Here is a 236,645-nt window from a genome sequence, read left to right as displayed (position 1 = left end):
AACGATTGCGTCATAACACGCAATATAACACGATTGCGTCATAACACGCACTCTCTGTCGCACAGTAGAGAAATTACCGTATAGACAGAAGTAGAAGCTCGCATAAATTCAAGGGAGAAGCCCATAGAGAGCTGTAAAGTTGCTCTCATGGACAGCTAATACTCACGATCTCCGGCTCTGCAAGATTCGGAAGGGAATGATTCAGATTCCTCTTGGCACCGCTACTAGAAGACGTACAACTGTCAGACAGGTTGCTCACGTCCAGGGACGGACTGGGACCAAAAAACGGCCCTGGACTTTGACTAGGCCCGGCCCAAAGCAATCGGCGCGAGGAAACTCGACAACAACAACAACGCCTACCGCCTGGCATGAGTGTAATAAGACTTTAATTGTGGCTCATGATCCTATACCATCCAAATTATAGCTAACAACATATTATACAATCTATTCCATGCTGTCTTAAAATTAATTTATCACTTAATAATCTTAATTAATTTATGCAGTAATAAATCTTAGCTACTGCACAAATAATAATACCACATTTAAATGAAAATAGGCAATACCATTACAAATGTAACTTCTGTATTTAAAATCTTCAAAGTTTGTAAGCATCAACTGTAATGTTACCAACATTTTTAAAAGTAAAAGCACAACATATTTCTTAATATTAGCTACTGCATGTGGCATTTTACAGCTAAAATGTTGAAGTTTAGCTGTTTTAACTACTGTAATCATTAAAAATGTAGCAAGCTGAATATCACTTCCTAACATCATCAATAGCAAGTAACTTGCAAAGTAATAATTTCTGATTAATTTGGTTCGGGAGTAGTAGAGATAAAAGCCCGCCCACACTGACAATTGATTGGTTGGGTCCTTACATGCGCTTCGTGAGGCACACGCGCACACTAGCACACACACGCAAGGTCTCTAGCTCGCTCCCTCTCTTTGCCGTGCGCGCGCTACGCATGCGCGCTCTTGCTCGCACTAGATTCCGGGAGATTTTAACTAATTTGGGATGTCTGCTGACTGCGTGTGTGGCGGGTGGTGGGCCGGCCCGCCGGCCGTCCTGGAGTACCGGCCGTTCTGTGATTCTCCAGATCACACAGATGGCCAGTCCGCCCCTGCTCACGTCACATCTACGTCGTCAAGCTCAGTTTGAGCCTGCGCAGTGCGCTTGGCTATCAGGAAGTGAGTGCTTCTAATTGACTTCACTTTTCTCCGTTAAAGTCTATGGGATTGCTGTGTCCAATTCTTTTACTGTCTATGTATGATAGCATTAGCATAGCATAGCTTTAGCAAAGCATAACATAGCCAAATGAGTACAGCGATATAAAACATTTTAACATACATTGTTCTCAAACCAAGCTCATGCTCTACTCGTCACCATGATGGTAACCCCCCAAAAAACCTAACATAAACTCTTCTAAACAAGCATAACAAAACATTAAACACTACTAAATCTCCCACTTAATAGTAATCTGGCACAAAAAAAACATAATTTAACACTTAATTTTACCATTTACTCTCCCTTTTGAGTGCCATGGCAAAGCATGCTGGGAAATAGAAACCCCAGCCCAGTTTCACCTAAATTGAGGTTTTTCTAAATTAAATGAAACATGTTCATGAAACTCAAAACAATGAAACAATTCAACTTACTTAAAATGTGTCCATTTTATGAACTCAAAGAAAAAAGTTTTATAATTTATACGTTTATTAATACAACTATGCCGTTTTGGCGGCCTGAAAACACAAGCTTTTGAAATCTGGTTTCAAAGTGCACGTTTCTGAAAACAATACCGTTATCTGTTATCCATCGTCTCATTAACTACAAAAACGCAAACTTGTGAAAACTGTGACGTCAAACATGCCTATTGCGTGTTCAGTCAATAGCCGTTTAATGTTTCTTTAGTGACATCGCCTCCTACTGGCCGGGCAGTAAAATACAGCGTTTTTAGTCGTTTTCGCGGATCCTCGTGAACGGAGATCGTTCTGTTGTTGTCGTCCGTATGCGAAAAACACAGCAAAAACTTTTCAGTTTTAGTACATCTTTGTTGTGTAATTGTAGAACATTATTTAACACATTCAGTATATAGATTTACAAGTATCAGAACAACAATAATAATAATAAGGGTATTGCTTTTCTTTATTAGTGTTTAGTGTTTTCTTTAATCTCATTATCATATCACCAAAATCCAATATCAGTCAACCTCTTATTCGAATGTTTTCACAAACCAATTTCAACATATTATAGACTAAAACATGTCTTGAGTATTCTAAACTTGCAGTTACTGTTTTGCTGATAACCAGTATTAAGTCCTTCTTTGAATGTGTGTTGCAGTCTGTTTAACTAATTTAAAAAATCTGAGATTTCAGCCTACAGGCTATTTTGATATTGTATAGGTTTGTTCTGTATGGGTTCTTACGGTAATAATTTTATTTGTGCAGATCTTGCAAAGTCTTGAATTTGAGTTTAAAAACCCTGCTGCTTGCCTCTGTATAGTAAAAACTTACTCCGACATTAAATTTCGACTGATATTGTGTTTTCATTTTTCCCATTAACAAGTGTTGCTTAAGGCATAATGTGCAGATATTAGATAAATTGAGAAGATCGTGAAGTAAACCTAGCAGCACATCTCTAATCTACCAGGCTCTTCTTTTTTCTTTCTTTCTTTCTTTCTTTCTTTCTTTCTTTCTTTCTTTCTTTCTTTCTTTCTTTCTTTCTTTCTTTCTTTCTTTCTTTCTTTCTTTCTTTCTTTCTCTCTTTCTCTTGAAGATGGGGGAATCCAGCCTCACGGCAAATGTAAATGTAGGTCACATGAGCATGACAGAAACAGACAGGAACTTCAGCAGGTGCCAAGACAATCTCTGACCCTCAGCTTATGGACCACTGCAGGGTAAGTTACTGTCGACACTAATGAGGATGATTCACCCCACCAAGTTTCTCTTCACATATTCTGGTTGCTTACTGTTGCCATCTCACAACGAACAATGGTGGTCTGATATCAGTCTCGTTAGTCCGGTCTGATTGCAAATAATCTGGAAAGCATTTGCAAAATAAAAAAAAATACAGAATAATTGTATCACCTATGTTGTAGCGTTTCCAACTGAGCTCATATTTTATTTTAGTAAATCTTATGAGTTTCATTGCATCTGACTGAAAAGGAAACTGGGTTTCAGAAGTGAAAACTTCTGCTCGGGGGAAAAAGTTGGGTAAGCAGTCAGAAACTTTGGTAATTAGACTGTGCTTTCTTTCATGCACCTTCTCCAGAGGGGAAAAGAGAGAGACTGAGAAGTTGAGGTTATGAAGGAAGAAAATGTAACAAATGATCTTTCTTAGAAAGTTCTACTTCTGTTGTCCTTCAGAGTCTTTAACTATATGTTTATGTCTCCGACAAGAAGAGTGCTCTCATGGGATGTACATGCTCCCTGTGGATGTTATTAACTTATTAGTTTTTGCCATAAATATTTCCAAAACATTTCAAATTATGTATTGTGTTTAATGGCATTTTGTGGTGGACATTACATTTTAAACAATTTATAAACAAAATGGGTGCATTAAGGCTAATTTCATCATTTTATTTTTCAAAAATAAACTAAATTAAATATTTTCATATTTTTTTTGGCGTAATTTCATTAGAATTAAAACAAATATTCTGTTCACAGGTGATATTTAGCTTGATTTGTGGATCCTTGTTTTTTTTTCACATATATTTCACATTTCATCTCAATCTCTTCCACTGTTGTCTTTTTGACACTAACTTTTGAAAAATATTTATTGTGGCCAAAACTGTTGGTTGTTGTGGAAATGATGCCACAACTGAGGTACAGTCGTAATTTGGGTAAAATAATATATATAATCATTTTAAAATAATAAATACTAAAATAATTAGTTTATTGGACTTGTTATTTAGACCATTAAGATGAAAATGATGTTTATAGTTTAAAGTCACCACGAAATCAAAATGGACAACTCTTGATTTTTTTTATAGAATATTGCAGTGTTTAGTATGAATGATTTATCTGTGCAAATCTTTTTTTTTTTTTTTTTTTTTGTCCCTAAAAGACTTAAATCAAAATAACTTCCCTCCCTCTTCTCTGTTGACATATTTACTGGCACAAGGCGGGAAAACCAGTCACTCACATGAGATCACACAGCAATAGCAAACCCCAAAGATCCAATCAATTTTTCGATGGACAAAATCAAGTCCCATCCGACATTTTTCTTGTTCTAAAAGTCGTTTCATTTAGATATTCGTCACAATAGGGAAGAAAACTTCTGTTTCGATAACTTAAGATTGAAAGCCTGGGTCTGAGGCAAAAGTTAAACATCTAAAAAAAAAAAAAAAAAAAAAAGAAATTCAACCCCAGGAAAACCAATTTCCCTTTGCTGACAAAAGACTTTGGATATTTGTCAGTATGTCCCCATAATGACATTTGACGTAATAGTCACTTACAATAAACATTTTCATGGTTCATTACCTCACAGAAACACTCTAGAGTATTATTAATTATTCGTTTCCCTCATCAGGTGGTTTGATTGGCAGGAGATGTAGTTGTCTCAAGGACACATTGATTTATTACTGTAGTGATTGTACCCACTCTCTCTCTTCTGCAGGACTGCACAGAGAGAAATCATTGGACAGGACATGGACAAGTCCTCCGTCTTCCCTCTGCTGAAAACACACGTCAATGACATCTGGGGCCGAATCAACATCCGGCCCCAAGGACAGATTTCAGATCATTCTGAAAAACAAGAAGGTTAATGCTTCCCTTGAGCAAACATTTAATGCTGATCCAAGTTCTTCAACTAACTACATGAGGTAATTTGCATTGATATATTGACTAATACATGGGTGTTGGCTTATCAGGATCATCATTTACCCATTTTTCAATTTTCTTTGGCATTAACCCCCCCAACAAACTTGCTTTGTCTCAACTTCTCTCCCCAGTTTCTGTAGTTGTGCTTTGTTTTAATAAGAGTAAGTCAGTAACAGGCTGGCAGCTCTTGCTCATTGATCCAGGCAAGCACATCTCCCAGCTGGCTTAAGAACCCAAGCTTGCCACATTGATTGGAGCAAGTGAGCCTTCAGCAAGCAGGCGGCCTCCTGAGAGAGCTTCGCACATTCACACGGACACACACGCCGCCTGTAATCTGCTTTTATGGGCTTTTTTTGTGTTATCAACGGGAGGGAATTTTAGAAACACAATGCAGGACACATGGCCCAAATTTATGCAATGACTCTAATGCTAATTTACTTACAATTCACTTCAGTGCATACCAGGATAAAGTTAATGTGTTACTAGGCTATTTTTTGTCATTTGTTTATTAAGTTTATGTGGGCACAGACAGGGAACAAGGTCATTGTTGAATATAAAAAAAAATGATTAAAAGGGTTTTTTAACTCTTGGTTATCCTCACTTTTGGCCCTTTCGACTTTTAGAAATGACCGTACATTAAAACACTTCTAAAAGTAACTTTATAATAATTTGTCAAACAACAATGCCCTGGGGTGAACACACATGCATTACTGAAGGATTCTATCTTTCATTGTCTTTATCTCAAAACTATGGATACCCATTTCTAACCCATAAGAAAAAAATCCATTGGTAAATCGTAATTATGACATAAAAAGTCATAATTAAGACATCAAAATCCAAAAAAGTAAAAAAAAAATGTTTAGTCAATTATGAATTAGTATCTCATAATTTCAACTTATGTCATAATTATGACTTTTTGTCATAATTATGACCATTTATGCCATAGTTATTACTCTTATATTATATAATTATGACTTATATCATCAGAATTATAACATGTCACAATTATGATTTACCAAAGAAAAAGTTTTTTTTTTTTTTGCACAATTTGACAAACAGCTTGATTAGAATTTATGTGCAATAAAATATGCCATTCACAAGAGTTGGGGGCCATTAAAAGTTCATTAAAGAGAGTTTTAGAGCTAATGGATGGAAGATTGACTTAACCTAAATTTTCTTCTAAAGCTATTATATGGCTTCTGAAGACTTGGGAAATAGTGCACAAATCACACTTTTTTTCTTTTCTTTTTTTTTTTGGAGCTCGACAGTTCGATACAAAGTATAGTCCAATTTGCAGACGAAATCCTGGTGACCTTAGAACAGAACGTCTGACTGACTGCCTAATATATTTGATTTGTTTTGTATGTGACTCTTAGGGTTGGATTTATCTAAAATAGTTGATATACAATAAATAGGAGGTTGCTAAAAATTGGCCACTCATTCATATAATAGCATGGCAGTTGTCGCATAAAATCGTACAGACAACACTGGAAAAATTCATGGAAAACACACTACTTCTTAAAACATGAGCAGAACAAATTGTGTAAATGTAAATGGTTTTACTGAAATTGAATATACAAAATAAACATTTTGTTTGGAACAAAATGCATGTGAGTAAATGATATAATTTTTGATTTGTGGGTGAACTATACCTTTACGGCATGAGAGACGCCCAAGATGAGTTTTCACACCAAAACAAGCCTGTCATGTGCAAGAAAGACATGTTGTTAAACTCTGTGCTCCAGAACTCGTGCTTCGTGTTATGAGACTATTTACATTGTCATCAGATTTTTATTTCAAAGCCATTCAGACTATAAAGACTATAAAAACAGAAGGATGGCAAAGACACAAGGCAGACGTGTCCTGTCACCCACAAGGATCTCCCTTACGCACCGAGAACAATCACATCCCTGGGGCCTGCAGAGGTGGCATGAGAGACAGACAGCTTGCCCTACTTTTTCTGAAGTCTCTGAACAATAATAATAAAAACGGCTCTACAGAAAACAAGATGGAGCCCACTCTAGCTCGAATCATCTCCTGTTGAATACGGATTGTGCAGATAAATCAATAGACATGCTTTCAGATCATGAACGAGAGACTCAAGACTAATTTTGAAGCAGGACATAGAGCAGAACTTCGGTATCTCAGTGTGTAACTGTAAATTTGTTTAGTCACCATGAAATCATAATGGACAATTATAAATGATTTTTCCTTGCACATAAAAAAAGACAATCAAAATACCCTCCCCTCCCTCTTGAAGCAACATCTCTTCTTTGATGATGTGTTTACTGGCCGTGACGGCGGGATAACCTGTCACTCACATGACATCACAGCAACAGCAAATCACAACCATCCAATCAATTCCCGATGGACAAAATCAAGGCCGGCCCTACATTTTTTTTTTCTTGTTCAAAAAGCCATAACTTCACATGTACTGGTAATTAAAAGAGATTCACATTCTGTTTATCAGGTTTTTACATTTGAAAATATGTATGCATTTACCCCTTAAAAACTCATTCTAAATATTTTCTTAGCCCGTCTCAGCACTGAGGGTGTTTATGTAAGTTGTTAGCCTGCCTTTTCAAGTCTTATCAGCATAGTACTAGAGCATGAAACTTACATAACAGGCAGCGAGGAGCCAGCGGACAATTGACTGTCTGTGTGGCTCTTATTGCCAGTTTGCATCTCTCTACCACAATAATTCCACTGGTTTGCTCAGAGGCCCCATTGATTGAACCAAGAACACAAAAGAGCATGATCACCAACTTATTATCAGATTGTGATATAACAAAGCCCAGTGGAGGAAAGAGATTTCATCCTCTTGGTTGAACGAGACAGCTGAAGGTCTGAAACAACTTTTTGTTTCTCTTTGCCATTATCGTTATAGGTTTAGACTGCAGTTCTTTTACATTTAGAACGATTTTATAGAACTATATCTTTATTGTTATAGTCATCTTCCTTGGTGTGAACTGGAGTTAATATTGAAGGGGTTTTCAAACAAACCATGGAAACCATTGAAATCACAAAATTATGGAAGAATAAATTACATTTTCCAGTTCAATTTATGCTTTCGTAATTTTGTGACTTCTATGAAAAGTTTCATTATTCGCTCCTTTCTTCCTTTGATTTCTGCTCCAAGAAACTGGTACCGTCCAATAAAGTGTTCGTGCCATGTTGTAGTTACCGTAATTAAGAGATTCCCATTTGTAAAAAGCATTCACGTCCTCGTAGAACTCGTAATGAGCCTGTGCCATCTAGAGTTTAATGACAAAACTTAGTATATTACCCAGTCTGAGTAGAACGTCACGTGTTGTCATCTCGAAATTACGGTTACGACATGGTGTGAATGCAGCAACTGATTAAATATTAAAGGTGCTCTATGTAGCTTTTCTTCTAAAATGAATCCTTTTTTTATTGCCTGTGTGTGAAGGGGTTGTAATCACACATTACAATGATCCACTTGTCGGGTTTTGCTATTACCTCTGAAGGCCAATATTCATATTTATATGTGAAGTCTCCGGGTCGGATTTACCGCGGAATCCAACGGATGTGACGTGCATCCGCGCTCCCGAGCCTCTCTCCTTATATACAGTCTATGCGACCGACGGCACTGCAGCTGACGACATGGAGTCTGATAACACCCCAAAACGACCTGCCTCCAGCACAACACACACTCCACAAATATATAAAAAACAAAAAAAAAGTTTTATCTGCTGAAGCTCGTCAGGCCAAACGCGATTCCGAAAACACGGATCAACATCGGCAGAGCTTTTGAATTATTAGTAAACTCTAATGAAATAGCAAGGTAAACTAAATGAGACATGAAATGAATATAAAAGACTGTTCCAGGATAAGAAAAAGTAGGTGCTTTAGGATGTATACTTGTTTTATGTACTAGATCTACGTTATAGATCGTTACGCTATAACGTAATTCATCCCACTATCATATTGTTTATAATAAACATTTCCAGACACGTTCAGTACAGTAATGCTACTTCCTACTGTCTTACTGTTACACTGACATTGTTCAGTCTAGTTCACCGTTTTCGTTATCATATTATACATTCACCTATGTTGACATTGCTGATTGTGAAAGATACACAAATAGTTAGTGAAATGCCTTATGCTAGATAACACACATGTCGGCTAAATGCAGTCAATGTAACTTTTTCATGGTACGAGCATGGAGCATTAGCTCAACGTCAAGCTGATAAAAGTAGCCTATTATTGTAACATTGCAGTGTGAGTTTACATGAGTTTCCAGCATGTTGTGTGTGATGCTTTCGCCGTTGCATTGAAAGTCTCCGTGTGGCCGGTAGTGAATGCTCGCTCTTGAGATCGCACACGAGCACGAGCGCTCTTGTTGCAATCTGAAACATCACCACTAGAGGCCGCTAAAAAATACATAGAGCACCTTTAAATAATCAATAATACATGTTTTGTTCTTAAATGTAGTTATATGTGTAATTTAAATAATTTACTTGAATGCATGTATAGAATTTGAAATTATACTATTTTGTTCTGCTTTCTAAAAACTGGTCCCAAATCATGAAATCAAATACTTATTCTGATAACTGCCATAGATTTTATCATAAAGAAAAACAAATGTTTATTTTTATTTTATTGTAGATGTCATGTGTATATTTAGTTTGTTATTTTTATATTAATACAAGTGTAAATTTCACTAATAAATTTCACTGTCTAATAAGTCTGAGTCAGCCTAATTGTGTTTTATTAATTTAATCAAATCATAAAGCACTACTTTTTCTTGGTTTTGTTTCAGAGGTTTTCCTCATGACAACAAACTCAATGAGCAGTTTGTCTTCAGTATATAATCAGTATAGAAGATGCCCACATCTGTTAAAAACAGAAACACACGCTGACTCATGGTCAAGAGACACCAATTTAGCTTGAATACATTCCAGTAGCTGGTGTTTGAGGGAAGTCCCATGGTGAGCAAATGAAGAGTGAATTATTGGTCACATTCACACACACAATGAGTCACAACTAAAATGTAATTCCTCATCAAATCAAATATATGCAGGAGTACAAAAGCCCTCATCACCAGCACTATATAGAGAACACATTGTCAGACCTCGTCTGATGCTACAGACTACTTACCTGGGCTGCGTTTCCCAAAAGCATAAGCTAAGTTGATCGTAAGACCATTGGTAGTAATGGTTCTATATCTGCTTAGCCTTGTGATGCTTTTGAGAAACGCAGCCCTGCTTGATGTTCCTGTCTACCTTGCTAGCTACTGCTATCTCCAGTCATCACGTCATTCAAGTTGTCTTCCAGTCATCCTTCGTCTCAACGTTGTTCCCTCACTGTAAACCGCTCAAAATACTTAATTGGTTTGAGTAGAAAAAACTTAAATTAAACTAATTAGTTCAGTCAAATTAACTTTTATGAGTTTAGCACTTTCTTTTTCTTTCAAGTTCACAGAATGGATATATTTTAAGTAAACTGAACTGTTTCTTTGTTTTGAGTTTTATGAAATTATTTCTTTTAATTTAGACTAACTTAAGTTTAACTGAAACGGCTGGGATGTATATTTCCCAGCATGCTTTGCCGATGGCACTCGAAAGGGAGAGTAAATGCTAAAATTAAGTGTAATGCAATGTTTTTTTGTGCAAGATTAATGTTAAGCGGGTGATTTAGTAATGATTAATGTTTTGTTATGCTAATTTAGAAGAATTTCTGTTAATGTTGGTTTTAGGATAGTTACCATCATGGTGACAAGTGGTGCATGAGCTTGATTTGAGAGCAAATAAAACCTTTATATTGCTGCAAGTGTTACTGTATAGAATACTATTGTTAAGATGTTAACGAAATAGTATGTTAGCAAACTAGCTTGATAAGCTAGCTAAGTTTATACTAATAAAAGTGTTCACATTAACATTACATGAAATTTTAAGTTAAATGTATGAATTAGTTTACTCAAACATTTCAAGTTAAGAACAATTCAAATGTAAAAATACAAAATATGTGTGCTCCAATGTTTCTGAAAGACAAAGACTCAAAGTTCTCATCTGCTAACAATCTCAAGTATTATCAAGTATCCTATTATACATTGCGTCCCTGCCATATCTGCAAATAAACCTACCTGTTTGTGCAGTTCTGGTCATTGCGTCCAAGCCTGAGCATTATAAAAGTGTAGTAAGTTAAGAGACCTAGATGTTACTTGGCCGATCAGTAAGTAACAATTTCATCTGCTATTCTCCATACAGAATGTTTCAGAATCTTTCACATTTGGATTTATTTTGCTGTGAGTTGGAAGTCAGTAGTTGCTACTGTTTATGTCTGTCCTGTTCTTGTTAAGGTTATCAGAAAAGGAATATCAAGTGATTTATTTTTTAGCTTTGCAGGGAGGACAAATAAAACAATAGACATCAGATACAGCTTACAATGGCATATTTAACACTGTCTGTGCAGTGTTACTATAAATCATTTATAGATGATTTGAGTCATGAGAAGAGAAGGGTCTCTATTTACCTCATAATCTCTCACAGACTGACCTATTTATCAGTGTATCTGAAGTACACTCCAAGAAAAAGTAAGTGAATATTAGTTTTGTGTGGTGTATAGTTAAGGAAACATGTTTTATTATATATTACTATTATATCTGATATAATATTTACATTTAGTAACTTTCTCTATAAAAGGAACACTATGTAACTTTTGCGGTTAAAAAACTGCATGCAGTTTGCGGAAGAATATTACTTTGGTTGTGTTTCGGCTCTGCGTGACTGCGGATGAATATGACCCTTCGCAATAGATAATGCTTTACAGTGAGCTTTCTTTTTAGAGAGATAAATATGGCAATTTATCTGTTGAATAAAATACCTTACTCACCTGCGAAGTAATAAAAATGCCATCACGCAGCTTTTACAACATTTCAAATCCCTCAGTTCTCCTCATCTTCGAAAAGCAAAGCCAAAATTGATTCTCGTTTTATTGCGAGCTCTGTTGTTCTCTTTTTGCCAGCAGACTCTTCTGCGTTCATCGATTTAAAAAAAAACAACAACAGGTGATTACCCGGAGTTTCGGGATTTAGCTGCTCCATGTCAATCTATCTCATTCGTTGTAACAACTAATAACCTATGCCACGACTTCCACAACATACACATGTAGGCCTAAATAACTTTCTCAATTTGCAGATATGACGAGACACGGACGGGCGAGTGACGTATGTACGCAATATCCCGCGAAAACCACACTGACAGGTCTAAAATATTAACAATTATAATAGGCTTACCATAACCTGGGTAACAAAAATGATTTAGGATGTTGACTAATTATTGTGATAATTTGATTTTTATTTTTATTTTTTTTAGTTATCCTGCTCCTGCCGATCGACTGTCCTGCACAGTTCATCTCCAACACACCTGCCTTTAATTTTCAAGTGATCCTGAAGACCTTAATTGGTTGCTTCAGGTGTGTTTGATTAGGGTTGGAGATGAACTGTGCAGGACAGTCGATCGGCAGGAGCAGGATTGGGCACCCCTGGTGTATAGGCCTACTGTAGGCTACTGTGATTAATAGAAATGTATCAAGGATGCATGGGAGTGAAGTGTTCATCTAATCCTGCCTAAATTAAGCACATGACCACTGCATCCAGCATCCCATTATGGGGATTCATATGGGATGTGCCCATAAAGGGATAATCTAAGGATTATATAAACGTGAATTCATGAAACATCCATTTAAAGCTTCATGTCATTGAAGGATAATGTTTAATTCAACCCCCACTCCCTTCTAACAGTCTTCTCATCAGCATCACAGAATGTAATGTCATAGTTATGAGTCAAAACTATTGCTCAACAGTTTGTAGGGATGGATATTAAATTGTGTGTTCCTGGAGTGAGGTATAAAAACAAACAAAAGCATTATGTGCCATACATATTTTAATTGAACCCAACACAAACTCACAACCAGTAAGCTGGCGATTCAATTTGCAATTCAACATAGCCTAATCTAATATTATTTATAATAATAATTATAATTATAATAAAGATGTTGAATATTCTGTCATGAAAACACTTTAGCATGATTAGACATATACTTCTACACTCTGAAATACATCTAATACTGTCAAAACAATTAACCTAATCAAAAAAGTCCATCATATTGTTTTAGATAACTGTATAAAAATAATGATTAAAAATAAATAAATTATTTGTATATTATATAGGCTACATAAATGTCATTTTAAATGACTAAATTAATTAATTCATAATAAATTAAATATGCAATTGAATAAATAATCAAATTAATTATAACAAAATATGCATTAACAATAAATGATAGTTAGTTTTAAAATATAGAAATTTATATATTTTTTTAAATGTGTCACGTTTGTGTCTTTGTGAGTCAGCAGAGAGGTGCGCCACATGCAGATCAGCACAGGGTTCAGTGTCCCTGCAGAGAATGCTGGGTGCCCTGCCCTGCCTGTGTCGTGCTCCGACGCCTCTTCTCTGTATTCGTTGCAGAGAAACATCAAACACCACACCGTGCCGCAGCACAGTGCAAAACTCTTCTGAGGTCTGCATTAATAAACCAGAAACCATTCATTTTTAATCCTCTGCTGAAATGTAATTTGTTTCTATTTTAGAGCTCGATAAGAAATAGAGCTTGAGGGTTGTTTAGACTCTTCTGTGCTATTTGAGTCACTACTTCATGGCCCGTTACACACCTAGAGGCACTGGTTTGGGTCATCACGAAAACTGATACAGCAAATACAACTTTTGAACTGAAATTGAACCTTCTTGGTTCAGGATTAGTTGTTGTAAAACAGATGAAAGCACATTTTAACTGCTAAATGCAATTATGCATAATATTCATGACTATGCAAATCACTGATGCCGTTTATTTAAAGAAACACATTTAAACCAAATATAGCTTTCTCTTAATGCAATACAGTGAATGAAAACCATCTGTGGTCTCCCAGTGGCTTACATTATTGGTAGTATATATAGTGTTAATTTACACCAAAACAAAAGATAACGTATGCCATCATCCCCGAAAACCTTATTTTTGTCTTATATTCTTAATGAACTCAGACAAGCTCAGTGCCGACTCGTTTTCCGTCCACTCTTTGTCATGAATTTGAATGTGTGCAGAGAATTGTGTATGATTGAAGGCCACGAAGGATACACTTGATGCATCCTTCAAAATGGACCTGAAAGAAGGAGGAGGAACAAAGGCTTCCTTCCAAGGATCCTTCAAATTGAGACGTCTTTTGACAAAGTTTGATGACGTGGCTGCCGAGATATGCAGCCTATAGGATGCAGCCTTCCAATTGAGAAGCGTGTGCACTTGCAGTCTTGTGGACTTACAAACTCCACATCTACCCACGTCACGAATGTACTGTACTGTATGAGCTTAGGGTTCCATTTGGGACAGAGCCATGAAAGTAGAGCCGCTGTTGTGTGGCAGCATTGCCATGGTGACAGTGAATGTCTGGAACATGGGTGTCCAAACTTGGTCCTGGAGCTGAACTCTGCAGAACAGTGGCCCTCAAGGAACAGGATTGGACACCCCTGGTCTGGAAAAAAGGAGAGCGCTGAATGCTGCGATTGACCAATTAGGAACAGGTATTCCAGAAAGCAGTAATAATATTTAATGTCTGGCATTTTTACAAAGAGGTGCATTGGCTTTTTGGCATTGCTTATTTGGATGCCAGGCTTAAAATCCTGAAGGTTTGGTGTGGTTGGCAGACTGTGTGAGCCATTACGTTTGTTTGTTTGCTGATTTGTTCTCATGCTGTCGGCTTGGCTGGAGGGGCAACATTCGCTCTAATTTCTGACAACTGCAGAAATCATCCTTTTAATATATCATTCCATTCATATTCCTGCATGAAGACCCTTAACTTCCCCTCTAATTCCCCAGATTATATCCAAATTAAAGGGTAGCCCATGATCTGCAGTTCACTCTTTTCTCGTTTTTATTTAACAGATATATTTCTAACAGTGATTTGAATACGTTTTAGGTAAAAAATGAAACCTCATGATGAATGAATCCTCTACATTTATTTATTAATTCATTTGTAGAATGTTGAGACATTTGTGTACAGTTTTTTGCTTCATAAATGTATAAGCTTGAAAGATATTCATATTTCATGCACAATAAACCATACACTGAACATTATGAATACAAAAACAAACAAATAAATATTCAACTGAAATGTTGAAAAAAAACATTGATGTAATTGTAGTGAGAGTGCTGTTGAACATACTCTGAAATTATATTTCCTAATCATTTCATTATCAACAAAGGCATAATCACTTATTGCAATGAAAAGCATGTTAATGCAGATGTGTGAAACCCCTTCCCCAAAATAACATTCAGTCTGTCCTTTTATGATTATGTGTTATGCCTCTGTATCTACACATACCCTGTCTGTGTCGATGGACTATTAAGAATTAGATGATAATGTCATAACAAATATTCAGATATAAAAAATACAAATACTGATTTCGGTAAAAACAAGCGTGCCTGGGTTTAAAAGAGGTGGAAACTCCCGCAATGGCACAAGAGAAAAGTTCATGCAAAGAGAACCGTATATATTAATCTGTACACGACACCAAAAAACAAACAAAAAAACAGTCATAGAAAAGACGCAATAAATCAAACAAGAAGTTGTACTCCTGCTTCTCATTTTCCTTCCATTGCTGTCATTCTTCAGCTCTTGCTGGCGTTTCAGTGGCTTTATTCGCTATAAAATGTATTCTGGGTATTTGATCAGTCAAGGATTGAAAATGGAATGTGTGTAGATATGACAGCAGTGAATAAATGTAATCAATCTCCCCTCGATTACATACATCATCCCATTTCCATGCAAGATATAGCTTATTTCTCTGGAAAGACAGTCAAGTGGTGCTGAACTGGACAGCTCCCTTGAATGAGCAGCTCATAGTATGATAGATGCCTATGAAACAGGGGCTTCGGTTTGCTGATGTAGGGATGAAATCTCACACCCAGACCCACGGCTTCTACGAGACAAGGGGCTAAATGACCAGAAATCTTGAGCAGCTTTCTTCACAGCGGCAGTTTGGGATGGGTTTCAGTTGGAGAATTGCCAGCATCTTCAAATCTCACTATTTTAACCCACTGCCCAGAGTGGCTCTTCATCCATCATCCTGTACTTGTACACTGAACCATCATCTTCACCTCTCGTTCACATGCACAGGCGACAAGTGCTTCAAACCAGTGATTAAAAGAAAAGGTTGACGAGGTGTAATCATTCAGGTTTACACGCCAGGAGTTGACTTGTCTGTCATTCCTTTGAGAACGTCATCTATTCTGTCATCTTCAATGACCACTGTGGAGAGAGGACACAGATGTTATTTTAGAGCTTTTAAATAGTAAGCACGAAGTAAAGAAAAAAAGGGATATATCTATGTTTCAACAAGAAAAGAGCTATTTTGGAAAACTAAAGCCTATAAAATACTGTAATTGGTTAACTGTAGGTTACCTCACCATATGCAGTGAAAAAATATATTAGGTTCAACAGGAAATGCAAATGTAAATTTTACAATATTTTTTTTTATATTGTATGTGCAAGAAAAAAAATCTTTGAATTACCATATGATTGAAATAATACATTTTATCAAATACATGTATCAAAAAATGTTTTGTTGTTCTTCATATTTAATTTATTAAGATATTAAAATTGTACATTTAATGCTTTTTTGTATCGCGTTTTAGTATCATGCGTTGACCTGATTTCATTTTGTTTGTGTAACCTCTGTTGTTGCACACAAACAATGTTATTAGCCATTTTTACAGGTAAGACCCATTTTGATGTTATGGTGGTTATCTGTATATTGCTGATACATACCATGTTTTGCCCTGCCAATCTGCCCGAGTTTCGGTGGCCTTTTGGACTGTGATGTTCCGAAGAACGAGTTCGTGTCTTGCAGTCGACAGCTGAAAGAAACTTCACTGTCCGCCCCGTAGCCGTTCATCTTCCCCTCGTTGTATGGCAGCACTTCGGACATGGCTACTCAAGTATAGGCTACTAAAGTTCCCAGCTAAGGTCGTATGGAAAAACAAATATTATTTAGGGGTAGATATGAATTTAAAAAAAAAGTCTTTTCAGGCTACTTTTCCCCCCTTCAGTGTCGAAAGATAAAGTCCAGCTAAGACCCTGGAATAATAACTATCTCTCCTGGCCGAACCGTCGGGTGTATCTGGAGAGAGGAGTGCTGCGTCCGACTGCTGGTGAGCTCTTGAGAGAAATAGAGGGAGATCCCGAAACCAGAGAGGAAACCCAGACGGAAAAGTGAAGTCATCCATCCGGGTTTGAATGGGGGAGGGTTGCAGGCAGGGAGAAATAAATAAATAAAGATGCGCGAGTTAAATAGTGCGTAAGCTTACGTTTTGCTAGGATCTAAACTAAGAAGATGCATCTATTTTAGTATTTAGTATGAAATCCGATATTTCTTATTTTCAGCGTTTTCCCTCAATTTGACTATGTGGAACTCACTATGTGTTTTTTCCTTTGCTATTACATCCCAGAAGTTTTAAAGGGTCAGTTCACCCAAAAATGAAAATTCTGTCATTAATTAGGCCTACTCACCCGCAAGACTTTCGTTCATCTTCAGAACACAAATGAAGATCTTTTTGATGAAATCTGAGAGCTTTCTGTCCCTCCGTTGACAGTTACGCAACTACCACTTTCTTTGACGCTTCAAAAAGTTCATAAAGAAATTGTAAAACTTACCCATATGAATTGAACGGTTTAGTCTTGATCACTTGATCGCTAACAGATTTAGGCCTTGTCCACACGGACACAGGTATTTTTATAAGCAGAGTTTTTCCTACAGCGTTTAAAAAAAAAATCCCGTCCACACATGCTCGGTCTCCGTCTACATGAAAACGCAAAAACACGCTATCAACCGCGGTCAAGAGCATGCCACGCCAGCAGGCGGCGATATAAACCTTAACCGTAAAGCCACGTTGGCCAATCAGAAGCGCAAATCTGACGTCAAACACAGCGGATAACGGCGCACACTCTGACGTCGCAAGGCAAAAACCCCGTTCCCTTTCGAGAGGTTCCTCCTATTGCGTAAGCTTACGCTATGGGAAAACTCCTTTTCTCGAGAAATATTGAAGTCTTTATGTAAAACGCATTGCAGCTGCACAGCATACAGCAATGAGCGAGGCAGCTCGGTCATTGGCTGTGCTGCGGCAACTTGCACGAACCAATGACGGGGCGACTCTGAACCCGCTTCCAATGAGCGTGCTTCGCGCCCACGCGCGTCAGAGCCCGCCGAGATGGGCGTGGCCAAGGGCTATATATTGGGCGCCCCGTCGTCTGAGTTCTTTAGATTTAATCTCCTTCAGCAAAGAACCTTCTCTTCGCTGGATCCTCCGGATTTATTGGAGTCTTTTCGCCGCCGCCGTCGACAAGCCTACAGCAGGACTGCTTCGAGGACGCCGGCGCCTTCAGCCGCCTTCGATCGCCCTTCTGCTAAGCCATCCGGCGCGCACCATCTATATCCTTTTTCAAAAAGCTATCAGTGTTCGCCCCCGCGACACTTTTTCTAAAAGAGTCAAATTTCTCAAGGCGTTGTTTCAAATGCCTTCCTGCGCCTCGTGTCGAGGCCCTCTTCAGGACGGGGATCGTCACATCATCTGCGCCCGCTGCTTGGGACCGGACCACGCAGAGGCTGCCCTTACTCGAGGCGGATGTCCCGAGTGTGACGCCCTGGGCCTCACCGAGCTGCGCGCTCGCTTCGCCGTTTTCACCGCGAAAGAGCCCACCTCTTCCGTGCTGCCATCTCCTCTAGTCGAGCCGCGAAAGAAAAAACGCCGCTCACAGAGGCCGCCGGAGCACGCGGTTTGCAGTGATGTCACGCCGGGCCAATCCCCGCGTGCTTCACCAACACCCGAAGACTCCCCGCCGCCAGTCCAGTTCACACAGGCGGACCAGCACCCCTCCAGCGGAGCGATGGGGCTCGTCTCGTTTGGCGCGTCAGGGGATGACGATGATAAGGATGACAGTTTTTCCTGTGATGCTGCATCCGACGATTGGCCGGGCTCGTCCTTCGACCCCGCGCCATCGACATTAGCGGGCACGAGCGCGGGCTCCAGCATGGACTCTGAGATCGTCCGCATTCTCTCTAAGGCCGTGGAAGACCTCGGGCTCGATTGGTCTTCCCCGGAAGAACCCGCCCGCAGCCGACTGGACGAGTGGTTCCTGCAGGGGCGCCGACAGGCCCCTCGACAAAGACCCTCCCCCTTCTTCCCGGAAGTTCACGACGAACTCACGAAGTCGTGGAAAGCCCCGCACTCCGCTCGCCTGATGCCTTCTTTTTCTTTGTCGCTCTCCTCTGTGGACGGCGCAAAAGAAAGAGGCTATGAGGGGACTCCGCCCCTCGAGGAAGCTGTGGCCAATCATCTGTGTCCACCCTCCAACGCTGGATGGAAAGCTAAAGCTTCTCATCCCTCGAAGCCTTGCCGATCTACTTCAGCTCTCGCCGGTCGCGCATACGCCGCCGCCGGCCAAGCTGCATCAGCGCTTCACTCTATGGCTGTCCTCCAGGTTTTTCAAGCCAAACTTCTCCGCAGTATGGACGAGTCTGGACCCGATCCTGAGGCATTTAAGGACCTACGCAGCGCCACTGACATAGCGCTGCGAGCTACAAAAGCCACCGCCCAATCCATCGGCCGTGCTATGGCTAACCTGACTGTCCTTGAGCGCCATCTGTGGCTGACGCTAACAGAAATGAAGGATGCAGATAAGGCGTCTTTTCTCGACGCGCCTATCTCCCAAAGCGGCCTGTTTGGACCAGCGGTGAAGGAGTTCGCCGAGCGCTTCACCGAAGCCCGTAAGGACTCACAGGCTATGCGTCACTTCCTGCCCAAGCGATCTAGCTCATCGCAGAGCCGCCAACGGCCGCCTCAGCAGCAGCGAGCTAAGACGGCGCCCCCCGTCTCTCAGCCCAAACCTGAAACGGATTTTCGACGCCGCTCGCGCTCCGCCAACAGGAAACAGCCGCCCGAGCGACGGGGACCTCGGCCCAGGATTGTGCTGAACCCAGAGCCTCGTAAGTCCTCCTAGCTACAGGGAGGAAAAGGGAGAGCGCGTGTCTCGCAAGAGCCGGACCGTTCTCTCCAAAACGTTTAAAGCATTACCCAGTCCCCTTACAGGCGGTTGGAAATGTCTATACAGCAGCCAATGTGCCAGCCACACAGCTCGCCCACCTGCAAACAAACGCCGTTTTTACGGCGACACACAGAAATCACATAAAGAGCTATTTTCTGCCTGTGTCATTAAAGGGTCACGTGTCCACACCAAAGTGCGCATTCCCACATATCAAAACTGTAAACTCAGTGCCAAATGTTTTCCCAGCTCAGGCTGGACGCCCCATAAATGTAGATTGTGTGCCAACTGTTACGTATGCACCACTACACACAAGCACTGTTCCCACAGTTATAAACACTTCCCCAGTAAAAGCGGGAAGTTGTATAAGAGTAGCGCGTGTGCCCGCTGTTATGCACGCACCCCATCTCACAAACACTGTTTATATGGCCAAAAACCTCCCGCCACGAGCGGGAAGTTTTATGAAAGTGGCGCGCGTGCCTACCACAGTCTATGCACCCCCACCCATAAGCACTATACACACAGTGTTAAACATTTCCCCATCTCGCTCTGTGAGCGTTACAGCGAGCGTGCCTGTAATCTCACACGCACCCCTGCACTCGGCATTCAACAAAGCTGCTCAGCGCGCGCCCGCGCCGCTGACAGCTGTGAGCTCGGTATTAACACAGAACGATTCGCTGGCGGGAGCCATACGTCACTGCGACACGCCCCCGGCCAGCATTCAGCCCATATCTGTGCGAGCGAAAGCTTGGGAAAATATCCCCGACATGCCGAAATGGGTTTTGAACATAATAAAACACGGTTACTCGCTCCAATTCGCTCGCAGACCGCCCCGCTTCACAGCAGTGGTAGAGACGAAAGTGAGAAAAGATGTTTCACATGTTCTACGCACCGAGATGCTCAAACTAATAGAGAAAGGTGCTATAGAAACAGTGCCCCCCTCTATGAGCGAGGCAGGTTTTTACAGCCGCTATTTTCTCGTCCCGAAAAAGGATGGCGGTCTCCGCCCCATCCTAGATCTCAGACATCTGAACAAAGCTTTAATGATTCGCTCGTTCAGAATGTTAACAACCAAGCATATCCTCGCGCAAGTTCGCCCGGGGGATTGGTTTCTGTCAGTGGATCTGAAAGACGCTTACTTTCACATTCCAATAGCGCCTCATCACAGGCCATTTCTGAGATTCGCTTTCGAGGGACAGTCATACCAGTACACAGTACTACCATTCGGCCTGTCACTGGCACCCCGTACATTTACGAAATGTATGGATGCAGCACTTTCCCCCCTGAGACAGCGGGGAGTGCGAATACTGAATTATCTCGACGATTGGCTAATCCTAGCACAATCAGAGAGCCAGTTAGTGACACACAGGTCTTGGATTATCAGTCATCTAGAGTGCCTGGGTCTAAAAATCAATTTTGCAAAGAGCATGCTATCCCCCAGCCAGAATATTTCTTTCCTGGGAATAGTGCTAGACTCAGTGCAGATGACGGCGCGCCTCTCATCAGAGCGCGCGCTCACTATTCGGCGCCTTGCAACATCGTTCAGAGCGGGTGCGCGCGCCCCCGTCAAGCGATTTCAGAGGATGCTCGGTCTCATGGCCTCAGCATCAGCTGTACTCCAGCTAGGATTGTTGCACATGCGTCCTCTCCAACGCTGGCTCAAAAGCCGTGTCCCCACTCACGCGTGGCGCTCGGGCCACTTTTTAATCAGAGCAAATCACGGCTGCATAGAAGCCCTGACGCCCTGGAAAGCTGTCGACTGGTATCAGTCCGGTGTGAGTTTGGGCGTGAACACAAGGAGAAAAATGATCACGACAGATGCCTCCAAAATAGGCTGGGGGGCCCTTTACGAGGGCAGGCCTGTCTCCGGCTTATGGTCAAACCCGGAGAAGCGCCTACATATAAACTGTCTGGAATTGAAAGCGGTCGCTTTGGCTCTCAGAGCCCTGCTCCCGTACCTGAAGGACGAGCACGTTCTAGTCCGAACGGACAACATGACGGTAGTCTCGCATATAAATCGTCAGGGTGGACTCAGATCGAGCTCCCTGCACTCGATGGCCAGGGAGCTCCTCCTATGGTCCCAGCGCAACCTGCGCTCACTGAGAGCAGCGCATGTGCCAGGCGTTCTGAACCAGGGAGCGGACATGCTGTCCAGAGACAAAGTTCTCCCAGGAGAATGGTCTCTCCACCCCCTGACGATTCAGTGGTTATGGCAAACCTTTGGCAGAGCAGAGGTCGACCTCTTTGCCTCCAAGGAAAATGCGCACTGCCCTCTCTTCTTTTCAAAGAGCACAGACGCGCTCGCCCAAGTCTGGCCGAGCCGCCCGCTGTATGCCTTCCCTCCGGTCGCGATGCTACCTCAGGTCATCAGTCGGATCAGGGAGGAGAAATGTGCAGTGCTCCTGGTAGCCCCACTCTGGAAGAACCAGACGTGGTTTCCAGAACTGATGCAGATGATGCAATCTGCCCCATGGCCGATTCCACTGAGGCTAGATCTCCTCAGGCAGGCCAACGGGATGATCCTCCATCCCCGCCCCGATCTGTGGGCCCTCCATGCGTGGCCCCTCAACGGATTCCCGGGAACCTCCCCAGTGGAGTGTTGAGAACCATCACTGAGGCGCGAGCGCCCTCTACGAGGCGCTTATATGCCCAGAAATGGAAGGTGTTCAGTGACTGGTGTAAACCCAGGAACCTGAACCCTGAGACATGCGAAGTACCGAGTGTGCTCGTTTTCTTACAAGAACTGTTGGAGGCAGGCCGCACCCCCTCCACGCTCAAAGTATATGTGGCTGCCATAGCGGCATCACATGAACCGGTCGAAGGACGCACACTAGGGAAAAACTACCTAGTTGTTCGTTTCCTGAGGGGCGCCAGGAGGATGAATCCCCCACGCCCCCCCTCGGTGCCGATTTGGGACCTGGCCACGGTCCTGGACGCACTTAAGCGTGCCCCGTTCGAACCCCTCCGAACTGTGCACCTTAAACAGCTCTCGCTCAAAACTGCTCTCTTGCTGGCTCTCGCCTCGGTCAAGAGAGTGGGCGATCTGCACGCGCTGTCTTCAAGCGCTAACTGCCTGGAGTTTGGACCTAACGACAGCAGGGTTGTCCTCAGGCCAAAACACGGGTATATTCCTAAGGTGCTCTCTACTCCTTTCAGAGCACAGGTGATATCTTTGGCCGCGCTATCGTCCCCAGCAGACGAAGGTGACGCTAATTTACTCTGCCCGGTCAGGGCACTCAGAGTATATTTGGAACGCTCTGCCCTGTTCAGACAGACAGAGCAGTTGTTCGTATGCTTTGGCGGCCGCACTAAAGGTCTGGCTGTGTCAAAGCAAAGAATATCGCGCTGGATAGTTGATGCTATAGCGCTGGCTTATGAAGCCAAGGGCCTTCAGTGCCCCTTGGGCATCAGAGCTCACTCTACGAGAGGCATGGCCTCCCCGTGGGCGTGGTCGAGTGGGATACCCATTCAAGATATTTGTGCGGCTGCAGGCTGGGCCTCACCGTCCACATTTATCAGGTTTTATAACCTACAGGTCCCCTCATTGCATTCTAACATACTGTCGGTCTAACCATCATAGGCTGGGGTGTGTACATGCTGAGCATTGTCTCCTCCCTCATAGAATCACATCTTGAAACTGATGTGGAGGATTTTTCATACATGACAGTACATGAAAATGTGCTTGTGTGTGTCTCTGGACGCCCATCGGGCCGTTCCACGTTGTCCTTTATAAAACCCGCCTTCGGCTGGCTTGTTGGATAATCACTTTGCTCAAAGGCTCAGGCTCCGGCCTCCGGCTTAATAGAAGCGAAGTCAGCACGCACGGCGTTTTACATGGCGTTCCCATAGCGTAAGCTTACGCAATAGGAGGAACCTCTCGAAAGGGAACGACTCGGTTACTAACGTAACCTCGGTTCCCTGAGAGGAGGGAACGAGTATTGCGTAATCTGCCGTGCTTGTGCTTGGTCAGTTTGCTTCAGTCGAATTGAACCTAAAGAACTCAGACGACGGGGCGCCCAATATATAGCCCTTGGCCACGCCCATCTCGGCGGGCTCTGACGCGCGTGGGCGCGAAGCACGCTCATTGGAAGCGGGTTCAGAGTCGCCCCGTCATTGGTTCGTGCAAGTTGCCGCAGCACAGCCAATGACCGAGCTGCCTCGCTCATTGCTGTATGCTGTGCAGCTGCAATGCGTTTTACATAAAGACTTCAATATTTCTCGAGAAAAGGAGTTTTCCCATAGCGTAAGCTTACGCAATACTCGTTCCCTCCTCTCAGGGAACCGAGGTTACGTTAGTAACCGAGTCGGTTTCACTGTCTACACGACAACACTGTAACCGGCGTTTCTGAAAATCCTCACCCTGGCAGGGGTTTTCAAAAATGTTCGGTTTCAGTGCGTTTTCGTGTGGACGAACGGCCGAACCACGTAAAAAAAGTCACGGTTATAAAAATACCCTTGTCCGTGTGGACAGGGCCTTAATTTAGTCTTTTATTCACATTTGATCAGCGAACATAAACAGAAGTTCAACCGAAATAACTTGACACGCGAGAACAAACCTCATTGGTTCTTGCAGAAGCTCAAATGTGATGCAACACACGAGAATGAACCTCATTGGTTCTCGCGCTTAAGCGAACATGCTTGAGCTTCCATTTTATAACTGATGTGTGAGTTGATGAATGTTTATATGTGAATAAAGGCCTAAATTCAATCTGTTCATCATATAAATTGATCATGTCTCTTTAGAAAATTTGGACTAAACAGTTCAATTCATATAGTTTAATGATCTCTTTATGAACTTTTTGAAGCGTCAAAGTGCTAGTTGCATGGACTGTCAATGGAGGGACAGAAATCTCTCATGTTTTATCTGAAAGATCTTCATTTGTGTTCCAAGGATGAACGAAAGTGTTACAGATTTGGAACGACACGAGGTTGGGTAATTAATGACAGAATTATTTATTTTTGGATAAACTATCCCTTTTAGTAACTTGTTAATGGTAACCAACTGGTAACCAATTTATGATTCGGAAGCAGGGCCATGAATTGACCTCATATAGTGACTTAGGTAAAATAAATTTTAGAGTGTTTTTTGAGTAAAGAAATTCATTCTTTCGTTGAATAAGCGGTACTTAGGCCTATTCAACGAACCAGTTCTTTATTTATCCTTGCAAACAAGCAGAGATGGTCCAAACTGCATCCTGCACTTCATTCACGATAGAGGCGGGGTGGAGTTATGAGGTTTTACCGAAAATTTGATGATCCAATGGAGTTACGAGTTTAGTCACAAGCTCTTTTCAATACTTTTCATTGATTAAATATTTGCAAAACCCCCAGAAAGGCGTAAAGGAAGACCAATAGTAATGATTTGTGAAAAATGGAGATTTAATCTTGTGCCCGACAGCAACAATATTATACATTTTATTAATTTATAAAGTAATTGCAGTAGAGTTTTAGCATTAGAGTGAAATTACCCCCACCTAGTGAAGTCTTTCTTAGGATTAACTATATTACAATAGGCTACTCATGGTTATTTTGTCAATTCAAGCTTTAGTAGTAAAGTAATTGAAATAAAAAGTTTCAGAATCACACATGTAACATAAGTCAATTTATAAAATGCACAGCTTAAGACGTCACTGACCCACAATTTTATACCAAAGGTAGTTAGAAAAATACTTTAATGGGTAAATATGTAAAAATCTGCTGCCCATCCTGCACATATGTCATCTCCAGTTATCTTTTGGCCCCCTCTGCTGGACATTTCAAAGACATCCTAAAACTTGTACAGTAGCAACGCTACATGCTGCATGAAAACAGTGTTAAAACTGGACAATCCAACTCTTTTTTTACTATCGATGTCATGTCAGGTAGCACTGATGGCTTCTAACAGATCTGACTTTTGCCTTAAAGATTTATGGTCTGTGCAAACACATTTTTTTCATTGACAGGTGGCCTGATAGGATCACTACTGGAATGTTGTGTGATCCATTTTTAGACCAGGGCCGTATGGACAAAAGTAGAGAGCAAAACAGTTGGCATCTCACAGCTGATGATGAGTGGTTTGGGTTGACTCTTTTGGATAGATAAGTAAGAGCACATATATGTTTCTTGACTTTGCCCTCTAATTCTGGGCCCTTGAATCTTGTTGAGCATTGTCTACATTCTCTTTAAGGCCGGCAGAGGACATTGGAGATTGTGTGTGTGTGTGTTTTTCCCCTCTGTGGATTGATTCCACACCTGTCTGTGTCAGTCAAGGGAAAAGCTGTACAGAAGAGCCCTGGACGGGCACAGCAATAACAGTAAAAGGAAGTCATTCAACGGCATACCATGATGAGAAGCATTCTTCATCTGTTGACAGTGTCTTTGTTTTTCTTCTTTTTCCAAGGTAGGACAAGCTAAATTAATATTTTATAATTTTATATTTAAAATATGGGATTATGACCCTCCATCTGTCAGCTGTTGATCTGGTGTTTATTTAGTACAACTACTAAATGGTAAGTAGGACTGTCTATTTCTAACGTTCAAACTGAAACCAACTTATTTACAACCACTTTATTATATATTCGTATTGTGTTTGGAAGTCGATGTATGGGAATTAGATTGCACTTTTAAAGTGAACTAAGGACTGAATGCATTATATAAAAGATTGTTATTGAATCAGTTGATTATTGTCATGTTTTTATGATGACAATGTTAAATACTTGTCATTTAGAGTTGTTTTGAGGCATGTAGAATTTGTTTTTTGTAAGACTACAACATCCATATTTTCTCTGTAAAAATATGGTACCCAAATACCTGATAGGTGAAGGTGTTTGTTACCATTAATAAACCGTTAAAGGAAGCTCATTCTGAGATAGAACACATCTTATCAATCAGAAATGATTTTTTTAATAGATTATCCTGAAATAGGCCTGACTGTCAATGTGTTTTGCAGAATGTTGGGGACGGAACGAAGAGGAGCGACTCATCAACTACCTTTTCAAGGAACGCGGCTACAACAAAGAGCTTCGGCCGGTCCAAAATAAAGATGAAACCGTAGATATTTACCTGGCGCTAACACTTTCTAATCTAATTTCCTTGGTGAGTGCATAATTACCAATATGAGCATTTTTTGTACACAGAGCAGGGGAGATATTATTATGTACTATTATACTGCGATCAGTGCTTGGGTGTAACACATTACAAGTAACATGCATTATGTAATCAGAATACGTTTTTTGATATAACAAATAATAATTATTTTATAAATTTACACCTTAATGTTTCAATCTGTGTCAGTCTGTTTAACAAAGATGTTTTTTCATGACAGAAAGAAGTTGATGAGACATTACTAACAAATGTGTGGATGGAGCATGTAAGTACATTATTTGAATTACACACACACACACACACACACACACAGGCGCACACATCTTTGTGGGGACTCTCCATAGGCGTAATGGTTTTTATACTGTACAAACATTCTGTCCCCTTACACTGCCCCTATCCCTAAACCTACCCATCACAGACAACTTTCTGCATTTTTACATTTTCAAAAAACATTACTTAGTATGATTTATACGCTGTTTTCCTCATGGGGACCGCTGGCTGGTCCCCACATTGTAGGTGATTTCAGGTTTTACTATACTTGTGGGGTCATTTGGTCCCCACAATGTAATATAAACATGAACACACACACACACACACACACTTTTTTTGTTTTTGTTTTGGATTAATATTTAATGTGTGTTCACCAACATATATTTCTCTCTTGTTCTTTTAAGGGCTGGACTGATTATAGACTTGAATGGAATGAAACAGAATTTGATAACATTCCTGTACTTCGTCTACCGCCAAGTATGGTGTGGTTACCAGAGATTGTCCTTGAAAACAAGTATGCTACCTTTCGGCGCCATGTTTTATTTCTCAGTATTTATTTATTTAATGAAGGAAGGAATTTTTGATTTCATTGTTTCTTTTAAACAGCAATGACGCCCAGTTCCAGGTGGCCTATTACTGCAACGTATTGATCTATCCCAGTGGATACGTGTACTGGTTACCTCCAGCTATATTTCGGAGCTCCTGCTCTATAAACGTCAACTACTTCCCTTTTGATTGGCAGAACTGCTCTCTGAAGTTCAGGTACGTTTATATGTCTATACACATTAACTACTGTATGAATTACTTCATGTATTTTATAGTCTTATGAGCCCCACAACACTTATTCTGTCTCAATTAGCTCATTAACTTACAACGCCAGAGAGATTAGCATGCATCTGAAAGAGGAGGAGGAGAATGGAAAGGCCTACAAGGTGGAATGGATCGTTATTGATCCTGAGGGATTCACAGGTGAGATCTGACATGATGATTTTCTCTTTTTCTGCCATTTCATCTAAATACAAGATCCCTCCCTGTCTCCTTTCTTGCAGAAAATGGCGAGTGGGAAATTGTTCACAAGCCTGCCAGGAGAAACATTTATAAAAACATACCAATGGATAGCAACAAGCACCAGGATATCACATTTTACCTTATCATTAGACGCAAACCGCTGTTCTACGTTGTGAATATAATCATTCCCTCCGTGCTCATCTCTTTCTTGGCCTCGCTCGTCTACTACCTGCCTGCAGACAGTGAGTGATCCTGCCATTTACATAATTGTATAGCTCATAACGTACATCCTAAAAAAAAAAAAAATGACAGAATATTGATATAAACAGGCAATACTTTTATGTTTAAGCGCCCCAGTATGCTTTTTCAAATACCTTTCATGAAGTGTGTAATGTAACTGTTTGTAAATTTATAAGGTATGTAAAGTTTTAAAGATCAGAGTGCATCACGAATGAAGTTGTCTCCTAAAAAAGAATTGATTCTGAACTAACCTGAAACGAGTCGTCAGCAATTCCAGTCTCACTTACTGTTATATACCTATGTAACAATGTATCAAATTTGCATAATTCCAGCATATGGTCTTCATTGGCTGTCTGCGAATGACGTCTACTTTGACCCGCCCTCAAACACTATAGTTGTAGCAGAGGCTTGGAAGATTTTGGCCTTGAAAACACTGTTTTCAGTGCTGCGTATCCACTTTGCATGCACTTCCTACGGATGAGGACTCACGCTGGAATTGATACGGGAAATGTGATTCCTTAATTCGTATCACTGTGTATCAAGCACTGAGGAAGCCTCTGGAGCTGAAATTAAAATATGGTTAGGCATTTAGTTTCCGAAATGCGCTGTAAGCGGTAGACCCATCACAATAGAATGAGCTGTCCGACCAATCAGAGCAGAGTAGGCTTTGAAAGGAGGGGTTTAAAGAGACCGAATCTTCGAACGAACCATTTTTAGACTCTTTGAGAGATGAAGTGATGCTGCAATGTATATTATTAGAAAAGGTTTGATGTATGTAAACTTATTGTAGGAGACCTCCAAAACAAAATTAGGAACATTTAATATACACTGTAAAAAATTCACCCGTATATTTACAGTAAAGAACTGGCAGCTGTGGTTCCAGCCCTTTACCGTAATTTTACGGTTTCAACAATGCTGTAATTTTACAGTAAAGTACTGGCAGCTGTGGTTCCAGCCCTTTACCGTAATTTTACGGTTCCAACAATGCTGTAATTTTACAGTAAAGTACTGGCAGCTGTGGTTCCAGCCCTTTACCGTAATTTTACGGTTTCAACAATGCTGTAATTTCACAGTAAAGTACTGGCAGCTGTGGTTCCAGCCCTTTACCGTAATTTTACAGTTTTTAATTTTTAAGGCTGTGCTGTAATTTCACAAAGTACTGGCAGCATAAAGTTAGAATATAAATACTGTTTTTTATTTACTCTATTGTCTGATATCTATTAACATCCCTATATGTAGCATAATGTATACAGACATTCCAAACAGACTTTTTACTCAATGGAAAAAATAAAGACAAAATAGATTATGTATTAGTACATTGTTTGCCATTTATTTAAAATAAGTAACAGGTTTTAACAATACATTAACAGTATTTAAGGAAAAAAAGTCACAGAAAATACATTTTAAAATTCAATGAGAGGAACCAGTAGGCAAACACAGAAACATTACAAAGAGGCAAAAAAAAAAACCAAAAAAACCCGAACAAACAAAACACTAAAACCAGCCAAAATGTCACATCAGCAACCAGGCCAGAGATTAAGTCTGGGTCTGAGAGGAAAACATTGAGAACCAATGGATGAAAAATCCTTGATAAAAAAAAAACAAAAAAAAAAAACACACTGCCAAAATATCCCAAACCTGCTTTTGAATGATCTGGCCTGAGAGGAAGTCCAGATCTGAGAGGACATAATCACGAGAACCAATGGGTGAAGAAATGTAGAAAGAGGCAAAAAACAGCCAATACGTCCCACATCAGCTTTTGACAGATCTGGTCTGAGAGGAAATCCAGGTCTGAGAGTAAAGAAAATCAAGAAAATCTTAGTGCTAAAATAAAGCACATTGCAAAAAGTGATCACATACTCTGCAAACACTTTTAAAAGAAACATAAAATGATCATGTTAATGTACTTAACTAATCTTAATTCTTTTGTCACTTAAAAAACAACACCACGATCGTAACATTTATTCACAAGGCCACCGTGGATGAATCAATGTCTTCTAAATCTGAAGCCAAACGATAGATGTGTGTAATAACAATATTAATCGTTTTAACTCATTTTATTTTTGTGTAAGAAAAACAAAAATAAAATAAATACTAAATGAACTATAAATAATTACTTACGATCTACTGCCATAAGAGTGTTCACCAGGGACATGGTGACGTGACAGAGAATTGTGAAGCTCATGTGTCGGTCATCCTTGCTTCTGTGTTACTTCTGGAATATCAAATGCAAAAATGGTAACGTTACTGCATGATTGTGCACAAAGTTTGCAAGTAAGTTATACATGGCGTGAAAGTTAAACTCACCAAAGATTAGGGCAAACTGTCTCAGTAAAACATTTACATCAAGTGAAGGATTCCTAGGGAAAAAAAAGAAAATAATTATTTCGAAATCTTTAACCAAGCAAAGAAAATCGACGTCAGAGTGCGGAGAACATTGAATAGTGAAATGCCTCAGCTGTTGATAACTGTCTGTCTGCAAAAACGTGTTTCGCGCCGCAAAGAATATCCGTCTAACACAACCTCTTTGACTTAATACTATAACGTTAGGCCTAACTTACATGTGAATCTCACAAAAACGCAGGTACTTGCATCACTAAATCGAAAAAAAAAAAATACATATCTAATTTGCTTTGGGAATTTTAATATTATTTGCATGGAAACTAAACAAATTGACCACTACATTTTAATTACAACATTGGATCTGGATATTTCGAGTTGTTTTGTAATTATTCTCCATCTTATGTGCATGATATTATGCGAATTGATGCATCTGGTAATTCGCACCGTGTAACGTTACTGAATCACAAATTCATATAAATCGAGTTAAGGGTTAGGCTACTACAAAAGAAAGCCCAACTAATTTCTAAATGGTAACAACTTTAGCCAAGCAAAGAATTCGCAGTAATAATCGCATAGATTTACGTTAGTAATCGGAGCTCAGAGAGCATTCATTAGCAGCTAGGCGAAATGTCTCAACCGTCGAGCTCTGTCTGCAAAACGCGATTCGCGCTCAGTAAGCAGTTAAAAAAAATACCTCATGAAAAAGGCGATTTTACAAGTACTCTGGAGCAACATAATAGAATAACATCAAAGAAATAAACTTACCTTGAACAGTGGCCTTCTTTAAGACAGCAGGAGTGTTGCGAAACCATTTTGTTCTTTGACTGCTTTCTGTTCGAAAAGAGACCGCGTTGAAGATGCCCCGCCCACATGTGCTATTTTTTACAGTCCAAGACTGTTTTTTCCAGGAACAAATTGGTTTACACATAAATGCTGTAAATTTACAGCAAGCAATTAATTTATGGAACATAGGCTGTAAATTTACAGGATACAACTGTTTATTGAAATAACAGTATTTTACTGTTGGAAATTGGCTGTATTTTTACAGCAATTTTTAACAGTGTAGCATTATTGGGGCACTTTAACATGTTAACATATATTAGAATAAATATATAACATAAAATGTATTTTGTTTCAGGTGGTGAGAAGATGACATTATCCATCTCTGTGCTGCTGGCTCAGTCTGTGTTTCTGCTGCTGATTTCACAGCGTCTGCCTGAGACGTCTATGGCGGTTCCCTTAATCGTCAAGTATGCCGATATATTACATGAGAATGTCTCAGTATCACTATGACAATATTAAAGGGGTCATTTAATGCCATTTTTGTACAAGCTAATATGATTCTTTAGGGTCTAAATTAAAAGTTTGTAATATACATTAATTAAAAATTCTCATTAGTATTGTAAGAAAACACTTATTTTACCTGGTCAAAAACAGCTCTGTTTTCAGCACGCCGTTTCAGTGCATATGACTTTAAATGATAATGAGCTTCGCTCACCCCGCCTCTCTGTTCTCTGTGTACACCATTTGTAACTCAATAACACAATAACCATAACGCGTTGTTCAGTAAACGTGGGATTATGAATTATATTGAGAACGTCATACATAGAAAACATGCCGTAATGTACCCTGAGTGTAAACCTTAGACGCATTCATTGTGAAGCGTGCAGCTAGCGATTTGCAAAGATTAATATATTAATATAAAGTTTAATAAAACGTTACACTCACTTCCGTTCTTCTGGAGATTCAGCAGGAACACGAATATCTGGTACCGATCCTTTTTTCATGAGCAGCTTCTTAGCAAATCCAGCTTTATACTGATCCTCGTTTATAAAGCAGTCTGGTGTGTGAAATGATTCGTGCAAACATGAGAGCATTGACGTTGCTCGTGGGGAATATTCCCTTCGAAAACAAACACAGCCACTGCGTCTTCAGCGGTTCGGATTTAGGAACATTAAAATGACTGCTGTGTTCGTTATTACACCCAAGAACAGAACACCACAATCGCTTAGACGCCATTCTGCTCATAGACAGTGCTCCAGCATATCAACAATGACCGCACCGGTCCGCGCAGACTATGATTGACAGCTGGCTCACGAGCGAGGGCGGGTCTGTGTTGAAACGCTCTTGTCAATCAACAATCGTGGGAGGGGCTTCCGACCGTGTGACGTCACACGGTCGAACGGCTTAATTTGAGGCAGGGGAAAACATATAAGGAGATTAAAACAAAAACACTGGATGGATTTTTATCATTTTATGATGGTTGTGTACAGGCACTGCCAACACACATTTCAGTACAATCAACTTGTAAAAGTGCATGTACCATTATATGACCCCTTTAAGTATTGATTTTAAATACATACTGCATCCTTTTTTAAGAAAGAAAAGTTAGATAATAGTACAAATTTTGATTTGACAGGTATCTGATGTTTATCATGGTACTGGTCACTGTGGTGGTGTTGAATTGCGTCATTGTGCTGAACCTGCATTTTCGGACCCCTAGCACCCATGTCATGACAGAATGGACCAGAGAGGTCAGGCCCTCACTTGTCTGTAATGTTTTTTTTTTGCATGTGACATAAACATCTTAAACATGATTGGTACAAACTTTGACTGTTGTGCCCGTCATCTTGCTGAAAATGTTGCTTTTTATTGATGGTATATAGCATACTGTACATAGAGATGCACTGAAAATATTTTACATGTTATGTCCAATATTAAAATGCTAGTAAAGCTTTACTATTTTGTCTAAATAAATGAAAATTAAAACACCAAAAGTAAAATCAACCATTTTACTACACTGAAGAAAAAATTGGCTTTGAAACAATTTACACTCAGAAATTGCTAGAAAAATTCACAAATAATTGCTATGCTATTGCATTGAGATGGCTATTTCAATAACATTACATTTTGAAGTATAAAGACTGAAATAGTATATTCGTGTAAAATGGATTTTATTTACAACTTCGAAAAATCTTTTTTTGCACTGTACAAGCGAATTTAAGCATCACAACTCTGTAATGTACATTATTAAAAATTATTATTATTTTTTAATAATGATGTGCTAAAGATTACATTTAAAGTTGGCATGAAACAGTTTATCCGAATGAAACTGCTTCTCGAACAAGAAAAAATGTAGGGAGGGACTTGATTTTGTCCACCGGGATTTGATTGGACGGTTGCTGTTTGCTATTGCGGTGAGTGACAGGTTGCCCCGCCCTCGTGCACGTCATCAAAGAAGAGATGTCATTGCAAAGTTAATTTGATTAAAGATTTGAAAAAATAATGTGCACGAATACCAAAAGTACCAAAGTACTAAAATATCCCATAAAAAGTAGAATAGTTCATTTTAAATGGTGACATTAACAGCGTTATTAAATTATTAGTATTTTAAAGACTAATTTAAGTGATTGTTAGATGATGGCAAACGTAATCTAAGTGTAAAAATGGGGAAATGAGCATGAAGAATTTAATCCAATATCGGCAGATATGGGTAATTAAAAAACAAATTGGGGCGAACCAGTGGTAGTGATATATTGTGCATTAAAGCTTCACTGCACATAACATATATCCATTGATTCTGTTCTAAGCCTGTTTTGGGTTATTTTACAACAGTTCTTTTTGGAGCGTCTGCCTCGCCTTCTGTACATGTCCCGTCCGTCCGATGACAAACCCAGCCTGGAGGGGGCGCTGCCGCGACGCTCCAGCTCACTGGGATACATCGCCCAGGCCGAGGAATACTACAGCGTTAAATCCCGCAGCGAACTGATGTTTGAGAAGCAGTCAGAGAGGCATGGCATGGCCGCTCGCCCCACTCCCAAAGCCAGTCAGTCCCACATCACCAGAATGATACTTTAAATTCGCATTATGATCTTGTTTTTGAAGTGTTATCACAGTTTAGTGCCACTAAACGTAATTTCTTCCCAGCGTACACATCCAGTAATGACTCGGAGGTGTCGGAACAGCTGTACAACGAGATGAAGCCAGCTGTGGAAGGAGCCAATTACATCGTCAAGCACATGCACGACAAAAACGACTATAATGAGGTACGAAGACGATTAAATCGTCTGATGACTTTCTGTTTTTAACCCTGTAAAGCCTGACATATTAAACCGAATTTTAGACATGTTTTATGTATCATATTTGATACCTTAGGCATTTATAGTAGTAATTTAGTTATCATAGCAAAAATATATATATGATATTGATATGCATTTTTTTTTTGTGGAAGTTGGAACCTTTTCATTTTGCTTTATTTCAAAGAAGGAAAACAGGTTTAATACATTATTCTGAATTAGGCTATATAAATCAAATAAAATGACAAATTATGATACTTTAATAATTATAGAGTAGGGTGCATATAAAAATAAAAATAGATTCCACTCTAAATATATCTTAGAAAAATAATATTTAAATCTTTTATTAAATTTGAAGGATTAATTTAATAGATTCCATTTAATTTAACGATTCATTTAATTATATGCACAACAATGACTGTAACGATGATCAATACGTAAACACAACAGTTTTCCATTACTTTAACTCTTCCAAATAATTGACCAAAGTTCTGAGGTTCAAATCGATTTTTGTAAGTCAGAATAATATAATTATGTTGAAATGACTTGTACATCCAATTTGATTATTCAGCAAATTATAACTACTGAAGTTTTTAAGTTGCAGTATAAGTGATTTTTTTTTTTTACAGTGGTGCAAATGCATTGCATGAACATCTTTATTAAAAAACTATATATGTATATATATAAAGTATATATGGAATATATTTACCATATAAAATATATGTGTCATACAGCTGAACCTACAATCTTTTACCATTTCTATATCAGGAAAAGGACAACTGGAGTGGGATTGCCAGGACAGTGGACCGACTCTGCTTCTTTCTGGTCACTCCAGTTATGACGCTAGGAACCATCTTCATCTTCACGATGGCCAACTACAACCAGCCACCGGCCCTGCCCTTCCAGGGAGACTCCTTCACTTATATAGAAGAAAACAAGCGCTATTCGTGACCTCTCTACACTACCGCTATAGGCTATAAATAATAGCTGAAGCACTCTGAGAAATATCATAAAAGCTATTCTGACAGCAATACAAAGCATGAATATAAATTACCCTCCATTTAGTCTTTTTATGCTTGATAACTAACATTATGTATATTGTTTAATAAGTGTGCTGAATAAACCTCTTCTGCTGTGAGAAGGGGGGCGTAAAATAATATTTCTTGCCTTTTCCTCCTGGGTGTTATTTTTGTTTCAGTGGGTAAATAATAATAAAAAAGTTTTTTCCACCAGCCATATTTGCTGTGTTGTTATTGCAGAACAATCTCACAGGGACATGTTCAGAACAGAAAGAACCTAATCCATCGAGAGGATCCTGGCATGCAAGTAAAGTAGAACTGAGTATTTTAAATTATAAATAGAGTTATAAATGGCACAACTCACAAACCAGCTTGAGAGTGCCTGTCTGTTATGTAATTATATGAATAAATCATTAACACTGCACTGCAATGCTTCACCGCTAGGGTTTAGTATTGCCCTAAAAAAAATCTGTCCATCAACCTTCCCCTTCATAATTAAGGCTGTTGTGTTATTGAAGTGCTTGAGATATTATACAGCACCACAGGGACAGGAGAAGGAGAGAAGTGATTGGAGTGAAAAATATAGAGTTTTGATTATGCAACGTGTAATAGACCGTAGCTGATTCATTCAACCTTTAGGTCTTAATCACATCCTGTTATTAAAGTACATAAATCTTCCTTGGTGGTGGAAACTGGAAACACAAACATACATACACATACAGGCTCGAATAGGGAAGACTAGATTTTATGTGCAAACCAACCCCTGTAAAAGTCGCTATTACAATGCAAGGGTTTGTGGGTGGTTGCCAGGGTGTTGCCACCATGCTCTGAGTGTTTTTTTTGTGTTGCTATATGGTAGCTAGGGTGTGCTGGGTGGTTGCTAGGTGGTTACTTACTGGTTATGCCGGGTTCAGACCACACAATATTTTTGTCCGTTTGATAGTCACTTTGTCAGATAGGATTTTGACTCCTAAAGAAACATGTCAGACTACATGTAGTAGCTTCAAATCTAGCTGTCTTTAACGGCGTGCGTGATGTCATTGAGAAGGCGGATATGTGGCAAAAATATAATATCACGATTTTTTTCAGGAAAATAGCGATTCACGATTTTATCACGATTCTTTTTCATGTTGGTTTTACTATTTTGCAAGTGACTGATTATTACAGCCAAACTAATGCCCCTGTTTTAGATTTTTGACAAAATCTAAAATAAAAAAGAATGGCAGACATTTAGGCCAAAGTGGCGGAGATAAAAATCTTTGACATTATTTTCTTTGTTATTAAAAGAACAAAGATACACATTACATATACACAACATACAATATACAAATGAAATAAACAGTGCTTTATTTTTTCAGCTATAGTAGGTGTACTTAACAGAAGCATTCAAGAAAGAAATTAAATGAACAAGTATAAAAATAAAACACTACATAGACTTCACTGTATAAATTATACATTGATACTTATTAAAGCTACTATTAAAGTTCTCAGAGCAGTGAGTGATTTTCTCTTTGTTTTTTGTTGTTTTATTAACATTAAAGGAAAAGTTTCCCCATAAATGAAAATTGTCATCATTTACATACACCGCCACGGAAACTGGCACCGCCACGGACACAGACACGGACAAATGTTTAACCGGCAAGGCTTTAAAGCACATGCAAATAATGAACTTCTGTAAATTGCAGTAACTCTGTTGAATGTAACTCGACCTCTGCGTTAACATGTGATGTGAATGTACATGGCATTGTACAGTATGGTGGGACAGAGGAGCCATGGACGGCATAGACACTGACACCGGCACGGACACACCAACACGGACACACCGGCACGGACACACAGGCACAGACACTGGCACTGACACCGGCACGGACACACCAACACGGACACACCGGCACGGACACACAGGCACAGACACTGGCACTGACACCGGCACGGACACACCAACACGGACACACCGGCACGGACACACCGGCACGGACACACCAGCACAGACACTGGCACTGACACCGGCACGGACACCGGCACGGACACACCAACACGGACACACTGGCACTGACACCGGCACGGACACGCAGACACGGACACTGGCACCGGCACGGAAACTGGCCCCGACACTGGCACCGGCACGGACACTGGCACGGACACCGGCACGGACATCACCACAGACACACCGGCACGGGCACAGACACTGGGACGGACACTGGCACACTGGTACGGACACAGGCATGCATCAGCACAGACACACCGGCACGGGCACAGACACTGGCACGGACACACCGGCACGGGCACAGACACTGGCAATGACACACCGGCATGGACACACTGGCACAGACACACCAGCACCGACACACTGGCAGGAACACACGGGCACTGACACCAGTACGACCACACCGGACACGAACACCAGCCCCGACACACTGGCACGGACACACGGGCACTGACACCGGCACGGACACACCGGCACAGACACACTGGCACGGACACACCGGCACGGACATGGACACACCGGCACCGACACGGACACACCGGCATGGACGACACCGGTACGGACACCGGCACAAACACAAACGCACGGGCACTCTGGCACCGACACACCGGCACGGACACAGACACACCGGCACGGACACCAGCACCGGTCTTTTACATCTCATTGTACAGTATGTTGGGACGGAGGCGCCAGAACTGCAACTGATAGAATGCACTGTAGCACTACACTACGATATTTCTTCAAAAGCAGATCGCCGAGACATTTTAATCATCCACGATCAAAAATCGTGATATCGCACACCCCTAGTCTTGCCTATGGAGGATTGTTCTTGTCACCTAGCAACTGTGACAGCTGCCGTTGAAGAGTGGCAGTAACATTTGTAGGCTACTGGACTTTTTTTTTGAGTTATATTAAATTGTCTAAAAAAACAAAACAGGGTTCACAAACTGTGTCAGCATGGTCCATTTATGTATAGTAAAGAGTATATATAATTGCATCTTAGTAAGATATCAAAGTTTGAACCACTTTTATTTTTTTTTACATTTGTATCATTAGATATTTGAGTAAGCTGAAACCCAATACTTAAGTTTTAAAGTGTAATTCAGCAATTATTCTAAAAAAGTCTGTAAATTGGGATATAGCTTTTCTGTCGTGAAAATGATTTTGCCACAATCTAGCTGATATTGTGTAGTTTGAACATGGCATTACTCAAATCAGCCTACCTTCAATTGTATCCCCCTCTATCAATGCAAGTCTATGGGATTTATTTAGTCAATTTTTGCCTGCCAGGTTTGATTTCCTAAAGTAATAACAAACTCTCCTTGACTTGCATGAACGGTGCAAATTAGCATTCTCTCCCAATCAGTAGCCTGCACACACACAATCTTGTAATGTATGTAAGCCACTGCTTGGAGGCCCCAGTAAACTCTGTCTGTCATTATCTATTTTAAAAGAACATGCAAAAAAGACCATGCCTCAGATAGGAGGCCACACTGTCCTCTCTAGAGTGTCTTTGCCCCATTTAGATGAAATGAGGATTTTCCCACCATTACAGTCCAAGGCCCTTCCCTCCAGCTCAACCTTCGCCGAAGTTGTCAAATGAATAATTAATAGTCCACATGCCGTGAGTTATTAAGTGAAAATAACTCAGCGCTCTGTCATGTCTGGAAAATGATCTGGAAGTTGGTAGTAACTTTGATCGATTGACTCCTAAAAACCTTGTTACTGTGGTCCACACAAATTGGCCTTGAGATTTGATCTGACCTCTAAACTGGAGATTAATCCAAAGTTGTTGACGGTGGGGGGCTGAAGAATAAATCTATATCCCCACCACTGGGACCCCAGCTCCTCTAGACATTTGTCCATTGGTCTTGATAGAATGGCTTAATGGCCTGCAATCGCTCCATTGGAGAGTGTTTGTTTAGCTGTGTGGAAACGGCCATCCATCAGAGGAGCGGTTATGCTATTATAGAGAGAGAGAGAGAGAGAGAGAGAGAGAGAGAGAGAGAGAGAGAGAGAGAGAGAGAGAGAGAGAGAGAGAGAGAGAGAGAGAGAGAGAGAGAGAGAGAGAGAGCTCAGACCAGCGAGACCAATAGCTTCAAAAGCAAGCATTGTTACTGTACTGACCTTCAATCTTTGGTTGAGTTGCACTGATGTAATACAGTATCATGTACTAAAATTAGAACTGTAAAGCTCACATTTGTGTTGAAGCACTTACATTTTTGAGTTGTAAATATTTTCAAAATCCAGGCCCGCAAGGTGACATGGGCAAATGCCTAGTGCGCCACCTCTTGGAGGGGTAATGATTATCAAGAAATTTCTACTCTGACACAACAAGCCCCAGTAACACTTTACAGATAAATCTATGGCTGGCAAGGGAAATACTAACGACCTGAGAAAAATTTCCCTCATGGTAATGCTGAGTTTTTCCATTGCCTTAAAATCAGAGCAAAGCTCGATTTGTAAATGAAGCACTCTTTTAAAGGGTTAGATCACCCAAAAGTGTAAGTCCTTCGTTCATTTTCAGAACACAAACTAAGATATTTTTGAAGAAATCCGAGAGCCACTTCAATGTAATAACCACTTTCAAGGCCCAGAAAGGTAGTAAATACATTGTTAAATAGTCCATGTGACTGCAGTGGATAATATAATGAAGCGACGAGAATACTTTTTGTGTGCAAAAAAAAGTAAAATAACGACTTTGTCTTTACTCAACAATTTTTTCTCTTCCATGTCATTCTCTGACACTGTTCAAGCACGCATGTTGATGCAGGATCCGGTGGCCAATACTGAGCGAGCATTCTGACCTTGAACCCGGAAGCGCTGCACTATTATCATAAAGTGAACAGCATCAGAGAATGACATGGAAGAGAAGAAATTGTTGAATAAAGTCGTTTTTTTTTTTTTTTTTTTTTTGCACAAAAAGTATTCTCGTCGCTTCATAAAACACTGTCACTGCGCACTTTTATGGCATCGCTGTTGAACAGTTATTAGTTGGAGAAGTGGATTTCCATATTGTAGAGTTAATTGTAGAGTATACTGTAATGTTTGAAGCGGATGATATAACAAATGTCAGTAGATTAGTAAATCCGTATCTTACCTTCATGCTATGAAATACAAACCAGAAGACAGAAGACAACGAGCGCGGCGCTGAAAAGGGGCGGGGCTACATAGGGTCTGTAGCGTAGGGCGGCTATGCTACTTCAGAAAACAGAGCACTGGATCAAATTAAGCTATATCTACAAACAGTTCAAACAAACCAGCATATGCAATGCTCTTTAAAGTTGTTTGGCAACCACCATGAAAAACAAGAAGAAGAAGAAGGAACATGCATATGTGAACGACAAGGTAGCCTACACACATTTTCCAATCAAAGAAAGAGCATCAACTTACACGAAAACATTCAAAGTAAATATTTTTTTATGTGTACGTTGGAGTAGGCCTACCATATAGGCCTAACTGTGAAAACCTTGATTCATAATATCGATACAGCTATTTTCTGAAACGTTTCACGTAAATGTCTTTTTGAGATGCTTGTTATCGACAACAACAAAGCATCTCTAAAAAGCCATTCACGTGACAAGTTTAACAAATAGTTCAATAGTTCGAAGACTTCAGATGCAAAAACCTCTAAGTCGGTCTGACATTTTTTCTTTTAAATGAGCATTTTTTTCAGGCTCCTGTTTAGGTTCAGTAATTTCAATTCACTTTAATGGCAATGGAAAGGTTATTAATATTCAGTTATTGAAATGCCTTATTTTCAAAAATGTCACTGATAAGAGTAAAGGGCATGCTGACTCTATTCTCATGTTAACATGAATATGTTTAAATATTGTGGCTTTAATTTAAACAGTGAAAAAAACATTTTAAACATGGTTTGCCCCATAGACTTCTAGATGTATGTTGTAAGAATATTACTAATGTGATTTTTGTTTTGTTGTTTTCAAACTGTGGGGAACTGTGATTCTGTACTAATTGACAGCATGCAGAGATGCTGATAAAGCTTATATCTTCTATTGAGCCCTGAACATTCCTCTAACATCAGTCTTCCTAAAGATAACTAATGGAATGGAAAAATGGAGCATGAATAGCACCCCAAACCTCATAGGTTGTTCTCAGGATACACACAGGTATCTTGGTGCCAGACAGGCATATTCCTCCAACTGTGTTTATTATGGATAAGGAGCCCTGTGGCAGCTGTCAGACAGCACTGCTAACCCACTTCATTTTCCAAAACGGCATACGCTCATTTTTTTTGTTTGTGCCATTCAGGAGTAGGAGCAGTATGGATAGAGGAATAAATTTGACGTCTCCACAACATCTAGGCCGGCAGGAAATAAAAACACCCTAGTTCCTCCCACTCAAAAGCAGCAAATGCGTTCTGAAGCCGATACCCCCGCCATCCTTCAGGAGGTGTTTGTTTACCACCCTGTTTGCACAGCAAAAACAGCGTAAGGAAGCAGAGCTGACAGAATCGTTCTATCCGACGTTCCCTAGCCCCATGGGAAGCAGTGCTTTCCCTGCTTTTCATAGCACTCATCCCAGAACAAAGGACAAGCTTTTCTTTTGTATCTAAAACTATGATATCCAGATCTCACTCCAAGCAAGTGATTATTACTAGATCACAACTTGTAGGCTATATGTATCTATAAACCTGCACTGTTGAGACATTGCAAAATAAGTTGAAAGTATATTCAAATAAAGAGTGAGATCAATCTAGAAAAGGACTGCAACTTTGGCTCATGTCTCTGGGTGGCCAGAAGGGGGCACACTACCCCAAATATGCGAAAATCAAATCAAAACGACATACAATGACAAAGATCCGTTTCAAAAGCAGTTGTGTGCCCTCGTAAAAGAGCAGACTTAGATGACAAATATGAAAGCAGGTGCTAAAAAAGTCCCTGAGCTGGACTGTGCTACATGCATGCAAATGAATCCGACAGCTCCAGTTTTTAGTTGCTCTGATTCTACCCTCCCCGTGTGATTAAGAGTGCATGTTTATGGGGCAGAGCCCACTGATCACTGAATCTCTGTGGTGAGGTTCCACAGAATCTGTTGTATGATTCATGCTGACATACTGGGGCCTGATCTGGGCCCGAATCCAGCCTCCTGGCTCCATCTGCTCTGGTTCTGAAGTAAGGATGAGTTGGAAAAAAATCAATAGGCTGCCAGGATGAAGGCCAGGGATGATGGTGAACTGGCGAAACTGTCCATGTTGGATGGGTTTGCTAGACCACTTAAATTTATATTGAAAACACTCACAGAACTGTTTTGTTCAACATAATACATTATAAATGCAACAAAAGATGCTATAAATGCAGTTTTTTACAGAAATGGTAATGACTAAGTATGGAATTGAATATTTTTGTAGTTCAGTGAACCCGTTACAGATGTCTAAGACAGAATTTATAAGAAAAAGGAAGCCTTTTTTCTACTTTACACTGTGATATTAGCTAAAGACTGCCAACAATAATAAACCACATTAAACAATGTTTTTGCATCCAATTGTTATGCTCAAAATGTATACTTCTTTTGGGGCTCTTTCTGTGAATAATAGATGCTGTAGCTGTTTATTTTGATTTCAATTTTGAGATATTCTTCAGTACTCCCTTATAATGTGAAATTAAAATGCCTTTTGTCAAATCTCTCTCAGTTTATGAGTATGTCACTTTACAATAAGGTTTCATTAGTTAACTTTAGTTAAATACATTGGTTAACATGAAATAACTGCACTTCTACAGCATTTATTAATCTTTGTTAATGTTAATTTAACATTTACCAATAAATTATTCAAATCAAAAGTTGTATTTGTTAACATTAATGTACTGTGAACTAACATGAACAGTGAACTACAGTATTTTTATTAACTAACGTTAACAAAGATGAACAAATACTGTAACAAATGTATTGCTCATTGTTAGTTCATGTTAGTTTATACATTAACTGATGTTAACAAATGAGACCTTTATATTGTAAAGTACTAATATTTTATGTTTTGTAAATAATGGCTTTGTTGGTTTCAAAAACCTATTTTTTCTTGCAAAATTCATTTTAGGACCAAGGTCATTTTTTTTGTCCAAAACCAATAGCCTAGATAATTTTGTGTTACCTTTGTTTCATGAATGCCATGTCTTTACATTTTGCAGAAAAGCCTGAAATAGGCTGTCTAATGACAGGTTCCCTTGTATTGAGACAACTTGCCCATCTAGTTTCACCAAAGTTTTCTTACATTAACAGCATCTTTTTTTCCTGGGCAATTTGTGTTCAAATCGAAATTTTTAATAGCTTTTTAAGACTTTAGGCTATGTTCTTGTACAGAAATTGACTTTCAAAAATAAACCTACCGTGAGAAATATTCACTGGAGTGAAACGTGTGACAACTAGCCCCGGTTAAACTCCCATTTATAAATCTTTGAGTTATTCTTGTCACTCATATGTTTTATGCTACCATAGTCCTCCATAATTTTGGTTTAGACCACATTACATATAGTCCCAAGTGCCCAAGTATCATGCATATAGCGCCTCTATGAGCATCGTTACATATTCCAGACAAATACTTTGCGTGCACTGCTTTTACAGAGTTTCTGAAGCAGGGCGAACCAGCGTGCCCTCATTAAAATGAATACGGCCGAAAGCCTTTTATCCTCGTGGGAAATAAACCGAGCGCGCGAGTCAAATTCACTTTGCCGCACCACCCACAGGAGGAGCGCGCGCCCAATTGAATCAACGCTCGCCGCTGCATTTGAAAGCGACGTTCACTTGAGTCCCCGTGGGTACACCGCTCATTTCTCTCTGTCTCACTCTACATACCCGCTAGTCCACCTCTGAAAGGTACAGGCTCCCAGAGAAGAGAAGAAAACGAAGGGAGAAACAGGAGAGACTGCATTTGGTGCATGGCATGAAGACGCGACTGTTGGGGACCCGGCAGAGCATGGCACATTATGCCAGGATCTGAACTGAAACGGGGACCAGGTTTGGGCTCTTAGATATGGGTGTTAATAATAAGAAACGCTTGAGTTTGCTGGAGTGAAGGGTTAGGAATGTGCTTGATGTCGTTCGGTGTGACGCTTTTGGATGCGCAATTCTGGATGGGATGAAATCGCGTAACCGGGGGCCAAATCTAGGCGCTTAACGTGAGACCACCGATCTGAGCTCCCCAGAGCTGCGTGAAACCACATCAACATCCGTGTCGAGGGGGCAACCACAGAAAGTTTCGCGATGGCTCTCGTCATGGAACCTGTTAGTAAATGGAGCCCCAGTCAAGTTGTGGACTGGATGAAAGGTACGTGATGCGTTTTGGTCCCTAAACCCGAAAAGCCCATTATTTAGCATACTAATCGAATTGCGCAGGGTAGGCCTATTCTTAGATTTTTTTATTGATATATATATATATATATATATATATATATATATATATATATATATATATATATATATATATATATATATCTCAGATCGTTTATGTTCTAGTTAGGTATTCTTAAGCGTAAGTTACAGGTGTCTGATATTAATGTTAGCAACCAGGGAATGAATTATTGGTGGACTGTTCTCTAACTCTCACTTGAATGGCTTGAACCCCTCAAAGGAAGTCAAACAAAAAGTTTAAAAGTTGCCTGTCTTCTTTTACTTGTAACTATATGTTTGTGTGTAAATTAGTTCAGTACACACAAAAGTTATTTTACAAGTCAGAAAGCACTAATAGCCTCTAGCGAACAGAAGTCCCGTTTGCCTGACGAGGTAACCATAGCAACAGTTCGCTGCTCGGCGCTTTCCGTTAGGATCGGTATGGGATGGTATGACAATACGATTAATGTAATTATCTATTTATTTTTGAGTTACACATCACAAATATATCACAAGAACTTTAAAGTTTGGTTAAAATGTCTTTAAAATAGCTGACTGTTAGATATAGGGGCACTGATGTTACAAACCTCGACAGAAACTTGCTGACAGAAACAATTCCTTTAAAACGTCGAACGCCCTTAAAGCCAATGATTAATACATATTGCTAACTCGCATAATTCGGCCAACTAAAGATAGCCTATCAGCTACTTATCTATAATCACAAATAACCTGTTAGAATTTAACTTTGTTTCACAAAAAGAGCTTGAACTCCGACATACACTGCCAATAATGGGAATGCTGGTCACGGGGCGTCAAAAATCATCATTTCCATTAGGTAATCCACATTTTATGGGGATAATAAATGTAATGTGAATAAGCATCCTCATGTATAGTTGAAGAAAAGAAGCAGAATCTTTGACGCGCGGAGGCGGAGGGGGCCATTACGCGCCTTCTCTGCTCTCGTGGGCGTGGGCGGTGTGTCCAGATTCGTCATCAGAATAACAAATCGAGCAGTGAGTTATCGAGGTTGTATGACAGGATTCTAGTGCGTCCCAGTGGGATAATGATTCACAGATCTGTGATATAATGATATCAGTCAAAAGTGTTCTTAATACCATGTCTTAGAGCTAATATGATAGAAATATGTGAGAATATAAGAATAACACCTCTGGCATGTATGTGCAAAAGATGAAGGTTATGAAAGCAGCATATTGTGCCATTTTAATAGACGTTTGCATTGGTTCACTGGAAGCCTCAGATGTATTGGTTTCTAGAATTTTTATTTTTTTGTTATGCTGGTTGAAAGTCTCTTCACATCCTGATAGCAATCACTAATTTAAGTGGTCTTAATGTATTTATATACAGTATAGTATATCTGTCTGTGGAAGGGATATGACCATAAATTGTTTATGTTCATAAACATTTTATGGTCATACCCCTTCCGAGTCGGTCCGAATGCAATGGTACGATGTCCTACCTGCCTGACAACATATACTTCCATACCTCCGCGCACCCTGCTCGCGCAGACATCACACGTCATCAGCGTGTTTCATGCTATGCAGAGTTAGACATCAGTCACCGAGCACCGCAACCAAAACAGCAGCCACCTTTTACAGTTCCTCCTGAACCAAAACAATGAGCTTACGCTGCGTTAACTGCGCCATATACTGTAATTTGGAAGAGATGCAAACCCGTGACGTTATACTCAAATTTATGTGTTTCAATGGCAACACTATCAACGCTGAAATGAATCTGAAGCAGTCAGGTGGTACAGGTCAATGCTATTTAAGCTGTTCATGTTCATTATTATTGTAATGTTCTGGCTTTGAGACATGAGGTAGTTTAACGCCGTCTATCGTCTTGTGACGCTTTGCAAACTCTGCTGTGTGTGTGAAGGAGGTGTGGCTTTGGAGAGCGCTCTGAAGGGAGGGTGGGATCTCATGCTTTCAAATCTAGCTTGCTATTGCTAGCAGCGCTGAAAGTTGCCCACCCTACCTGTCGACTTTTGCATGTGTACTAAAATCATTCAGTGTTTGTGTCTTTTGTGCGCATTTGTGTCTTGATGCATTTGTGCGTCAATGTGAGCATCTGTGGGGAACAGCTGAGAGACTAACCATCAGAGAAGAAACCCTTATCAGGAGGGATATTTGCCCTCATTTTGGATTCAAATTACCAGGTTTAGTGCAGCCAGTTACTGCAATCAAATTTATCGGTGTGCTCTCTATCAAATTTGTCTCATGATTTGTCCTTTCAGATGTGTACCTATAAGCTATAAAATCTACCTAGTCACATTAGCGGCTTGGTTTTGACCCTTACTGTCCCAATTACAAGCATATAACCTGGAAATAGAGCTGTGAAATTTTACCTGCTTGTGAAGAGAAGATTAATTTAATAGCACGGCTAATGCAGCTTACAGGGAGACAGGATGTAGCTGAATCAGTCTGGTTCAGGCTAAATTGAAGTGGAGGCTCAGGCTTCTTTGGTGTGCGTGTGTGTTGGAGGGGTACATATGTACATCAGCTTTAGGTCAAACTGCATCTGTGACTTATAGTTAATCTATTTTTCAGTTTGTGACTCAGAGAGTTTGTGAGTGTTTTGATCGCACCTCCCCAGGCCTACACATTACACTCAGCACACCCCCTCTATGGCCCTCTCTAAATGCCATTATTAAAGTCTTGCTAATAGTGTATCTGTGCTCTGAAGACTGCCTGGAGTGCCACAAACTCAGAATCAGCAAAACATTTGGAATAAAACATTGGACATCTCCAACAGCTTTGTCCTTTCTCTATGACACTTTTTAAAGTGTTCATCATGTGGAAATAGGAGCAATTTTGCCCATGTCGAACAGAGTAATTCACCTCAGATGCAATGATCTTTACACTGAAAAAAAAAAAAATTTATGTAAACAATTTTCACAGAAATTGCTAGTAAATTTCACAAACAATTACAAAGAAACAGCAAGTAACACATTGAATCTTACATGAAATTGTGTAGTATAAAAACTAAAATAGTATTTTACAGTGTAGCACCTGCATTTATTTTTTCTTATTGTAGAATTGTGTGTCTGGTTAACGGAGGTAGTACATATTAATTTGTAGCAAAGCAACAATCTTTATTTTTCTTTCCAAATACAGATTTTCTGTTACTAATGACTTATAGAGATAGTTTTCCCCAAAATTAATATTCTGTCATCCTTATGTCATTCCAGACCTGTGTGGAACAGAAAAGACGATATTCTGTAAAATATTTTAAAACGCGTTTGTCCATACAGTGAAACTCAATGGGGTCCAAAAAAACATTGGACCCCAATGGCTTTCATTATATGGACAAAAAAGGACTTTGTGTTGTACAGAAGAAAACATTTTTTTTTGGAACAACATGAAGATGAGTAAATTATAACAAAATTCTTTTATGGACGATCCCTTTAAATTTGGGTTGAACCAAAATTGTTCCCTTTGGTTGAACTGTATGGCTTCAGAAAACTTGCCAAGAAGGGACTGGTGTTGTATTTGATTAGCCTGAGATGTGGAAGCTGTCTGGAATCATTGAGACTGTGATTAATATGCATTTAATGAGAGATGTGCAGCTGAAAGAACAGTGAAAGAGAAGGATCGTGAAGATAGAGACTAGATGCAAGCAAGTGAGAGGTAGAGCTAAGGCTGATTATTGGTAAATGGAGGGTTCCTATAAGACTTGCATTTTTAATGCTCTTGAATGAATATATTACTTTCCTCTATGCAGTTGTTGTGGTATCTCAGACCCATGCTGGGCCTTTAATAAACAGTGTTTAGGAAAGATGGGACAAAGGATACAGAAGGAAATGTAATGGTACATCAGTACCCTGGAGACTTAAAAGCTTTAACAGAACAATTGCTCTGTTCTGAAATACCGTGGCCTTAGTGTCTTGGTTAAAAGGTTACTTGTCCAGTTGACTATTCATGTGATGTTTTGCTCTCCATGCATTTCATAAGCACATATTATGATGACACAATATTGTAATTTGCATTGAACAACTTCTTACAGATACTTAACCTAAATTTGTAATTGTTGTAATGATGGCAGATTTGAAGTCATGGAAACATGACCTTTTAAGTTCACTCAAGACATTTCCTTGAAATAATTAAGCCAGCTGTTTTCTTCATGTCATCACTATTTAAAGATCGAACAATTTTTTTCCAGTGTTCGGAATGCAACAGCTGGAAACACATCTTCAGGGTGTCTGTGGGTGTGTATGCCTGCTCCTTCCTCTTGATTAGCTTTCCGACCGCAGGGCTTTCGATCTAATCAAGTTCTGTCACATCACTGCGGCCTTACAAACTCTCATAGGCAGCAAGCCTCTTCTCTCCATCTCTCTATCACCATCTCTGACTTTCTTTTTCTTGCTATTTCCCATGAGTGCTACTGTATGTATAATCATCTCCTGCGGCTAACCATTGTGCATCACTTTCCTTGAATACGGTATACTTTGGTAAAAGCAACAGAGGCACAACTCTCATTTTTGTTATTGTGAGAACTATTAGAAATGTTACGTAACAATTTAAACAAAATTGACCTAACATAAAATGAGCAAAATATGTATATTTATTTATAATGCTGTTGACTATTCATCCAGCTTAACCACTCAATTTTTTCTGTTATTCAAAATTTTCCTTCAGGCCCTATTTACTGTTTCAGGCTCTATTTGTAGAAAAGTCCATGTATCTGCAGTGCGAGCCAACACGTTCCAGGGAACAGAGAAATAAACATCTCAGCTTCTGATTGGAGGCCCGTCTCTGATGCCAATGCCTCCATCTCTGTAAAGATCAGGGTGGAGCACTTTGGCTAAACTAGAACCAGCATCTGTGGTTTCCCAGTTAGACTGTGGTCCTGGTTTTTCTGTGCTTTTGTGGCTTGTGGTTTTACTGGAAGGCAGCACTATTTCAGATAGAGCCATTGCCTCAGAGGAGTGTTCAATATAATAACCAAGCGACACTGGAAGCTGTGCACTGGAGCCTATATGTGCTGATGGACCATTCAAGTGCTGAATCACCTACTGAGATATTTTGGTATCAAAATCAATTCAGCTGAGAATAGTTCATCACACGAATGCATGTGATGAATAGATAAAGATGACTGAGTGATATCTCTTTTATGGCTCATTAGACTCTGTTGTGCTCATTTAAATATCAACTTTGTTTCAGATTTTTTTTTCCTTTTCTTTTGAATAGGCCTATATTTGTAAAATAATAATAATTATTTTTAACAGTATAATATAAATAATGAATTAAATACAATTTTATTCAGTTATCAACACAGAATATAAAGCTATGCAAAAAAATCTGATTGGCTGGCTGTTATGCTTATTTAAATATCAACTTTGTTTTGGATTTTTCCTCAAAATCCTTTGAAAATTCCTTTGGAATTTATTTGCAAAAACAAAACTTGTATGTTATATATTATTAATATTAATATATGTAATATATTATTTATATTAACAACAATAATAACTTATATATATATATAAAAATGATATATCAAATCAACTCCTTCCTAAAATTCCTTTGGAAAACTGAAACTGTAATAATATATTTTCTGTAATAGATTAGTAAATAAAATAATAATAATAATAAATCATTATTGTTTCTATTATTAGGAGTTTTAAAGGAAGGAATTGGACACAAAGTTGATGTATTACTATTATTATTATTAAATAAAAAGATAAACAAATTAAACGATTCAATACAGTGACATATAGCCTAGCCATATTGTGGATAGAAAAATCTGAGAAGCTTGCAGCAGTAGCTGTATCATGCCTGTCTATAGTAAACAATTGGGATATTAACCCTCCGGCTGCTACATGCACATAGATATAATGATTAGGCCTATATATAATTCAAAACCCTTCAAGAATTTCAACTTATTCACTTTGAACTCATTTTCCTTTCTGGGATCCTTCACTTAATTTTTTTTTTTTTAACAAACGAGCAAAAAAAGAATCGCATCTTCAGCTGAAATATCTTGACAGAAAGATGAAAGACCGTGTCACGGCGTGGCTCTCTCGCTCCACTACACATCTCATAATTGATTGTCATGTAGGAAGGTGCATTAGCTGCTTTTTGGGGTGTGCATGCTGTCGTTTAGCGGTTTTCAGCTCACAATGGTTTGGTTTGATACTTTTTCTGATGGTTTATGAGGCTAATGTTGGTGTGCTTGAGTGGAAAATGTATAGCACGCGCATATGGAGGTCATTAGAGCATATGTACTCGCACACACGAATCGGGCTCTCCAAGGCATTTTGGGGATTCCAGGCCTGTCTCCGGGGTGTGTCCTAAGGGAACACATGAATATTGTATTTCGTATGACATGTGGCAGAGCTGGGGAGGATTGACTGCGTGTGTGTGACAGAAATACAGAGAGCGAGAACGAGAGGAAGAAAGCGAGGTTAAAAACCTTTGAATAATAATACACAGTCACACACACACGCAGAGCTTTAGCACTGCGTCCTGGGCTGCAGCTTCGAGGGGCGGGTGTGTGGGTGTGTGGCTTGGCTCAGGGCGACTCTTCCCTCCTGTGAAAAAGTGTAAAAGTGTGTTTGTGTGCTGTCAGTGGGTGTAAAGGGTGTGAGTCATCTCTGAATCACTTTATAGAACTGAAGAACCGCAGTATAGAGGGAAATATTCAGCAAAACACTCCAGAAAGGTAGCAATACAGTATGTACTCAGTAAGAGACTGTACGCTCTGCGCTGTATCCTGTCTGTCAGTGCTTACATTTTTCAGGATGGTGATCTAAAGATTGTCTGTAGTTTATAAGGGATGAAACCACCACAACAAGGCCACCCCAAAAAAGTAATCAATCAAACTGGCCTAGAGCTGCATAGTTTTACAGATGGGAGGAAAACAGATTCGCTTGAACAATTGTTGTCTGCAGGGAGTAGAGCATCTGTTAGGAGACACACTTGGTGGGAAACACCTGGGTTCCTCTGCTGATGCTCTGGATTCAGATCATTACTCAAGAGTCAGTACCTGAGAGCAACCAGAAACCAGTTTTTAGATGGTTGATGATGTGAAAATGGGATACATGATCAGGTGTTACTGCTTGGGAGCCATTATAAACAACCAGGTAGATTGGAGAACAGAAATGTTGTTGCGTCTGTGATGGTCCAAGTCAAGTTTGTTGTCATTATTTTAGGAAATAAAAGTAATCTTATGTATGTGTTCAATAGAGTTACAGAAGATATCTCAACAACAACTCAAACTGCACACAGATTTACCAAGTCTGTAATATGATCTCACATTCTTCTTATCTAAATTCTTACAAGAGGTAGGGATTTCAGAAAAAGTTGCAGAGAATGTCAACTGCTCTAGTTCTGACAAGATTATGGAATCAAAAATCAGAGATATGAACTCATATTGTCTGATTCTTTTAAGACCTAATTATCTGAGCTGTAATATCGACATTTTATTTTTTGTAGCTCTATATTTTTATATAGGTCCCATTTGTGTCCATTTCTCTTAAAAGGAATTTTAGGAGAAACATCTGAGAATATAGGGATTGTTACAAATATAAACAAAAATCGCGTATGTGGACGTGTTTGGCGGATTTGCTTATTAAAAATGGAAATCATATATGAAGATTTGTTTGGTTGACTGACAGAGATTTGAAGATCAAGTCAGTGAAATTATTTGATCTTCCCATTAGCTGGTACTTCAATGAAACCTAATTGAGAACTCAGTTAAGTCTCCTGCGCAAAGAAAGGAAAAACGTTAAACTATTCAATTTCTCTGGAGTTTTAGAAATGGTTACATGCTAGTATATTCTTTCCCATGCATTAAAATGTACACTCAACATGAAAGAGTATTAAAAAAAATCTTTGTGAACAGATGTCTGGAAACAATCAGGAGATGAGAAGGTAGTGGGATTGGGAAATGAGTCGATCTAGATCCAAACTCATGTTGTATGTGTGTACATCACAAGTCAGAACACTGCTTTTTCTCTATTATAGCCTAATACTGTAAAACCAAACATGCTAATGTGAAGTACTGTATAGTGTAACCTCAAGAATGTTACTCTGAAGACATAGGCATCTCAAGGACTATACACAAAGAACCAGTTATATTATGTTCACAGCCAGAGAAAAGAAACCAATCTAGAATAGTGTGTTCATTTTGTTGTGGAAGACTGTATGAACAATTCACTGTTGGTCCAAGAACCAGCCCTTCAGCTCTCCTACTTCAGCAGAGGCTTGAGGTCTGGCTCTGCACAGCTGGGTGGCTCATTTTAAGACAGGATTTATTTAACTGATGAATTTCTCATCTCCAGAAGTCCCCTATGGCTTTGAGATTAAGTGGCGGCAGAGAAAAGACGATTTAGTGGTGGACACACACATATTAAGAGCCTCATCGCAGGTGGTGTCATGGCAGAACGACAAAAAACCTGTGTAGGAGTTCACAGCTGATTCATGGGTATTCTTATCCCATCCTTTTGCAATCTGTATTCATGTTTCTTTTCAGGGACGTTACACCTTTTAGTAACCATAACTAAGGATACATTCACACTGTAAGCCTTTGTGCTTATTGATCAGGTCCGATTTTGTTTTTGTTTCTTTGTTCACATTACTTTTTAAATGTGGCCATTCTGGCCAATATCAGATTTCGAAGGTGAAGTGGTCACAGCTCTGCGCAAAAGAACAATAACAAAGAAGGCATGCAGCATGATGTCATATTGTAAATGTCATGGAGACCATTAAAGTCAGGATTTAAGGTGATTTGCAGCAGAAGCCAGTGAATTTGAGTGCAGGCGGTTAGGAGGATGAAGACGAGGATTGAGCACTAAGACTTGCAGTGTTGTAAATTGAGTTGGGCTAACTCAATTTTGGAAAATTTAAATTCTAAATATTAATTATTGAGTTGGGCCAACTTAATTTTGAACAATTTGAATTGGGCCAACTTAATTTTTAGAAAATTTAAATTCTAAATATTAATTATTGAGTTGAGCCAACTTAATTTTGAACAATTTAAATTGAGTTTGGCTAACTCAATTTTGGAAAATTTAAATTCTAAATATTAATTATTGAATTGGGCCAACTTAATTTTGAACAATTTTAAATTGAGCTGGGCTAACTCAATTTTGGAAAATTTTAATTCTAAATATTAATTATTGAGTTGGACCAACTTAATTTTGAACTATTTAAATTGAATTGGGCTAACTCAATTTTGGTAATTTTTAATTCTAAATAATAATTATTGAGTTGGGCCAACTTAATTTAATTTGAGTGTGGCCAACTTAATTTTGAACTATTTAAATTGAGTTGGGCTAACTCAATTTTGGTAATTTTTAATTCTAAATAGTAATTATTGAGTTGGGCCAACTTAATTTAATTTGAGTGTGGCCAACTTAATTTTGAACTATTTAAATTGAGTTGGGCTAACTCAATTTTGCTATTTTTTTTTATTCTAAATATTAATTATTGAGTTGGGCCAACTCAATTTTGGAAAAAAATTAATTCTAAATATTAATTATTGATTTTGGCCAACTCAATTTTGGAACATTTTAATTCTAAATATTAATTATTGAGTCAACCTAATTTAATTGAGTTGGGCCAACTTAAAGTCCCTGTAAAGTCAAAATTAAGTATGTGTTCTGACTCTGAGTTTGTCACACCACAGAAAAATGTATTATTAGCCACCCAGCCAAATTTGAATGATAAAAAAAGCCGGCAAGTACATAAAATAAGCTATCAAAATCTTGAAAAAAAAGAGCATTATTCTCTGCTCTCAAATGCTGGGGGCGTGTCCACTGGCTGCGCTGAAACCACGCCCACTCGTGGGAAAGCTGCCAACGCTGATATTAGGTGATACTGCTTTCGGGACGGGGAGATGAAGGCCGAGGCGGGAGATAGTCGGTTCGCCCCCATTTACCAGTAACAACGGATTATCAGTGAATCCCAGTTGTCTCCGACGAAAATTTATAAAACTATCCTGTGTAAAATGATCACTACAGAGGCGGGTGTTGGCGGTGATCCTTAGCTCTCCATCAAGGTTGGCTCTTCACAAAATGAATCCACCTCTTCTTGATGTGATCGTTTTTAGGAAATTTAAATACAGACACCGATCTGTTTTGTACATGATCGCATCCCGGTAGTAGCCTACGCATTTCCGTGTCGAAGGCATAGCTAGCTAGCAAACTGTAGGCTGTAGTAACTAATAGTACTTACAGTAACTCGCGATTGAGCGCCAAACTGATGCGAATGTGCTCTATTGTAAGGGGAGGGGCCAGCCTCAGTGCGTCATCAAGTAGGGGCGTGTCCAGGAGCTCAGGGACTCCAGTGCGTCATTGAGCCCCCGTTTGTCAGCAGCCATTACTCTAGTCTTCAGTGTCAGAAATCCTTCAGACATCCGTCTAATATTTGATACTCAAGAAACATTTATGATTACGGAGTGTCTATTTACACCAAGTGCAAATAGCCCACCCTGCTGGCAAAGGCTATTTATACTAGCCTATCTCCTAAGGAACATTATTATTTTCCAATTGCAGATCAGCTCGGAGAGGAGTTTATTTTAAATAAATATTGAACAAGTGGAAATAAAGTGCCTATTGGGTATTTAGTAGCTGGAAAAAAACAAGTGTTTTGGGGTGGGGTTAGGAGTAGGTGTAAGGTTGGGCTTTAAAGACAGGGACAAGTAATGTCCCAATAAAGCTGCATCCATTTTTTAAAATAAATATAATCATAATCTTTTGCATACTACCAAACGAATGCACTATGCAAATTCTTATTATAGCTCTCTGCCTCCCCAGCACCGCCTGCCTAGATCTGTTACGAAGGTGTCTCCCTCTCTCTAGCAGCAGCAGCGTGTTTCCATTAATTATATGTTCCGAGCATTTAGCAAAAGCAAGTCATACTTGATCTGCAGCAGCAGCCGGGGCAGCGTATAGCAGATCTAGTCTGCCAAGACCAAATCTATGTAGGCACGTCCTGGTTAGACGCGTTCATGGGTCAACATATTTTGTTGATCCTGGAACAACATTACGGTCCAAAAATGTAATTATAACCATATTCCTAGCTCTGAACCTAACCCTACCCATAAGTTATCGCTAAAATAAGATGGAAATGATAGGTGAATAACTGATGTAGAAGCACCTAACCCCGGTTGTAAGCCTAAACTTGACCTAAACTGTAAACTTGCCCCTCAAATCTGATTGGTTGATTGGAATGTTGTTCCAGTATCAACAAAGATGTTGATCCAGGAACATGTTGCACTTGGTGAAATCAGGTTCTGCCTACATTCTATTTACATTGATACAATGTTTTACAAACTATCTCGAGAGTTGTCATGACTGAACTACGTTTTTAAAAGTGTAGCTTTAGATTAATTTAACTACTTTAGATTAGTTTAACTACTAACAACTAGCTAGGTAACTTGGAAATCAACATAGTTACCCCATCACCGCTATATGTAAACCATTAAATTGCAGGAGCCTTAAAACAAATCAGAAAAGCACTTTGAGTTTCCAATAAGACCTTGAGCACTTTGTGCACCTTGAACGGTTGTCACGACAACCCTTTCAGTGGTCACCAAGTCTGCATAATGCACAGCACAGCTGCCAGAAATGAGTTGAAGAATGAAGATTGATAGAATATAGTGAGAAGAGCACGAATAAATGACATTGCTTAGACTGCATCTGGGAGAGTTGGGAAGGTTCAGAATATCCGTAACTCTAGAGCTTTTTACCAGATAGTTTTATCTATCATTCAATGACGGGAAGCCGGGGAGGTGTTTAATACGTGTCATATTTTAAGTGCTCAGGCTAAGCTTTTTTCTTTATATCCTTTTGGCCCATTTTTCTGGCTTTTTCTCTCTCTCCCTGCAGTTTTACTGTGCTACCTGTCAGAGGAGCAGGCCATGTGCAATGAATAATGCACTATAACAGAGCGAGGCTATTCTAATACTCCTGTACGAGCTAGTGTGTGCAGAGAGCGAGAGCGAGATAGGTGTCTGTGGACAGAATATATAAACTAAGTAATTTGTTAATAAATCCACTATAGTGATGAATTAATGGCATGCTGCTTGAGTGTAAGCAGGGGGCACCTCTGCTGTCTTCACTGCTGTAAAAACAAGTTGCTGCCTTCAATTTTTAAATACAATCAACTTAGATGTTAAAGTCATTTCAACTTAAATTACATTAAACCGACTTAAATTAGTTGAATCTTTAATAACTCATTAAAATAAGTTTAGCAATTTTCAACTTTTTTATGCGTTAAAGCAAAGTAAAAACAAATGTTGTCATAAATTATTGATCATATGTTTTTTACAGTGCCGATCATTTGAGTGTTTCTCACCTTTTCTCTGTTCTTCCCAATACATTAGGATGAAACAATATATCGGTGGTATTAAACAGTTCTGTCTTCTTTGTGGTACAATAAATATTTAATTCTTTATAAAATTGGTTTCTAAAGGGTTTTGATCAACTCAAAACACAAAAAAAGTTGATTAACTCAAAAAAGGAACATATTTAAAAAATGGTAAAATAGGTTAAAATTGCTATTTTTATTTTACACATAATTCATACCAATGTACATAAAATCATAGCCTACCGTACAAAAGTTTGGGGTCAGTATGATTTTTTTTTTAGAGAAATGTATACTTATATTTGCAAGAGTGCATTAAATCAATCAAATAGACAATAAAGACTTGTAATATTGTTACAAAGGATTTCGAATTCAAATAAATGCTGTTCTTTCTTGGCTTTCTATTCATAATGTCATGGTTTCCACAAAATAATAAGCAGCACAACTGTTTATAACATTAATAATAAGAAATGTTTTTTTGAGCACCAAATTATATATTTTATATATATATATAGGATCATGTGACTGAAGACTGGAGTAATGGCTGCTTTTGAACGATAGTGAAAGTCAGTATCAACAGAATATGAGGGTTGACAGAAGCGATATAGTATGATTTATACTATTGATTATCATATGGCCACATTATTAATATTATTATTATATCATTATTGGTATTAGCCTATAATATCACCAATAATTTTCCTTTTTCTGCCTCTGTGCACCTTTAAGATTATTAGCTGGCTTATACTTTCTTAAAAAAAAAAAACTGTTTAGATTTGTAATATAATGGCCTCCATTTCAGTTGTAAACCATAGTGTAAAAATCAGCCCCGGCTCATCTGTAACTGTTATGAAGCAGGATCCTGTGCAGCAGTGTTTTTATTAAATAAAGACTAGAACTTTGTCAAACTCAGACTAAGACTCTGGAACAGAACAATCGACATGCAACATAACAACATCAAGAACTCACAAAGACTGAACTAGACACAGGGCTGAAATACATACTGGACTAACGACGAGACAAGGGACACCTGTGAACATTTAAACAATTAACCATCAATGACAACATGACACAACAGACAGGGGAACACAAGGCAAGATCACATGACTAGAACAGGGGATCACATGACAGACAAGAACCAGGAACAAGAAACAAAACCCAAACCGTGACAGTAAGGGCCAAAATATTCATGAAAAACATAGACCTCTTTATTACCTGAATCACTAATAAATTGTAAATGTGTTCAGCAATCTGCAACAAATATTTTTCGGATTTTCTAGACTAATTCGTAAAGTGAGCATGATATGTTAAAATTTAATGTAAGGTGTAATGTAAGGTGCCGGAGCCCTGCCCAGCTTTACAGCGCCGCACAGTTCAATGTAAATATTTGGTGAAAAAATGGAACTGCAGCATGCTCTAATTGAGAGATTTTAAGGCCAGATTTGAGATTGCCCCGCTTATTTTCACATTACTTTACGTAAACCTTGCTCCAGACCAAGACAAAATCAATCAGCTTCAACTATGTGTATATTACTGTAGTCTGCATTAGGTCAGTAACAGTTGGCATGTCTGTCCTTTGTGGAGTAGCGTATCAAATAAATGAAAGTATAAACCCTTTAGTTTAAATGTGCTTATGTGAATAGCCTTTATATAGCCTAGTTCTGTTGTTTGTGTTATGTTTGTCGTGAGAATTGACATGACTTTCTTTTCCTCCACAACTTGTAACATTCTAAAACAACATTCGGAGGCAATAAATACAATAGCAATAAATAAAAAATAAGGCAATTCAAAGATAGCATTCTATGTGTGTGTTGTTAACTTAAAGCCTGTCAATCAACATTAGAGCGCCACCCTGAATAACGCAAGGACATTAGACCTCTGCCAAAAGTGTATCAGTCTGTAATGTATTCAATTCAAGTCAATTCACATTTATTTGTATAGCACTTTTCACAATACACATCGTTTCAAAGCAGCTTTACAGAAAATGCATGTGTCTACATTACAATTTAGAGTGATCTGTAATCAGAGGTAACTTTCTAAGTTATGTATTTCAGAATCACAGTTAGATACAAATTTACCAATTTAAACAATGTAATAATTGAAGGCAGAAACAATGAATTCATTGAAGTAATGAATACTTGTTTGTTAACAAATTATTATGATTATGATATTATAGAAAATTTTAGTATTGGTGCATGTTGATTCAGAGTTTGTGTAGGCTATGTGTTTAGTGATTAGAATATAAATCATACAAAATGTTTATAATAAACTATCACTAAGACCCAGAATCTGCCCTACATAAATTTACGATCAGGAGCTGCTACTAGTAAATAAATAACGGATAGGAGTATCAGTCAAAATGTCTTTATTGGAGCATCTAGTATCGTTGCTTGAGTTCATATAGACCTTATGTAGCCCCGCCCCTTTTCAGCGCTGCGCTCGTTGTCTTTTGACTTCCGGTCTGTATTTTCACAGCGATCTTGCATAGGTATGAATGAACTGCTCTACAATAAGTAAATCCAATGTTAACTCTACAATAAGTAAATCCACTTCACCAGCTAATTACTCCTGGACAGCGATGCCATAGAAATATACAGAGCGACCGCAAAAACGGAAGTTCAAAGACAATATTCTAAAGATGACGGCGCCCACGTTTCTCTAAGGTCTATAGGGCAAAATATTTAAGGGCCTTGTCACAGGGCCCAATTGTCTTCCCTCTGATGATGGCCATTGGTACATTACCAAGATTAAAACTGAGCTTTCACGCTCTCTCTATACCCTTCTTTCATTCTTTCCTTTCTAAATCTCTTCATCCTATTGCCCACACATCATTATTAACAACATTAACTAACAATTAACTGTTCACTGCACCTGTCCAGTATGTGAATCAAAGGCACGGCATCAGCAGAAGTTATCATTGCGCTCATTTCAAGATTCTCATCTTTGGCCGCACCTTCCACGTTAAATTCAGACCTCGGATCACCAACTAAGTATCTTACAACAGAAAGGGTCGCTCTATAATGAGTCAGATATTGTTTAGCAGTAATGACAGCTGTTATTCTTGCTGTCTTGGCAAATGAGTTTTGGCCCATTCTGTTAATGAGCCGGTTGTGTTAGATTTAATTATTAGAGGGCAGCTAGTGAGATTAAAAGAGTTTCTGCTACCTTCCCTCTTACATATACACTATCATAAACACATGCACATGCTGCAAGCAAAATATGTAAATCCTGCAGTTATGTACGTTGTGTCGAACAGCAGCTGTTGGGAGATCACGGCTGCTGTGAGACGTGCCGTTGGGAAACAGACTGCCCAAGACTGACAAATGCAGTCCAACAAGTGTGTGTCACTATAGAGAGAGTGTGTGTTGTCACCTGTTTGATGGTGACAGTTGTGAATGGTGGTGTTTTCGAAACTTGCTAGATCCCTCACTGTTTATTAGACTATTTCTCTGTATTTATTGCTTTCATAGTCACATCTATCCTGTACAGCTGACGGTAGCTTTATTGTTTTGATTTATGTGTGCATCCCATAGGGTTTTCAGAAGCATTACCGTAGACAGTGCAGCAATCATTTCTGATTTGATTTAGGATGGTTTTGATTCTGGACACGCAGCTTTACTGATAAACACACTCACAAGAAAACTTTCTATATAACCTTCTGTCAGGCACTTCTTCCATAGAACCTTTTAGGGGTTCCCATCATGGGATCGTTTTGTGGATTTAGTTTTAATTAATTTTATTTTAACTCCTATTAATATTATTAATTAAACAGCTCATGTAATTGTACATTATCAAAGTAAGCATTATGCAATCAATTAAAGTGTAGCTTCACCGATTTTCACCTCGCTTTTTCTTGTTACAATGTCAGTAGAATATGTAAATGAACCATGTTTACTTGTTGTCTGTTACCTCGACCGAGAAATTCACATTAATTATGAGCAAAAGTCTGCTGGATGGTGCAAAACGCGTCTTCAGGCGGACTTTTGACAGCTCCGGGGCTTTTGTGAATACTACAAATACTTCAACATTTTACCTGCCCCCGGACAGTTGAATCGACAGAGGGTTATTAACAAAACAGTTATTGTAAGAGTAGGTTTAACACTGAAAATTGATATGATAACATCTTTCTTACATGTACGCGGCAGCGTTTTGGTTTGGTGGAACTGACAGAACAGCAGTTTCTTGCAGTTTTTTTCCCTCCATTTGACCTAAAATACTGTGTTTGTCATCCAGTTTTGAAATGTTGACTACAAACACTGAGGCTTTTCAGATTTTCTGTTGCAGTTCCATATTTACAATTCTTTACAGCCTTTAGCCGCTACCTACAATGCGCTAGATTGTTCACTGGAAACCATAAATAACTCGCTCCTGCTAAACGTTAACTCTCTGAATTCTTGCACCCGGTAACAATTACGACTAAAAGGTTGCTAAGACGTTTTTCCTACTAAAGCAAAGCATTATTTGACTGGTTAAGCGTATCCATAGCAAACTGGTAGTGGCCTTGGACGACAACATGTCCAGCACAGTGTGTTGAAGTTTTCCTACCTATTTTCCTAAAGGAAAGACAACAGCCCTTTTCCTCTGTTTTATGTAGTCAGGTAGCACCAATTTCAAAAATTGGTTGGCCTTTCTACTGCATAGGCAGCCCAGTTTTGTTGAAAGCCCATTTTGCCAGTGGTGAAGAATACCTTTTTCTCATTATATAGAAACTTTTTGGCATAAAGGTTTTTTTTTTTAAATTGAGTCAAGAACCCAAAAGGTTTGAGTCAAGATCTCAAAATTGTCTCATTTAAAGGGGTCATATAATGGTACATGCACTTTTTCAAGTTGGTTGTACTGAAATGTGTGTTGGCAGTGCCTGTACACAACCATCATATAATGATAAAAATCCATCCAGTGTTTTTGTTTTAATCTCCTTATATGTTTTCCCCTGCCTCAAATCGAGCCGTTCGACCGTGTGACGTCACACGGTCGGACGCCCCTCCCGCGATTGTTGATTGACAGCCGGGTTTCAACACAGAACCGCCCTCGCTCGTGAGCCAGCTGTCAATCATAGTCTGCGCGGATCGGCGCGGTCATTGTTGATATGCTGGAGCACTGTCTATGAGCAGAATGGCGTCTAAGCGATTGGTGTTCTGTTCTTGGGTGTAATAACGAACACAGCAGTCATTTTAATATTCCCAAATCCGAACCGCTGAAGACGCAGTGGCTGAGTTTGTTTTCGAAGGGAATATTCCCCACGAGCAACGTCAATGCTTTCATGTTTGCGCGAATCATTTCACACACCAGACTGCTTTATAAACGAGGAGGGTCAGTATAAAGCTGGATTTGCTAAGAAGCTTCCTGAATAAAGGATCGGTACCAGCTATTCGTGTTCCTGCTGAACCTCTAGAACAACTGAAGTGAGTGTAAGGTTTTATTATCCTTTATATTAATATTTATATCTTTGCAAATCGCTTGCACGCTTCACGATGAATGAGTCTAAGGTTTACACTCAGGGTACATTACGGCATGTTTTCTATGTACGACGTTCTCAATATAATTCATAATCCCACGTTTATAATGAACAACGCGTTATGGTTATTGTGTTACAAACGTGTACGCACAGAACAAAGGGGCGGGGTGAGCGAAGCTCATGATCATTTAAAGTCATATGCATTGAAACGGCGTGCTGAAAACAGAGCTGTTTTTGACCAGGTAAAATAACTGTTTTCTTACAATGAGAATTTTTAATTAAAGTATATTACAAACTTTTAATTTAGACCCTAAAGAATCATATTAGCTTGTACAAAAATGGCATTATATGACCCCTTTAAACAACTTTATTACGCTCCCACACAAATTCTATTTACGTGCACTTTTTTGGACAGTGATTGGACAGATTCTGTCCATCAAATGAACCTCTCCCTCAAACATGGGAAAGCTTAGAGGTTATGATGTTGCTCAGCTGTCATTTACTGTCAGTTTGATGGATATGTGACATTGTTAGGGCGGAATACAGGTCGTTGACTCAGTCATAATGTATAAGTGTGGCGGCCCTTGTGTCTCTTTGTCATTGCTGATTTTGGGGTAAACAGAGTCTAAAGCAGATGAGACAATTGAATCAGATGCATTTATTAGGATTGTGTGCTGTATTTGGCATGGACAGCTCTGTTGACATTATAATTTATTATCAGTTACAGATGCTTTAAGTTAACTTAAGTGTTTTGAAATAGATTACACCAAAGTGGATCTGAATCTTGTTTATGTTTGTTTATACAAATTGATATGTACGGCAATATTCATTTCAATGTTTATTTAGATACTTACAGTATATACAATGTAGATGTTATGATGATAGCAGAAGAACCCAAGCGCAGACGGTAGACAATTAGACAATGTTTATTATAACAGAAAAACAGGGGAAAACAAAACCCACGAGGGGGCAAAATAGAGACAATACGAACGAGGGAATACTAAACTAGAAAACACTTGACAAAACTAGACTAACAGACAGCAAATACTAGATCAAGAACAATACAAGACTTTCTACTTAGACAAGGTACTAACGGGTAGAATCTCACAATGTACAACAATGAACCGGCACAGGACAAGCAAACACAAGGGGATAAAATAGGGGAACACTAATGACAAAGACAGGTGAAACTGACTAGACAATAATGACAAGACGAGGTAACAAGGGGGCGGAGTAACATAACGAGACAACACAAGCACATGGCCCAAAACACAAGACGTGCTTGCACACAAAACATGATTCTGTCATGATCCTGCCTCAAGACTAGAGAAAATCAAGGACACAAGGGCAGAATCATGACAGTAGATATCAAAATGACTCTGTTAATCATTAATAGTGGCCAAGTGCAATGTTTCTGAAATTAATCATCGGCATAAATATTTATTTCAGAAACCTTGCTCTTGTCCACTATTAAAGGGTTAGTTCACCCAAAAATGAAAATTCTGTCAGTATTTACTCACCCTCATGTTGTTCCAACCCCGTAAGACCTTCGTTCATCTTCGGAACACGAATTAAGATATTTTTGATGAAATCTGACAGCTGGATCACTCCTCCATACTAGTCCATAGGCTTCTTCAGGGATTGAACTTGCCGGCCTCGAAAAGTTATTAAAGACATCGTTAAAATAGTCCAAGTGACTACAGTGGCTCAATCTTAAGTTTATCAAGCGACGAGAATACTTTTTGTGCGCAAAAACAAACAAAAATAACGACTTTATTTCAACTATTCATGTCCTTCTCTTTGGGCCTCTAGTCAGTTAACGTAGTGTGATTCCGTAGAGCTACGTCACACGTAGGCTCACTATTGGCCGACGCTGGTCATGTGCGTGATGCGTGTAACGTACAACAACAGAAGCTTACGCTATTACACTAGTGAACTGACTCGAGGCCCAAGGAGATGGACATGAATAGTTGAAAATAAGTCGTTATTTTTGTTTGTTTTTGCGCACAAAAAGTATTCTCGTCGCTTGATAAACTTAAGATTGAGCCACTGTAGTCACTTGGACTATTTTAACAATGTCTTTAATAACTTTTCGAGGCCGGCAAGTTCAATCCCTGAAGAAGCCTATGGAGGTCCAGCTCTCAGATTTCATCAAAAATATCTTAATTCGTGTTCCGAAGATGAACGAAGGTCTTACGGGGTTGGAACAACATGAGGGTGAGTAATTACTGACAGAATTTTCATTTTTGGGTGAACTAACCCTTTAAAGCTTTGATGAGCAATTATTAAATGTTCAACAGCATCTGCATTACTCATTTGCTCTCTAACAGAAACCAGGCCATTGCTTCATTTACCAGTATCTTCAAGCAAGGGGGTGTGGGTAATATTAGATACTTTTATTGTTTATTATGTTTATGCTCTTATTCTTGATTTTTTTTTTTCATTGAGCATTAACCTTTGTGTGATTTTTATTCCATCTCAACAGTTCTATATTTTTTGCAAGTGGATAATAGTGATCTCTTCATTTTTGTTGGATTTATATTTTTTATTTGTTAATAAGGTAATTATGGACACAGTAATGAATTTAGTTGGCATAAAATGAATATTCACTGTTTTTCTAAATGCCTGGTATAGAACTTATTAGGAGCAGCCCCATGACAGGTATAAAAGCGAGGCTGTGTTTTATGTGGCATCCGCTGTAAAAAGCTGTATAAAGTAGCGTCCTTTGCTATGTTTCATTCAAAATGCATTCAAAAGTGATTTTGCTCTTTGGCTGGCGCTGAGGCAGAGATGCTCAGTGCTTTTCATACATCACAACTATTCAGTGTTTTCAACCACATGTTTATTTTAGGTTTCAGACATTTAAATAGACCTTTAAATGAAGTAGGCCTAGCCTACAATATAAAAAATACATTACAAACATAGTTTGTTAAACTGATTTACAATCATATGTTTTTGTATATATTTGCAAAAATCAGATGACAGTAAACCTTTTTGATTTTCAGTTTTGTGCAATAACAATAACAGTTGCAAATGTTTCAATATATTTTCGTTAATATATTGGATGATGTATCATTGTCTTGTACAAGCTAAATGCATCTCTATTATGTTATAATTTAGCTGTAAATGTACTGCTGTATTAAGGGGAACATTTCCCATCTTTCCTGTCTTTTGGGCACTTTAACCATAAATACCATGGCTTTGGGATGATTTGCGATGTTCTAATCTTTGCAAAGTTAATCAGGGTTGACCCTAGATTGTTGATGTTTTTTAATGTCTCTACAGGTCTGGATGACTGCTTGCAGCAGTATATAAAGAACTTTGAACGGGAGAAGGTAGGAGGTGACCAGCTGCTGAGGATCACCCATCAGGAGCTAGAGGATCTAGGGGTGTCCCGCATCGGACACCAAGAGCTGATCCTGGAAGCTGTGGACCTGCTGTGCGCTCTGGTGAGAGCCTTCCTTTATACGCTTGATCCTACATCTGCTGTTCAACACCCTGTCAGCTGGTGGACATCGAGTCCCCTACTGCACAATGTTGACAAAGATATAGAGATATCACTTATAGAGAAAAACAATATCGCATTCTGAAAAGACTAAAAGCACTTGTTTGCATTTTTGACTGCCAATGAATGACAGCAGACTTACTCTATTTACTTATTACATTTACCTCGTCTCATTTCACATAATTTATCAGAAAAAAAAAGAAACACAATCTAATAACTTAAAAATAGTAATATTACAAAATGTAAAAAAAAAAAATAATATAATTTTTTTTTACCAATGGCTCTATTTTCTTATTTGTTGGCAGAAACCGGTGGAGTCATCTACTGCACAATAGCTATGTTTCCATCCACACGTTTTTATCCGAATTGTGATATCGAATGAAAAATGCCTTATCGAAACAGTAAAATTCGATTGAATTTCATGAATATCGACTCAAATGAAATACGTTCGGTCTCATCGGATTTTATCTTGATCGATATACGGCTTATGTGATAAACGCTGATGGAAATGTTTTTTTGCCGAATAAATAATGAATTGCGATTTAAGTTGTAGGTTATTTTATGGTTGCAACCCGCCACAAAACATAGAAGAAGAAGTTTTAGTTCATTTCCTCCCAGTATTTCCGCTCTGTTTGCGCACGCATGGCGGGTGTCAACAAAGACAGATGTAAGTGGACAAACGAGGTGACGAGATACTTTTTGAATTTAATTTACCAGAAAAATATAACGGCTATTTTAGATAGCAAAAATGCCATAATTTATCAGGAACTCGCGAAGGAAATGGCCAACAAAGGTTACGACAAGCCGTGGAACGTCCTCCAAATGTTTCGCCTACCACTCTGTAGGTTACTCTGTGCATGTAGCAGCTAGCCAGTTTGTAGAGCGCAATGGCTTTATACGCTTCTCGGTTGGAATCGGAGGGCGAGAGCTTGCGACATCTGGGGAAAGGGACGGGCCAATAAAATTACACAACAGGTCAAATGTTGTCTTGATCATCCGAAAATGCTTCAACCAAAGGGTTTCTGTGAAGTGTCTCTGAACCACGATCTCCCAGAACTGTTTGGAGCGCTGTCTTTTCCACACCACAGGCCGCCTCCGTTGTCGTCAGGCATTTACGTGCATCTGCATCATCATAGCAATGTGTTGATAGCATAGACAGTAAAAGAAATGGACACAGCGACCCCGTTGATTTCAACGGAGAGAGTTGAAGCCAAGGGTGTAATCCATCAGCCGGAAGTTGAAGCCTCGCGGGAGCCGCCATTGTAGCAGACCATCACCTGCTGTTAGCATCCCATTGACTCCCATTCATTTTGGCATCACTTTGACAGCGAATAACTTTACATCTGAGGCGTCCAAAGACTTCATTTGTCCATTATTAATTTCTAAAGAAACACGACAATGTATAAAATGTTCCATTACTTTGTATCTTACGTTATAGCCCCATAGAAGCCGTTTTTTAAAAAATAGGCTAAAGATTGTGTCATAACCACGGGACTTTCTGTCGCACAATAGAGACATTACCGTATAGACAGGAGGAGAAGCTCGCAGGCAATCTTTAACTGTCTATGAGGCAATGGGACAAAATATTTCAACAACGTTTTTGAGGAATTAGGTGATTCAGATTTATCTTGGCACAGCTACTATAAGATTTTCAACTGCCAGACTGTCGTCACGCTCAGTTTGAGCCTGCGCAGTCGCTCAGACATCAGACAGGAAGTGCAATAATCGGGCTTCAAGTCTTCTCCGTTGAAATCAATGGGGTCGCTCTGTCCATTTCTTTTACTGTCTATGGTTGAAGCCCAACATGGGCACTCACTTCCTGATAGCCAAGCGCACTGCGCAGGCTCAAACTGAGCTTGACGACGTAGTTGTCACGTGAGCAACCGTTCTGACCTTCTAGTAGCTGTGCCGGGACAAATCTGAATTGAAATCTGAAACAAATCTGTTGTTGAAATATTTTGTCCCATTGCTTTTATGAACTCTCTATCTATGGGCTTCTCCCTTGACTTTATGCCTCCATGTCCACCCGATTGCCTCATAGACAGTAAACGATTGCCTGCGAGCTTCTACTTCAGTCTATATGGTAATTTCTCTACTGTGCGACATAGCGTCCCGTGGTTATGACGCAATCGTTAGCCTATTTTTACAAGAATGGCTTCTACGGGGCCGTAACGTAAGATACAAAGTAATGGAGCCTTTTATACATTGTCGTGTTTCTTTAGAAATAAATAATGGACAAATTGAGTCTTTGGACGCCTCAGATGTAAAGTTATTCGCTGTCAAAGTGACGCCAAAATGAATGGGAGTCAATGGGATGCATCATGCTAACAGCAGGTGATAGCCAGCTACAATGGCGGCCCCCGGAGGCAGCTTCAACTTCCGGCTGATGGATTACCCCCTTGGTTGATAGCGTCGTTGTTTTCTTATTATAGCTTGATATGTCGCTATAAGCTGGCACATAAGCACTATAACAACTTGTGCAATATTGATCATTTGTTGGTAGATGGCTCGATCCATTTTGTCTAGAAAAACTTTGTTTACAAATGTTTGCTTGAATGTTGTGCGATTCAGTGCGAAAATGAATGGAAACACCTTAAAATGTCTCAAATCAATTCGATATACCAATTTGATCGTAAAACAGCATGTGACGTCGTTACGCGCACTGGTTTTTATTCGCCGTTGGATGGAAACACACTTTCACCAGCTTTATTCGCATGAGTTTTTTTTACTGAACTTCAGATAATTCGATTAACAAGTGGATGGAAACAGCTAGTGTTTACAAAGAAATAGAGATATCACTTTGAGAAAAAAAACCCCAATAAAACATTCTGAAAAGACTACACAAATGTTTGTTTGCATGTACTTGTCACGGGTGAGCTGGTTAAGATCAAGCGCACGACGAAGGAGATACAATAGGATACTTTAATTCAAAACTTAGACCAGAAAACAAACAACCACAAATCACTGATAACAATATATAATGCAAGACAACGAACAGAGAGAAACAGAGAGCAGATCAGGGAAACGAGACACTGTGGAAAATGAACTGAATGACACTAACCATAGTAACTAACAAGACACAGCTGAACCAAATTAACTAATGAAGAAGGAGTGGCTAGAAACTGAACAATGAACACAGAGGAAATCCAAACACAAACAGAAACTTGACAGTACTAACAATGAATGACAATGTTAAAATTTTTAAAAGGCTCTATTTACTTATTAACTCTTGCCCCGCCGTTTATTTATGTAATTTATGACACAACACATCCCCGTCATTGACAGAATTTTCTGGTAATCCATGATTTTTTTATATTACTATTTTTAATTTAACAATAATATAAAGAAATATAAAATAATAATAATAGTATTGAAGCCTCTTTTTTACAATCCACTCAAATTAATATTCAATTTCACTTTGAATAACGCCACTTACGAGATGAAACAAGTTTCAAATGCCATTTCATGCTTTCTTATAAGTTACAAGATTTAAGAGTTGCAGCTTCAATTTTATAAGATGATAATATTGTTCTCCTTAAAATGTCACTCAATCAGTATTTAAATTAGGCTTTTTGCTAGGTGGGTTTGTTCCTTATTCTGTATCTGCTCCGTGTGCATGTGTGTCTCTTGACTATTTTTTATTGCTGTGAGATGTTCGACTGCTTGAAAATGATTTTCAAAACGGTACCAAGAGTACAGACAGTGTGGGAGATGGGAAAGGATTTAGGCTGAAATTTGCTCTGCACCGCTTGAGCCTTTTACATTATCTAGCATTTAATAACTAGCTTTCCATCTAATTCTCTCTCTCTCTCCTCCACTTCCTCTCTCTCGAATCTCTCAGTTGAGGTATTAAAACAATGACTTACCAGCCCACGCTTTCAGAATGTCAGCAACATGACGGGAGGGAAAAGACGACAGGATGATGTTTATCGCGTCCGTGTGAGCCGTCTCACTATCCTGAGTCTCTCCTCAGCCTTTATCCTCCTTGTCCTTTTTATGTTTTACTCTTTTTCCATCTTCGCTTCAACCTGTCTTGTCTTTCTATCAGACATGTTTCTTGTTGCCTTTTCCTGATCTGTGAGATTTCTAACACAAGGTGAACTATAATGAGTGTGAGGTTTTGTGAGTGACTGTGAACCACTGGCCTGTGCTGCTGACATTTAGGAGAGCGTTAATCATAAATAGATGACTTTGCTGTGCTCTCTATCTGTTCTGAATGCTGATCCCAAATCAGAGCTGATGACATTCACGTTACACAGCCTGTGTGTGTGTGAATGTCAGTCTGTAGACATGTGCGTATGAAATTAGCTATATTTCAACTGAATCATTCACCGAAACTGCACACAAAATTAGATATTTTGCAGAATGTCCCTGCTGCTCTTTTCCATACAATGAGCATGAGGGATAGTTCACTCAAAAATGTTGTTCCAAACCTGTGACTTTTTTTTTTTGCACAAAAGAAGATATTTTGAAGAATGTTGATAACCCAACCATTTTGATTTCCATTGTATAGACCAAAAACACTGAGACATTTCTCAAAATATCTTTTTTTATATTCCACGGAAGGAAACAGGTTTGTAACAAGATGAGGGTGAGTAAATGATGGTAGTAGCATTTTAATTTTAGAGTGAACTATCCCTGACATTTTTAGCTCTCAAATCTCATTTGCAGCTTATAATTTCACATTTATTCTTGTAAGAGTATCACAATTAAACTACGTCTGCTGGTTGAAATTAAGCTGAAATAATAAAATATAAATATTAGATATAAAACACACAAAACTTAATCAAACTCAAATTAAAATGAAAGCTGAAAATATAAAAGTAAATTCAAAACATAAGTGCCATAATGATGTGCCTTGTTTCCCCACTGTAAGGTGTCTTCGAAACCGTCTTAGATACAAACTTGCACACAAATATTGATGGAAGCCAGAGAACTGTTGAGTCTTTATTGTTTGACAGCATATTGACCTCAGAGACACAGAGCAGCCCACTCTCTCCTTTCCTGTCTCTCTAAACTCTAAAAAGCTGTCATTATCTCTCGTATTTGTTTATCTCACTCTTCCCCTTCCAATTGCTCTATCTTTCTGTCATTGTGGTGTGTTATCTTCTGCATTCATGCCCCCACCACCACCACCACCATACACACATCTTCTGTGCATGTATCCCACCACTGATTAATGTATCTTTTGTGAGTCTGTGTGTATGTTGTACAAACGTGTTTTAGTGTTGCAGGTGTGTTTATTACCTGTTCTTGTACTTTGTGAGTGCGTGTGTGGGATTTGTTCTTCGGACGAGATGGAGCACATTACTCTGATCGATCTCCTGCTGATGTGAGAGGAGATAGGCCCTACTGAAATTGATGCGCACAAACACACACACACACACACACACACACACACTTACTTTTCTATCATGGTGGGCACTTTCCATTGACTTCTGTTGTTTTATGCTGAATTCATAATATTTTCTATTTTCAGCCTCTAAACCCAGCCATCACAGATACCATTTTGCATTTGTCATTTGTATATTTCTATTAAGACATTATTTGGAGTTATTTTTTAAGCCATAAACATGTTTTGTGACCAACTCTTGAGGAAAGTCATGCTAATACTGCTAATATTACTAATAACAATAACAATGCTTCTACTACTACTACTACTTAGCCTGACTTCGTCATACTCATATTCTAGTCAGAATGTGAGTCTGATACTGCTCCATAGGGCTTTGATTATGAGGCGTGTCTTAACCGAACCAGGAAAAAAAACCTCTGCACTCAATTGGATAGACCTACAACCAATGAGAGCAACGCAGTAAGTCAACTACTTTGCATAGAACAGTTGTCAACTACAGAACTCAAATGCACGCACGCTGGAAGAAGTAAAATAACGAGAGTTGCTTCTTTTACTTGGTCCTCTATGAGTGCGACCAAAGGAGAAACCACAACGACCACAGGGTTTTCATTGCGTCCCATCTTCTTAGTGACCATCGGAGCCAGCTGATAAATTAAACTTTTGCCGAATCCCGTAGGAAGGACGGCAAACACATCTTTCCGATCGACAAATGCCTTGATTGCAGTTCTCTGTTCGTCTATTAAAATGAATGCGCTGTCGATTTCTTTTACAACAGACGCAATAGCTGAATCTATACATCTCAGTTCTCCAGCGGCAGTCATCTCTGAGGGAAACCAGTAAAGCGCTCTTTGATAACGTGATGATTACGTCCCTGCAGATCATCTGTCCATCATCGTATAAAGCCCGCCCTGGCAATTTGATTGGCCCGAACATTTTTTGGCTGATCATAATTACTCCTCAATGGAGCGAGTCCAGACCGAACTTCCCGACCAAAAAATGTTGTGGGCGGGGTTCGGGCTGGCATCTAGGCTAACTACAACTAATAATACATAAACAGTATATACTGTGTGTGTATATATACACTCACCGGCCACTTTATTAGGTACCCCATGCTAGTAACGGGTTGGACCCCCTTTTGCCTTCAGAACTGCCTCAATTCTTCGTGGCATAGATTCAACAAGGTGCTGGAAGCATTCCTCAGGGAGTTTGGTCCATATTGACATGATGGCATCACACAGTTGCCGCAGATTTGTCGGCTGCACATCCATGATGCGAATCTCCCGTTCCACCACATCCCAAAGATGCTCTATTGGGTTGAGATCTGGTGACTGTGGAGGCCATTTTAGTACAGTGAACTCATTGTCATGTTCAAGAAACCAATTTGAAATGATTAGAGCTTTGTGACATGGTGGAAGTAGCCATCAGAGGATGGGTACATGGTGGCCATAAAGGGATGGACATGGTCAGAAACAATGCTCAGGTAGGCCGTGGCATTTAAACGATGCCCAATTGGCACTAAGGGGCCTAAAGTGTGCCAGGAAAACATCCCCCACACCATTACACCACCACCACCAGCCTGCACAGTGGTAACAAGGCATGATGGTTCCATGTTCTCATTCTGTTTACGCCAAATTCTGACTCTAACATCTGAATGTCTCAACAGAAATCGAGACTCATCAGACCAGGCAAAATTTTTCCAGTCTTCAACTGTTCAATTTTGGTGAGCTCTTGCAAATTGTAGCCTCTTTTTCCTATTTGTAGTGGAGATGAGTGGTACCCGGTGGAGTCTTCTGCTGTTGTAGCCCATCCGCCTCAAGGTTGTGCGTGTTGTGGCTTCACAAATGCTTTGCTGCATACCTCGGTTGTAACGAGTGGTTATTTCAGTCACTGTTGCCCTTCTATCAGCTCGAACCAGTCTGGCCATTCTCCTCTGACCTCTGGCATCAACAAGGCATTTCCGCCCACAGAACTGCCGCTCACTGGATGTTTTTTCTTTTTCTCTGTAAACCCTAGAGATGGTTGTGCGTGAAAATCCCAGTAGATTAGCAGTTTCTGAAATACTCAGACCAGCCCTTCTGGCACCAACAATCATGCCACGTTCAAAGTCACTCAAATCAACTTTCTTCCCCATACTGATGCTCGGTTTGAACTGCAGGAGATTGTCTTGACCATGTCTACATGCCTAAATGCACTGAGTTGCCGCCATGTGATTGGCTGCTTAGAAATTAAGTGTTAACGAGGAGTTGGACAGGTGTACCTAATAAAGTGGCCGGTGAGTGTATATATGTATATATATATATATAGCTTTTTAATTATCAGTTACATCATCCTCTAATAGTGTAGGAATATGTATACTTTTTATTATTTTATTAAACGCTCAGTCTCTTGTTTGTTACGTGTGCACAAGCATGAGCAGTAAGTTGCTGGCTGAAGTTCACTTAACGGGCACCAGTGTCGCTAATAAAAAGGGTTTCTGAATTCTCATATAGACCCTATAAAGCCACAGTATGTAAGTTTCATGGCTAGAGGTCATTATTCAAAACAATAACAAAGGCATAGCTTGATGACGCCGTGAATGAGTGTGGAATCATGGGAGTTGTCGTCTTCATCTCCACAGCGGATGGAAAGCAATCCAACAGGACTTGTGAAAACATGTCCATGGATTAGCTAATGTATTAAAGTTTCATTAACGTTACTGTGGTATGAAGCAGGGTGCTGCTCCTTTAGTTCCCTTTCGAAAGGGAACTCACACTGCGTCAAATGACGCTTTGGGGGACGCCTCAGGCGTGACAGGTGTCTGAAATCACAATCAAATCAGGTCAATCACATTGACCGGCGACAGCCCGTGAATCATTAATGTGAATGATTAACATGCGACCTGGAAGTATAAAAGGGCGCCTTGCAAACATGACAATATATTTTTCGTCTTCAGGGACTGTTTGTCTGTAACCGCTTTGAAAATCAGGTAATTATGAAATGCTTTCAGAAGTGTGCAGACCCGTGCTCAAGATATCTGAAACCGGGTGACACGCACGAACTGTGCATTTTTCTGTCTGGGAAGGAAGAGCGTGCACAGGCATTTCTCGAGGGAACTGCCTGTACAAATTGTGAGCATTTTTCTTTGTGAACGCTCCGCTCTCGCCTGTCCCTCTTTTCGAGAGAAGAGGGTTCAGCGTCTGGATGTCAGGTTCCCAGATGAAGCCCGCCGATCGCCTTGAGAGGGGTGTAATCCTCTCAGACGATGCGGCGGCTGACGAGGGTAAGCTGCAAATGGATGATGAAGTAAAAAAAAAAAAAAAAAAAAAAAAAAAAAGGAAAACTTAGACAAACAGGAGATGGCTGATGAGGGTTGTTATGATAGGAAATATCCTGTACCTTATCAGCCACCCTGCCCCGTGTATGCTGAGCTGGTTGGTGTAATGGAACGCGCCGCGGGCAGGCTGCAGCTGCCGTGGCTGCTCGTTGGGGGAGAAATCGCTCGCGATGAGAGCGTTTTTTCCCCGGTCATAGAACCACCAGCTCAGGTGAGCCTTTCATTTCTTCCCGATCTCATACTAGGATCGAGAGGACATGGAAGAACCCATACTCTGCCTGTATCCACTAACATCAGCGGGCTAGTCTCGCTGATGTTGAGGGGATAGGAGAGCGTGGGTATGCATCGATGGGACAATCGACACTGAGAGCCCCAACCCTGCCAGTTGAATGGCAGAGCATACATGTCAGTGGGTCAGGCCGGTGCTACACTGCACATCATGGTGGTGTTGCAGATATACCAGGCCGATCTGCTGGGGGATCTCGAACCAGGGGGTGGGGCCTCTGAGGCGGTTACTGAGCTGTGCCGCAAATTAAAAAAGTAGCTCTCCGGGCCACCAAACAGACTGCTGCTGCGATTTGCCGGTCGATGGCGACGATAGTGGCCACGGAGAGACATTTGTGGTTGAACCTGGCCGACATCGGGGAGAAAGAGAAAGGCTTTCTCCTCGATTCGCTGGTTTCACCCTCTGAGGTTTTCGGCACCTCCGTGGAGGCGGTGGTTGGAAAGTTCAGAGAGGCGAAGGCACGCTCAGCTGTATCCATGACATACATACCGCTGAGATCCGTGTCCACGCTCAGACAGATGGGAGGGCCTGACCTATCATGGTCTGCCTTGGAACTATGGGCTCATAGTTACCAGTTGCTATCAGGTAGAAGGCTTCTCAGGCCTCCCTGAAGGTGAATTCACACTTGAGATGGTACTAGGCCTCACCTGGCCTCCCTGAAGGTAAGTTCCCCACATATTGTGGTGGTCAGGTAGTAGGCCCCTCCAGGCCTCCCTGAAGGCGAATTCCCACTTACGCTGGCTATCAGATAGGAGACCTCACCAGGCCTTCCTGGAGGCAAGCCCAAGGACAGGCAACTGGACAGCTAGCCTGACTTACTATCAGGTAGTTGGGCTCACCGGGCCTCCCTGAAGGTGAGTTCCCACATGCTGTGACTCTCAGGTAGTAGGCCTCACCAGGCCTCCCTGAATGTGAGCTCCCAGATATTGTGGCTGTTAGGTAGTAGGCCTCACCAGGCCTCCCTGAAGGTGATTTCCCTCATGCTGTGATTATCAGGTACTAGGCCTCACCAGGCCTCCCTGAAGGCGAGCTCCCACGTACTGTGGTTATCAGGTAGTAGGCCCCTCCAGGCCTCCCTGAAGATGAGCTCCCACGGACTGTGGTTATCAGGTAGTAGGCCTCACCAGGCCTCGCTGAAGGTGAGTTCCCCACATACTGTGGTTATCAGGTAGTAGGCCCCTCCAGGCCTCCCTGAATGGGAACTGTCAGGTAGTAGGCCTCACCAGGCCTTCCTGAGGGTGAGTTCCCCACATACTATGGTTATCAGGTAGTAGGCCTCTCCAGGCCTCCCTGTGAGTGGTTTCCTAGCGGTGCTGGGTTCAGGAAGCTAGTGGCCTCTTGCTATCATTTCAGTTGGCCTTATCAGGCAGCTGCTGAAGGCGAGCTTGCGCCCTGGCTCGACTAAAGTGTTCATTCTCTGCTACTGGTTCCCTCCCGGAACCTCTTTCCTGCCTACAGCTTGGTTTGCCTACCAGGCAGACCATGTGCTCCCCTCGAGGGTCACTATGAGCCTCGAGGGACTCCTGATTCTGGTCAGACGGTCGTAGGCCTCTCGTGAGGCCTCCCAGTTAGATCAGCCCTTAGGCCTTCACAGGCCTCCTCAGTGTTTTGAAACAAACAGTGGGTAGATCCATGGATCGAGTAGAGAAACTCCCCTCGCTGGCAAGGGTTGGAAAGCACTTGCTGAGTCATACTCTCCGGGATATCCCGTCTCTGAGATCCGGGCCGAGTGGTTCACTGCCAGCTTCGCAGTCCCTCGGGTTGGATGCCTTACCTAAAGGCAAGTGTCCAGAGGCTCTGTCTTTGGACAGACAGGAAGTGGCCAGACTAAGTGTCTATGTAACTAACGCCAGGTCAGGTCGTCCTGGTGGCATTTCGGGGTGAGTACGTTCCCCTGAATAGTGATTGGCTGGGGTTCCTTCGGGTTCCCTAGCCACATTCCCTAGAAGGGACCCCTTCTAATTGAAGTTGTGGTCCTAGGCCTTTGAGCAGGCCCAGGTAGGCCTTTCATTTAACCATGTTTATGGAGGTTTTTCCTGTGAGGCTTATAGCTTGGGCTATGACCGTAGGGAATGCTGTCATTGACAGCCCAGTGTGAACTGAGGGTGAGTGGTTCTAGCATTTCATTTGAATTTGCTGGTTGGGACAATTGTCACTGCCAATGGGCATGCACTCCCCTTAGCATGGAGCCGTGGGTATATCGTTCCCCAAAGCGTCATTCGACGCAGTGCGAGTTCCCTTTCGAAAGGGAACGTCTCAGGTTACGACTGTAACCTATGTTCCCTGAGAACAGGGAACGAGACACTGCGTCTCTTTGCCATGTCTCGGGGCCTGCCTACCAAACAGTCCCTTCAGACGAAAGGATATTGTCATGTTTGCAAGATGCCCTTTTATACTTCCAGGTCGCATGTTAATCATTCACATTAATGATTCACGGGCTGTCGCCGGTCAATGTGATTGACGTGATTTGATTGTAATTTCAGACACCTGTCACGCCTGAGGCGTCCCCCAAAGCGTCATTTGACGCAGTGTCTCGTTCCCTGTTCTCGGGGAACATAGGTTACAGTCGTAACCTGAGACGTTTTGTTGTTTATGTAAATTTTATGATTAAAGTTACTTTTAACGTCCACCTCCTTCTTCCCTTAACTTAAAGGAACACTCCGACTTTTTGGGACTTTAGCCTATTCACCTTATCCCCCAGAGTTAGATAAGTCCATACATACCTTTTTCATCTCCGTGCGTGCTATAAGTCTGTTTGACGCACCCACCGCTAGCCTAGCTTAGCACAAAGACTGGATGTAAATGGTTGCAGCTAGCATACTAATCCAAATAAGTGACAAAATAGCGCAAACATTTTCCTATTTACATGTTGGGATTTGTATAGTCACAGAGTGTACAAAAAACTACGTCACATGAGACACAGACATATTTTAACAGTATAAATACTGGGAACTATATTCTCTGAAGGCGAAGCACTGCTACTTGGGCGGAGTAATAACCGCAGCACCTGAGACGCGCCGTGGTGAGGAGCAGAGAGTTCGTTCAGAGTTTGGGTACGGTACGTCTCAGCCAGGAGCTGCGGTTATCACTCCGCCCAAGTAGCAGTGCTTCGCCTTCAGAGAATATAGTTCCCAGTATTTATACTGTTAAAATATGTCTGTGTCTCATGTGACGTAGTTTTTTGTACACTCTGTGACTATACAAATCACAACATGTAAATAGGAAAATGTTTGCGTTATTTTGTCACTTATTTGGATTAGTATGCTAGCTGCAACCATTTACATCCAGTCTTTGTGCTAAGCTAGGCTAGCGGTGGGTGCGTCAAACAGACTTATAGCACACACGGGGATGAAAAAGGTATGTATGAACTTATCTAACTCTGGGGGATAAGGTGAATAGGCTAAAGTCCCAAAAAGTCGGAGTGTTCCTTTAAACTTTGTTACAGTTATGTTTGAACACTTGAATTCACATCATTTTATTTCATCTAATAAAATAGCCACAAGTGCTGAATTACTAATATAGATCACTTTATTTGACAAATTAAAATTGTGGGGAAACGCAGCTCTGTTTTACTTGATCAAAACCCTCCTACTAAAAGTACATTTGAGTGTGTTGAAATTTATTTTATAACTATAACTATAATTATAACTCTGTGTGTTTGCTTAGTGGCTGGTATGAGACACTTGTTTCACATTGCAGTTAGCTAGATCGATAATAGAATATCATATTAATAAAAGCTGGATGACGTGTGTTGCTAAATGACATGCAATTAATTAAAAAATATATTGTATGTTGGAGAACAACAATTAATTTTCAGAATTTAAACAATGTTGGAAACTTTTGGAATAGTTGAACAAATCAACAAAATCTATAACATTGTTCTAGTGGTTTTTGGATATTTTAATACTAAAACTATTAGATATTGTGCCTTTACAGTAATATGTTGTTCTGCTTATTACCATGGAATAGGAGAAAGAATTGTAGCATCAAATTGGACACCAGTCACCTATTAATGCAAAAAATATTTCTGTGAGTGTAAGGTTCATGGATTAATTAGTTATTGGACTAATGTGTGTGTTCCTTCTCCTGAATGTGCATAATGCTGATTTTGATCAGCCTTCGCTCCTTGATCCCTACTCTTTATACAGGAACAAGGTACTTTGGTACCCTGCCAAAGGCACCTGGTGCAACCTCTCTCCAACACAAACACAGCAAATTCATTTGCAATTTAAAGTTTTTTACGTCCTACGCCAAAGATGCCTATATCTGTATGTAAAAACAAGTGTGCTTATTGGCTTTTTTTCTGACATGGTTTTGTCAGATATAGATATGCAGATTTGTCTGAGCTGATTGCTTTATCTTACAGAGGAGTGAGGCGTGTGTAAGCTCCTATCAGCTGGCAGCAGAGACTCTCAGTGCATTATTCATACTCTGAACTTTATGTTCTGTCTCCACCCACTCAACACACCTCTACATATGAAGCACTCACTCTTTCTCTCTCTTTCTCTCTTTCTCTCTTTCTCTCTTTCTCTCTCTCTCTCTCTCTCTCTCTCTCTCTCTCTCTCTCTCTCTCTCTCTCTCTCTCTCTCTCTCTCTCTCTCTCTCTCTCTCTCTCTCTCTCTCTCTCTCTCTCTCTCTCTCTCTCTCTCTCTCTGCCAGGTGCTGAATATTCATTTGGGATCTCTGAGTGATCTTTGAGGGTGTGAGTGAGAGAGAGAGAGAGAGATAGAATGTGTCTGCCAGTGAGTGATGTGCTTTGTGCCCGTCTCTATTACCAAATGTATGATCATTGTAGTACATCTTTAGTTTAACCTTGTTAATAACTGAAGTTATTTATTCCTTCTTAAACTAATTGATTGGCAATTTTATTTTATTGTTACAAATTTTATTTTATGTTTTCTATATGTATTGTATCTTTTAGTAAAATAAGTATTTAACTTTTTAAATGTATTATTTAATTAATGTTAAACTAATGTATTCTTATTTGGCAAGCCTTTGTCAAGTAACATTCAAAATTTTTTTATACACTTCATAAACTTTACTTTTCTAGTTTTACTGGCACAATTTTCACAATTGGAAATGTACAACTTCTGTCATGTCAAAAATGGACAATAAAATTGAAAACAGAGAAAGGAGAATCATGTATCTAAAAAGGGACACTGAAAAGAACAGTGGGAAAACAAAAAGTGATGTTCTGATTGAGTCATTCCTACAATTGTTGGAGTTTTGTCACTAAAGCATTTCATTTTCTTTATCTCTGTTTGACAGAACTATGGGCTGGAGACAGAAAACCTGAAAACCCTATCTCACAAGCTCAATGCCTCCGCCAAAAACCTGCAGAACTTCATCACGGGCCGCAGACGCAGCGGCCATTATGATGGTCGGACAACCCGCAAGCTGCCCAACGATTTCCTCACCTCTGTGGTGGACCTCATCGCTGCCGCTAAGAGCCTTCTGGCCTGGCTGGATAGGTTAGTCCTGCTAAGAGCCGCATACACACTGAATCAATACATTAATTAACACGTACTTAATATAAATATACACGTTTGATTTAATTGAATTCAAATTCCACATTGATGTGTCAAGTTGGAGTATAGCCAAATTCAGTGCCCTTTCCATTAGAGATGGGCTCCTCTGAGAAACACTAGAGTAAAGGATGTTTGACACACGGGCGTCAGTTTGGTTTGAAATGTGGTGGGGACAGAGACGCATTCGGAAGTGCATTTTCAAAAGTGCTGGGTACAAATTCTGCAGCCTGTTTAACCCGTAAATAAATGCATCGATCCGCCAATTTTTGTTTGAGTTTTTAAATGGTCTGGTGGTAGATCTTTTGCCAAGCGTGTCAGAGGTGACGGGTTCTAATCCGCCCTCGGTATAGTTTTTTTTTCTCTCAAAACTGAATAATGTTCATCAGTGGTTACAGTCTATATCAAGCAGCCAGGGACACGTTTGTGTGCATTTTATTTTGTAATTTCACCGGAATGAATATATACAGAGTCTGTCCGCAACGGCGATAGATTGAAGTGCGCGTCCGAGTGAAGACTGTGCGCGAGCCACAGAGAACACTGTATCCACGACACTGATAGCAGCGGACACGAGCGCTCAGCTTGAGTTAAAAAACAAAACATTTTAGCTAGATCTCTTATTTAAGAGCGAACTAAATGAATGCTCTGCTAGTAAACTGGAGATGTTTTATTTGTATTAGGTACATCCGACCGTGCCTCAATGTTTCCAAGAGTGGTGGGTACAAAATGACTCATGACGAAATCTGGTGGGGACGCGTACCCACCGTCCCCACCGAAATCGACGCCTATGGTTTGACATCAGATAAAGATTGAAGAAGTATGACCTTAAAGGCTAATAGGGGTCTCCTCCTGAAATCCAGGGCCTTTTGTCATCTTTTGTTCTAACGTGAGTAACTGACTGAATTCTCATGACTTGATAGTGGTTGATCTAGAGCTGCAAGTAAGTAAGATTTCTTTTGAAAGAAATGAATGCCTTTATTCAGTGAGGATGCATTAAATTGATCAAAAGTGACAAAGACATTTATAATGCTACTAAAGATGTCTATTTCAAATAAATGCTTTTCTTTTAAACTTTCTGTTCATCAAATGTATAATGATATCCACAGAAATATCAATAAAGCACAGCTGTTTATAACGTTTATAAAGTAAGAAATGTATCTTGAATCATGTGATCCTGAAGATTGGAGTAATGGCCGCTGAAAATTCAGCGTTGCCATTTTTTTCTACTGTTTTACTGTATTTTTGATCAAATAAATGCAGTCTTGGTGAACATAAGAGACTTCTTTCAAAAACATTTAAAAAATCTTACGGACCCCAGACGTTTGAATAGTAAGTGTATATCATGCAATTATGAGAGTTTTATTATTTGTATGAATTAGTTTATGGATTAGTTTGGATTTAGTATGTATTCCGGTACTGGCATCCTTTGTTGTTCCTTAAAGAAGATCTCTGATTTTGGGCTTAGGCTCAGAGATACGGTTGTGATTCCTCAAATGTTTTTCCAGGAATGACAGAGGGTGTTGATGCAGGAACATTTCCTGTTTGTGCAAATCATTTTGTGTAGGGTATTCCCTCCCGTCAAGGGATGGCACTTAGAATTAGAGTGTTGCAGGGTGGGCAGAAGTTAGCGACTTGGGGTCTCTTGTTGTTTAGTGTGCACGAGGCCAGCATTTGTCTGTTCGAATTCAATCATGTGGATCTGTGTTCCACCCCTCAGCAATCAGGTACATAGATGAGTGAAAGAGGTCTTATATAACACAGACTATTTCTCTCAGTAACTTCAGCTTTTTTTCAGGGTCTGCATATTTCCCGCATGGCTTCTGTTCATAGTGATTTCTTTATGAATCACTAGACTACAATATTTTTTTTTAATTCTGCTGACAAAATCATCAATCAAGTCAAGAAATCTGATCAAACAAACCCCGTTGCCCTATAATCTACATTGGATACCTGTTCCTCTTTTAAATGTTTTCATGGACTTGCTCCCAATTATTTATCTGAACTTCTACTATTATTCACCTCCTCACTCTCTCTTGTCATCTGACTTAAAAGTGCTTACTGTACCTCGTTTTCGTCTTTCAACAATGGGTGGTAGATCATTCTGTGCTGTGGCTCCGAAACTTTGGAATTCTCTTCCTCCAACTCTTCGTGACACGTGACAACTTCTCTTCCTTCGTGACACTTCTACTAAATGATCAAATCTAAACTAAAAACCTATCTTTTCTCACAGTATTTCCAACCCTCCTCTGTATAGGGTTCTGCTTTTTTGTTACTGTATATTTGTATGTACTATGTGATGATGATGTGTTTATGTTATCTCTGCTTTATGAAGGCGCTTCATAAATAAACCTAATTATAATTATTATTATGATATATTGATGAGCAAGAGAGAGATGTGAGGAAAGTAAGAAATGGAACCTTTCTGTCCAGCGGTTGTTTGAAACTGTCTTTTCTTTTCATAAGTAGGTCCACGCAGAATCTGTGTCCATTTTTGGTGCTGCTGATTGTAAGGAAAGATCTGTAGAAATTCTGCTGTGCCACTAATAATTTCACTTCCATTCATCCTCTATGACTCATTTTTGACTCAAATGCAATATTTAAAGCCCCCCTGTATAATGTAATATTAACAGGAATATATCTATAATATTCAGTATATATTAAAAAATATATTATAAAAAGAAACTGAGTGTTAATATAGGTAAATTAATTAACCACAATTTATGACAATTTGTGATTCCAGATGTTAAGAACTGTATGTTCTTCAATAAAAAAGATTTTATTTTACATCTTGATTGCATGTTGATTTTTTGCATTGTAAACTATTTTAATATACTAAATTATATTAATATTAAAGGTAGGGTATGGGATTTGCAAAACGGCCGGCAGATTTTGAAAATACACAACTCAAAAGGTCCTACCTTCTTTCCTCCAATGCTGGCTCTGACTCGCTTGAGTCATTACCTCACAAGTTTAATTCGTCTAATAAACTGACCTGTGTGAGTAATTCAGCACTTGCGGGTAGTTCGGAAGGATGAAATGTCCTTATTCCTTTATTTCCGCGAGACTCACGTGTGACGCTGATATCTGTCTCTTATTAGCAATCGCGCCCTGCTTCATACCACAGTCATGTTAAAAAACATTAATGTATTCACTTATCCATAAACATTATTAGATCCATCGGCATGACGACAAGTTCCATAATTCCGCTTATGCGTCATCAACCTACGCCTTTGTTATTGTAAGAGGTTAGGTTTTTTTTGTAAAAAAAAAAAAAAAGTGAACAGAATCTTGTTCAATTAAAACCTTGAAAAATATATTTTTTTATGACAAATATAAAAATGCATTTGTGAACATCTTTATTTTTATCTATTTATTTGGGATCAGTTAAAATATGGGATCTTTGCCAGAAGAAGAGAAAACATTATCTTTGAGACTTGACATGTTAAAGTGTGTTAGACAGTGCTGACAGTAGACAAATGTGTGCTCATTGTACTGCTTTGCTTCTTATTATCATAAATTTGAATTCTGCTTAGCTTTGTTGCTTTGTCGCTGCAAATCACTGTCATTACAAAACCCCTCATAAAACACTTAAGTTATAGACTGTCTGTAGTGCTGCAATATTTCTACTTTTTAATTTTGCAATGAATGTAAATCAAGTGGGTGGTTTGTGCTGAATGATCCATTTGGCACCCAGCTGCTTTACTCGGTCCAGTTCCCTCTGGTACTGAGCCTGGCTTAAAGCTCTGGACTGGGACAGCACCGCACAGTAGGACCCTTTCCATCAGACGGCATTTGATATCCTTTCAGCTACACCCCACTGAGAACGCCATCTCTCTGTTGCTGTGCCCAGACACCCGCAACCCCACTTTTTGATCCTGGACCTGACAGCGGTCCGTATCACACACAGTTCACATTGGCCCAGTCTAGATTGGGATCAAGCTGAGAGCACTAATCCACACCAGCTCACGGCTTGCTGACTAAGGTGATCTTGTAGCCAGTCAGTGTTTGGGTTAGGGAGGTTTCTGAGTTTCAGTATCCATTATCAGGAACGCACACTGTAGGAACAAGGCCACCGGGTGGGAGGGGTGCCTCGTTCCCCGCTTTCATTAATGATGGCCTAATTACGCTCCCCGGCCTTTCTTCTCTGCCAAAACAGTCCCCAGTAGAGCTGTCGTCTCCCCTGCAGACATAGTGGAAGAACAGAAGGAACTCTGGGAGAGAGAGAGAGAGGGAGAGGGAGGAACAGAGTTACACTAACGCAGGTAAATGGATCTGAAGCCAAGAGACATTATGACTGACTTGAGAGTCTCTGTCCCTTAAGTGTTATTGGTTGATATCCATCCAGGCTGACACCAGCTCTCCTCTGCCACTTGCCAAGCCGGTGATCATCGTTGAATGATATCTGGCTGCTTCTGTTGGGTTTGTTGTGGGCTTTCCCTCATTATCATTCACTGTGGGTGGAGCTCCATGTGGGAGGGGCTTATTGAAACGCAGGGGAAGTTCTGGCAGGTTTGTTTACCCGTCGATTACATTAAAGGGTTAGTTCACCCAAAAATTGTAATTCTGTTATTAATTTCTCACCCTATGTCGTTCCAAACCCATAAGACTTTCGTTCATCTTCGGAACACAAATGAATATCTTTTTGCTGAAATCTGACTGACTTCTGTCCCTCCATTGACAGCTACGCAACTGACGCTTTGACGCTTCAAAAAGTTCACAAAGAGATCGTGAAATTAATCTATATGAATTGAGCAGTTTAGTCCAAATTTTCGAAAGAGACGATCTCTTTATATGATGAACAGATTGGCCTTGAATTTTTGGAACGACATGAGGGTAATTAATGAAAGAATTTCAATTTCTGGGTGTACTATCCCTGTAAGAGGCATAATAGATCAGTACTCACCATATTGATTGTTCAGGCGACAGAACACTTATAATGTCATTTGAAGTTTGTGAAAAGACTGAATGTTCAACCTCTATGCACTACATTGCGAACGCAGTGTACTTTCATTCCTCAGTCTCATTTTCATTTGTGTCACTATAAATTTGGCATTTACTCTAACTGAGGTCTATAGTTTTTTTTATATTACACTCAGCTCAGCTGTTTTCAAATGCACTCCTTTTTAAATTCTTGCCTAAATAAGCCTTTCGTACTGAATAATCCGATTTTAAAATTCTATTCTTTTAAAATTAAAAGTAAACCATACTAGAAATAAAAATAAATACTTTTGAATTCTAGCCTCAATATCAGCCTCAAATGTCTTGATGGTGCCCCACTATAGTTACCCATATTTACTATTTATGGTGTAATCATTATACCTAGATAAAGGTTCCTGACTCTTTTCTGTAGCTCAAACAGAAGAGCACGGCGCTAGCAATACCAAGGTCACGTGTTTGATTCCCAGGGAGAATGTGAACTGCTAAAATGTATACCTTGAATGCACTGAAAGTTGCTTTGGATAAAAGCATCTGCCAAATGCATAAATGTAAATGCCCTGACATTATTAGTGCTAATGTTTTTTCATTGATTTGTTCAGATAGGAGCTGAAAGTGTTCGGATCCTCTGTCCGTGTGTAAAAGGATCTTTTTAAATGAAGATCGAGAGCAGAACATAAGCAATTACAAAAGCACCCATACTCTCATGCATTGATCGAAAAACTGGAGCAGGAAGAGGTGAAACTTTGAGGCCTGGCCTTGAGGAGCTGGTAGTGGTCTTTTTTGCCCAACTGACGGATTTCCTGTCAGCCTGGAGCCTTCGTGTCCAGATGGCGGCGTTTGCTCAAATGCTTTGAAAGAGCAAAGGTTGAATGTAATGAAGTCTAGTCAATCCTGGAGAGAATCGAGTGAGCTGCATAGATTTCAGTGTCTCGCAGACTAGCTCGGATGACTTGGTTTTGAACTTTTTTCTTATTTTCTTGCTGCTATCATTTCTTTGTCTCTCCCTCCCTCTCCATCCCCTCAGGTTTCTTTCAGACAGTTCTCGTGAAGCGTCTGTCCAATGAGTTCATGCTTGCTGACAGGTGTCCTTGAACCGGGGTCAGACGCTGTCGCTGTATTTATCTTCCGCAAAGTGATATTTGGGAATCAAGCGAAGTCGCTGACATTTAGGAGGGGAGTTTTGAATGGGGATTTGGTATTCGCCTAGAGCTGCATCCCAAATCCTATTTAGAGAAGAGAGTTTGACTCAGGAATGTGTGTTCGGGTGGTATAAGAGCACTTGTTGGGTCTTTGAATGAACGATTTTTAGCCCAACGGTGAAAGATTGTTAGAGTTTCTTAAATTGTGAGGGGCTTCTGGGTTTGCGTCTGTTGGTATTCCCAGCGGTCTTAGAGGAATATTTAGAGACAGGATGGAAACGATGAACCAATGTTCCTACAGCCCTGTATATATAGCACACAGCCTCAATACACACGACCCACATTCACTTCGTCACTCACAGAAAGAGAGAAACTGGGTCTGGAGTACATTCACGACCAACGGGGATAACCTATAGCACAGCACACACACACCGACACATATCTAAAGTTTACAAGCACACACACTCAAATTGTCTATCTTGTGGGTCTGGCTCTAAGAATAATCTAACGGTTAATTCCAGGTGCTACTTCTTTTGCAGGTCACCGTTCGCTGCCGTAACAGATTATTCCATGACCCGGAACAACGTGATCCAGCTGTGCCTGGAACTCACTACCATAGTACAACAGGTAATGACATTCATTGACCAAACCAACTAGATCAAACACTCTCATATTAGATGCTAACACATTGAAATTGACACATCTCATGGAAACAACATTTCTGAGTTTAATTCAACTGGGGAAATTCTTTGAAATATGTATGTAGGTTATATATGGCTAGCTGTGGAGAAGGACTTTCAGAGCAGATTTAGCTCTGAGATTGGTGCAGTGAGAGGTTTTTCATTTTTTGCCAAATATGATGATGAGGGACTAAAACATAAAATATTGAGGCAGCTGTATATTTTCATGTCAAAAAATAAATATAAACAGTTTCAGTTTCAAAATTAAATATGTTGGTATTTCACTGAAAATTGTTAAATGATCTGAAAAATATTTACTTTTATTAAAATAAATTAAATTAAATTGACTTACTGAAAACTTTAAACTTTATTATGATTAAAAATGAGTGTAGTGTATTGTACTATAAAAATATAAATGTATACATTTTAAATGTAATCAGTGTCACATGATCATTCAGAAATAATTCTAATATGCTGATTTGGTGCTCAAAAAACATTCCTTATTGTTATCAATGTTGAAAACAGTTGTGCTGCTTAATATCTTTGTGGAAACTGATACAGTACTTTTTTTAGGATACTCTGATGAATGCTGTAGAAAGTTCAAAAGAAAAGCATTTATTTAAAATGGAAAACTTTTATAATGTTATAATCTCTTTACTGTTACTTTTGATCAATTTAATGCATCCTTGCTAAACATTTATTCATTAAAAAAACGAAACTTTTAAAGTCACCCAACTGTGATGTTTTTTAGACGACGAGACAACAGTTATATGCCTTTGTACTGACACTAATCTCATATGAATTTCTATTACATAATTTTTTAATGATGAAAAATTACTGAGTGCTCGTTAAAGATATTATTATGATATCTCTCACATATCTGCTCCTTTTACGTTCTTCCACATGTTTTAAAAGAGCTTTTAAAAAGCACTATGAGGATGTCAAGAACTACAGCTCATTTGTTTCTGAAAGCATCATGGGTAATGTTGTCCTTTAGAGCAGAGCAGGAAGGGAAACTTGATCAGTCTGAAAAAATCATTCTAGACAAAAGAGAAATATAAGAAAGGAGAAGGATTCAAGGCTGCTGCAGTCATGAGCATGCTAGTGTGTATGTGTGTGTGTGTGTGTGTACCCAGCAGATCATTTTTGGTAGGGTCAGAGGATCATGGCCAGCAAGAGCAGCATTAAATGCATGAATCTGTCACAGCCAGCTCAGCCTGAGCACTCCGCAAACTCTCTCTTAATCCAGGAGAGATTACAGCGTTGAAGTCAGAGATCTGGTTCTAATCTCAACTAATGCAACTAGTATTGAGCGCTCAGGACCAGCAGAGGTCCTTTTCCCAGATCGGCCCCTGTGAGATTAGGTCAGAATTTTTTTTTTAAAATAAAGCCATGTTAAGTTAGCAGGAGTGTTTTTAGCATATGCTATCTGGTTTCTACCTGATCCAAGATAATTCAAATGGGTTTAGATGACCAGATGGACTTTCAGCTGGTTAGAAGAACCTGACTGAGCTGGTAGACAATCTTGTGCCAGCCTAACGTTCCAAAAACCTGCTTGACCTGCTGATTTATCCACTGGTAGTCTACCACTGACTAGTCGCTAGTCAACCACCTATATGAGCTTTAATGACACAGTCCTCATTACTACATCATTGCATTATAGCTTACATCGCTTGTATGGAGGAGCGCCCCCTGCTGGTATCACTGTTACCTCCATCTTAGTTTTTGTTTGTTTGTGTGTGTCTCTCTCTCACTGTTTCGCTGTGTGTGGTGTCTTCTCATGATTTAAAGTAATGGTTTATCCAAAAATGAAAATGTATAAATTTTTACTTCTCTTGTTAAATAAAAGTATAAATAGTATAAATAAACTTTGACTTGACTTGTTCCAAAGATTCTAACTTTCTTCCATGGAACATGAGTGTTTTCAATACAATGAAAGTGAATAAGGTCTGTGGCTGCTCCAGAGAGAAAAAAAAAAAAGCAACCTAACAGCACCATAAAAGTGTCCATCTGCACATATATTTCAAGTCTTCCAAAGCCATATGACAGCTTTGTGATAAACAGACCAAAGTTTCAATATTTATTCATGCACAGAGCTCTCCTTGTCATGTTTAGCAATGTTTGATTTGTGGATAAATTGTTCTTTTGAGTCGGATCTTTTCAGTGAAGTTGGGATAAAATCAAGAATCTGGGATTTGTTAATTCTCTTGAACCCGTATTTAACTGACAAGTACAAAGAAAAGATTTCCAGTGTTTTCACTGATAAACTTTATTGTATTTTGTAAATATAAACACATTTTGAATTGCTGCAACACACTCCAAAAAAGTTTACCAAAAGCATGTTTACCACTGTCTCACATCATCTTTCCTTTTAATTACATTTAAATGTTTGGGAATTGAGGATTCTAATTGTTGCAGTTTTGCAAGTGGAATTTTTGCCCAATCTCGTCTGATACAAGACATCTGCTCAACAGTCCGTGGTCGTCGTTGTCTGATTCTCCTTTTCATGATGGGACGCACATTTTCAGTAAGTGACAGATCTGGATTGCAGTCAGGCACATCCAGTCTTATGTGTAGAGTGTCTAGAAACCTCTCTGATTGTCTTGCTTCCCAAGATGTCATCTTGATGCCATTAAATGTGTCTGTACAATCCCAATATACGCCTCCATGTCAGTGATACCTTCACACAAATGCAAGTCACCTATACCATTTGGACTGATGCAACTCCATACAATGACAGATGTTTGCTTTTGCACCCGTCACTGATGAAAGTCTGGATGCTCCCTTTCATCTTTGGGACTGAAAACTTGATGTCTATTTTTTCCAAAAACAAGCTGAAACATGGACTCATCTGACCGCAGCACACATTTCAACTGTCTTTTGGACCATCTGAGATGAGCTCGGGCCCAGAGAACTCGGCGCTATCTCTGCATTGAACAGATGTGTAGCTTTCTCCTTGTGAAACAGAGATTTGAGAGGCATTTCTTGATACAGCGTCAGACTGTGTTAAGTGACAACGGTTTTCCAAAGTACTCCCGAGCCCATGTGGGTATATATTTAACTGAGCAGCATGACTGTTTCTCATGCAATGCTGTCTGAGGGCTCAAAGGTCACGTACATTCAATGGAGGTCTCCTGCCTTGCTCTACATGTACTGAGATTTCTCTGGTTTACCTGAATCTTTTCACAATATTATGTATTTTAGATGGTGAAAGACTTCTTTGCAATCTTGCATTGAGAAATGTGATTTTTAAATTGGTTGACAATTCTCTCATGACATTTGGCACAAAGTGTTGAGCCATGACCCATCTTTGCTTGCAATGACTGAGAAGCTCTTTTATACCCAAACACGACACCCTCACCTATTATTACCAATTCACCTGCTAATTATGGACTGTTTAAAAAAAACAGTTTAACTTCGATATTATGTAATCTTTTCAGTTCGTCCCAACTTTTTTGGAGTGTGTTGGAGCCATCAAAATCAAAATTTGTTTATATTTACAAAATACAATAAAGTTGGTCAGTGAAAACATTGGAAATTGATGAGAAATAACAAATCACAGATTGTGGTTTTAAATGCATTTTTACAAAATGTCCCAACTTTTCTTGAAAATGGGTTGTATTTCCAATCACGTTTATAAGCAGTTATAGCAGTGCTAACAATACATTTAAAATACACTACCGTTCAGAGGTTTGGTGTCAGTAAGATATATAATTTTTAAAAGTCTCTCATGCTCACCAAGGCTGCATTTATTTGATCAAAAATACAGTAAAAATAGTAAAATTGTGATTTACTATTACAATGTAAAATAGAAGTACAATTAAAAAAAATGATGTTACTTTTATCGTTAAATTTGTGTAAAAGAAGAAATTCATTTGGGTTTGGACTGGATCAACATGAGCATGAATAAATAATGACACAATTTAATTTTTTTATGTAAACTATCTCTTTAGACACTATGCGGTGACATGAGAATGCACGTGTCTTAAGTGCACCTTAAGTCCTAATGACACACGCGCACACACACACACACACACACACACACATAAATATGCACACTGGCGTTCTGCGTGATGATCGATGGCTTAAGTGACAGCACTGGAGAATAGGTACGGAGATGCTCAGGGGTGCTCGAAAGGGAAGTGAATCAATGCGGTTTCATTTCCCGGGAACACTCTTTTCTTTCGCTCTCTCTCTCAAGGCTTTTGCTGTACGAGAGTCTCAGGTGTGAGGGCTGGTTATTACTTTATTGTGATGAAAGGGAAGCGGTGCATGTGAGATCACCAAAGACGATGACAAAAAATAACCTCTCTCACTAAGATGCTGCAGAAACGGAGACATATATTTCTTTAGACCAAAGAAAAAGAGAATCATGACCTCCTACTGGCATTGTTGGGTTTGGGGGGTCAGTGATGGATACAGGAATCCGAGTGGGTGTTGCCATGGTGACGGCTGATGGCTAGAGATCAGTTTCTTCATTATGTTTTCTTTAATATTTCATAAATGCTCAATGTATCCATATACTAAGCAGGGATTTATAGTCTTGTTTGTCTGTCCCTGGACCAAATGTCCTCACCAAATGTAATTTTTCAAGTTTTATTATGGACATTTGTCCCATGAATAGAAAACTATATCACACCATTTGGTTGATGCATATAATACACTGACCATTTATGAAATATTTAAGGACTATTAAGAATATTAAATGACTTACTTGCCTGCTACAAGAAGAAAAAAAAACGCTTCATAACAGCCGTATTCAGTAAAAATGTCACAATGGTTTCGGTAAAGCAGTAGGATTGCAAAATTAAGTTTAATGACAGTGCCGATGTTGCAAAGTTCATCAATTATGAAACAAATTTGATTCAGCTTTAAAGCAGCTCTACAGAAGATAATCATTATTCAGCTCAATTTAGTTCAGTGTTGATTCAATTCAGTTTAATCACTCTGTCAATGTTAGTTCATGAATTATGAAACAACTTCAAAGGCATAAGACTAGACAATCATTATGTGTATTACATGTCTTATTCTTTAATGAATAGAGAGTTCAAAAGAGCAGCATTCATTTGAAATAGAAATATTTTGTAACATTATAAATCTTTTAACTGACACTTTTGATCAATTTAAAGCATCCCTGCTGAATAAAAGTATTATATCTTTTACAAATAAAACAGTATAATTATTCTAAAATACCTCATTCAAAGCAATTTTTGGATTTTCATTGAAAATAAAGCTTAAAATAGTTATTCTACTGTAAAATAGCCTATTCAACGCCTGTTTATACCAATGAACTTTATATTGGAAGTAAAGTTTTCATCAATCATCAATCTCACATTTGATTGGTCCACGGTTAGTGAACATTCTGAATGTGCAGCCTCAACAACTGTATAGACCTCCTCAAACTGTTAATTCCAGTGTAGACACATCTAAGACAGGTTATAATGATCACAATCAATGTACTTGATAAAATGGATCTGCTTGTGACCAATAGACAAGCAAATAGCTGTAAAAAATATCCTGTGTATAAATACACTTCATGTAGACTTACTGTACTTTATATGACACCTGTACAAACACAATCAAATGGCAGATTTGCTATTTTTCCATGAACTTTCACAGTAGTCCCGGCCCCCAGCGGGAACCTCGGGAGCTCCTTGAAATGTCTCCATCAGAGCCTGAATGTTAAATTGAGCCTGGGGCTCTCCTCTGTTCAACATTCCTACATTAGATCAGCATCTGACATTTCTGAACGCAGTGACCCAGCTGTTTGGGAGATTATCTCATATTTTGCAAAATGTTTTCTCAAACGCTCTGTGTGGGTGAGTGTGCACATGAGAGGCCTAAACTGTTTAAATGACAGTAATATCTTACCTCTCCTCTTTGCAGGACTGCGCCGTCTATGAAACCGAAAATAAGATCCTCCATGTGGTAAGTATTTTTCTTCTTTTTTTATGCTGCAATATGAGGCTGATAATGAGCTCTAATGTTTCTCCTGTGAGCTCTGCCCTCATTTCTTCATTTACAGGAAGAATCGTGAGGATGCTCATACTCTCTCTGCCTGCTATTTCTGTGGTAGACAAAATGCCTGACTGATTTTATAACCACACTGTGTTGTGAATAGACGTTTTAAATGTAGTTCATTCAAAAAATGATTCATTTGAGTCATCATTCGGTAGTCTTTTCAGAAGTCCCTGCATTATTGGCCCCAAAAGATTTTTTTTGTAGTAACTTCAGTAGTAAAAACAGATCTAGTATTACATTAAATAACACTATTGCTCACGGTTGTATATTATATTATATTATATTATATTATATTATATTATATTATATTATATTATATTATATTATATTATATTATATTATATTATTAATCACTCCCTGCTAATTAATACAGTGTCACTGGACTTATTCATCTTTAGTTTCACCTTCATAACCTTTTAGTTTGTTTTCATTCATCACATGTGTTCCTTCGTTTGATTTTCCCAGCCTTTTAATTTAACATTGAAATACATTTTAGGGATTATGATTTGTAAAAGATGTGATTCTTCATGTCAATGTTTGTTATTGTAAAAAATTGTCAGGTAACATGACCAGTGGATATCATTTAGTGAACATGTATTATGCCACTTCAGGCCCTGAGGTGAAGTTCCTTTTGCAGTCACAGGAGACCCACATCAAGGCTCTTTGTGAGATTCCCGTCTCATACGCACTAGCACACAGCAGTGTGTGTGGCAGGTCCTGTTGTCGCCACAGACTGCTGGGCTGGGCACAGCTGTCATTCTCACTGAGTCCCACAGCTATAAATACCTTCACATTGCGCCTGCTAGCAGCAGATTTCATTTTCCAGCACCACCCCACCTCAGTTACTGACTGTAGGAGGAGAAACAAACACACCAATGACACCAGATGAAAGCAGAAGTAAAGCAAGAGAGGAAACCATAAAACAAAGTGAATTGAAGTGCTACAGGACCCTAAACAGCAAATATGAATCTGCAATACCTACAGAAGTGAGAAATCCAGGTCACTTTTTGCAAATCCAGTAGCAATTAGTATCATAACTTTATGATACTTTATGATTATCTGATCAAATAGTTGAAAGACTTCAGATTTTTTAAGTTGACATTTACATGTATGTGATTAAAATCGAGGCGTCATTGATGAACAAATAAGCCTGAACCTCGAGCTGAGACTCGGACATAGGTTGCCTTGTGCACAGCTATGGCATATGACACAGCGCTGCCCACAAGGCTATTGCGCCTACATAACAGCTTATTTTTATCAGTTCTTTTCTCTTTGGATCGTTATATTTCTCACAGATTTCTGCTCATTCTAAATCAGATACAGATAAAGCAGCACGGTAAAGATTACATTTATACTGTATGAATGCATTACTGAGAGAGCGATTGTGTGTGAATTAATTCTACCTGGCTGTCTCTCTACTAATAAAATCCATAGCTGTGGATTTTAGTTTCTAAGAAATATATGCTAGAACTTTTCAGTTTCTAAGCTATTTTATTGATAAATCACAGAATAGTGTCGACAATACATTTCTGCGCTACTAAATGTTTCTGTGCGCTCGATCTGCAAGTGATGTGCGAGCTACTCTCTGTATGTATGTGCGTTACAATACAGCAGCGCATTAGTTTAGAAAGCGATTAACTTGCCTGTATAATAACCTGTTTAAAACATGCTTTCACCCAATCAATTTTGAGCATCCATATCCATATAATCAAACATAACTTGAGGAGCTATGTATTTTTTTTGTCATTTTAACTGTTGCAAACGTAGAAACATGTAAAATATGTACTTCAAAGATTTCTTATCCTGTTGCACCCTCTATTGGCCATAATCAGCAACTAGTCAACGTCAAGCTTAAAGGGTCATGGCTGAGCATTAAAGTCGACTAGTCTGTGCAATATACATAGATGCCTATTTTTATGGGCCGATAATCGTAAGCCGTACCCCACTCTTGTCTGAGCTATCGTTATCGTAGTTAGACGCATGTATGAATATTTATATCTGCAATAGACTTCAGCAGATCATTTTGCTAAACTAACATAATACAACAAGATGGAGGTGTCAGCTAACAAGACATTAAAACGTTACCATAGTAAAAGTAAAAACATTCAAAAGTACCACAGTAAAAACCTGTACTATTGAGTTACTGTAATGCATATAAAAACACAAGCCAACACATTCTCTAAGTAACGCAATTAGTTACTTATTAGGGAGTAACACAATATTGTAACGCATTACTTTTAAAAAATAACCTTCGCCAACAATGTTTGCTAAAGTGTTTTGGGAGGTAGGTTGGTGTTGCTAGATAGATAGGTAGATAGATAGATAGATAGATAGATAGATAGATAGATAGATAGATAGATAGATAGATAGATAGATAGATAGATAGATAGATAGATAGATAGATAGATAGATAGATAGATAGATAGATAGATAGATAGATAGATAGATAGATAGATAGATAGATGGATAGATGGATTTGGTTGCTAGATAGGTTGCTAGGTTGTTGGTAGTTGGTTTCTACATAGATAGATAAAGCTATGTGGCAACTAATGTTTTCTAACTGAGCAGTTGGTAAGGTGTTTTGGCAGATGCAGTGGTTAACAGGAAATGAAACAACATTGATTCCCACCTCCTTCACAACATTGATTCCCACCTCCTTCACCCTGAGTAAACTGCACCAATATCCAAGAGGGGTGAAATTTGATTATAATCACTGGGAGATTTCTAAACCAGGATGAAACCTCTATACAACCCAACTTGTTAATCCTGCCAATTAATATAGAACCTTTTCCAAACTAAATTATCACCATAATTATTCCTGACCAACCCACAGCTTTTGTCTTAGTAAGTCTTTTTAGGAATAACAAAGTCCTTCCCAATGGAAATTGCTTCAGAACTGTCACCTAAAACTGTGCCCCACAAACATTGACTTCAGCTAAAGATGCATTCTTGGGTCACGGGACGTTAAACCTAAATTACAGCATATAAATGAGGCTGAGTTGTATATAATAAATGATCACCCAGTGCAGAAAAGAATTTATATGCTCTCTCTTTTTCTCTTTCTGAAGTGTAAGACATTATCTGGAGTATGTGATCACATCATCTCACTGTCGTCAGACCCCCTGGTCTCCCAGTCGGCACACCTGGAGGTGGTTCAGCTGGCTAATATTAAACCTACAGAGGGTCTGGTAAGATCATACATTAATACTTTGCTGCTGGCCGCTGTTCTAATTACTGCTGTTTTTTACTATGTTTTTAAATCAGTTATTTAGATTACATTTGAGTAGAAATCCTATGTAAATATACACTCACCGGCCACTTTATTAGGTACCCCATGCTAGTAACGGGTTGGACCCCCTTTTGCCTTCAGAACTGCCTCAATTCTTCGTGGCATAGATTCAACAAGGTGCTGGAAGCATTCCTCAGGGAGTTTGGTCCATATTGACATGATGACATCACACAGTTACCGCAGATTTGTCGGCTGCACATCCATGATGCGAATCTCCCGTTCCACCACATCCCAAAGATGCTCTATTGGGTTGAGATCTGGTGACTGTGGAGGCCATTTTAGTACAGTGAACTCATTGTCATGTTCAAGAAACCAATTTGAAATGATTAGAGCTTTGTGACATGGTGGAAGTAGCCATCAGAGGATGGGTACATGGTGGCCATAAAGGGATGGACATGGTCAGAAACAATGCTCAGGTAGGCCGTGGCATTTAAACGATGCCCAATTGGCACTAAGGGGCCTAAAGTGTGCCAGGAAAACATCCCCCACACCATTACACCACCACCACCAGCCTGCACAGTGGTAACAAGGCATGATGGTTCCATGTTCTCATTCTGTTTACGCCAAATTCTGACTCTAACATCTGAATGTCTCAACAGAAATCGAGACTCATCAGACCAGGCAACATTTTTCCAGTCTTCAACTGTTCAATTTTGGTGAGCTCTTGCAAATTGTAGCCTCTTTTTCCTATTTGTAGTGGAGATGAGTGGTACCCGGTGGAGTCTTCTGCTGTTGTAGCCCATCCGCCTCAAGGTTGTGCGTGTTGTGGCTTCACAAATGCTTTGCTGCATACCTCGGTTGTAACAAGTGGTTATTTCAGTCACTGTTGCCCTTCTATCAGCTCGAACCAGTCTGGCCATTCTCCTCTGACCTCTGGCATCAACAAGGCATTTCCGCCCACAGAACTGCCGCTCACTGGATGTTTTTTCTTTTTCGGACCATTCTCTGTAAACCCTAGAGATGGTTGTGCGTGAAAATCCCAGTAGATTAGCAGTTTCTGAAATACTCAGACCAGCCCTTCTGGCACCAACAATCATGCCACGTTCAAAGTCACTCAAATCAACTTTCTTCCCCATACTGATGCTCGGTTTGAACTGCAGGAGATTGTCTTGACCATGTCTACATGCCTAAATGCACTGAGTTGCCGCCATGTGATTGGCTGCTTAGAAATTAAGTGTTAACGAGCAGTTGGACAGGTGTACCTAATAAAGTGGCTGGTGAGTGTATTCGTTCATAACTTCATGTTAATGCTGTCACACTAATTGTGATTTATAAACACTTTTGTAAACAAATCAGATTATCTGATCATTTATTTACATATTAAATGCTATTAATTATTTTATTTAAAATAGTATTAGTAACTAATATATCATATACTGTACCATTTAAAAGTTTGGGGTCCAGGATAAAAAAAAGAAGAAATTAATACTTTTAATTTTAACAGCAAGGATGCATTCAATTTATCAAAATTGACAGTAAAGATATTGATAATGTAACAAAAGATTTCTGTTTATATTGCCACTTTAAAAGCTTTAATGTAGTTTTTTTTAGAAGTATAGCTTACAGTCAGCAGTGTAGCTTTGGGTAGCCTGACTGTAGCTGAACTAATTGTAATTATAAGTAACTTGTGTAGCTTGGCAAACAGTTTCAAAGTAATTTCACCAACACTAATCCTTGTCCTACTGAGTGAATATGTGTGTAATGCATGCTTGTGTTGATATGTGATCTAACATATCTTTTATTGAAAGTAATTTCACTTCTGTATATGCATATGAATAAACTAGAAGGGATTTGAAATGTTCTTCAATGTGAGTGTGAGACAGAAAAAGGAAAAAATTTGAGATTATTCATTCTACTCTATTGTCTTTTTCCTTTGTCTCTTAAATCTTAAGGGAATGTACATCAAATCCACATATGATGGACTTCATGTTATCACAGGAACCACAGAGGGGGTAAGAGCCAGTCAGTGTTAATGTGTGTGTTCTAATTCATGTGTCTTTATAATGTATATTATGCTGCCAATAAAACTGATAAATCTCAGCAATTTATGATCGTACTGCTATTATTGCACATGATCAAACCAAATAGCGAGAGAGAGAGAGAAAGAGAAAGAGAGAGCTATACAGACAGGAGTGCTCTCAATAAAGATCCACCGATCATATGATTGAAAGCTCTTAGATTTTGTGGTAGGCAGCTCTAATAGTGGGTGGAAAATGCCCTGTATACTGCAATATAGACTACCCAAAAGAAAAAGGCACAATAAATATTTAATTTGTCATATTTCAGTTGCATCTTTTAGACCGCATTGAGATTAAATTGATAACAAATGAAGATTTCTCAGACAATGTCAAAGACAGATATGTCAAATCTGAGCACACATCTCTTGAGATGAAGAGGATAATCTGAGAAACCTCCATTTGTCTGAGAAATCTTAATTTGTTATCAATTTAATCTCGTACCAAAGTGTGCAGATTCAGAAGTCAAACTATAGATTTCAACATGATCTCATTTCCCATCAAATTCTTTTCAGACCAAATTATCTGAGCTATTCTATCCACATTAATTGTGTTCCTCTGATATGCTCATTCTTTTTTCTATTTACAGTACACTATAACCATGATATCATACGTATAATCAAGTCAATCAATCAATCAATCAAAATCAATAGTTTACAATTGAATTAAAATACCAGACTGCTTTTATATGCAATTACTATAGCTCAAACAGTAGAGCTTCAAGCTGATGCTGGCAACATCAAGGTCATGGGTTCAATTCCCAGGGAATGCATAAACTGATAAAATGTACACTACCGGTCAAAAGTTTGTAATAATTATTACGATTTTTTTTATGTTCTTGAGTCACCAAATCAGCATATTAGAAGGATTTCTGAAGGATCATGTGACAATGAAGACTGGCATAATGACGCTGAAAATTCAGCTTTGCATCACAGGAATAAATTACATTTAAAATATATTAAAAAGTTATTTTTAAATTGTAATAATATCTCACAATGTTACTGTCTAAAAAGTATTTTGCATTTAATAAATGCAGCCCTGGTGAGCATAAGAGACTTCTTTCAAAAATATCAAAGGGATAGTTCATCCAAAAATAAAAAAATTCGGTCATTAATTACTCACCCTCATGTCATTCCTAACCAATAAGACTTTCGTTCATCTTTGAAACACAAATGAAGATATTTTATTTAAATCTGAGAGATTTCAGTCCCTCCATTGACAGTCCACGCAACTACCACTTTGATGCTTCAAAAAATGAATAAAGAGATTTTTTATACACTAAACATCTCGTCTGTTACAGAGCATATGTTTAAGCTTCCCAAGAACCAATGAGATTCATTATGATATGTTATGCAGCAGCTTCGTATGGTTTATATTCGCTGATGAATTTTATATGCGAATAAAAGCGTAGATTCAATTTGTTCATCATATTAAGTGATCGTGTCTCTTCAGAATAATTGGACTAAACCGCTCGATTCATATGGATTAGTTTTACGATCTCCTTATGAACCTTTTGAAGCTTCAAAGTGCCAGTGGAGTAGCTGTCAATGGAGGGACAGAAATCTCTCAGATTTCATTTAAAATATCTTTATTTGTGTTTTGAAGATGAACGAAAGTCTTATGGGTTTGGAACGACATGAGGGTGAGAAATCGAAGAGTGAACTAATCCTTTAATTATTCCATATTTTTGACCCAGAGTGTATACCTTAAATGCAAGGTAATGTTTGGGTAAAAGCATCTACCAAATTCTTAGATGTAATTGCAATACTTAGAATATTGCAGTACGTCTTTTTTATTTGACATTAATTTATTTCCCCCATTAGTCTTTTTATATCTCTCCTTTGCATATCTTTCTTAGTCTCCAGCAGATCGCTGTAAAAAGATTCACGCAGGGGATGAGGTCATCCAGGTGAACCATCAGACAGTGGTGAGTATCTCTTTAGTCATTCAATCCATTTGGCTCATTTATACTTCAATTTTATCATCCATCCATCCACCCATTCATCCATTTCATTTTTTTTCCCCTATGTATGTAAGTCTCACTTTGCATTCAACAGCAGTTGCCCCCTTCCTCTGTGATTGTGAATAGAATTATGGGACTGAAATGAGTTCCATTTGAATTTAAGGGCGTTAACGTGTCCTTGTTAAAGCACCAAGAGGTTTAAAACATATTTCAAGTATTACTTGATGTATTTTCAGCTCATTTCTAGGACTGGGGCAACTATATTCCAATTTGACTAAATTCACAATGCTGATTGAGTGTGTTATGGTGTTTCTGAATGAGACTGGAGGGTGTTTCAAGGGCATAAGAGGCTATAAATTAAGGACTGTGGAGCGTGTTTTTAAGGATGGTCGTATTTAAGTGATTTTTTTTCTCGTGAATATGGAGTGCTTCAATGGGTACTCCAGTGATCATACCATGTGGAGTTCCCTTCAAAGAGTTGATAAAGAGCTTTTTCTGCGTATTCTGTATGTGTGTGTCCACAAGTAATTGTGTGGATTTTTGCTTGTGAAATCAATTCTGTCTGAAATTATTCCCTTAATGTTTGACGTGTATGAGGTGCTGAATAATTCTTTGAATATTTTAATTTGACTCTCAAGTGGTGGCATGTATTATGAAGTTACAAAAGTAGAAGTCTAACTGTTCCCCTTTGATTACAGTGAGTTCTGACAACTCTGTTTAGATTTAAGCTTTTCCTTCCGTTTTACCTCAAGGCATCAGAATTCAACTTCTGCATCAGTTTTTCTTGTTTGTCTTCAGTCATCTTGTCGCCGTGGTGAGGAATGCTGAGCTCTTTTTGAGATTAAAGATCAGCAACACTAAGGCCTCATTAATCTTCATGTAATTAGATTGTCATCCCCTTCATAATTGGATAAAAGTGCCTCTGATAAGCGTTACTAATTCGGCTTGTAGCAAAAAAACACACAGACAAACAATTACCGTAACAATGAGCAGTTCTTGCTCAGGAACAACCTCAGTGAGCGTTCAAGAATGGTGCATTGTGGGAGCTGCTCTATGTAACATCTGTGATTAGTCCCAATACGCTACAGGATCAGGTCCCGTACAGAGATTCCAGCCCATCTCAGTGTGTGTGTATTTGTGGTTGTGTCTGTCTGTGAAGGGCATGCTTAGTGTAAACTGTGTGTGTGAGTCAAGTTTTGCCTACATTGTGGGTAATAAATGTCCCCACAAGGATATTAAAGGATAGTAAAACCTCAAACCACATACATTTTTGGGGACTAGCCAACAGTAAACTGCTTAATAAACACATTAAATTATGTCTTAAAGGGATAGTTCACCTAAAACTGAAAATTGTGTCATCAATTACTCACCCATATGTCGTTCCAAACCTGTAATAATTTTATATTAAACTTTTCTACATTTTATTTTATTTTATTTTATTTTATTTATCCCTGGACCCCACCTTGAAAACCCCAGTTTTCTCATGTTTCTATTGTCACTTTACGCCACTTGAGTCAGTAATAATGTACAATGATTTTTATCATATTTTAGTGGCTTTGTATCTAACAGCACATCTTAATCAATGTAAAATCACTTGTGGTGCACGGCACAGCCTTATTACGTTACTAAACTGTGGAATATTATGAATTAATGTAGTTTAATAATTCATCTGTAATATAAACATCTTTAAAAATGTATAGTTTGCATATTGGGTCACATTATTTTAAAATTATATTTAAACAATTGCCTCTAGCTATTAGCTTCAATTGACGGCTCAGTAAGCATTTTACAACAGTGTAACAGAATTATTTAAACCTTTATAAATATATATAGTCAGTTTATAAACTTCTTTTATTTATCTTGTATTTTTATTTATTATAATATAGTCAGTATTGTCATTTATTTTAACATTCATCTGAATTATTTTATGAATTTTTCCACATTAGGCATTTGGTTCTTCATTCAGGCTTACACATAATATATTATGAACCGAAGGCTCAAATATTGACATTTCCAGGGAATGTCAAGTTCTTCCGTAGACTTCAATGTTGAATAAATGGAAAGATTAGCAAACATCACGCCTTATTAGTGTACACTCATCCCAATATTGTGTGTCAGGAAGCATGTGTGTGTGATACATAGTTATATTTTCTCCATTGTTCACCATAGGCGAATATAGAGAGACGGAAGTTAGCATTTCCTAGCAGTTGCTTGTTAGGTGATGTCTCTGTGTGGCGTTCTTGTCGAGTCTGTGTATGTTGACCCTGTGTTTGTTGCTGTAGGTGGGCTGGCAGTTGAAAAACTTGGTAAGCTCTCTGCGTGGGGACCCTGCCGGTGTGACATTGACCCTGAAAAAGCGTCCCCAGAGCACGCTCACCTCCGCCCCAGCCCTACTAAAGAACATGAGATGGAAGCCCCTGGCCCTGCAGGTAGGATTCAAAATGCCCTGTCCCCAAAGCTTTCATCATTTGGGCTGCACTTTCCCCCTTTATCTGCCACCCGCTCCCTGAGCAGATTAGCTTTAATCGGCTTTTTGTGGAGGATTCCACAAGTTTGGTTCAATACCGGTGACGCTAGACTATTAAAATAAGCTAAAACAACTAAAAATCGAAATATTTCCTAGTATTTGGTTATTTTTATAATAAATATACATATTTCATGTTATTGAAGGTTATTGATATCGTTGTGGACAATGCTCTACACTTTTAGTCGTTTTCCCCAGCCACTCCAAAACAGGTCTGCATACAGTATGTATATGGGTGGGAATATGTTAATGAGCTGATCGTCGTGACATCACCATGGTTGCGTTCTGTGAATGGCCTGTTTGTGCAGTGTTATATACATAAATCATGTTTTTTCAGCATTATTTTCATAAATTAGCAGTTGAACAGTTTTATTTATGGGTCTTTACTGGATATTTAATTGTACAGTTTTACATTTAGATTACCTTTGCCATCATCTTTCGCTAGGGTTGGGTATCGTTTGAATTTAACAATTCCGATTTAAATTTCGATTCTGCTTATCGATTCCGATTCTTATTGATTCATATTTTCGATTCCTATAAAAAACCTTATCATTCACATTTAATCTTATTGCAAAACATTTTATTGTAGCTGAATATAATGAACAAAAATCAACAGGCTAAAGAACACTTACGCAAGGCCTGTGGTTTAAAAATAGCCTACCATAGAAAAACGACTAGCCTAACTAATATAAATTTCAACAAAAGATGACAACAAAAGATACAACTGAACAAAGATATGATTGAAATAAACTAGATAAGATTTTCCGATTCCTGGCCTCAAACATTCGATTCCCAACCCTATCTATCGCTCACTTAAAGTTAATCTTTATCATTTAAAGTGCCCCAATTATGCTATTTTAAAGGTTCCTCATTTTCTCCTACAATAGATTTACATGCACCCAAGGTCAAAAAACACTTTAATTTTCTTATAATATACATTGCAGCATCACCACTTTTCTCACAGCGTCTGAAATGGCTCGATCAATGATCCAGTCTCTCTGAACCCCTTCTTTCTCAGGGCCTACTTTACTCTGATTGGCCAGATGGTTCAGTCTGTTGTGATTGGTCTACCGCTAACGCATGTCGGAAACAAAACACCCATTACCATTTCTGAATTTCAGCTCTGTAGGCTTCCTCAGTACTTGTATACAAAGTGATACAAACAGTAATGATGGCGTTGGTTTTACTGTATCAATTCGAGGCCAAGTCCTCATCCTTTGGAAGTGCATGTGTAGCGATTTACTTTCGCAGCACAAACAACAGCATCAACTTGACATGTCTACAACATAAACCAAACTCTTCCAAACCTCAGCTACAACTACAGTGTTTGAGGGCGGGTCAAAGCAGATGTTTTTTTGTGGGCAGCCAATGAAGACCATAGGCTGGTATCATGCAAATGTGTTACAAACCTACGTAGGTTCATGCAGGAAGAAAACTGGAATTACTGACGACTTGTTTCAGGCTTTCGAGCACTTCTTCCTACTGAAATGTTGTATCACAACCATCAAAAGAGTTTATTTTGTGTTAATCACAGGACTGCTGGGTATCAGAGTTGCTTTTGCGGTTCTTGCGTTGCTTTTTAAGTCGTTTGCACTAACATCACTTACCTCAAACTGCTTTTTAAAAGGCACCTGAAAGTGTTTGTGTCTGTGCCAGAGAGAGCAGATTAGCTTTAATCGGCTTTTGCTGGAGGATTCAAGTTTAGTTCTAGACTTGTGACTAGACTAAACTTTTAGTCATTTTCCCCAACCACTCCCAAACAGATCTGCACTTTGGCGGCTGTCATCTTACATGCTCATTGCACTGTGATTATTTGCACGTGCCTCTTTGTGCATGTCGTGTGTGTGTACATCCAAATATGCAGTCTGTGTCACAACCCCTGTCCCCAGCCTTTCAGCTCACTGGAGACACTAATCACACGTCTATAGTCTCTGAAGTCATTGTGTTCTGTGGAGTTGCCACAAATGTTTCCATAGACTCCCACTCATTATGTCAAAGCATCCTGACCCAGAGATCCCAGTGCACTGTTTACTGCAGACAGCACTGCAGAGGGACTGCGCCGCTGCCTCACTGCTCAGGGACCTATTAATCTCTATGCCTTGCCCTTGTGACTGTCTGCAGATATCAGTGTCTGGGTCACGTCCTGGAACAGAGCTCCATTATTACATTTAGTTGTGCCCTGAAGACGTTTTACCAGTAGTTTTAGCTCGTAGTAGAAGTGAACTTTTGATCTTTAATCCAATTATCTTGTCTGCCCAGCAGCCAGTTGTTCCCAGGAGTCCAACCAGCAGTTCGGCCACGCCCACAAGCACAATCAGCACACCCTCAAAGCGTGATAGCTCCGCCCTCCAAGATCTGTATATCCCGCCCCCTCCATCTGAGCCGTACACACCCAGGTAACTCATTCAGTAAAGGCTTTTTTTTTTTTACACTTTTGCTACTTTTTTCATGAAGTTCACCTGTATAGGTTTCATACATGAAAAACACTATTTTTATCATAACAATTTTCACCCTTTCTCACATCCTAAGAATTAAACAAGCTGTTTTGCTATTTTGATTGGCTCTCTGTATTGTTGAGATTTATTGTGGAAGACTGTACAAGTATTAGTATGTATATGTGGGTGGGCATATGTTAATGAGCTGATGGTTTTGACATCACCACTGTTGCGATTTGTGAATGACCAGTTTTCAATGTTTAGATAACCTTTGCATGATCTGACACTCACTTGAAGTTTTTTTGTTTAAATTAAAGTTAGAATTTCAATATTGAGCATTTTCCTTAGTAGCCGTAGTATTAAATATTACTGACAAATAAGCTTATCAATTCTGACAAAAAAGCTTATCAATGGTAGTGTAGATATTTGATCTACACTACCATTGAAAAGTTTGGGGTCATGTGACACCGAAGACTGGAGTAATGGCTTGCATCACAGGAATAAATTACATTTTAAAATACATTAAAGTAGAAATCATTTTAAATTGAAATATTATATCAAAATATTACTGTTTATTTTACAGTGGCTGAGAGAGCTCAATGCACTGCAACTGAAGAAAAACACCAGCAAACATCATAAGTTTAACAACACTTGTGCTGCAAATACTCACAACGCAACCAAATACAGACGCGCTGCAAATACTCACAACGCAAGCAAATTAAGAAACACGCTGCAAATACTCACAACGCAACCAAATACAGACGCGCTGGAAATACTCACAACACAACCAAATACAGAAACACACTGCAAATACTCACAACGCAACCAAATACAGACGTGCTGCAAATACTCACAACACAACCAAATACAGAAACACACTGCAAATACTCACAACACAACCAAATACAGAAACATGCTGCAAATACTCACAACACAACCAAATACAGACGTGCTGCAAATACTCACAACACAACCAAATACAGAAACACACTGCAAATACTCACAACGCAACCAAATACAGACGTGCTGCAAATACTCACAACACAACCAAATACAGAAACACACTGCAAATACTCACAACGCAACCAAATACAGACGTGCTGCAAATACTCACAACACAATCAAATACAGAAACACACTGCAAATACTCACAACGCAAGCAAATACAGAAACACGCTGCAAATACTCACAACGCAACCAAATACAGACGCGCTGCAAATACTCACAACGCAAGCAAATTAAGAAACACGCTGCAAATACTCACAACGCAACCAAATACAGACGCGCTGGAAATACTCACAACACAACCAAATACAGAAACACACTGCAAATACTCACAACGCAACCAAATACAGACGTGCTGCAAATACTCACAACACAACCAAATACAGAAACACACTGCAAATACTCACAACACAACCAAATACAGAAACATGCTGCAAATACTCACAACACAACCAAATACAGAAACACACTGCAAATACTCACAACGCAACCAAATACAGACGTGCTGCAAATACTCACAACACAACCAATTACAGAAACACACTGCAAATACTCACAACGCAACCAAATACAGACATGCTGCAAATACTCACAACACAATCAAATACAGAAACACACTGCAAATACTCACAACGCAAGCAAATACAGAAACACGCTGCAAATACTCACAATGCAACCAAATACAGAAACCCTCTACAAATACTCACAACGCAAGCAAATGCAGAAACACACTGCAAATACTCACAACGCAGGCAAATGCAGAAACACACTGCAAATACTCACAACGCAAGCAAATGCAGAAACACACTGCAAATACGCACAACGCAACCAAATGTTCTATTTGCATGTTTTCTTCAGTTGCAGCGTGTTGAGCATAAGATACTTCTTTCAAAATCATTAAGAAATCTTTCTGTGTGCATACAATCTGAATATATTGTGTTATGTTGTGCTTTTAGAGATGAAAAATGCAGTCTTCCAGGCGAGGGTGGGGTACCTGTCGCTAAAGGGTCTGAATCACCAAACTCATTCCTGGATCAAGAGTACAGACGGCGATTTCCTCTAATGGAAGAGGAGGCCGTCCTGTACTGCTACGAGTACGACCCCAGCCACGGACCCACAACGTCCCGCCGAGACAGCACATCCACTTACGGTACACAAACACACACAGACACACACACACACAGTAGAGCTGCATGATTAATCGCTAAAAGATTGCGTTCTCGATTCAAACACCCACTCAATCTCATTCCTAATTGACAACGATTCGCCTGTGTCTATTAAAACTTTGACAAAATCACAGCGGAAAATTCAGATATGCGTTGGCACTGCCGCTGACCCAGCGAGAGCAGTTGTCATGGATAAGTATAAAACAACTTCACAAACAGTCTTTTCAACCACATAGTATCATCATTTCTGTGTTTCAAATTCTGTGTTCATATTATCACAGAAGAACTTGGATAAAAGTTTATAGTTCGGATATAAACACTGATGTCTACGGAAGTGAACAAATAGAATGAATCACCTTTTAAAAGTAACTTGGCGCCAGGTGGCTACAAGTTCCTGTTAAAAAATGTATTTATCATTGAATCATTCATTCAAGAGATTTGTTCAAAAAAATGCTGATTCATCCAGTAATGAAACAATAAAGAATTTATGAGTGAGTCATTGAATCATTCATTCAAAGCAATTTTTTATATAATACTTTCAGATTCATTAAACATTTTAAATAGACTGCAGCAATTAACATTTGTCAAAACCTCTATTAAATGACATGCTATTTTGTTTAGTTGTCTGTTTAGAATCATGGGATAATCGTGATCTCAGTTTGAAACCAAAAAAATTGAGATTCTCAATTTATCCAGAATCGTGCAGCTCTAACACACAGGCACAAAAAGTTTTGTCCATGAGTTCATTTCAGTAGGAGTTTAGTTGGTACAGCAGCAGGGTTATTTACTCTTTTAGCATGGGGAATTTGGTTTGTGCCTTTCTACACACCATAAAATAACTTGTTATTTTCCGCTGGGTTTAACAGCAGATGTCTGAGGGACTGAATATTGACCCAGCGACTAACTCGAGGCGCAGACCAAACTTCTATGAACATCTGCTGATTGTAGAACAGCACATAATGAGCAAATAATCATTCTTTACCCCAATTATGATGCATAACTGTAAGAAAACTGTTAATAAAAAAAGTGTTTTAGATCTGCAGAAGAAAGAACTGGCTTGGGAAACTTCTGCTTATCTAAATATGTTCTGTGCTCTATGTTTTTCCAAAGCATTATTGTATGTTTTCCGAGGTTCAAAAAAAGTGAGCATGTCTGTGAAATGGTTTCAGATTTTCTGTAATTAAACTCTAGGGAGCTGGGCTGCACTTTGTTGTGAGTGTGTGTGTAGCATTATATCCAAAAGCAGAGAACTCAGCTCTAGTCGTTAAATGCCAGCGTGAGCCTCTGCAGTAGCACAGAACTGCTGACACACTCCATGCCCGCTACTTCCCTAGAAAACTAGAGGACACATTAACTGTGACAGTTTGTCTTAAACAAACACACACTCGCACAGACTTACCTTGGCGTCTGTGGAGAAACTGGATTGTGAACTGTCAGTTTACCTCCATCTTTCTATCCCTTGTCTTTCCACACACACACAGAATGTGATGTGAGTTCATTCTCATGTTTATGCTTTCAGGTCGTATGAGGCCCATCTCTATGCCTGTGGAGTATAACTGGGTTCCTGACTATGAGGACCCAGCTAGAATGAAGAGAGAAGGTCGGAGAGGTGAGTTTTTTTTGTCAGTTACAGTAAATACACATGGTTATTCTCTTGTTTTTATTCATTATTCTCCTTTTTACTCTGCAAAGGTATTATGGAAATGTAATCATCAAACTGATTACAAAGAGAGTGGCCCATCTTAGGTGTCCTATTTTTGTCTGTTTATAGCTATTTGATATAATTCTTTTAATTAAGCATTTTTTGGGTTAAATAAAATATTAAAGAATTAAATACATTTCATTCCATAGATAGGTTTTTTATTTTTCGAATGCATTTTTGAAATCAAGATGGATCTATGGAGAAACGAAAGGCATAGTTTTATTACATCGGTCTATGGTCTTGTTTGACACAATTGTTGCATCCGAAAATGATCATGTATATTATTATATATAAAATATTATTATATTAGCATGGTCCTTCTGACAATCAGAAAGTGTCCAAAACCTTTTTGTCTTAATTAACTTTTTATTTGTTCGTTTTAAATGGTCCTGCTGTGTGACAAATCAATTTTAATAGTACAAATATTCAATTTAACCTCTTAATTAATATGAGACCATAAAACAGCATGCATAATAAATATTGATGAATTGGAAAATGTTTGATTTAAAATAGTTGTAGATAAATTATAGCATGTCCCACTGGAGGGAACAGGTGAAACCCCTTGAATTTTTATGCTGGAATCTCTTCCTTGATTTTAACCATCAGGATTCGTGAAAAGTGGGCTGTGATATTGAAACAATATCAGACGAGCAAAGGGGCTGTTTTAATATAACACTGTGATATTGTTTCTATGCAACAATTCTATAAACAAGAGCTTAATGTTGAGTAATTGACATTTCAGAAACAAATATGGTCAGCTATTTTTGTTTTATTTTATTTATTTGTTTTTTTGCTCTGCCAACTTCAGAGCTTTGGTTACATCAGCAGAAAAAGAGGTGGAGAACGTTATTGCATTTTAATGGAAGATTGTGAAAAGAAATATGTATATTCTTTTTTTAGAACATGCATTGATGAATCACAAAATAAAACCTTGGACATTAATTGTCTATTTTATTTACAGTTAAAAGTAGAATATCATAAATAATACAATTTATACATTTAATTAAAATAATATTAATAATAAGTACATAGGATCCATTTTTAATGTATTTATTCTGAATAGCGTATTCAGGTTTCAAATGCATCTCTGTTTTCCATCAGTTGATTCTTCTCATTCTGCCTGGATTTCCCTTTATTGTTTCTCTCAGTTTCTTTGTTATTACATTCTCATGGCTCTTATTCAGTAGTGATGTTTAGCTGAGCTGTTTTCCATGGATCTAATTCTCCTCGCTGCATGGTGGCTCTGAACCGCGCTGGGCATTTCTGATTACTTCCTGTGGCCGCACTGCACGCAGTGCCAGGATAACAGTGGCAGTCTCTGAGCACCAACACAGAGCCAGTGTGCGCTAGTGCCGAGACCGTCTCAACCGGCTCCTGCTTTAGAAATACAGTCCAGAACTCTTGACAGAAATAGTTGGACTGCAATACCGTAGAAAGATAATACCAAAGGCTTGTATCAATGAAGCTCTTTCATCAAGTTTAATCATTGTGTTTTTTTATATATTATGAGTTCAGGGATAAAGTTTGGCTGGTTAGCATGTTTTAGTCAATCTTCATCACTTCCTTATTACCATCTTCATTGTGGATGCAGAGGCAGCATCTTTTGTTATGACTCACTCTTGTCGTGTCTTACTGCTTTCCCACGCTTCTTTCAGTGGTGTCCTCCAGGACTTGCTGTTGCCCAAACCCCTATCTTTTCTCTCGTTTGTGGAACTTGTATGTCTTCATATGTGTGTGTTTTTTTTAGCAAAGGAGGATGATCACCTGGCTGTGTCTCCTGGCTGCTATTTGATCCTGTTAAGCAGCTCTGTCTATCCGCATTGTGTGGAGATTAGCGTCTTGATAGCTCTCTTATTTCCTAGCTTTCTCGACTCATTCTTTTCCTTAAACTCTGGGGAGAAAATCTGCTTGTGTTGAGGTTGCCAGATGGTGTTTAGCTGAGAGTAGGAAAGATGGTAAAAGAAGAGGCACTCGAAGGAGGTGGCGAGAGTGATGTAGGAAGAAGATTGTGATAAAATGTTGGAGTGGAGAGAGGGTCAGAGAGGATAAAGATGTATTAAGGTCACCCACAGCTTGGAAATCTGGGTAATTTGTCAGTGATAGTATTTTACTGTCAGAATGGTTGTACTAAAGCCATCCTCTGGCATTGCATTCAAAATTCTGAAAATCCATGCGATCCGTTTTGAGGCTTGATTTTCAAAAACAAACAAAGGTAGAGTTGCATAATTTGAAAAAAAACCCAACGTTTCTTTTTTCCCCTGGAAAAATTTACTATTGCAATTTAAAATGTGATTTAAAAATAATAATAAAATAAAATCTAGGCTTGCTGTGCATATTTGTAGGACTGCACAATTTAGCCCAGATTTTTGTGATTACATATCGATATGACTATAAAAAAACAATAATAATAAATTTAGTATTTAAGAAAAATTCAATCATTTTGTTTTATAGTACAACTGTAAAATTACGATACTAATATTTATGGCTGTATAAAATGAACATTTAAACTAAAATTAAATGAAACCATCAAGCTTTTATTTCGCTGGAAAACCACATGAAGCCCTTTAAATCTTCTCTTTTTTTGACAGGTGCGGTTTTGATAATTGCATTAAGCCATGTCGCGATTTTGTTTTTATTTTCGATTAATTGTGCAGCCCTACATAAAGGTACTTTGTTTTTGATGGATTTTCCAGAACTTTCTAACTGACATTTTAGATCCATTCACCCCTTGTCCATTTAATGAGCTTTATACTGTAGTTCAATCCATTTTTACAACTCAAGAAGTCACAGTTAATTCGATTATTATTTATAATGACTCTACTAGGTTGTGATCCCTGTCTGGCTGAATGTATGCAATTTAAAATCTGCCACCTCTTCAACTTTTTCATCAGCATGAGGGAAACCGAGCCGTAAAGAAGAGGGAACTTCTTCTGGAAGCATGCTGTTGCCATGGAAACTCTGACAGGAGCTCTCCTGAGTGTTTCACGTCCCATTGGCTGCTGCCGAGCAACGGTGGACTTGGGCGTGGGAGAAGGGAAGCCCAACAATGGCTGCGGTGGTTCCTAAATCAAAGGACGAGCTCAAATCAGGGCTGCTGGGAGCCCGTTGGTTTGGCTCGCTGATATGGCTGTGACCAATCGGCTTGTTATGCTCATTAGGCAAGAATAAGCCTTTAGAGTTTGATTGGATTCGACTGATTTGGGAAGAGTGCACAGGCTTAAGTAGTGCTAATGATAGACCTCTATTGAGGGAATGAATCATTGTGATTGGCCAATTGAGGTTTGGAGTATTTCGAGAGGGGTTTGCAATTCTTGATTGATGGAATACTAATGCAAGCTTATTCAGTGATTTGACACAGCACAACCTGGAAAATGTCCATAGTGTTTGAGAAGAACTGGCTGTACAGATGTAATTTTGATTTACTGCACATGCCAGACAAAATCTCTAATGCCTGATTAACCATATAAAATGGTGACATTGTTGAATTTTTTCCCCTCTCATAGCGGGTGGTGTAGCCTTGTGGTTTAACAGGTAATAAAATGGTTGCAGTAAAATTATTAAAAGCGGGGTGGTCCCCCTTGGTCCGTTCACCGCGGGACCCCCTAAAGCACGGGGCCCGATGCGGTCGCACCAGTTGCACCTCCTTAAAGGTGCTGTATGTATGTTTTTGACTGTACTACAGAATAAAAATACCATAATGTATTTGCAGATATTTAGAAAACATGCTGAGTTCACATACTCGTTTCTCTGAAAAACTCTCTACAGCCATTTATTTTACTTTGAAATGTGCGTTCCGTCTTGGAATATCTTTTTTTGTTTTGGTCTGTGCTATATCGCACGTTGCCAATTTACAGAATAGTATTTTGCCACCACAGGTTGCCAGTTGGCGGAAAACACAGCATATTGCAGCCATGGAAGCCAACGAACAAACTGGGTCAGTGATCGCAGATTCTACCCGACCCAAAAAGCCTCCGCACCCATCTAAAATTATCTATGAACTGGAGCATATTAAAATGCAATATCAACTCATCGTAAATCAATAAATCAACTCATCAACTTACTCCTCGCATTTCATTGTCAATTGCGCTCGTTCCTTTTGCTTGTCCTCAACCTGGCAACCTGCGTAAACAGGATGGGGCGGGAACACAACTCTCTCCAATATTTTTAATTTGGACTGCAGTACCCATTTCAACTGCTAGCTGTCAATCTCACATACTGCCCTCTGCATATGTTGACATGGGGCTTTCATGCTCCCAAAAAAAGAACTGTCATTAAAGAAATTGTTCTTTCTCTCTCTGTCTCAGAAAACTCTTTGTTGAGGTATATAAGTGATGAGAAGGCTGCCGATCTGGCAGGCCGGAGCATGAAAAGAGACACAGGGAAACGCGGAAAGAAGAAGAGCGAGAAAAGCGGAAGCCCCACCCACTACGCCCTCCTCCCCACCCTCCAAATGGAGGTGCTCCGGCAGGAATCCATGAACACGCCTAACCCAGACTCCACCTCTCTTTACCATGTGAGTAGTATGTTTTCTGTCAAAGTCCTCTGAAGAGAGTCAGTTCATTCTGTGGCCATCTTGGCATCGCTGTTTGTAATCATGCTAGTACTGCGCCTATGTGGGTGAATGGGAATGAACAAAATCATAACAAAAAAAAAAAAAACATTAAGGCGATTGATTCTTTTGATTTAAAGGCAGGGATTATTTGCGGCCATCATAGTTGTAACAATATGTGTATTGTGAAGTTGTTGCATGAGACTTTTATTATGCATAGGAGGCACCGGAGTTGTTGTGTGTGCGATTGCGGGAAGAATCGGGAAGTAAAGTTGAGAGTTCGGAATTACATGCAAGCCTGTTTCTTTCATGTTTCTATTTCAAATAAATGCGGTATTTTGAACTTTGTTAATCAAACAACTGTTTTCAGCATTAATAACAATAAGAAATGTTTCTTGAGCAGCAAATCCGAATGATCATGTGACACTGAAGACTGGAGTAATGATGCTGAAAATGTACATATTTTTATGATATATTTATTTTACATATCAATTCTTTAAATATATTCTGTATATATATATATATATATATATATATATGCACTGTGTATATATACACTACCGTTCAAAAGTTTGGGGTCAGTGAGAATTTTATTTTTATTTTTTGGAGGAAAGAAATCAATACTTTTATTCATCAAGGAATAATTAATTTGATCGAAAGTGACAGTAAAGACATTTATAATGTTACAAAAGATTCTAACCCTAACCCTATTCATCAAAGAATCCAAAAAAAAAAAAAAAAAACTGTACAACTGACAGACCAACAACTGTTTCAACATTGATAATAATAATAAATGTTTCTTGAGCATCAAATCCTCATATTATACTGATTTGTGAAGGATCATTTGACACTGAAGACACTGACACTGGTGATGCTGAAAATTCAGCTTTGATCACAGGAATAAATTACACTTTACTATATATTCACACAGAAAACAGCTGATTTACACTGGAATAATATTTAATACTATAACTGATTTTTGTTGTATTTTTAATCAAATAAGCGCAGCAGAAGAGAATTCTTTTAAAAGTATTTAAAATCGTACCGACCCCAAACTTTTGAACGGTAGTGTATATATATATACATATACATATACTGTATATTTAAATATATGAAAAAAAAAATAATTACACACAAATTACACAAAATATAAATTACAGGGTTTTTTTGTAGTGTGCTATTACAGGAGTTCATATCGAGTGGTAGTATGTGCGCCTTTAATCCGACATGCCTCAATCAAGTTCTTTCTCTTTGTCTAAGAGTATCTTTCAGTCTCTTTTTGAGAGTCATGCAGTCTGGATCGGGCTAAACTCTGAGATTGTGAGTAAAATCACACAGTGTCTTTGTTCTTTTTATTTTCTGTTGCTCAAACAAAGAGTTATTCTTCAAGGCCTGGCTGCTTTCACCGACTCTGTGCTCGATCAAGGTCTCTGTGATCACTGCAGGTAGAGTCTTACATAGTTTTCATTGAAAGCACCAGGTCATGGTGTGAAGAAGGAGAATGCATACTTACACCCACATGTTGGGTAAATGTTTGTGCTTGTGTGTCTGTGTGTGTGTGTGTGTGTGTGATGTTAGTCCTCTAGCTTTAGTCAGCGTGGAGGTGTGTGCTCAGCCCTGTGTATGTGTGTGTGTGGGTAGGTTTTCTCAGTGAGACCAGCCGTCCTTTGTGCGAAGTTATTAGGAATGGAGGTGAGATATGGCTGTCGTTTATTAAGAGGGAATGTGGCAGCCGATATTCTTCACACACCAACACAGACATAACCACACACAGAAACACCAAGGGAAAACTAATAATCCAGGGAAAAGTGACTCGTTGTGGTGTGTCACAGTGTGCATATGGATGATGAGTAGGCAGATGGTGGTTCAGTAGCGGTGGGCGGGGCTAAGTCATGTTGTCATCTGTCACAGGGCATGGAGTGACGTGATTGACCAAGCTCAATTTGAAACAGAGCTGTGATTGGCCAATATTCGGCCATGATATGCCCGCCAGCTCATGAGAAGTGATTATGTGTTTGGCTCTCTCTGTATCTTTTTTTTCCCTTCAAAATGCCTAATTATAGGTCCTCATGAAGAAGTGTGAATCCCAGCTGGGGTGTTACAGTCCTGCGTAAGAGTGACTTTCACAGTGTATCTTACCTGCTGCTTCTGTTTAGAAACACCTAGCAGGGTGATGTATCTGTGTCCATATGTCCTCTGACCCGATGTGGGTTAAAGGGTGTACAGGCCAGGGTTGGGACAACTTGGGTGCTGACCACTCCATCACCATAATTTTGGACCAGAACCAATGTGCTGGTCTCAGCACTCTTACTATTGTTCTTTCTGTAGCTCATGAATTTTTCTAGTGACTCCACTAACTTATAATCTGCATATTACACTCTGAATTGTACATGATTATAGGGAAGAGAAGAGACAAGATGAGACGAGACCAGAAGAGACACAATAAGACGAAATGAAACAAGAAGATAAGGTGTAAGATGCAAAAAGAGAAGCAGTAAGAGGAGATGAGAAGAGATGAGATGAGATGAAATGAGAAGAGATGTGATGGGATGAGACAAAATCGGAAGAGAAGAATCAAGATGAGAAGTGAAGAGACCAAATGAAATAAGAAGAGGAAGTAAGATGTGAGAAGAGGTGTGAGGAGACGAGAAGAGAAAAAATGAGATAAGACCAGAAGAGAAGAGACACAATGAGGTGAGATGTGGAGAGGGGAATATGCAAAACTAGAAGAGATGAAAGGAAATAAGAAGAGAAAGTATGCGATACGATGAAAAAAGAGAAGAGGCTTGATGAGACGAGACATGACAAGATAAGATAAAATCAGAAGAGAAGAGACATAATGAGAAGTGAAGAGACAAATTATATAAGAGAACAAGATGCGAGAAGAGTTGAGAGGAGACCATATGAGACAAGACCAGAAGAGAAGAGAAACGGCTAGATAAAACATGGAGAGGGGAACATCAAAACTAGCAGAAGTAAGAGGAGATAGGAAGAGACAAGATGAAACTGAGATGAGGTAAGATGAGAAGTTAAGACACAAGATCGTAAGACGTGAGAAGAGGTGAGAGGAGACAAGAAGAGGCACGACAAAAAAGCTAAATAAATATGCAAGATTATGTGGGAAGATGCAAGAAGAGAAGAGGAGATAATAAAACCAGAAGAGATGGTAATTATAGAGTGGAAGATATTTAGAAGTGAAGGTTAAGTGAGATGAAAGATGAGTAAGATGCCAGAGGAGAAGATGGTGCAAGAAAAGCAGAGCAGAGAGACCAAGCTGTGTGGTGTTGATTTAATAAGGCTGCCTCTGTTGGTATGTGCTGTGTAACTGCATCAGCTTCTATTGTTTACAGTGCTGTTTTATTGCCTGCGTTGCAGTCCGATAAGAAAGCTGCATTTTGTCTGAACAGTGCCAGCACCTCACTCACTCCCTCCATCCACTGGACACACACACACAAAAGTATGTTGCCTGACTGTTGAAAAATGCACTCTGTTACTAACGTAACCTCGGTTCCCTGAGAGTAGGGAACGAGTATTGCGTAGCTAATACGCAGTGGGGAAACTCCTTTCCTCGAGAATATTGAAGCTTATATTTAAAACGCAGTGCAGCTGCACAGCAATACCAACCGAGCTAGCTTGCCCATTGGCTGTGCTGAGGCAACTGCACATCCTATAGCGAGGCAGCTCAGACGCGCAAACCAATTAGGCAGCTTGGCGCCAAGCACGTCAGAGCCCTCCAGTATGGACGTGGCTTATAGCTATAAAACCCGCTTCATTTCGCCATAGCACAGGTTAAATCAACTGAAGCGAAAGCACCTGACAGATTGCAATAGTGGGGCAGGCTACCCAATACTCGGCCCCTACTCTCAAGAAACCGAGGTTACGTTAGTAACCGAGTACGTTCCCTTTCGAGAACGGTCACTTCGTATTGCGTAGCTAATACGCAGTGGGGACGCAATGTAAAACGCCACACTATTAGCAACTGACTCTGTCTCGACAGTGAAACACAAGCCAAAATAAAACCAATGAACCAGACCTGAGTCGGGTCTTCATGGCATAATGAGGGCTCATGAGCGCCGCTGGGTATCAGCTGCAGGGCGGGGCTGAGAAACCTGAGGCGCTGGCTTCGCTAGCTGAGGAGGCGGTGTTCTTCTGGGTCGGCTCGAAGCAGAACTGGAGCATTTTGGCAGGAAGTGTCGCATAGCTTGTGATTATATCTGTGCCTCGGTGAAACGCTCCGCAAACCCCTTTACAGCTTGGCCGAAGAGGCCAGTGCTGGAGACTGGTGAGTCGAGGAACGCCGTTCTGTCCGCCTCCTTGATGTTGTGAGGTTTAGCCAAAGTGATAAGTCCGTGGCGCTGCGAAGGTCTCTGAACTACTCAGATTCATCCATAGCCTGAAGGAGTTTGGCCTGGAAAACCAGCGAGGGCTGAGGTGTTCCGGTAGGGCTTGGAGGGATGAACTGCTCTAGCTCTCCATCCAGTAGCAGTGGGCGGGCAGAGATGAGCTGCGACCGCTTCTTCGAGGGGAGCCAGCGTCTCATATCCCTTTTCCGCAGCGCCGTCAACCGAGGAGAGCGTTGCGGAAGCGGAAGAGTGTGTGCGCTGAGTAAGGGGCGCGCCATGATTTCGTCAGCTCTTTGTGCACCTAAGGAAAAAATGGCGCTTGTTTGTGACGGGGGCCTGCCGGCGCCCTGGTAGAAACCATCCATCCAATCTGCTTTTAGCAGGCTCCTCGGGTTCGGCCCACTCAAGCCCAAGATCCGCCACAGCCGCGGTAAGGATTCGAAGCATCTCCGCGTCAGAGTTCGTCCTGGTGCTAGCACTGGACTGTGAGAGAGGGGCGGGGTCAACTGAGCCTGACCACTCTTCCTCAGACTCCGCAATGGAGAGGCTGTCGTCGAGCTGTTCCTCGTCCGATCCACCGAAAGAGACGAGGCCCACCGCTCGCTGGGAGGGGCATTGGTCCAGGACCGGCAAAGTGGACTATGATGGAGAAAGCGATGCACGCGGGGACGTGGCCGGCGTGGGCTCGCAAAACTCCATGTGCTCAGGTTGACACTGGTCGAGGCGCTTCTTCTTCCACGGCTGAAGTAGTGCGGGAAAAGGAAGCGCAGAAGGACCGGTGCCGCCATCTTGTTTCAAGAGAGCTAACCGTGTCCGCAGCGTGGACTGAGGGCATCCTCCGGCAGAGAGTGCAGCTATCGCGTGGGAGAGACCCAGGCAGGTGGCGCACTCTGTGTGCCCATCCGCCTCGTGCAGCTGTGAACAGCGAGGTGCAGAGAGAACAAGGCATTTGAAACAACGCTCATGCTCTCAAAAAATTGCTCTTTCAGAAAAACTGTGTTCGGACGGTTGAGCACACAGTTAGCAGAGAAAGGATATTGCGTAGTCGCCGGATGGTTGCAGAAGAACGGCGACAGAAGAGAGCGGCTTCCTCGAGAGAAGAAGGCGCTGTTCTGCTGCAGTTAAGGCTCATTCTAGCTGCTTGGCTTGATTCGACGGCGAAGCTTTGTAGAGGAGACAGAGGCGTGAAAGGTCACTGAAGGAGATTAAATCTGTGCTATTGGCGAAATGGAGCGGGTTTTATAGCTATAAGCCACGGCCATTCTGGTGGGCTCTGACGTGCTTGGCGCCAAGCTGCCTGATTGGTTCGCACGTCTGAGCTGCCTCGCTATAGGATGTGCAGTTGCCTCAGCACAGCCAATGGGCGAGCTAGTAGCTCGGTTGGTATTGCTGTGCAGCTGCACTGTGTCTTAAATATAAGCTTCAATATTCTCGAGGAAAGGAGTTTCCCCACTGCGTATTAGCTACGCAATACGAAGTGACCGTTCTCGAAAGGGAACTATATACACACCCCAGTGCCTGCAGTCTTATGCCCTGTTCACACCAAGGACGATAATGATAAAGATAATGAAAAAGATATAGTTCTAAAAATCATTCTAAATATAAAAGAATAGCAGAATCCACACCACAACTATATAATAACAGAGAAACAATATCGATGGAAATCACTTTCAGAGCGATTGACAGCCAATCAGAAACCATTCGACTTTAAAGAGCTTGAGAATTTAAAGCGGTAGGGAACAGAAATGGAAGCTTTAGCGTTAAGTTCTGCCAGGAAGACTCAATTGCTACGTCACTTATTACCTTCTCATCTATCCAATCGTGTCTAATACTTGCGGTATAAAAGACCAGTACTTACACATGTCTGAGTTCGCAGATGCTGACGCTTTCATTCACCTCCATCCTCCCCACCACCACCAGGATGGTCCCTTCCCCTCCATCCTCCCCACCACCACCAGGATGGTCCCTTCCTATACCTCACAGGGGGTCGGCTGCGCCCCTGCCTTCGTCTTCAGGCAGGAAATGCAGAGTCCGGACCCTCGGATTGCGAGCTATGGACGGGGCCTACGCCAAAGAACTTTATTGCTTGCTGGGCTATCAATAAATGTATTTATTGTTACAGTATTTATTCTCCCGAGTCTTTCTGGTAGAACTGCAGCATGTGCTTAGAATAAACAGAATGATATTCTCAGCTGGTGTGCATGTTAATATAGTTATTTTTATAGTTATCTTTATTGGTCTTGGTGTGAACAGGCCTTTATTCATTTGGAAAACTGATTTCATCACATTGTTAGAAAACAACAAAAATTAAAAAAGAGCCTCCAGAGAAGGTACTGTTTACCTACAGGTTTGGTTTAAATATAACAAGAGAGGTTAATGCATGTGCTTTGAGGCCATCACATGCTGCATATGTCAGCATATGTCAGTTGTTGATATCACAGCGGAAGAGGTTTTGTACCATATGTCATGTGAATTGGGAGCCTGTGTTGCCATGTGGCATTTAGTTGTAAGTCAAGTCTTAGCATGCCATCTAGGGCGATGTGTTACTGAACAATCCTAGAGAGATCAAATCCATGTCTGTTCTGAAAGAGACCCACAACATCAGAGACTGAGAGAAGGGATGAACAGAACCATTTCAGAGGAAAACAGTACAGAGAGATGGATATATAGCAGAGGGCAACAAGAGTAGACTGTAGGATGCAAGTCGAAGAACAACGCCATGTCCATGCCACATCCTGAGATGTAAGAACTGTGTTTGCTTAAGTCACATGGGTTGTAGTTGTCCCATAATGCTCTTTCTCTGAAGATCATGATTCCCGATGCATAAGAAATGAAGTTTAGAATATCTTTGGACTCAGTAGCTGATGCACATCTCATGTTCATGTCTTGTGGGATTTGTTCTGGGTGTGTGTTTCTGGTCATCATCCAAGTGACTTCATGCGTTGCAGAGAGCTTGAGGTTCTGCAACATTTAGACTCATTCATGAAGCACAAGAAGAGCGAATTCCTGTGTAAGTCACTTGTAAAAACGTTCCTACACAAGGATGGTTTTTCGAACGATTGACAGGAATTGTTCTGCTTGTGTTTAATGAATGAGGCCTGTTACACGATCCTTAGTCACTGTAGGAGTTGCTCTCCACCCCCTGCACAATTTTAGTGATTGCCTGTGATCATTTCAAGCAAGTTTGGATGTCGTTTGAGGGTCGGCAGAGCCATTAACTCAGCAAGACTCCCTCTGTTTCTTCAATGACATTGTAAATGACATCTTTGCAGTTTTTTTTTCTGCAAATCAAGATTGGGCACTGCCTGTAGGCATTCACCCTTCTATGTATTATTATGTTTCTTCGATATATACTGTATGCTGTGTCATAGTTTGCTCTATCACTTTTCTTTATTCATGTCTAGGTGTTGAATCCTCAGGGAAGTTTGTCTTAATGTGTCTAAGCCTTTCTCACAAATTGCTTCAGTTCACACAGCAATTGCGATTCACACTTTCTATGAAGAGATTCCCACAGTGCTTTCGGAGGGAGTTGCATTGACTTTGAAGTGTGTTATGAGGTTAAATGCTGGAAAAACCACCATCATGTTTTTCATTTTATATTTTTTGGGCTTAATTTTATAGAAAAGTTGGGTGAAAGAGGGTGAATGGTATTGGAACGTGACCCAGTACCTCATACTTGGGTCACTGGGAAAACCACAGTTTTTAATGAAAAACCAATGAGAAAACCATCTTCAAGAAATGGACATGGTATATTTAGATACTCCTGTATAAATAAAGACATTCTACAAACTGGTTGCCTGAGTTACTAAACATGTTCCATTAATCAATTTCAGTTATTCCTCTTCGGCAACAGCAGCTTCCCTCCTCTGGCACATATCAATAAATCAATTACCATGATGTTTTCTTTAGGTCAGTGATACTGTCTCTAATCTGTTAGCATAGCAACACAAGTTTTCCTCTAAGTTTGTGCCCAAGCTCACAGGAAGTTTCTTCACAGAGGAGAATTGCTACAGGGCTCGGATCATAAATATGCGCTAGGTCTGGGTGTGCTGATCCAAGAATTACTGCTCAATAAACACAGGGGCCAAGGATGTTAGAAATCGCATTTATTTTCTCTCTATGCCTCTTCACGCCTTCCTTCTCACTAGCTGTTGGTCTCTCGCGCCTTCATCTGCTCGGATGTTTCCTTCGATTTTAATTTGTTGTACGATGGATGGATGCTCAGAGATTATGTTCACACATTTCCTCCATGTGATTCCACTCGGGAGATTCGGATGTGTTGACCGATAATATGGTCAATACATTTTTGTCTCGTTTCACTTACTCCTAATGTATTTTCCAACATTTCTCCATTTGTATTTAAATATAAATATATATATTCTGCTTTACAGACATTCCAGGGATCCTCTCTGCTATCCAAGACCAAGAAAAAGAGTAAAGGTGATCACTTATTTTTCCTTATTGGAACATTGCCTTCATTGCACACACTGCTTGCATATTTTCACTGCATAAGGAAAAAAATAGGCCACCAACATAGGAAAGAGTAAAGAAGGTTAATTAACTTCATAATTATAAGCCTTCTGCCATAATTTTTTGTATTACAGTAATTTTGCTATGAGTAAGAGATGTTCCTAGCCATAGCACATAGAGGAGGTGGTTGATTGCTGCAAAGCAATATGTGTTATATTAAAGGAACCGTTCACCCAGAAGTAAAACTTCTATTAAGTAAAACTTCCTTTCTTCTGTAAAACACAAAATGAGATGCTTACACTGCCTGTTTTCTGTACAATGAAATCAGTCAGTCATGACATGGCAAGTTTAAAAATGTGCATATTCAAAACACTGAATGAGATTTGAGAGCCATGGCGGATGGGGAAGATTTTCATAATTTTGGCCTTTTTCTCACGCAAAGTTATCATACGGCTTCAGAAGTATAGTGCACAAGCCAAATAGATTACATTTATGATGCTTTTTTTTTCATTTTGTGGTGTTCACTGGTCACCATTCACTTTCATTGGAAGGAAAAGAGCACCATAAACATCCTGCACTTGTCTTTTTGTGGTCTACAAAAGAAAGAAAGTCATACTCGTTTGAAACAACATGACAATAAAGAAATTATGGCAGAATTTTAGTTTTTGGATGGGCTATACCTTTAATATAGAAATTAATTGATGATGCCATTATACAACAGCCTCATCCAATCAGAATTTAAGTCTGAACTATCCATTTTATAACATTTATTAACACATACTGAATTCTTCTATTGCATCCAGCAGCTCCGCTGTCCTCCATCAGTAAGAGACGAATCTCCTGTAAGGACCTGGGCCGTGGAGATTGTGAGGGCTGGCTGTGGAAGAAGAAGGATGCTAAGAGCTATTTCTCACAGAAATGGAAGAAGTACTGGTTTGTTTTGAAGGGCGCCTGCTTGTACTGGTACATGAACGAGGAGGTGAGTGTGTTGGGCCAATACAGTTATCTTTGTTGTTTCTCGTATCCACCAGCGCAGCAGAAACTGTATCGATCTAGAGATGAGACTTTAATTGGTGCGGCTTTACCCTCTTGTGTGGAATAAGATTAATGCTCATCTACCCTAACAAAACAGTCTTCTACACATGGCGTTTCTGTAATGAAGATAAGGAACTTCTCTGAACAAACACTCACTTTTTGATTAATTACTCCTCGCGTCTTCGCTTTTTATCACAGCCTGGGCCTGGGATACGGCTGTTGTTCTGGGGGTTTCGGAGGAAGGGTGGGGAGGGGAGGCGAGGGTTCCTCTCGGCCTGGTTTTGGTCCACTGAGAATACTACAACATAGTCCAGCTTTGCTATAATTGATGATCTTCTACTGTGTGGGTTTTGTAAACACAGACAGGCTTACAGAGAGCCGCAACAATTTATGCTTTTCATTTATTTATGCAGAGCTCCTATCAGCAGTGCTGCTGCAATTTAATGCTGGAAAAAAGTAATGGAATGAACCAAAAGAGAGAGAAAAAAAAGGAGAGAATTAGGAGATGTAACTCCTAATGAAGACCTAATGACATTACAGAAGAGTGTAAGTGGGTGAAGCGACCACACAATCCTCTCTCTCTCTCTCTTTTTCTCCACCTTTTAGGATGAGAAGGCCGAAGGGTTTGTCAGCCTCCCCGAGTTCAAGATCGACAGAGCCAGTGAATGTCGCAAAAAATAGTGAGTACCTTTACGAACTTTTGAGTAATGTGATGATGCTTGACAAATTCTTATTGAATCTTTGCTCCCTACGCAGTGCGTTTAAAGCATGCCATCCCAAAATCAAGAGCTTCTACTTCGCAGCGGACGGCGTGGATGATATGAACAGATGGTTGAGTCGTCTCAACATGGCGGCAGCTGGCTATGCAGAAAGAGAGCGAATCCGTCAGGAACAGGGTGAGAATACTCGTTGTAGGAAGGTTATGGGTTTTGAAGGTTCGATATCCAGGAAATATGATCATTGAATGCTAAGTAAGTCGCTTTCAATGTAAAAGAGAATGGTGGAGCAAATCGGTGGGAGGGGCCAACCAAAATTCAGAGAGGGCCTAATCAGAGCTACATTTCCCAAAAGCATTGCAAGCCTGAGGAGATCGTAGAGACCATTGGTGGCTATGGTTTCTATGATCTACTTGGACGTAATATGCTTTTGGGTAATGCAGCCAAATGATGTGGGAAACTTGCACTCTAAAGAAAGGGTTGGGCAAATCTGGCCCTCGAGATCCACTCTCCTGCAGAGTTTAGGTCCATTCAGGTCATAATTACCCCAATTATGTGATATCAACTTGTAAAAAGCATTCATGTCCTCGTAGAGCTCGTAATTACAGCTTGTAAGATGGGAATTGTCTGAGAGCTCCTACTTGTACCATGTGACTGCTGTACCATCTGACTGCTGCAGATTAATTTAGACATTGATAGTGGTGGCATAGAAACGCATAAAAACGCACTTGAACAAGCTAATCAAGGTCTTCAGGGTTACTAGAAAGCTACAGGCTGGTGAGTTTGATCAAAGATGGAGCTAATCGCTGAAGGGAAGTGGATCTAGAGGGCCAGAGTTGCCCAGCCCTGCTCTAAAGGCTTTGCTGATGATGCAGAAGTTTGTACTTTTTTGTAGAAGAAGGACAGGTTGTCAGTATAGGTAGCACAACTGTGTCCTAAATGTGTTTTGAAACCATAGACCCCCCTTGTTGCATACTGTTTGCATGTAATCATTAACATTAGGCTTAATTCATTATCTTAAAGTCGCAATGAAACTGAAGTATTGACAGATCTTTTCTTCCATATTGTGACGTACATACGAGAGTAACAGATTATCAAGAAAGAAAATAAAATGTTGGACGGAGACTTGGTTTTATGCAACGTCCATTAATTGGATTTGAGATGTAGGCATTGCACTCAAAAATGAAGGCAAGCCTCTGGAGGGACTGTAGCCTGGATGCCAGCCCGAACCCCGCCCACAACATTTTTTGATCGGGAAGTTCGGTCTGGACTCGCTCCATTGAGGAGTAATTATGATCGGTTCAGAAATCGTCGGGCCAATCAAATTGCCAGGGCGGGCTTTATACGATGATGGACAGATGATCTGCAGGGACGTAATCCTCACGTTATCAAAGAGCGCTTGGGTTGAACTGGTTTCCCTCACAGATGACTGCCGCTGGAGAACTGAGATGTAGAGATTCCGCTATCGCGTCTGTTGTAAAAGAAATCGACAGCGCATTCATTTTAAAAGACGAACATAGAACTGCAATCAAGGCATTTGTCGATCGGAAAGATGTGTTTGCCGTCCTTCCTACGGGATTCGGCAAAAGTTTAATTTATCAGCTGGCTCCGATGGTAACTAAGAAGATGGGACGCAATGAAAACCCTGTGGTCGTTGTAGTTTCTCCTTTGGTCGCACTCATAGAGGGCCAAGTAAAAGAAGCAACACTCGTTATTTTACTTCTTCCAGCGTGCGTGCATTTGAGTTCTGTAGTTGACAACTGTGCTATGCAAAGTAGTTGACTTACTGCGTTGCTCTCATTGGTTGTAGGTCTATCCAATTGAGTGCAGAGTTTTTTTTTTCCTGGTTCGGTTAAGACACGCCTCATAATCAAAGCCCTATGAAGCAGTATCAGACTCACATTTTGACTAGAATATGAGTATGACGAAGTCAGGCTAGAGGGACTGGGTTTAAGCTGTCAAAATGATTGGAGAACACTTGCATAATTTTTGGCGTTGTCACTGGAAGATTGAGTTATGACATTTTGAAGAAAAATGTACAAGAAAAGTGTTTGACTTTAAAAGGTTTCCTAAGTACACCTCACAGGAGTAAAGATTGCACAATGGAAAAAGACAGACAGAAAGAGAAAGCAAGTGAGTTTTTTTTTTTTTTTTAGGTTAATTGTAGTGATCCACAACAAGTCGACATGCACAACCAAAGGGGGTCAAAGTTTGGCTGGTTAGTTGGTTACCACCTGCTGGTAGATACTGTCCTTAAAAACATCTTTCTCCTTTGTTCATTCAAAATTAGCCACTAATATTTCATTAAGTTTTTTTCTTCAGACAGCTCTTAAAAGCTTAAAATGGCCTAGTATTTCCTCTCTCCTGCCTTCGACATCACATCTCAGGATAGGTTCTAGTGAAGGCCTTGGAACTGTTAAGTAAGATGTTTTACTGTAGGTCCTGCCTGTGCAATCTCTTTGTGCCCCACATGATCTCTGAGGCTTTCATTTAATTATTGTTTACTTTATGGAAATGTTTTGCAACAAGCTAATGACTGCCTGCATGCCCCTCTCTCTCTCTCTCTCTCTCTCTTCAAGCAGACTACTGGAGTGAAAGTGAACACGAAGACAATGAGACGCCCTCGACGCCCAAGCAAGACAGCCCACCACCCCCTTATGACACGTACCCACGGCCACCCTCAGTGAGTCAGCATCCAGCATGCACACAGATATACCAGCTCCCTCTCATTGTGCAATCCCACACAATAGCACAGACTCATAATGCTTGACATTTGGCATTGGTAAAAGAGCTGTTTTGTAGTGCCGTCCCCCAGACCTGGCCTTACCACGTCACTGAGTGACTGTGGGTGAGTCAGACCACCTCAACTCTAAGCCGACTGTTGAGATGTGAGGAGATTGAGTCTTATCTGTCTGTTTCTCTACTTATCTCTCAGTCTTTGTGAGTCACTGTACTGTCACTGTAACATTTACTCTGTGCTTTTGATAGACAGTATGAGATCTCACGAGATCTGGATATATATATATATATATATATATATATATATATATATATATATATATATATATATATATATATAATATATATATTGGAAGGCCGGCATCAAGTGCCATTACAATTTTTCACGCAGGAAGTTGAACATTCCTATTTTGTAAATTGAATGGATTATAGTATAGTGTCTACGCGTTCCTGAATGTATGTGGTTAAATTTGTGTGCAGTCACCGTTTTTTGTGTGTTTTCAGTGCAGTACTGCAGGGCAGGTCAGCTAGAGGCCGCACACAGCAGCAAAGCCTTTTTTTAAGAGCAAACAAAGAAACTTGAATTAAACGTTTTTCTTTTTCCTTCCGCAAGGCCCCCTCCAGTCCTTCTACACACACACACACACACACACATTGTTCTGAGAGATAAACGAATTAGGGGACTTTGACATTGTTAACTGAGAGACCTCCAGAGTTGTCTGGTTGTTTCTCACCACATTACAAAACAACATCTACTGTATCTATCTGTCTGTCTGTCTGTCTGTCTGTCTGTCTGTCTGTCTGTCTGTCTGAATATAGTCTGTCTGTCTTCAAACCTGATCTTTTGCCAATTGGATGAAAGCAAAAAGAGCAGTTGGCCCACATTTAGAGCCTAATTTCACCCTAACAGCGTCAGTTTCTCCCTCCACACCTCTGTCCCCTATTCCTCCATTTTTCTATATTCGGCACTTTTCACAGAAACCAGATATCTCTCTGTTCATTATTCATCTGCCTGTCTTAGACGAGAGTGGCTATTCAGGTGCCTAGTCTATATTTTGAGTTTCTTCATTTGCATACTTTATTCTTGCCTTTTACTTAAAGGTGAGACGTACAGAATGAGCAAAAGTGTCATGCTCATTCATGATTTGTAAGCCTAGTGAATTTTAAAGGCATGAATGCCTTATTCCTTTGAAAATATAGTTTCATGATGAGCATCAAATGAAGTTGTAGTTATAAAGTCATTTTGGTCACGTTTTTCCTTTGCTTTTCCTTTGAATGAGAGTGATATTGTTTAAAAGCTTCCTACAAAAATGTTGTTAAAATATTTGAGTTTAACCTAATGTTCCATTTATTCTTTTGTGTCCTTTTTACTTTTTCTCTGACCCAGAACCCGGCGAGTGTTGCCAGTCCTTACCTAGAACCAAAGCACGGCCGTCTCTCATCCACAGAAACTTCACAGTCTCGCTCCTCTCATGAGGAGTACCGCTCCGAACCTCAAGGGGGCAGCAGCAGCGGTGGAGGTTCCCCTACGCGGAAGTCCGCCAGCCAGCGCCGTTCATGGCAGGACCTGATTGAAACCCCTCTGACCAGCTCGGGCCTCCACTACCTGCAGACCCTGCCCCTAGAAGACGCTGTATTCTGTGAGCCGGGGGCGGGCCTGTCTCCAGAATATCGCCGCCAATCCACTCTACCTGCCCAACGCACACTGATGCAGGAACATTACGGTCCCTTCCCAATGCTTGAAGGGGAGAGGCTCAGAGACCCTGCTAACACAGTCGGGAAACCCCGCAGCTTCACCTTGCCTCGGGACAGCGGCCTGCATGCCCTCCTCACACCCTCTGCCACCATGGCAGAACAGCGGGACCCCAGCCGCAGGGAGCTCAGCCGTTCTAACTGCATCAATAACGGTGGGTCGACATATTTGTATTAAAATAATGTGTATTATACATTTGTTGTATACATTTGTATTATTATTTTTTTTATATATATATACATTTATTTATTTATTTAATTCCCTGACCCATTAATTCCATAATTAAATTAATTTTTATAATTGACAGTCCTATATGTGTGTGTGTGTGTGTGTCTGTATACTCTATGAATATACCCAACCCAAGTAGTATACCTAAATTAAAATAATTTCAAATCTTAAATTTACAGTCCTAAATGAAATAAATGAAATAATAAATGAAACAATAATAATACATTTAAAAATGTATACACATATATATATATATATATATATATATATATATATATATATTGTGTTTATATTTTTTATTTGTTATAATTGATTTATTTTTTATTATTTTATTAATTTATTTCAATTAGGACTGTCAATTTAAGAATTCAAATGACTAACATTCAAAATGTACACATGTATGTGTCTTGATCAAGCTTGTGCAAAGGTAGTCCTGAATCTTCCCTTTGTTATAATTTTGCAATGTGAGAACCTGTGCTTGAAAGAAAATAAACCAGGTCGGCTCAAATCATCCCACTAAAACCTCTTTACCACAATTATATTCGATTTTAATAGCCCCTCTGATTATGATAACAGCAGGCACAGCAGAGTTATTTTAGTGCATGTGTGAATTTGAGTGCTTCAATGTTAAATTGTTAAGAGCAGTGCACTCAGAGAGGGACATGCGCATGGATTTGTGGCTCTTTTTACATCTGTATCTCTTCCTGTGTTTTCTTAGCTTCTGTATCATCCTCTCTTTCTCTGTTTGAGTGTGTGTTGGTGCTGTATGAAGCATAAACAGTGCCTGAGTTGCAGGATTTTTTTAGCTGTGCTGTGAGGTTCCCCACTGAGATCTGTCCACTCGTTTCTTACATACACACATGCAGGCATCTTCTTCTAGAAATAGCTGCATGCTCTTTCCCATGAAACTCATTTTAAACCTGTCGTATTGGTGTGGTTCTGATACAAGCTCCTGGCCCACCTTTACTTTACCTAACTTGGTTTTGATTTACAACAACAGTTAATCTTGGACATTTCTGTAAGCCTGTCCTCTTGAGGTTATATATGATTACATTAGATTAAAAAGAATATCAAAAACAGACACCATGATACTCAAAAAAATAAAAATTGTATTTTAAAAATGTAATTTACAACATTTTAATAGTTCCCTTAAGGGACAGTAATACATTTAGCAGAACTTTATCTTCTTAACTATAACTTTTTTTCCCCCAAGAACAGATGCCATCTTTGGAAAACAGTCTCGACTAATCAAACCAAGAACGCCATTCATACAGTTCAGAAGTTCACTGAACTTCATACAGTTCAGCTCACTTAGCACGTCGTTCGTGGTTTGATTAGTCGAGACTGTTTTCCAAAGATGGCTCCTGTCTGTATACACGAAGTGGACTGTCTTTATCTTTATCTTCTTATTAAACGGTCTGTACACTTACAAAGTTCTCAATGCTTCGTTTTGCATGTAGGGACCCTCATTATGTTACTGTGTTCGTGTGGGGCTATTTTGAGCCTTGTTAGTGGTATAAACTAGCGATTTCTTTTTACTTATTATATGCCCCCATTACTAGCGTTATACGCTAAACAGTTTTTAGAGATAAAACTCTTTGCATTCGATCATCATGAAAACAAATCTCAGAGAACGGTTGACTAGGTACCAATGTTTTATTAGACCAAAGGTTCATTTTGCGCCGGAGTTCTCCTTTAAGGTCTGACCAAAAATTGCAATAAATATTTTTAAAATAAAAACTATTTAAATAAAACACGTACTACAAACAATATACAAAAGAAATATTTAATTTGTTTATCTGCTTGTCATTTGACCATTAACTGTCATCAGAGAACTGTAAACATGCAAATATGTTAAATTATTAAAATTATAACTTAAAATATCAGGGGGTACTTCAAGTAAATAGTTTACGTCAAAAAGTTTTGGCTGTGTGGGGACCCTCTGTTGAATGCTAATGAACTATATTACTTGGAGGAATAATTGTTTATTCAGATTCTTATTAATAAATGTAACTACTTTTTAAACATGGCCACCTCTTTTACTTTTTTAATGTAACTACTTTTTAAACATGGCCACCTCTTTTACTTTTTTAATGTCTGAAATGCTCTATCTCATGATGTTATGCTTAAACCGTAACAATAAATTCTGAATGGGCTATTAATTCTGTCCCATTTTGGTCTGGTGTCCAGATAGACACATTTTTCTCCACAAACCTCCCAGGAAGCCTCTCACTTGCTGCTGGATTACCACTCTGTTTATCTCCCCGTGTTACTTTTCATCTTCCCCTCGTCTCGCAGTCTATCGCCTCATGGCTCTTTGCCATCTCACCATCTATATTCCCCATCTCACTGCCCATCTCCACTCCCTCACCACCGATCTGCCTGTCTCACTTCCCGTCTGCCCCCTTTCGCAGTGCCCTGTCTAACTTTCTCTTCTAATATTCCCCTTTTTCGTCATCTCAGACGGATCTCCTGCAGCAGTCTATATATAATCCCAGTGGCTTTTAATGAGTCTCCCTCTTATCTGTGTCTTTTATATCGCTCTGTCTCTATCTCTCTCTGGAGGAGTTGGGGGCATCTGTTAGTCATCCACAGAGCCCATGCGTGCTGTACTACATACTGAAGAGAAAAGAGAGGCATGGCCTATTGATCGTGACTCTCAATCACATGTTCCCCAGCAACTGGAAAGTTTTTCTGCACTACTAGAGTTCTGTGCCATTTAAAAAGTTACAAAAGGATCACAAAGAGCTTTAAAACTTTATTGATCTACCCAGGTTGAGTCGTTGTTATTGTAATTCACATCACATAGCTAACCAAGCGGTCGTTAAAATGCTTCTTCTTTCCAGTTATTGCAGGCATTTAACAAAAGCAGGGCTTGCCAGCAATAACTTGCACACAAAATGATAAACAACCAATAAAAATAGTTCTAAATATAATAAAGAGGTTCAAAACGTGGCCTGACAGACAGTAGAGTCCATATCGGTTAGGGTTGTTATTATATAAATAAAAGCTCAAATTCGTACATACCAAACAATAAAACATAATATTCTTCCCACAGTCATTGGGGTCTTTGGTGCATAAATGGAAAATGCTTAAATTGATAATCATTTAGATTTTATTTTTTTAGTAAACTTAAGTAAACTACTAAACTGACCTCCTTATATTGTATTTATTTAAACTACATTCCCTTGCTAAATGCGACATGCATATAGTATATAGTATACCCTTCATCTGCAGCATATGCTGGGAGGAGCTGTGTGGGACTGCTGCCCTCTTGTGGTTGTTCAGAATAGTGGGTATATACTCGCCCACATACTGTACACTGTGGGTTCGGGAAGGCTGATCATAAGAAACGCATGTAATATCTGCCAATAACACCCAGCACTAGATACTGTTCATGGCCCACATGCTTTACCTACACAAACACTCCAACAACAGGACATGAGTGATTCAACTTATTTCCGGACTAACACATGAGCACCAGCATACAGTCACACGCAGAAATATCAAAGAAACAATCAGCATGCCACCTGCTCGGCTGAGTGATTGATTGCCAAACCTGAGTAGTCCAAAGAGAGTTTTTCTCTGTGTTGATGAAATGAACATGTCATGAACAGTGCTGGAATCTGTCTTCTAGTCTTACTGTCCATTATTGGGTTTCTGCCATCCCAAAACCCCTTTTTCAGCATACTGTAATTTCAGCTAAATGTGATTCTGTAGTTTTGCCATTTTGCATGTTAATGCTATTGTTTTTTGGTGGATGGTTTCTAGCTGGTTTATACTGACCATTAGCTGGTTGACCAGCCACCATGTTAGAAAACTCATCTTTGACCATCAAACCCATTTTTGATCATCTAGTAACTGTTTACTAGCACTTCTAAACTGGTTATTAGCTGGTCCGAACTGGTCGATAGCAGAAAAAAAAATCTAAGATGGACCATTAAAAGACTAGCTAATTTTAGACCAGTTAATGACCAGTTTAAACCAGCTTATGAGCTTGTTGACCAGCTAATGGTCAGAGACCTAATGAACAGCTCAAACCAGCTTAAAGCAACTAATGACTAGCTTAGACCAGTTAATGACCATTTTAGACCAGTTACTGACCACCTTAGACTAGCTAATGACCATCTTAGACAAACAAATAATCACCATGTTAACTAGCTAATAACCAACGTAGATGAGTTAATGTCCAAATGATATTACTAAATAATGACCATCTTGACCATGGTTGACAGCTTGAACCAGCTAATCATGTTGAATAGCTAACTCTTTCCTGGTGGAGCCACCCCTCTTTAACCCTGGCTTTCTGTGGCGCCCCCCACAGGCGGGGAGACGGAGTGCCATCGGCAGGCGGATTCGCTTGGTGATTTGTACCGGGCGCTGGAGCGTGCCAGTCTGTCGCCCATTGGTGAGCACCGCCTTTCCACCCGTCTGGAGTACAAACACCTTTTCATTCGGCGTTGCAACGATCCACAGCTAAATGACAAACTGCATCATCTCCGCATCCTGCAGAGCACGCTAAAGGTATCTGACCTCTGCTGCCGCATGGGTCCCACTGAAACCATGTGTGCCTGTTTGTTTCATCTGTCCGTCCGTCCCTCTCCATCTGTCTGATGTCTGTGGGGTTCTGGGGACAGCAGGATTTATTTTTATTTTTTCATTTTTATACAGTTTACTAAGCCAAACTGCTATCCCAGAATCCCATCCATGTTAGACGGAGTTCTCTGTCTGGTGTGGGAGGAGGGTATGGCCAAACTCTGCTCTGAACCCTGCTTCTCTGTGTGGGTTAATCTGGTTTTGGCTCTGCTTGGTGCAATCGGGTCTTCTGTGGTTGGGTCAGTCGACCCATGCCTCTGCTGTGACCCATCTCCCCCACCCCCCAGCTGCTGTGCTGTGCTTATTATGTTGGGGCAGAGCCTCGCGTTGCATTGTGGGTGTAATAAACAGCTGTTTAATAGCACCAAAAAAAAAGGTTCCAAAACCTAAGATTTACGATGGATCATTATTGATGAGCTAATGACACTCACAACCAGCTAATAACAGTTTATGACCAGTGTAAACCAGCTAATGGCCATCTTAGACCAGTTAATGATTAGTTTAAACCAGCTAACGGCCATTTTAGACCAGTTAATGTCCAGTTTAAAACAGTTAATGACCATCTTAAATCAGTTTATGAGCATGTCGACCAGCTTAGGCCATCTAGACCAGCTAATGACCATCTTAGACCAGCTAATGACCATCTTAAACCAGGTAATGACCAACTTAGACCAGCTAATGACCAACTTAGACCAGCTAATGACCATCTTAGAACAGCTAATGACCATCTTAGACCAGCTAATGACCATCTTAGACCAGCTAATGACCATCTTAAACCAGCTAATGACCATCTTAGACCAGCTAATGACCATCTTAGACCAGCTAATGACCATCTTAAACCAGCTAATGACCATCTTAGACCAGATAATGACCATCTTAAACCAGCTAATGACCATCTTAGACCAGCTAATGACCATCTTAAACCAGGTAATGACCAACTTAGACCAGCTAATGACCAGCTAATGACCATCTTAGACCACCATCTTAGACCAGTTAATGACCACGTAAGACCAGCTAATCACCATTTTGACCAGCTGATAATCATCTTCGATGAGATAATGATCTTTGGTATGGCCAAACCCTGCTCTGAACCCTGCTTCTCAATGTGGGTTAATCTGGTTTGGTGCCATTAGGTCTGCCTGTGGTTGGGTCAGTCGGTCTATGCCTCTGCTGTGTGTCTGTGGCTCTGCCTTTGCACCCCCCCCCCAATCCCCTTGCTGTCCTCATTATGTTGGTGCAGAGCCTTGCGTTGCATTGTGGGTATTATAAGCATCCCTTATCACTCAGACTTGAATGAAAGAAGGTTAATTGGGGGCACAAAGCCCCACAGTGCCAGAGGACTCCAGTCAAGTCTGAGCATGCTATCTGTGTTTGCGTGTGTGTGCCGCTCTGCTCATCTAGGCTGAGTCCACATCGCTTCACGTCTACGCTAACCGCCTGTGGCGTGCTTTATGACATCCTAACCACTGTATGAAGGAGACTGTATCTGTAATGCCCACCCTCCACTGCTCTCTTTCTTCACTCCCATAGGACAGGGAGGGCGAGGTAGCACTGATTGACAAGCTGCTGGCCAATCCTAAACTCACATCCTCAGAGTTCCAGGAATGGAAGAAAGTTTACATGGAGCTGTATTCAGGAGAGCCCCAGCGGGACCGTCAGCCCAGCCCTGCCTCTGAGCCCAGCCCTGCCACCACGCCTGAACCCGCCCCCCGCACGCCCTCCCTCTCGCACACGCACTCCTACATCGAGACTCACGTCTGATGCACACTTCAGACACAGAAATAACACCACATTATTTGAAGTCGTTGTCGCTCACTTGCACGGACCTTCAAGATAAAGTATGGGGTGAATTGGTGTTTATGGATCTGATATTTTAATTATGTGGCTGTGAGGGATATATGTACAGAATTAACATTTAGGAATATGATGATGCACTGATGCATGATTTGAAAATGCAGTTAAATTATTTAGTAATTATTATACAATTACCAAGAGGCCCAGATTATATGCACAATAAATTGTCTTAATTTATTGTGCATATAATCTGGGCCTCTGGGTAATTTTATAATCAGTTATGTTCTGATTTATATGTGCTGATAATTATGTGCTATATTATGTTATGTACTGATAATTTTATAATCAGCTCAGTTATGAAATATAGTGTTTATGTTCTAGAATATCTGATGAAATTTTTTAGGAATCACAATAAGATGGTATCTGCCAGTAATTGTTAATGTTTTGACCCCACTTGATTTGAAAAAGGGCTTTACCTGTCTGTGTGAGCTTTCTGGATCACGATATATTAGTATCTTACTAATATATTAGTATACTTATTAGTATATACGTTTTTTAAACGATTCCAAATTGGATCAGCCATCATCTAATGCTCACCAAAAGTTCAAGTTCAATGATTTAATAGCACTGTTAAATCTCAAAATGAATATTCATTTTTCATATTGTACATTATAATTTTGTGATGCCTAAATTCACATTAAAAGTGTATTTTAAACAATTGATTTTAGTTTTTAGTGTTTTATTATTATTATTATTTATTTTTAAAAAATGCATAGAATTAAAATTTTGGGCATGAAAATATTGTATCAGCTATAATTTTACTATCTGTGATTATTATATAATCTCAAAGATTATAAAGATATATTATAATTATTAATTATATTGTACTGTTATCCCTCACAGTCTCGTTTTCATTCACGTCAGATTTGATACCGCATCTACCCAGATTAAGGTCCTTTAACACAAATTCCCTTCTCACTTTTCCTTGTACTTTCCCATCCTGACAGCAATCGCAGACTCAATCTACTTTTTAAATACTTGAAAACATTGTTTACGCAGGCACAGATATCTGTACAAACAAAGCACTCTCAATGGCTCAACTCACAACCAACGGGCTTCAGAGTATGCCACTTCTGCACATGTGGTTGCCATGGTTACGAGTCCTCCAAGCGGCTCAGACGAGGAGAGACAAAGCCGTCGCACCGAGAACAAACCTGGCACACCTCTAAACAGGAACCAGAGCACTTGATCATGGAAATGGAAGCTTCGGACTGAACTCTGAGAGGAAATGCATGTCTGAGGCGGCCTTTGAACACTAAACGCACTGACTGTCACTCTGTTGTGCTGCTGTACCTGTGTTTGGCTGTCTTTTTGAAGCAAATCTCACAGTGGACTCGCAGACGGTCATCACACAAGTTATCTGCCATGTTTATATGCCACTTTAGCATACCATATACTCTACTGTATCATACTATATATTTAAGATATGCTGTTATACATCGGCTGGCCCCGACTTATAGCATTTGTACATTTTCGTTGGAAGATGTGCATGAACATGGAAAACTAATGTGGTTACCTCATGTAACCACAATCTCCGCAGGGTCCTTTAATATACCAAGAAAAGGCATTTAAAGAAATATTCCTGGTTCAAAATCAGTTCATTTCTATTCACAGCTTCTGTGGCTTGGTGTTTTTCACCACCGTCAGTAATTTTGACTCGACTCATAGTAATGCTCTCACAATGGAAGTCTATGGGACAAGGCAATGGAACATTTTCAGGCAGAAATGTGCAGCTTGGATTCTTTCTAAGGTGCTTATTTCAATTCTTCCATACAAAAATAAAAAGTCTATAAAGTTGTGAGACTTTTCTAGGAGCAGATCTTCTGGTAATTCCTGAGGGTGGATTTGTCTCTGTGTAAAATAACCATTTTTGCTGTACTTACACTTATTTGACAAATGTTACGGTGAAGGTTTACACACTTCACACAGTCAAAAGTTAAGACTGGAAATGACAAGGTCATACAGTATGCACAGACAAGGTTAGTAAACCATTCTTTCATTTTGAGCTGTAGTTGTTTGTGAAACCTTATTATTATTAATATTATTAGGGATGCATAGACTAATTGGTACCATATTCGATTTTTTTTATTTATTGTATCATTGGGATACACATCAGCTAATATTAAATATGTAATTCAATAGTACAAAATAATGTTGTGATGCCTAAATTTAATGCAAATGTATGTGAACTGAGTTTTTAGTGTTTTATTTGTAACTTATTTAGAATATTAATTTATTTAAAACAGTATTTAAAAAAAAAAAGAAAGAAATTATTGGCTTATCCATTTTGGCCAGTTTAAATATATCAGTGCATCTCTAATCATAATGATAATAATAACTTATTATATTTAGTAAAAATTATTATTCTGTTAGTCTCTTGTTGACATGCATAATGTTAAAGTCATGTGGATCTATGAGTCTTTGATCATTTAAATATTATTTTAACATTTATTGTGGTCCAGTGCCTTGTCCCAATCAGAAAAGAGTCAAAATAATTGAATGTAGTAATTTACAGAATGCCAAAAATGCTATAGATAGTGTTCAGCTTGTTTTGAACCTGGAATATTTCTGCGCCTGTGCTGCAAACGCTTCTTGACCGAGAGTAACACCTTGCTAAACTGGGCCTCTTATAACGGATGAACATTCGGTGAAGTGTGTGTGCTTTGATTGGTAGAAAATAGCACAGGCTTCATTATCCAGAAGCAGTATTATCTCTGTAACTTGAGTCGGATTGTGGAAGTTCTCTATTCACTACAGTTTTCTGATAATATGAGGTGAAATTATGTGTCTGCGCAAATGAGAGTTCATAATCAAAAACAGATTCACACGGGATGCTCCTAGCAAAAATTTGCACCCTTAAGTGAGCAGAGACGGCACTGACAAGTGATTCTGTACCCGTGCAGAAGGTGTGCTGTTCATCTTTTATGCTTAATCTGAAGTTTTATGGATTTTTTAGTATTGTATACCTCCGTTTGGACTCAAGTTTTCCATTTCTACAAGCTGCCATGCAGTCGTCCTGTGCATTGCCGCGGGTTTAGGGACATTTGTGTCGAGAGCAACAGTGAGTTTTTATGACAACCAAGGTCACCACGACACCGCTGGGCTCAGCCCAGGGACTCGCCGATCAAAGCTGTTGCCCTGAACTCAACCCAGCATCTGTCAGAAGCAGCAGCTCAACTCCTGATATTACATGTATGTCAAAGTTCAGGAGGTCGTCCATCTTTATAAACTCTCAAAGCAAAACATCTCTTGCTACATGGCTTGTAGATACACCACAATCACATTTGTGTTTTTTTTCTAAACCAAAGCTGCCAAATGATTTAATGTCAGTGTTTCAACTGTCAGAAAGGTTCAGCAAACACAAAGACGCTTTATGTGAGGATTTTTAAGAACACTGAATGATCAGAAGAGTGTTTATTGTATGATAAGATGTGTATTATATGATGTACATTGATATTTCAGGTATGACTGACATAATGGAGCACATTTCATTCTGTATGTAATTAAGACTATATTAGCTTGATTTTGATTGAGTGACTCAGGTGCTAATGTGTCCATGGGAATCATGGGAATCCATTAGCTCTTAGAGAAAGTGATTACCAGTGGATATAGAGCTACTAGAACAGATGTCTATTGGTATTTTACTTTAGTAATATATCAAAGTTATTATTAATTTAGTGCAAATCATGTTATGTTTCCTTAGCAGCCCATTTTTTAACAGAGTTGTCGTACAACAATCTAGTTCATCAATATCTGTGATGCTGCCTGTCTTTATTATGAATAGGGCATGTAATTTAGGCAGTGCAGTTTCCTATGTGTTGTGTTTAGCGTACAACCTGGTAAAGTTTACTTTATTTATGACATTATTTAAAAAGAGTTATTGCTTTATCCAGATTTAAGTGTGGTTATACCTAGAGTCAATAAACTTTTATGGATGTAATCATGCTGTATTATTGTATATGCATGTGTTTTTTATATATATGCTGGATACTTTAAATGAAGCGAGTTAAAATGCACATTGGAGAAAGGCGTCCTCGACATTGCCTGACAGGCTGCCCAAACTTTGAGGCTGGTAAATGCCTATGTAGGTCTATTATACCTGAAGAGAAAGCTGTCCGTTTGTGTTCCCATTCATCTCAATGGCAGTTTCTCGGCTGGCATTTCCAACCTTGATTCTGCCATTTTTGTTTATGGTCAGGCATTCAGTCCAAAATATATTTAAGCTTAAGCCAATCGATTCTGCCATTTTTGTTTATGGTCAGGCATTCAGTCCAAAATATATTTAAGCTTAAGCCAATCGCCTGAGGAGTTAAGAGCTTGACAGCCTATCGGACAATGAGTAAAGGTACCTTTCTCCTGGTTAAAATGGAGGCCCATGTCAATTTCCCAGCTGGTTTCCAGGCTGTTCAGTGAAGGTAATGGACTCACATTTAATGGAGATGAACTGTTGGATGAACTCTGAGTCTTAGGTCGAGAATGGGTCTCCTTTGTTTGGGCACAAGAGGCAGTTCAGATGGGAAATTCTGATTTATTTCCTTCCTTGTCAGTCACTCTATCTTTCCATCAACACAACTGAAGCTAATGAAACAAAAAAAAAGTTAAACTATCCTAATTTTGTTTGCTGGTGTAAAGTAATCTAACCAGCAAACCAGGGGTGCGTTTCCCGAAAGGATCGTTATCCAACTATGATCGCAATTCCCATTGAACTCTATTGGTAACGACGGAACTTGCGACCATAGTTGTCTAACGATGCTTTCGGGAAACGCACCCCAGGTTGGGCTGCTCATACTCAAATCTTTTGCTATTTTTTCTCTCATTTGCTATTATTACCAGCACCCTTGTGTTAATGAGTACAAAAGACTTAAAAAAAACTTTTAAGTCTTGGATCAAAGTTTTATGTAGTCAAATCTTTTATTAATGCATTGCTCTCTTTGCTGCTCTTTTGCATTGAATCATTTGTAGAATTGTCATAACAAATGTCAATATTCATTGTACAGACTCGATGCTCAATGCTGCTTGAAATGCCAACACAGAAATGGTTACTACTACTAGTTTTGAACTGATTCATCTGAATCAATTTGAATTTACAGAAATGAATCAAACGGGCAACCTCTTCTACTGAAGGGGAAAAACAAACATGCATTATTTTATTAAAACATCAGTTTTTTGTATGGTTTCTTGTACAAATATAGATACTATTATAAAATAATATATTATGAATTTTTGATATATCATCCAGCCTAGTGACTACAGTTGATGTATATTGCACTGTTTTGCAAGATTTCCGCTGTTCACTATTTGCAGTTCACCTTAATTATATTGGTTTTCTAGTCACACTATATTATCTGTGACTGGGAATCTAGATTTCCATGCAGGGCCTGACTTTTGAGCTGTCAGATATACATGCCTATGCAGTTTTGTTTATCATTGCTCACTAAAAATCTCCTCATCCTCATTTGGCTTGTCTGCATCCCACACACACTCAGTGGTCTTGACACTTGTCCTTGCCCGCTTTGAATTCCCATGTACCCTTCCAAATCAATGGTCTAATTTGGCTTTCTCTCGCAGTGTCTGTGAGTGTACTCTCCTTCATTTTAACTGCTGTATTTTCTACTATCCACAGTCTGTATCCAGCATTCATGGCAGCTGTCCCTCTGTCATAAGACATTATGAGTGTCACCTTTGATCTTCACACAGTGCCAAATAGTCAAATCTTGTCCAAGCTGGACTTCAAGTGCACACTTTATGTCTGTTTTCATTTGTCCTTATCTAGATGGCTTTCCTGTTGGTTTGTCCTTTCTTCGTGCCTTTCAAGAGTGTGCAGTGGTCTGAAATGTAATCTTTAGTTCTCCAGTGTCCATACAGGAACTATGCCATTTTTCAGGACAAAGTCTTTATGACAATTCATCTATCAATGTCATGAATTTCTCTACCCTATTCATAGTGACCTACTTTCAGGGGTTCCTTAATGCTTGCTGCAAAACATACTTGACAGGATTTTACCCCCACCAAGGTCTTCTGTATCTGGGTAAATAGACTCCTGTTTTCCATGCCACTTTACAATCCATGTATCCATGATACAAAGAATACCCTTGTCCATCAACTCTCTCTGCCCCATGACAGCCATCTGTTTGTCTGTGTGTATGTGGGATGGTGTTTGTAATTGACTTTTAGGTCTCCGGAGGGTCTTGAAGAGTCATTATGGCACACTGAATCCCACACAAGGGCCCTGGTAGTTTACACACTTCCCTCCAGGCATCATATTCTGTGTCATACTCCAGCACGTTTGTTGTACACACCTCCTGTCCTTCCTGCCATTTTCTGCCTCCAAACATAAGCACACGTCTGCCCCCTGTTGCGGTCAAACCATAGCAGAAGCGGTCATTCAGTAGGGGCTTTAGACGGGTCCACAGGTCTTGCTCAGGACTGTAGCGTTCAATGTCACAGAAGGGCTCATACATTCCCAAAAAGGTGTAAATTCTTCCCCTCACTGTTGCCATCTGGTGGCTGAATCTGGCAATGGACATGTTACAACATCTCTGCCAGGCATCCCCCTCAACAGAATTCAAAAACAACACATCTTTGCTGCTCTCTGGGTTGTTGATATGAATGCCACCGGAGATGTAGATTCCTGTTCCAATAGTGGCACAGGCGTGTCCATGAACTGAATTTGGTAGGGATACACCACTGCGCCAGCACCCTTCACTCATATCGTACCTTTCCACGGATGACAAAGCAGGCTCACCCTTCTCGCCCCGTCCACCAATAGCAAAAATAACACCTTCCATCACACAGCAGGCAAACTGTGCCCTCTTCTGCAAGAGTGGTTCCATCTCCTCCCACTGCTCAAACCGTGGGTCATAGCGCCACACCTTGTCAGTGACAGTCATCACAGCACTCTTCTCGTTCTCCTCATCCACCTGCACCACCTCACCACCTAGTACAAATAAGAAGTTCCCAACAACGCATACTCCCTGGTGCTGTATCTTATTTGGTAGGGATGCTGGAAGTGGCTGGAATTTCTTGCTGCGAGGTTCGTAGGTTAGGATCTGATTCTGGGGTCTGTTTGCTTCTGGTCCTCCCCCTATCAGAAGAATCTTGTTGCTTATGGCTCTTAGGCTGGTGTGGACACTTTGAAGTAGAGGTTGTAAGGGACCCTGAAGGTGGTAGTTAAGCGCTTTCTGCACTACGCTGCGGATGAAGGGTGTACGTAAAGCAGGTTTAAGTGCACTAAGTTGAGACAGCTCTTCAGATGGCACCAAACCAAATCGGATCCGACTGAGCAATGCATTACTTTGCAGGGCAGATTGCGGGTTGCACTCTAGCCAGTCCAAAAGCAGCTGTAGAAGTTCTGTCTCCTTCACTCCTGGCATCTCCTCAGCTACAAGCACCTCTTGCAGAGAATCAAGGTTTAACTCCATTATCTCAGTCTTGTATTCCTCAGTTGCAAGAATTCTGCACATGTTTCTGGCAATGAAAGAGTTGCTGTCATTGAAGGCTTCAGAAAGGCCATAGCATGCTGCTATGTTAGCAAAAAAGCAGCAATTGTCAGGAGCAATGCTCTCTGAGATGTACTGAGTGCAAAGATTCACAGCATGAGTTATCTGTAGATAGCAGGCAGCCTGCAGTGTGACCTCCAAAGTGGAGGGTGACAGTGAGATCCATGAGGTGTAGATGAAGTCCAGTATCTGCTCCAGGCCCAGAGATGACAGGGCTGGCAAGCTGATAGTGTGAGTACTGGATTCCAGAGTGTAGTCTTGGAACATAGACCAAAAGTAGTCACTGGAACAGGCTAGTAAAGTGCGATGAGCAGGAAACTCCACACCTTCCGCCTCCAAAACAACATCACACATTCGACCCTCCAGACGCAAGCTCTGGTACCGAGACAGAACACCTTCTCCATGAGTGCTGCTGAGCATCAGATAATAATTCATCACTAGGAGAAGAAGGGAGAGAGATAAGGAAGACCAGGGTCAAGAACAGGTGAGTTAGAGAGAGAAAGGAAGGGAAAGAGGCAGAGGTGGCTAGGTCGTCTTGCTCCTGCAAAAGTCATCAAAAGTAAAGGAGACAGAAGGAAGAAAAGGTCCGCCGCACCAGCCGCGTCTGTTGGGATGTGGTCCATGACTTTTGCAGGCATCAAATGCATAAACTTGTAAAGGGGAGGGTCAACCATTGCTCCTCCACCCAGTGGGCAGCCTCCAAACCTCTTGCCTCAACAAGATAGGCATGTGTTTTCTACCAGATCTCTAAAAGGGAGGGGAGAATGGATGGGCAGACATTTTGGGGCCACAAGGGGTAAACACAGCCTCGAGCTAGTTGCCCTTTCCCTTTAGTTAGATGGGAACACAGAGAGCGGGAGGGATCATGCCGGGGGTTTATTATGATATGCAGATCTGAAGTCATCCCTTGCTAAATACAGGAGTTAGTCAGCACTGTGGATTTCTGTCTGTCGCCACCAGAAGCCACATCTCACCAAGGTGACAGGAATAGAAACTCAGAGTTTATCAGAGGGACAGTCAGGACACAGTCTAGCCAAAAAAAAAAGAAAAAAAAAAGAGAGAAATAGAAAGGATTGGCAGTGAAAATCCCGTCTATGAGAACCATAGGGAGATTGTTCAGACAATGTCAGGAAGGCACAAAGATAAAAAAAAAAGACAATAAAATTTGTTTTATAACCACGGAGATGTTGGCTAGATTACTCATGAGTGAGGTTGATTTATAGACGTGTATTTGTGTGTAAGTGTGATCCACAGCGAAAAGGAAACATCCCACCCTCGTGAACATCGTACCCTTCATTCTCCCTGAATAGCTACTGGCTCAAAGCTGAGATGGGGCAGCATCAGGCCAGGTTGCAGAGGGGGTATTAAGTATAAGAGCGAGGGGTGATTATGATAGAGCTTCTCGTATCATTCTCACACCCCTCTCCTCATAGTCACACTGGTTTCTCCTCTGTCTAGCGTTTGCAATACAATATATTGTATTACAAATGCTTGACAGTGGAGAAACATCTATCAATGTAATTGGTAACTGGAGTCATTTGTGAATTCACTATCACTCGAGTGCAGCTGCAATAAGGTCATGATGAATCATATGGGGGTGTGTTTGTGTGCTATGTGTCTCAAGGAAATGATTTTGTAGACACTGTTTGTACTGCCAAATCCTGTGCATACCTTACAACCCCTTTCGGATTCTCGCTTTAAAATGAGTAATTGGCCTTTTAGGACCCTTGGCATGTCTTTACACTCTGCATCAGCAGATATATATTTAAATGCACCAAATAACTGCCATGGTTTAAATTAGATGCATTAACTATGCTGCACTTTTTATATTTCGTCAACAAAACCAGACTCCACTTCATTGCATGCTTTAAGGTCTTTTGCAGGATCATACTCTCTTCCTGCACTGCAAATCTATAAATACAATTTATGATAAACTGTTTTACACCTGATGGGGTTATTAGTGCATTTAATTGCATATACAGATGATTTATGTGCCTAGGCACTTTGTGAGTGTGTTTGTGTTCTCTGGTGACCCTTCAGTCAAGAAATCTGCCAGACCTGAGTGGGCTTTCTAAATATAACTATCTGTTCTTCCTATTAGGGGTTTTGTTTGGCTCTGGTGGTCATGGTGAACAATTTTGATAATAACTGGTGAGCATAAGGCTTTAGGTAAGAAAATCATTTTAATTAACGAACATATTTTATAGATATACAGTTTGAAATGTATAATGTAAAGCATATGATAGCACACAAGGTGGCTATATCAAGGAATCGGCGGAAGGTGAGGTATGCTGAGCATTTCGGTGAGAAGTTTTAGAACTACAGACTCTCTCTCTCTTCGCATTGCATTATGGGTAATGAGGGAATTATAAAGGCTTTGTTGATTAGTTGGACAGCTGCTCACTCTGTCTGTGTTCCATGCACCTCTGCCAGATGCTTAATCCTGAAATATTCCATTCCATATCCACATGATTGATAGGTCCTGTTCCACCGTTGTACTCATTGTCTATTGTAGTGTTTGTGGCCATTTCTTTGCTCTCCTAGGTTTTTCCAAATAGATAACCAGTCAAATTTTCGACATGTCATTATTTAGTACTACTATTTTCCATTTTATGTGTCATTTTAGAATAAAAGCAAGTCTTCAAAACTATGAAACTACAAATTAAAATGTGCTAATTATGCTAAATAAAGATTCTTCAAAGTTGCCACCCTTAGTCTAGATGAGGTGCATCCTGGGAAGCTTTTTCAAAAGGCTTGAATGTATTTCCATGTACGCTGAATACTTGTTGGTTGTTTGTCTTTCACTTCGCAATCCAATTAATTTCACAAAACGTTGTCTTAAATCCAGTCAGACATTTGTATTTGTATGGTGCTTTTCACAATACACATTGTTTCAAAGCAAACTTACAGAAAATAGAGCCTTACAAATTAAAGAAATACATATGTAGACACAATTAATCTGCATTGTACATGTTTCCCAGCTTTTGACTAATAGCTCCTAATGCAGACTTGCTCTGATCTAAGGAGCGATACATGATCTTTAATAAGGACACTTTTACCCAAAGGTCATGACACCTGCTGCTAGTAAACTACAGATTGCAGATCAAGATCACAGAACAGAACATACACATATGATGTGATTTACAAGCGAGAAGATGAGCATCTTTGCACTGTTAAACTAATCTCGGTTTATGTACATAACAAACTGATAGTGCGGCATTTGAAATCCAGTTCTATTTGTTCGAGGATAACAAGTGCTGGCTTCCTCCTACAGGTTTGCTCTTGGAGAGAACGTGAAATCATGTTTTATTATGCAACAGCCTACTCATGTACTGCAACACACAAGAACAAAGCCATAGATAAAGAAAAAGTAGGGAGCGGAAACAAGCCTGCAGCTTGGCCATCGTCAATCGTAGGAAAACTAATCAAATTAAATCCATGACTTTCTGATTAATTAAAACAATTTGACGCAATTATTTGCATAATAATCATTCTAGATGTAAAATGTTTCAAGAACATTGATTTTATGGTGTCACATTTTAACGCGTTAAGACAGAATCTGGCTGAAGAATGGAGGAACTTTAAGATGAATCAATGCCTTCAGTCTCATATATTCTGTTTTATGACTCATTGATGGTAGTAGGAGAATACAGAACTACTATAAAATCAAACGTAAAAGGATAGTTTACTCATGAGGGTGAGTAAATGACAGAATTTTCATTTTGGGTAAACTATCCCTTTAAGTTAAGCACACAGAACATTTTTAAACGCAAAATACAGAATACGACGCTGGGTGGTTTAAACAGTGATGACCTATTTTTTGACAGACAAAAACATGGTTCAGAGCTTTGAATTGCTCAATTCCCATCAGTCTTTGCATCGATAGAATCCACCCCCTTTCTTCATTCTCAGGTCAGTTGGTAGTGTCATCATTAAGGCTTGCCAATGATTCCGTTGCGACCGATTCTCTGGGGTTTTGTGTTAAATACACGAATCTGATTGGATGGAGACCGTAACCAAAGCCTTGGATCAAATGGGGGTGGAGTCACCTGTGAAAATGAGAATTGGTTAAATGGGTTTACAAGCAATAAAAACATGGTATAATCTCAAGGTAGTTTGCTTGGCAAAATTTGTTTTTAATTCTGTCACACATAGAGTGGGTCACACACAGTGCATGTTTTGCTCTATAATAGGAAAGTCTTGTGAGGCATGCTGGGACTGCACACAACAGACTGACTTTCACTGCCCCACTGATCTGTGGAGTATTAATAGAGCCTGATTCACCATCATACCCCTTTACACTCTCAAAGACAGCTACTAACACACTCCAGCATGCATGCTAACACACGTGCAAACTACTTTTACAGCTACTGACACCATGTGGTCATTTGTGTGAACACCATTGGGCCTTCCTAAATTATTTCAGTGTGGCGTGTTTTGAAAACCGATTGCTCTTGTGTTCCTGCTTCTCTCTCTCTGTGTGTGTGTGTGTGTGTGTGTGTGTGTGTGTGTGTGTGTGTGTGTGTGTGTGTGTGTGTGTGTGTGTGTGTGTGTGTGTGTGTGTGTGTGTGTGTGTGTGTGTGTGTGTGTGTGTGTGTGTGTGTGTGTGTGTGTGTGTGTGTGTGTGTGTGTGTGTGTGTGTGTGTGTGTACGATCAAGAAGAACCAACAATGTTACAATGTTTGACTAACCAAAAATGGTAGACGGGGAAAATGGGTGTGAGTGTGTATATTTGACTGTCAGATTTACCTGTGTTGTTTAGTCTTTGGTGACCCATTTGAGTTCACTTTTTACATTCTGGATCTCGGAGAGGTTCACGGCGGGGCCCGGTAGTTTCACAGCACCGGGCAGGGGCTTTTTCTCCTCTGGAGTGACTGGGGATGGCTATGAAACCAACAGTTGTGGGAGATATTACTGAGTGGCCCTCACAAAATCTCTCAACAATGAGTTTGTAATATTTTACCCCCCCCCCCCCCCCCCCAAAAAAAAATTTGATCGTTCTTTATTTAGTTCTTTCTTTCTCTTTACTGTAGGCAAAAAAAACAAAATTGTGTTTATTAGTACTTCATGATAAGAATAACGTAAATTAATTGTATGAAGTCAAAGATAAAAATACATTCCTGCAATTTATCACAAAGCAAAAAAATCTCAGTGGTCTAAAATAAGATTTCTTTATGTGAAATAGTTTATTTATTTAAATTGAAATGTGATCTGGACATGATTATAAATATCTTTATGTTTGTCTAATTTACTCAATTGTGTAAGTGTGTGCATGTGTGATTGTTTCCAGCAGAATCTGACCTCCTCTGTGTCTACTGTATCTTCTCTCCTCTTCACAGGATGTCCCGCCCCAGGACGCAGAGCCCCCATTGGAATATTAAGGTTGGCCTTTGAGACAGACAAGAAAATGCATTGAGACAGTTACCATCGCTGCTATAGCCTCACAGGGACACTGCTCATTTACTCCTGTAACCACACCACAATACCAAAGTCATTTAAGCTCATGTAATATTGTGTAGTTGACGAAACCAAACCTTTCCACAAAACCTGCTGGACATGTCTTCTTGCTGGAGTTTGTATTTCATAAAGAGCAAAGTGCCTGTATGGAAATGAGCTGCGGGCAACAGATAAAACAGTGAGATTACAGACATCTCTCTGTTTGCTGAAGCCCGAAGCAGACAGCCTGTCTTTTTTTTTTTTTTTTTTTGGTCTGGTCTGGTCTTTATTAAATACGTCTAAACGCAGCATGTATTATGAAAACGAAATTCCAAATGTGAAACTGTAAATGTGTTTACAAATTTACACTAGGAAGAAACCCTGAAAAGATCAGGATTCTTGCCACATTTCTTCTCATATATATTTTTTAGCATGTTTGTCTTAGCCATTCCATTATTTGTGGGTGAACCTCACGGAAACCAGGTCACATAAGAAATTATATTTTGCATAAATAGCATTATTTTCATGACAACTAAACACACTTCCCCCAAAATTCTTATTATCGTTATCCAACTGTCATTCTCAATTTTAAAAAATATAAATATAATTTAAAATTAATATATTTTCACATTAAAGAAATTGTGGTTTTATTTGCACTATGGTAATGAGAATTTGGACGGGAAACTGTTTAATTATAATAATAAAAAATAATGTCACAATGCAAAATTGCCTCTTGGGGTACTTCAATTTCCATATACACTCTTAGAACACTCTATATAGAACCCTAGGGTTCTCGACTCAATTTTAAAGAACGCTTTATGCCAAAAAGGTTCAATCTTAAAGGATTGCATAATAATTTTATTCAAAATAAAATGAATTTATTCAAACTAAATCCATAAAATGATCCCATGATGGGAACCACTAAAAAGAACCCTTTCTTCTAAGAGTGTAGAACCTCAAACACTTATTTGCTTTGTCGTTTTCCTGCTGTATTGATCACACAAGGTCAAACACTCGATTCAATTTACACATTTTTTGTTTTGATTAGAGCATGTGAGATCCCTCAACCAATCGCAAACGCCCCTAAAGAGTAGACTTCATTCCAGTTTTGCATGCATTTCATGGTCCAGTACATCAAACCCTTGCATTTGTTCTACTCTATTTCTTTGGCTCTACATCTATATAAACTGCTGGATGAAGTATTGGCTGTTTTAGTGACCATGTGCTCCTGTCTTTGCATGCATGACCTCTCTTCCTTCTGTCTGTGTTCTCTGATGGACTGTATCCTGAATCTTGTGTATTTTGGGGCTTTTTATGGATTTGTGTGTATATGGAGAGTTTTTATGGAAAGATAAATGTGTCTATTTTTGGCTGAAGTGTTCAGTGTTTGTAAGAATTGTCTCTACACTGTGGTGAACTGTTATAAGAGTGTCTACGATATCGCTCCTAGCCAGACAGATATATACAGTTGTGGTCAGAATTAATGGCACCCCTGGTAAATATGATCAAAATGGCATATTTATACAAAAACAGTATATTTAACAGTAGGCATGGGATACTTTTTATCCCTGTTTGCACCAAACACATCTGGAGGGTTTGCTGCCAAAAATCCCTTTTTTTGTTTAATCTGACCATACCCTTTTGATTTTTCTTGAAACCCTCCCAAACAACATGTGGTATATATTTTTTTAGGCTTTCAATTATTTTACTTCAATGAAAGGTTAGATTTTTGCACATATTTTAAATGAAAGATAAAAAAAATGCAGATTTATTTTTTACGGTCATTTTTGATCATATTTACCATGCAGGGGTGCCATTAATTCTGACCACAACTGTGTGTATATATATATGTGTGTGTGTGTGTGTGTGTGTGTGTGTGTGTGTGTGTGTGTGTGTGTGTGTGTGTGTGTGTGTGTGTGTGTGTGTGTGTGTGTGTGTGTGTGTGTGTGTGTGTGTGAACACTTTGGATTTCTGCATTAATTGGTCATAACGTGATCTGATCACATCAACTGTCACATCAATGGACAAGCAGTCTGCTTAAATTACAAACAACACATTCTTATATATTTATTGAACACAAAAGAACGTTTGATGGACTTTTATGCTGCCTCCTAAGGATGTACAATATAGATATCACATACTTTTTCGTTGTTTTCACAGTGTGCCCCATAAAGACATGACAAGATATCTCTTTTGTTGTTTGTTGACTTGTTGAAGATCACAGTTTTAACCACTTTATGCAGAAATCCATGTAAATTCACAGGGTTCGCCATCAACTGTATCAAAAGTGAAAAGGCTATAAGGACTTCAATTAAAGTGTACAAGTCTATTTTTATATAAATTGTTTCTGTTTGGAAAAGAAAGGTTTCCTACCAAGACAAAAAGCTGGACACACATCAACAACATGCAGCAATGCATTTCATTTACTTGTCAATGGCCTTGTGTACTGTAATGCATTGTACTGTACATTGAAATGTGTTTTTACAGTTATAACTCAGTGTTCAAAATAGGGAACTGGCTTTTCAGATTAAAATCTTTTATGTTGACATGTTTGAGTGTTTTTGAGAAAAGAAGAAAAACTCCATTTTGTGCCACTAAAATCAACACAAAAGCCCACTGACTATTCTTCAATTATGTGCAAACAAAAAAACACACACCATTTACTCACCTGCAGGGCTTTGACATTGGTCGACGGCTGTTTAGACATTCTGTGCAGTTGTGTCCGCGTTTCTGCTGTAAAAAAGACAGGAATAGACTGAATGCATTGATCAGATGGATAGACTGGCCTGCTGTGGGTTTGAATACATGTATTTTGTCTGGGGAAAAGTAAAGCCCCCCTGCGGCTCTCAGGTGCCCGTGGATAGTCTTTCAGTTGCTTAGTGACTCCTGCAGTGAGGAGCAGGTAGCAGCTCTTACCCCTGAATCATTTATGTTAACATGGAGAGGACAGGGCTGGGATAACACACACCTACACACACGTTATACTGGATATGGAACATGAGGTGGAATATGTACTGATGTTGTAAATTAATATTATGCATAATGCCATAGTTCAGCATGAATTTTGGATGGACATTTGAGGGGGAGGGGGGCATAATATTCAGACTAGTGGTTAACAAATAGCCTATCAATGGATATTTATAATTTTTTTGGATAATATATTGATTCAGACAGTATATCAGTCAGTATCAGCATTAACTGAACATAATTGAAGATCAAAAATGCCTAACATTCTTATAAAAATCACAGAACATTGTAAAAAATATATATATATATATTCATAAACAATGATGTGCATTATTATTATTATTATTCTACAGTGATTAACATAATAATGATGGCATTGAAGGCAATGAAAAGGCACCGTTTCCTACAAATGACCCATGGGGAACTCTGAAGAGAATACATTTACATACTTGGCAACACAAACCGACACGGAAACAAACACATTTCACCATCACATTTCAAACAGAGCAGAATGAAGGTTGAATCACTCTAATTTGTGTTTCCGAAAGGAAGCTGTTCAGAAATATGTAAAATCATCCAGTGACCTAATGAACACAGCTGTAGGCAGATGAGCATTGATTGTGCTTGCGGGGAGCTTTCTGCCCATAATTTGCTCGGTTATTCTGCCGATGAAACGTCTTGCTGAAAACACCTGGCATGTAAGAGGAATCCTCCAGTGAACTATACAGCCATCATAATGCATTCGCAATATTATATCAAATATTTCAACGTCTCCCTTCTTCTCTAACTTAACATTGGTCTTATTGGGGCAGATCAACCAAATCATGTCGGTTGGGGCTCACAGAGAGGTTCACAACCTTAGCAACCGTGTTGTTTGCACATCAACAGCGGTGCATTCGGACTTTAAGTGGTGTGGAGTCACTACTGCCGACCGTTGAGCTAAATTTACCTTTTAAAGAGCAGCAAGCACTACGGCAGCTGTCTGACACTGCTCCAAAATACCGTCCTTAAAGGGATACTTCACCCAAAAATAATCCTGTCATCATTTACTCACCCTCATGTTGTTCCAAACCTGTATGAGTTTCTTTTGTTCTGCTGAACACAAAAGAAGATATTTTGAAGAATATGGGGAACCAAACGATGGGCATCACTGACTTCCATAGTAATTTTTTCCCATGCAATGGAAGTCAATGATGCCCATCAACTGTTTGGTTGCCCATATTCTTCCAAATATCTTCTTTTGTGTTCAGCAGAAGGAAGAAATTCATACAGGTTTGGAAGAACTTGAGGGGGAGTAAATGATGACAGAAATTTCATTTTTGGGTAAAGTGTCTTAAAGTTTAAACTCCTCAGTGTTCAAAATAGCTAACAAAAAATTAAATTAAAGATTTCTAATTACAGCATAAAACTTGGATCAAACCACCTTTAGCGAAGACTAAGACTAGAACAAAAGGTTCTAAAATTGTATTTTTGGTTCCTAGATTTGGATCCTAGATCAATTTAACCACCCACTGTATCACAAACCAGCCCACCAGAAGCCGAAATCTCACACTGAATATTGCATTTCCAAAAACTCCCACAATGCTTTCACAGGCACAGTGTATTTGCATTGCTGTAAACCTCAGAAGCTCTAGACCTTTCCAACCTGTCTGACAAAAATTTTCTCTATATCTTTTATTTTTCAAAACTAAATGTTTATTTGACACTGCACCTGAGGTTGATATCCAACTGTGTTGATGAGCGGTTCTTTCAACATATTAATTGAATTTAACATTCAGAATAACACAGTTTATTATGTAAATCATCAAACGTCATCACAGTCCTATGCTTAGATGAGATGTCTACTGCAGTAAAACCACAAGATAGACAGAAAAAAGTATCATTTACATGCATATCATCAAAGAATGCTAATGCTTATGTAAAGGCAAAGCTACAGTTTACAGTTAAACCTGCCTGTTGTTCCTTAGTGTGTTACATAGGCCGAATCCTGCCAGGCCTGAGTCATTCTCACAGACTTAATCATTTTTCAGAAACAAGTCCTGACTCCCCACAAACAAAAAATATATCCATCCTTATGTAATTAGTAAGAAAAGTGAGAGTACTTTTAGAGAAAGCTTGAAGAAATCTAGAAGTCCTCCAGAAGCTAGAAGTCCATTTAAAAAGTTGTTTTGATTTAAACAAATTGTATTGGTCTCATTATATCATCATATCACTATATTGCATAATTTACCTAAAGAAAGCCCGTCCCCTATATTCATTGTGACCTTTAGCACCGTTATAGTTTCACACACATACACATGAACACACACATATTCCCTCTGCGTTCTGCCCTCAAAAAAAGTTGCATACCTGCTGCCGTAACAGTAAACCGCTGTTCCCTGTTGTGAGACAGACAGGACAAATGCCAATCTTTCTCTCTCGCTCTCTCTCTCTCTTTTCAGACTGAAGCAGTCTTGACTTCTGTTGTCCACGGTTCTGGTTCTGTTCAACACCTCTGTCTCCCTTTCTTTCCCTCACTCCGGGCTGTAGGGGAGTAGGGGATTCCGTTCATATCTGGGATTTGTTCACACTATAAATAGTAGTGTGATACACAGAGGGGACCTGCTTTCTGTCCACCCTGACTGTTCACTTCACAGACAGCCGTTTATGCATACTGTATATGCCCCATCATGCACATTAAAGCCCCATTCTCAGTCCTGTCACTATACACATACAGTGTGGTCCTAAAGTCAGAGAACAGTGAGAATCTGGAATTTAAAATGTAATTTAAACATGGAAATAAAGTTTTGAAAAACAATATTAGTAAGAAATGTTATGCCCTATTTCTGCATGCCATTAATCAAGTAGGCTGCATTAGTGAAATTGGTCACGTGACTCCATCATACAGATACAATCAGAAGTTTTTGCTTCCATTGAAACATAATTTGCTCTTTGCATCTTTTTCAAATTATGCTGGAAAAATAATTATTTTATATTATTAATAGAAATAATTAAACTTGCCAAGGATCAATAATATATAAAGTTATATCAAATATTAATATTTAACATCTTACATACATTGTATATGTTGTGTGTGCGCGTGTGTGTGTGTAATGTATGTATGTACAGTATATATGTGTAGTATACATACACACACATGTAAAAAAATAAAAAACTAGCCGAAAATAAATTACATAATATATAATATTAATACATATTCATAACAATATTTTAAACATAAACTTAATGTTAATTATCCATCCATCCATCTAATATTAAGTAAATAACATTAATATTAATTTATTGTTTATTTATATAATATATGCTTATTTATATTATTAATAAATAAATACATTAATATGTATATAGCCTATGATAATATATATAAACATCATTAATAGTATATATATATATATATATATATATATATATATACATATATATATCATATTATTTATTTATTTTATATTAAATATATAAACAAATAAACTTGCCTAGTCATCTCAGGCTTTTCAAACCCCACTGTATATGCACACCAGAACACACAATCACTTTAAAATTGCATTTTTAAATTCCCACTGCTTGTCATATATGCATGTATAATGTGTAGGGTATATTTAGGAGACTATAACCTAGATCGAAATGTCCTCGATATGCCTGAACATAAGAGAGAATGTACAACTTAAAGCTGCAGTACTATATAGCAGATAATGAAGATGGAAGAAAAAATAGAGTTCAGAAAGAGTGAACGGTGACAGACGAGTACACTTTGGCTTTGCACAACACAGGACCCTGACATCATGACCCCACTGTGCCCTTACCTGTTCAGCTGCCAGCGTGAGGTCCACACCTCCTCACTGCTTTCTGTTCTGATATGATGCCCAGTCAAAAGCCCTGCCTGTTCTCTGTGAGGTCCTCTTCTGTACTCTTCTACGCAGTCAGAGAATCACTGTGCGACAATACTTATTAAGATCATGACCTAATTTAGGCTCCAGCACGCAGAGCCCAGGGAGACGTCTGATTGGCCCGTGGTTTGACATGACGACCCATTCCCAGTGGTAGCAGCACTGCCAGTTTAGAGGAGTTTCAGATCTTAATCTAGGCTGATTTTAACCCACAACTGGACAGGTATAAACAAACGATGGAAGCCGCACATAATTTCCCTGGAAAATGTTCTTAAACTTTGTGCTAGCAACACCAAAACCAAGGGTTTGGGGGCAGTCGTGGCCAAATGGTTAAAGAGTCAGACTGGTAACCTGAAGGTTGTGGGTTCGATTCCCAATACCTCCAGGAAATGACTGAGGTGCCCTTGAGCAAGACACCTAACCCCCAATCGCTCCCCGGGCGCCACAGCAAAAATGGCTGCCCACTGCTCCGAGTGTGTGTTCATGGTTTGCAATGTGTGTGTTCACTCACTGCTCGCACTAACTTGGATGGGTTAAATGTAGAGGACAAATTCCTGGGTTATTGGCCTTCACATGTCACTTTCACTTTCAGCGCACTAGTAAAATGTACAGTATACTTTGCATGCACAAGTCGCATAGCGTCTTCCAAATGCATAATTGCTAAATATTATTGCACTAAATGTGTATACTGTACTAAACTTAACATTTGCAAGGGTAAATATCAAACCACAAACATAAAACGGAGAAAATAAGATTATAAAAACATATTTTGTCCTTACCTGGTGCCACTCAGACTTGGCGTGTGATCCTGCTCACCCAGTTCCTTCAATGCTGAGTGTAAAGCTCTACTGGAGCCAGAGCTGATGGGAAAGGTGTTCTCTACAGACAGCAGAGCTATGCAAATCCTTACCTGAATTCTCCTCCCTACACCTGGCATCACAAACTTCCTGCTAATCAGGCCAGTCAGTATACCGTAGGTCAAACATTATAAAATAATTATCAATATGGTTAAAACGGGCAATCATCTCTTGAGCCTATTGGAATTTTTTAATGTGCATGTAACAATGCAAAGATCCCACTTGAAAGTGGCTAAATGCATGGTTGAACAACGCAAATATTGTTGAAGTTCATTAGCAGGTCATAAAAGTTGAGTGTCATAATGAGCAGTACGAGACTGTCCTTTCGGTGTCTGTTGTCTATAATCCGTCCTTGTGGGCACATGCATTATGAAGCCAGCGGCCTCCTCTCTAATAAGCATAAAAGGCTGCAATAATTGCTTTCAATAGACCACCATCTCAGATAATAAATCATTTAATAAAACCTTTTGAAGCCTGAGGGGCAGACAAGATCACTCCCACCCAGAAAGGCTTGGTTCCCGCATGGAAAACAGTAATGCCTGATAGGCTACATCTTTATTAAATTGCACATTTAAAGGCAGGTCTTGTGAGTACAAAATGCACACAGAGAGAGAGAGAGAGAGAGAGAGAGAGAGAGAGAGAGAGAGAGAGAGAGAGAGAGAGAGAGAGAGAGAGAGAGAGAGAGAGAGAGAGAGAGAGAGAGAGAGAGAGAGAGAGAGAGAGAGAGAGAGAGAGAGAGAGAGAGTCCAAATTAGAAAAGAGCATGTTTGTTCAGCTGGAAACTAAAGAGTAGTTCACAGATATGTCTATGGTGCAAATGAGATGTGATCTCATGCTTCAGCAAATGCAAATAAAAAAGCACATGTAGTTTTTAGCTGCATTGTGAAGTAGCGATGCCTGATCCCTGAGTCGTTTTTTTTGTGTAGGATCTTTCAAATTAATTAGTTGAAGCAGTTCACAAAATTCTTGCTCTCCTTTTTGGGGCTATATAAAGCCCACTCTAAACATACTGACTGGGGAGTTAATACATCCACGAATAGGACTAAACAATTTGTTCAATAATAGGATCAAATCATATCGACTCCAATGCATCAAACTCACCGACGTTTAATTGAACCAAGAACCGACATGTAGCCTACAATTGGTAATGTTGAGAACCTATGAGAGTGCTGATAGTGAGCATTTGAAGTTAAATTACATTTTGACTGAAGGGATAAAAAATTACTTTTACGAAAATTAGACGGATGTACAACTTACGTAGCCTGCAATGAACCAATAAAATCATACTGGAAATGTGTCACTTTAGGCAGATTTATCAACACACTCGGACTTTAGTATTTTTTTACGTAAACGTAGGCTACATTAACATTGTTATTAGACCTATTTAAATTACTTTGTTTTATGACCTGAAGCACAAAAAAATACAATAGGATATTGTTATGATGAAACCGCGATTAAGTAAAAGCCTCACTAAATAATTTTAAACAGTCTGTTCAAAAGAACCGATTCGCGGAAATGAGTCGAACTTCCCATCGTGCTCGATTGCTCTGTGACTGTGAGCCACTTATATGCTCTGACAAAAGTAAACAGTCTGACTCGATTAGCAATACTGCGTAATGCACGCAAACGCGGAAGCGACGTTCCACTGGTGTTTTGTGCACCGTGCATGTGTGCTTGACAGTCGGAATTTTACGATCGTTTATCTCTGGAATTGGACGTTCTTGAGACGCATGCAGCCCGGTGTGTCATGATTCCCATAGCGGTGGTGGTGTGTGTGATGGGCGGGTGGTGTACCGTGTATCTAGCGGACACGCTGCTGCGGGTAGGCGGATCTTTAACTTGAGCTAACGAAAGAGAGTCAATTCCCCATCCCCTGCTTAAACAATGGGATTTGTCATAATTGATCCTTTGTAATGCGAATGTGATTAATTTGTCAAGAACATTAGATGATAAGAGCGGCTTCTTTACCATGTAAAGAAGAACAATGGTATGTTATGGCAGTAATACCAAGGTAGGATTATTGCTATATTTATGTACCATTGTATTTACATATGTTCATCTACAAAAAAAGTTAAATATTTTGGACATTGTACCTCGATACTGGCATGTTTTGACCTGTGCCATGTTTTTTGGGGGGCATTACCGTGTCCGTGGTACTACCATCCACGGTTTACCTTGAAGTAGCATATAAAATACCAGTATAATTTTAGTTACATTGTATATCTCAAAGTACCATTGTATCATCATCTGATTTATTACTTTAACATAGCATAACTGTACCTAGTTAGTTTTCTTACGTAGTAGTAGTAGTAGTTAATTACTCTCACTAATGCAATAATTTAAGTATAAAATGGCTTCAGACATAACTTTGTATGTCTTAAATGAGATCTCATATTATTATACTGTTGCAAGAATAAATATAGCAACTAGTGTATTAATTTTGGCATAAAATATTGTACTACCTTTTTACCTCTTTATAAGGGTGATGATTATAAAACCCTATCCCATCCTAACTAACCATCTTTTTTTCTCTGTTTCACCTTCAGTCGTCCAGTTCAGTGAAGAGCCGCTATGAATCGTGGTTATCTTCGAACGGATTCACTCTCTCCCCCTTCCATATCAAATGGCACACAGGCATCTTCAACCGTCTGTTTGCCAGATGTGCTCATCTCAACCCTCGCTTTCTGTACATCTGGTATGAGTTTTGTCATTACTGTCCTCAAATCAGTTATTTTGCATGTTTAGATGACAGTGATGCTTATCATGAGCTCTTTAACCTTTATTGCTGTATTATACAAACCTGTCAGTACTTTGTTTCTGTGATTCTGAATGGAAGAAACGTGGATCATGTCATTGATATTTTCTGATAGGTCTAATAACATCTTTAATTATGTACTATAAGACATTTTGCTCTGTTTTGGTTTCCAATGGTGTGGCTGTTGACGCATTAAATCCACTTTGATGATATTTATTTAATTTTTTTGAGGACTTACAGCTTTAGTTACTAAAAAAATCTTAAGCTGCTTATGAAGAGAGCATTGGTTACAGCAAGGCATTATGGGTACCCCACCGCACACATACACACACACACACACACACACCATCATATCCACAATCACTCTCTTTTTGTTGCTCTATCATCATAGAGAAAGAATTAAAAATCCAGAATTTAAAATCTTATTTCAACTTGTGTATGTATATATATAATATATGTATGTATTGCACATCTGTTTCAGGTTCAGTGCTGGTATGGTGTTTGGGGTTCTGGCGATGTTTGGATCTGTGGTTCTCCTGAGCCAAACGTTGCTGCAGACTTTGAGTCAGATGTTGGCAGAGACGCCGGAGGGGTCCCACGAACAGATCTTGCAAGTGGTGGTGAGTGCAGAAGAGGTCTTTAGGGAATCAGTATGTGATGTTGGTGCATTTCTTTGAGCACTGAGGTAAACAGTGTGAACCGTCTGTGCTCATCCTCATCATCCCGGTCATGTCTTTTGTTGTATTATCAGGTGCCTGGTGTGAACCTTCCTGTCAGTCAACTGGCCTATTTTTTCATCGCTATCTTGGTCAGTGGAGTCATACATGAGTTTGGCCATGGGGTGGCAGCACTGAGGTAAACAGATCATCTTAAAGGTGCAGCATCGAACATTTTAACACTTACTTATCCCACATTTAGCCAGGATAAGATAAAGAATTTAAGCTTAAGAACTTTTAAAGCCTTATGCTATTTCGTTTATTACATAGCAGCTTTAAGATGAAAATGTGCCCTAATGGAGCAAAAATTTGCAAGAATGAATCTTTGGATTTTTGCATAGATGCAAATATTTTGTTTACTTTTAGAAGAGTCACTTATGGTTGTTTATAGTGTCTCAATTTCTAGGAAGATTACTTGCGTATTATATTTAAGTTGTCTGTAGTTTGCGTGCACATTTGTGATAGATTGAGATTGAGTCACTGTAAAGGTTTATTAGAAGTTTCGGGTCACAAACTCAAATCTCACCCCATTTGACTTGTACATTTCTCAGAAGTTTTTGTTTAATTTAAGCAAAGTGTGAGTTTCTGGGCTTGTGCCATTATAATGCTGGTTATACCTGAAAAACTATTGAAAAAAATGGTGTGTTCTTTTGGAAAGAAGCTTGTTTCAGTTTCTTTCTGCATGTTCTTCTCAGGGAGCAGGTGAGGTTGAATGGTTTTGGCATGTTCATGTTTGTGGTTTATCCTGGAGCGTTTGTGGACCTCTTCACCACACATCTGAACCTCATTTCTCCAGTCCAGCAGCTCAGAATATTCTGCGCCGGTGAGACTTTTTAAACCAGGCACAATGACTTTTTGCGAGCCTTTCATATGCAATTCATAAAACTTTATTTTAACCTTATAACTCTAGCAACCTTTATAAAAGCATAACATTTTCCACTTTGTCTGTCTTTGTGTAGGTGTGTGGCACAACTTCATGCTGTGTGTTGTGGCCCTCAGCTTCCTGTTCCTGCTGCCCATCTTGCTGTTCCCCTTGTATTACACTGGAGCAGGGGCGCTAGTCACTGAGGTGGTGGAGGTCAGATCACCTTTCATCTTTAAGTTTTATGTTTCGACTGTGTCCTTAGCGTCTGAGATAGGTTTGTTGTACAGGGTTCCCCGTCCAGTGGACCCCGTGGGCTGTTTCTAGGAGATCTGGTTACCCAGCTGGAGGACTGTACTGTTAGGGGAGTCCAAGACTGGCACAACTGCGTTCCGCATCTATCCCATAATCCTCAGACGGGCTACTGTGTTCACACTGCCAAACTGCAGCACAGCTGGATGGCAGGAAGAGGTACTGACCTGCCATATACACTACCGGTCAAAAGTTTGGGGTCTGATTTTGTTTTTTAAAGAAATGAATGCTTTTATTCAGCAAAGATGTATTAAATTGATCAAAAATGGCCATAAAGACATTTATAATGCTGTTCATTTGAGCTTTCTGTTTATCAATGAATTCTGAAAAAAATGCATCATGATTTCCACAAAAATATTGATAATATTGATTCAACATTGATAATAATCAGCATATTACAATTGGATCATGTGACACTGAAGACTGGAGTAATGGCTGCTGAAAATTCAGCTTTGCATCACAGAAATATATTACATTTTAAAATATGCTCAAATAGAACAAAGTTATTTTTAATTGGAATAATGATTCATAATATTTCTGTCTTTAAATGCACAATAGATTTGAAGACATAACTCTTACTGACCCCAAACTTTTTAAATGGTGTAAATAAAGTTGTGCTGTTTAAGTTAATATTACAAATATTTCTTAGCTCATTCTGATTTTTCTTCCACTCAGCATTCAAACGTCTCGATGGCACTATGGAGTGCTGTGGGAACAACAGCCTGACTGACCTCTGCTTCTCTTACAGTAATAACGTGGAGAGCAAATTGGTAAGATGGACACCTTTTCTGAAATGCTCCTAGTTAGTTTTTGGGAATTTTATTCAAATTTGTACTGTTATAAAACTTATATTGAGATTCTGTTTGCTCCTATTAATATCAGCAATAAACTACATTGCAGTGTCAGATAATGGCACCTCATTGCTAAACACAGGGAACATTTAGTCAATGACTATTAAAACTGAAAATGAATGTTCCTGCTGTTGGCTAACTAGGCTTTGCATGGCTGAAAGTGATAAGCTATAATATCTGAAAATTAAAACAGATCTATTTTTGCATTATTGACATTCGCCGTTACGCTTTATATCTCACAAGAGGAAGGGGAAAAACAATTCAGTCTTGGTATTTTTGACACTTTAAACTATTGCTGTTTTTCTCCTCGTGCTAGTATGCCTGCCTGGCGGTCAGAAAAACCATTGAAGCGAGTCGTACATGTCGTACCAACACAGACTGTCAAACGGACTTCATCCCAAGCTTGTGTTTAATCCCATCTCTGGAGAACCAGACCAGACTGATCCGGGTCAAACACCCACCACAAGCAGACATGCTGTTTGTTGGCTACCCTTCACACCTACAGTACTCGGGTCAGACGTATTCTATTCTATTCTATTCTATTCAGTTTTATGCAAAAGTTCCTGCTTATAAACGTGATCATTTCTTTATTTTTAGTGAGTCTCACCAACTTTGTTCCTCGTTTGGGCTTTCTTCATCCAGACCTGCCTGTCATGCTGGAGACTTTCTGCAAGTATCCTTCCCACACAGTCAGTATTTACATCAGATAGCGCTCAAACAACGTTTCGATTCCTCTTTCGCGTTTCCTTGCCCTTGAACGGACACATGCACACAAAAAAATGTCTAAATACCTGTCTCTGCAAGTTTTCTCTCGATTATGTCATAAGTGAACAGTTGAGCTTTTTCGGTCCGTGCATTCGGTTTTAAAGTGACGCCAGACACCTAATATTCCTACAGTGGTCTGTGATTAATGTTTATAAAACAACAAAATACAGCTTTAAAGGGATACTCCACCCAAAAATGAAAATTCTGTCATCATTTACTCACCCTCAAGTTGTTGCAAACCTGTATAAGTTTCTTTCTTCTGATGAACACAAAGCAAGATATTTTGAAGAACGATTGGAACTTTGGCACCATTGACTTCCATAGTATTTTTTTTTCTACGATGGAAGTCAATGGTGCCAAACAACTGTTTGGTTCCAATCGTTCTTCAAAATATCTTCCTTTGTGTTCAGCAGAAGAAAGAAACTCATACAGGTTTGCAACAACTTGAGGGTGAGTAAATGATGACAGAATTTTAATTTTTGGGTGGAGTTTCCCTTTAACAAAGATGGAACTATATTTAATTTCTACATTGAACAAATAGTGTTATTTTAATTTTAGGCTTAATTATTAATTTATGTGCCTGAATACTACTTTTAGACTTTAACTTTGTTATTTAGTATTCATGTCTGCTTGTAATTTGTGCATTTGTTCTTATTTTATTACTGACTGTTCACTTGGTTTTAATAATGTTTGAACTTTATCAGTTAGGCTAGTAGTTGTTGATGTGGTATCGAAGAACTTCAAGTCAACTTTAAGTAAAAAAATGAAAAGCTAAGTTACACCCCCCCCCCCCAATACATTATATATATATATATATATATATATATATATATATTTATATGTTTATTTATTTAGTTATCATCCGAACCGTAAATTTTGTGATCCGTTGCACCACTAGTAATCTGAGACAAATAACTCTGTAATGACTGCCTCATTTATAAATGTATGTACAGCCTTAACTTCTTGTGTGTTGAGATACCTGGTGTCATTGTCTGGGGCCCTGGCGGTGGTAAACGCTGTTCCGTGCTTTGCTCTGGACGGCCAGTGGATGCTCACAGCATTCCTAGAAGCTACGTTGAGCTCTGTGATCCTAGAGAGGAACAACCGAGAGCTGATTGGCTTTTTTTTTCTGCTGGGGGGCAGTGCCCTTCTAGCGGCCAATGTAGCTCTGGGCCTGTGGATGGTCACTGCACGGTAACATTTAGCCATCTCCTCCAGTCAAACTGTTTGGGGGAAATGCTTACTGAAGACCCTTCTTGAACTCGTGGAGGAAACGACTGGGTGGTTTTACCTTTGCTGGTACTTGCCAGGTTTTCCCACCCTGAGAGTGCAACCAGAGGGGCAAGAGTGCTGCTGTACACGAGAAAACTCTTAATCGATAGGTTTGAATAGCTCAGATAGAAACAAGCAGTAAAAATCATCTTGAAGCTGCATGCTTTTACACTGTGACTTAAGGACAGCGCCATTAGTGCCCTCTTTAATAAATACTGTGCATTATCACACCTTGACATAAGTGTGTCTACTATATCACGTAAATATACTAGACACAACCCGCATATACATGGAGGATTTTGTGGGCATTGCTTGCCTGTTTTGCCTCTGTCTTCCTAACGTAGGGTGAATTCAGGTTGATTAGGACACTTTTTTTTAGGTCCCAATCAACCTGAATTCACCCTATATAGACACACAAAAGTATGTGTAGTTTTACGTTGTACATCAACCCAAACATGCATAAATAAAGCCAAATAAAAGAATTTGACCAAATAAGGAAATTTGGGAAGAAAGTAAAAACATAAGATAATGAAATGAATGTACATTCAGCAATTTTAGAGACACATAAGTAACCTAAAATAAGTAGTGACACGATTACGATAGTATCAGTAACTGAGAACTTTTGCTGTTGCGTGATGCTTCCACACCACTAGGTTTCAGTATAGAGTCCAAGATGGTTGCCATTAGCTAGCATAGCATCAACAATCTAAATTTCAATGCATACAGCGTGAGCAAAATATACATTTGTAAATATAGTGACTAGACACAGCATGAAACTGCACAAATAAACATACTACTGCAGTATTATTGAACTTGAAAGAATAGATTTAGTTGCTTAGTCAGCAATTGAGCAAAGTTATAAGCTCTGCCACAGCTGTGAACTGAAAATGTTCTCTTATACACATGACAAGAGAAACCTATTGCTAAACATGCTCTAATGTGCATGTGAAGCGTTCATATATGATCTGAATACTGTGAATATTTCCCCCAAAAACAATTAGCCAGACTGCACTAAACTTGTTTTACTTGTTTTTAATGTACTTTCTGCTTGTTTTCTTATATATTTTTTTTTTAATTTGTTGTCTTTGTTCACCTTCATGGCCCATTGTACATGCGTTTATAAAAGTAATTTACATGATCCTTCCTGTGTCATTGACTTATTTGTTTACAAAGAGGTCAGTGCTGCTCTGAACATACTTGGTAAGTCTGATGAACCCTCTTCCCGTCTGAAACCCGGTCTGAAAACACATGGCAGTTAATAATGAGAATTTTATACTTTTAAACAGAAGGAGAATTATTCTAAGGAAAATTCATACATGAAAAATTAAAATGGAAGCTTTATAGGACTGTATAAATGATTGCAGAATATTTTCTGCCAGTAGATGCCAGTATTATCCCATCTGATGTTGAATTTTTTTGACCTCTGGAAAAGTGTTTCATCCAAGTGTTGTTGGATCATTTGCCATGATATTATGAACTTCAAGCAAGCCCTGTATCTCTGTAATACTGAATGCATTTACATCTTAAAAACATCTTACCACAGTGACTGACAAGAGCCACCAATGAGGTGTGAAATGACATCTTGAGAAAAGGGGATGGAGAGAAGGGCTTTATGGGTGAAAGGAATCTGATAGTGGAGTCAGGACTGTAAGAAAATGAGGATATAGTTATTTTGTGGCAATGGAACTGTGATGTCTGGGTGCATTTGATGTCAGGAAAGGTGTCACACAGAGAAGGGTTTAGTACATTTGTTGGCTGATGGACACTGCTACTTAGATGTGTGTCCATGTTTTCATTCTCAAGGACATCAGTATGTGGATTGCTCTCAAAGTTGGTGGCTGTCAGTCAGCTAATGGCTGCAGCATGTCTCTTTTCCCCTGCTGCAAAGCTCTATGGGAAAACGATGGCAATTATGTGGTCAGTTTGACAGCATTTATCATCTCAAGTGTATTTGAACTTGCATAACTGAGTTTTTTTTTCTTTTTTTCTCATGCTTCACTTTTCACATTGCTTATAGTTTATGGCCAATTTTATCCGAAGTATCTCATTTTATGGGAATCTTGGCCTTTTCATCGTTTTTGGACAACCTTAATGATCTGCTTAATGTCAGAAATGTATTAATAACTATCTATTATTTGTTATGAATAAGCATCAGTCCATGGAAATGGTCAATTAGAGGCTTGAGGAATGTTCTGTTAAACAATGACTCTCTGATATTAAAAGCGCACTTTGAGAAAGGGACAGAAGTTCATGGGTCAAGCTGCAGTTTTCCCTAAAGTCCTTCTGTCAAGTTCTTTATGCAACAGCATTCAGTTTCTGACTTCAGTTTGTATTTGAATCACATGGCATCCTATCATTGGTCAGTTCTGCTTCTGAAGATCTTCATCAAACTTGTCCATGACTTCATGACTCATGACTTCATGACTCAGGTGCTTGCATTTTGTTAAGTGTTTCCTGTTGGAGGTGTAGAGCACATCCGTCCATCAGTTGGTTCTCATGTGAGGGTTTCTTCTTTTAGCTCTGTACTGCTATAATTAGCTTTCATTGTGCACGTTTCTGAGTTCTTTTTAGGGTTTCCTCCAAAGAAGGGTGTGTTGATGCTACATTTTGGATGTGCCCCTTGGGAAGACGGAGGACTGTATGTCTGTGCTATTTCAGAGTGAAAAATAATTACACATGGATGTGGTTGTGCGTAGGGAGACCAGACTCCTCCCCTCTTACCGTCACCTAGAAATCCTTGGGGCTGTTTATATGCGTGTCTGTTCTTAGTTTAGGGGGGTGAACTAATTGTTGGCTGTGTATAAATATATATATGATGAAGGATGAAAATACAATTATTTAGATCTCATTCTCCGGACCCCCTCTGTGTGTGTGTATCCTTTCAACACATTATAAAAGATCCTTGTGTCTTTTAGTATAACAGTCATTGTGTTTGTGTCTTTTCTCTGTCTTGGTACAGTATCAGTGTGTACATTCTGTATGTAGATAATAGGTCTCTTAGAGGTACAATATATGTGCATGTTTGTTGGTTTTTGAGAGAGGGAGAGATTGTTCTCAGCTTATGTACTTATGTTGAATTTCTATTAGTCAACAAAACAAATGAGAAGTGTTGACACACTGTGAATGTCCCTACAGGTGTTTGTGTAATAGAAGCGTGTCTATTCCAGGTAACGTGCCTGTCCCACAAACACAACATTCATTAAACATATCATTAACAGCTATTTTTGTGAATGTAAAAGCCACTTATAGGTAATGAGCCTTGTTTTTCTTGTGGGCATGTGGTTAGCTGAGGCACCAACGATCTCATGGTGTCACATCTGCTCTTTTCTTTTGTAGAGCGAAGGCAGCTGCATGATGGATAGGACTGCTTGATTCTGCCATACTCTAAATTGAAGGTTTGGCCTGATAAGCTTGGCTTCATATGCTGAGCTTGGGGAGCAGAAACCACACATCTGCAGGATATGACCAGTTTAGACAAATGACAATGCCAATGTTCTATGAATATTTCTGCTGGTATTTACAAACTGTAAGTTGACAGTGATGATGATGATGATGATGATGGTGATATTTTAGCGATTATATCCCCTGCAAAAATGTACCATGTTAACTATATAGTTTCCACTAAAATACCTGTTCAACTAAAATAATAGGTTCAGGTATTCCCTACATTATGGGGCCAAAATGTCCCCACAAGAATGGCAATACAGAAGACTTTGTGGGGACATTTTTGGGTTCCCATGAGGAAAACAGCTTAGAAATCATACTAGTTTTTTTTTTTTTAAGTGTAAAAAAATGCAGAAAGTTTTCTGTGATGGGTATGTGTCGGGGTAGATGATAGAATATACAGTTTGTACAGTATAAAAATCTCTAGGGAAGGTCCCCATAAAACATGTAAACGTGCGTGCGAGCCTCAGTCTGTGCGTATCTCAGTGTAATGACACACTGTCAGTCTGTTTCTCTGCATACTGTAAACAGAGCAGTCGATGCATGAGGTTTCGCCCAGGGTTGTGTCGTCAGTCCTCCCCCCATATCTCCCTCTCTCATTGGCTCACTCTTTCTCATTCAGTCCCCACATGTTCCATATCTCTAGCGCCTGTGTTTAAACTAATGTTTGTGTGCCGATCTCTGTCTTAGCTCTAAATACCGGTTTCATCTGTAACGTCCCGTGCTGAGGAGCTGACCCTCCCTCTCTGTAGTTGGTCTTCCTGACCACAGCCTCCTGTTCACTAACAACATAATGAGGCACGAAACGCTCCCCCCTGGAAAAATGATGTCTGTAAAAAGAAGCTTTCGCCTCCTCACTAACCACAATTGCTTTGTGTATAAATATAAGTATTTGAAAGGCAAGGCGCCGGTCTTTGTAAAGCTACTTGGTAATGTTTTTATTGTGGGAAGTGCTATACATTTGAATTTAATCTAAATTTTAAACTGATGAAAATAAAGTAGATTTGACGTTTTGGAGGAAAATTCTGTAAAAAATTTGTTTTGGTGTGGTGAGTCCCTCTCTCAATCTCAAAGAATCCTTGCTGTTTCACAGCTGTCATTCGTCATCATCGTTATTAAATTATTCATACCAGAATAAAAAAAATATCTAACTCTACGTGTGATTTAGTAAAGCAGAATAGCTGCCTTACACAAAACTGAAACTTCTGTCATTATTTACTCACTCTCATGGCATTTTAAAACATGTACATTGTTACTTTTTTGGTGGAACTTAAGAATCTTCAGACCATATTTATGGGAGTCGGTATATATATATATATTTTTGAAAGAAGTCTCTTATATGCTCACCAAGCTGCATTTATCGGATCAAAAATACAGCAAAAACAGTAATATTGTGAAATATTATTACAATTTAAATACATGTTTTCTATTGTAATATATTTATAAAAGTAATTTATTCCTGTGATGCAAAGCTGAATTTTCGTCATTACTCCAGTCTTCGGTGTCACATGATCCTTCAGAAATCATTCAAATATGCTGATTTGCTGCTCAAAAAGCATTTTTTATTATTGGTATCAATATTGAGAACGGCTGTGTAAACCAAGAAGCATGATTTGAAATGAAAATGGTAACATAAATGTCTTTACTGTCATTTTGTTACTGAAATTATCATAAATTGTGTTTTTGAAACCTCAAATCGCACAAAATATATATTCAGCTGCTGTATATGTTCAATAGTCTGATATGTTGTTGAACTATTTTATGGTGGATTTTTTATTCAGTCTATGTCCATCATGGTCACTATTAACCATTTCTCCTTTTTTTATGTTCCACAGGAAAAAATAAATAACAGCATGGGTTTGGACCAGATGATGGTGAGTAATGAACCGTCAACAAACAACACATCTTTAATAAAGCATTAATAAGAATACAAGCTTTTTGTAAAATGTTATGAATTATTTCAATGACATGATTATAAAACTGTCTTTGCGAAAGAAAACAATTTAAATGAAGACATAACTTGACATCAGGGTTATTAGTCTTAAGGGTGAGAGCCCAGATGTGGCTCTTTATCAGTTCAGGAAGTCTTTTACTGACGCTCTGTCAAGTGTCTGATTATGAATGATCGTGTGAAAGGGGTTTTATAGAGTGAGAGTTTCATCACACAAAAACAGAAGCTCGGCCCTATTTAACCCATCTGAAGGGTTTGATTTAGTGACTGTATATAAAAAATAAAAGATTGTGTTGTCTTATGAGGAACATGTTTTAGACACACATTCAGAAATGTGGACGGACTGTTTTGGTCTGAATTACAATACAAGTCTTTTTGGGAAATCTATTTGAGAAAAAAGCGTCCAACGCTGATAAGGTGCTCAAGCGTCAGAGCCCAACCTTTCACCACAGAATTTCCGGTATAATTCATGGGAGTTACGTCCTGTGCAATTTAAATCTAGATTTGGGATGAGTCACAGGCGATACGGCGAGGCGATAAGAGGAAGAAGGTCTATTCTTTGTTGATACATTCCACATGAATCTCATTCTGGGATCTTCACTCTTTATATTGTTTACTTCTTTAAAAGAAAGAGAGAGAGATTTTCCAAGCAATGGTTTAAAAAAAAAAAAAAAAGAAGATGGTTCACAAATGCTTATTTAAATTGACCACATTTTTTTTTATGTGTATATCAATATTTTTAATATTTATTTTAATAGACCACAATAAAAAAAAATAAAAAAAAACAGGTGGAGGAACGGTGCTAGATGGTCTTACACCAGCAGATTTCAGATTTCATGCTGTATATTACTGTACCACAGATGAGTCCCTGCTGGATTGTTGACCTTCACCTACTATATGGTGTTGTGACAAAGTGTTTGATATTGATATTTAAAATGAATTCAATTGTTGATGATATCAAGTTTTACTTCCCCTTCACAATCAAATTATTTATTCGTTTTAGTGAATGCGTCCTCTGTTGAACACATGAAGTGCGAAGCCCCTCATAGACACGCTGGAAAATGACAAGGTCAGTTCTTCCTATTTGCACATTACAATTGGTTATTCACTCCATCTGCCACAGCTGTGCGTCTTCTACACTTCGACATGTCTCGGACTCAAAGCTGTTCATGAGGAAAGCAGCCCTCTTAACTATAGCTAGTAGTGCTGTCATCTGACGGCTCAGCAAGTGTTTGTATTTCTTATCAGAAGATAAGATGAAGAAGACGTTGCACGTCAGAATCTCTGCAATCTGTTCATTCAAAGTGATTATTTACTGGGAAGCCAGACGTCAAACACTATTTAGTTGCTTTGATTACAAATGAAAACTGATAATAAATGGGGTAACATGAGAATTTAACTCGCCAAGGTCCGGAATACCAGATTCATAGAAATCACTTGGTCTGAACACTATTTTTATTCTCATTTAAGGCTAAAAAATTGTGTGTAAGCCATAATTTCACTTCCTGAAAACATGCAAGCAGGACTTCTAAAGAGCTTGAATTATTTTGTTCAAATGGGAAGTACAGTTGGGTGTCGTCAGCGTATAAATGAAATGATACTCCGTATTTGGAAAAGATGGAACCCAGTGTTAGCAAATATAAAGAAAATAGTATCGGATCTAGAATAGATCCCTGTGGTACACCACAGGAAAGATGTGCTGCTGAGGAAGTATGATTTCCAATGCATACAGAAAATTTTCTGTTGGTTAAAAAAGACTGGAACCAATTTAAAACGGTACCCTGAATGCCTACGTAATTATTCAGTCGAGAAATAAGAATTGTATGATCAACCTTATCGAAAGCAGAGTTGAGATCTAAAAGGACCAGAGCAACAGCACTCCCATTATCTGTTGCCAGCATAATGTCATTAGTAACTTTCAATAGAGCGGATTCGGTGCTGTGTAGTTTCCTAAATCCTGACTGGAAAGTGTCATATAGTGAATTTCTACTCAGAAAAGATTGTAATTGAGTGAAAACAACATTTTCCAAGATTTTTGAGATAAATGGAAGATTTGAAATTGGTCTGAAATTACCCAAGGCAGAAATATTAAGATTGGATTTTTTCAGAAGGGGAGTAACTGAAGCATGTTTTAGGTAGTCAGGGACCGTACCAGTACTCAAACTAATGTTAATAAAAAGCAGGAGATCAGGCCCTATGATATCGGCGATTTGCTTAAAAAAGTGTGACGGAATAATATCATATGGACAAGAGGTAGGTTTTAGATGTTCAACAATATCTCTGCAAGTATGTAGAGAAATTGGATCGAACATGCTCCAGGTAGATGAACACATAGGCACTTCAGAGAATACATGAGAAGTCAACAGTGTTTGTGGTCTTGACCTTGTTGTCTTCGCGGCAAAAAAAGATAAAAAAAAAAAATCAGACACATCAGGGAAAACATCAACCACAGGGTTTAAAACAGAGTCTATAGTGGAAAATAAAATTCTTGGTCTATGATGATTTTTTGAGACAATCTCTGAAAGAAATTTGGATTTAGCCGACTTAAATATTAACATATTGTTTAAATTAATATTATATTAATCAAATATTTACAATATGTATTATATTTCATATTAATATTCAAAATAAATAGTGAAATTTTATTTAATATTAGATTTACATAATTATTTTATTTTAAAGATTAAATTAGATTTAACTAAATACATAGAAAACCATATTTAATGATGTTTCAAACTATTCCAAATGTGTTTGCGTCTTTGGAAATCCTCATAATCTTTTATCAAATAATGCTACGATTTTTCTCATAAGGACATCTCAATAATGCGATTAGACTGATAAATCATCCTGGCATTGATATATTAATGAGCAGAACAGATCAGAAACAAAACTTCATGATAAAACATTGTCTAGGAAACTTTGTGTCTGCAGTAGATTGTGTCCATGGCACAGACACATCATCACACCGTGTTCCTAATTCTATTTTATGCTGTGGGACATACTGAAAATAAATACAGAAGTGGCTACATTTAACCAGAGGGCTCATCATCTCAAACGCAGTGCAGGGACTCTGAGACACACACCTGGAGCCCAAACACAGACTATATGAGCGTAGACACACACACACACACAAATACAGTCATCCCACCCTTCCTGCAGGACGCCATATAATTACTCCTGTAAGTAAGGTGCTCCAGTTGGCTCTAAGTAGGAGAGTTCCTCCTACCCCTGGATCTCCTAACTCTCTCTCATTCACTCCTTCACTCTGTCTTTCCCCTCCTTCCTTGGCTATTCTCCTCTCTCTTATCCTCTCATGACTCTCCATGCTGTGTATCTGCCACTGATCTGAGACCTGTGAGGCGAGACCACCACACGGCCCCACAGTGATCCAAAAGGACCACGGCACCCTGGGACCAGGACTTAAAAGTGCACATCTCCAGGCCAGGCACAGTGAAACCCGGGTGAGAAGGATAGAGAGAGGAATAGAAAGAGAAGGAACACGCTCAACTCAGTGGCAGTATGGAAATGGAGAGGCTGGGGAGAGGAGGAACCAAACCGAGCGCGGGCCCCAACACTCTCCTGAAAGCTGCGCTGGCAGTGTGTGTGTGTGTCTGCATTGCACTATTGATAGCCGTCATCACGGGTGAGTCATTTGCATGCACAATTACATACTTACTACTAATGTGACGTATACATCTATCCATGTAGATAGATAGATGGATTGTAGATAGATAGATAGACAGATAGATAGACTGATTTGTGCTCTTCGGTCAGTTGTGTGTTTGTGTATGAGATTATTTTAGGAGTGTATTCTGTTACACACACACAGCGTGTCGTTGAAGGCTGTAATTAGCACAGTAAGTAGGAGCTCTGGTTAGGAAACATGTATATGCGTCTTTAAAGTTTTGAGGCTAGAGGGCCGTGAGTCGTTTAGGAAATGTGGGTGTTTAAGTTTAGAAAAGTGTGTGTTTTTACAGTTGATAGTTGTCCTAAAACCGCCTCATTTCGTTCTAAACTTGTATGACTTACTTTCTTCTGTTGAACATAAAAGAAGATATTTTAAAGAGTGTTCAAGTTGCTCTTTTCTCTAAAAATGAAAATGACCAGGTTTGTTAAGCTCCAAAAAGAATTTGAGTGAACTGTCCCTTTAAGAGTGCTGAATGTGAATGGGTCTTGTCTCATGGAACCTGAGACATTGTGAACGTACATCTCATGACATGCTGTGTGAGTGTGTGGATGTACAGTATTTTGGTATACACGAGTGTCTCCCTACTGTTCAGACAGCAAATAAATGATGTTCTTCTTATTGTTCTCAGTTGAGGGCTGCCTGCATATTTGCGGTGAGACTAGAGTGTAATTATGCTCATTTCTGTCTGTACATATTCTAGTCACACACACACGGGTGTGTGTGTTGGTTCTGAGGATAATGAGGCTCAGTCCCACGGGGCCGGGTGCTGGATCCTGCTGTGGTCATCTGCTGTCCAGTTGTGGACTGAACCATAAACACAGGCCTTTAAAAGCAATGCTTGCCTGATTTCACAACATACATACAGTTTTGCGCTCACTCAAACTCAGTGACACAAATTCACACAGTTTCACTGGCCTCTGCATGGAGAGTTTACACTGATCATGTTTCAGTACGTTGAAATAGATATTGCAAAAATGTATTCATTATACATTTCCTTCCTCAATTAAATTAAAATAAATTACATTAAATACGGTATAAAAAAAGCTGCATATATTAAATTAAAGTAAACAAATACACAAAATAATTAATATAATAATTTAATTTTAAATTCCAAGTAAATGACAATGTGAAGGAACTAGATCCCATCCTTCGACGGAGATGTATACATTGCAAGCAGTGCACAGGGATATAGTTTATTTAAATTAAACAAAATTCTGTAAAATAGCTAGTTATATCAAATACAAAAATAAATTAATATAATATATTAAAATATATTTAATTTAATTCTAATTTACTTTAATTTAATTAAAAAACCAAGCACAGTCGAATAAACAGGTCAAACAAACAAGCAAGAAAGAGAAAATGTAACTCAAAAGTAACAAACATTTTATTTTCCATAAAAATTAACAATGTAACCTAATTAGCTGCTTTTTTAAGAAGTAACACAAATGTAACATGTTACTTCCCCCCCTGCCCTGTTTGTAGATGTGCAGCTTCTTTGGAATGTGTGTAGTAGAGCATTCACTATGTTTTTGTCCTGTGACATCCAGAGCATGGACAGCTGAAGCCTGAGCACAGTGGGGTGTGTGTGCGTGTGTGTGTGTTCGTAGCGCAATGTTTGGCAGTAATTTCAGGGCATAGTTGTCTTGACTGGTTTGCTTGACAGATTTTGTTTTCTCTCCCCCTGTAGTGTCACACAAAGCAAGCGATGAAGACGTTTGCCTTACCCCACATTGTATTGAAGCAGGTAAACCACGTTTATCATAAAGCCATGAAGGGGCTAGAATGTCATGATGACTTTTCTTAAACTTGGCGCCAGTAGGCAACTACCTAGCAATTCCCTAAACTATACACTCACTTTTACTTTAAACATAACAAGCAGACATTATGATTCAGAAAAACTGTTCAAACACTGTTTTTACTTGTTTGAGATTACTGTAATGCTGAATCTGTGTTTTCTGATGTGTCATCTCTAGCCGGTTCTATCCTGAGTAAGATGGATCAGTCTGTAGAACCATGTGATGACTTCTACCAGTACGCGTGCGGAGGCTGGCTCCGGGATAACCCCATTCCGGAAGACTTATCCAGCTATGGGATTTACCCGTGGCTCAGACAGAATGTAGACCTCAAGCTGAAAGGTGCACTCATCCACATGATTCTCAACTAAATAAAACCTGCAGCCCAAATAAGGTGATTCAATATTGAATCTTTGTGCCACAGAGTTGTTAGAACAGCCCATCCAAGGCGAAGACATCGAGGCAGTGAAGAAGGCCAAAGTCCTCTACACATCCTGCATGAATGAATGTAAGAACCGAAAAGCTCTTTGCAGTTCCATACAGCACCACTCAGACGAGATTGTTTATTCGTTATTTTTTAACATACACTACCAGTCAAAAGTTTTAGATCGGTACCATTTTTAAAGTCTCTTCTGCTCACCAGGGCTGCATTTATTTGATTACAATTTTTGTTTAATAATTGTGAAATATTATTACAATTTAAAACAGCTGTTTTCTATGTGAATATATAGTAAAGTGTAATTTATTCCTGTGATCTAAGCTGAATTTTCAGCATCATTACTCCAGTCTTCAGTGTCACATGATTCTTCAGAAATCATTCTAATATGATGCTCAAGAAACATTTCTCATTATTGTCAATGTTGAAAAACGGTTATTTACATTTTTATTTCAGGATTCTCTGATGAATAGAAAGTTCAAAAGAACATAATTTATCTGAAATAGAAAGCTTTTGTCACATTAAACACTATCGTTCAAAAGTTTGAGGCCAGTAAGAATTTTTCTTTTATTTTTTGGGGGGAAGAAATAAAATAAATCAATACTTTTATTCATCAAGGATGAATTAAATTGATCAAAAGTTACAGTAAAGACATTTATAATGTTACAAAAGATTATATTTCAAATAAATGCTGTTCTTTTGAACTTTCTATTCATCAAAGAATTCTGAATTTTTTATTAAAGAACTGTTTTCAACATTGATCATTTTTTGAGCATCAAATCCGCATATTAGAATGATTGCTGAAAGATCATGTGACACTGAAGACTGGAGTAATGATACTGAAAATCCAGCTTTGATTACGGTAATAAATTACATTTTAATATTTAACAATATTACTGTTTTCTTTTTTATCAAATAAATGCAGCCTTGGTGAGCAGAAGAGACTTCTTTTAAAAACGTAAAAAATCTCACCGATCCAAAAGATTTGAACGGCAGTGAAGTAAAAATAACTGTAATTTCATAAACCGTTTGGGAGTGGAATTGAGACTTTACGTGATCTTATACATCAGGGGTGTCAGGTGAATAAATGTAAATCCGACTTCTTCATCTGTCCACCTGACAGCTGTCCTGGAGATCGAGGATGCCAAACCTCTGCTGAAGAATCTAAAGCAGAAAGACTTCCGCTGGCCGGTTCTAGGCGATGCGTTGGGCTCTTCCTCGCGGTGGGTGGAGTCTCAGTTTAACCTGCTGGAGACACTGGCACAGATACGCAGTCAGCACAGCAAGTCTGTCCTTATCCGGCTTTTTGTCTCTCCTGATGACAAGAACTCCAACCAGTACATCATCAAGGTGAGAGTGAGACCAACATGTCGTCAAATGTCAACCTCTGAGTCGGGGTGAAAAATTCATAGCAATTCTTTTTCTTTTTCTTTTTCCTAGCTGGATCAGGCCTCTTTGTCACTGTCATCCAGAGAAGATTACATCACCAACACAACTGAGGCACAAATGGTACATCGGTACATCTGTCAACCTCCTTAGCCTATATATCATTACATGCAGTCACAGTCCGGCCTGGTTTGATCTCTGCTTTCTCAACCCATTCTTTTCATGCCTCTCTGCAGTATCGAGAAGCTCTTTTAAGGTTGATGGTTGACGTTTCTGTCATGCTTGGAGCCGATGAACCGGCTGCAGAGGCTCAGATGAAACCGGTGCTTGATTTTGAAATGAAACTTGCAAAGGTGAGAAGCAAAACACTGGAAAATCCAAGGCCAAATTCCTTCAAATCACTGGCATTGAGAAAGACAACAGGGCTGTCAGGGTACTTGATGCTTCAACGGAGTGTGTGCTCTTCTGTAGATCGTGATCCCCTATGAAAACCGCACCAGTGAGAACATGTACAACAAGTACAGTTTGTCTAAACTGCAGCGCACTGTTCCAGATGTAAGTACATTATAATTCAAATAAATGTATATTTTATGCCATGTCACTCATACTCGTATACACATACTTAATTAGTGGAAGACAAATAAATGAGCCAGGCTGATTAGTTGCACAGTGTTTAGACATTTTGATTGGCTGAGAACAGTTGTATGAAACAAGGATGCTGTGTTTTTTCCTAGCCCCCCCAAAAAAGCAATTTACTGGGGTAAACAATCTCTGTGTAAAAATAAAATGATGCTGTTCTAAAGTCATTTTTACCCCCAGTAATCTGACTCCAAATCCCAGGTGAAAATTGTAATTTTGACCCCCCCTTTACAAAACTGTAAATATACATTCATCACATTTAATATTTTGGCTTTCTTCTTCATTTATGTTTGTCTTTCTTCAGATTTTTAATTTTTTTTTAACAAAATTAAAAATTTCAGCCTGGAAAGTTTCTGAAATTTGGTTGATATGGCCAAATGTTTTTATGTCTGAGAACCTTTTATACATCATTTTTACACATAGGCCTACTTAACTGTAGACACTGCAATGACATGCACTATGAGGTACAGAACAAATATTTTGAGTGTCCCTTATTTTCCTTTCCAGAAGTTGGCAACCCTATATACTCGTTACTATGACTGTGATGCTCGTGCTATCGAGTTGATCATGATAACTTTGTGTTTTTGGGATGGGTGTTGAGCGTTGTCTTCCACGTGAAACGGAGCTGAACCATTGACTCGTTAAAACACACATTACTACCAAAACACATTTGACATGGATTACCATAGTAACACATTGCTTTCACTTATTGATGACATCATTCCCTCGCCAGCAGATTCCGCCATATATTCGTTGCCTGGGTTACGGTCGCGTACGTAAGTGTGGGGTGGAGCTATCAAATTAGCGGCGAGATCCTTTTGGGGTTGGTGTGAGTTTGTTTTGGTGATTTCAAATATCAACATTGGCCAAAAGTGTTTTTCAAAAACCACTGATCCCACCTTTAAATGTCCTAATTGAACTATGGCCTAATCCTGGCTTAATCTAAACCCTGCCTGTGAAACCAGGCCTAAGTGTATTAGTTTATATAGAATTTAACATTAACCTAAATGAATAAATGCTGTAAAAATATTGATCATTGGTTAGTTCATTATACCTAATGCATTAACTCATGTTAACTAAATAAAACTTGTAAAAATGTTACTGTAATTTAGTTCTTTTCTTTAGTCTAATATTTTAATCAATATATTTTTAGAGCTGAATAAATTAGCTTTGACATAAAATTCAATCTGGTACAAATATAATATATTTCTAAATGCATAATCACACTGCACTACAGTTTACCCAGGTAATACTATTATTGTGTTTACTTTTTGCAGTTTAACTGGCTGGGTTTTGTCAGAGCAGTGATTGACACTGAGCTGTACCCAGACCTGAAAATCTCCTCTTCAGAGCAGGTGATCGTACGTGCCCCACAACACTTTAAAGACCTCTTCAAACTCATCAACGCCACAGAAACCAGGTATCCAGACAGCTCTGTAAGGAGCAAAACCCTATTAAAACATCAGAGCCCTGAGGCTCTGCCTTTGTTGATCTGGACAGTGTCAGTTGTTGTTTTTGTGTGTGCTGTTTGTGAGTCCTACCTCTTTATTACCTGCTCTGCTCAATAACAGAGTCCAGATTACTTTGTAATTAAGCTGCTTCTAATGTTTTACTTCCAACCTCGCCCCAGGACAGTTGCCAATTACGTCATATGGAGATCAGTATTTTCCCGAATCACCACCTTGAGCCGACGCTTTCTCTACAGATACCTGGACTTTGCTCGGGTTAGTGAACCACCTCCTCATTTTAACCCTCCACCAATCTTTGAATAAAAATAGATTTGCTGAGGTTAAAAATATCCGTCTCTTCTCAGGTTATCTCGGGGACCACCTCTCTGACCCCTCGCTGGGACAAGTGTGTAAATTATGTAGAAAACACACTCATCTATGCCACCGGTAGGCTCTTTGTCGATAAGCATTTCCAGGAGGACAAGAAACACATGGTAAGACTTTTAAGTATTTAGATATGGAACCATTTTTTATTCAAATTCAGCTTTGCCATTGCAGGAATAAGTTACATCTTAAAATATATAAAATAGAAAAAAGTTATTTTAAATTGTAATAATATTTCTGTTTTTACTGTACATACATAAGTTTTGCAACTATTCATATATTAAAACTATTCTCTCTCCACACACACACACATACTGTATATATATATATTTATATATATATTTACAATTTTAGTTTTTGTCCCCATCTAGTGGCACTAATCATGAATAACAGCATAAAATGCTGGAACTCAGTTTACTGTAAAACTTCTAAACTGCTAAACATTACTTTGAATGCTAATGTATTTGTCCTTTATGAAGATGGAGGAATTGATAAATGGTATCCGGTGGGCGTTTATCGACATGCTAGAGAAGGAGAATGAATGGATGGATGAAGAAACAAAGAGAAAAGCAACAGATAAGGTGCGTACCAGTGTATTTGTGATGGCTATGAATACACAGCATGTTCTTTTCCATATCATTACTGTCTGTATATCACTTTAGGCTCACTCAGTCTTGGCGAAAGTGGGTTACCCAGACTTCATCCTAAATGACACCTATATTAATGAGGACATCAAACGAGTATGTTTGCAAGCTTCTCAGATTTTGTTGGTCTTGTTTATGATGATATTCCAGTTTGAATTGTGTTTGGCAGATGTCAGTACAACTCAAAGTCATTGAGGTTTTATGTTTATGCACAGCTGTCATTCACTGCGACGGACTACTTTGGGAATGTTATGCAGACCCTGAAGTTCATAGCTCAGTCTGACATCGCCTGGCTGAGGAAAAAAGTCCCACGCACGGAGTGAGTTGTCAGCATTTTCAAAGCCTATTCAAATGAGATGAATCTGTCTTTGTTTGAACAAGATGAAACATCACTTTTTATTTCACTCAGGTGGTTCACCAACCCAACTACAGTAAATGCATTCTACAGCTCCTCTACCAACCAGATCAGTGAGTTGTGCATTTCAAATACACAGCTTGGTCGATCACAGCATTCTGTTATCACAATATATTCTTATAAAACAGAAGTTTCGCCTTAAAAATTTAAGACAGTCAATCAATTAAAATGACTGTTAATGATTACTCTAAAAATGTTTCAGGAAGCAAAGAAAACTACATAAAATAAATGAAAATTAAAGAAATGAATGGCTTACTTTTATTCAGTAAGGACACATTAAATTGATTAAATTGGCAGTAAAGACATTTATAATGTTACAAAAGATTTCTATTTCAAATACTGTGCTTTTGAACTTTCTATTTTTCAAAGAATCCTGAAAAAAATGATCACAGTTTAACAAATATTAAGCAGCACAACTATTTTCAACATTGATTATAATAAGGAATGTTTCTTGAGCAGCAAATCCGCATATTAGAATGATTTCTGAAGGATCATGTGACACTGAAGACTGGAGTAATGATGCTGAAAATTCAGCTTTGCCATCACAGGAATGAATTACATTTTAAAATATGTATATAAATAGAAAATTATTATTATCCAGTATAATGTGTGTTACTTACAAAGAACACATTTCTGTTTGGTATCTGTCAGGTACAAAAGCAGAGTTTTTGATGGTTTTAGATGTTTGATGTTTGTTTAGATATACTGGATCGTGTTCTTCTTTTACCCAGGATTCCCTGCAGGAGAACTTCAGAAGCCATTTTTCTGGGGACTAGACTATCCTCGGTGAGACATAGACACTTCTTCTTGTTGATGTTTTCTGATTTCGATTTCCCCAGCACAAGCTAATTTGTGAAATGTGTTCTTGTGTCAGATCACTGAGCTATGGAGCGATCGGTGTAATTGTGGGGCATGAACTGACCCATGGATTTGATAACAATGGTGAGGCCATTTGATTTATAATGAGTCTCAACACATGCGTTGCCTGATTCTCAAGGACATTTGTGTGTATTTGTGTTCGTCTAGGTAGAAAATATGACAAAGATGGGAACTTGGACCAATGGTGGAGCAACTCCTCCATCACCCTCTTCACCGAAAAGGCAAAATGCATGATTGACCAGTACGACAGCTACTACTGGAAGGAGGCAGGACTAAATGTACAGTAGGAACCAGCATTTTCAATGCATTTATTTTTGAACACTTCATCAAAATGTAGCAGAGCTACCAACCTAATACTTAATACCCACAATCTTCTCTCAAGGTCAAGGGGAAGAGGACACTGGGAGAGAACATTGCTGACAATGGAGGGATGAGAGAATCTTTCAGGGTATTACAGCATTTTCCATTAGAATTATCAACTTGTCTCATTCCATACCTGTAAGACTTTCTTTGATGGATCACTGGAGGAGAAATTTGGAGAATTTCTTACAATTTGTGAACACATCATTGAGACTACTTTTCTGACCCGGATCAACTGATTCATAGAAAAATGTGACACAAAATAATGATTCATTCACAAGTCAGACATTGTTACTTCTCTTAAGAGGCGGTCACAGTCACACTACATTTTTCTTTCCATTGACTTCCATTTATACTTATGTGAATGTGAGAGAATTGTGTATATGGTGAATTACAGTATGTTCTTTTTTTAAAGACGCCGCTGAGTGCTGCAGTGTCCGTGAAAATTTTGCATACTCAAAGCCTACTGTGACTGCTTTTCCTGGAGAGTTAAGATATTCAGTGAATCAATTATTAAATATATCATACAGCTAAATGGCTAAAGATTCATTTGAAACACTTTTATCATACTTTAATGGTTATTTTTTTTATCCTTTCTGAAGCTTGAAAGCTCCAGTGACAATAAATTTTAATTGCATAGAAAAAAAATCCAGTCTGTGCTCCATGGAAGAGAGAAAGTATGGAATTACATGAGGGTGAATTTTTAAACTATACCTTTAATATTCCAGATTGTGGTGTGTACAATTATAATTCTGTGTAACCATGTACATGTGAACGTGTCTGCAGGCCTACAGGAGATGGATCGAGAAAGAGAGAGGATTCGAGGAGCCTCTCCTACCTGGTTTGGGTCTGACCAATAACCAGCTGTTCTTCCTCAGTTATGCCCATGTCAGTAGTCAGTATTTCACATACATATTTGGGCCTAAATTTCAGATGTCACAGACATTATTTCTTATTCTTAATAATTTAGACTCGGTTGGAAAAGTGTTGAAAATGTTTCCAGTCTTTTTAAAGGGTTTTATGTGTATCTTAAATAGTATGCAAGATTAGAATGACTATTTTATCTGATGGTAGCATGTTCAAATGTTTTAGGCACTGTTTTAGTAAGCACTCAAAAGTATGCACTTTCCCAGTACTATTAAAGTAATGTTTTGCCTGTAGTGTCTTGCCTTAAATGGGACTCTTATTGATTTGTTTGTGTATATATTGTTATGTGCTAGGTTCGCTGTAATGCCTACAGACCAGAAGCAGCACGTGATCAGGTCCAAAGTGGAGCTCACAGCCCTCCTAAATATAGGTAAGGTGCAGTAATATATACAGCTCATTTACATCTATATTACATCCCCTATTCTTCAATGTCACTCACTTACTACTCTCGTTGCTATGATGAAGGGTTATCGGGGCTATGAGCAACTATGAAGAGTTCCGTAAAGCTTTTAACTGCCCCGAGACGTCAGTCATGAACAGAGGGGCGGGGTCCTGTCGAGTATGGTAATGAAAGTAAGGACCCTGTGAAGAATTCAATCACAGCACAACCCAAACCTCCATATTTTGTCCCGTTCACTGGTTTCTATAGAGAAACAGCGGTTACTAACACTGACCACTGCAGCGCCTGGCCCTCCTTCAGCCACTGGAATACTGTACACTCCTGAGAGCTTTCGGCCAGATCTGTCTGTCTGTTTTACTGTCTGACCTCAATCTGACCACCACACAAATTCCCTTGAGGCCTTCCTTTGGTTCATCACTGTTTTTTACTCAAACAAATTTGGTCGCACTGTTGCTTTAAGAGTGCTATAAATTATTATTTTTGTTGTTGTTGATAACAGTTAACATTGTCTGTCTTTTTTTTTTTTATTGAACACGCTAATAAATAATTATTGTTTTCCTGAGGTTTTCGAACTGTGTGGTGTGTTTGTTTTGTTTTGTTTTTTTTGCAGAAAAATGATCTGTTTTGGTGTATTTTACATGTTCATGATGAAACGGAAGTAGCGACAGAACTTTATTCAGTAATGTGACTTTCATATGAGTGTAATTATCGAAGAATAAAAAATGTAGGATGGGATATTTTGAGATGTGGGTGTTGCACTCAAAATTGAATGCAAGCTTGATTGTATGAAAAAGGCCGTGTTTAAGTGAATTAATTATTAATGATTGGAGGAGTCTGGAATACGTCACCAAAGACCGAAAGATCAAATTATGACCTTTTGATTAAATGTTACAAGGTCCAAGAAATAAAAAACGAAGCGTACACAGTTGTTCACAATAAGATCTGTAGCATGAATTTACAAAAAGATGAATTTCCGTCATGTTTAATGTTGATTTAGGTCATTTAAAGGTCCTGTTCTTCGCGATTCCATTTTTCAAACTTTAATTAGTGTGTAATGTTGCTGTTAGAGCATAACTAATACCTGTAAAATTATAAAGCTCAAAGTCCAATGCCTAGCGAGATATTTTATTTAAAGCTCCAGTCCGTAACTTTTTTAAGTTAAAAATAATCCAAAATAATTATATTACAAAAAACTTATTCTGCCAGTGGTCAAAACTATCTGCTTGCCATAGCTAGATTCAAAACGGTTAGCTTGTAATAATGATTTTAATTCCAGTGGTACTGGTGGGTTTCCGCGGGAAATTCGAGCATGTCTTTGCGTCATTACGTCACACCCGTACACATAAAGAAGGAGTTTCGGCTAGCCGGCTATACTGCGCCTGACGAGATGTTTAGATGTATAGGCTTTTCTCGCAGCACTTTACATAATTCAACTTATGGCATCCAGAAAGATCCAAACAACAATCATCAGTGTCAACTGGAGATTCAGCAGTTATAAAACCCAAAAGACTTCGTACTTCGGATTTAAGGTGGCTAGAGAAGAGAAAGAAACCGTCTCATGCGAACACAAGGATTTAAACATCGGCGGGGCTTTTGAAAAGTGCGTGAACTCCGTGTTTTGAAGGGGTTCAAAACGGAAGAAGAGACGGCTTTTTTCTGCTGAACAAGTAAGACATTTCAATAGTTCAATCGTGTAACAGTACGTTTTCTTAATTCACACAGTTATGGAGTTTCCTTTGTTGTGCCTTTCTCGTTTTGCTATTATGGAGAATATGAATTCTGAACTACGCAGGTAGCTGCTAACCATAAAACACATTAAATTTAACATTAGTCACGCAATGCTGATGTTGTTAACATGAACAATTTGAGAACAAAGTAGACTATAATTTGCACGGTTGCTGTAAATCGCGTTGATTAAATCTAACGAAGCTTATCATGTCGAATGCTTTTTCCCCCTTAGTTGGTCAGAACAAAAATGGATTTTACTTGTTCAGAAGACATTTTCTTATGAAAATTCTTATGTTGGTCAAACTTTCAAAAAGTGAATCTGTGATTCTGTATGACAGTATCCACACAGCGCGGTGACTGACAGCAGCACTCGCCTCAAAGCACTGTGTTCATCCGCGCTGTTTCATGCCGATTTACAACCCACGTAAAGATAATAATTCCGCGAATCACTGCAGTTACAGATTTCGAACAGAGAGATGGCGACAAAGAGGAAAAGATACGGACTACAGCTTTAACAGAAGTCCCAATTTCAAAGCATACAGCGAACGGCCGGTTTGGACTACATCCCTCTACTTCCTTTTTTAATGACGTAACTAGAACAGCTTTTTGACTAATCTCCGCCCACAGGAATACACAAAAAAGGGGGCGTGGTCTTGTTCCGCTCCCACGGAGAAGAAGCACTTCAGCTGCGCATGCATCTCCAATTTATGGTAAGAGGCGTGACCTTTCCGGGCAACGTGCGATAAGCTGCTGTCGAATCCCAACACAGGAACCGCTGGCACAATCAGAACTCGTTATGTATTTCTGAAGGAAGGACTTCATAGAACAAGGAAGTCATCAGGCCGTCCCGCGTGACGTCACGCCATTTGGAACAGCCATCTTGACGGAATAGAATATGCTAAACCGCCGGTGATAATACAGCTCGTCGCGAAATATTCCTATCATGCCCGAGCGATGCTGTGCATTTGGATGCGATCAGATACGTGATCATACAAAAGGAATATCTTTATACCGTATCCCAAAAGAAACAAAACGGAGAAAAGAGGTTGGCAGCAATAAACAGGCAAAACGCATAGCCATGCATTCCTAGATCAGTTAATTCGTTAGGCGTATTATCACATTACAGTCTTTCGTTTTCAAATACCAAAAGCTGATCTTGTATTTTATTTGACACTTCTTATAAATCGTTATAAACACAGGTTGAGACAACAGTCTCAATGACAGTTTATCATACTACAGTGACAGTCAGTAATAAGTATAAAAAAAGTATATAAGCATAGGCTATTATTTCGTTTTTCTTGGATCAAACTAGATTAAACAAATTCATTAAAGATACACTTGATCGTGTTGGTGATTTTGTTTTGTGTTTTCCCCTGTAAACTCAGTTTAAAAATTATTAGGCCTACAGGTATAATTTGGTGATAAAAATACATTGACCAACCTTTGCGGTGATGATTGAAAAATCATTTTCTTTTAATGAAACTCCGGTGTAGCGTGATGGGAAGTGAATAATGTAGCTGTAATGTCACCGTACTCAATGTCAGGAAGTTTTTCTACACATTTAATGCCTGTAAAAAAAACTTGTGGTGCTTCATATGGATATATGATTCCTAATTCCTTTATCTTCCTCTTGTATATTTATTTTTGTGATGCAAATAATAAGTGCGATGACATGACGTGGTGGGGGAAAAAATCGATTCTGTTCAGTATCGAGATATTTTGCACCAATATTTAGGCTAATTATACTAATAATTATATTATTAGTATAATAATATACTAATCATTATATTATTAGTATAATATACTAATAATACATATTACCCACGGCAATGGATCTATGAGTAGCCGACGGATGTATTCCGTCAAAATGGCTGACACGCAGCTAGGGGTCACGTGACTGGGAGATCCCTATACAGATAAGTAAATTGTGCGAAAAATACTGTGTGTTTTTACACGCGAAACATGAACACATGTTATATTGCACACTGTAAACACAATCAAAGCTTAAAAAAAACATGAAGAACGGGACCTTAAACTGTTTTCACAAGCTGCCTTTTTAGTTTATTTTTCAATTTATTTGGCCATGTAATAAGCAGGATAAAATATAGTCTGCCTGTTATTATAGAAAAATAAATGGTACAGACAGGGTGATCAGGTCCAGTTTTAACATCAACAAATGTACATGTCCCTGCAAGATAATCCAGACATTCATAAAACACTGAGACTGATTTTTTTTATTAATTTGTGTATGGTTGCCTGTGTTTACAATTTTAAAGATAAAGGTTACAAACGGTCATTTCACAGCGATGCCATCGAAGAACTTTTTTTTTTTTTTTTTTTTTTTATAATCAGAAGAAGAATAAAGAAGAACACTTTTCCAATATAAAGAACATTTTGTGCATTGAAAAGGTTCCATGGATGTTAAAGGTTCCTCATGGAACTATAAATGCTATGAGTGCAGGTAGAGGACATCAATGCAAATGTTCTTTTTTTCACATGACCAATCAGGAAAAAATGTTTAAATAACAGTCTAACCAAGCACAGGGGGAAATTGGATGAATGACAAATGGAGGTAGCTCTATTGAACATAAACTCAAAGCACAGACACTGCAGCAGTCCAATAATGCAGATAGGATGTGAACCAAAATCAATTGCTTTGACCTCCATTTATGCAGGAATAGTGGAAGTCTTGTGGGGACCAAACGGTGAAAAACAGAATTGCATTGATTGGAGTGCTAAAAAGGAAAGGTCTAAAAATAACCCAGAGTTCCTGAGGAGATGCATCCGTCAGTCTGTGTGTTGTAGTGTTTTCTGTCATTCTGAGGAGCGAGAGAAAGAAAGTGACAAAGTATAATGGGTTCAAATGTCCAGGGGGCCAAATCTTCATTCTGCCCAGAGGAAACTGGATATGAAAGAGCGAGAGAAAGCTGGAGGTGGCGAGAGTGAGTTTTGCAGAACAATGCCAGAGGCGGCCAATTCATCCACTGAAGCATGAGGCTTGTGAATGTGAGAACACAACTGTGCCCTGCAGTGTCACATGCTATGCTTCTTATAAAATTATTTTTTAAATGTTTTTTATAAATATAAATGCACTGTATGTAATTTAAGTTGAAATTACTTAAACATCCAGGTTGATTGTACTTAAAAATTTAAGGCAGCAATTTTTTCTTACAGTGTAGAATGCATGGAGTTTTTACTAAACCCATTAATTGACAAACACAGTCCCTATAGGCTATAATACGCTTGCGCATTCATATTATATTCCAATTGATTTCTGTTGCTCATTTCCCCAAACGGCAAGCTTCTCTTTTTTTTTCCCATCTAGCCTGGCTGCACAAAAATCCATTCATTAACAATGCATCGAATACTTCAAATTCATCAAAAGTTTGATACGCAAGAAATCAAGGCTCCTCAAAAGACTCATAGCTCATGCATCTGTTATAATGAAAGAGAAAGACAGTGCCTCAATTAACTGTTTCCTCCGCTTCTCTTGGCCTCTTTATCTCTCGCTCTCCCTCTCTCTGGCTGTCTTTGAGACAAAGACAATAACGCAATTATGAGCATTTATGTATACTGTTCCTATGGTAACACAGCGCCCTATGGGTGCATTGGAACCTGCAGTTTGTACAGGGGCCGCACTGTCTGTAAGAGCCCAAAAACGTAATTATAATATTATCAATGCAAGCATCATCTTTACTCAAACCGATCACATACTCTCCCCATAATGCACTACAACTGGTGGCTTGAGCTAATGAGGAAGCGGGACAATCTCAGAGCGAAAAGAGCAATAATCAATTCAGTGGTTAATAGGCCTATCAATCTTTAAAAGATCACTCCCATAGTAATTAAAAGCTGATTGCATTAACTTAGCCTTTGTCTCTGTGTATTAGAATCGCTGCTGTAGATATTGTAGGCAATTACAGTACTAGATTTTGTGTTTGTGAGAGATGCATAAAGTTAAAACCAGGTTGAGTGTTTTTCCATAGGTTTGCCACTAGAGGGAGATTTAACCTTGATTGATTTTATAGGCCTGTATTTCTTTGTATTTTACCCTAAAAGGTGATTTGTATGTTTGCATATTTAAACAGACACATCACACTGGATGCTGCATTGGTTAAAGAGTAGTTTATATAAATAAAAATAGCTACCCGTGCTTTGACTTTTAGATATTGCCTGTTGAGTTAAGATAGGTTCACTTTGGTCTGGTCTCGGGAGTTTAATTACGTTCGGCTTGAGTGCCATCCTGATAGGCAGCGTACAGAGATAGAAACAGGGGTACTAAGAGCTTTTCGAAAGCATTAAACACAGCTGGATGAGCCTGAAGAGCACACAACTTTTTAAACACGCAGACCACGTGTCTGTTTGCTGAATCACTTTGTGAATTAATTTCATCCGATGGAGAGAGTGAAAAATAAAATATACAATGATAAATGACATAATCTATCTATCTATCTATCTATCTATCTATCTATCTATCTATCTATCTATCTATCTATCTATCTATCTATCTATCTATCTATCATGTGTTTACTGAAACACTTTTTTATTAGGATGGGGGGAATCTAAAAGATGCATGAAAATGAAAGGGAAGTGAAAATCATCTATCTTTCTACGTGTGTAATGAAAATCTATCTATCGGGAGAGAGAGGTATTGCTTGAATATCAAACTGGAGCCATTTTCAAAATGTACAGTGCTTCCGGATGACATTTAAGTGGCAGAGAATTGACATTATCCTTCCCAGGTGGTCCAGGTTATGAACCGCAGAACCGCAGGAATTCAAGCCATAAAATATGACAAGAGGAACATTTGGCTCAGACAGTTTATCTGCCCACAGGTTTTTGTAAACATTATGTTTTCCATCAGTGCCCAGTAGAGTGCAGAAGACAAATTCACCTTTAATATTCTGTCTAAGAGCTAAGCTGGGACGGCACCGTTGAGAGGTCAGGTTGCCGGATTCTCCTCAAGGGCTTATCCAAAATAAATACACTAGGAGATACGCTGAAAAAGTGGAACGGCCAAGAAATGGAAGAATTATTTATAGACGTGTATGGTTAAAATGCAGCAGGAGATGAGCCTTGGGAATTCCGGAGCCAATCGTTTTCCTTGAAATAAGAAAGACTGGTTGCCACTTTCTCACAACAAAACTCCTCATCAATAATGCACCTGTTAATATGGTTTAATAATTTACTTCAAAAGGAAAAGAAAGTTCACAAGGAAAGAAAATCTGTTTACATACTAAGGTACTCTGTCATTTAAGACCACCTTAAAGGAGAACTCCGGCGCAAAATGAACCTTTGGTCTAATAAAACATTGGTACCTAGTCAACCGTTTTCTGAGATTTGTTTTCATGATAATCGAATGTAAAGAGTTTTATCTCTAAAAACTGTTTAGCGTATAACGCTAGTAATGGGGGCATTTAATAAGTAAAAATCAAACCACGAACGCCATTCATACAGTTCAGAAGTTTACTGAACTTCATACAGTTCAGCTCACTTAGCACGTAGTTCGTGGTTTGATTAGTCGAGACTGTTTTCCAAAGATGGCTCCTGTCTGTATACACGAAGTGGACTGTCTTTATCTTTATCTTCTTATTAAACGGTCTGCACTTACAAAGTTCTCAATGCTTCGGTTTGCATGTAGGGACCCTCATTATGTTACTGTGTTAGTGTGGGGCTATTTTGAGCCTTGTTAGTGGTATTAACTAGCGATTTCTTTTTACTTATTAAATGCCCCCATTACTAGCGTTATACGCTAAACAGTTTTTAGAGATAAAACTCTTTACATTCGATTATCATGAAAACAAATCTCAGAGAACGGTTGACTAGGTACCATTGTGTTATTAGACCAAAGGTTCATTTTGCGCCGGAGTTCTCCTTTAAAGGATTAGTTCACCTCAAAATGAAAATTTCCTGATAATTTACTCACCCCAATGCCATCCAAGATGTTCATGTCTTTCTTTCTTCAGTGGAAAAGAAATTAAGTTTGCTGGTCTGCAACGCGCCTGGGATTACGTCATCAGGTTGGAAACGTAACGATTTTAAAAAATTTAATATTAATAATAAATTAAGTTGCAGGAGAAAACGGGAGAAAATGAGATGGAATTTTTGGCCCTTCCCTGCCTTTTTAACCGGAGTACACAGACAAATAACTTAGATAGATGACGTGACGCGTGACGTTTCCAACTTGATGACGTAATCCCAGGCACGTCGCAGACCAGCACAAGACGTATATAAATGTTAATTTAATTTTTTTTTAGAAAATGACCAATCGTTTCGCTAGATGAGACCCTATTCCTCAGCTGGGAACGTGCAGAGCCGTTTGAAGCACTTCATAGCCCTTTGAAACTGCATTGATTTGGACTTCAAAACGTTGGTTGCAATTGAAGTCCATTATGTGGAGAAAAATCCTGAAATGTTTTCCTCAAAAAACTTAATTTCTTATCCACTGAAGAAAGAAAGACATGAACATCTTGGATGGCATTGGGGTGAGTAAATTATCAGGAAATTTTCATTTTGAGGTGAACTAATCCTTTAAGGAGCTTTGGAGATCAGATTCTTATCTGTGAAAGGTTGCTGAAAATCGCCTGTCTTCTAGTGTGATCTTGAAGAAAGTCCACGTGTCTGTTGGTGGTGGTAATGATGGAGAATGGACTCAGAGGCGGGAATGATTATGGGGGTAATCAGAGTAACAGGCACATGAGCTGTCAGGTGGGAACGAATGTGAGAGATCTCAAGTATGATTTATGAACGGCAATCCAGGAGAACTAAATTATTGCCTCCGCCTCTCACGAAAAAATACCATCTGGAGTGGAACATGCTGAGACACTTAAATCACATTCGATCGGTCTAGGTGTTAAAATATATGGACATATGCTCCTCATGAATATTATGGTTTATGGTGCTGTTTTGCAGGCGGAGGGATCTATTCATTTATTCGCCAATTTAATAAAAATGCAGGTCATCCATTCAATGACCTGACTATCTCTTCCACAAGGAGCATATTTTTTAACGAAGTCCAAATTGAAGTAATTTTGATATTTTATAGAATGCTCATCTGATGCAACTATGATCTCAATGATGAGTCTCTGCTAAGATTCAATGCAAGAAAAAAATATTTTAAAAGTCTAGTTTAAAATATGTGCCAAGGTCTTAGAAAGGTTTCATTTGGGTTTGCAAATTTTGAAAAAAATATAATATTAAAAATACAAATAAATGTCTTGTTCTTAAATGCCTGCCTCAAAAAATGCCCTTGAAAAAAATATTTTAAGATTCTTTTTTTTTTGTTGGATTATTTATTTATTCATTGCGAGGTTGAACATGGTCCACATGTGTGTGACCACAAATAACTACATACAAGACCAGGGTTTGCTTGTAAAAGAAAGAAGATTTTTTTTAAAAAAAAATTATAATAGATAAATAAATAAATTAGTTTTAAGATTCTTTTAAGTACTCTTACAAAAGGAAATTATTTTATTACTTTTTACATGGTCACATTTAAACATACTTTTGATTGTACACACCTTTATTTAATTATTTATTTTAAAACACTTTTTCAAGGTGAAAAGTTTTTTTAGGAAGATTGCACCACATGATGCAATATTTATTTTCACAAGATATTTTCAAAAAGCTTTTCAAAACCATATTAAACCAAGATGAGAACTTTGTGCATGTGTTTTAAACTATACTTTTAAAAAGATTTCCGTCACCTTGGTCACTCTTGTATGTCACTGACCCTTATGCAGCCGAGAATCTGAATGAGACTGTCTAGTATTACATCATAGTTACAACAGATGAGTGATGTAACACCGACTGACAATACTATCTGTCAAATGACGACTACAAATGTCCTTGACGCAAATCTATTCTGTAGAATTCACTTCTTTCTCACACTTCACATTTGCGCGATGTGCCATTGTCAGTGGGATAACTTGGATCAGTCATTGACAAGAACATTGCCTCAGGGTCTGGCGGACTGAACCATTACATATCCGTCAGGCGTTCTGACATCACTTCATCTCGCTGCCTTTACAAGCTGAAAGACACAGATGATTCATGATTCTATAAAAGCCAGCTCTAATCACCTGCTCTCACAGAATATAAATCCAAAACACAACGCCCTCAGCAAGACTTCCCTGCCGAGCAGCATTCACAGGCTATACACTGCCATTTGTAGCTCTGAAAACAGAAAGAACATTTCTAAAAGGGTTGGAGTCGCTCTGGCCTTTAGGCAAAATAAGTAGATTTGGGAAGAAAAGCCTAAGACTCAGTGTCTAACTAGATCAGACCTTTTTTTTAAGGGTTCTTATCCATCATGGTTTTGCAGCTAAAAGCATGCCACCATTACTCTGCAGTTCCCACTGAAAAGACACAGAGAGGCTGAGAGAGGTAGATAAATGAGGTGAAAATAAGAAAAAAAAAGGAGAATGGAAAACAGAGAAAGCGATTAGAAGGGAAAAGTAAATGGTTTTTTGTGTCCTAGGGGTTTATTTATTCTTAAAACTTCAGCTTTGTTTTCTTTTCAAATGTCTTTTATGTATAGGTTTAGTTCTTTGCTCTTGTATTCTTTTCGCTCTCTGACTTTTAATCCTAAGAATGTACATTTCCTGAAGAAAATATAAATGGTGCTAGCAGTGGCAAAACACAAAACATGCATAGGTCTTGCTGAACGGTTGCTAGGGTACTCTGTTTGGTTGCTAGGGAGTTGCCAATGATGATACTCCAAAGGCTGCTTGCCACACATATCCCACTTTGGGTTTGGGTTGCTAGGGTGCTCTAATAGTTGCTAGGGCGTGGCCAGACAGTTAGCAGGGTTCAACCAATAGACTGGATTTCTGCCCAAATCAAATGAGCCAAACTCACGTATCTCTATGATCCTCTGATTCATTTATATCCCTCTTGTCTATTTTTCATTGGAAGTCTATGGGGTGGTTGCTAGGGTGTGGCTATGAGAGAGAGAGAGAGAGAGAGAGAGAGAGAGAGAGAGAGAGAGAGAGAGAGAGAGAGAGAGAGAGAGAGAGAGAGAGAGAGAGAGAGAGAGAGAGAGAGAGAGAGAGAGAGAGAGAGAGAGAGAGAGAGAGAGAGAGAGAGAGAGAGAGAAAGAAAGGGCTCTAAGGCCCTGTGCGTGCGTGTGAAAATGTCAGTTGGGATTAAAAAACACGAAGCTTCTGCCATTGTAAGTCTATGGGATTTTTTCGCCCGCTGAGCGAACATTGTAGGTCCGATCCAAGCTTGACAAGTGCTGAAAAGTGAAGCCAAAGCGTCTCAATCGCCCCTAGGCGGGTGGTCCCAGTGTAGGTCATAAACCCCGCCCTCCCCATGAAGTCTAATGGGACGCGATGTAAACTAAACAATCAAATTACACTTCAAATGTTTCAAATTTTGAAATAAGTTTGGTTTTAGTTAGTTATTTGATGCTATAAAAACGGGAATGTGACGTCATGATTGACAGCTGTGATTGACAGCTTATCTAAACGAAGTAGTCACTGAGGCACCAACAGACTTTTTGGGGGATTTTCGGGAGGAGATTGGAGCTTCAACTTTAATTTCTACATGTCCATAACTGTTTATTTTACACTGACACTGCAGTAAACTTTGTACTAACCGTTTCTGCGGGAGTGAGGGAAGGACCTTTACTTCCTGTTCACTACTGCGAATGGGCGTCATCCATCTTTTTTTACAGTCTATGGTCCGAACGGTTATAAAAGATATAGCACACCTCTCCTCAAAATTAATTCAAAATACAACCACAAGTCAGATATAGTCTATCTATAGTCTCAAATATACTTAGAATCAAGCTATAGGTTAATAACAGTGTAATTTTAATTAGTCAACATGATGCCGGTGAATCTGATGCATATCCACAACGCTATGATTATGTTTTATTAACTGCTGCTTTTTCACCGCTGTCATTTTTGTTCTGCCTTTATATTTTTATTGAGAGGAAAGCACATCTGCATATTTATCTAAATGCCTAAATTTATCTCAGTTTATTTGTCTAAACTAAGTTAAAGTGCCCCTATTATGGATTTTTGAAAATGACCTTTCATGTGGTGTGTGACATAGCTCTAAGTGAATGAAAACATCCTACAAAGTTTTAAACCTGAAAGTGCACCGTATATAAAGTTATTGTCTTTCAAATGTAAGAGTCAATGAAATTAATAGTTTTTCAAACGAGTCATAAGCCGTTTCGACACCAGGGGAAAACTTGAACCTCAAACACTGCAGCTGGGATTCCTGTGGATACTGGACAGCATCATGTCGAGAAGACGGCGCTGTATTCTATAATGTGAAGGTAAAGCCAGTTTTTTACACTGCCCAAGGACGAGCATGTCAAGAATCAGTGGTAAAAATCCACGATATCACAGCAGTGTAATCATAAACTTTTGCAGTGTTCCCTTTATATTACTGACGACTGCTTCTCAAATCTCGGAGTTCAATGCGTAGGTCTCCTGCTAACTGGCTAACTCACATTATTGCTGTCTTACTAAAATACTTCTGCTAATCAGTTGTGGGCCACTATTACCTATAACTGTGTATATTAATGCAGATTGTCTGTCGTTCTTACTAATTTGAGGAAAGATTAAGCATGGACCAAGATTTGTTTTACCAACGTGTATGTTACATCAGTCATTCACGCTAGAGCCCGGCTAATGTATGCACTGTTAATGATACAATTTCCACATGTTCACCGCAATAAATTAGAAAAATACTCAGTAAATAAATAAGTACAAGTAAAATAATCAGTTTGTTGATGGACATGCACTGTTAATGCCGATGGTGAGGAATTACAGTTGCAACATCTCATAATGTACCTCAAACTGAGTAGTGAGAAACGTCCTGCTCGAGTTGTCCTTGCGATGGAGGTTCGGGTTGAATGAATAGTTCTTCCAATGTTTCATCATCGGACTCGCGGTCGGATTGATCTGGTAAAATCAGTGGCGGTTCTACATTGAATTACACCCTGGGCGAGACCCCCTTCGAGCGCCCCCACAAGAACAAAAACAACAACAATAAAATCACATACCGTTCATTTGAAAAGAAAACAGTAAGAAAATCCAGTTATTTTGCTATATTAATCTAACTTTCAGGGAGGAACCATTAGCTCATTGGTTACTGCCTCGAATTCTATGCATGGCACACTTTTAGTTATGACTTGTTAAACTATACTTTGTCACGAAATAGAGTTTTTTAAAAGTGAAAGTGGCCGAGAGATACTTATGTAGTAACACAATACTTATCTCTTAAATAATTTCTAATAACTCTAATATTAACAACTATCCAAACTGTTTTAGACCTAAAATAGCTTAGGCCTTAAATGTTAGAGAAAAGGACAGAATCAGAGATTATTTTTTAATTGAAAATTGTACTTTGCATATTATAGGCTACTGTAAAAACACATAATTATAGTTGATTTTAGTTGATCATTATGAAAATAATTTTCATTTCATGAATATAGTGACCAAAATGATCACGGTTAAACACAGAATCTTGTTCAAAAAGTAGGCCTAATACACAATGAAATCTATTCACCAAGTTAATAACATTAAAGATGATGGCCAAATTTTTAAAGGAGTGTGTTTTATGTTATCTAATAACATGTACACATTCAAATAAACTTTTGACAAAAAAGGTTTTATAAAAAGATAAACCTCACATATTTCAGCCTTTAAATCATCTTTATAAAAAGAATGGGTCAATAAAGATAAATTCCTGACATTTATAATGCACAGTAGCTTATTTTTTATTATTAATAGTAAAATTCGGTCCGATTTTCCCATGGCTGTCGTTGCTATACAACCATGCACTGCGCTCTTCACAACGACAAAGAAGTTTTAGTAGCTAATGGATTTCCACCACAGAAAAACGCTTGCTGTAGCTCTGCTAAAAGATTTATTTACGGAGAAGAGAAAAACACCCACGTGTTTGGGTGCACCCCCATACTGAAAAGATAAAAAATGTTCATCTCGCTGCTCCTGGAAAAAATGAGCGCGTCGCTTCAATTATGAGCGCGCTTCCCGTGCGCCTACATTTGAAATAACGACCTCGAGCGCGCAAAAGACGCGATATGTGAACGGCCCCTTGGTGAGCTACCTCCAATCTGGAGACCCCCTTGACATAGCTTCTGTGCACGGCACCTTCTCAGCAAGCAGGGGCGCCATTGCCAATAATTGAATTGAAATGATAGAAAATAGAAAACCTTCGCGGCGCAGAGGATTTTTTTTAACTGCTCGTGCCGCCCTAGCCTGGTTCTACCAGACTCTCGTACATTTCATTTGTACAGAGAGTCTGGCCTCGCTCCATTGAGAAACGTTTACTTCCTTGTAGGCGGGTTCTCTGTTAAAGATCAAAACTATTGGATCTGCCCAGCGTCACTCAGGATCTGCCATAGCCAATCGCTAACGTGTGGTCGTGACGTATGTCATGCGCCGAAACCGGCTGGAAACAACAAGTCCGAATTCCATATTCATAAATCTAAATATCTAAATGCTAAACCTCTCTTTCTTATATTTGTGAAAGAATTTTAAAAATACCTCTTTTCAATTAAGTTGTCTGAGAACAAAAAAAAGCCTTAAAAACATTATCTGGTTGTAATTATTTTCCTTTTTTCAGTGTCATGTAATTCTCTTAACTTGTTCATGTTTATTTAATATTATCCCCCTACTGTTTTATTTTTGTTTTTATTATTATTTTTTGTTTGTTTTTGTATTATGTTTTCTGTTATTACTTGTGTATTGTTTTAAGCAATAAAAAAAAACAAGTCCGAATGATCAGAGGATTATGTTTAGAATAAGATGTCTGTCAACGAGAGCTGCATGTTTTGTTCATCGAATTTAAGAGTTCAAGGAACAATTCTAAATGTATATTTGACACTAAGGACAGTGATGTATTCAGTCAACTGTCGAAGCTGGGTGTAATCATTAACAATACGCCGCTGCGGTCGTTTCGGATCTGCCGCAAATGCTGTACAGTGATCATCGTGCACACCGAGCTGCCCAGCACCAACTCCTAACCTCTCTGCCTCCCTCACTTGGTCCTCCATTAGTGCAACAAGAGGAGACGACAACAACTATCGGCTTTGCATCCTATCGTTCGCCTTAGCTAACTCATCCACTAGCGGAGTGAGCTGGAAAATTAAACTTTTCCCGAACCCCGTGGGGAGGAGGGCCACAACATCATGGCCACCAACAACACTTAGCAAACATTGATCTTGCTCCGGCTTTAACTTCTGGATATTCGGCAGTTTTGCAACAACGGACCGAATAGATTTTCTCACGTCTTTCTCCGCTGCCGTTACTGAACTCCAACTCAAACTGACGCGCTACATCAACGTCATCGTTCTCAGCCACTCCCTCTGTTCGCTGATTGGACCGGTAAAAAAATTATTTCTGGAAACCAAAGTCTACAGCACAATCCCAGACGTAGTACTGAAGGAAAATAAAATTGAGCGGAAGTGCGTAGGAGGGCGGAGCCAGGCTAGTGCCGCCCCCCATGTGACATGAAAAAATGCCGCCCCGGGCGACTGCCCGGTTCGCCCGTGCCTAAAACCGCTACTGGGTAAAATCGTAGTCATTGTTCGACACTGTGTTTAGTTTACGGTGTAGGAAGCCTCGCAGGACAAGCAGAGCTGACGTTGTTATGGCAATGGGCGTATTTGTTTTCGACACGCACTGTACACGGTAGACCAATTGTAAAAGACTGAGCTGTCTGGTCAATCAGAGCAGAGTAGCTCGTGGAAAGGATGGATTTAGACAGATTGATTCATCTGACGAGTCGTTTGAGAAACATTTAAAATGTGATGATGTGCAAATGTATATTATGAGAAAATGAAACAGTTTTTTTTACCTTTGATGCATGTAAACCTGTTGTAGGAGACTCCAAAACAACATTAGGAAACTTTAAAATAGCATAATAGGGGCACTTTAAAGTATATCGCTGCAGAGCTAATTCAAACTTCTATTTAACTCAAAGCGAAGAAGAACAAAAAATAATACTTCGCCGTGAGTATATCGGGACCTTGAATCATTAATTAGTCTCTTGTACTGTATGTTACGTGTGCACGAGCAGTAAGTTGCTGGCTGCAGTTCACTTAACGGCCACAAGGGGTTTTAAATTCTACATATAGCCCCTTTTATGGATACAGAAAATCCTATCCAAGAAGTTACCCTCAGCAAGACATAGGAGTCAGACATTTTATTCATTTTTTTATTTCAATTCCATCACCATCATTTCTACCACAGAATGCTATTAAACACGATACATTATTTGAGATGAGATGTATGACACTATGTGGAAAAAGTGGCTTTTAGGGAAAAAATACAGAATGCTCCTGTGATGCATTTATGTGCACTGCTAGACAGATTAAATTAACAAGAGAGTGTGAAAAGTGTGAGTGAGAGAGAGTGAAAAGTGCCTATTTGAAGAAAGACTCAAAAAGGAGCCCAAAAACATGTCAAATGGCAAGCTCTATCTTCAGGTAAAATATATCAGATCAAGATCCTGTACATGGAGAAATTCAGACCAAATTATATCACCTTGGCAGGAATAGACAGACTGAACCTGATATAGGTCTATTCACCCGGATAAGATGAAAAGGTGTGGATAAGGCTATATAAGTCATATTGCATTACTCCTGGCAGCTCTTTTATACTGTCATTGTTAACTTCAGAACAAGTCTGACCAAAAGTGCTTTAACTGTATGCACTTGGAGCAATATGTAGTGCTTGTATAGGTAGAGACAGGTGGTTACGCATACCAGAGAGATGATTGATGGGAGAATGCATCAGCTGATTCAGGCAGCATAGCCACAGTAACAAGCTGGAAAATATGATTTTCTTTTGAGTGATTTGTTCCAATCTGATTTGACAGGGAGCGTGACAAGAATCTCTAAGACCGAGTCTCATCTCCTAACCTGTCCACATTTCCTTCATCTTTCACTGCCCTTTTCATTGCCGTCCCCAAAATCAAACGTTATCGCTCAGAGGTTTCACTATTATAGCTCATGATCCTCAGTTATACCGAGTTCTCAGGAAATAAAGATCCTTCTTTTAAAAAAAGTCCCTGAGAGAAATAAAAAGTCAAAAATGAGACATGCAGTAAGTATGATTTGGTTTTGGAAATATTTGATGAAAGATTTCAGACTTTTCATTGCAAATCTAACCACAGAAGAAACAAAAAAAAATATGTTAAGGAAATCTCAGTTGTGAAACGTAAAGTGAGAGTATTAACATCAGGATCACAATGGTCTCAGTGGTTCACTGCAGCCGGTGGAAATATATGAGGGTTGTGTTGGTGGTTGCTGTGGTGATGGTTGCTGTGGTGACCGTGTCCGGTCCCCCACGAAGGGCTCGTGTTAGGAGGCCTTCCCATTAACTGCGATAATGAGGCGTTTTTCTCCTCTCAGTGGCCGCATGCCCACCCTCCATTACACAATTGCTACACACACTACAAACACGGTGCTCACAGACACACTTGTTGAGACGTGAAACTGTGGATCATGTTGACACTACTGATCGGTCACTGTGTTCCCAAAAAGTACAAAACACAAACACACAACAGCGAGAATTAAACTGGAACACCTCATTCAATAATTTGTTGTATTAACTCTTGATGAATTAAAGGCATAATGGCTTCTCTACCGAATGTATGTGTGGATCGGCTTGAGGTTCAGGCTCACAGAAGAACATTGTATGGCTCAAAGATTGAAATATGAATTGAAATATTTTTATATGAAATATTAGGAGTTTAAGTATTAGCTTAGTCTCAGATGTTTAATTTTTTATGGAAGCTTGCTTCCGCCACAGAATACATTTTTTTTTAAAGATTGTGAATTTGTATCTCACAATGCAGCTTTTTTTCCTCAGAATTGCAAGAAAAAAAGTCATAATTGCGAGAAAAAAAGTCATAATCGCAAGATATAAACTTGCAATTGCGAGACAAAAATTTCATATTTGCAAGATATTTTTCTCAGGATTGTGGGAGAAAAAAAAGGTAATTGCGACTTATCTCACAATTCTGACTTTTTTTCTCTCAGAATTGTGTGATATAAAAAATCAGGAATTGTAAGATAAAAAGTTAGCAATTACTTTTTTTATTCAGTGTCGGAAACAAGCTTCTATAATTTTCAAATCGCTTTGGAGAAATAAAAGTGACATTGTTGACTGATATCTTGGCTAATCTAAATGGAAGCATCTTCATTTGTTCTCAGTTTCTCCCATTGCTCAATCAAATCTCAATCCTCTTAATTGTTTTCTAGAGAAACAAGTATGATATTAAAGAGACCTCTTGACTTATACAGACAGACAGATCTCCTGTAACAATTGTTGCTGTTACAGTCCTCTTTTATCTTAGAAGAAGAAAAGGTGTTAAAGGTTAAATTTCAAGCCTCAGCAATTCACTTTCTCCCAGTTCACCTCTTATCTGCTGATCCCAACCTTCCCAACTATCTTTAAGATCCATTCAAATTCATCAAACTCAACACCCATAACCCAGTTCCATTTGTTTTTTTGTTGTTGTTCTTTGTCTTTGTCTGTGCTTTAGAGAATTGTCACAGGCAGAAAGCCTTGAGATCTTGATTATCATGTGCTTTGAAGGCAGAACTGAGCTATGAGGCAAGTAGAAGCTTCTATGAAAGCGTATGAGTCACACCGTTCCATAGAATCAAACACCTACACACAGACCCACAAAGACATCCACTGGTGTGACGACGCACAGGAATTTCAAAATGAAAAGCCTGGTGACCTCAGCCTTGGCAGTGTGTGCGAATGGTGTGAAATAACGTGGCAGGCGGTGGGCGATGGGGCCGAGCGTGTGCCCACCCACTTGAAAGAAGAGGCACAACAGAAGAACATCTCTCTCTCTTTTTCTTTCTTTCATATGTAGCAGTTCTGCAGTGTGCCAGACTCCCCAAACCACAGTTATTTTCATGCTGAGAAATACTAATGACTTACATTATCTGGATTATGTCAGTTTTAGAGATGTATACACTTAGCTGAGCCAGAAAAGCCAGTGCTTCATCTTATAAAATACTAATGCAACAGTGAATGAGATCAGTTTAGATAACCAATTTAACAAAATAATGAACACATACACACACAACAAATTTGACTCCACTAGTGATATTATTAGCAAAGCAATTTGTATTGAAGCACGTTTCCGCCTCAGATTAAAAAAAATAAAAAAGATAATTGTGACTTTATATTTCTCAGTTCATTTTATATTTTGTAATGCAACATTAGACTATATTTTTATCTCACAATGCACCTATTCAACCTTTTTTTGTAATTGTGATTTTATTTCTTGTGATTGTGACTTTATATCTAACAATTGCATCTTTACAGTATCTTGCAACTGTGACTATATATCTCACGATGTGACTATTTCTTATTTTTAACTTTTTCTTTGTGGTAGTAAACGGCACCAACTGATACAGAAATAATAATACACCGATTATGAGCACCCTAAAATGCTTTTAGAGCAATTCTCACCCAAACCTTTCCAAGAGACAGACACAAACATACAAAAACAGACAGAGAAATTGTACAAGTGCAGTATATTGTGTCAGTGTGTATGTGTGTACGACTGGATGTGCTGAGTCATTGTGTAAGAATAGCTCTCTCTCTCTCACTCTCTCTCTCTTTCTCTCTCTGCTTCAGTTGTAGTTTTTCTCCATTAAAAAAATGACAGTTTAAAGTAATGGTGACTAATGCAGAAGCGACAGACACATTAAGTATAAAAGTATGATTCAAATAGTTTATAATTCATTTTGTGCATTTGTGTATAGGTGGGTGTGATGAAACAACATAGTTGAATCATTTACTTATTAAACTTTCAGCCAATAAGAACAGTAAATACTAGACTTACTCATGACTGACACCCACTAGCACATTCTCCCGTGTTTGTGCCAGTATGCATAAGATAAAAGGCCTTTGGTTGAGAATTAAAGGGTTTGTTAATTCTGTCATAATTTTGTGACCAGGAAGAACAAGATTATCAGTAAGAAATCACTTACATTTCTGTATTTTTATTACATAATGTTATCATATGGCTTCAGAAGGCTTGAAACACAGTGCATGACAACTTTTATAATACTTCTATGATGCTTTAATGTGTTTCTGTACTTTTTGTTACCTATAAACTGCTATGAATCTAATAAAATGTCTGGGTTTGAGGCAACGTAAGAGTGAGTAAATTATGAATTTTTTTGTGTGAATTACCGCTTCGTGTGTGCTTCTGGCTGGATTGGGATCAAGTATCAGCAATGCCTCCTCTCAGAAAAGCCCTAGAGCTTTTCCACGCAACCATCCATCTTTTCATCCATCTATCCTCTCACTTTCCCTCTTTAATGCTCATGTTCATCGACTCACTCAGACAGTCCCTTTGGGTATGCTCTCTTCTAAACAAACATGAATTAATCATAGGACAATAAGACAGTGAATTATTATCCTGACTTAAAGGTTCTGGATAGAAACTGAATTACAGTGATGAATGGCTTATTTCGATCTGTCTTATTGTAGCTCAACCTCAATGGCTGCACACACAGTCTCCATCCCTATGCAATAAACTGAATGGTACATAATCGGCAATATCCCATACAATCATGCACTGCCTGTTATCTTGCTTATTAACTAATTAATCATTAATTGCCTTCTCTTAATGGACCCTGATTTCCGGCCCCTCCTGGGACAGTGGATTACCTTTTCATGCTCCCTGCTCGTTCTTTTACAAATGTGACACATTAAACAAGAACATCAACTTTCTCAATGAGCTGGAGAGCGACTCATTCGAATTACATAACGTTTATTCCTCCACCAAATTAGCTTAGGGCAATTGGCACGTTATGCTGAGTGGTAAGACGTCTTGCTAAAGGAAGGTAAATTGCTTTGAACGGGAGTATTTTTCTTATACACTCTTAAAAAATGTATAGAAAAATTACACAAATGATGTGTATATTACATAAAACTGTGTTGGGCGAATTCAGCTGTTTTACACATAGTTATGTGTGGTTTTAAAATGAACTTGTTGAATTTGTTGTTCACAGCATCTAACACAACCTGTTTAGCCAAGAGCAGCCATAATGTGTCAATATTACACATATATACATCTTTTTGTTAACCTTCCTGACATATTCAGGCCTGGTTTCACAGACAGGGCTTAGATTAAGCCAGGATTAAGCCTTAGTTAAAATAGGACATTTAAGTAGCTTTTATGTTCCTTAGAAAAAAACCATTACTGGTGTGCATCTTGAGACAAAACAATGACACTGACATATTTTAAGATAAGTATGTCAGTGCGCAACATGACATCATGACTTTGCGTAAACATACACACCACTTTCAAGTCAAGTGGCGTGTTATCTATACGCATTTTGAGCTATCCGCGTGTATGTCCACGCCGAAACGAACCGTCATCTTTTGCGTGTATGTCTACGCCATTAAATGTCCAAGTGATTCCGCGTGTATGTGTATGCCGCAAAATCTATATCTTAATTGTTATAGTTATTGTCCTTGGTTTAAACGTGTCTTAAAGCAGGATGGATTCACATTGACTGTCAATGTTTTATCATTCATTAGCTACTTGCACCAAAGAGCCAAGGAATGAGGACACCGCTTCTAATTAACGAGTTTGGGATGAACTGGAACTCCAAAGCAAAGAGAGGACAAAATTATTGGCCCTATTAATGGCCATGGTTTTGACATTAAATGTGGAAGTATATAGCACATATGGATCTAGTGTTCAGGTGTCCACATATTTTGGCCAAGTATTTTTTTTTTTTTAATATCTAAGCTATCTTCTTATAAACAGTAATTAGAAAAGAGAGAAGCACAGAGAAGACACTCCTTGGCTCATTGGTTCAGTGTTCCCACTGCTGCTTGCACAGATGTCTCAATCTCTCTCTCTCTCTCTATTACCATTTTGCCTCCACTGAGCTCAATCTAACTGCCTGGCCAATGAAAGCAGGGCTGTTATAAACAACTTTTACTGCACCTTTTCAAACTGTTCCTCTGTTGTGTTGTTTACTTTAAACTGCAAAGCCAGGAAAACAACTATTGGGAATATAAGTCTTCTGCCTATTTTGTAAGGATTATTGTTAAGGGAGATGAAAAGCGGTGGACAGAAATGAAAAATTTAGTGTAAAGAAAGAGAAGATGTGCTGAATGTACTATTACTTTGAGTGGGTACAGAGTGCACTCATTGTTTATTTCAATATGTTAACCTGAGGACAGAAGCATAAAAAATCATAATTGTTGTGAAAATGCTAGTTCTTGGAATGGTGTATAAGTGATCAATAGCATTGTCAATGCACAATGTATAATTTATTTGTATCACACTTAACTCCAATCTTAACTCTAAACTCACCTGTAGTAATGATTAAAAAAAATGCAATGGCTGTAGAATAATATAAATGAATATGAATTGTTCGATATATACTTTACAAAAGGCTGATATAATTAGTGAAATCTTTTTTATTTAATTGTAATTTAATTTAATAAAACATTTTCACTGTATTGTCCCAAATGCTAAAAACCTATTTTTTTCGACGTCTTTAATTTAAATAAATAAATGACGGGAGATGACTGGTTGACTGGTTTAGGAACATGTCAGTGTGTGTTTGTATGTTTATTCCTGAATTGACTCATTTGTTGTAAATATGTTTAGCGTTTCCTGTGAGCATGTGGTGGGGATTACCATGCAATTGTGCCCAGTTTGAGTCAGCAGGATGCAATGAACCAATAAGCTTCAGGATTCAAATTGTCAGAAAGGTAATTTCTCTCTCATTGTGTGCATCCTTTCCTGTTCTGTCTCTATGCAGATTTTTCCTTCTATTGTTGGTTATCAGTTATCTTGACTTGTTCACCTTCAGAGAAAAACAGAGAGACATATAGGGGATTTTACTGCCATCAGACATGAAGTGCCCACACTGTAAATCCACATAACCCTCAATCTCTCATTTGAGTTGGTCGTCTTGGGATGAAATCATCATAAGGACAGACAGATGGAGAGATGTATTAGTGGAGAGATTGTTTATTAATTACATTCAGCCCCCTATACCTAAACAGGAGCTGCTGTGGCTGAATGAAATATGTGTCAGTAGATGCACACTATATCAGAACCATACAGATTTAGTGACTATAGTAAGGGGAAAATCACAGTGAAAAAACACAAATAGCTTTCTGCAACTGCTGTTTTCACTAGGGTCTAGCAACACTTATGGTTTATGGGAACAGAGATCCTGGCAGATAGAGCAAGAGCTAAGACAATAAAAGCCGTTCGGAGAAAGAAAAATGCTCAAAATAAACTACAAAGTCACAATGTAAGGTCCTTAAAGGGATAGTTCACCCAAAAATGAAAATTCTGACATAATTTACTCACCCTCATTTTGTTCCGAACCTGTATGAGTTTCTTTCTTCTGTTGAACACAAAAGAAGATATTTTAAAGAATGTTGGTAACCAGACACTTGACGGCAACCATTGACTTCCATAGTAATTTTCCCCTATATGGAAGTCAATGGCTACGTCAACTGTTTAGTCACCAATATTCTTTAAAATATCTTCTTTTGTGTTCTGCATAAGAGAGAAAGTCATACAGGTTTAAAATTATGTGAAGGTTAGTAAATTATGTCAGAGTTTTCATTTTTGGGTGAACTATCCCTTTAAGACTTGTTTTCAGGGATTAAATCTTAATGTCTGTTTATGTGTTTGTTTGTATTAACAACATTTGGTTAAGTTTATGCTTAAAAGGGAGAAAACAATTTAAAACAAGCTTAAACATAGAATCAAACACATTATCTGACAAAAACTGTTATTATCTTTTACAGTTTTGATAAAATGTGAATGTATCTAAGAATCTAAGAAAACATTTCTGATTAAAAAAATTATTCAAAAAAGTTAGAGGTAAAATGAGGATAAAGATTACGGGAAGGAAAATTACATCATTGACATTCAGCTCACATTTTCTCTCCTCCCTTCCTTTCTCTGCACCTCTTTCCTTCTCCCTCTCCCTTCCATCACTCTTACTCTCTTTCCCACTAACTCTTCTCTCAATCCAGGTCTCCTCCTTCCTCTCACATCAACTTTTCCCCAGACTCCACTGCACAGCAAGCAAACAGAGCTTTACTCAGTTCAGGTTTTCTCTGAACATCGTACAGCTCAAGTGAGATTTGAGCTCTGATCTTTGACTCTTTCCAGAACCTATTGTAAAGTTCTACTGCAGGAGACCAAACTCCCGAATCTCTCTGAAAACTGAACCTTCTCTACCTTTTTATGGTAACAAACTTCAGTTCTTCTCTTGCCTCCTAAAATAAACTCAGTCCAGACGTTTCTGCTTTTTTGTGTTAGTCAATTTACATTTACAGGAACATTTATAGATTTACATTTATGCATTTGGCAGAATCTTTTATCCGAAGCAACGTAAAAGTTACACATTTTACCAGTATGTGTTTTCCCTAGGAATCAAACCCATTACTTTGATGTTGCTAGTGCCATATAATGCCAGCACAATATACTGTAGAAGCAATAATACAATATGAGTCCAAACATTTACTCAGACAGGTATTACAGACATTAAACACAACCAGCACTTTCAGCTGTGAAGTCACAATGGTGCCCTAAAGCTGTAACCATGGAAACCACTCTTTGTCAGTTTGCTGGAACGTTATGGCAAAGCATGGGCTACAGAAGGCATCGTTACCATGGCAATAACCATAAAACAGTGATGATCATTACAAGCCCAGCTTTTGTGTCTACAGCATGGTCAAAGGTTAGATGCAGGAAGATAAAAACATATTTCTATTTGAACAACCTCACTGTGGATTCAAATAAACCACATACAAAATATAGTTGTGTTGTGCTACAAAGGTTCTATATTAGCATCGATGGTTCCAACACCTTTAACATGAAAACATTCCATTGCACAAAAGGTTCTTTATAGTGGTTAAAGTTTTTTAGATTTTTCAAAATGTTCTTCACTCTAAGAAAAAAAATGCTATTTTGAGACCTGTTTCCCTGAAAGGTTCTTTGGGGAACCCAAAATGGTTCTTCTTAAGGCATTGTTCCAAAAAACCCTTTTGGAAGTGTAATATGGATATGTGATATCAAATAACTCTCCGAGGAGAGCAAAATGCACTGGAGCGGTCCAGGTAGGGGAGCCATGCTGAATCACGGGCTCAGTACTTGATTAGACATGCATGGGTAGATCCAGAGCCGTGCCCCTGCACTTCAGCAGTCTGTTCCACTGTTATTAAATGATCTGTTGGCCAGAGACTGTCTGTCTGTCTGAGGAACTCTGAGAGAGCTGGGACAGTTTAACCCTGGCCGTGATTGAACTTCCTCTGGATATATAAAAATAGAATCTGTAAAAATTGTCAAAATTTTAGGGAGAACATGGGTAATTGTGAGAATAATATCAATAGCACGTCAGAAGGAAAAGATTATGGTAAACTCTCAAGTGTATTGACATAATGGGCCTCAATTTCATCTTCAATTCTAGATCCAAAAAGACCAAACTGGTCAATACTGGTACTGTAATCGTCTCTGTCCATGGTGCTGAATCAAGCCTATTACTGGCTTTCATTTATGAGCACTTTTTTCCTCCTCTGTAGGCAAATATTGGTACAAAGTCTGTTGCATCTGTAATACTTTTCTGGGTGTTGACTAAAAGTAGAGGGCAAATGCTAAATGTTTTTATTTCATTACGGCAAGCTGTTTTTGCATGGTATAAAGATGTGTTATGTCTTTCACACACTCTTAAAAATAAATGGAACCTTGCATTGCACAAATGATTATTTTGGCTTTTCTAAAATGTTCTTTGCACTTTGCACTTTTAAGAACTTTTCACTGAAAGATTCTTTGGGGAAGCCAGAATGGTTCTTCTGTTGCATCGCTGTGAAAAGCCTCTTTTAGAACCTTTATTTTTAGAGTGTAAAGCGCTCATCAGATGATCAGTTAAAGTATGCTATGTGCGTACTGAGACAATAATTGTACGTGTAAATTAGTAGCCTAGTATAGGGTAATTGCAAACAGTTTCTATAGACTGTCACACAAAATACAATTCCGTCCCATAATCGTTATCTCTGTGCGTGTTGTATGTTCTAACGTTAACAGACCAATCAGAAAAGCTTTCCTTTCCACAAACAGCTTCCCGTGATTAGGTGTAATGGGGGTGGGGGCACCGGCGGCATTTACCGGCCGGCTCTTCGGGAAACTGGAACTTCTGAATCAGCTCCGTAACTGAGCATTTAAGTGCCGCATCTCGTTCGTTCGTGAATATTTTTTGTGCGGACCTGTCTTGTGTTCAGCGCAGTAACGAATGTCTTAAGTCGGTAAGGAAATGCACACAAGTGGCCGAGCTGGATCTGCGCGGAGCTCTCACGCATTCTGCGCCGCGGGTCGGTGGTGGAGATTCGTGTTTTTAGACTGGTAACAGCGGATAACGGTCGTGCTGGGCGCGGTACGGGATTAATATGGATCAATGACACGCACCTCATAGATAATGGAATATACAAAACTGTATTTGCGCATTTGAAACTGTTTGTAAGTAGGCTACATGACCAGTTCACTGTTATAGGTACCGTACTGGATTCATCCTTTCCAAGACGCTGTGGACATATTCAAAGAGAAAAGTGATTCGTTTCTATTAGTCTACGAGAATTGAGAATATCACCTCTGGCACTCGGATCAACGACGCAGTTATGGAAATTGGGTCTCTCAGATGGCATGAAACTGCAAGACGTGACTGGTAATAATTCAGAACCACATTTCTTTCCTTGTCGAAAAAAAAAAAACAATTAAACCAGCCAGGTTTTGGCCACTTTTCAGCTCGTCAGGCTGGTTTAAGGTTTTTTTTTTTTTTTTTCACTTGTCTATGAATATAACCTGTCGCTCCCTTAGAAAGTGACCACTAGCCTACTGCCCATGAGTGCGAATTATGGGGTGGGGATGGGGGTATAATGTTGACCCCATAAGGCTTGAACCCCAAACGACGTCAAAACAAATGGGTTGAGGGGTCTTAAACTTACGTTATCTATATCTACTCGATCGCTGTGGGGTGGTAAATCATAATTGTTCCATTATTTATCGTTTCGTTGTAGTTTTACATATCCCAAACCGTTTTAGCGTTTTGTTTAAAATGTCTTTGGAGGTAGGCTATAATTGAGCTACTGTACTGGCGGCGCTAAAGACCATTTGGGTTGCGTGAGACGAACCTCAACCGACTGCGCCCCAAAATGAACTGACAGAATACTGAAAGAAAAGTCGTCCGCTTTGAAAGTCACTGATTAGGCTAATTCGCACACTGGTGTTACCACATGCCTCTACGTTGTAGAGTTTCGAATGCATTTTCATTCTGAATTCTCTTTTTGAAGTAAATAACAAAGCAGTACTAACAAGATGTCTCTGACCCAGCAGGACCTGATGATATTCAACGCAACGCTTCATCATTTCAGTGATCCAGCTGCGTGGGTTGAACACTGATGCTCCGGATCTCTGATGCTGATGCTGGTTCATCGCCCTTGCGCTGTTGCTGCATTCTAGGATGTTGCGACAAGTGTTGCACGAAGGGCTTAGGACATCATTCCACAAACTGGGCCACTTTGTCGCCAATCACCCGGTGTTTTTCGCCTCCGCGCCCGTGCTGATCTCTATCCTGCTGGGCGCGAGCTTCAGCAGATACCGCATAGAGGAAAACGTGGAGTACCTGTTAGCCCCCAAACACAGCCTGGCGAAGATCGAGGGGAACTTGGTGGATAGTTTGTTCCCCGTTAACCGGTCCAAACACACGCTGTACTCGGACTTGCAAACACCCGGGAGATATGGCCGGGTCATCGTGACTTCGCGCAGGGGGAGCGTGTTGGACCCTCACCACGTCAACACAGTCCTAAAGGTGAGCAACATTTCACTAGAGTCATTTGCTTTGTTTCACACGTTTGAACGGCTACAGTGTTGTGAAGACTCCATGAATCAACATTTTGTTGATTTGGCTACTTTTTGGCACGTCCAACAACATTTTTCTTTGAAGCTTGTTAGTCTTTCTAAACATGTAAAACATGTAAAGGAAATCAAGTGGATACAAAAAAAAAAAAGTGTCTGCCTTAAATTTTTTTAAGTATAGGCTACAATCAACTTGGATGTTTAAGTCATTTTAATTACTTGGAAAACAAAATCTTGTATAACTTATAAAAAAGCTGAAAATTGCTTGACTTATTTTGATGAGTCCCTTTTTTTGTTCCAGTATTCAGGAATCAGTGGGAGAATAACTGACAAAAGTCTGCCTTTCAAAATTGAACAAATCTGTAATTTTAACACCTCTGTGGAACGGGTGCTATAATATTAACTGGATTTCAAATAAAAGTTGTCTTCCCACAGCTCTCCAGCAGATTTTCTTTTTATATTAGAAAAATTTCATGCAATGTGCCAGTCAGAGTTTTATTTTGTGGCCTACTTTTTCTTCCTGTAACACAGCTTCCCAATTCAGATCCCAAATTCACTCCCCCAGAAACAACCAACATGAAATATGATGCTAGCAACTTCTGCTTATACTGTACTGGCAAAAGATCTTAACTTCAGGCAAAAATCAAATGAGCACTTGACCTCTTTTTGTGAAATTTTGAAATTGTGGCTTTACATAAAGTGAAATGTTGCTAGCATAGACTCTTTATTATTTGATGCAAAGTACTCACTTCTTGTGCATTTAGGCTCATCCATTCTAACTCAAAACATTCATTTCAATTTTCTTAAGCTAATTGAACTAAGCCTGAGCCGCAAGCAGCAACCACATCTTAAGAACTTTTTAAAATTCCCACAGCCTTGCATTTTCCAGAAATAAAACCTTCTTTATATTCTCTCCCTGCACACACACAACACAACAGGTCTCATTATTACCTTGTTCGCTGTATCATAGACCACCTTTGGTGAGCTCTCCTCTGCTGATCCACGATTTAAAAGAGTGTGAAAATTGTGTATGTCAAGATCTGATCTGATTCTGAAAGAAGGAAAAATCATGGTTCAAAGGATTTGAGGTGATTATATTCTGTGCAATATATAGTTTTTTTCTGTCTGTTGATATGCATAAAGACTGTGGGCATGCAATGTCATGCTTTAGTCTCCAACTGAGGGTTAATTATCAAGCTTGAGCAATTAGAGGCCTGATCGGTGTGTGTCTGACATTTCTTTGCTGCTCGAGGAGGCCGGAGGATTGGAGGAGGTAGCCTCCCCCGGTGATCTGAGTCTGACATAGTCTAATCAGTCTGACATTAACAACGCAGAGACACTGACCTCAGAGGACAATAAATCCGCTTCTCACATGGATTCCTGTTGAAGAAAGTCTAAAAAGTTTTTCTTTTATGTTCCGTTTGTCTTGTTGGCACACTCTTCCTGCAGCAACATGCTTTCTTGTTGCCTGGCAACAAGATAGTAGCAACTGAATGCTATGAAATGTGACATAATCAAATACTTAAAGTTTACTCTCGAGTATTAAAGGTTTTATTTTAAATTTATTCCTAATGTGTGCATGAACATACACAACCATTCAAAACGTTTTGTTAAACGAAATTAAGAAAAGAATACTTTTATTCAGCAAGGACACATTCATTTGATCAATGGCAGTAGACTTTTACCTTGTTACAAAAAAAATCTATTTCAAATAAATGTTGTTCTTTTGAACTTTCTATTCATCAACAATGCATCACGGTTTCCACAAAAATATTAAGCAGCACAACTGTTTTCAACGTTGATAATAATAAATGTTTCTCGAGTACCAAATCAGCATATTATAAAGATTTTGAGGGACCCTGTGACACTGAAGTCTGGCGTAATGCTGAAAATTCAGCTTTGTCATCCAGCTTTGAATTACATTTAACATTTGATCAAATAAATTCTGCCTTGTTGAGCATAGTAGACTTCTTACAAAAACATAAAAAAAACTTTTATCTATTACCTGTCTGTATTAGTAAAACATTTTATCCTTCTCTTTTTCCACCTCAAGCTACACAACACAATCACTCAGATCCAGGTTCCTATGCTGGGATTCAACTACACTTTTGCCCACCTCTGCCTGCTGGATGATAGCAAGAGCTGCATTGTGGACGACATCCTGCGGGTTTTGGAAGAGATGAGATCGGCACGTGCATCCAACCATTCAGTAGCCCCTCTGCGTTATCCCATCACCAAACTCAAAGATGGGCGGGAGGCCTACATTGGGCACCAACTGGGCGGAGTACTGGCAGGTGGAGGGAGAGACGGGGTGCGTTCTGCTCGAGCCCTTCAACTCACGTACTACCTGCAAGCGGCCAGCCCACTGAACGAAGTGGTGGCGGCCAGCTGGGAGCTGCTGTTCTGCAGGGAGCTGGAGAACTTTGGAGAGGCTCATCCGGAGCTTAGTCTAAACCCCTTTACCTCCTCTTCTCTTCAGAGGGACTTCCAAAGGACCAGTCGTGTATCAGAGCGGCCGCTGCTCTTTAGCCTGGCCGCGTGTCTCACACTGGCCATGCTGTGCTGCTCAATGCGAGACTGTGTGCGTACAAAGCCCTGGCTGGGCCTTCTGGCTCTGGTGACCGTCAGCCTTGCTACACTCACCTCTGCGGGCATCTTCAACCTCACAGGAGGGAAATACAATTCAACATACCTGGGCATCCCTTTTGTCATGTTAGGTGAGATTATATTATTTCTCCCTGTCATCCTATTATGCAAATTTTGTACGCTTTAAAAGAAGTCTTTTACACTCACCAAGGCTGCATTTATTTGATCAGGAATACATTGAAACAGCAATACTGTGAAATTGGATTACAATTTAAAATAACGGTTTTCTATTTTAATTTCTATTTTAAAATGTAATTTATTCCTATGATTGCAAAGCTGAAATTTCTGTAGCCATTACTCCAGTATTCAGTGTCACATTATCCGACAGAAAACAACCTCATTTGCTGATTTGGTGCTTAAGAAACGTTTTTTCTTATTACTAATAGTGAACACAGTTATGCTGTTTAATATTTCTGAGGAAACTTGTTTTTTTACAGGATTTCTTGATATATAGAATGTTATATACATAAAGAACAGCGTGTATTTGAAATAGATTGTTTTTGTAACAGTGTAAAAGTCTTTAATGTTCATCAATTTAAAGCATCCTCCAATATTTTTTAATGGTATATTTATCATGTGCTCTTTTCTTTTTAGTTGCTAGTCGTCTTTGCGGTTTGCATGTTCGTTCCATTCTTTTGATCTTCCATTTACATACTGTGACTGTCAGGTTAAACGAGTACACCTTCTGACTGACCGCAAAGCTCTGCACTGCACTTTTGTCGAGGTGTATCATTAAAAATGAAACGCTCCACATCAAAGGAATTCCTAATAGAGCCCAACAGACAGCCTTTAGAGGAATTCCAACCCCTTATTTTGTCTTCTGTCCATGAGCCATTCTGGGTGAATCAACTGTGTGCTTGTGGAACAGATTCACACAAGCAGATATCTTGCGATAATTACCAACACGCATACATGCATCCCGACAGATCACATCCATCTCGCTTGCTCTTGTTGGCCATCTCTTACACAGCAATTAGTGCCACATGTGGGAGGAGGCTTCTGTTGAGAAAATAACAGGCTGGGGCTAAAGACAGAGAAATTAAAAGAAAAAATGGAAAAGAAAAACGAAGGCTTGGAAAAATAGACGAAGGCTGAGACGAGACTATGCGTTTAGATTGACCCTGTGCCACCCACTCCAGAAAATTAATAATGCATTTCTATCTCAAGACGACTGACATCTGTGTCCTTCTTATAACACTCCAACAGTTCAATCCTAGGCAATTGTGCCAATCCAGATCAGCGATCTCAGAATTCACCCCGCTGGTTTCCAATTGCAGCCTGGGAGTGACAGCATCTCCTTGCAGAGCTCTCCTGCAGAGCACTTTCTTAATGTAAAAACAGAACTTGCTAGAGCCGCCCAGTGTCGCTGCATATTAATGTCATTCCAGGCTGCTCTTACTGGATTGAATAGGGTTCAAAGAAAAGCAGGGATATTTGTAATAATTACATCATAACAGATGTCTGACAAAACAATAGCTCTTATCTCTGTAAGCCACCGGCCTTTTATTTAAAACAAATTCCATTACAAGGATATTAGCTGTCAACTGGAATCATCTGACAGTCCTCTGATGATAATGGAAAGATGGAAGGAGGAGATATCATAGGCCATAATTGCTAAGATTGTCATGTTTATTAAGAGGAAAGGGGGAGATGAGCGAAGATGTTCAGGAGATAAAGGACTTGCACATTGAGAATCAGTCTGTGTGTCACATTGGTATTTTTTCTTTTGAGACGAGTGGAAATGAAATTGTTGGTTCTTTTAGTGTGGAGGAAAACGACTAAAATCGAAGTGTGAGAAAACAGGAGAAACCAGCATGAGAATAGAAATTCATTCTCTCTTTCACTTTGTTTACTCTTACTGACAGATCTTGATTGTGTAGTTTAGCAACCATCTACACGTACGTATAATTTAAGTTGAGATCTTTAGCTCTGCCGGAAATCAAAACACTAGAGTCCAATCGTGAAGGCCACGACCTCAAGTCAGCACTGTCTGGTGACTGCTAGATTTTGTGCCAGGCACACATCCCAGGTCTTTGTGAGAGGCAGTACTGGTAATATCTGACCGAGGGAACCTCCGTCATGAATGATGAGTCACTGATGCCGTGGCAAAACTGTAGGTGAGAGCCATCTGCTCACTCTGCCTGCACGAGCGAGTGATGTAGAAAGCTAAAAACACGGAAGCAAAAAAAAAAAAAGATGTGAATGCTCGAGTTAAACGTGTAAATGTTGTAGTATAAGAATGTTAGCTTCATCATGATACAGACTTTATGTTCAATCGTAGGACCCTGGGTTCCTTTATGTCAATTTCTAAAAGTAGACTGACCCAGTTTGTCTAATGTCTTGGGCTTCTGTGCTCCTATGAAGTCCCAAGGCTACAGGGGCTGTCAGCCTTCCTCACATCCATAAGGCTTTCTCCTTTCATCAGATCAATTTTGCATGGCATGTGGCTATCATGTGGGAGTGTGACTGAGATTTATTTAGCTACAATCAGCTGTGAAGATGGAGGAGGACAGAGTGGGCTATTGTTAGATCATACTCTGTAAATAAAGGTGGTGATAGCCAAGAGGCTTCCTTCCCTCTGCTTTCAAGACTGGATCCTTTCTTTATTTTGATGGATTTTCCTGTAAATTCCACTGGTGGTGATGATGATGAGCAATAAATTAGAAATGGTGTTTTTCCATTGACTGAAAAGCCTATATATTAGATTGAATTGAATTTGATTAGAATTTGATTTCATTGATGAATGTGCAAATGCTACACATGTATGCTAAAACTTTTTGACAGCAGTGCCAGAACAGAAGAAAGAGAGCATCTGTTTTTTCTTAGATATCCATTGTTGCGATGCAGCTGCAGAGTGACTGTCTTGTCACCGTTTTGTTCAATTATTTACGTCTCCTCTTTTCCCAGCAGCCATTTATGTCACTTGAAAGAGCTGCCTGCCAAAATCATTCCGAGTGTCGCTTAGACCATTCCACTTCACGTTTTATATTTAAGGTTTATAAATCGCTGAAAGACATATTTTCTCTCTTCATCTCTTCCAGGTCATGGCTTGTTTGGCACATTTGAGATGCTGTCGTCTTGGCGACGGACACGCGAGGACCAGCATGTGAAGGAGCGGGTTGCTGCTGTATTCTCAGACTGTATGCTGCCCTTCACAGCTAGCACAGCCTTGCACGTAGTAACCTTCGGCATTGGGGCAAGTCCGTTCACAAACATTGAGGCCGTGCGTCTCTTCTGTCAGAACGCCTGTATCTCAGTTCTCTTCAACTACCTCTACATCCTCACCTTCTATGGCTCCAACCTGGTGTTTGCCGGCTACCTGGAAAACAACTACCGTCACAGTCTATTCTGCAGGCGCGTACCGAAGCCTGAGTTGCTGCAGCAAAAGCCGGCATGGTACCGCTTCCTCATGTACACACATTACAACGAGGAGGGCACAGATGCAGGACCCCTGCGTGCTTACGAGAGTCACCTGCTGGTAGCCTTTATGAAACGGTACTACTGTGACTGGATCACCAACACCTATGTCAAACCATTTGTGGTTCTTTTCTACTTGGTCTATGTTTCCTTCGCCCTCATGGGCTACCTTCAGGTCAGTGAAGGCTCCGATCTTAGTAATGTGGTTGCCACAGAAACAAGCACTATAGCATACACCCGTGCCCAACAGCGGTATTTTAGCAGTTATAGCCCCGTGATTGGCTTCTATATCTATGAGTCCATTGAGTACTGGAACACCAGCGTGCAAGAGGATCTACTAGAGTACACCAAAGGTTTTGAACGCATCTCCTGGTTCGAGAGTTACCTAAACTACCTTCACGGGCTGAACATCACCACTAGCCTGTCACGCAGCAACTTCACAGACCACCTGCGGTCTGGCTTTCTAAGCCAACCCTGCTATGTGCATTTCTCAGACGATATCATCTTTGCCAAACGTGCGGATGGGGAATTTGATGTGGTGGCCTCGCGTATGTTTCTCGTGGCCAAGACAACAGAAAACAAGCGAGAAGAGATGTCAATCTTACTGGACACACTGAGGAAGTTGTCGCTGACCTCCAGGGTGAAGTTCATCATCTTCAATCCATCCTTTGTGTATTTGGACCGTTATGCCTCATCGGTTGGAGCACCGCTGAAGAACTCTTGCATTGCTGCTCTCTTTCTGCTTTTCTTTTCCACCTTCTTGGCAGCTGACCCACTGGTGAATGCCTGGTTGACTGTGACGGTTGCCTCTGTTGAGTTCGGGCTGGTGGGTTTCATGACTCTGTGGCGGGTAGAGTTGGATTGCGTCTCAGTGCTGTGTCTGATCTACGGGGTGAACTATGCTGTGGACTCCAGCGCTCCGCTAGTATCTGCATTTGCTCTAGGTCGGGAATCCACTCGTACACGCTGGGTGAAACTGGCTCTGGAGCGACATGGAGTTCCTGCCCTTCAGAGCTACTTGTGTTATGGGGCAGCTCTACTCCCTCTTGCGGCCGTGCCCTCAAACCTTACCCGCACACTCTTCAGGTGCCTCTTTCTCACCGCCATCATCACCGCCTTCCACTGTTTGGCCATTGTCCCCGTCCTGCTCACCTTCCTTCCTCCCTCTAAGAAAAATCGACTTGAGAGAAAGGATGCTGCAGAAAACAGTGAAGACATTGAGTGCGTGGAGATGGGGGACAGCACACGTGTGGTTGATCAGATTACCACTGTCTGACCATACGCCCGAAAAAGAGAGGCAGGCTGGAGGATGTACAAGAGAGAAAAAAACAAAACACCCCCAAGGGGGTGACAGAGGGAGACCTTAGATATGAGAGTCAGCCTTTGTGCAGCTGGGCTTCCAGTTCCTATACTTAATTAAGCCAGAGGTGGCTTTTAAGTACTTTATGGGTGTACTTTAGCATAAACAAGTATGAACCCACAAGGCTTTTGTTTGATGGTAAAAACAGTAGATGAGTTTGAGGTTGAGCCCTTAGTGCTACAGTATGTGTATCGTTTTCATGGTAAAAGCCCTAAGCAGGTTTGCTGCAGCTCAATGAGAGCGAGGAAGGCCAGATGAACCACACTGCTGCACAGTTGCAGATAATCACAGAGGGGGGCTCCTCTGGTCTGCAACATTACAGCAGCAGTAGAGCAGAAACAGTAACAAGCTATTGCTTTGACAAAGCATAGATAGAGACTTACACAATATTTCTGATGCCCCAAGAACCATAACAAGACTTTCAAGGACACTAAGCTAAAGACTAAGCAGCCATATTCATATCTGCTGATAGCCATGACTTTAATGTGCCCCTCTTAGAGGTTTTGGTGAGAGCATATTTTTGGGATATAGTGGTACTAAATCTGCAAAGCGTTTGAAAATATCAGAAGGTTCATAATATTTTCACCGTCTGACCATGGTGAAAGTCCCTACCCCCACCATAACCAATGTCTCAGAGGCATTTAAGGCTGATCTTGTATAAAGGAATCTATAAGAGAGAACAAAAATGGGCGGGGGAAAAAGAGAAGGACTGAAGGGGGTATGTGCTGGAGAGATACACAGAAGCAAGACTCTGCTGACACGTTGGTATGCAGTGCATTGCTTCCATGGTAACTCTGGGCACAGTTTAGTTGCATAGTGTTTGTATAATTCCCTATCCCCTAAGTTCAATAAGGGCAATGGTTACCAATTAAGTTGCACTGCTGTGGGAGTATAATCTATGAAGGATTTATCCCTGCTGCTCCTTGCTTATTTTGTTTGCCTCTAAAAATGCTGAAAATCACCTTGTCACAGACAGCGCTCTTCATCAATATGCATGAGTCCCTTCATTTTCACCCTACTTTGCCCTCTGTGTATGAGAGGCTTCAAAAAAAGAGATATAGAGACACCTGGGGCATAAAGAGAGCATAGGAAAGGAGCATCTAGCCAATCAAATCCACTTTTCAAATTCTCCTTGGCTCCAAAAGCAACTGATGTCAAATCAGTCATGAGGTAAAACAGCATCCCCTTTAGCTTTAGTGCAGCTGGGGGGCTTATCGTTTTTTTTATCGCTATGACAATGACATTTATGTCTGTGGCAGAATAGAAAGGTTATGTTGCAGCTTGTGAAATGTTGCTGAATGCATAGCATGCACCAGATAATCATATAAAGGACAAGAAAAGGGGGGGGGAAAAAACAGTTAGACGTGTACATGATTAGACACATTTGCACTCAAACTTAATGTGGCGGCTGTAAAATAGTTTTTTTGGCCATTCCCTACCTACTTGACCACCGTAACCTCATCAACTACTCCATTCTCCTCCTAAGAAGTACTTCTGAAGCGCTGCACAACCCACACGCATTTGGATGAGACATACACACACCTATATGGCTAATTTAATCTGCCCCTATATATTTTCAGTCCTAGAGCCTCTCACAGCTGATTTTACTGATCTCAGTGCAGTAGCCAGTATTCAATACTCTCTCAGACTAATCCAAGTATAGCCTGAATGATTCTCTCAACAATTTAATTAAAGTGTTCTAAGATCTCTGAGTGATCTCAGACCAGCAACCCAACTGCAGCTTTCACTGATCTCAGCATGCTGTTGATCTCAGAGGAGCACTCAGCTCTGACTGATCTCAGAACAGCACTGTAAATAAAACTTACTGGTCTCTGAAAAGCACTGAAATACATCAATCCTGTTTGTTCAGCACTTTTGTTGACAGGCCCTATACTGATTTTTTTTTTTTTTTATCAGTAGCCTACTTTTGTTTATCAAAACTGCATCAAATAATAAGGCTTGGTTTCAGAGAATAAACCTTGCATTCAGTTTATTTCTTTGACAAATATTATTTTTATCTTAATTATGTAGTGCAATTTTGGTTAAGTAAATTAAGACCCAAGAACAAAATTTAGAAAAAAATGTGTGCAGTGTAATCATTTTCCTATCTATCTATCTATCTATCTATCTATCTATCTATCTATCTATCTATCTATCTATCTATCTATCTATCTATCTATCTATCTATCTATCTATCTATCTATCTATCTATCTATCTATCTATCTGTCTTCATTTTGTAGGATCAGCAGTGTGGTTTTATGTCAGTATGGTCCAGTTATGTGTACTTGAATGTACTTGAAAGCGTGTACCCTTTAAGAGAAATACCATGGACATAAAATGATCTTCATTTTATAAATGAAGCTTAAAAGTTCATGATCATTAAGATCTCTTATTTGCCTCCTCTGTCAAAATTGCTGGATATGAACATTCATTGCCCAGTCCTTCACATACCTCTGCTTTACAAATCCACTCAGGCTTACATCCTTTCATTTTGTTTGTACAACACCTCCATTATTTTACTCAGCCCAAATATGATTGCTCTGAAGCAGTATTGGCACAAGGCCCTTTGAAGATGTCAAAGCCAGTGGGAAGAATGAGGGGGGAAAGTATTTACTGTACACCCACACTGGCTTCCACACACAAATACATACACAAATTTAGCCTAGAGTACATGCATTCTACCTGACTGATATGCCTCTGGAGATGATTGTTGTTTTTTTATGTTTCTATGAATTTCAGAAGAATAAAAATAAAAAGAGGTTGAAATGAAAAGTGAACGATGACACATCATTTGTTTGTCTTATTCCTTATTAAACAGTAAATCGAATCAATTGTTCTGCTCTATTTTCAGTTTTGCAGCATGCTGCCATCTAGTGGCCACTTGTAGATATTGTTAACTGGTTGGAAAAAAAGGTGCATGACATTAAGCATGAAACACAATGCCATGTGAAACTTTTATGAGGGTTAATAGTGTTACAGTATAACCAAAGGAATCCACAGACATAATTGGGAACGACTCACACAGTGTGACATTACCAACAACCTCTACAAACTGAAAGTGCTCAGATTCTCAGAGGACTTCTTTAGCATAGAGAGCTGTGAAAATTGCTACTGTCATTACCATGCTGCATAAGTAAAGGGTTCATTACTACAGCAACAAGAGCCATATGAGCAGCAGTATGACTGTGTGAGAGTATGTGCAAAAAAGGCACAAGGACAAGGGAGTTTTCCCTTCTTTGAGACAAATATTACACAAAAGTGTTGCATTTCACATGACACAATTCCTTCTGTCTACCCCACTGGCAGTCACGCAGATGCTGTGGCATTCCCAAACTTAAATCCTAGTTGGCAGTGGGTGGGATCTAATCAGTCCCACAGACACTGATCATGAGCAAAGATTACAGAAGAGGACACCATTCTGGAAGGGCGTGCCTCCTCACCAAAGTAACCTAATACTGTTTTCTGTGCAGGTCAGTTTTCCTCCATCACAATACCATTCTCATGTAATGCAACCACAGCTTACAAAATACATCAGATAAGAGAAAACATCCACAGTATATTCTCATAGCGTGGTATATTTTAAAAAGTGGTTATATGCAAAATTAACTCAACCATTTATTTTTCAAAAGAATGCTAAAAAAAGCGAGAACGAAAATAGAGGTGCATCACTACTCTTTATGTTTCAGCATTTTCTCAGGCGTGATTCGTACCGTAACCATGGAAACGTGGTCTGCTGAAAAGCTCAACTCCATCAGGAGGAAGTCATAAAAAGGAAGGCATTATTCAATACGCACACTTCTGTTGATGATACATCTCACTTCCTACATATATTTTTTTATCCATTATATTTAAACCTAGACATTTTTCAAAGAAAGATTCATAGTTTCCAGGCAAATTTGTTATTGTTAACTAAAGCTAACTAAAGCTAGCTTAACTAATTGTTTTATTAACTGTTATTAAGCTAAATTAGAAAATAAAACAACTAATGAAAAACTGTACAATTACTCAAATTAAAACTGAAATAAAAACAAATGAAAGCTAACTAGAACAATTACATAAAATCAAACTGCAAACAAATAATAAAAAAAAACAGAAAGAAATTAACTATATAAAACATAATCAATCAATAAAAATAAACTTAATAGTGTAAACTTATTACACAACTAACAATATACTAAGCTTTTTGCACAGCTTGGCAAAAGAAAGAGGTAAAAAGAGATAAAGGGGCCCCAGGGATCCACACCCTGTGAAATTGAAAAGGTGATCCGCTGTAAGTGTGAGGGCTATTTTTACATGTTTCTTTGTTTGTCTGTCTGTGTGTGTGTGTGTGTGTGTGTGTGTGTGTGTGTGTGTGTGTGTGTGTGTGTGTGTGTGTGTGTGTGTGTGTGTGTGTGTGTGTGTGTGTGTGTGTGTGAGCTACTACACAGTGGAGAGTTAAGGAGAGAGAAATAGATGTTAAACCGGTCTGTGCTCCTCTGTACATCATTTATCTCTGTCACTTTCACCCACAAAGACATAAACATTTTCAAGGTCCGTTTTTCAACCAACCCACATCACATTCTATTCACATGAAAATGTCATATTTATATAAAGAGTAATTCATCCAAAATGAAAGTTCTGTAATCATTTACTCAGCCTCATTGTCATTCATTAAGTTGTGTGATGGCTTACAACATCAGGAAGATCAGGCCCTTCCTAACTGAGCATGCAACACAACTTTTCATCCAGACCTGGACTACAGCAATGCTCTTCTGGCTGGACTTCCAACATGTGCCATCAAATCATGATCCGCAATGCAGTGACTCAACAGGTCTTCAAGGAACCCAAGAGAGCCCACGTCACACCGCTGTTTATCTCTCTGCACTGGCTTCCGGTTGTGTCTCGCATCAATTTAGAGACATTGGTGTTTGCCTACAGGACAGCAACGGGCTCTGCACCCTCCTACCTCCACTCTCTCTTGTAACTCTTGCCTATTTGTGCCCTCAAGGAGCCTCCGGTCTGTGAGCACCTTGTGGTACCATCACAGAGAGGCACAAAGTCTCAAGGATGTTTTCATTCACTGTTCCTTGCTGGTGAAATGACCTTCCCAATCCTATCCAGACAGCCAATCCCTGACAATTTTCAAGAAACATCTCTTCCGTGAGCACTTAACTGCATCCTACTAGAAAAAAATTAAAAATCTATTTCACTAATTCCTCACCTGTGCTCTCACAATTCTTAATCCCTACCTATTCTAGTTTATACTATAATAACAAATACAATAATAATAAGGAATATACCAATATTTCTTGGTCTCATTAGCTACATTGCAACCAAATAATCTGTTAGTAATCAGATTGGCACCTCAATCGGACTGAAAAGCCTTCACGTAACCCCTCAATCGATACAATGGAGCAAATGAATTTGTGAATCTAATTGCAAAGTTTAGTGTTCATAAAAATAACTTTTAGAATCTAAAATAGTATTGGATTCATTCAGATTGATGAAAATTAAACATACCTATTGTGTCATTAACCTAATTTATAGCAACAAATTTTGTTATAAAAAAAAAATAAAAAAATCATGTGGCTTCTCAGGACTTATGCAGATATAAATGTCATACAGCCTACTGAGATTTTGCCATATTTGGAGCTATACAGCCCCTGGTCCATATTCACTTTCATTGTACATTCTGCATAACATCACCTTTTGATATCAAAAATAAAATTATACAGCATTGAGCAAGTACTTTATATTTTTTGGGTGAACTACTGCTTTAATATAAAATGTATCCAGCTTAAAAAGATAATTACTTTCTGTCTTCTGACGCATTTCACATAGTCAGGTGAAAGGCACACTACGCAAAGACAAAAGCTAAGTCATGGAATATTTGAGCTGTCTGTGTGACGTTAGCATCGCTTGCAACAAGGAATCCTGAAACCAGCAAGGGTGTCTGACCCTTGAGAAAGAGTGAGAAGAACCCTGATGGGCCGACACAAGGCATGCACAGATGGTCATGTTTTACCTCCACTGACAGGCTGCCGAGGGTCCAGGAAATGTCTGAATCCACATCCTGGTCCCCGCTGTGCCTAAAAGAAGAACCAGTTGCCACCAGATCACTTTTCTGGAGTAACCATGGTAAAAGACAATAAGTGTGCTTTTTAAAAACAGACAAATCACCTCACATTATTTATCTCATACAAGTAATTTCATTCATAGCCATAATTAATTTTTATCAGGGAATAGAGAAAACAACCTAGAATTGTTGATTTAAAACCAATGAGATAATTTACTTAAGCAACAATGTCAGATAATAATAACAGAAAAGCTATATAATATCATCATTACTATAGAAAAGCGTCAGTATTGTAGTTGGTGACTGAAAAGTCACTCAGTGTAGAATAGAGGAAGGCGTGTCATCCTCTTTTTGGAAACATGAAGTTCTCACAGTAATGGGAGTGTCACAACATTTTTGTTCAACCACAGAAGCTGTCTTTTTAACTTTTCCCTCACTTGAAACTGCGTTGCTTTGTTATTTTTTGTGTTACCTGTTCGTGATAATTCTCGACAACAGAAGCCCGCGTCGACCAACAGTGGGATTTGATTCACTCGGATCGGGTTGGATGGAGTTAGGAGCGGGAAAAGAGCCGCGAATTTAGGATGTCTCGAGGCGCATCACGCGTGACAATACCAGGTGAGGGCGAGACTTCACGAGCAAATCCTGGCAGCTGTCTTACACAAGTCAGACAAGAAAAAAAGAATGTATTTAATAGATAGATTTGCATATGGAATAGAGCTATTTCATAAATTAAGCTCAAAAAGAAGAAAAACAAAGTCAGAAGTAAAGTAGAAAGCCATGCGCGTTGTGATTGATTGACAGGTTCAGTGATGTACTGGTTCTGGTCAGTAGGCTACTCAGTCTGAAATTATTTTAAACAATGTTTAGCTTTTTTGTACATTTATATTTACTATCATCTATACACGCGTATTAATTGGGAGACTATAAATGAATGAATAGTTCAATTGTTCAATTCTACTATTGGAAATTAAATGGAATTGGAAAATGGTCAGATTACTTAAGATAAACAGTTTCCCTTATACATCTATATAAATCTAAATATCAAATGGTCTATGAATATGCTAGCTGATGGTGCAGAGATGGAGGGTCACTTTGGGTCAGGTAATGAGACATTGGACAACTTTTAGACATTACTGAGTTTATATTAACCTAGCCTACATACAGTTCAACCGCACTACTGTTTTGTTTTGGACAGACAGACAAATAGTTTGTTTAGACGGATAACTAGATAGATGGATAGATGTGATGTGTGGGGTTTTCCGAGGTATGGGACAGGTGTGAAGCAATCTAGACTATTCTTTCAGCTATGAATGGAATTTGATGTCATATTTATCTTGGCTCTCTGCACCCCCCAGATTGGCAGGAAATTATCAAAAGTCTGGGCCAGATTTTCTATCCACTGCCTTTGAAGAAACAAATAGGCATATCTGGAGATTATCAGCATGTTTAAATCCTGTCCAACCTGCTTACATTCCAAAAATGACAATAACACACTATTCATTTGACTTCTTTGGCCAACAGACTCCTTAGTCTGATTTGTTTTACTTCTAGGTTTTTATAATGTCTTTCTCTGATCCATAATAAACATGACACATGATGCATGAATACTGTGGTTTTCAAAATTACTCGTTTGCATTGCTTTTCATAGAGCTCTTGCAATAACCAAAAATGTTCACAGTCAAAACAGCATAGATCATTTTTCCTTTCTATTTTTCGTCTAAACAAAGAGATATGTTTCTTCATGTTGAATAACAAATGTATGTAAATAAATAACACATTTAATTAAAATGGAATAACAAATTTACATGACACATCCATGTAAGTTCCAAGGAAGCTCATGTCAATAAATAACATACTTGATTGTATCTTATCCAGACAAATTTATGTTTAACATAGAAACTCCCATGACTTCTGCAGACCTGTGAAGCACTATTTTACAATTACTTGATATTTACAGGTTTTCCAGGACTGTGAAAAATCTGCTTCAAAGCTTGCAATTTAGTGTCTTTGGCATCACAAATCAGCAAACATTAACACTTTAACAACTTTAACAACTCCAAATCCTGATACTCATGAACAGCAGTGAATAGAATACATTTTGCAACATTCCACACCACATATTTGTGTAAAAAAAACCTGAGGCAAAAACTGATTAGTTTATAAAGAATTTATATAACTTGAACTTTGATCAACTCTCTTCTTTGTTGTTCAGTTTCATTGTTCCACTGCAAATAACCTAATTTGTGGCCCTTTTATACATCCTGAGATTCTAATTGGAGTGGGAACACTTGAGCTGTTTATTGTTTTCATGTTGAGAAATGCGTTTTTTAATTGAGCTCAGGTTGTGATGTTATCACAATTACTGAATGCAAGTGCTTACTAAATGAGCACACGGTACAACCTCTTTACCTCTGCCTTTTTGAGCTGATTTCTACATAGAATTGTATCACAACCCGTTCAACGAATTCACAGTTTGTGTCGAAACAAATTTAAACATAGCCAAAATCATCGGTTTTGCTGGTTAGTCACTGCTGGTATGCCATAATACCATTATGTTGGCAAAAAAGATGTTTAATCATTGAAGGCTATTCAAAAGTAGCCATGTCTAAGTACATCATAATAAAGATACTGTAAATGGGAAAGTTAATGCATAACCAGGTATATTAGACCTGAAAATTGGAAATTAAGCCAACTATAATGCTAATGTTTAGAAAGAGAAAAAATGAAGATGTAGAGGACATGAGAAAGAGAGATTGTGTGAGTGGCTGAATGAATAAGCAGCCAGACAGATTTGATGAAAGGGACTGCTGAAAGTTGACTGCCACTTTACATTAGACAGAATTACTGCCTCTCTCACACAGATAGTAATGCCTGTCTGTTTTGTCCAGACAGTAAACCAGGAGCATTTCATCAGTCTTATTCAAACATCCCCACACAGCCATTCAATCACTCTCAGTATCTCAGTCTGTCTTATTACTGTAAACCAGCCGCAGACATTTACCGTTTCCTGTCTTTTCTATAATCAAGTTGGGCTTTTATCCCCTTTTATAGAGATGTGAATCACCACAGACTTTTGCGAACTTCTACCCGAAGTACCATTTTGGACAGGGCATGAGTGCACCTTTACTTACCAACCTGAATATCTTTGACTGACCTTTAAAGAAATATACAATATAATATATTTGTTACCCTATTTATTTATTTTTTTACAATGCATAAGATACAGCCAAGCATTGCTTTTTTTCATGGAGAATAAACCTAAAATACTGATGTTACTAAAAAAATTAAAAATCAATATAGAATACACAGAACACAAAAACGTTCGGATTTTATAGAATATACATTACTAGAAACTTGGAAAAGTTAAAAACAAAGCATTAAAAAGTCAACATGTCAAAACATGTCACAACAAAAGTCAAATCATTGAACGTCTGTGAAAATCATTGATCTTCTGTGAAACAGGATATTTAACTAAATAAAATGCCAAAACCGTATATATAAATTGTTATTATTTTGACAAAAGACTCAGAGGACAGGTTTAACAACATAAATATGTGTTCAGAACATAAACAGTGCCATTTTAATTCAATGCCCACTGACACACTGGAAGAGCAGTAATAAGCTTCACTCAGTTACACCCTGTTATTGTGTTAGATGAACACACTTTTTCCTTTCTTTCTTTGAACAAAAGCATTTCTTTGTTTATCTTTGAAGGATGCTTTACAAGCACAACAAGCACCTGAGTGGACGATACAAGAAGTCTGCACATCACTTTATCTGGCTTCTCTGTCTTTGGGTTCAACTCCTGCCTCAAGGTTAGTATAGCTACTGCAATTTTACCAATCTTTATTTGTTAGAAAACACATTGAAAAACTTGTGAGTCCACGAAAGTCAAAAAATGCTTTTTTTTTTATGGAGAGCAAACGGAAAAAGGTGATATGAAGATTATTATATTTCATCTCGACAGGTGATGTTAACAGATACTAATCTGTCTGTATTGTTTTCGTATTTATACATGAGCAAAGTACAGAGATAGAGAGAGTCTAAAATTTGGCTGAGCATCAAGTCCAAATATCCTCCTTAGACAGCATTTGCTTAATTGCTTGCCAGCACTCCCAAACAGGTCTATAAAACTGCTTCAAGCAGTAAAGCGATTAATATGAATGGAAGGAGGCTGTAAACTGTGAACGGGAAGTACTGAGTCAGCTGTGTAGTAGAGTCAATCACTGCAGAAGACAAACTCGCAACATTTTTAGGGGGCTGCGTATTTTAATCACATTATGAAATCTGATCACTAATATTACCAGGAGAATCCACCAACACAACACAGAGCAGAGGGTAAAAAGTGCCTAATTGTTTTTCAAATTATGCACTATACACTACCTTTTAACCCTCTGGCGTCCTTCGGCACAAATGGACCCGAAGCATTTAAATATATATATTTTTAAAATCTTTATGTGGTCCGAAATTTGGTGACTTTGTTGGTACTTGGCATATGAACACCCAAAAAAATTGGGGACAGGATTTGAATAGTCTAAGTGGTTGTAAAAAAAATAGTCACACTCAGGACCTTCGGGTCCAAATGGACCCGCATAGGAAATGAATGGGAAATTGGCAAAAATGTGAAAGTTTGTCCACCAGATGGCATCCATCTCATTTCAAAAATTGCTTTCATGAGGCCTAGGCTTGACTCTAAAATGAAATACAGCTTTAAAAAAAAAAAAAAAAAAAGTTTAATTTCTATTATATTCAATGGGGAAAAAATGGGTCATAATTATTGCATTAATATTAATTATAAATCATTTTTTATTTTTGAAATTATCTCAAAACACCAAAAAAGAAAAGAAAAAATATTATAAAAAACAAGTAAAAAAAAAAAAAATATGATTTTTTTTTAATAAATATTAATCCTACCCTTCCGGCCCATTTGGACCCGAAGGTCCTGAGTGTGACTCTGAAATGAAGGACCCCAGAGGGTTAAAAGTTTGGCGTCAGTAAGATTAAGAAATTACTGTAATACTTTTATTCAGCAGGGACACATTTAAATGATCAAAAGCAACAGTAAAGACACTAAAAATGTTACAAAATATTTATTTTTCAAAATAAATGCTGTTCTTTCGAAGGTCTTTTTTTATTACATACACACATTTACTGTTTCCAGGAAATTAAGTTTCAAATGCATGTTATGAATGGAATTTGATGTCATATTTATCTTGGCTCTCTGTGCCTCCCACAATGGCATAGCTTTAGTACGTTTAGTCACTCTACTTTCTGCTATAATAAAGTGCAGCATTCCATACTTTGTTTTTCGGTTCAAAACGTACATCATCCTGGTATAGCCGCAGTGCACTCACTGCATGAATACACTGCTAATACTACAAGATATAGAATAGTGCAGAAGTGTGCTAAATGGGGAAGAACCTCCACGGTTACACTGTGAACCTTAGGATAAGCAGACATCTGAGCGAAAACAGAGAATGGCTGAAAAAACAGACAGGCTGTAAAATGTTTAGTCAGAAATGGATGACAGAGTTGGAGAAGCAACTTTAAAAATAGATTGTCAAGCTAAAAACTGCTTGTCAAGCAAAGTTTTTAAATTTAACTAGTGAAGCTAAATATAATTCATAATGGTCATTCAGCCTGTCGATTTGAAAATTACGCTTTTCCCCGTTATTGTTGAATCACGGAAGCAACACCAGTTATTTTGCCAAGAGATCTCTTATTTATTATTTAATGTGTCAGACGTACGAGAGAAACAGGTATAGAAGAGGAAGGTTACAGGAGAGGTGGTTTTTATTCCAGATTTCGCTGTTCCCCTCTCCTTCCTCTCACCCCTTCATCCCAGCTGTATGTGTTTCTCTCTCTCTCATCGCTAGTACAGTAAGGATCGAGCTTATATACACCACTGAGGGACTTACAAATTCCTTGTAAGGTTGCTTATGTTTAAAATTGAACATATACCTCATGCTTACACATGGCACAATCCTCTTTCCGTATAAAGAAAACTGTCATTCAGTATATACATTCGTGGTACATTTGCATCAGTGGAAAACATTCATTTCCAACTGAATTTGCCAACTGTACACCATCACTGGAAAACCTTTGCTCAGTGAAACATAATATAGCTGATCCCATATCTCTCCTCAGCACACATGTACAACACAAAATAATTTATACAAATTTTTATGAAAATTAATAAAGAAACATAATACTAAAAAATAACATTAACCCTTTATCGGGCGAGGATGGAACCATATTTGGTAACTTAATCGCGCATTCAAACTGAAAAAAAAAAATTATGGCGAGGAACCATATATGGTAACTTCATTGCCCTTGATTTCCAACCTAAAATTATTTTTATTTTTTTTAAACTCACAAATGTTTAGAAGTCTTATAATATCATCCAATAACACTCTATGGTTGAAATTTAGAATTTCCAAGTATTTCAATGAGTGCCCTATAAAGGGTTAAGCAGTACATTTTTAGTCTTCACAGCCATATTCTCCTGGCACTGAAATAATGAGAGTTAATTAGGGTGACAACATCAAACTCAAATACATTTTCACGAAATGCAACAAAAAAGGGGCTAATTCAAGGGCAATACCTATTAATATAAGTCAAATATGTAACGGAAGGACTTGTGAATCCTTTTTTGATCACTTTAATGAACCATCCATAACTAGAATGAATCAGTTCTGAATCTGTTTTTAGGGGTGAGCGGGGCACAACCTAACGCAGGGCTGGTTGTAACACACATGGTTTAAAAGTTCCCACACTACCCATGGAAGCTTGTTTCCGCCACTGAATATAAAAATAATAATAATTGCGACTTTTTCTCTCACAATTCGGACTTTTTTTCTCGCGATTGCGACTTTATTTCTCATAATTGTGACTTTATTTCTCATAATTGCGACTTTATATCTCGCAATTGTGACTTTATTTCTCAGAATTACGACTTTATATCTCGCAATTGTGACTTTATTTCTCAGAATTGCGACTTTATATCTCGCAATTGCAACTTTATTTCTCATAATTGTGACTTTATTTCTCATAATTGCGGCTTTATATCTCGCAATTGTGACTTTATTTCTCACAATTCTGACTTTTTTCCTCACAATTCTTACTTTTTTCCTCACACTTCTGACTTTTTTCCTCACAATTCTGACTTTATATCTCGCAATTGTGATTTCTCACAATTCTGATTTTTTTCCTCACAATTCTGACTTTTTTCCTCACAATTCTGACTTTATATCTCGCAATTGCGACTTTATTTCTCATAACTGTGACTTTATTTCTCATAATTGCGACTTTATATCTCGCAATTGTGACTTTATTTCTCACAATTCTGACTTTTTTCCTCACAATTCTGACTTTTTTCCTCACAATTCTGACTTTATATCTCGCAATTGTGACTTTATTTCTCACAATTCTGACTTTTTTCCTCACAATTCTGACTTTTTTCCTCACAATTCTGACTTTATATCTCGCAATTGCGACTTTATTTCTCATAATTGTGACTTTATTTCTCATAATTGCGACTTTATATCTCGCAATTGTGACTTTATTTCTCACAATTCTGACTTTTTTCCTCACAATTCTGACTTTATATCTCGCAATTGCGACTTTATATCTCGCAATTGTGACTTTATTTCTCACAATTCTGACTTTTTTCCTCACAATTCTGACTTTTTTCCTCACAATTCTGGCTTTATATCTCGCAATTCTGCGGAAAAAAAGTCTACTAGTTGCCATATCAACACAATATAGAGGGAAAAAATGCGCCAAAATTCACTGATATCACTGAACATTTATTTCACCATAGCAAAAGTAGATTTCTTACTGAAGTTTATTTTTCATTTCAGGTTTTAGTGTTTAAATGCAATAAGACAAATCAACAATTATTTGAATCTCCAATTTGTTATTAAGCAGTTGAGGTAGTTATTTATGCTTATCAAACCAGCGGAAGACACTAGCTTTGTTTAAATACCAGTTGTGCAGGTGGGGCATGTTGTAACACAATGTGCCCCTATTAAAACTATTATGTTAGCGATATAATTCACATTAACAACTTTGAATTCTATTGAGAAACCATAAGAAAGAGGTGAATAAAGACTGAGAGTCAATGTTCAGATATTATTCTTTTTTATGTTTTGATGCTGTGTTTTGTGGTGTGTTCGTTGTCAAACTCAAAAATGTCTTTATTCTTAATTATTAAAAAATGCCATTATTTTATATGAAAAAGGTAAAATTGTATTTTACTGTAAAAATATTTTAGTTTGTCTTGCTAAGCTGTCATATGGTCATGTTACGATGTGCCTCTCACACCTACGGTATGGGGCATGTAGTCACATTTCACTTTCATTCTTTTGGGGTAAATAAAGAAAAAAGTATACACAAAGTGTTAATGACACAAAACCACATAAATGTGACGTGTGAAATTAACTTCAGATCATTAAGCGTTAAGCTATAGCATTAAAACTGTAATGGTGGTCACACTACACTGATTGTTTGGAAAAAGTAGGTTGACTGGAAAGGCCATACTATACTTCTACTAATGGTAAAACTTTAATTTAATTGTTTTTGAACATTCTTTTGACTATAAGTAAGTTTGGAACTACATTGCAACTAACTTTCATTAGAGTATTAGTAGACTGTCTGCTTAATATCTGCTAACTCTTTGTTGTGATGCTCCCCAAACAGACATTCTACTAAGTTAACTTTGCAACTACTGTACATGTTAACTCATTCTAACCCTAATACCCTACGCGTCTACTAATACTCTACTAACATTCTAATGAGAGTTAGTAGACATGTAGGTGCAACGTTACTTATAGTCAACAGAATGTGTTAAAGGGACCATCAAAAAAAGAGAAAGCCTATGAACTATTCTATACAATGAAAAAATGTTGTTCAGTTAGTAGCGTCAGTACTTTTACCCAGCTATTTCCCACCACTGAGACATTGTCAGAATAACAGATGCTTGCAGCAATAGTGTTTTAAAGACTGGACAGGTTAGACACCATATTTAACACACATCAAAACAAAAATGTGAGGGTTTTAAGTATAATCCGTTTAGTTGTTGTTGTTTTTTTGTAGATGAAATAACGATTTACAAAAAGTTTACAGTAGACAAACAATTTAGATGTGACCTAAGACATATATAGAACAGAATGTAGATCTCTATCTATTATAATTAAATATCCAGTAAATTCTCATTTAGAGTTATCAGCTACAGCTAGTCTTATTTTGACATAGTCATATGCACCTCACACCTTTAAGAGTATTCATGGAATGCGCGCACACACATAATCAACATATGACTGTCAGTGTTACTGATAGGACACAGTGGAGCTTGTTCCTTTCAGGCCAAATCTGGGCCAGCCTGTTTTAACTGGTTGTTTTCTTGTCAAATCACCAAACGCAAACATTGTGAAACTGACAGGCCTCATGGGGAAGTGATGAGCAAACCGGACAGGTCTGATGGATTTAGAGTTTAAAGTTAATGTGAAGGTGTGCAAGTTTTGTGAAGATTTAACAGAATATTTTCAGTGTCTTGAAAAGACCAAAGGTTACATTGTCTTTATACATTTGCAGCAGAGTCTTAATAGGTTATATAAATGTTAGTGGCCATACAGCCTTTGACAAATGTCATTCTTCTCTTAAAAAATAACCAGGTTAAATTCAATTGACCCCATTTACTTACATGTTCCAGGTCTTAATGTGAACAATTTGTAGTGCATGGTAAGGTGCAGTCGCATTAGCAAAATTCCAGCGAAATTTTTGCAGGCAAAAAAGGTCCATTGTCTATTGCCTATTTATATGACTGGCTTTTGCCTACGAACATCAGTACAATATTAAATATGACTCCACCTTTATTCAAGAAGTCTTTTTAATGTTTAATCAAAAGGTAATAACGTCTTTTTTTTTCAATTGATATCATCAAGAACTCTTATTATCATCAGCTGTATTTATTTTAAATAAAATGGGTTGTAAATCTAAATTTTATTTTATGGACATTGTTATTTTCTAGGGATCCACCAAAACGAACATTTTGGCAAACACAATAACCAATGATTATTTATATTTTGAATACAATAACTGATTATATCGGCCAGCATCAGTCAATATTTTGTGAATCTGATTAGAAGATAAAATGACACCAAACATCATTTATACTGGAAACTGCAAATGATTGAAAATGGATTTTAAAAAATCGGTAACAATTTACAATAAGGTGCATTAGTTAACATTAGGTATTAACATGAACTAACCATGAGCAATAAAAATACAGCTGTTCCTTGTTTGTACATGTTAGTTTACAGTGCATTAACTAATGTAAACAGGATTTTAATAAAGTATTAGTAAATGTTGAAATTAACATTAACAAAGATTAACAAAATTGTATAAGTGCAGGTCATTATTAGTTCATTCTAACTAATGTTAACAAATGAACCTTATTGTAAAGGGTTACCAAAAAATATTAGTGGCTCAGATAAACATTTTATTTTATTTATATTTAACATTAGGTAGGCTAGAATTTATGATTTATTGTATTGAATACATCAAATGTTTACTTATTGACCTGATACCAATAAGATTAAAATTACCTAGAAAAAATGACTCATATTTACAAAAAAATCTCTCTCTCTCTCTCTCTCTCTCTCTCTCTCTCTCTCTCTCTCTCCAAGTAAATGGCTTCTTTATGTCGGATGCTAAGGCTGTCCTGCAAGCATGTGATGACCACTGGACTTTCCAAGGGCAGGGTCAAATACCTGTGCTCTTTCAAACGACTGTATGCGTGGACGTAAAGGTCCTTTCCCCAGGCGGGTGGACTGCATTTAGCTATGTCTCGGCCCCCGCACCCCGCTATGAACTGGCCCTGCAAGGTGATGAAAACAACCTGTACGCCTGGCTGTTGGGCGTACGCCACCAGTTCACTGTCCAGCTGACCGCTCGTCGCTGGTACCACATATGTATACGGTGGGACGCCCCTAAGAAAAGCTTCAGCCTGACAATAGGTGGGAGCTCGGAAGTATATCAGCGGACCGCCATTGCCCGAGCAATTCCCCCTTCTGGACGTCTTCTGCTGGGTTGCCAACCAAATAAGGCCTCACCTAAGGTAAAAATGGCTACGGTGGAGCTCTACCTTTTCCGCATATGGGACGATGTAGGAGAGCACAGGATATGTGAGGACGGGACTGTGATTGGCTGGGACTCGCGAAATTGGGGCTTCACACGAGCCCAGGCCAGAGTCCAAGATTACACGCTTCAATGTGGTGAGTACAGGGGATTGACAAGAGGGGAGCCTGTTTAACCGGTAAAGGATAATGGAGGCGGGTTGAAATAGCAGTGATAATTTGCCAGCGTCAGATCAACTAGGCAAACTGTAAACAGCTTGAAGCACATTTTCTCTCTGAACTAAAAGAATGCACTGTATGTTTTTTTTTGTGAGTGTAACAGCTTTAAAACTATTTAAAGCCTTAATGTTAAACTATCCAAACAAATGACTTGCTTGTAACGAACAGGATGTGGATTAGTTGGGACATGTTTGGTTGTGTAGTGTCATCATATACATGCATGATGAAAATGATGCATGATGCTTTGATGTTGCATGATGATTTCACTACTTTAACTCCTCAAGAAAACTCACTTTCATGCATGTAAAGTATTATTTATAGATACAATAATGATCTTATAGGAAAATCCAGCATTAGCTCGTAGTTGTATTTTAGAACATGGTAGCTGGTTTCTAACTGGTCTAAAGTGGTCATTAGCTGGTTGACTAGCTAGCAATGTTCCAAAAACCAGCTTGAAAAGATGGTAACCAGTTTGTTGCTGGTCCATGATGATCGACAAACACAAACTTGAAGAATAACTAGCTATGAACAGCTTATGACCAAGTACCTAATGACTAGCTAGGACTACTTAATTACCACTTTGGACCGCCTAACATCTAGGGATGTGCGCCACAACTAATTTCTATTATGTTTAAACTGAAATTTTGTAACCGGCTTGTCGACTAGTCCTAGACCTGAATGCCACTGAAAAATAGGTCATATACTGTCAACAATTATATTGACTGTATTTTGACAATATGACTATATTGACTGTTGTTCAATTAGTCAATATAGACATATTGAAATCAATTGAATTATAGGCAATACATGACCAATAAGTACAAACTCAATATTAAAAACAGATTTCCTCAAATAAATGTGTAGAACATATAAAGCAAAACATAAATGTGCAAAAAAAATTGAAAGACTAGTATTTCCAATGGCGACTAGCAGCAGTATCGTTTAGTCGAACAGCACAT

General features: G+C 39.0%; 8 protein-coding genes across 33 annotated transcripts; 5 read left to right on the top strand and 3 right to left on the bottom strand.

The window, feature by feature from the left end:
- Window positions 1-15,442: 15,442 nt before the first annotated feature.
- camk2n2 (calcium/calmodulin-dependent protein kinase II inhibitor 2) lies at window positions 15,443-17,086 on the bottom strand. The gene is made up of 2 exons (XM_056248794.1): window positions 16,661-17,086; window positions 15,443-16,141 (listed from the first exon to the last, which is right to left on the bottom strand). Exons 1-2 carry the CDS (start codon window positions 16,818-16,820, stop codon window positions 16,071-16,073), a joined length of 231 nt encoding a protein of 76 aa, XP_056104769.1. The 5' UTR covers window positions 16,821-17,086; the 3' UTR covers window positions 15,443-16,070.
- An 8,827-nt stretch (window positions 17,087-25,913) lies between these two features.
- chrnd (cholinergic receptor, nicotinic, delta (muscle)) lies at window positions 25,914-36,646 on the top strand. Of its 2 annotated transcripts, none has more exons than XM_056249092.1 (13): window positions 25,914-26,011; window positions 26,105-26,309; window positions 26,859-27,004; window positions 27,234-27,278; window positions 27,688-27,797; window positions 27,890-28,045; window positions 28,143-28,252; window positions 28,333-28,533; window positions 32,013-32,124; window positions 33,294-33,408; window positions 34,490-34,700; window positions 34,802-34,920; window positions 35,719-36,646. In XM_056249092.1, the coding sequence occupies exons 2-13, from the start codon at window positions 26,252-26,254 to the stop codon at window positions 35,899-35,901; spliced, it is 1,566 nt and encodes a 521-aa protein (XP_056105067.1). In that variant the 5' UTR covers window positions 25,914-26,011; window positions 26,105-26,251; the 3' UTR covers window positions 35,902-36,646. The 2 variants fall into 2 exon arrangements, with proteins under 2 accessions (XP_056105067.1, XP_056105068.1); XM_056249093.1 differs by having other exon boundaries at window positions 25,918-26,011; window positions 26,175-26,309.
- Window positions 36,647-44,509: 7,863 nt separating this feature from the next.
- cnksr2a (connector enhancer of kinase suppressor of Ras 2a) lies at window positions 44,510-149,708 on the top strand. Of its 18 annotated transcripts, none has more exons than XM_056249075.1 (21): window positions 44,511-45,238; window positions 66,367-66,530; window positions 80,807-81,009; window positions 87,662-87,767; window positions 93,707-93,748; window positions 96,910-97,029; window positions 99,023-99,082; window positions 101,004-101,072; window positions 103,391-103,537; window positions 105,892-106,028; window positions 108,029-108,222; window positions 109,758-109,847; window positions 114,245-114,453; window positions 123,224-123,272; window positions 124,106-124,281; window positions 124,944-125,017; window positions 125,094-125,233; window positions 127,633-127,736; window positions 129,180-129,699; window positions 134,098-134,297; window positions 149,062-149,708. In XM_056249075.1, exons 1-21 carry the CDS (start codon window positions 45,175-45,177, stop codon window positions 149,101-149,103), a joined length of 2,910 nt encoding a protein of 969 aa, XP_056105050.1. In that variant the 5' UTR covers window positions 44,511-45,174; the 3' UTR covers window positions 149,104-149,708. The 18 variants fall into 18 exon arrangements, with proteins under 18 accessions (XP_056105052.1, XP_056105050.1, XP_056105051.1 ...); XM_056249076.1 differs by lacking the exon at window positions 149,062-149,708 and adding an exon at window positions 135,900-136,109 and having other exon boundaries at window positions 134,098-134,181; XM_056249064.1 differs by lacking the exon at window positions 149,062-149,708 and adding an exon at window positions 135,900-136,580 and having other exon boundaries at window positions 44,512-45,238; window positions 124,109-124,281.
- Window positions 141,110-144,283, bottom strand: LOC130083971 (kelch-like protein 34). Its single transcript, XM_056249082.1, has one exon. The coding sequence runs from the start codon at window positions 144,155-144,157 to the stop codon at window positions 142,394-142,396; it is 1,764 nt and encodes a 587-aa protein (XP_056105057.1). The 5' UTR covers window positions 144,158-144,283; the 3' UTR covers window positions 141,110-142,393.
- Window positions 147,140-202,555, bottom strand: smpx (small muscle protein X-linked). 6 transcript variants are annotated; one of them, XM_056249091.1, is made up of 6 exons: window positions 202,549-202,555; window positions 154,475-154,536; window positions 151,827-151,888; window positions 149,024-149,110; window positions 148,472-148,606; window positions 147,140-147,771 (listed from the first exon to the last, which is right to left on the bottom strand). In XM_056249091.1, the coding sequence occupies exons 3-5, from the start codon at window positions 151,863-151,865 to the stop codon at window positions 148,481-148,483; spliced, it is 252 nt and encodes an 83-aa protein (XP_056105066.1). In that variant the 5' UTR covers window positions 151,866-151,888; window positions 154,475-154,536; window positions 202,549-202,555; the 3' UTR covers window positions 147,140-147,771; window positions 148,472-148,480. The 6 variants fall into 6 exon arrangements, with proteins under 6 accessions (XP_056105066.1, XP_056105064.1, XP_056105065.1 ...); XM_056249089.1 differs by lacking the exons at window positions 154,475-154,536; window positions 202,549-202,555 and adding an exon at window positions 156,789-156,926; XM_056249090.1 differs by lacking the exons at window positions 154,475-154,536; window positions 202,549-202,555 and adding an exon at window positions 156,789-156,807 and having other exon boundaries at window positions 151,827-151,891.
- On the top strand, window positions 158,377-165,539 carry mbtps2 (membrane-bound transcription factor peptidase, site 2). 2 transcript variants are annotated; one of them, XM_056249083.1, is made up of 11 exons: window positions 158,377-158,688; window positions 159,413-159,561; window positions 160,103-160,241; window positions 160,373-160,476; window positions 161,033-161,160; window positions 161,297-161,415; window positions 161,490-161,670; window positions 162,187-162,281; window positions 162,679-162,874; window positions 162,960-163,035; window positions 164,103-165,539. In XM_056249083.1, exons 1-11 carry the CDS (start codon window positions 158,614-158,616, stop codon window positions 164,323-164,325), a joined length of 1,485 nt encoding a protein of 494 aa, XP_056105058.1. In that variant the 5' UTR covers window positions 158,377-158,613; the 3' UTR covers window positions 164,326-165,539. The 2 variants fall into 2 exon arrangements, with proteins under 2 accessions (XP_056105058.1, XP_056105059.1); XM_056249084.1 differs by lacking the exon at window positions 158,377-158,688 and adding an exon at window positions 158,733-158,877.
- Window positions 172,991-183,562, top strand: phex (phosphate regulating endopeptidase homolog, X-linked). The gene is made up of 22 exons (XM_056249081.1): window positions 172,991-173,437; window positions 175,173-175,229; window positions 175,459-175,620; window positions 175,703-175,786; window positions 176,838-177,064; window positions 177,155-177,223; window positions 177,337-177,453; window positions 177,572-177,655; window positions 179,017-179,159; window positions 179,370-179,463; window positions 179,553-179,681; window positions 180,051-180,152; window positions 180,234-180,311; window positions 180,431-180,534; window positions 180,625-180,683; window positions 181,362-181,416; window positions 181,505-181,572; window positions 181,657-181,787; window positions 181,892-181,957; window positions 182,656-182,757; window positions 183,090-183,166; window positions 183,262-183,562. Exons 1-22 carry the CDS (start codon window positions 173,314-173,316, stop codon window positions 183,362-183,364), a joined length of 2,235 nt encoding a protein of 744 aa, XP_056105056.1. The 5' UTR covers window positions 172,991-173,313; the 3' UTR covers window positions 183,365-183,562.
- Window positions 202,556-209,060: 6,505 nt separating the features above from the next.
- On the top strand, window positions 209,061-218,909 carry ptchd1 (patched domain containing 1). Of its 2 annotated transcripts, none has more exons than XM_056249079.1 (4): window positions 209,061-209,657; window positions 210,326-210,800; window positions 212,901-213,564; window positions 216,535-218,909. In XM_056249079.1, the coding sequence occupies exons 2-4, from the start codon at window positions 210,453-210,455 to the stop codon at window positions 218,184-218,186; spliced, it is 2,664 nt and encodes an 887-aa protein (XP_056105054.1). In that variant the 5' UTR covers window positions 209,061-209,657; window positions 210,326-210,452; the 3' UTR covers window positions 218,187-218,909. The 2 variants fall into 2 exon arrangements, with proteins under 2 accessions (XP_056105054.1, XP_056105055.1); XM_056249080.1 differs by having other exon boundaries at window positions 210,323-210,800.
- Window positions 218,910-236,645: the final 17,736 nt, after the last annotated feature.

The sequence above is a fragment of the Rhinichthys klamathensis genome, unplaced genomic scaffold, assembly GCF_029890125.1.
Source record: "Rhinichthys klamathensis goyatoka isolate OS25496 unplaced genomic scaffold, OSU_Roscu_1.1 h1tg000059l_1, whole genome shotgun sequence".
NCBI lineage: Eukaryota > Metazoa > Chordata > Actinopteri > Cypriniformes > Leuciscidae > Rhinichthys > Rhinichthys klamathensis.
Note: the sequence above shows the minus strand (reverse complement) of the source record. Positions and strands in the feature narration are given on the sequence as shown.

Bases quoted from the DNA above. Each gene is read 5' to 3' on its own strand.
- camk2n2 (XM_056248794.1), bottom strand. From the start codon at position 16,820: ATGTCCGAAGTGCTGCCATACAACGAGGGGAAGATGAACGGCTACGGG. The intron at 16,142-16,660 runs GTATGTATCAGC...CTCTCTCCACAG, and splicing joins GATTGGCAGGGCAAAACATG to TGGTCATTGAAGATGACAGA.
- chrnd (XM_056249092.1), top strand. From the start codon at position 26,252: ATGATGAGAAGCATTCTTCATCTGTTGACAGTGTCTTTGTTTTTCTTC. The intron at 28,046-28,142 runs GTACGTTTATAT...TGTCTCAATTAG, and splicing joins AACTGCTCTCTGAAGTTCAG to CTCATTAACTTACAACGCCA. The intron at 34,701-34,801 runs GTCAGTCCCACA...ATTTCTTCCCAG, and splicing joins TCGCCCCACTCCCAAAGCCA to CGTACACATCCAGTAATGAC.
- ptchd1 (XM_056249079.1), top strand. From the start codon at position 210,453: ATGTTGCGACAAGTGTTGCACGAAGGGCTTAGGACATCATTCCACAAA. The intron at 210,801-212,900 runs GTGAGCAACATT...TTCCACCTCAAG, and splicing joins ACGTCAACACAGTCCTAAAG to CTACACAACACAATCACTCA. The intron at 213,565-216,534 runs GTGAGATTATAT...CATCTCTTCCAG, and splicing joins CATCCCTTTTGTCATGTTAG to GTCATGGCTTGTTTGGCACA.
- smpx (XM_056249091.1), bottom strand. From the start codon at position 151,865: ATGTCTAAACAGCCGTCGACCAATGTCAAAGCCCTGCAG. The intron at 149,111-151,826 runs GTGAGTAAATGG...TCTGTCTCAAAG, and splicing joins CCAATGTCAAAGCCCTGCAG to GCCAACCTTAATATTCCAAT. The intron at 148,607-149,023 runs GTCAGATTCTGC...TTGGTTTCATAG, and splicing joins ATACAGTAGACACAGAGGAG to CCATCCCCAGTCACTCCAGA.
- phex (XM_056249081.1), top strand. From the start codon at position 173,314: ATGGAAATGGAGAGGCTGGGGAGAGGAGGAACCAAACCGAGCGCGGGC. The intron at 177,224-177,336 runs GTACATCGGTAC...GCCTCTCTGCAG, and splicing joins ACACAACTGAGGCACAAATG to TATCGAGAAGCTCTTTTAAG. The intron at 179,682-180,050 runs GTAAGACTTTTA...TCCTTTATGAAG, and splicing joins AGGAGGACAAGAAACACATG to ATGGAGGAATTGATAAATGG.
- mbtps2 (XM_056249083.1), top strand. From the start codon at position 158,614: ATGATTCCCATAGCGGTGGTGGTGTGTGTGATGGGCGGGTGGTGTACC. The intron at 160,242-160,372 runs GTGAGTGCAGAA...TTGTATTATCAG, and splicing joins AACAGATCTTGCAAGTGGTG to GTGCCTGGTGTGAACCTTCC. The intron at 162,282-162,678 runs GTAAGATGGACA...TCCTCGTGCTAG, and splicing joins ATAACGTGGAGAGCAAATTG to TATGCCTGCCTGGCGGTCAG.
- LOC130083971 (XM_056249082.1), bottom strand. From the start codon at position 144,157: ATGAATTATTATCTGATGCTCAGCAGCACTCATGGAGAAGGTGTTCTG.
- cnksr2a (XM_056249061.1), top strand. From the start codon at position 45,175: ATGGCTCTCGTCATGGAACCTGTTAGTAAATGGAGCCCCAGTCAAGTT. The intron at 108,223-109,757 runs GTACACAAACAC...TTATGCTTTCAG, and splicing joins AGACAGCACATCCACTTACG to GTCGTATGAGGCCCATCTCT. The intron at 134,298-135,899 runs GTATCTGACCTC...TCACTCCCATAG, and splicing joins TCCTGCAGAGCACGCTAAAG to GACAGGGAGGGCGAGGTAGC.